This window comes from Tetrao urogallus, assembly GCF_951394365.1.
Source record: "Tetrao urogallus genome assembly, chromosome: 5".
In the NCBI taxonomy this organism is placed as follows: Eukaryota; Metazoa; Chordata; class Aves; order Galliformes; family Phasianidae; genus Tetrao; species Tetrao urogallus.
This window is the reverse complement of record NC_136818.1, coordinates 25,478,986-25,766,663: the sequence shown is the minus strand read 5'-3', so window position 1 is coordinate 25,766,663 and position 287,678 is coordinate 25,478,986. Positions and strand designations below refer to the sequence as shown.

General features: G+C 46.0%; 3 protein-coding genes across 3 annotated transcripts; 1 reads left to right on the top strand and 2 right to left on the bottom strand.

Annotated features, from left to right (window-relative positions):
* Positions 1 to 51,087: 51,087 nt before the first annotated feature.
* SEC16B (SEC16 homolog B, endoplasmic reticulum export factor) lies at positions 51,088 to 62,731 on the bottom strand (the record flags this gene model as incomplete). The annotated part of the gene is made up of 26 exons (XM_079535862.1): positions 62,600 to 62,731; positions 61,368 to 61,614; positions 61,065 to 61,171; positions 60,761 to 60,866; positions 60,558 to 60,648; positions 60,277 to 60,403; positions 59,921 to 60,072; positions 59,433 to 59,494; positions 58,229 to 58,364; positions 57,495 to 57,719; positions 57,101 to 57,198; positions 56,441 to 56,522; positions 56,236 to 56,353; positions 55,988 to 56,099; positions 55,668 to 55,773; positions 55,282 to 55,422; positions 53,711 to 53,824; positions 53,460 to 53,529; positions 52,610 to 52,798; positions 52,312 to 52,370; positions 52,079 to 52,198; positions 51,783 to 51,881; positions 51,535 to 51,613; positions 51,412 to 51,455; positions 51,254 to 51,310; positions 51,088 to 51,153 (listed from the first exon to the last, which is right to left on the bottom strand). The coding sequence occupies exons 2-26, from the start codon at positions 61,586 to 61,588 to the stop codon at positions 51,088 to 51,090; spliced, it is 2,781 nt and encodes a 926-aa protein (XP_079391988.1). The 5' UTR covers positions 61,589 to 61,614; positions 62,600 to 62,731.
* Positions 62,732 to 68,749: 6,018 nt separating this feature from the next.
* LOC306946758 (quinone oxidoreductase-like protein 2) lies at positions 68,750 to 73,562 on the bottom strand (the record flags this gene model as incomplete). The annotated part of the gene is made up of 10 exons (XM_079535861.1): positions 68,750 to 68,818; positions 69,593 to 69,821; positions 70,220 to 70,401; positions 70,841 to 70,922; positions 71,080 to 71,189; positions 71,386 to 71,451; positions 71,790 to 71,848; positions 72,690 to 72,786; positions 72,948 to 73,071; positions 73,543 to 73,562. 10 exons carry the CDS (start codon positions 73,560 to 73,562, stop codon positions 68,750 to 68,752), a joined length of 1,038 nt encoding a protein of 345 aa, XP_079391987.1.
* A 4,758-nt stretch (positions 73,563 to 78,320) lies between these two features.
* RASAL2 (RAS protein activator like 2) lies at positions 78,321 to 227,462 on the top strand (the record flags this gene model as incomplete). The annotated part of the gene is made up of 18 exons (XM_079535689.1): positions 78,321 to 78,480; positions 147,266 to 147,393; positions 153,317 to 153,440; positions 185,805 to 185,911; positions 196,691 to 196,800; positions 205,049 to 205,202; positions 206,605 to 206,703; positions 207,138 to 207,692; positions 209,921 to 210,065; positions 212,565 to 212,709; positions 213,582 to 213,818; positions 214,468 to 214,669; positions 217,198 to 217,397; positions 217,839 to 218,700; positions 221,919 to 222,053; positions 223,133 to 223,335; positions 223,830 to 223,917; positions 227,298 to 227,462. 18 exons carry the CDS (start codon positions 78,321 to 78,323, stop codon positions 227,460 to 227,462), a joined length of 3,819 nt encoding a protein of 1,272 aa, XP_079391815.1.
* Between the last annotated feature and the right edge of the window lie 60,216 nt (positions 227,463 to 287,678).

The following is a 287,678-nucleotide window of genomic DNA, read 5'->3' as shown; positions in this document are numbered from 1 at the left end:
GTGCAGGGGGGAGCAAAGTTTAAAGCCCAGGTCAGTAACACACATAGCACTATCTGACCTCACCTGAGGCTCAGCAGGAGCACAAGATCCAGCAGCAGCTCCCTGTAGACTGAGCAGCTTGTGGTCCTCGTGGAATCCTCTGTGGAAGCCCAAGGACCAAGGCACGCACAGGAATTTAAAACAAGCCTTCTGTCTGCTGCTTTCCCCAGAAATTCCTTCTTTGTATAGATCCCCAAGGCTCCTATGGAGCCTAGGACCCCAAGGAGGTTTGAAACCAGCAGAGCATATCCAAAGACAGAGAAACCAGGGTAGCTTTGCAATCCCTCTACTTTTTATCCACTTGCAGGTGCTCTGACCCATATTCAGTTTCCATGGTTCCTTTTATGTTCCTATAAACACGAGGCTCGTACCTGAATTCAAGGCTTTCTGGACAGCTTTACAAAGGTGATTTCCTGCTCTCTCTCAGCACCCGCGGTGATTCTGTCTCACAAGCTAAGGAGCAGAGCTCTTCAATCCCCCTGCAGAAGGGCAAAGAGTTCCAGGGAAAAGCATTTCAATCCAAGGTGAAAACAATCCCAACAGCTACAGAACAACCGAGAAGCCTCAGTCCTAAAAAAGTCCCAGCAGTGTGCTCCCCTGGCTTTTCCCCTCCCCTCTTCTCCCCACTGCTCTGAGCCGAGGAACAGAGACAGCCAGCTCCAGTCCCAAAGGAAATCAAACACAAGTCGTTCCTTTTGACTCTAACGAAGAAGAGAGGCTGCTTTCATAAACCTGCAGACTCTGAGGATAAGTGAATGCCCTAATAGCCCCTGCAGACAGGAGGAGGCTTGGGAATCTGCTTCTCCCCTGGGTGAGCCACAGAGTCCTTCTGTGTATTTGGCCAGCATTTCACGCTGAAGATCCTGCACTGCTGGTGGATATTCTAGAGCCAAAAGTGCTGCGAGCAGATGCACACAGGTGACTTTCCCACAGCTGTATAGTAAATCCAAAGCACAGCAGACAAACCCCAGGTCTTCCACACTCTCCCTTTTCTCCCAAACCACAGCACTTTTCTTTCTGCCTGCCGTTGAAAGCCAACTTCAGGATAAGTGTGGCAGCATGGACACACTCAGCATCCAGTCCTCTAGAAAGGAGCCTAAGAGAGAGAATTCACTCTTTGTGCAATAGGAAAAAAGTGGAGGGGAGCAGCAGGGTGCTCCCAGCAAGATGGGAAGGAAAGCAAAGGGGTTTTATTTTTTTGCCTTTACTGTGAAGGCATGTCTGCATTTCCCTTATTAACAGCAAGGCTCAGCCCTAGCTTGAGAACAGCAGGAGAGGCTAAAATATGGGATCTGTTCAAAGCACCATTTCTCTATAAATACCAAGCATGAGCTGTTGCCCATGAGGGCAACCTATTAAGTTTCTGGGGCGCTCTCATCCATGCAGGAAGTCAACCAAATTGGTTGACTTAATGATCCTTCCAGGGTTTCAAGTCAAGCAACACCACCCTGCTAGCCACCAGCAGCATCCACAGTATCTGAAGGATGCCTATAGGGACAGTGGTGGGCCGATGGTGGGCTCCATGCTTGGTCAGTGCGGAGGGAGTGAGTCAGAGTCAGAGGGAGTGAGGAAGGGAATGAGCAAGAGGAGAACCTTCACTCACCTTGCTTGTCATTGTGAATGTCATCTACCCTTGGCACAGATGGCACCAAACCCAACCTTGGGTCTAGCTGGTGCTGGGTTCGGATCATCTTCCTCAGAGCCAGCTTCAATCCTTTTCAAATCCCAGTTCACCCCAGCAATCCCCATTGCAGCAGTAGAGAACATGGTACCAACTCACATCCCCACAGAGGAAAATTGCTTAAACACTCAACCCAGGAGGAGATCTTCCCTCTCCCATCTCATATGCAGCCCCAAGGGCTCAGCTGTCTTCTTACATGCATATTTTGACAGAGGTAAGGAAATTAAGTTTTATTGCAATCAGGGCTACAATTCTCTTTGTCACATGATCACACATCACGGGATTTCAACATGACATGTATCACCAGGAGGGCTGCCAGGAACTTCCAAGTGAGAGTTCTCAGTTCAGGCAAGAGGCACAGCAATGCTGCAAGATGACAAGTGATGGAACATCATGCATTGCTCTCACGTGTGTCCCAGGGTCAGGTGTGGAGCAGGCAGTAATCCAGGGCAGCAGTGAAACAATGCTGAGCATGTTTTCCTTGCCCTGTGCTATTCATACTCGAAAGCTGTTACAGCTGCAGCCAACTACAACCAGAGAGAGTTTAATTCTGCCTAAACCTCTAATCTAAAACCTGCAAATAAAAAGCAGGCTTGGGAAAGGGAACCGGGTCCAACTTTCACCATCCAAGAACTGACTGAGCAATGCTGTGTGTGTGAACAGGAGAGGGATAACAGTACCAGACTGGATACAATCAATTGTTCTGTAAGTGCTTTCTGAGACCATTAGTTAATTAAGCTGCCAGTGGATGAGTCTGTGCAACAAGTTCTGATCATCTACAGCTCGAAGAGATTAAAGAAGAGAATGGGGTTTTGATGCCTGCCTATCTTAAAAAAAAAAAAAAAAAAAAAAAAAAAAAAGAAAATCTATTATTTCACTGCATGCTCTCTGTACATACATGTACAGAGCAGCAAGTGTTAAAAACAAATGCAGGCTCTTCAGCAAAAGCACAGACACTGCCAAGCTCATGAACACGAGGGAGAAGGCGGGTGCAAAGCCACAGCTTGAAAGCTGCCCAGCTATACCATTCCCTGAAACAGACACCTCAGAGTGCAAAGGTTTGTCAGGAAACATGAGGCACCCAAGATACCTGGGAAGAGCCCCTTACAGGCTCATCCTCCTCTTGGGAGCACCATTTGGAGCAAGGAGCCTGCTTTGGTGGGGGGTTGGACTAGATGATCTAGAGATCCCTTCCAACCCTTACAGTTCTATGATTTTATGACTCCCCCAGCATCACTCACATGCAAGAAACCATGGACCTACCCCATCCATGCTGCACTCACTGGCCTCAGCAGAGCTAAACCCAGGCAGGATCCTTCTGGCTTGTGCCCATCAGAAGGCATTCATCTCCACAAAGCAAACTGGAAAGAAAAAAGGGATTTGGAAGTACAGGCATGAACAGGAGCAATAAGGTGCTGTACTCAAAAGGCCTTCAGTAATAGGGCATTCTCATGAACACCACGGAGCATCATAATGTCACGGCACACAGGAAAGCCAAGGACTACAATTACCCTTACGAATACCCTTAGAGACAGCAGTAATAAGTGCCCTCCCCTAACACAGCCCTTCCAAAAGTGGCGGTTTCCCAGCGTACCTTTAGCTCGCAGGTGACCCACAGAGTCCTTGTAACCACATTTCCATCCTCACGTTTAAAGCCTCACACAGGAGCTGGAGCCAGGAGTTAAGTGGTTGATACACTTGTGCAGAGATGACTAGCATCATTTTCTCCCAGCTCCCCGCATGAATTACAGCCCCCTCTGGGCAGTGCAGGATTGTTTTTGAAGAGCAGAGAGAAATACTTCAGCACTTTCTGAGCAGATAAAAGGAGAGCTGTTGAATCCAGCACATTCTAGGGAAGAGCGAGATCTTGCTTCCCAATGGCTGCCTACAGCACAGGCTGGCTGGGATAACATTACCCATCCTCGTGCTCCAGCAAAGCTCCCATCACCCCACACCCATATTTGCCATTGCTCAGAGCAGAACCTGACTCCCCCAGCACCCCTGCAACCATCCTGCTAATCCAAGGCTCCCCTGGAGAGAAGACAGAGCCAGCCCTGCTTCCCCGGCTGCTACAAGGAAAGGAGAGGAAGGCACTGGCACATCCCAGCCTTCTCTGAAGCACAGAAGCATGATGGGCTCCTGGTGGATGACAGCAGCATGGTGGGGATGCAGAGCAGTGGTCCAGTGGCATCAGGACCCCAGTACATGTCCTCACAGCCCAGAAATCCAACTTTGTCCTGCACTGCATCAAAAGAAATGTGGCCAGCAGGGTGACGGAGGTGATTCTGCCCCTCTGCTCTGTGCTGATGGGACCTACCTGGAGTACTGTGTGCAGAATTAGAGTCCACAGTTCAGGAGAGATGTGGAACTGCTGGAATGCAACCAGAGGAGGGCCACAAAAATGACCTGAGAGGGAACACCTCCCTACGAGGACAAGTTGAGATCTAGGACTGTTCAGCATGGAAAGAAGGCTCTGTTAACCTGAGAGCAGCCTTCCAGTATGTAAAGAGGTGCTGTAAGAAAGAAGGGGACAGACTCTTTATCGGGATCTGCTGTAACAGAACAAAGGGTTTCAAACCAAGAGAAGAGAGATTTAGTCTTTAGGAAGAAGTTTTTTATGATAATGGCAATGAGGCAGTGGCACAGGCTGCCCAGAGAGGTGGTGCCCCATCACTGCAGACATCAATGTCTGGCTGGATGGGCTGTGAACACCGATGCAGCTGTGGGTGTTCCTGCTCAGTGCAGGGAGTGGGAGCAGATGGCCGGTAAGGGTCCCATCCAACTCACATTCTGTGATTTTATGGACAGCTACACCCAAAGGCCAGGCATACAACCAGCCATGCATATTTCATTAGTTTGTTTAAACACTCTTCCATTTAACTTTTTAGCAATGAGTTCCGCAGTTTTCCAGCACGCCGCTGCAAGTGATTGCTCCTTCTAAGGCTTTCATAAAGTAATTTCGCTGCAGATGCAGTGCGAGACCAAAAAATTAGGAGGCAGTCCCGAGGAAAAGAAATAAAAGCAGCACAGCTTTAGGAAAAAGAGCTGGAAAGGAGAGGTTAAATTAACTAGACTCATTCAGACTGAAAAAAAAATGAAGAAGAGAAATAAAAAGAGAGAAGACTCTGGCACAGAGGCATAACAATCTTCCAATAGCGAGCAGGTTATTAAGACAGCAGTCGATTGTTCTCTGTGTTCACAGTGGCAGAAGAAGAAGAAATAATTTAACTCGGAGCAAAGAAAGCTTAAGTTTGGACACTCAAAAAAAAAAAAAAAAAAAAATCCAACAATGTTCTCACTGCAACAGATATCAGAGAAGTTGCTGATTTTTTTCACTGGAGACATCCACAGAAAGGTTAAGCAAACAGTTGAGAGAAGGGGAAAGGTGTAATTGATCTTGCCTCAACGCAACGTAGGAGGAGGTTATCTGCAGATGCTCATTCCAGCCCTCTGCTCTGCAAGATGAACAACAAACTTCCTAAATGCTTCCTTCATACATTTTTAATTGCATTTTAATTTTTATCCTCGTGCAGCCTGAGACAAATGTTTAAAAAAAAAAATCCAGGTCTAATAAATCAGAAATTATACGTTTCCCATCTCACTCACGTAATAAAAATATGTGAAAGTTCCAAAGGAGAGCAGATATATGTTAAGCTATACAGTCGTGCCAATAAATATGCATGGGTGTCGCGTCCCATTCTGCTTTGCCAGAAATAGTACCAAATTATGCCAGCCAATGCGAAGCTGCGTTTCATTAGGAAATGAACTTTAAAATACAAGATTAAAACGCGTTTTTTTTAAATCAAGGTTTCCTGCTTGTTGATTTAAACCATGATTAAAATGGGTGATTCAAATCAGCCATCCTGAACAAAACATGTGCCTTTCTCAAGTCTTTAGGATGGTGAAGACAGAGGTACCCTGAAGATCAGACAGATTATTCTAGTTTCTACCATTCTGCTTTCTCACCAACTAAGAAGTTTTATCACGTTCATCTTTTCTGGACAAAGGGAACTTCCACGCCTGAGCCTGGCACCCCCAGTCCTTTTCATCACCCTTCCATCAACCTCATGCCCCGATACTCCTGCCCAAAAAAGAGCATTAAAGAATTTCAGACTGCCACCAAATCAGTCTCAAACAAACTTCCCTACCACAATTATAATCAGATCCTCCCTTGATGCAAATAACAGCCCCCACCCTTCTGAGCATGGGCTCCAATCACAGCTTGTGAATAATTATGCCAGCATTTCAAAAGCCACCTTCAAGAACAAGTGGATTGTGGCATCAACATGCCTTCCCTGAAAGCATACAGACGAGGCGGGAGCTGCCAGCCAGTGCGAAGCAGAGAGCCCCAAAGGCTTCTTTAGGAGAGGATATTGAAGTTTTCATCCCCCAGTTAGAGCTGCAGCTCCTGTTATGACCATGGCATACCTCTGCCAGACACCAGCATGGGTACCCCATAATTAGATGTGTCCAAAGCCAGGTTGGATGGAGCCCTGGGCAGCCTGATCTGGTGGAGGACAGCCAGCCCACAGCAGAGGTGGGTTTAGGGGCCTTTGAGGTCCTTTCCAACCCAACCATATTGTGATTTTATGATAAGACAGGGAAAGATGTACCTTGAACTGAACAAAGATAACTTTCCAGCAATAACGCAGGAAATGAAGTCAGCTTGGTCAACCCAAGAAACGAGCTCTGGGAGCAACAAAGATCTCAACCCCAATTAGTCCATCCGGGAAGGAAACACCTCAGAGCCATCTGAGCTGACTTGATGGTGGTAATTTCAGTGGAACGGGAGCAGGAGTGGAGAAAAAAAAAAAAAAGATGTCAGCAAGGACAGAAGGGAGAGATACAAATAGCACAGGAGATGGACAAGAAAAGCAAAGGCAAATACAAAGAAACAACCAGAGCTCTGTGAGGGAAAGGACAGCCCAGAAGCAGGTGGAAATTTTCTCAGTGCATGTGGAGATTTCATCAGAAACAATACAATTCACCAACTGGCATTTCAGTAGGAACTCAGGAAAATGAGAATTCAGGTTTTCCCCCCATCCCATCAAAAATTGTTATTTTCTCTGTTTTGGCTTTTGAAAGTCAGAAATCAAAGGACCAACAAGGTTTTGAATGCTTTGCTTTTTTTTTTCTTCTTCTTTCCTTCTTATCCTTGCCATGAAATGAAACAGAATGAATGACACCTAGTAAGGATTAACCTTCTTCTCCCTTCCTACCTATTCTAACTTGCCAAGACTTTCTTTTTTTAAACAAAATATAAAGAGTCTGTAAAAGGAAAAGCTAGCTTATGTTGGAAACTATGTTTGCGAAAAGTCAGGGAAGCTTTGAATGCAAGCACAGAATGGAGACAAAAGGCAGCAATATTACTAAAAATAAGTTTTAAGCTTCCCATTAAAAGAAGCCCTTCCCCTGCTCTATACAATGGAACCCCTGGCATTTTTTCTTTAAATCCTCTGCTGTGTTGTTTGTTATTTTTACTGATTTAATGTTGTTTCCTCTCCATGAAGTTGGGGATCATAACAGGGCACCGGGCAAGTCAGGCTTGGGATTTCCAGCTTTGGATCAAAAGCCAAAAGCTGCTCTCGAGCTCTTGGGTAGAACAGTAGAGAGAGAGGCCAGAGAGAGCATTAAAAAAAAATAATTTGACACCTTTCACAGAACGAGAGACATTTCTCTTTCCATCTGTCATCCCAATTCTCCCTACAGCACCAGAAGCAGGCCAGCACCTGAGCATATTCTGCAGATCCTCCTGTGATTTGCAAACTCTACCTGTGATGAGAGAAACCAGCAGCACGTTATTGTGCATCCCCTGCTCTCAGCGAGCAAACCGGCTGCCTGGCCCCGCTTTCTGTCATTAGAGACAGGACTAGTTAAGAATTCATGCCCACTGCCAACGCTGCATTTTTGGAGAGGTCCTGCACTCAGGCAGAACTAATGAGCAGGCAAAGCAAGAGAACGGCAGCTAAAGCAGAAAACACACGCACAAATATCTCCGAAATGAGAATGCAGGCTTATCTGAAGGTCTTCTCCCCTCCAAGGTTCTGCAGCAGCAGTGCATAATGAAGCGTTTGCCCAGGGGAAGGTATGGCTGTCATACCTGTTACATGGATGGGAGAATCAGGGAGGAGAGGCTGACTCCGGCCAGGCACACCGGAGGGCTGAGTTAGAATGGGGACTGGAAGTGAAAAGACCGAGCTTGACATATTCATTCAGCTGAGGAGATCACCAGGTGAAGGCCTAGATGGGACTGAAGGCTGTGAATTCTCAGCTGTAAAAATAGGCCAGATAATGCTTGTCTGTTGAGGATTTATCCTTCTGTACTTGCAAAATACTTTGCAGCCATTGGACAAAGTATTCCATCAAAATGCAGCCAGAGGCTGGACAAGATAATAACTTCCCCCTCTTCCAGCTATTGTAAAAAAAATCCTGCCGGCTTCTGCAAGCAGAAGGCAGTGCTTCATCCTGTATTTCTGCGTGCGAGAGCATCCTGCAGAGCGTGCGCTTACCGCTAATAAGAGCCCTAAGTGCAGCGGGAGAGCGGGGAACTTAATCACATATAGGAACAGGGCATGCAGAGAGAGGGCTCTCAGAGGGGCGGGCTCCCTGTGTGCCTGTGGAACAGTTTGCATAAGGAAGGATGCTGTTCTGTGTGTATGTTCTCATGTACAGCTCCACCAAATTGTGGCTGCTGGTAGAATCGTAACGAAAGCATTTCTCACCCACATCTGTTTACATTGTAAGCCATAATGTTACAGCAGCATTTATTCCCTCTTCTTTTCCCTCTCTCCTCCCTGCCTGCTTTTTCCCCAAGCATCCCATTTTTCAAGCCTATCACCCTGAAAATGATGAAAATCTCCCTTTGGTTTCAATTGGTATTTGTTTAAGGGCGTGATAGCCAAAAGAAAAACTGAATGATCCTTCATTGAAGGGGACAGATGGGGCCAACTGCTGCATGTCAGCATGGGCTCGTGGGGCTCCTCAGGGGATGCCCATGCTCAACAACCAAGTTGAAAAAGACCTCTAAGATCATCAAATCCAAACCCAGATCACCCCCCACCATGCCCACATCCCTCAGTGCCACATCTCCATAGTTGCTGAACACCTCCAGGGATGGTGACCCCACCACCTCCCTGGGCAGCTGTGCCACTGCATCACCACTCTTCTGGGTAAGAAATTCTTCTAATAGCCAACCTGAACCTCCTGTAACACAACTCGAGGCCATTCCCTCCCACCCTATCACTGTTATCTGGGAGCAGAGGCCGACCCCCATTTCAATACAGCCTCCTTTCAGGCCGTTGGAGAGAGCGATGAGGTCTCTCCTGAGTTCCTCTTTTCTCATCTTGGAACATCAGAGCCCGAATCAGCCAGGATTTACAGTTGTAGGGTTCAGGGCCTGGATCAGCCAAGCCTCTGGGCAGGAATGAGAAGACCAGGCATAAACATAGCCAACACAGCTGAAGGGTCTTTTTCCACGTGTTTTACCTGGTTAGGGACACACGGCAGGAGATAGGCTCGGGAAGCCAGAACCATCAGCCTACAGCACTAATCAGTGGGATACACATGCCCCACGGAGAAGGTCGGGTCTGTAGCTCAGGCCAACCCACAAAAGGATCCAAACAAGAGGAAGATATCTGGTCGGCATATCTCTTGATTACATGAGGAGGATATAGATATAAATTCACAAATCTTGCTCCAGTTGGTGCGGGAAGATGTTACAGCCGTCAGGCCTGATTTACCCTGACACTGACTGACTGACGACAGCCATACATCCTCCCCACCAAGCACCACCTCCTCTGCTGCCACACAGCCATGGACGGTGGGGAGGGGGGAGCTGGGAGACACATCAAGCCCAATAACTTCTTCCTTCACCCGCCTCCGAGAGGAGACAGGCAGCTTTTGTTCAGGCTGCTCGCGCTGCTGTGTGAGCGCGTTTTAAACAAGGCCGAGCGCCATCTCTTTCGCTTTGCAGCTGTCTGTGTTCATTTTTAGTGATGCGAGAACCCGGAGCACACACGTTGGGCTCAATCTGAACACTGTCAGCTGTCTTACAGCTCAATTTCATCGGGGTGATTAGCTCCAAAAGGAGAAAGGGAAAAATTAAACACCGAGTGATCCTTGTGCATAACTTCCCAGCACAAAAGGCCGTAAGTAGAGTGCGCTCTGGATGGAATAGCAATAGAAGGTCCCTCCAGGAGGGAAGGAGAAGGGGTGGATGAAAGGAGAGAGGGAAAGATCTAACGGTTGAAGCGGATGCAATCTGGGATACGGTTCTGGCAGATCTCCAGTGGCCGCAGCAGCTCCTGCAGGATGGAGGCTTCCTTTTAAAAATATTAATGGGCTGGGTTGCAGAGCTGCCTGGCTCCTGAGTCTCCCACAGAAACGACTCCTCAAATATCATTAGCAGTGTGCGTGTGTGCTGCTGCTGCTGAGAAAGCCTTCCAAACATGACCTGCGGCCGTGCAAACCGACTGCAGTGATACCTAAATGAGATGGAAAGGATCCACCTCCCCCTGACCATTGGGTGTGTGCTGTGGCACCATTGCATCCTTCAGTTCTGCCCAGTGACCCTCTGGGATCTGCCTTCCACACCAGCCCGCTCCCACTTCACATCCACATTGCCCTTCCGGACAGCACAGCAGCCCACGGTGATGAATTATATGTGTAATTACGCACTTCAGGAAAATGTGCTTCCCTTCGTTTGCTCTGAACCTTCTGCTTAATGAGTTCACCGGGTAACCCTCTTGATTCATGGCAAACAACCATCCGTGCCACCTCTTCTGTTCCACTCTGGACTGCGTGATGCCTTGATCATATCCTCTCCTAGCTGCCTCTTTTCTAAATTGACACATCCCAATCTGCTTAATCTCTCCTCACTCAGAAGTACCCCCCCTATACCTTTGATCACAATCTCTACCTTTTTTGATGTTTCCTATATCCTTCCAGAAAGGATAATCGCCACTCCGGCAGTGGCAATTTTAGAGAGAGAACTTCATTTTCTCTCTCCTGGGAGCACTTATTACCTCTGGCTTTGACTACTGCTGAACACATGAGATATCAGGACCCCACACCAGTGCTAGCAGAGAACTGTCCCCTGTGCATGGTCACCCCTTGCAACAGCCATCCCAGATACCGCAGGATCACCGACGTTTTTCATCTTGTACTTTTAGGAGGTTGCTGCAAGGATACTTTGTCAAATTACTGGAGGGACCAACAAGACATATTCTGGAGCTTCAGGCTACTTGTATTTATTAGCAGAACCACTGCAGAGTTTATATCTTATCTACAAAAACAAACCTAGAAACCTCTCCGTCCCAAGGGGGGAAACGCCATTTGCGCAGTACAATACAGTACAATGCAGCAGCCACACTGGCACTCCAAGCTCCCTTGCAATCTCCCAGCGAAGAAAAAGTTCCAAAAATGTGTGTTGTGCGATAAACAAAAGCAGCCCTGCTGGAACGTTTGTGATATGGAAGCCTGTAGTTATTTATAAACTCTTTTTTCCAATAGTCGGTGGCTTCATAAACCAGAGCAGATCAATACAGCTGAAAAGTTAGAGGCAGATCAGAGGGAATTAGGTGACACTGGTGGATGCATCTTTAGAAATTTAAAGAGAGAAGCTGATCAAAATGTATAGGTCAAAAAAAAGCCCCCTTTTTTTTTTTTTTTTTTTTTTTTGGCAAACAAGTATTTTCTTCATTTCCAAATAATTTTCTTGGAAATTGGACATGGAAAAATGCCTGTTTTACTCTTTATTCTCAGCCCCCTTAATTCAAGCTGTTTTTGATCTTTCTCGCTGAAAAATCCCATGTAATAGAAATCAAACGTTGCATGCTTTTGGCAGGGGGGTGAGGAGAAAAAGAGAAGTCTGACATGACTTATTGTATCCTGAGCCTTATTTCAGCTATTTTATTTCTTTTTCTACTCAAACCCAGCCATTGCTTGACTTCTAAGCTGCTCAAGAAAGAGAAGAAAAAGCACTCTTCTCCCAGTGGAAGCGCTACAGCCTGTGGATGGACACGTGGTTATTGTTCATGTGTGAAAAACTTACGGGCTCCAGGCTCCTGCCACAGAACGAAGATCACCCCCAGCCATAGAAATGTGAGCACAGTCTCCGGATTTTCATTCTGCGAGGCCAGAAACCAGATCCAAGTCTTCAAGATGCCTCCGAGCCGCTTCCTCGGGCTGTCTGCAATCCAAATCAAATCACATCTGACTTGGAGCCAAGTCCAGAAAACCTGATTGTCTTTCTCCCCCTATCCAATGGGAGATGGCAGGTTGAGGGGAAAAAGAAAGGAGGAGTGAAAAATTAACACGAGCACTTAAGATGTTATGAAACTGCAATATGCATCTCTAGCGTGCCCCCTGGCCCTGATGCCTATACATTATTTAACAGAAAAGAAAGCATAAATGAGCCAGAACAATAGCTTGAGGGAAGGAAAGGAATATCTATATATTTTTTTTAATTCTTTAGACCATGCCCATTCGTTTTGTTTCTTATTTAGGATGTTGCATTAATCATGCTAATATTTTACAGCCGGGCTGTACACTTTAGCCATTACTTTAATCAAACCCATCAGCGTACCCAAGAACACGCTACCAGGTGGGAATAGCTGCTACCGCTTGCTGTTAATTACTTTGCATTTTACAGCAATCAGCAGCAGGGGCTGAGATCATAATAAATTCATGACTTATGGGTCCATAAAATCATTACCGTAGGAAAATATGTTTTATCAGGCATTCGTCGGGCTGCTGCTCAGAGAGAGATTTCTTGAAGGAAATGACACCCATGAAATTAAACCGATCCTTGCAGTCAGCAGAAATGCTAATGTGGGCACAAACAGAGCCACGGTGCGCACGGAGCTGCGGGAGCAGAGGGAGAGGAACGTGGAGAAACGCTTGGGGGGAGATGGGAGCAGCTGTCCCCTCCAGGGCAGGGGATGGGGCACGTGATGCAAGGATGCTATAGAGGCTCAGGACAGGGAGGGAAGCAGCAGTGTGGCAAGAGGGAGTTTTGGAGGAGCAGGAGTTGGTAAAGGGAGGCGTTTGCGGCTTGCACCTTCCCACATCCCCAGCTTCATGGTGCACTTTGCAGCATACAGCTGGAACAGGGCACACTGGCTAATCCCTGCCTCTGAGAGCAAGAGAATGAAGTCAGATCTCAGCAGGGACAGGCAGAGCACTGACAGCTCCCAGCCCTGAGAAGCATTGCTCTATGAGATGACCAACGCATATAGGCATATAGGAAAAAGTTCCTCACACCCTCTGCTGGGAGGGATCTTTCCAGCTAAAGATGCAGTGATTAGTTAACATGTAGAAGCTTAAGCAGCCCAGGCTATGCTCACACTCCAGTGGCAATTTTCCAGAAGGAAACACACCACACTCATGACTAATCATAGCATCTCCTCGCTGGCACAACACTACACCTGTGTTTCCACACATAGGTAACATCAGCTCAGCCTGAGCTTCCTACTCCCTAATAGGGCCATCTGAATGTAGCAGCTTTAATTCGATTGCCCAAATCCCCATGCAGATTACGTGAGACGTTGCAGATGGGACCAGTGTGGGACCGAACGCTGCAATGCCATCACAGTAAAATCAAGAGCAACGGTGAAATCAAGCAGTGTCAAATTGACATAAAGCAGCAATAAAGGAGCTTCAAGATCTGAGAAGTAAGAAAGGAGCCTAAATGAACTTGCTGCATATTTCCTAAGCCTTTTCTGCACTCACATACTGTCCCAAGGCACTTCCAGAGTCATTAGCTCTGCCAGCTCCTAAAAAACAAACCAGAAAAAAAAAAACACAGTAAGTTTCCTTTTCTTTTTTTCCCATTTTATTTCAAGTCTAAGACCAACAGAGTTTTCATTGGCAAGAAGCCACCGGCTCTTTAAAGTTCCTGTGTTTCTTGGCCTGTGAAAATGAAGAAGTGGAATTCCAGCTAGAAAATACCCCTGAAGTGCTAAATTGGCCAAGCCCTTGTTTTTTACTGTTTGTTTCAGTTTGAAAATACTAAGGAAGCACAGTCATCGCTGGTTTGTTTGGTTTATTCACCTCTTCCAATTACACTGTGCAAACAGGGAGCATTATTTAATGCTATTTAAGCATGAAATTATAACAGATCATTTTAAATATCAAGGTCCTAAAAATAAATCTTTGTATCAAGGCACAGCGGGTCTAGATCTACTAGCTTGTTAGCATCCACCGTGGTGGGCAGATGGCAGGAACACTACATCAGAGGGCTCTCAGTGGATGGGATTTGTCACTTTCCATTGCAGGGATCATGAGAACTTGCACAGGGCCACCCCTGGGGTCAGCACCTCTAGTTAAAGCCCCCTCAAGTGGGATAAGTGATCTCACTGCGTCATTTCTCCCCAGCACTCCCCAGATTTTAGAAGGGTAACATACCAACCATAGTGTTTTTCCCAAAAGTGCCATGCTTCAGCCCAGCCTCCTCCACCCTCCAGGACCTCAGCCAAATTACCTGGGCTGGGAACCCCCTTGTGCCCCAAACTCAGACCCCAACTTCTCTCGTCCTGTAGCATGTTCCACGTGGGCTGTTACCATTGGGTCCATAAGTAACTTTATCTGACAGGTATAGCAGCCTGGAGACTTCCCCATTACAGCCTTACCCGGCTATAAATATCCTCCTCCTCTTCAGGGAAAGAGCATCTGACCCAAAGTGTATGAAGCTTCCTGACAGGCCAGGAAAAGAAGAGAAAAGGTTTAAATGTCAGCTAAAACAATCTTCATTTTCTTTCCTAAATTTGCAAAGCTCCCCAAGTCACTGGAGTGAGGCATTTGCCTGTTTGAAGTTCAGCCTGAAAATCCTATTGCAAAATATTTGCTGAAACACAATAATGTCGGAATTGGAGGGGATTAAAGCTGCTTCTGTCCTTGCCCCATCCCCCCAAAACCCTTCTTTAAGAGGGCTTTGGTATAGACTTATGTCCCCATGTCTCGAAGGCGCAACACAAAAGAGAGAGGGAAAGAAATAAAAACGTAAAGCTGCTAACCATCACTATTATTGAAATGCCGCGTTTGACATTTTGACTGTTTCAATTAGCTAACAAGGAATGCTCCACTTAATCCATCCTTGGATGCCAAAGGAAGCTAAGCTGCTCCCTTCCCCCACCAGCTTCCCTCACCCACATATAGCAGCTGGGTGCTCTGGCCCCATGCAGCCAAAGCTTAGGTCCTGGAATCATTAAGGGTGGAAAAGACCTCTCCGTATTATCCACATCCAGTCCAACCATCCACCTACTGCCAATATTGCCCACTAAACCATGTCTCTAAGTACCACATCTATACATTTCTTGACACCTACAGCTTGCCCGGTCTCACAGGCACTGAGGAGAACCACTCTCCCCAACCCTCATGCCCTCAGGCACAGCAGCATGCCAAGAAGCTTGCCAACAGGCATCCTGAAAAGCCTGCAAACACAGCTTTCTTATACCACTTCAGGAAACACAGCAGCACCGTGGCACTTCCAGACCATCAAAGAGCCAGTCCCTCGTTAGCATTAATCAACAAGGATCCTTTCTGGGTTGAACTGCAGCAAGCTGAAAAATTACCTGCAGTGATGTGGGAGCCACAAGGGAGGACTAAACACAGCACAAAGGTTCCCCATCTCCCGCACGCGGTCCTGGGTTAATTTCATCAGGTTCCTTTTATTTCTCCAGGATTTACCTGCCACTCTGATTTTACACCAAGGAACCTGAAGTGCTCAGAGCTCTCCTCCACAAAGCATTTCTCTGTGCCCCACGGGCAGCTGTTCTGTGCCACAGGGTGGAGGGGACTTTGTGGGCACCGCAGCACATAAGGGTCGTTCCAGGGAAACACTCCACACTCCATAAAATCTGGGTGATCACCTTCAGCCAAGGAGCTTGTGGTGGATTGATTACTTACTGCACAGGGAGCACTTTGCTTACCGCGGGCACAAAAGCAATTTACTAGTTCTTCCACAGCCAGATTTCCACCAACAGCTCGCAGGGCAACATGATGAGCATTTTCTCCCAAGCATGAGGTAGAAGAAGGCAGAAGGAAGGAATGGTGCACATGAGGTCATGCAGAAGGGCCCTCACCTGAAGGACTGGGCCCTGGAGGCAGCAGGCTCCTACAGAGCTCACTTGAGAATATCATTCATCATTTGCATATATATGAAGGGCTGAGAACAAGAGGTTCAGGTGTGGAGAACCATCAGGGATTGTTTCTGCACTAACTTGAAGGACTTGAAAGTCCAGAATTGAATACCTGAAGGCGGTCAGAGCGGAAGGAGCTGCCATCCAGTTAACCAGAGCAGGTAACAATCTTAAGTTGTGCCAGGGAACGATCAGGTTGGATAGTAGGAAAAAGGATTTCCTCAGAAAGAGCGGTCAAGCATTGGAATGGGCTGCCCAGGCAGGTGGTGGAGTCACTATCTCTGGAGACACTCAAGATCTGCGGAGATATGGCACCATGGTGGTCAGTGGGCATGGTGAGGGTGGGCTGGGTTTGGACTTGGTGATCTTAGAGGGCTTTTCCAGCTTAATGACTCTATGATTGTAAGGTGGAAGCAAGGCATCACTCAAACACTTGTGAAAGTTCTATTTTTCTGTCAGAAGACCAACCTTTCTCCCTTCCTGCCCATATAGAAGTCCTTGCACAAGTGATACATGGATCACATCCATTTTATACAGACAGCGGCCTCAATCTGCTTAACCTGTTCCAGCCAAGATGAGTATGCTTCATGGGGATAGAGCATAACCATGCTCACGTGGAATAGCATTTTTTTTTTTGCTACTTCAAAAATTGCCTTATGGCAATAACCCCTGCTTGCCACAGATGTAACTTGCTCTGAGCATGAAAATAAAAACCTATGCAAGCACCTCCAGGATCCCCCTTCCCAGTACAGCCTTCCCCTAGCACAAAGCCAGCTGCTGCTGCAAGATCTGTGCCAGATGCCCCTGGCACCCAGCGCTCTTCAACACAAAGTTAACTTCCCTCACGTGGCTCCTCGCAGCAAAACACTTCTGCCGTAGTTCAGGAAAACATTCGCATGCCAGGCAGCACTTAACTGAGCATGAGCGTGTGCCAGGAGAACAAACAGCTTACCGAGGTGCAGGAAGGCTTTGCAGGAAACTGACCCTAATCCTCTTCTGAAATATCTTGGCTACCGCTGAGCTCTCAGCCCCATCAAAAGGCACACGGACTGTCATAAATAAGACCAGCAAGAAACCCCACGACCCTGCATCCAGCTTCTGAGCAGAGCTGGAGTCACATCTTTAATCACTTCAGCTCAGCTTTGCCTTAAAGCAGGCACAGGGCTTCCTGGCTTCACGACCAGAGGTGGGATCAGAAGCTTTCTGCTCACAAAGGAGACTTCTGCTTGCTGCCAGTCTCCCAGGAAGGGAGTCCAGGCTGGATTTCACCAAGTTAGATAGTGACAGTGCTAATGTACCCCACCAGCCTGGCAGAAACACCTCACTGGGTCTTCCTACAATTCTATTTGCTCCAACATGGGCAGCATCTCATCGTTCTGGTGCCTCATGACCCCAAGATGGGTTATCCCTCCAGGACGCTCTCACTCCCTCAGCAGAGGGAGTGAGATACAGCCCCATGTGGGCACTGGGAAAGCCCAGAACATCAGGGACATGAGCATCTCACAGCTCCTTCCAGCATAGACAGCACCAAGTCTGTGTAGACAGAGTTGACTCACTTCACTTGTGCTCCTTCCACATCCCCACAGAATGGCAGGAGGAAGCATGGAAAACCTTAATGCCTTGGGCAGGCATCTGAAATCCCAGCAAACAGAGCTGTCCCTTCATGAATAAAGAACCACTGCACGTGCAGAAGGGAGTGCAGAGGTAAGTGCCTCCCTCCCAGGCACTTACCAAGATGATCCACAAGCACAAATACCTGGCATGTCCCATCCAGAGGCACCTCTATTAATCACAGTCCTCTGCAGTTAAAGTTATTTAATTCAGAGGTGAGAGAAGCTGCTCTGCTGTTTATGTCCAAGGGTTAAACTTGCCCCAGCCGCACACTAAACACATTTTTTACAATCTGGCAGTGATCTTGCCTATTAAGCATCTCTGGCTTCAGAGAAGAGGTATTGATTTATTTCACTTTTATGGCTGGAGGTATTTATTCCTATTTGCTTTCTCACTTCTTCACCCCAGCCTGGGTGAGGGGGGATGAGGAGGAGAAAAAAAAATTACGACAGCGGTGCAGCCAAGAGGTGATGACTCACAGTCTTCTGATGGAGGGCACGAGGATGGGATGAGAGGTTGGGACCAGCTCCTGGGCTCTGCCAGGCTGTGTCACAGCTTTTATTTCCATGATAGAAAGAGGCACCTGTGTGGCTGGAAGAAAAGGAAATCACATCAAACTTCGGAGGGAAGGCTCCTATCAAAGCTGTGTCCCTATAGGGTGCTTTGTAAGTTAGAGCTTGATTGATTTGTACCAGCTAAGGACCTCAGCTAAATCTCTCCTGTGGGAGGAACATCAACATTTTCCTATATCAGAAAACCGATCTGGAAAGGAAGATAAAACCATATTGCCACAAGGAATGCGCCTGGACAAATATCCCCCTCCCATCCCACCATACACCCATTTCCAGGCAAGACACATGGGCAGAGCCCCCGCTTCAGTTTCTAACACTGTATTCCAGTGCTGCTCTTCTGGGAAGGTGGCTGGCTTTGTTCTGCAATGCCAGCGCAAGTGTGGGGTTTGCTTTTGCTCTGTCTTTGCATACTGAAGCTCAATGCCTGAGAAGGCTCCCAGCTGTCAGGTATCTGCCTGGTGTTGACCATGCTTCTCTTGGCCTTTCTTCCCATGGCATCTGCCTAGCTCCAAGCACAGGCACAAACACAAAGCAAGCTTCATTCTCTGTCTCATCCCAGCTTGTTTGGCCTTCTAGCCTTGGGCTGGCTTCTCAGAAATGCCCAAAAGTCAATAGAAGATACCAAACGTGCCCATTTGCAGCATCATCCAGTGTCAATGTGACCCCATAAGCTCTGCTGGAGGAACATCTCACAATATAGAACGAGCCTTCTTCCCCCTCGCACACCCACCCTTACAAGCCTATGTTGGCAGCAGGCGAGTTTACAGACAGGTTTCCCTCTGCTCCAGCACGCATATAGCATGTGTGCAACACACAAACCCAGCCTTTAGGGACCACCTTAGGATTCAGGGAAACATCTGGCATCCGGGTGTCTGAAATCCCACAGCACAGAGCACAGAGACAGAAAGCCAACAAGGACCTAGTGGAGGCATTCTGGTGTTGGGAGTGCTACGGGGGGGAAAGAATGGGGATCTGGGCAAGGAGAGACAGCATAGCTCTGATGCGAAAGGGTGAGCTGGCGTGGGTGTGAGGGAGGTGGGACATGCACTAGGAGCAGTGGAGTGAGAGGGGCTGGGGGCTGAGCATCACAATTCCAGCCCCCGCCCTGCCTGTTTGCTTCAAAGCAGAGCCTGCATTTCTATTCTCCGAACAGCACACAGACAACATGCAAATACCACAAGAATGAAAGCAGTGGGCAGGCTGGTGGCAGATAGCACGGGAGCTGCCACTGCGCACAGCCGCTTCACGCTTCATTAGTAACCTCTCACCAAGCTGCGAGCACAGCCTTCAGCCTGCCTTCACACAGGCAGGGAAGGAGGGGAAGGATGCACATTTTCCATACAGAGCTGATCTCCTTCCTTCCCAAACTCTGCCACCCCCCTCCGAGCCTTTCTTGGGCTCAAAGGTGCACCATCCTGCTCCAACGTCTCCCGCACTTGTTAAATATACCTTCAGGCAAGCATCAGGAGCGAGCCCAGTTTGAAACTTATTGTGTTGTCAAGATGACAAGTGCTCTGCCAGGCTGTTAGTCTCTGTTGCCCTTCCCCTGTCTGCTCCCCCTCCCTTTCTGCTCATTAGAAGCTCCCTTGATAAGGCAAGGCTGTTCCTTTTTTTTTTTTTTTTTTTTTTTTTTTTTTTTTAATCATTTAAATGTTTTCTTAACTTCAAAACATCAACAGCTGCAGGACTGAAAGAAGAATAGCAATGACGCTTTCCATTCAATATGGACTCGGTGCACTGTGACGCAGGAAGGCAGGGAGCTGGAGTTCCAGCACATGGTGCTAACATGGCACTAAGCACCACTTCAGCTCCCAACAATCCACATAACAGCCCCAGGTGGGCGAGCTGCTGTCTGCTCACCCCATCCAGCAAGCCTGGAAAGAGAACGTAATTCTGCCAGGGCAGCTTGCCCTTTAGGTGTCATAGAATCATTAAGGTTGGAAGACAGCCCCCCAAGATCACCAAATGCAACCCCAGCCCACCCCCACCATGCCCACATCCCTCAGTGCCACATCTCTATGGTTCTGTAACACCTCCAGAGATGGTGACTCCACACCTTCCTGGGCAGCCCATTCCAATAATCTCACCACTCTTTCAGAGAAAAAATGATTCCTAATATCCAACCTGAACCTCCCCTGGCACAACTTAACACCATCACCTCTCATCTTTGTCCCCACACAGCTCTCCCATGCTCACCTCCAACTGGGTTTCTGCTCTTGGTTACAGGTTCTTTTAAAGACGGATTTAACTGGCTTTGAGGAGCACAGAGCCAACTCTTGCAAACAAGCCAGCGCACTGACCCTTCCTATGGGCCTTCCGCATTGCATCCTCCTGCCTAGGTTCCTCAAGGCAATAAAATAACAACTTCTTGCTTCATTACATGTGTTGGAAAGCATCTTGACTAGCAGCCCAAGCCCCTGAAAGAGTTGGCTTTAAGCCTCGGCCAAACTGCCGAATCAAAACAGCTTGTGAGAGATGAATTAAGCATTCTCCTCTTTGCCTGGAAACAAAAGCCTGGGGGGGGAGCAATGGAAGCCATCTGAAACAGAAGGGACACACAGGACTGTCAGATATGCCTCTCGCCACCATTTAGCCTTCCTGTCAAGCTGTACTCCAGACTGAAAGCTTTCATTTTTTACTTCTACCCCTGCTTCCTTAGGAAAAGATGCCTACGCAGAGGCACAACAAGAAGGACAAGCTCTGAACAGCAGGAGAGAGGTGAAAAAGGATGGATCCTACCCCCATGTCCAATGCCCATGTCCCCAGACACAGCATGTGCCCCATTGGGAACATGAAGGGACTGGAACTGGGCAGCCTCTTGTCCTTCAGGCACACAGCAGCCAACCCAACTCACACCTGTCCACATCCACCCTGGGTTCTTTCTGACCCATGCTTCACCCCCACAAGGTAAACCAACTATCAATTCTGATACCTAGGGGCTGGAATGGAAAACACCATGCAGCTCTCATTGCCACGGCAGCATCAGCAGCACCCGGAGCATCTCAGACAGAGACAGACAGGCAGGCAGAGGTGTGCTGCTCTCTCTGTCCAGCAGATCTGGAGCAGTGCCTGCCTGCTGTACTCCAGCTCTCTCTGTCCCAATGCAGATAAATTTAGTTTTCTGCTCTCGCTGCCTGGGGAAGAGTAGGGAGGGGGAGCTGACATCTTTCAAACGAGACCTTAAAAATAAGCTGTCTGCACAGCTGGGCACTGAAGAATCTCAAGCAGAGCTTTGTCTGGCTAAAACAGCGCCCATACCAGGTTACACCCTGTAACCCACCCAGAAACAGCTGCACAACAAGCCTTGCTCACAGCCCGACCATCATCTCGCTGTGTCAGGGATGTTCAGGGGGTGCCATCATGCTACGCACACACACATACTGACAGCTCCTGCTTTGTTTCTGAAGGTCTTCCCAGAGATCTGGAGGACGAGAGGCCAGCGGTATGGAGCAGACCATTTCCAAAGCCGTGCCCCAGGCCAGAACCACAGCCCGGATCTGTTTTCCATAGCCGTGACCCATTCTAACCAATTCCCAACCAGCAAGACTCTGCTTTCCCCACGGCTGAAAGCTCCTCTGTGAGAGCATTAAGCATTTGATAAAGAAAATAACAGGATGAATAAAACCATGTGTTTGTACAAGAAAGCTTTTGCTCTGATCTTTGGTGCTGCGCTATGTTCTGACCTACTATTGCAAGACTCAGCTACATCTTCCCTCCCTCTGAATGTGACAGAAGGAAAAAGCAGCCGCGACGGATGCTGCAGAGCCCTGCGCTGGGATTCCAGCTGACAAACAGCATCAGCAGAGCTGCCCACACACTTGGATTAAAACCCACACCCTCCACTCTCCCATCACCTGCAGAAAGCACATGCACACATATACACACACATCCATCTGTATGGGGCTCGATTCCTGCTTGGACACGCAGTGTAACAGCAGCAGCCTCCAACAGGTTTGCACACGAGGAGAAGCACACCCACGAGACACACTCCCTAATGAGGGCTGACATTTGCCAGCTACCAGAGATCCGAAACTGCCGGGAATCAAACTTTGAGGCAGAACTGTCCCTGCTTGCTGGCAGGAGGGTGGAGGCTCCAAGGCTCCAGGCAGTCTCGGTGGCAAAGGCTCGGCGTCAATGAGGAGCCAAGCTGGTTTTGTGAGCACATCTGCTCCTGTGCAGCATCCAAGGGAAGTTTCAGTGACTCCAAGTGGCCTTCGTGCAGCCTCTCCAGGCTCTCTGGCCACCACACAGCCCTGCTGGCTTACCAGCTCCATGCTGATATATAGGGAAGAGGGCCACTTAGCACCTCTATCAGAGAGGTACAGAGCAGTGGAAGCCCCCCAAAAGCACCAACAAACTACTGGGAGCTCAAAGGTTTGCTCCAGACAGCTCCAGTGCCAGCTCCTCTTCAGCACAGCCCTGAGCCACACACAAACAGCACATTTTGCTCCTGCTGGACATGCCTCTGCTGATTTACTAGTGCTGCCAAGGAAGGTGGATTTATTCCCAAATTTAACAGCTGCCAAATCAATGGGAAGAGCATTCACATGGGGATTCACCACAAGCTTTCATGAAGCCAGGGCAGGATTCTCACACTGAAGAGCCCTTCCCTGGAAATGCACTCAGCCCTAACCCATCCCATCCCAGCTCAGCTTGCTAACCAGGTACCTGCCCAAACCCTACAGAGATCCTGCTCAGAGCTGGTCACCCACCTGTCCCAGCTGACTCAGTGACAGAAGATAAGCAGCGGATGAGGAAAAGAGGTCAGGATTCCAAATTCTTCTTTCAAGCTCCCACCCTGACTTGGCATGCATGGCACATTGCAGTGGGTTTCTTTTCCAGCGAACAAGTCTCCTTTCCCCCAATCAACTCAGAGGCAATAAGAGGTGGGTTTCAACGAGGCATAAATCTGCTAGCAGCACATCAAGGCTTCTGAATAGCAAGGGCACAGACAATTGTCCAGCGGAAAAGAAAAAAAGGTCAGAGCAGTAACTCTTGCAGTATTTGTTCCACAAACAGAGAAGGTTTACACAGCCTTTCTGGGCAATTATTGGGTAGGAAATAAATCTCAGCAGAAACTCATCTCCTTCTCCCGCTTTGCAGCTGAATCTCTTTGCCTCCCGCCTCTAGCAATGTCCCCAAAATGCTTTGCAACAAGATGTCAGTTACACAACCCAAGGCTGTGCCCAAAGAGCCAGCGGAGAACTGTATTAAATTTAATAGCATTGCTCCAGGTAATCTACGACCAGTTATAATCAATTGTCCATGCCCACTGCAGCATGACTATAGCTGTCTTCAGTGCTGCAGGTGCAGGACTGGCAGAAAACGCTTTGCGTGAGCTGGAGGCGAGAGATAGCCTGAGAACAGCCTTGAATTCCTGGGGAGACACGGAGGAAGCCCAGCGTACTGCTGCTGCCCTCCCCCCAGGCCAGGGCTTAGCAGCTCTCAGCAGGTTGGAGAGCCCTGGCATGAGCACACCAAGACCGCTATCGAGGGAGAAAGGAGGAAGGCAGGCGGTCTCTCCCATTCAGTATTAGCTCAGGAAAGCAAGGAGAGGAGCATGGTGTTTTATGCAGAAGCCCCACGCCAGCTGTTAGCACCACACCAGATGACAGGCAGGATCCTGGCCTCTATTTCTGGTCCTCAAAACAGAGATGGCCCTCCCAGGATGAGGATGTAATTGGATTCATAAAACTATGAGGAGCTGTAACACGTGTGAACTGCTTGCCTGATCTCTTACTCAGAGCTCTGTCGAACACAGTGCTGCTGTCTACCCTGCTTTGCTGGGGACCTTGGAGAAGGCTGTGTTTTCTTACCAGCTGTTGTGAGGACAGCAGAGGGAAAAGGATCCCAGCTTACACATCCTTCATCTCACAGCACTCAGAGGCAGGGAGGCATCCTGAGCTCTGAGTCTTCCTCTCCTCCTTCTGAGTGCAAGTGTGTTGAGGGGCCATTGAGCTCCACATCCCTGGGAGCTGCAGCCCAACACCTAGCCCTACTTCTGCAGGACCCTGTAGAGGGCTTTGTGGTGTGAACATGACAGATTTTGCTCAATCTGATTATGTCTGAGGGGTAAGGGAGTGACAGCTGGCTTCTCTCCAGTTAGTTCCCACACTGCCAGTGATGGACAAGGAAAGCACCTGCTGCTCCAACATCCCAGAGAGGTAACAAATCCAGGTACAGCATCCAAGCATCCATCCAGTGTCCCTGCATCCCATCGCTCAGGCACTGAGCAGAGCTGTGCACAGGGAAGACGCAGCACATGGCAGCTCTAAGTGTGAAGAAGTCATCCATCTTCAAGCATTTGATAACACTGACAATGCCAAGCACTCCACCATCAGCACCCAGCAAGGCACTCCCATCGCCTCCAAAAATCTGGGACCTCCCAGACCAACAGGCAGCTCTCAGCACCTTCAGGCCGGAGCCAACATCCTCACGTGGAAGGAAGGAAGGTTGGAAGCTGCCACCCAACCTGCTAAACCACAGTCCCCCGAGGTGACCAAATCCCAGCCGTATTCACTGAGGAAGCAGTGAGAGGCAGCAGGGTGTTAAGCTTTCCACTTCAGCCCCGAATAAATCTCAGAGCTTCCCCAAAGCCAGCACAGAAGGGAATTACACAGCTTGCCTGAAAGCAGCTCCAGCCTCCTGAACAGAAACATTGCCATCTAGAGGCCCTCTGCATTGCCTGTTGGATTGGCCTGGGAAAATCCTTGGTAGGGCAATACTCAGCCAGCTTTTCTCACTGGGAGAGCTTGATGAGGCTGAAGGCAACAGTTTACCCTGCTCCAGTAAGTGGGAAGGCTTGCCTTGCTCTTAGAAATCTAACTGGAGAGAAGTGAGCTGGCAAAGCTTCCCCACGCCCATAGGAAGATACCTCCTCCTACAGTGGCTGTGATGTCCTGTGGGGAGGCACCAGCCAGGTCTGACCAAAGAGTCCACCAAAAAGAGGCGCATACGAAAGCTCAGTAGTGGCTCTGAGATGCTTTCCATACCCAAGAAAGTGCTAATGATACAGCAAAGTGCTCTGTAAGCACATGCTCAGATCCCAGCAGATCTCAAGTTGGGCAGAGCCCCTGTTCCAAAACAGAGATGCCCAGAGAGCTGACATTTACATTTGCTCGGGGACAGTCCGGAGACCTCAACAGATCGCAGCTGAGCTTTGACCTGGGTGATCTGTCCAGACCCCACTGCCCATAGAAAGAGCCCACAGACACACCAAGGCTCATCTGTACATAGAGATAAAAATCTCAGAATCATTAAGGTTAGAAGACATCTGAGATCACCAAGTCCAACCCAACACCACTGTGCCTACTAACCATATCCCTCAGTGCCACATCTACCCTTGACCTTGCCCAGTAATTTAACTAGGAACAGCACAAACCTCAGCCCTGGCTATCCCCACAGCTCTCACATCAGCAGAGGATGGGAACCAGCATCACCTCCAAAAGCAAAATGAAGGATAGTACCTAACCTGCCAACGTAGTACAGTAAAATAGATCAGCTTCCCAGCACACAGCTACTCAAATGGAGGAGCACAGCCCAACTACAACAGGAAAGAATAGAGAAAAGCTCTACAGCTACCACCCTTTCCTATTTAACTCCTGTCACTCCTAGCATTTGTGATAGCTGCTCCAATGAGCACCCAAGAACTACTCTAAGTTGCTCCCTGAAGAGCATCAGCTGTAACTTAGATGTTAATTGCTCATTAGCATGAGTCACCTTTTACATCACTATCTGGGATACCCCTCCCCTCTAGCAAGGCAGGAGAGTTGCAGCTCCCTCATCCAGGGTAATGTGCTGGGGAAGCTCAGTGCTCTCCTAGGGAGGTGCTCTCAGCCTACAAGCTGTGTTTGGATTCTTGGGCTGTGGCACTCAGAGCAGTGGCTCTGGAGGGGCTCAGTGTTCTGGCTGAGGTGGCTCTGAGCCTTTTGCTGCCTTGTGATCACTTGGCTTTAGCAATTCTGCAGCCAAACACTGGTTTTGTGCCATGTGGGACTTTCAAGGACAGCCTTAAGAAGCTTGGCAATATCACCGAGCTGATAATCAATCATCACATTTACCAACTTCCCAGAAATAAAATAAGCAACCAAAATAAGACATTCCTCCCAGCCAGGCCTCCTGACTCCACTCCAAAGAGCCCCAGCTCCTGGCTGCTTCTGCAGGTTGCATATTAGAAAACATTTCTTCTCTGAAAGAGCAGTAATGCAGTGGCACAGGCTGCCCAGGGATGTAGTGCAGTCACCATTCCTGGAGGTGCTCAAGAACCATGGATATGTGGCACTGAGCAACACGTTCAGTGCTGGGGATGGGTTGGAGTTGGACATGGTGATCTTAAATGCCTTTTCCAACCTTAATGATTCTATGATACGTTGCCATCTGTGGTGCAGCAGAGCCTGAAAGCAATGACAGTGGCTGGGGCCCCATACAGGTAGGCTGGAAGCAGCATCTCTTGCCACCTGAACATTCACAGTTAACTTTGCCCCATGGTGAGCACACTGCCTGTGGCCATCCTGTGGCTGTAGGTGGTGGGGGCACGTCCTGGTGCACCCCACACCCTTTCAGTTGCAGAGCTCACACAGGCTCTGCAACTTCAGGCACATCCTCACATCCTGACCGGTGTTTGTAGGGAAGCTTTTGTCAGCAAAGATTAATTTCTGTCATTTGCAGTTTTCTACCTGAGCTACTTTGGAGCTTGAGCTGTCTGGGGAGAAGAAGAAAAGATGATAAAATTCTCAGTGTGTTGATCAGAAGAAAAGTCTCACTGGGTGTCCCACCATCACATCGCATTTTTTTACACTGGTGAATTCCAGAAGGAAGGTAAGAAACTGGGGGGGGGGAAAGAAGAAGAAGAAAAAAAAAAAGCCACATTCAAATGAGGGTTTTAAAAATAAACTGCTATTTGGTCTTAATTAGTGCTGGTCCAGACCAGGCAGCCATTAGTGTGCTTGCGCACGGAGCCGCGGTTAGTGCTTGCTAATGGACGAGACACCCCAGGACGGAGCTCCCGGCGCCTTGGAAACCTCCAGATGGCTTCTGCTGCCTCTCTTTGTGGTTGGCCCACCGTGATGGATGTCTGAGCCCCAGCCCTGCTCTCCACCACACATCATTCGATTTGCTGCAGACGCGAGGCCGGAGGTCTTGGCGGAGCTCAGCGTGCCGGGAGAGGTCACCGCGTCTTTGAATCACGTCCTCTCGGAGCGCCAAGAAGTGACATCAAGCTTTGCCCCCTGTCACCCCTCAGTATGGTGGGGACGCCGGGCAGAGAAGGGCTCCGCAGGGTGTATCTCTGGCTGCCATTGCCTGATTTATACCTGCTGTGTCAGACAGACGTTTACATAGGCTGGCATGGCTTTGTGCCTCTTCCCCGTTGGCAGCTGCATGCCAACGTCCCCATGGAGCAGGGATGGGGGATGGTTGGAGATAGAGGGGAGGATGCTCAGCCCCCACACCACCTCACAGGCCCCTCGGAGCTCATCACCTGCTTGTACATGAGATGTGGGCGTTTCTTAGAACCGCACTGGGGAATAGACCTTATTCAATGAATGGCACGATAGACACGGTCAGGATGCAGACAATGGGACATTTGCCCCCCCAACATCACATACCCAACCCACCCCCCCACCTACAGCACTTTCTTCTGCTCCTGACCCTGCTCTGCTGGGCACAGCTGGTTCATGGATGAGGCAAACAAGCAGTGGCAGGCAGCTCGCAGAGCTCGGAGCAGCCAAAACACATGAGACAGACCTGGCTGCAGGGCAAGCAGCACCAAACAGGAGGCTGTGCACATCAAGGACCCCCAGCCATCCTGGGAGGTGCCTTCCCCCCTTCCCAGCATTCTCTTAATGCAACTTAAAACAGTTGCTAACTGGTCATAATAACGCAACCCAGAGCATCTAACCATAGGGCAGGCCCCGTGCTGTGTTTCTCCCCACACCCACCTCTCATAGCCCAGACAGCAGTGCACGTGAACAGCCACCTGCCAAAACCTTTGGGGTCTCTGGAGCCAGCAGTTAATATTTATGGCAGCCTCCCTGCTGACACCTCTATTCAGCAGTGCTGGGTACTGTGGGGCTTGCAAGGCAGCACTGTGAGGCTCTCCATCCGAAATCACATGTTGTCCCATCACAGCTTCTTCACTCCATCACTGCTGCCCTTTGGGACCCTGGGTCAGCTCTGGAATGGGGCTGGCACTGCTCTTACTGTGAGGACTGGTGCATACAGCAATGTAGAAGGGAGGGGAAGGGGGCACAGGGAGAGATGCTCACTTGTCCTTGGCAGAGCAGCGCGCAGAACCAGCGAACACAGCAGCTCTGAGGGCAGAGGAAAGCACTGGCAGCTACAAATTACTAATCAATGTCGGGTAACAACAACAGCAGCTAATAATGAAGGGCTGATCAGCTTACTATGGCAGTAATTATTCCTGACACCAGCTCTCTGAAGGAGCATCCAGGCTTAGCATGCTGTCTACCATGATGATAAACCAAGATAACTGGAGAAATTTCATGCTGGAGAAAAGGAGGGGGAGAGAGAGAAGAGGGAGAAAAACTCAGCAATTAGCTAGACTAGTGGTGCTAATTACACTGTGAACGGTGTGCGGGCTTTGTCAGAGCTAACTTTGAGCCTTCCCCACGATGCTATTGAGGTACGTGAGTGCCAGCATGCCTCTCACACAGCCACGGTGACAAGCAGTTTTGGCAGCTGGTTTGTTTCTGAGAGCAGCAGAGCTGGCTGCTGCCTGCACCCAGCTCCACACCAGCCCTTTGCCACCACTGGTGCTTGGGGACAAGCTTCTCACTGCTGTATCATTTCTCTGGCGCTCCTCTGTATGCACTCCAACAGGTCCTGTCTCTCCTATACTGAGGACTCTACATCTGGATGCAGTGTTCCTGGTGAGGTCTCACCAGTGCAGAGCAGAGGAGCAGGATCACCTACCTCACCCTGCTGGCCACGCTGCTTTGGATACAACCTGGTATTTGGTTGGTTTTCTTAGCTGTGAAGGCACTCTGTTGCCTCATGTGCAGCTACCAGTACCTCCAAGTCCCTTTCGTCACAGCTGTGCTCCATCCTTACATCCCCCAGCTTGTACTGATAATGGGGGCCGCCACAACCCAGGTGCAAGACCTTGTGCTTGGATTTATTGAACCTCATGAGGTTCACCTGTGCCCACTGCTCAGCCTGTCAAGGTCCCTCTGGATGGCATCCGGCCCCTCTCATGTGTCGACTGCACCCCACAGCTTGGTGTCATCAGCAAACTTGCTGAGGGTGCTCTCAATCCCACTGTCAGTGTAACTGATGAAGATGTTAAAGAGCACCAGTCCTGGCACTGACTCCCAAGGGACACTGCTCATCACCAATCTCCATCTGAACATTGAGCCATTGACCACCTCTCCCCAGATATGGTCTCATAGCCAGTTTCTCTTCCACAGAACAGTCCACCCATCAAATCCATATCTTTCCCATTTGGAGAGAAGGATGTTATGGGGGACTGTGTCAAAGGCCTTAATTTTACCCCTGCCCCTCCATTCCCCATCCCATTCCTCCATCTAGCATTCCCCATCTCCACCATTCCCATTCCCCACCTCTTTCCCCATTCAGAAACACGAGATTGAAAGCCTTCATTTAACGATGTGACTGATGGGTGTGTGTTCAAAACACACCACCTCCATCCAGCAAGCTGTGGATACCATGCAAAACAGAGACCCCATCATTCCCACCCTCCAGATGAAAACAAGTGCCCACCAACACCCACAGCTTGGCAAAGGAAGACCTCCTAGAGGGACAGTGGTGTGAATACACATGTGCTACCCCCACACCCATGTGCTTCACGCCGCTAGAACAGGTGAGAAAACCATGTAGCAGCCCCACAAGCGTGCTATCACACCTGCCTCCTTCACCCTCTTCTCACCCAAGCAGCCGTAAATAAAGCACACAGCTTTCTCACACCCTTCATTCAGGAAGCTGCCAAATTGCTCTCTCAGCCCTGCGCTCAGGGCGTCCCAAATGTCCTAGCACATCCCCACATCCACCTCCTACCCCTCTGCCCCCCCAGCACTGCCACGGCGCCCCAAATCCTATTACAGGGCAGTGCCAGGGGGCTGCAGCTCCAGCCCTTGCACAAACAAAATCCTATTACAACAGAGATCCTGATTCCAGCCTTTATTTACAGAAATTATTATTACAAGGGACCCTGAGGGAAATCATGGTTGTGGGCTTTATTCGCTGAATTCGTCATTGCGAGGGAAGAAGCCTCGTAAGACTTTGAGGCAGATAGCGAGATGTGAACTGCCTCTGAGTTACGTGTCAGGGAGCGGGGAGGGGAAGGAAAACACCAACCACAGCCTGAGCTGCTGCAGGAGGAGGCGAAGGGAAAGGCATGCATATTTCTTTTGTCCAGCCCAAGGCAATTTCCATCAGCAAGGTGCACTAAATCCTTTGTACCGCTTGATTAAATTACAGCTGACCTAAGCAGAGGCTCATTCTGCAAAAAGGAGCAGCCCAGCCTCAGCGCAGTCCGCAGGACGAAGGGCTGAACCCTGGCCGGGCAGCGGAGCAGCTCGGGGGGATGCTGGGAAGGGAAGGGAGTGGGGAGAAGCTGCAGAGCAGAGGCAGAGTTTTTGCTGTGGGCGTTGGGTAGATGGCAGAGCGCAAACGGCTGACAGCAGGGGGAATCGATCCCAGTTCTGATCTGGTGAGAGGTGCCGGCACCAGCACTGAATGCCAATGCCGGGCTGGAGCATCTGCCTTTGGGGGGAGAATACAGATGAGCAGGGGAGCAGAGTGCCGAGATGCCATATTTGAATGTGCAGAAATTCGTCGAGGTGTGAAATCCTGGGCACCATCCTTGCAGCCCAGTGCTCAGAGCCCTCACGCATTGCTTTCACAGAATCATAGAATCACAGCATGGTTGGGCTGGAAAGGACCCCAAAGCCCCCCCCAGTTCCCTGCCATGGGCTGGCTGCCAACCAGCTCAGGCTGCCCAGGGCCCACCTGTGGCCTGGGGCACCTCCAGCTCTCTGTGCAACCTGGAACATGGCTGGTACAGATCTAGGGTGGTTTAACCCAATGCAGGCTATGGATGCTCTGGAAGGTCCCACCAGCACAGCCTGGGGTTTGAAACCAGCAGGTGACCAGAATGTCTCTCCAGGAGACACATGGAGAAATGCATGGGGGTAACTTCAGCTGCTCAACTTCTGAAACTGGGGCTGCAGCCAAAACACTGCCTCCACCAGGAAGGCCATCAGCTTCTTCGCTTGGGCACAGTGCAGGGAAACAGGATGCTAGCCTCTGAGAGCTGTTCACCATCACGTCGAGGTGAATCTGGCCATGCAACCTCTTTCCTGCATGCTCAGAACAGCTCTGTTCCAGCTTTCCATCTCCAGCCACACACAGTGGCGCACACACACCAAAACAAATCACATGCAGGACGAAAAGCACCACCCCTGGGAAATCTGCATGCAAGGAAGGCTGAGAGCCTCCCCCCAAAACTTATACAGCACAAGGTTATTCAAATCCCTCTCCTGCCGAGACAGTCTCTTTCAATTTGCTCAGTGGAAGCATTTCACGCCTCACCTGCAGACTGCTTCCTGAAAGAGCAGGAACCATGGAAAAGTTTGAGCACAGCAGAAAGCCAGACCTGGAGCATGCCTCTTGTTTGCTGCTTCTCCCCCACTGAGCTGTGCAAGGAGCTTGCCATTAGCATACGAGCAGCAGAGAGCGGCCCCAAACTAAAGGAACAATGAGGGCTCTTTCTGCAAAGCAGTCGTGCTTTTTCTTCTTTTTACGGCACAATTGGAGGCTAAACTCACACTGAAATAACACTGCTGGGGATGAGTCAGTCTTTGCTTGTTGTCAGCTGGAATGAGGCTGAAATTGCGTAGCTTATCAGCTCTGAGCCAGCAGGGATGTGGCTGCGGGACCTGTGAGCCATGCTGGGGTTTGCTGAGCCCAAAACGGGGACATTCCCACTGCCCCAGCCATTGGCTTCATTCCTCCAGCATTGCTTCAGAACTTAAAACCAAGTTAAGCCACTGCTTGCAGAGACAGCGACTGCCTCTTGTAGCTGCCTATGGAGGAGAAAACTTGTTGGGGGTTCAAAGGCAATTTTAGCACCAAATTGTGACAAGTTCTTAATGTTTTCAAGCTGAGTCCTGCAGGTCAATGGATGTAGACTCACTGATCATAATCCTCTGAATAATCACGCCCAGCTCTTGGCTGGCTGCCTGCCTGACTCCGACCCTGCTTTAAAGTCAAGACCACATCTTACAGCTGCATTTTTTAGGTGGAAAATACTCCCTTACCCCAAAGCTGCAGAGCAGTGAGAGCAGGAGCAGGCACAAGAGCAGAGGGGGTGAATGTTCAAGGAGAGTCCTTTGGGTGAGAGATCATAGAATCATAGAATCGTTAAGGTTGGAGAAGACCTCTCAGATCACCGAGTCCAACTCCAACCCATCCCTACCACGCTCACATCCCTCAGTGCCACATCTCCATCGTTCCTCAGTACCTCCAGGCACAGTCACCCCACTACTTCCCTGGGCAGCCTGTGCCACTGCATTGCCACTCTTTTGGAGAACATATGTTTCCTAATACTCAGCCTGAGCCTCCCCTGGCACAACTTGAGGCCATCACTTCTCGCCCCTCCCCATCTCCACGCAGCCCTCTGCCTGCAGGAGAGGTGCACGTGCCCCCGTGCCACATTCAGCCCCAACAGGCCATGACTCGACAGCACTTTCCTTCTGTAATTTGGAACGCATCAAGCTGTGTAATGCCAGCTCAGGCTCAGTGACTCACATCGGAGCGGGTATGTGAGAGATCACCTCTTCCCCAAATACATATAATTTCGGCTGACAGCTGTAATGGGCATTGGAGGCCGGCTCTGTGTGCGAGATGTGGCCAGAGATCACTGCAACCCCAGTGAGGAGCAGCTCTCTGCCTGGAATGCAAAGGGAACGGTTGGCATAGTGGTCTGTGCTTCAGGGAGCGTGAACCAGGCACAGTGAATCTGATAGAGGAGCTGCAGGTTTGTTTGATGATTTAATCGATACGATAATTATATTAATTCAGTGGTTTGATACAAAGCCACTTCCTTTCTATTTGATTTATTTGGGAGAACTTCATTTCAGAATTTTCATAGCTCTGATGATCAAATACATTAGATAGAAAATGTGTTGATCCACGGTTGGGCCACAGGACCAACACACCAAGAGAGAACATAGCAGAGATGCACCTACATCCTTTGGTTCCACCTGGTGATAGAAAGGAGCTGGCGTCAGGCATAGAGCTGTTTCCATTTACAGGGGAAGAAATATTGAAGTGCCTTCCTCCGGGAGGTACATTTTTGAGCTGAGTTGCTTTAACCTTGTTTCCTAAGGAAACCGCAGCCAGAGAAGCCAATTAGCAGCACCACCGCCCTTGCCCAAAGGCGCGATCACATGATGAGCACCATCCTCATTAGCGACAGCTCAGAGTGAGCCACTGCAAGAGGCTGATGTGGTGGTGGGAGCTGGGCTGTGCTGGACTGCAGCGTTCCCTGCCCACACAGTGCCAGAGGAGATGTGCTGTGGCAGCCCCACGCCATCCTGCTACCAGTAATCCCACGGTGTCCCTGCGGGTCCCTCTGCAAGTAGCACCATCCCTCCTGCAAGGAAGAAAAGATTCCAGGTTAAAAAGATCTGGACAGCAGCTCCCGCTCCCACCCCGATCAATGAAGCTTGCTAATTAAAAGCAGTTGACCTGAGCAAAGAGAGGCTCAGAGGAGATTAGCCTGAGGGAGACGAGATTTAAGAATTAAATTACTTGACTGCTCTGTACCATATTATCCCATAACCCTGGCTCTCCCTCCTCCCACCTGCAGGTAACACACACACGTCTGACTTCCAGGTGACAGCCCAAACACAGCCAGGTGGCACCTCCTTTCTCCAGCATCAACGTAGAATCACAGAATCATTAACACTGGAAAAGACCACTGAGATCTCCAAGTCCAACTACCAAACCATTCCCACCATGCCCATGAACCATTTCTCTCAGTGCCACATCTCCACGTTCTCTGCCATGCCAACAAGCATGCACGCAACCCCATCCAGCACTCAGCAGATGGGCCCTCACTGATTTGTTTCCCCAGGCCTGGCACTACAGCACCCGATTAGCAAAAAGCAAACAGAGGGCCGTGCTCTTTGGAGACCTCTCACATCTTGTTTGCTGAGCAGCTCTGCTCACGTCAGCAGGAGCTGCAGAGCCTCTGGAAGCGCTGCTAATAGGAGGAATGTAACGCTGCCTTGCTTCAGGAGAGCTGCCTGCGAACGTGGGGGTTTTTCCATACGAGAAGAAATTGTGGTGGGGATGTGAAACAGTGTCTCCTTCAAGCATAGAGATTTGAAGGCCTCCATCATCAAATGAGTGCACAGGAATTTGCCCAGGACATGTGCCATGTGCACAGAATGGTCCCAGGAGAAAAGAGCAGTTGCCTCACAGAACACTTGGGAGTTGGTGGCTGTTCCCTATATAGTCTTGGCACTCATTTTCTCCTAAAAATCACTGTGTTGGAGTTGAGGGGGCTAAGAGCAAGAAAAGAAGCCGTGGCAATCTGCTTTGTATAACTTATCTATCGCCGCCCTGTTCTCGCCGGCAACCCCTTTTCTCCAACCTTCAGAGCCAACTCAGTCTTCCTTCTATGGTTAGACTCTGCTTCTCACTGCCATGCAGCCTCCACCAACCTGCTGACTGTTTTCCATCCAGCAGGACTTGGACATGCCTGAAAGTGCACTGAACATGAGAAAAAAGAAGTTTGTATTTCAACACCCGAACCATAGTCACATCCTGTTCCTGCCTCTTGTCCCCTGAAATAAACTGTTTGCAACAAACAGTTGCTCAGGATGCACCAGCAAGAGGTGCTGCTCAGGAATTAGGACTCTAAGACACGACTACCAGGAATAAAAAAGAAGGAAAAAAAAGACACCTACTTGCAAATGTCAACCAAAGAAAAAATAATTCAGGATGAGGAATGTAGGCGCAGCCGAGCTGCATCTCAGCAGGTCAGTAATCCACATCCCTCTTCAGAGGAGAGTGGTGTAGCAGTGCAATAGCAGGGGTGCATTGCAGAGGTGTCCAAGATGCTGAGAGGCCATACAGCTTGCAAGGCACAGCTGGCCTATGGGGACATCATGTCTTACCCACTTACGTGGCTTAAGCTGCATGAGTAAAGGTACCTGAGATGTTATCATGTTATCTGACTGCCGTCAGAGTGTGAGCCCTAATTCCCCTGCTGCCACCCCCCTGTTGCCCCACCGCTTTCATTACCGGGAGGGAGCCGATTGCAAAACTAACCACATTTTCTTCTGAAGGGAAGAAATTTCATCAGAAATGCAGAAAAACATCCTCATCTGACTTGTGAAGAAAGAGATTGCTTTAGAGGAAGCTCTTCTCATCAATGACCCCTCCCTCCTGCCCAAAGGCAAGAGAAACACGGGAAGACGTGAAGAGAAGCAGCACTGGGTAGTCCATCAGAGCAGGTTGCTGAGCCATCCCTTCCAGCTACCTGGCTGAAATTCAAATGTGGGATTAGCATCTCTGGCACACTCTTAATAGGAGGCAAAGGAGAAGAAATGTAATGCTTCCTTCCGGCCTTTCAGATCTATGAACTTCTCCCAGGTAGCAGACGGTCTGGTCCATCAAAAGGAGACTAGAATCAGAAATGAGACCCATTTGTCAGATAAAACTTGCAGGTGGGAAGCACCAGGCTGAATTCCTATCAGGCAGGGATGCTGCAGAACGCCATAGCAGCTGGGAGCCCCAGTTGGGTGAAGGTCAGGGCTGCTTGGCATTCAGCACAGTCACAGGCCTCTCAGAAACCAAAAAGAGCAAAGGACGAATGCTTGCCCTTGGCAGGCTCACTCCCCTCCAGCTGTGCATGATGGGCTTTGAAGGCTGGGAGCTCAGGGGGCTGGCTTTGGAGAAACAGGGGGGGGAAATGGAGATAGGGCAGAAGAAAAAGCCAATCTTTAAAAAACAGAAAGTGTTTTCGTTCATCTTCTCTTTGGTCACCAAGGCAGCGCCAGCTGTGCCTCGTGTTCTGGGACTGAAAGAAAACTCTAGCTGGAGCTCCTGAGAATTGGATGCACTTTCGTGCCTCCTTTACTCTGAATTACAGCTTACATAAAAATGAGGGTGGCAGGCCCTGAAGGTGCCCTTTAGCCATAAAATGGGAAAAGCACTGCAAAAGACAGACCTTGATGAAACACGTCCCCAAACAGGGACGCTCTGAGCATCCTGTGGGATTGGGGACAGCCGTGCTGAAGTCATCCCAACAACTCCGGACACTGTGGGCACTGCTTTCAGCCCAGAGCCATCCAACTTGAGTGAGCTAAGGGGTTGGTGCCACTCTCAGATTTGGATACATCCCATCTCAACCATCAGATCCCTGCAAGAGAGGGTCTCTTCCACCTCCCGCATTGGACACGTACATGGACCAGCAACTGGGAGCCTCTGACCAACCCCAGCACCCAACAAGCTGCCATCTGCACTGCAGCCTTTCTACAGATTTGTTAAGTTTGTGCCCTGATTGCGTGCCTCAGGCAGACGACAGTTGCTTTGTGTGGGACTTGGAGGGGGGAAATTTTACAGCTTGGCTGCTGCCAACGCACAGATGTTACCGGCTGGGTCACGGCAAGGTGCTAAAGGCCTTCAGAACAGTTGCAAAGCATTAATTACGTTCCCGCAGCTGTTCTTTAACCCTCACACCCTCCTTTCTTCCAGGGGCTGCCAGAATAACAACTGTGAACGGGAAATCAAAGCAGGAGGCTGTGAAGGCAAGCAAAGCGGAGACGATAAAGGTTATGAGAAATGGCGCTCCGAAAATAGGCCTTTTTTTAAAGCTGTTTGTCCCTGCCATTTTCTCAAACGCCTCCTCCTCCTCTCCCACTTGGTGCAGTGCTCCATTCCAACAGCACCCAAGGAGCAAGGAAATGTGCATGCAAACCCAAAGCATCCCAAGGGAGGTTGGCCTGTGGGCTTGGACGTGCTTGGGTTCCCAAGGCCAAAGGGAACGAACGAACGGTCATGGGTTGCTCACCCCTGCACCTACCACAAACTCAAGCACCCCTGGGCATGGCATAAGTGGGATGCAGTGGTGACGCAGCAATTAGCTGCATCCCCAGTACCAGGCACCAAAAGAGCTTCTCCATCCCCCTTCTCCCTCCTCCTTCTCCTTGCTCTCAGTCAAATGGAGCAGAACTCCTTTCAAGACTTGCAGATGTTGTGCTTCTGAATCATCTGGTCGCACGGCTTGTGCTGGTGAGAGGAAACATGATTGCTTCTGGAACCCTTTGTGCTGCAGCTCCCTGCACAATGAGCTCCCGCGCACTTTCAGGCTAAATAACTTTTTATGTTAGAAATGAAGTCAGGGGAAGGAAAAAAAACACAGCCACAACAACGGCAAGCAAACAAGCAGTGACTGAAACGACGTGAGAGCGTGCAGAAAAAGCAACCGTCGTGCCTGCTCATCCTCTCTACTGCAGCATCTTCCAGCACCTTCCAGGTTTACAGAAACAGAAAAGCAGAAGATGACAAGCTCTGCCTGACATCTCCTGGGCTTCTTCAGCTGGAGATGGCAACCACTCAGCACTGTCTCAGCCCTGATCTTCTGTTTAATGGGCTCAGACAGCTGCCCATCCCCTCGTCTGCTGCTGGCACCCATTTCAGCTCCACCACAATCTTTGGAGCTATGGTAACTGTACAAGTCTAATGTACAGACCACAGAAAGGGATCTGTGATGGTATTACACACCGTGGGGCCATGGAACACCACCCCAGCCCACTCCTCTTCTCTATCTGTGCCCTTCACACCGCACAGACACCAGCATCCCACCAGGACAGACCCACAGCCAGACAACACCAGGAAGAAGGCTTTCCTGGATCAGACTGCATTAGGCACCTCTGGAAACTCCCATAATGCTTCAATATCATGGAAAGAGACAACGCTTCCATCTGCCTAATAGAATTCTTCAGCCACACGCAGTCACGTAGCCAAAGCCAGTGACTTCAGAGCAATGCTCAGCCAAGACTTTTGTTTTCAGCAGAATAATTTAATACCTCACTCTACAGAGCACTTTTGCCTCCAGATATCCGAACGGTTCAGAAAGACAGGGTCGGCTCTTCCAGCAAAACAAAAACCACAAAACAAATCAGCAGCACAACTCGCATCACCTCTGATCCAGGAGCAGCAGCTCCTACCTGCCCGCACCCACTGTCCCAGCACGGGCAGCTCCTGCAACAGCTCTCCTCTGATCTCCCTGCTTCTTCTCCCTAGCGCTTTTTTTTTTTTTCTTCATCATTTTCTGCCTCCCAGTTGAAGTTACTTAAATTTCACAGAGGGGCTGACATGTTCTGATGAAGACGATCCCATCAGTGTTATTGTCTGGCTGCCAGCTCCTGGGAAACAGGCGAGGCACGAGGGTGGTTGCTGTTTTTAAACCAGAGGCCACGTCTGACTCGAGCATTCGGGGAGCTAATGCGCACCGTGCAGTGGGAGGGAGGGCTTGGAAAAGCAAACACAAAGCTTTATTTTTATATTTCATTCTTTCTATAAGAAAAATAAGCCAGGGACTTGAAGGGGAGTGAGGGGAGTCAGGGGGTTGTTTAAATGCAGGATGACAGGCTTGGGGCTGGAGCAGCCTGCTGGGCATCCTGGATTGCCCTGGGTCTCCAGGGTTGAGATGGCACAGACTTGCTATTAGAAAGGAGACAGACAGCTTAGCAGGTCCTGTTGTGATAAGACAAGGGGAAATGGGTTCAAACTAAAGGAAGGAGATTTAGACTGGATAGAAGGAAGAAGCTGTCTAACAATAAGGGCAGTGTGGCACAGGCTGCCCAGAGAGGTGGTGGTGCCCCATCCCTGCAGACAGCCCAGGTCAGGCTGGATGGGCTCTGAGCACTGATGGAGCTGTGGGTGACCCTGCTCAGTGCAGGCAGCAGGACCAGATGGCCTTTAAGAGTCCCTTTCTACTCAATTCTATGGTTCTACTCCTCTGCACACCCAGGGAGGGTCTATGCAATGGGGTTCCTGCTCCCCAGGCTGCCCACAGCCCTTGGGGTGCACTGCCAGTCACATCTAGAAAAGATAGACAGGATGAGCACATCTGATGCTAATCCCCTTGAAGCAGCAGAGAAAAGGTTAAAAAAGGAGATTTACAGGCATATATCTTTGCCAGAACTACCAGGTGATCATGTGTACACATTTCTCTACTCTAAGACCTAATTTTCCACCATTTCCCTTGATTTGCTGTTCCTTTTCTCCCATTTCCTTGATTTAGGGCCCAATTATTTCTTGTCCTCTTGCCAGTGAAACAAAATATTTCATAAGCACTCCTGCCGCCTCTTCCCACTCTGTTCCTCCTCTGGATGCAGGTCTCAATGCCTGACTCATGCCTCATGTTCTGCAAAATTTAGAGTATTTTAGTGAACACCTAACGATAATTTTACCATTTTTCACAGTGATGCAAATGGGCTTTGGCACCAACCAGCTCAGCGCTGAAATCCAAGCAAGCCCGTGTCTGCCTGCAGCTCTGGCAGGGCTCTGCAAAGCAGTCCTTGGGGATCATCACCTGGGAACAGTTACCTCCAGGTGAAGCCATTTGCATCCCTTGCTGCAGGCTGGCTTGTTGATGTCACTGCTGGTACAGGGAGAAGACAGACAGGTAAACTTTACAGCTCCCCCAGCAGCACTCCTGAGCAGTATGCAAGTCCAAGCGGGACTGCCACCCCAACACGAGTAGGCCCAGGGTATGGTCCTTGTATATAGAGAACAAATTCTACCCTCATTAAAAAGAGTCATAGGGAATAAGGAAAGGACAATGCCTGTCCCCAGCAGGCCCTCAGTCTGCTCTTCGAGGTACAGTCAGATCTGCCAAGTGGTCCATCACTGGCCACACCAGAAGACAGACTGATAGATGCCTGTGCACTGGGCATCAGCCCTTGGGAACAGCTCCAGGCAAACACTCTCTTCTCCCCTTGGAGCAATGGTTTTACAACAGCTTTCCATCCTTCCTCCTCCCCCTGCCTAGGCCCGCACAATCACGGCATATAGCATTTCTATAGCATCCTCCTACCAGTCCCCATAATCATTTCCAAACCTGTCACAATACAGCACAACCATGAAAAAGACAGTTAAAATGCTATTTCAACTCCAGCAACCTTTCTCAGGAAGATATATTTGTGAAGTTTTGTGAGCTTGGGGAACGACTGCACAGATCAGAGGTTCCCCAGCCTGTGAGTGAGGAGAAAAAGCTGTTTTCCCTGAATCTAGCAGAGCAGAGACTCAAAGCTGGATCTGCTCTATCCTGAACTCATGCCTCATGCCCCAGCTTCAGTCTCTCTCACAGCCAGTGTGTCTTTCATGCAAGCATATCCAGTGAGGGCATCTCCAGGGAATGGGCTGCCCAAGGAGGTGGTGGGATCACCGTCCCTGGAGGTGTTACAGAACTGTGGAGATGTGGCACTGAGGGACATGAGCATGGTTGTTAGGTTGGACTTGGGGATCTTAGTGGCCTTTCCAACCTCAGTGATTCTGTGATCCTATGAAAGATGCTAAGCAGTTGGAGAAGAGGATATAGGGATGGAATGGGAAGAGTTTCTCCATGGCAAATGCTCCTAGTTATTTCATGCTATGTCTGCTTCTCATCCAAATAGAAAATTGTCACAGCATGGGATGATTTCCAGAAGAGGTGTTGGAAACTTGGCTCCATGTTTCACCGCCACTGATGGGGTCAAGAGAGACGGACACGCTGAGAGACACACAGCCCTGGCAGTAACCAGACCTAAAAACATAATGGGAAGCCCTGGAAAGACTAAAACCAAATTCTCACCCTCCACAGCAGAGCCTAGCCTTAGCACCCAGCAAGCTGCTGACAGCTCGTTCACACCTTGCACACAGCCTGGAAGAGGAGTTAAGCTGGACAATGCTGTTTAGCCACACTACATTTCTTGCTGCTCAGTTATGGGATTGGGTAACCTCTCCAAATAGCTTTGCAAAATATTTGATCACTAAATGCCATGAGAGAGAGATTGTTTGCTCTGTTAACACAAGAAAGGACTGATGTCCCTTTCCAAAACATGGTATGATCAGCTCTGCCAACTGTGTTGGCCTGGCATCCACTAGATTAATGTCAGTTTTAATTTCTCATGTGACTGGCTGGCTGGAAGCATCCCTTGCAGGTGGTGCTGGCTCACCCTAAGCACCCTGCTCTCTGCAGGGCCAGTCTTGTGCAGCAGACCAGCTTTCCTTCAAGGTGCTGTCAGCCTGGCACAGACTGCACAGTCCCGTAGAGCCAGCATGTGACAGCTCATGTTACCAGCAAGTACCAGCACAGGGCTCAGCAGCCCTGAGAAGTACTGGAAATGGCAAAAGCTGGCCATCAGGGTAGTTTTATACCAGATGCAGGTATTTGGGGTTGTAAAGTGTACGGAAAGGCAAACATACTTCTTCCCCAGAGGAAAGGAGATAAGTGTGCAGTCAGGTGTTCACAGCCCAAGGCGACGCAAGTGCAATGTCCTCAGTGACAGACAACAGAAATAGGGAGAGCAGAGTGCACGGCTCACAGACAGCACACCTGGCCTGCCAACATGCCATCCTACCCAAACCACCTCTGGCAAGCCCACCACAGATCCTTTACAGCCTCTCCCAGCAGGCTCTGGGCTGAGATGCTCATTAGAGCCCTGACCCTGAGCAAATGACGACTCGTGGGATAACAAGACTGCTACAGGAAAGCTGTGCAGGGGCTCTGCATGGTTATTCTGCTACTGAAAGAAACCTCCCCCGTCTGATTTGATCATTACATGAGCCCAGGAAGGAACTGTGTTTGGTCCTCGGAGAGCTCACTAAGTTAGTATTTCGGCAGGAAACGGGTGCCTGTGCACCAGAATCTAAATATAGCTTTGAAAAATAAAACCAAGCTCCACTCCATCTGATCAAGAGAAAAGTCTTCAGAGGGTAAACCAAGACAGGAGTCCTTGTGCAGATTTATGAGGCTTCTGAATAACAACTTGGAGAGGTCTGAACCAAATCCATCCCTTGAGTGGTAGTGCAACTACATAACCCCAAAGTCCAGCTATAACTTCCTTTGCTGCCTGCCAAAATTCGTGAAAAGGATAGGAAAGGTCCCTTAATGAACTTCACCAGTGACTCAGATGACCAGACACAGCATACTGTCTGTAAGTTTGCAGAAGATACAAGGCGGGGAGGAACGGCCAGCAGAGCAGATGGTTGTGCTGCCCTTTGCAGGGACCTCAGCAGGCTGGAGAGATGGGCAGATGGGAATCTCATGAAGAGAAAGCCCTGAATGTGGGCAAGCGCAACTGCATGCACAGGGAAGAGGGAGCAAAGACAAGGGAGCCAGACCTATCTCAGCAGCCCAAATTAAACACAAGAAATTTTGTTTAAATATAAGAACTCCTTGAACACTTGATGGATGGAGCACCCATCCTTGGAGGTACTCAAAGTCTCTCTCCCTAAGGAGAGCCCAATGCTTTTGTGGTCTCAGGCAACCAGCTCCATCTGACCCAACTGTGAGCAGGAAGGTCAGAAAAGATGAGCTTCCTCCAACCCCAGCTGCTCTGCAATTGGACACAGAATTCATTGTACTCTTTTTATGAGGCAGGTAACGCGTTGAGAGCCACAGCACATCTTCTGCCCCCTGTCCTCCCCTCACCGATTTCTAGCAAAGAGCTGGATTCCAAGAGCTCTGGCACTTTTCCCAATAGAAGTGAAGCTGTTCAAAAATACTTACAGGCTTCAAACCTTGGGAGAGAAGACGTTAGCCAGATCAGTTTTTCCATTCATCTATGGGATGGGATGAGATCATAAGAGCAGGGACAACAGAAATCCTACAACACGCAGCTCTTCAAATGCTAAAACATCTCTGCAAGACTGAGGAAAAAAAAAAAAAAAAAGAAACAACATGAGAGAGAGAGATGAAACTTGGTTTACTGGACCCTCCTAATGGAGCTCTAGTGCCTAGGATCAAAGATTACTTGATTAAAATCCAATTTCAAAGCTTATTAACTTTTGAATGAGAAATGCTGCTATGCGAGCTAACTCGGGCAGGCTATTTCTGGCTTGGTAGAAGTGAACGGTAGGGAAAAACAGCTCTTTGCTTATCAGCATCTAGCTTAGTTCCGGACACAGCAAGAGAACTCAAGATGGCCTTTAAGGTCTCTTCCAACTCCAATGATTCTATGATCCCATTCCCTCATGAGCTGACCCCAGTACTCCCAGCAGAGCCTCCCCAGCCCTTTTGCATCCAACCCCAAATAGCTGCAGGACCACCCACTGGCACAGCAAAGCCATCTGTCCCTAGTTCAACTAGGTGTTTTTTTTTTTCTGTAGTTATGAAAAAATGGGGTTTTACCACTTGTAAGGTTGAAAGAGGCAGGAGCAGTACTGACTTCTGGAGGATGAACACTGAGGGGTTCTGTTGGCTGTTGCTGGTCCAGAGCATCCTCCCTGCTCACTGATGGGATCCATTCCATAGGATTCCTGCTGATGAGGCCAGTCCTCAGACTTCTTTACTGTGAGATGGGACAGCAGTGGAACAGGTTGCCCAGAAAGGTGATGGAGTCTTCTTCTCTGGTGACATTCAAGCCCCAACTGGGCGCTTTCCTATGTGACCTAACCTACTGTAGGGAACTGCTTTAGCAGCAGAATTGGACTGGGAGATCTCCAGAGGTCCCTTCCAACCCCATGATTCTGTGGTTCAGAACAAGAAATGGGTTATTCCTACATGCAGCACTGTAATGGCTGAGCAAGGACTCAAGGTCTGCATCCCATAGCGCATGGTGCCTCTGGGGAAGGGAGCACCTTGGGCAGCACAACCCAAAATCTATCTCCAGCTCCAGCAAATAGACAGGTGAGAGCAGCTGCCCTCTTCATATAACAACAGAGAGAAAAGGGTAGAGCACAGGCCAAGAGGAAGAAGGCCATAGCCCCATACATTAACACCAAACGCTCGAGTCCTTAATTTGTTTCATCCTGTAGTCACCAGAATGTAAACACCACTCCCAGTCCTACTTCTGCATTTATTTTTTTTACAGCTGCAGGTACTGTAATCACTGTGCTAGCGATGCTTTAGTTGCTATTACAAATACACAAACTCACATCCATGTGCAGGCACGCATACACACACGCTCACTCCCCTCCCTCTTGAGAAATGGGCCCATTCCGCTTTCTTCTGCTACTGATAAAATATTGATTAGGGAATTTGAAAATTTGAAATGATTTAGGAGTCCCTGGATGGGAAACGTAATGTACTGTGCCGGTCGCATTACGAGCCATCCATCACCTGTCAGCAAGCAGCAAGAAAGTGACAGAATCAATACAAACGTGTCTGAAGATGGGTTTAACTCATTTCCCTTCCCCCTTGGGTAATGACTGGAGCATCCCAGCCTGAGGACAAGGGAGGCTTGGGAAGCAGCACGAGGCCAACCTCCATCCACCTGGAGTGCAAAGAAGTCTGTCCCTAAAGCCTGCCGCTGCTGGTAAACATTGCCAGCTCCTGTCTCTCTCAGCACACGAATGCTGTGCCCTGTGACATCCTCCCAGAGACTCACACAGCACCATTCTGCTGCAGGAGGGAGCAGGCTGGGCAGTGCCAAGGTGTGAAGCCCTGCCTTGCTTCCCTAACCCATTGCTGCCCATTGCCTCCCTATGGACACCTCAGCATCACCATCTCACCTGCAGGCAGCACTCAGTTCATTACATCATGCAGCTTGTGTCTGCTGTTCTTTCTAGGTTCAAGAACCCCTTAAAATAAAGAAGGGAGTGGGAAAAAAAAAAAAATATATATATATAAAATCCATCTGTAGGGTGATATATTGTGCTCCTATACTTTGCAGATGGATTCAATTGGCCTGTGATCCTATTTTGCAGATTCTCTCAGAGCACCATAATTCATCCTGCAGGATATTTCAAATAAGACTGGACAGAGAATGGGAGGAACGACAGAAGCAGAGCACCCTGCCATGCGGGCATGGTGACCAGGCAGGCTATTGCTCATGCATTATTAGAGCTAATTATTCAGAGGGCACACCGCAGGAGGTGATAAAGGCACAAGGGCAGCTCAAACGAGCCCAATGGAGCAGCCTGAGCTCAGAGAGCCTGCTCTCAAAAGCAATTCTCAGCTCCTGCCTGCTCACCGTGGGCAAACATGAGCACTGGCCATGTAGCATGCATGGGCAGCCTGATCTGGTGCCTGAATTAGTGGTTGGTAACCAGCCTGGAGCAGGGAATAGGAGCTGGATGATCTTTGAGGTCCCTTCCAAGGCAGCCATTCTGTGATGCTACGATTCTTTCTGTGAGGGTGAAGCTTCAGTCTTCAGCCAGTGCCAAAGCACCAAATTTGCATTAGGTTTAGTCCTCCTAATGTGAGCAGTGGGAGCCAGAATAGTGCAACAGCCTGGCCCTATCATTGCTGCTGGTGGTAAAGCTTCTTACAGAAAAAGAAATCTCATTTATTTTGCCTTTAGTTCCATTATTTAATAGACTGCAAAACCCTTAACATGAGAGTGAGTTACTGCATCTGTGCAATTTACTCCAGATACGTCCCTTCTACCTTACCATCCCTAATAGACTCTATAAATGGCTTCCAAATCCAGCAGAAGTGGTCTATTTGCTGCCTAGTATACCATGTAATCTTTTGCAGAGGTGGTATTGATCTTGTTAAACCTGCAGCCATTGAGTCCTCAAATGCGTCTCATCTTTTGCTTTCTACAGCAGAGCTCCTCTTCTGGCCACATAGCAAGGCTCATGTGAGAGCAGCAGCCTACCTTGACCTGCAGACACGATGGTCACCGGGTTTCTGAGAACAATTTAATTGTCAGTAGAGCCATGGCTGCAAGGGATGCAGTCAGAAGCAATACCCAGTCTTGGGAAGAAATGTCTGAGTCATTTTAACTGTCAGGGATAGAAATTAAGGACTAATTCAGCCCATAACAGGTGCTGAATGCTGAGTCCAGGAGCAGTTTTGCTCGTGGCTAATGGACTTTCGTAGTAAGGCTGGCTCATAGCTCACAGCTCTAGGATGCACACAAGATTCACCTTGCTGTGGCCTTGCCAAACTTTCCTCACATATTGACAAAAGGAGAAAGTTGTGCTGTTATTTGCACAGTCTCTCCAAACTGCTCTGGGTGAGGCATCTTAGAATCATTGGACTATTGGAAAAGACCTCTCAGATCACCAAGCCCAACCCCAGCCCATCTCCAACACTGACCACATCTCCACTCCATGGTTCTTCAACACCTCCAGGAATGGTGACCCCTCCACCTTCCTGGGCAGCATGTGCCAAAACTTGTAACCATCCTGGGCAGCATTACTTGCTCCTCAGCAGAACAGAAGATGAAGGGACAGCCCAGGATCCAGATCCTGAAGAGCCAGTCTAGGATCTTCCCTTCTGGAAAATAAGATAGAGGAGCAGAGTCAAGTCTAGCCAGAAAGTTAGCACTGATGCACTCAGATCCATTACCAGCATCCAGAGGACAGATGGCAGCTCTGCAGTGCAATGTTGGGACCATGACTAGTGTCTTTCTCATAGACAGGGCTCTCATGCTGCCAGCTTCCATCAATAACCAAGGGAGGCAGTGATAAGCAACAGCTGCCTGACCCAGAGGCGCTGGGGTGCCAAGTGGAAAGAATAGAGATGTGGTTCTCACCCTCTGACATCCACACTGCCCCAGTTGTGTCAGTGCTGCTCGTCAGCCCATCTGTCATGGGGCTGCTTCCTTCTGGGGTGAGGGACCGGCAAAGGTTGCTGCATACATTGGACAATTTATCTTCTTGGGTTGTTGGGACAACAGGCCTGACAGTCCCATCCGTTATCCCACAAAGCTGAACTCAAACACACCCTCAGAGAGAGGGGCAGGGAACAACTGCAGGGACCAGGGAAGCACTATAAGCTGTGTGGTTCCCAGCTCCTGTAGCCTTGGGGAAAGGCAAAGTAGCAACATCACCTGAGCACTGAAATCCCTGCAGGAATTATGGAGGTGTAAGCCCCAGAAACAGAACATTTTGCTCATCACCTGCCATTCTACCTTACCATATCTAGATGGTGCCCACATGTCCTGGATGCAGTGCTTCAGGACCCACAACCCAGAGAAGAACAAGCTTGTACAATGGCTGCTCCAAAAGTGATGCCTTTGCCAGCTCACAATGTCAGAGGCAGATCATAGTGCAACAGCAGTAGAGGTTGAAACATTCCACCAATATCCCACTACATGCTGTTGTGCTCTTCTTATCTACTGTAGTTTCCATGGAAATAAATAGAAGGCATGATCTGGCTACTCACTGTGACCCACAGCTGCCCAGAGCAGGAACTCAGGATGGTGAGGCACTGGAACAGAGACACAGTAGTGCCCCATCCCTACAGACATCAAGGTCAGGGTGGATGGGCTCTGAGCTCTGATGGAGCTGAGTTTCCCTGTTCAGTGCAGGGAGTGGGACCAGATGGCCTTTAATGGTCACTTCCAACTCAAACAATGCTGTAACTATGATTCCAGGTACCACCATTCCCAGGAGCCATCTCAGGACACAGCTAGGAGACAGACACCTGTCTGATACAGCCTGTCATAGGTGGGGAGGAGTGGAGACAGCTCTTCAGGCAAATCATTTCATCTGCCTCAAGAAAACAGGCTGTTAAAATGATGGAAAGAGATGGGTTGTTTGAGCAGTCTCAGAGCTGCTTTCAGAGAAGGCTTCCACGTAGGAACGTTGATTGCAAATACTTATTAACTGCTCCTTCATTTTCAAAGAGACTTGATGCATATGTTTACATATTTTGATACGTTTTTATTAATCCTACTTACTGTTTAATTCCCTGCCCTGCCCAGAAGAACTGTCACCAAGCAACCCACACGCAGCTGCAACTTCTGCAAAGCAGGCGTGGGTACAAGAAGAAACATAAGCGTCTACACCAAGGAACACTTCTTCAGCTTGAGCTGAAAGGGCTGTTTGGATCACAGCCTCCCAAAAAGAGGGTCTTCCTGCAGAGCATTGGGTCACCCACCTCTTGGGGCCGTGTTCAGGTCCCCTGACAAGAGTTACCTGCCACGACATAATCAAATTCCCTTTTAAAGGCTCATTATATTTTTGGTCTCCTCACATCCTAGGACAAGTTGCAACAGCTGAGTTACTTCTCCCAAACACACACAGCTCTGTGATGCAGTTCAGTTCAAACCCACATTGCTCCAAACCCGCATGGAGACTGAAGTTTTCAGCAGGCAGCCCCAGCTCCTTGCACTGCAGGAAACAACAAACCATTGCTTCCTAATCACCTCCTCAGCACTGCTTAGAACTGTGTAGGTCTCTCACCACTCCATCTTTTCCAGACTGCTGCATCCTAATCTGGTTCATCCTCATGAGGAAGCTGCAAGGCACCGCAGCAGGATGCAAGCTCTCCTCTTGGAGCCTCTCCTCCCACACGTACCTGAAGGTCTGTTTGTTTTAAGCAGGGCTTGAGGGCAGGGAGGTAAGAAGTAGAGACACGATGCTAAGGATGGAGGAGGATCCCAATCTCTCTTGCATGACTGGTAGGTGCAGTCCCAACCCAGCACCCACAGTGCTCACCTTGCCCTACAGCAGATCATCCCAGTGACCAGCAGAGCTCACCCACCCATGCAAAGCTCTCAGTCGGAAGGGCTCTACCACAGAGAAAATAGCAGCAGGCCTTTCTGCATGCACAGAGCTCATCCCTCCTTCATTGCAACCATGCAATCCCAGGGGCCTTAATTAACGGGCATGCCTTCTCACTGGGAGCCACGTTGCCGGAACATTTACATGTTAAACTCCGTTGGACAAGTTCACAGGCGGGCAGCTAATCCTCTCCCTGGTCTCAATGTCACATCAATCTCCTGTTGGAAGCCGAGCTCTCACCATCAGGGGTTTTAAACTAATGAGATGCACTGAGGCCTTCCACTCTGGGAATAGCAGATGCAGTGGGATTCAATTTCACTTGATTTTCATGTGTTTTTCTCTTTGTAATTAACACCAGCCAGCACACTTCTCTTCATCTCACCACCAGATACGATCTCTGCTCATGACAGACACATCAAGAAAGGTGATGCTTTTACCCTATGCTGTCAGAGACTTCTAACTTTTTTTGTTGTTTTGCTTTTTTCAGCTCTCCAACAGTAATTCACAGCCTCGGGATGATGTATTCAGTATTTAGGATCTCCAAGAACAGCATAGGTCCCTCAGCATCACGGGTACAAGAGGTACTGCTATAGCTGGTGTGTTGTGCTTGTCCCCACACTGCTGCTCCCAGCCCAGGGCTCCAGGAGAGCCAAAATTGGACTCTGTGATCCTTGTGAGTCCCTTCCAAATTGGAATATTCCATGATTTCCAAGGTGCTTTTCCATAAACAACGTGTATCACCTGATCAACCAGCAGCATCACAAACATCCCCATGCTCCAAAGTCCTGAACGGTGCTTTGGAGCAGAGGTCACAAACACTTGATTACAGCTCCATCACAAAGTTCCCTGCAGAGCAAAGCAGCTCCAAACGAGCCCTTGGTGGCCCACAGTGACAGCCAGCACCACGGGATACCTGAGCTTTGTTAATATTCATGTCCTAGGGACACTCGAGCAAGCAATGAAAGCTTGCTTCATACAGCAGATCAGTAAGTGACCCCAGACAACCAGCTGCACGGCAGGTGGCACCGGGAGCTGAAGGAACAGAGACAAGGTCATCACCCAGCACTTCATCTAATAACAGCTCCAAAAAATCACGGCCCTGCTGAGCCCAGTGGGACACACGCACTGAGTGCAGCTGGGAGGAGGATGCTGGAAGAACAAGCTGAGTGCAGTGGTATCCCCTTATGCGGTGCCTCAAAGCATCTCATCAGGTATCTAACTACTAAATACATCGCTGTTCGGGGCACGGTTGGCTCCAGATCCAAGTAATGCCCACAGGCTGCCCCACAAGCAGCCCAATTCTGTTTGACAGGGGAAGAAAGTACGCACCCTCCCTAATTAGCAATGAGCTCTGTTAGCCAGTTACCCATCCTGGAGCTTCCACGCGCTGCTGCAAGCTGGGGGTGAGCTTCCAGCAGCACCGACCCATTCATATTCCTTCCCCCCCTCCCCCCAGCTCAGGCTGCCCGGGGCCCCATTCTAACGCGGGGCACGCCTCTAACCGCTCCGTACATAGTCGCTCCTAGCAGAAGGGGCGGGGCCACCTTCATTACCATATTCCGCAGAGCATGCCGGGTAACTCGCCACAGCCAGAAAGCATTCGAGAATTAGAGCTCTATATATATTCCGTTGGAAAACACAACAGCGTCCGGAGGAAGCTCACCGTCGAGGCCACGCACTGGGTGCCCGTCACCCGCACTCCCCGCCTCGGGGAAGGTCTGAGGGAAGGGCCTGACGCGGCTCCAGCAGAGCCCCGCCCGCGTGGGTGGGTGAGCCACCAGCAAGGGGGGGCGCCGCGCGGGCCGGCCTGGGCAGGAGAAGCCCGAGCGGCTGCGGATTTGATCTGAGCCGGGGCGGATGCTCGTGGCCCCGCGGTGCTTTGAGACAGACTCACGGCCGGCGTACTGAGTCCAATGGGTGAGGTGGGGCAGTGCCGCACAACCTAATTCAGACTACTCTCCGCCGGACAACCTTTTCGTGCTTGAGGTGGCGCCGTGAGAGCTGTCCCACCCCCTGCACTGAGCAGGGACAGCCGGAGATCCGTCAGTGCTCACAGCCCATCCAGCGGGAGCTCCACGTCTGCGGGGACGGAGCACCACCCCCTCTCGGGGCAGCCTGTGCCTTGCTGACCTTATGGCCTCTCTCCAATCTATCCAGCCTAAATCCCCCCTCTTCCACTTGGAAACCATTTCCCCTTGTCCTATCACATTTCGCTGCTTTTCACTACCACCCAGCCCAACCTGTGCCTCCTCCCCCTCTCCACCGTTAAAAAAAAACAAAAGAAAAAACAACAAAAAAGGCAAACACCATTTTGGATGAAAGCATTCCACAAAGTGCTGTTGTTTTCTCTGAGCATTACACACACACACACACCAACCCCCACTCACGTTGGGTTGGGGTAGCGGCGCTGCGAGAGCAGTCTGGGTTGGGTGGGCCGGGCAGCAGCGAGCTGGGAAGCACAGAGAGTGGTTCAGAAGTGCTTATACACCAATCACCACCCCTTCTCCAATGTAATGGGCAGCCCCGAGGCACGGCGCTGCCCACCTCACCTGGGAAACCTGCGCAGGGTTGAAAAGCGGAACCATCCCTGGCTGCTGGGAGCTGGGCTGCAATGGGTGAAGGGAGAAGAACCTTAGAGGCGACTGCAGCTCCGCAGCCACCCCAAGCAGAGCGTCCCCAGCACGGGCACAGCCACAGCTCTCCTCACCTTGTGGCCGTCTGCATCCCACTGGCCCTTCATGTCGATCAACACTGCAGCAACAAAGATATTTCACCCTCCTGTCATTCCGCTCCAAAAAGAAAAGAGAAGCTTCCCAATAGGAGCACTTACCGGGGTTTCTGTAAGGAGATGGGGATGCTGGGGGCTGAGCAGAAGGGACAGCACCGGGTGGGGATGGGGACCTCCGATCCTGAAAATGTATTGACCTGGTTAGAGCATTCCTCGCACAGCAAAGGCACTCTATTTATTTACAGTTATTATCAGTAAAGGATTCACTTCCAGGGCAAAAGGATGGAGAGGAGGGATGAAGGGAGCAATGTGCCACTGTCCCCGTGCTGCACCCTGGGTGTCCCCCCTACCTGCAGTCCTGGCATGTGGGAGCCTGAGGTCGTGGCTTTGGGAGAGGTTTCCCTCTGGGGCTTGGACCGAAACCAGCTCAACCATCGGAATCCAGAGCTCTGGCAAGGACAGGTTTCCGTGGTCAAAGCAGTGAGAGGGTGAGGATGCCGTAAGACCACAGCTCCCCTCAAATCATCAACACCCACACAGACAGATGTCCCCACGTGGCTGTCAATGCCATCCTGCCCAAGGTATGGCTGGGAGAGGGCGGCCAGGCAAGAGACAGCCACATGTCATCTGCCTGCAACCCACTCACCTTGTCCTCCGATGCACCCTCCAGCTCCTCAGCAGTGCTGTCTGAGGATGTCTGGCTGCCTTCTTCCAGGGATGCCGTGGAGCTCTCTGAGGCCGAGCGAGTCCTTGTGCTTAATTCCTGCTGGCATTGGAGAGCAAGGCTAGAACATGGCACTTGTGGATCAACAAGCATGACCTACCATGCAAATCCCACATCCCAACCCCAAGCACCATGGAGTGACTGCCCCAACTCACCAGCTCTGCCAGCACTGGCTGCTGCACCCTATGGGTATCCTGGGGCTCCTCAGCATCGCCTAGATGAGAGATGGAGAAGGCACGGCCAGGGCTGAGCCCAGTTTGCTCCTGCCCCATTTCCACCAGAGGTGGTTTTAGTCCTTTACTGCTTTGGACAAGGTGATTGTGACCTTGAATCTGGGTGAAGCATGATCCAGGGAAGCAAGGTGCTAGTGTGGCAGCAGTAGCATTCACCACGCTTCCCAGGAGACACCACTCATGACTGCTACAGCATGGGGAGATGCACTTGGGCACTTACCTGCTGTTGGCACTGCCTGCAGAGAGGGCTCAGGGCAAAGTTCTTCCTGGGAAGTCAGCCCCATGCCCAACACTGCAACCTCCTGGGGCTGGATGGACACATCCTGGTGGGGATCAGGCACAGGAGGCTGATACCACTGCTCATACTGGGGGCCATCGCTCTGAGGCTGTTCATGGTCCATCTCTCTGCCTAGAAAAGACACCTGAAACTCACAGCACTGTTTGCAAGTCCATCAGAGCTGGTGCAGAGGGTTTTTCCTTCTCCATTACACATCAGCATGAGCTGCCACAGTGAACAAGGACAACATGGAATGTACTGTACTGCATCTTCTGTCCCACTGCCAAAGGTACCACCAGGCAGGACCCTGACCCAATGCAGGGAGGCCCCAGGTGCAAGGAAAGCAGGTGCACTGCTGAGACCATGGCTTGAAGGAGCCATCCCAAACCACCTGCAATGTTTTTTGTTGTTTTTTTTTTTTTTTCAGACAGGGATGATCGTAGCCTCAACCCCGATAGCAGCAGGAGGCAATCAGGATTGATGATCCTTTTTACTGCCAGGCAGAGCTCCTCAAAAGAGAATTTGGCAGCAGTGAGGAAAGCTGATCGGAAGAAACGGCTCAGAGAGATTTGTCATTTTTATCCTATCTGCATCAGTTCTCCACCCATCAGTGCTGGCATCTCCAGAAAACCAGACTCAACCAGGCAGCCAGGTGCGCATAAGCACTGCATGGATGGAGGCGGCTACAGCCTCTCTATGGGGCTCTGTGGATGGGCACACAACACCCATGGGGTAACCTGGAGCTCAAGGAATTAGCCGCTAGGCAGGGGCCCTCTGGGCTTTGTTTCCTTACCTGGGGTGGCTGCAGTATCCCAGGGCTCTGGCTGGGTTGGTGCCACCTCTGGAGTGAGGTCATCCTGCACCTGCAGGTAGCCAGAGGGCAAAGAAAGGGGACAGAAAAACGTGGCATGGGGCAAAGAGCAAAGGACACTGCAGCACAAGAAGCACACCACCACCACCACCACCACCACCACCACCACCACTTTCCACCCCAGGGCAGGAGGGGAAAGCAGAAGGCAAAGCACGCCCAAAGCTGCTCCTCACCTCGCAGCGTTGGCAGTGGGTGCGGAGCTGCAGCAGCCACTCAGGCTCCAGCGCCAGGTCCTGCTCAGGCATCTCCAGTAGCAGTGGGTCACAGAGCTTCAGTCGCTCAGCCAGCTGTTGTGCAGGGACACAAAGCTGTTCCTGACCTCACTGCAAATTAAGCCTCTCGATCCTTGCTCCCTAAAACCAGCCTCCCGCACGCTTTTCCCACAGACCTTTATCACAGCCCCCTGCACCCTTTTCCTCTCCACCTTATCTGACTTGCAGAAAACAACCCTGTGGTCGTTTTTCCCTTCACCTCTTATCACTGAACTCTTCTCTTCTGCACCAGTCTGGCACTGTCCCTGTGCTGCGCATCCCAAACAGGGCACAGTGCCCCAGCTGAGACCCTCAAGCATGGGGGATTATCACCTCCTTGTCTCACACATGCCATTTGTGCTTTCACAGCCCAGAACAACATGATAACATCACCTTCTTTCTTTTCCCCCCTCTTCCCCCACCACAGCATCCTGCTGTCATGTTGTGCTCTGTATTTTTTCCGCGCTCCACTGTCTCCCCCGTGTCCCTCACTGCAGTACTGCTGCACATTTCACTTCTCCAGTAAGAGATTGGTCTGTATCCACACCCTGGTGGGGCACTGGCATGGGTTGCCCAGAGAGGAGGTGGTGCCCTACCACTGCAGACAGCCAAGGTCAGGCTGGATGGGGCTCTGAGCACTGATGGAGCTGTGGGTGTCCCTCTTCAGTGCAGGGGGTTGGACCAGATGGCCTTTAAGGGACCCTTTCAGCTCAAACGATGCTGTGATTCACTGGTGACAGCCAGATGAGACACATGCTGGGGACAGGGACCGGCCAGAGCTGCCCAGCACAGCCGGACCCCTGTGTGTCCCAGCTTTGTGCAAACATGCACTCATCCCAAATCAATGGCAGGAAAGAGGAAATTATAAGCATGATTACTCCTAAACGGGGGGAATGTTTAATCCAAAAGCTAATGTGCACTTTGATCCAATATTAATGAACCAGCACCTGGTTGTATATCGTCCCCGGCTTCAAAAGAGGGGAAGTCTTAATCAAACACTAATGTGTATCATAATTTGTAACACAGTCTAAAACATCAAAGACAAGAGTGTGTATGAATGCACTGGTTTTTCAGATGAAAGTGTTTTCTCCCAGGAGGAGCATTATCCCCAGCAGAACGGCAGATCTGAGAGGCTGTTAGGCAGTAAATAGGTTTCTGTGATGCAGCAGGGGGGCTGCAGTGTGCAGCACCAAGTTTTGGGGCTGGGGGCAGCTCCTGCAGCACAGCAGCATCCAGCTGCCCACACAAAGGTGTTGTCATGGGGGAGGCATGCAGCCTGGGACATTTGGATGCACAAACATGGGGACAACAAGCACCTGGGGGAGGTGACTTGGGGATATCCAAACCTCAAAGTCCTTTGTCTCCAAACAGCTCCTACCCTTTACGGCACAAAACACACTGATAAATATAGGCACCCACGTGAAATCCCCAAACCAGCAGGCCCCCAGCAACATCCCCACACAGGATCCATATGACAGAGGCACAAAACTCACCTTGGTCAGTTGCTGGGCCAGGACGGGGTGGCTGGTTGGGTCCTGCTGGAGGAGCACAGTAGCGATCTGCTCACAGTAGAGCAGTGCTTGGGCTGGCATCCCATGGTCAGCTAGGCGGGAGGCATAGAGGAGCTTGTACACCTAGGGAGAGCAGTGACCATGAGATGGGAGCAAGGAGATGTTCCTACTCAACACAGAGCCCAAAACCCAGTTCCCTGCCTTGGAGCAGCCCCTTGGCCAGCACAGTCCTGCTAGTGTCCCCCAAACCCAACAAGGAGCCAAACTTTGGAAAGCAACCTCCGTCTCAGCTCTATCAGGGCAGGGGATGCTTTTGGGGTGTCTTCAGTCCATTTTGAGCAGCAGCTGTTCTTGCTTGAACCCTATACCTGGAATGGGAGCAGGAAGGATGTGGGGTGCCGTAGCTGCTGGCAGTACTCAAAGATTTCCATGCGCTGAATGGCCTCAGTGGTGGCAAAATGGGTGAATGCCTGGCTGCAGAGCAGAGGAGAGAGATGTTCAGGGCACAGTAGCAAGGCTTTGCATGCCCAAGCTATGCTACAGTGGCAGACCACAGCTGGAAGAGCACAGCTGCCATTATGGACAGTAAAACACCTCAAGTTTTGTTTTGTTTTTGTTATTTTGCAGAAGAGATCACAGGAATGAGGAAGAGTTGGAGATGTAGCCTTGCAGGGCTGGGCTGACTCACCGGTGGCTGCTGCCCAGCAGAGCCATGCGGTCTGCCTTCACCCCAAAGTAACCAAATGGAATATCTGCCATCAGGTAGCAGAAGTGAGCTGCCTCCACTGCTCCCTTGCCAGCTGGGTGGGAGAAAGACACAGAACTTAGCCCTGAGGAACAGCAACATGTGCTCAGCATTGCTGTGAAGGCCTCCAAACTCACAGGCAAATTCCAACCCAACCACTCCATTCTCTTTCTCAAGTAGCCTCAGCTCACCCAAGGTGTCTCCCATGGTGACGATGGCCCGGTGGTTCAGCTCCAGGTCTCCCACCTTGTTGGACAACAGCACGGCCAGGTGGGGCCTCCAGTCTCCCCACCTGGCATCCCCGCAGCTCTGGAGGAGAGGGAAGCGAAGGTGAGGCAGGGTGGTTGTCATGAGGTGGGTGACGTGGGCAATGGGGCCAGCCTGCTGCTCACAGACCTGCGCTGCCTGCGGGATCCTTCCTGACATGAGCTGGAAGAAGGTCTGCAGAGGGTCGTTGGTGGCCAACGTGCTGGTGAACCTGTGGAGGCAGGAAAGCGCATCCTAGGGAGCTGTACTTGCTGGGGAAAGGAAGGCAAAAAGGAGAGCAGGCCCCATCAGGCTGGGGATCTGTGTTGCCTCCAGCAGAGTCTCAAGGACAATGCTGGATAAAACCTCCTTAAATGGATTTGAGTTACGCAGGAGAAAATTTTTGCTTAACTCTCCCTGAAGGGATCAATTCAATCCAGACTAAGTACGTTAATTCTGCCAGAAAACACTCGTATGAGTGGAATGAATGACTCAGACTGAATTGAATCCCGGTAAAGACGGCTCTCACCACCCACCCTTTGCCAACCTGCAGCTAAGGGCAAAACCAAGGACTCAACAGAACCATCCCATGAGTCTGAGAAACAGCTTTCCTTCTGCCTCCCAACCCCTAGTTTAATTCTTCCCATCCATCAGGAAGCCTGAAGAACTCAACGATGCTCTTCATCCCCTCTGACTCCTCTAAAAATGTCCAGGTGAAACCAGGGCTCTTTTGGTAGGTGCTAAGAGCACCCAAGGTCATCTGTGCTCAGCAAAGTCACAGAGCACAGTGCTTTAACCTCCCCAGCTTACCCAGTAAGCACCCAACTGTAGGTCCGAGGGTCCATCTTGCTGGACAGGAAGAGAGCATGGCCCCACAGCTGGTTTCTCATGGCCCAAACCAGTGCATCCTGCAGTCAAGGCAGAGGGCTAAGGGGTCTGCACACACTTCAACTCCTTGCCCTGCTCCTCATTTTGGAGAAGAGCTCCAAATCCCATTGGATTTTTGCAGTATTATATACAGTCACAAGTATATTCACTAAGGCCTCTTTAGCTTTCTACCTTCCACAGTGATAAATGTTGTACAAATGCAACTTGAAGGATGGATGCCACAACCACAAGGCACTTCTAGACCACCCTTCCCTTTAAGGACGCCAATGGAGCCAACACAAAAAATAATCAGCACTATTTCCCAAACCACGCTTACTTTCTTTCTGCCATAGTAGAGGAGCTTGGTGAACTTCTCCACTATCTGTGCCTGTGTCTCCACCACAGGAGGGACTTCCCCTGTGATGAGGTCCAGTGTCCCCAGTTGCCGCCACTCCTCATCCACCAGGCTGACGGGGCCCAACGCCGGCTCCTGCCTCTTGTACCTCTCCTGATGACTACGGTCCTGCATCAGCAGCTCCGCCACGTCCGAGCCCACCGTGGACTGTGAAAAGGAAGGGGAGGAGAAAAGCCGATGGAGGCTGCCTCCTTGTGGCACTTCCAGCCCTCACACTGCTCCCAGCAAGACCAGCCTTGGCCACTAGCATGCATTTCTGGGGGGCAAAGTAGCCAGCTCAACTTGTTCTGATGATCTTGTTCACCTGCTCCCAAGGAGCAGCCATAGATTAGATTGGGTAGAATTCATTGGATTAGGGGATTAGTCTGCTTGTAAGTACAAGTGCTGTCTCCTCAATAAAGACAGCACAAGTCTCTCTCAGAGCTGTTGTTGCATTGCGATGTTGGCACTTCACAAGGACGAAAAGCAATCCAGGAGCAGAGGTTTGCTCCAAATACCCAGGCAGAACCAAAGTGATTGATGGTACTTTGGGAATGGGATGACTTCAAGGTATAGCACCCCACCAAACAGCAGCTGGATCAAGAAAGATGTGAGGAGCGTATTAACATGCCTCAGCACAAAGATCAAAAGGGTCAGCCCCTCTTGGGGGCACCTACCCCATTCTGTCGGCAGAGGAGGACCAGGAATTTCCAGAGAAGAGCTGAATCTCTGCCTCTCTGTGTTGAGAGATCACAGCTTGAGGCTATCTTTTGCTGGCAAAATGTCATCACATCTACCTTGTGCAGATCTTCCCTACGGCAGCAAAGAAAGGCATCCAAAGGAACCTAAGGGAGAGCAATCTAGGACAAATTAAGAGCCAAAGCATCTCTGAGTTCACTGACAAGGATGACAAAGACTCAAAGAAGTAAAAGACAGAAGAGAGAAGATCCTAAGTAGTCAATGACTACACACTGCATCAGCCACACTAAGCTCAAAGATGCTTAAGAAAATTGGTCATTATGAGGACTTTGCAGGTTTCAGAGATTCTGAGACCATCTCACACCCTCTCTTTCCTCCTACTAACTTGCTCATCAATTAACCTGCAGAGAACCTCCATTTTGCTTAAGTGCAGTGCCATTACAGCCACAAACATCCAAGGCTGTGAGAGGTACACACACAGGCAGTATCTTTTACTTGATTAATTGGCATGGCAAAAGGAAAAAGACACCTGTGACCATATAAACCCTCTAGGTCTGAAAGAAAGGCAGAAAACTTCAAGCAATGCGCAAACCAAGCAGCAGTATTCCATCTTACAATAAAAAAAAATCTGACAATTGGACAGCAAAAGAGGCTGAGAGACACAGGAATATCAGGCAGGAGAGGGACCTCCAGGTCTCCCCAGTCCTTTTGCTCAGTAAATGGCTTTCCTTCTGCACTCTGGTGTAATGAAGATGATAGAGAGCTAGCCTGATTCAACATGCTATGATTGATCCCTGGGCTCACTCTGCACAAAGATACTCAGCAGCCTCCAAGGGCAAAAACTCAGCGAAGCCTAAACCACAGCACATCTCACGATTTTAGAGGGCCAAGGAAATGTCCCATCAACTTGCCAGGGCATGAACACAAAATAAGGTCAGAGATAGAAACCACACCAAACCCACACCCTTTGGATATCCAAAAAAGCCAATTCCCACAACACAAACCAATCAAAACCACAGAGATGGGATGGGTTCTCTATCTGAACCCAGACATGGCCCTTATACACATCACCTCCCAAAGCCACAGAGGCAGCGATGCCTGCCTCAGGCTCATCTCCTGCTGAAGGAGAGATCCCAGCTGTGCCAGTACAGGACACCGGTCTGCAACCCACCGTGTCCATACCTGGCCAGGGGCCCTGGGAAGGCTTGAAGCTCCTCCTGATCTTTTGTGCCTTGAAGGATTACCTGAAAATCAAGAGCAAATTCAGCAGCTGGACCCCAGCAATGAGGCTAGCACCCACTGGACTAGATGAAAGTTTAGTGTCTTGGCCAAGGGTTTAATTGTGTTGGTGAACTCAATCTTCATGCCATCCTAAGGTTAGCCCCCCACAGCACAGACCCTAAACCATTACATAGAATCCAGTGCTAAGGACCAGACTGTTGAGATGGCATCCGCAAGGCAAGGAAGGGAGGCTGTGGTGGGCTCAGGGAATGGATATGGCTGGCAGAATGAGGCCTAAGAGATCATGAGGGCTGGAGGCAAGATGGCAGTGGGGACAGGAAGGTGGCTGAGGGGCCCCACTTAGGCAAGGAATGGTATTTGACCATACTGGGGTGGAAGAAGCAGCTCTAGGGAGGGAACTACAGGCTCTCTGAGGAACCAGGGTTTACCTCTAGGCTGTGCAGCTCAACCAGGGGGAGCTGCCCTTCAGTGGGGCGGTGGGGACACACCAGCACCAGTTGCCCTCCAGCTCCCAAGCAGACTGGCACGTGTGGCTGTGGGTACTTGAGGGGTGCCACCACAGCTGACTCCAAGGACCCTCCTAAAGCAGAAGACACATAGATGACAGCTCCTTGCACCCACCATGGCAAAGCCATCAAACCATGCATACACCCCACAGCAGCCCTTTGCTGGACCTCCTCCAGCCAAGGTTCAAGCTATGAGACAGCTGATGTTGGGAGATCTGCTATTTATTTACTTGCTCCGCCCTTTCCAGAGCTTCACCAAGACCCCCACCTGCCCTCACCTCTTTGCACAGGGCTCCAGCTCCCCGAAAATGCAGTGTCCGGTTCAGCTCCATCACGGATGTATTGGCTGAGCTCATAGCCACTAGAGCTGAGTCCTGACTCACGGTACTTCTGGAGCAGACTGGGCTGGCCCATGGCATGGCAAGGAAAAAGAGAATAAATCCTTAAAACTCACTTACCTTTCCTCACTGTCTCCCAGCTGGAGGGGGTACAGAAATGGCTCCCAAAATCCCTGTGAGAGCCCCAAGCCTTCCTCCATCCCTGCTTGCTTCGGGATTACCTCTTGGGGCTGGCCAGTGGCCTCCCCCAGATTGCTGACCCCAGCCCATGAATGCCTGAAGCCCTCCTTATATGCATCATAGGTCTGGGACCTGTGGAAAGGAGATGATGTGGAAGCTGGACATGTGGAGACTGGCACCAAACCCACTGGTTTTGCAGCAGGTGATGGGATCAGTTGGAAGCACAGCCCAGGTACCTCCTTACCTATCCTGCCCTGAGGGGCTGGCAGCCAGGTTGGGGTGGTAGCCCTTGTAGTAGTGCTGGTCCCTATAAGCAGTACTCTTGCTGTGAGGCTTAACCCGTGACACATCTGGAGAGTTAGAAAAGCAAAGCAATGAGTCAGGCACAGACCACAGCTCCATCAGCATCCCCACGCTTAGCCTTCACCCTGGGTTGATGCTGATTTTTAGCCATGCAGATCAGAATGCCCTGAGAGAAGCCCTGGAGAACATCCCCCATCCTGGGGAGAGCATCACCACAGGTGGTCCATCCCTGGACCCAGAGGTACCTCTGTCGCCCTGCCAGGCTGTGGGCTGCCACTGGTGGCTTTGGTAAGCATAGTTGTCCCTGTAGGCAGCTGCTGGGTATTGCCAGTGGGGGTCTTCATATCCTTGCCTGAAACAGCGTAACGCATGGAGCTGAGAGAGGACATCCCACCAGAGCCTGGACTACACCAGGGACAGACCCACAGATGGGATCTCCAGGGCAGGAGGTGATGGAGACCAAAGCAGCCTCCCCACCGAGCTCTGGAGCTCACAGAACACTCATTCCTGAGGCAGGGGGCTCTGCGTTAGCAGCCCTTGGCTCCCACCTGGAGTAGGCCCGGAAGGCATGGCCGCTCTCATAGCTCTCAGCCCGGGATGCCGGCCGGTGCAGGTCCCTGCCAGGGTCCCAGGAGCCAGGACGAGGCAGAGGGCCAGGGAGGATGGGCCTCCAGGGCAGTGGGGTCCCGTGGCGGCCTTCTGCCTGCTCACTCCCAGCAGCTCGGCTGTGCCGCATTGGAGGTGGCCGCGATGGGGCCCAGGGCTCCATGCAGCAGATCCAAGAGCTCCGATGGCCTGCAGGCAGCGAGACCCATCCCTGCAGGTTTCAGCTCTCCACCCACCCCAAAACCTCCTCTGAAGCCCATTGCCACCTTCCTCCCACCTCCCGACCCTGCTGCCGCCCTGTTCCCAAAACGCCTACAGCGGAAGCAGGGGTAAAACATGCATTTTCCCTTTGGGTTCCACCTAAAGCTTTCCTAAAACACCAGGATGCAACAAGCCATCACTGAACTGCACATCACCCCCTCGCACTCAGATTTTAATGCACTCAGGGACCATTCTGGGTCTCGATGGACCCAGCAAGTCCTCCCACCCCGGTGCAGGTCCCCTGGATCCCCTGTAGGACGGGGTCCCCACCACCCCCACCAGCCGCACACACACCTGCTGCCCCACTTCCTCTCCCCGGCGCCACTGCCAAAGTCCACTGCCACTGCAGAGGACAAAGGGCAGCAGCTCCCAGCCCAGCCCGGGGACCAGTCAGGGCTCTTCCACCTGAGATAGAGACTGACATGAGCCTCCGAGATAAAAATAAAAAATAAAAAAAATAAGCCAAAGATGTTTTTCCCCTTTTGGGTTGTTGTTTTTTCTAAGACACGATCCACACTTCTTCTTCCCATCCTAACACTGCTCCCATTTGTCTGAAGAAATAACAAATAAAGCCCATTGAAGCTGTTCAGTTAACTCAAGAAAATATCATCTGCTCTATTGGGCTGAGCATGGGACACAGTGTGGGCAGGCTGCAGGCTCACCCCAGTGATGCCTTAATTCCTTACTCTGCAGCAACACCTTTACTCTATAGGCAACTGCAACTTCTTCCTCATGATCCCCCCCAGAACAGTGAAAATGGAGGGGACGAAGGTAAATTGCATCAGAATAAAACCACACTGAAAGCAAAATGGCCTTGGAGGAAGAGCAGAATGCACAGCAATCCCACCCACACCACCAGGAAAACTCCATTTAAACTGCACATGATAGAGATTTCAGAAAATGGCATTCCTACCCCGCTGGGACAGCAAGAAATTTTCCCCAGAGACCCCAAGAAATAAGCACTCACTCTCCACAGAATTTAAGGTTTCAACTGAAAAATAGCATCTCAGCCACACTGCCAGCCCCTGAGGAACACCAAACAGGGAAGCACAACCCTTGCACCAGCAAGATGCAGGATGGGATTAAGTCTCTCCTACTGGTTTCACAGCTGCATGTAGATGCTCAGCTCATCAGTGGTTTCTCAAGCTGCTGCCAGCAATGCTTTGTGCTCTGGGTTGCAGGGAAGATGCTCGACCTCCAGGAAAGCAGCAGTCACACTCAGGTGTGGTATGTGGGAAGCACTGTGTGAGAAGGAGATGCAAGAGCATGACCAACAAACAGCTGTGAGCAAAGCCGGCTTAAAACACACAGGTCAATCAATTTAAGAGAAAAAGAAAGCAGGAAAACACGTTAGAAGAGGAGAGCCAGGAGAAGGAGCTGGGATATGAGAAGTGAGGGTAGAGAAGCAGAGATAAAAGGACAGAGAGGATGGAAAGAGAGGGGCAGCATCTTGCACCTCCTCTAGCCAATGCATTTCTATTTTAGGAAGATTTCCAGGAAACACTCAGACTTGTGAACGCCATCAAACATATATTGCAAAGCAGGCAGCACACAGCATGGACAGCACTTGCTATATATAAAAAAACCCTATTTATTTTTTCTTTAAAAGGCTTCCCTGTTATTGTCACCATGTCATGATTAGATGGAAAACATTTTTCTCCATGCCCTGGGGCATGCATAGCATTGCTCACAACCAGCCCGAACCTTGGGCACCAAACCTGATTGCAGAGGATGTATCAGCATACATCCTTGCACCCCAAGAAGAAACTCAGGTAGCTGCAGTCCCTGGCCCTATTTTTAGGTGGTTTATATTGTTTCTAATCAGTTTTGAGATGAGATCGTTATTTTAAATGGCATCAATAGGAAGCTTTGCTCCTGGCTCCTGGCTGTGGATGCTATATCTTTGCTGCCAGTATTTCCCACCCCAAATGAAGGCCATGCTGCTGCACATCTCTTTGGGAGATGCCCAAAGGATAACAGGGACTGAGTAGGGAGTTCAGGCCATAGAATTATAGAATTATTTGACTTGGATGGGACCCTTAGATGTCATCTGATCCAACTCCCCTGCACTGAACAGGGACACCTACAGCTCCATCAGGTGCTCGGAGCCACTGCCATCTCACCTTTCCATGCAGCCCCCTCCTGCCTGTTTTCCCAGCCATAAAATTGCTGTTTATCTCACTGCTAACTGCCTTGCAGCGATCACTACACATCACAAATTTGGCTGTCTGCTGATAAAAACAAACAGAAACAACCCAGTGCTGTCACACTGCCCGGGTCACGCTGCCACATTGCAACACAGAACAGCTGAAAATGGTCACAGAGAACCAAGAAGCCTGGAAATTGTCACAAGGCAAGCAGGAGGGCTATAAGAAAGAGGGGACAAACAACTTAGCAGGGTCTGCAGTGATGGGAGGGGAAATGGGTTCAAACTAAAGGAGAGGAGATTTAGACTGGGTAGAAGGAAGGAGTTTTGTAACAATAAGGGCAGTGAGGCCCAGGCTGCCCAGAGAGGTGGTAATGCCCCATCCCTGCATACAGGGTCAGGATGGATGGGCTCCGAGCACTGATGGAGCTGTGGGTGTTCCCGCTCGGGGCAGGGGGTTGGACCAGATGGCCTTTAAGGGTCCCTTCCAGCTCAAATGATTCTATGAAAACGCAGAGGAAATTCTCCCACTGCCCCCAGCAAGCATTGCTGTAGCAGCGACCCTTCCCCAGGCCCCCAGCAAGCACCAGCTTGCTAAGGAAAGCTTGCAAACCCTCAGCCCTGAGGCAACCAAGCAAGCTCGTGAAGAGATTGCCATCTGGTGTCTCCTCCGGCACTCAGCATTAGTTACCTCTGCGTTAGAGACCACAGGGCTCATTCAGGAGCTTTACTGCACACAATCAGGGACCATAAAGACCCATGACAGTTACAGATGGCTTCAGTGTGTCCTGTTGTTAGTGCTACCTTGTAAAGTTGGACAGTAATGCTTCCCTCATTTTTTTTCATCTCAATTTACAACTCCTGGGCCATGAAAAGCCACTTACGCCCTCCACGGTTACATATACCATATTCCTCAAGGCCAGTAAATCACAGTCTCAAGTCATGTCAAATTTTGGCAAATAAAACTAAATTGTAGTTACCCTCTGAGGCAAGAAGCTGCAGAATTGAGAGGGAACAAGCTGTGTGAAGGCAGACATCCGGCTGGCAACCTCCTCTGGCGAGGTTCTTAAAAATGCCTGATTAGCAGAGACCAGAGGACCCTTCGCTTCACCTCAATGCACCTCCACAGCTATTTCACTACTTTAGCATCAAGGGTTGAAATAATAGAATAATTAAGACTGAAAAAGATCTCTAGGATCATCAAGTCCAACCATCAGCCCATCCCCACCATGCTCACTGACCACATCCCTCAGTGCCACATCTCCATTTGTTCTGTAACATCTCCAGGGATGGTGACCCCACCACCTCTTATGGGCAGCCTGTGCCACTGCATCACTGTTTATTTGGAGAAGAAATATTCCAGACTGGAGCATTTCTGGGCAGACTGAGGAGCCAGAGGGGCACCAGCACACGTAATATTAGTTTCAAAACACTGAGCAGCACAAAGGGATGGAGCAGATGAGAATCCAGCACAAAAAAAAACATACACCGGCCCCAAAAGACAGCCCCCACAAGGCCATGACCCTCAGGACAGGCGTTGGTTTGGGTAGCCCTATTTAAAAACTCCCTCCCTGATCAGCATATAGGAACAGCACTTCCATGGAAACAGCCAAATCTGACCCCCAAAAAAGAGGATTATGCTCAGCCACAACAACAAGAAAACAAGAACAAATGCAAAACATCTTGTGCCAGATCTTTTGCTGATAAAAGCCACGGTGCACAGCACACAGCCCAGGGCTGGGATGTGCTTACCCACCTCTGAATTTTTAATGTGCACGTACACATTGGTTAATCAGCAGTGCGAGAGACAAAGCGCTCCGCACCTCCTCTCCACGTGCCTGGCAATTAGAAGCCTTCTCACTCAGGCACAGAGAGAAAAGGCAAGGGACTTGGGCTACAGAGCATCCATTATTCAAAAGTGTATCCATTATTCAAAGTTTTTCTTAAAATCTTATTGTCAGCTTGAAAGGAAAAAAGGAAAATGAGGCTTTGAAAGCTGTGCTTTACTGTTGCTCCACTCCAATTTTTGCAGATTGCAAGTAGCTAAACTGCAGCTGCTTTGAAGAGCTGGATAAATCCTTCACAGCCTCAGAGAAGGCAGCACCCTGCAGGTAGTTGCAATTGTTTCCCTACTGCTTTATTACCAAACAGGGATGCAACACACCCTGGCATGCTACATGCTCCTTTCCTCCATTGCCTTACTACCCCCTCACTCAGGGGTAGGCAATAGCAAGCACTCAGCAAGAGGCAGCAGGTACTCACCACTACTTGTAGGCAGTTCATTGGTACCTATGAGCTCACCTCAAGGCAGATGGATAGAGTGTAATACAGTACATTCTCACAGCACCTAGGAGGTGCAGTTCAGGCTGGGGTGCCAGGACCAGGATGGAGAGCAAGCCTTCCTCAGTGCTCCATGGGTGCCACATAGAAACCACTAGGATAGTGGATGATCTTCAAGGCCAAGCAGACATAGTATTAATACCAGAATATGAGCAGTAAAACTCAAGATATGAGCTAAAGGAGCATCAGAATCCTGCTGGATTGAGCAAACAAGCCTGGTAGAATCCATCCCAGTATGGGAACAAGACAGCCAAGGGTCTTGAAACTTCCCTTATATCGTAGATCCATTCAGGTTGAAAAAGACCTTAAAGATCGTCAAACCCAACCTATCCCATCATACCCACTTTCCACAGCCCTCGGCACCACACCTCTATAGTCTTGAACGCTTCCAGGAGTAGAGGCTCTAACACCTCTCTGGCAGTCTGTACCAATACCTCACTGTTCTTTCTAAGAAAGATGTTTTCCTAAGCACACCTATAGAGGTAAGGCCTGAAATCCAGCAATGAAGTCAGTTCACAACTCAAAAAAACAAAATCAGGTAAACTAAAAAAATAGTGCACCTACAACACAATTCAAAAAAACACCAAATGATTTCCTGAGCTGAGTTTGTATAGGATCCCAGTCCATGGGTGAGGACACTCAGGTGAGGCCTATCATGGCCATTAAGGCTAATGAAGGCACTCGGAGGGAGCTGACGGGTTTATGTATTGAATAGAACAGGATGAGTTTTATTCCAGTGCTGGCTGTTGGTAGTACTTGAGAAAAATAGCTGTAGGAATTGTGTGTTAGGCTGAGAAGTAGTTAGTAAAGCCTAAAAAGTACTATAAAGCTATGAGCTGAACAGCTTATTATTCCATTGCCTGGAACTGTTGTTTGGGAACAACAAGTAAAAGGTTTTTCAAGTTGTCTTAATTACTGAAGAGGTAAGGTATGGTGCCCCTGAATGCCTGAAGGTCCTTCTCCCTCAACAGAGGAATATCAAGGTGTGATAGAGGTAAGCAATACTCAAATAATTGTGAGAGGATTTTTTCAGAGCCCCTCGTCATGGAACAATTTTAGCATGATTAAGCATTCTTAAAATCAGTTTATTTACATCTTCTGCATAATTAAGTTGAGGATCCCCTGTGGTGTGACCTGAAGAAACCAGAGTTATTATTTCAGTTAAGCAAATTGATAGAAGGGTGGTGATTAAAAACTAATAAGCACTGAAGGCTAATGAGTGCACAGACCTTAAATGCTGTGGGAAGCTTAGTAGGTGCAATAGGGCAAGGGTCCTGCTCTTCTGTTGTCAGGTACCACTAATTGTAAATGTTATCAATAACTCCCTGGAGATGGCTCAAGCAGTGCAGGCTGAAGTCACTGTACTATAGCCTCTGCTAGAGCTTTTCCTTTAGGCAGCCTGTTTACCTAAAGTGTGGTGATAGCTCAAGCACTGAAGTGAGCTGGGCATTTTCTACAGCCCAGCTATGGCTCTCAGCTTATTTGGACGAATCCTTCACTGCAGCAGGCAGTTTCCTGCTATTACCAGTGGAATAAGCTTAAAAAAACTCTTCTGAAAGGAGAAGCTGCATGTACCATGATGAATTTGCAAGGCTTCTAGAGGATGGATGGGAGTTAAATAATTTCCTCCGGGGTGTGAGGCTCAGCAGCAAGCAGGGGAGTATGGCTGAGCTGGAGTTGCTGCAGTGGAGGCATGCTAGGAAAACAGGAGGGCTATTGCAGTGCTTCATAATGAGGTGATGCTGTAGTAGTTTGCGGGGCCAGAGCCTACACAACACTGGGAGCTGGAACAGCAGGACATAGTGCAGACAAATGTAAGTATTGTCAGATCAAATGGCTCAACTATTGTGTCTCTGCAGTCCATTAAAGCTCAAGTCCCTCCTGTTAAGGCTCAAAGAGTATAGCCTGCTTGTTACTAGAGTTTCGGGTTGCTTTTGTTTGCCATAATGGGTATGGAGGTAATTGCAACTGTGATCACTCTCCTGGGACTGAACCAGCTGATGTGGGGTTAGGAGCAGATGCAGGCACCTGGCAGGGCAGGCAGAGGGAGCAGTCACTGCTCTGCGCTTCACCCCCAGGTCCTCCCCACTGCTCTTTCCTTCAAATCCAAGTGTTCCATCAAGGTGTTTGTTAGGTGCTTGGCAGGGCACTGTTCCACTACCTACCCCAGTGGCTCACAAATGAGCATCATCAGGACTCAATTATCTTCTTTTTTGTCCAGCTCAAAATGTATTAAAAAGGGTGGGGAAAAGGCTGGAACTGAGCTGGTTTCCTCTCCTCCCGCAGCCAGTGTAAGAAGTTCAGCTGTTCCCAGTGGGGGAAAAGTGGCTCACAGCCTACTGCTGGACAGAATCCAGCTTACATCCACACCAGCCCTGTGACTCTTAGCCCCCAGAAATGCTGCTGGGTCAGATGTGGAGTGCCATATAACTTTATTGATGATTTTGGAAGGTCAGAGAGCCTTGTGAAAATTACTGCTCTTACAGACATATGATGATGCAGGACATGCACAAGGTCGGCTGAGGGTCCTCCAGTTTACCATATGCACAGCCATGCAAGAAATCCCTCACAGCCCTTTCACTTCATGGAGATGATGACCTTTCCAGTGGACTTGCGCTGAAGCACATGGTTGAAGGCTTCATTCACCTGCAAGCACAAAACTCTGAGTGCTTATGGGGATGATCATCAGGGTAAGAAGTGCAGAACATGTGGAAGTAGTCGCTGTACTGCAATGTTTGCAGTGTTATTCACTCAATAAGAGGTTAAGCTAAACCAAGGGTCTGGTTGTATTTATGTGGGCTGTATAATAGGCTGTAATGTTTTGTTTGGTGTGAACAAAGAGCTCATGTTTTGTATCTGGGCCTGGGCTTTCTGTCCCTGGAATCCAATGCTGGGTTTGAAACAACTCAGAAGCCAACAAGCTCCTGGGTATTCCTCCACCTTGCATCCCTGAGTTTGCTGGATGGGGCTACGTGGGCATTTCTAAGGAACTGTTATATAAGGCTTGAAAGACCATCATAACGGGGGGAAAAAAAAGTGTTTTGAGCACTTTCAGAGGTGCTTGGGGGGAAATGCAAATGAAGGCACATCACAGTCCACTAATCCACTTCTAAGATATTATCCCAGCACATTATTCTTTAAGACCACAAACTCTTTGGTGTAGCAGCGTGTGTTTTTATGATTTCCCCATTGAACACATTGCAGTTCTGGCCTTGCGGTAACAAACCAGAAGTTAACAACTCCCTGGCTGAAACCCAATGGAAGAAGATTAAAAAGGGTGAGGGAAAATGGGATTTTTTGATTTAATATTTTTGGATTTTAGGACTCCTGCGTTTTCTGTGCCAGGGGTCTAACTGCACACACAAACCTATTTCTGCCCCTATAAAAAGGCCTTGGCTAACAGTTCTGAGTCATGTGTACCTCTTCCAGCTTGAAGACCGCTCCAATGTGTGGATGGATCTTTCTCTCCTGGCAATACTGAAGAAGGGAGGACATGGCAGAGGAGAAAAGGGGGAAGTCCTCCTGCTGGTACCGGCCCCAGTACACTCCCATGGCTGACACGTTCTTCAGGAGCAGCAGGTTGGCAGGAATTGAGGGGATTTTCCCTCCAGCAAAACCCATCACCACAATCCTGCCCTCCCAAGCCAGACTGTGAGAAGACAAGTGACAGGTATTTGAAACCTCATCCCAAGGCAATATATGCTACCCTGGCCATAAGAAGCCATGTGGGGTTAAGCAAATGCATCTTATACAGCCTCCAGCTTGGATATTAGGAAAAGTTTCTTCTCAGAGTGGTGAGATTTTGACACAGGCTTCCCAGGGAGGTCCCTGGAGGTGTTCAAGAATTGTGAAGGTATAGCACTGAGGGACATGGTCAGTGGGCATGGTGGGAATGGGCTGGGGTTTAACCAACCCCCCTTTTCCAACCTTAATGGTTCTACGGTCTCTCTCATATTCTATGATCTCTGCCTACACTACCAGTTGAGGCAGGCAGAGCTTCACCTTGTTCAAGGCATGCCAATAGCATCACCTCTCATTTTCACTCACCTCTGCAGGGCAGCCTTGAAGATGTCCCCACCAACAGCATCGATGGCCACGTTGACCCCTCTGCCACCTGTGAGTGCTGTCACCTGCTCCCTGAGACTGTTCTGGCTGTAGTTCACTGCATGGCTTGCCCCATTTGCCAGGACCAGCTGGCACTTGGGGTCACTGCCAGCTGCTGCTATCACCTGAGAGCAGAGGGGAAGCCTGTGCTGCAGCCACTCAGCTTCTAGGTGTGCTTATTTTAATTACAGAAAATGGAATTGGAAACCTCACTTTTTCTCCTTATGTATATTCAAATATTTTCTCGTGTGCATCAAAAGAAGCACACTGAGGCGACAATTTTCATGGGGCTGGAAACAGGAGTTCCAGAACTCTAACCCCCTTCTGAAATGATGACCCATGGGGCAGATGCAAAGGATCTTTGTGCTGCCCAAGGGGGCAATGGGGATCTATAATGAAGGTAGAGTAAAGGAGGGAAATGAGGCACCAGGGTTGTGGTTCTGGTGTCTGACCCAGCAAATGCCTGGTCCTGGTTCTCTGCCACTGTATCACTGTGACTCCAGGCTACCTGCTTGCCAAGGCTGGAGCAAATGAGGACAGGTGAAAAGGACAACACCTCAGTACCTTTGCCTGGAACACGCTGACAGCCAGATCAATGATGGCAAGGCCAGTGGCTCCAGCTCCTGCTGTCACTAGCACTGTTTCCCTGGCAGGAAGAGAAAGAATGAGAAAGCACAATAGAAACATGCCCATAATTCCCTCATAGAGCAATATTTCAGCAGCATGGGGATTGTCCTGCCATCAGGGCATGCTGAGTCCCAGTCACCCAGGGGGCTGTGCTGAACTGAAATGAAGCTGCTCACCATGGCTTCAGATGTGCTCGGTGGTGCAGAGCAAGCCAGGCTGTGCCATAAGCAACGGGCAGCACTGCTGCATCCTCACTGGACACATTGTCAGGGATTTGCCATAGTGCCTGTACATGGGATTCAATGGGCTGACAGCATCACTGGGGCTCACCATGTGAAAGGACTTGTTTTTAAAGAGGTTTTGCATCTTGTAGATGCATGCTGTTTTGGAAAAGATGCCCCAAGCATGCTGTATCCCATTGCAGCTGTGGCAGGGCTGAAGTGTTGATCTCAGAGGGAAACCCAAATGCTTGGTGTTCTCACCTTCTCATCGACAATGCACTCCTCTGCCATAGTGCTGATGCCAGACACACCGATCACTCTGTGACCCTGCAAAAACAGTCACTGTGTGGAGACTGGGAGAGAAATCACAGAATCCTTAAGGTTGAAAAACACCAATAAGATCATCTAGTCCAACCATCAACCCATGCCTGCTGACCATGTCCCTCAGTTCTACAGCTCTTGAGCGCCTCCAGGGATTGTGACTCCATCATGGGGCTCTGGGCTGCCTGTTTGTATGCATTACCAAATGGTGCAGCCCCCTCTTAATTGTGCATTTCATTTTCCTATGTTTTCAGAAGGAACTGTGAACGGCTCAAGCTGTGTCTACCAACAGTGACTGCATTAACTGTATGCTGAGTTTCCCTACATCCCCATGTTGTTCTCACCTCCTTCACAGCACTGACGTTTTCTCCTGTCTCCATTACAGTCCCTGAAAACTCCATTCCTGCAGGATAAGTACATGCACATGCAGCACACATTGACACAACCCGCCTTCACACCCATAATTAGCAGCAACCTCAGTTAACAGAGCCAGGTCATGAGCTCTTGCTTCCAGCACCTGGAATTTGGGAGAAAACCTTCCAGCAACAGGCACTGCTATGCCCCCAAGCCCTCTAAGCATCAGCTGTAACAACACGATGTGAGGAAATTACTCCTGGGCTCTGCTCCAGTGGCTGCTGAGCACCCACCCATGGAGCAGCCCCAGGGCCAGGCCACGCAGAAGCTGCACATGATGATTTCAAAGGGCTTTTCCAACCTCAGAGATTCTATGATTTGAAGTTCCCAGTAGCAAAGCACCAACTGGGCAGAAGATGGCAGCATCAGCACAAGAGACAGCAAACACCTCTAGTTAAGAATTCCTTATAATTCAGAATCCCAATGCATTTTTGCAGAAGACAGATGCTGCAGGGGGACAGGAGGTGCCGCCAACACAGTGACTGACCTTGTGCAGACGTTAGAGTGGCACACCTGCCACCTGTGCTTGTGGCAGTCACTGAGCTGCAAGAGCTCTGGGCTCCAGACAGGAAGACCCTGCCTACCCCAAAGCACTGCATGTCTCAGTTTTCTCAGCTTCCAGCAAAGGTGATATCTGCTGTTTCTCTCTCTATATTAGTGCTCTTTGAAAATGCAAAGTATTTCACCCTGGGTATTTTTCAGAGGATGCCACATGTGATCCTGCTGACCCCAGAAGTTGCCTCAAGTCAGCAGCATCCTCGACCTCCAGGGCAGCTCATTCCCATAGGATGTGACACTTGGTCACCTATGACATCTGGTCACCCACTCACCAGGGGTGAACGGAAGAGTGTGTTTCTCCTGGTATAACCCCTGGCAGGCCAAGATATCAGCAAAATTTAACCCGCAGTAATGGACATGCACACGGACCTGCGAGAGAAGGGGACAAACATTAACTCCTACATTCAGCCAAGAGCAAAGATTTAAAAGAGACACTGCCCCAGCCTGGTGGAGACCGCACAACATGTGTGTACCACAGCTCAGAGACCCAGAGCCAATCTTCCCTTTGATGCCCAATGGTCCCCACGCACCTGGCATGGCTGCAGCTGAGGGGCCGGGAGGTCTTGCACGAGCAGGGGCTGTGCCAGCTGCATGCAGAGTGCTGCTCGGTATCCCCGGGCACCATGCTGGGCAGGCAGCCTCAGGGTGAAGAGCCTGGAAGGCAAGTGAAGGGGAACTGTGAAGGGGAGTGCCAACCCCTCACTGCTGCTGGGACAGTGGACAGAAAGGTATGGGGACAGAAAGGGATGGGGACTGGGAGTGATGAGGATACGGAGAGAGGGATGGGGGAAAGGGTGGAGGAATGGAGTGGGGTGGATAAGGAAAAGGGATGGGAAACAATGGGGTTGGAGGGGAAATGGGGAACAGTTGATATGGGGGTAATGAGATTTGGAGTGGGCGGAGGTGGAATAGGAAAGATGAGGAATGGGAGGGACAGGGAATGGAGAGGGAGTATAGGGGGTCATAGAGGAACGGACTGGGAATGGAAGGGGGGAAATGGGGACTAGGGGGATAGACGATGAAGAGGGGAAAGGGAGGAGGCAAGGGGACTCTGAAATGGATGGGTAAGGGCAGGGAACGCGATGTGGACGCGCTCCCGTTCCGCTCCGCCCGGCTGCCCCGCACCACCGCGCCGCCGCCGCCATGCCGCTCCCGCTGCCTTCCGGACCCCGCGTACCGCCCGCCCGGGGAGGGGCCAGGCCGCGCTGGGCAGCGATTGGCACCGGCCACGAGGGAGGTGTCAGCGCCCGGCAGCGCCGTGCTGAGCCCGGGAGCAGTGTGGCCGTACGGGAGCCGGCCGGGGGGACGCGCCGCGCTGCGCTCCCCGCTCGGAGCGATGCAGCCTCCATCCAAAGCTCTTGGAGCCCTCTCGGCTCGTGCTGATCTGTCGCACAGATGGGTCTGGCTCGTCGCACGCCGCTTAATTAGAACGGCGGCTCGATCTATTTGCTTTGCCTCATCTTTATTAGCCACCGCTTAGCTCGTAATTAAGGGCAGGATTAAAGGAAGGGGACTGCGGGAGCGGCCCACGCGCGTCTCCGCACAGCCTTTGTTCGCAGCCAGCCGCCTCCCCAGGGAGCCACAGCGCCGGGCCGGGCACTGGCACATGTCTGTGCTCCCAGTAGCGTGGGCAGGGATCTGCTGCTTTAGGCAACACGGAACGGAAACACAGCAGAGAGGCATGGATGAAGCAGTGAGATAGGAGCTCAGAGGGAGAAGCCCGTGTTCCTACAGATGGAAGCAAATCCAGTGGTTATTCGCTTCTCAAAATACTCTCCAAGTCATCCAACAAGAAAAATAGGGATAAATCCTTCGTTCCTCGCAGCCCAAAGACAAACCCTGACCCACATCCACTGCCATCAGCTCCGGCAGCCTGGGGGTAATCAACATAATAGTGATAATATGGGAACAGCTCCATCACTAAAAAGTCCACTTGAAGACAATATTCTTCAATGCCAGCCCCATGTCTTTTCACATCAGCTGCAGGGTTTCTCAGATCCGCTTCAGAGCTCCTGACCAGTGGCACAGAGCTCCCAAAATCAGAGGCACAATGCCCACGTGGCTGCAGCGTGCTTTTCCAGCTCCATTTTCCCTTCCACAGGCAGCTGTTGGCAGGAAAGGCTCTCGGAAGCCCTTTTTTGGGGCCACTTGGTGTTTCAGAGGACACTGTCCCACTGCAACAGGACCAGATATTCCTCTCCTCCATTTGAGAAAAATTAGAATTTTGCTGAAGCAGCATAAAGCTCAAGGCGAGGTAGGAACCCAACATCCGCACACGTACCCTGGGGGCAGCTGGCACGAGATGAAGGAGGGACGTTCTTTAATATTTAACTTTTCCTCACGCTGTTTTTGCTCTTTTTCAATCAGCGTGCACACTGTCTACCATCCCCATCCAAATGGGCTTTGCCGTGGAGATTCTGGCAACCAGCCCTGGTACAGCAGGTCCAAGGGAACGAAACAGGGCTGAGGTTCCATCCATAAGGAATGTCCAGTGGGATGTGGGTAGCAACCCTGGCTGCTCCAGCTGCAGATGCTTAGGAAAGGATTTCGGAAAGGGAGCACACAAAGCAAGCTTTCCTCCCGGCTTCCGGCACTCGGCGGCGGGGGGACTTCCTGAGCCAGAGGCTGCACGGATCCATCTAATCCTTTCTTTTTTTTTCTTTGAATTCATTTATGCTTTTGGCCTCCATGACATCCTGTGGCAATAAGTTGCAGAATATAATTATGTGCTGCGTGAGAAAGCGCTTCCTTCTGTCCGCTTTGGATGCGGCCGTTCCTCTCCATGCTGCTTGGCGGAGAACTTTGGGATAAGTTTGAGCAAAGTTCCAGTCCCAGGGCCTCTGTGTTAATGTTAGGGCTATGAGCAGTTTTGTGGCTCCACTTCTCACAGAGGGAATCCTACATATGTGCTTGGGTCACTGTCATGCTCCCTTCACAAATGCCTGCTGCATCACGGGCTGAGAGGACCTCAAGCCAGAACAGCTGCTCCAATGAGCATGTAACTCTGGCATCTTTGTTTCCAGGACATCCTTATTTACAAAATATGTCTATTTTTGCTACTGTCACTCTTCCTATTTTAGTCATCTCTGCTATTTATTATTGCTTATGTTGCCCCAAAACCCACAAATGAAGGCAGAAGAATGGATTTTGTTTCCCAACGGAGCACGAAATTTCAGAGTCCACTTTTGGGTTGCACTGGTCCACTTGAGTGGTCCACTTGAGTGGGCCGACCCTACTTGATGAGAACCAGTCGCTGCTGTCCCATGCTGATCCTGTGTAAATTGTCATCCCAGCTCCGTGTGGCAACTCTTAAAAACTCTGCAATTCTTCTCTTGGCAGGAGCTCAACAGCCACATCCTTCCCTCGCAATACAAGCAGCTCCATCCCCACTTCCCCACAGCTGCCCATGCAAGCTCAGGGCAGGCTGAAGGAGAGGAGGGGACTGCAGAGAAAAAACCTCAACTATCAAGTTAATTGGATTATGGCCACTAAAAGATAAACTTGGAGAGTATATTATCAGCAGTAGTGGGAACGAGCAGTGGTAAAGAGAACATAGGACAGAGAAATTGGCTGCCCTACTGCTTTGTGGTGTCATTATGGCAATCTGTGCCGATGTTCTCTGCAAAAAGAACAGCCCTGCACACCCTCAGCTCCCAGGCCTTTGGGTAGCACGATGCAAGGCATGGTGTGGGACAGGAAGCAACCAGGAAGTGTTACTGGGGTGTCCTGGCTCTCCACAGGTGACACGTCAGAAGGTGAGGGGCTATGCCATGCTGCAACACACGTGGAAGAATTATCCTTTGCCTGTCACTGGGAGAAAAGGATGAATCCTCAACAGGTTCCTGCCTGGTTTAACTCTTCTTGGATAGCAGGTAGGTTTTTAACCCTTATTTCCCAGAAAATTGAGGTTGACAACACCAACCTCACAGGATGTCCCCTCTCCCATTGTCCTGTGTTTCATCTCCTACAACTGCAGTAAGTGTTGAGCCTGCTGATCTGTTTCAAACAGAGTGATAAGGGTCCAAGAGATAATTAAATACCTGTAGGAATAATGAACACTGAGGTAAGGTAAAGAGAGATCCAACAAGGCTCTGCAAAGCAGGCACCCATCCTTTGCCTGATCCCAAGGACTCTGCTTTGGGACATGAACTGGTGGAAAACCAGGTTGCACTGGTTTTGCTGATCACAAAACAACATTTTGAGGAAGGTTTCTTTATTGTCAAAATCAGTTCGGAAATGGCAGCAAAGTGCATCTTCCCATTCTACAACAAAAAACCTGCACCTCATCCCAATCCAGAAAGCAGAGCCCAATTGCATAGAGAACAACCTAGTTGTAGGGCAAGATTCAGGCCAAGCTCTCAGTCAAGCATGCGACATAAAACCCCAGGAAATAAGGTTTCATCAATTGGTCATAGGGCTGGCAGGACTTCTCCATTGAAATAGTTTATATGTCTTCCATCGTGCATCCCACTACACCAGTAGGAGGTACTCAAATCCAGTCGGCTCACTGCCATCGTGCAAGTCCTGCAGCTGTGACACTCAGCACAGAAGGCAAATCTTTGGGTTCGAGTGGGCGATCCTGCCACACCACAGAGCTGAGTTACAGCCTCGTCAGAGGGAGGTCACGGCTCTCAGCCAAGGTGCAGTAACTCACTGTGTGGATGCCCTTATTTATTGTTGCTCACAATGAAACAGGACAGCAAGCAGGATGGCTGGAAATGGGAGAGTCGGGTCTGGCTTGGAGAAGCTTTATGGCTGGGTAACGACTGTGCCAACGACAGTGCTGTCTAAGTGTCAGAATAAAGGCAAAAATATTTGTATCTTTATATAGAGGCAGAAGTTGTGGACAGAGAGGAGCCGTTAGAGGCAGCCTGTGCTAAGCTTTAGGTCTTAGCATGTTGTTTTGGAGAGATGGTTGCACTGCTACATCATCTCCGCACCATGGAGATAATCACAGCATCTGTGCGCTTGGATGAACTTGCCTGGTTTGTATCGACCAGTGCTAGGCACAGGGCAGGGGAAGGAGCGCAGTACAAGCCGAATCCCTGCCTGTCCTCCCTGAAAAGTGATGTTTTAGTGTTATGATCTGAAACACAGCAGGATCCATGCTGTGTTCGTAGATGTCTTATTCTGGATTGTTACAAGCCATAGAATCATTAAGGTTGGAAAGTCCAACCATCAGCGATGCCAGCGACCATTTTGATCACATCCCTCAGCCACAGCCACATCTACCCTTGGCTTCCACAATGTGGGACCCACCATCTCGGTGGGCAGCCTGTGCCACTGCATCGCTGCTCTTGTGGAGGAGAAACGTTCCTCACACCCAACCTGAGCCTCCCGTGGCACAACTCGATGCCATCACCTCTCATCCTATCAGTGTAACCAGGAGCAGAGGCTGACCCACCTCAGCACAGCCTCCATTTAGGAGCTGTAGAGCAGCGAGGTCTCCCCTGAGCTCCTCCATACTGCCCCATGCCATCCCCTCAGCCGCTCCCCATCACACCGTGCCCCACACCCCGCACGGCTCCGTGCCCATCTCCACACACACTCCAGAGCCCCAACGCCTTTCTTGCCCAGAACCGCACACAGCACCCGAGCCGCCGCCCGGGCACAGCTGCGCACAGACGGACGATCGGCCGCCGCTATTCCCCCGGCGCTCCGGCCCCACGCCGCTCCGCGCAGCCCAGCTTAGGCCCGAAGCGCGAGTCCCCTCGCGACGACCCGTCGTCCCGCCGCTCCCCGCCCGGCGCCGGAGCGCGGCCGCCTCCTCCCCCGCCTCCTCCCGTCGCGCTGACGCAGGGGGCGGGCGGCGGCGGCCGAGGGGCGGGATGGAGCCGCGCTGAGGCGAGGCGCGGCCGGGCAGCAGCGCGGGCGGCGGCGGCGGTCGTCCCCCGCTCCTCGCCATGGAGGCGGCCCCCGCGGCGGGCGAGCCGGCGGCCTGGGCGGCCGAGGCGCTGGCGGAGCCGGAGCTGGGCTCGGACGAGCTGGAGGCGGCGGGAGGAGCGCTGGACCGCGTCCTGCTGGACTCGGTGTGCCAGCAGCAGGGCTGGGTCCGCGTCTACGGTAAGGGGCGCCGGGGGGCGGTGCGGACCGTGGCGGCGGGCTCCATCGCGGCGGGCCCAACTTTTCGCTCAGTTTTTCCGACGCCAGGTGATCCTCGCTCGTGATTTCGGTGATCCTCGGCCGTTCCGCGTTCCCTTCCCCTCGCTCCCTCAGCCCTGCCCGCCGCCCCCTGCTCCCCGCCGGTGCTCTGCTCTCCTTCCTTCCTCCTGATGGAAGTTTGGGGTATTTTTTAGCAGCGTCCGACTTCTGGCTTCCACTTGGGCTAGTGGACCTGAGTGCTGCGATGCTCACAATGCTGACAGTCTAAAATGTAACCTTTTTCTTTACAAAAAAAAAAAAAAAAAAAAAAAAAAAAAAAAAAAGCACACACAGAACAACCTAAAATCACCTCTCTGCTGCTTTTGGAAGGTTCAGGAGAATCTGAGTGCCTTTGGGTTATTTGTTTGCACGGAGTGCTTCGCATAAGGTAAAGTGAGAGTGTGCTTTCTTGTACCAGGATGCCTGGCTCTGGCCTATCTGCCTGCTGCCCGGCATCCTGCCTGGGTGTCTGAAGCAGCAGTTTGCTCAGAATCAGCCGTGCTGAGGAGCAGTGCTGTTGGTGAAGGCACGCTGTGACAGGTTTGTGGGCTGACACCAACGTGTGGATGAATGGAACGGCAGCCGTGCGATGGAGCAACCAACTCTTAGGCTGTAAGAATCAGGGTAGACTTCAAGCATGTAAAATACGTCGCGTAGCTTGGTAGCCTGAGGACTGTAGCTAATTATTCTCAGTCTGTGTTTAAAAACAACTCATTATCTCTTTCCCTCATGTAGAATCTGATGTGGTGGTGTCTTCCCTCCCTCCTCCCCTTGAAGCTGCCATCAGGTTATCTAGGATGTGTGTATTTCCTCCTTCCTCGCCTTTTTTTCCTGGATAAGTTTGCAGGCAATGAATCGAACTGAAATTGCGCTGTGTTTGTGTGCAACTAAATGTGGGTTACAAACCTGTGAGTGACAAGTGTTATTTATAGGATTAAAAGTAAAGCCTCTCGCAGTTGTTGGAGGAACCACAGCAGCACAGCTAAAGCAAACAGGAGCAGAAAGCTCAGCTGCATTGTCTGATAAACAATGAGAACGCTAACACTAATTATTTCACCATGGATGGCCGGAGGAGAGAAGGAATATCTGACATGAAAAGATGAGAGCCGTTTTCTGGCATAGCAAGAAATGCAGCTTTTGATGTCCTTGCATTTCTTTTCCATGTGAGACATGGAGAACTGTGTTATGGAGTTGTTCCATGTGAAAGGTAGTTGCCTGAGAAGCTATGGAAAGGCTCATTTTAGAGGAAAGGAGTTTGGTATCTAAGAGTGACCGCTTGTTTCTGTGCATCTATTCTGCAGTAGTGTGCCATCCCACTCCTGTCTGTTTGAGGCAGCAATTACTGGCATGAGGGGAGCTGGTCCTGTTGCAGAGTCTGTAAAACTTCATCTGTAAGCAGAGAGAAGAGCTCGGAGCAGTAAAGTACCATCATTACTGGCCTTTGTGGCTCACCAGCGGCATGACCGTGATGTGAGTACAGCAGGACTTTGCCATGTCTGGGATGTGATTTCAGAGTGACACTGAGGTCTTGTCTGACCTCACTGCAATATCTAAATCGCAGTCCAGCTATTTTTGCATTTCCTGCTGCTGTAGTTAAAGTGTAGCTTTCCCATTCTGCTTTCTGGAGGCCCTGGTTGGGTGAATTAGCAAGAACGTGATCAGACCACAAGAACACGGTTTCCCTCCTGACGGACAGAGCTTGTAACACAGGCAGCTTCCTCTGGCTGGGTGTTTGAGCAGTGAGTGGGAACAGCACATTTGCTTGTCACAGTGAGGGGTTTAGTTACTTATGAAGCACAAATCATGTGAGTGTCACTGGGTGATACTTCCAAGAACTAGTTTTGACACACAACAAATGTTTCTGTAAAATACTTATCAGTGTATTCTGAGTAACAGCTTCCTTCAGGCTGACTGGACAGTGGGTGAGAGGGAAGAGGTTGTCTTGCCTGGGTTAATACTATGCTTTTTTCCTCTGTAAAAGGGAAGAGTGACTTTTGAAAGTGTTCACCAGTGTTTTAGGTCGAAGTCCGAACGTCTTTTTCTCTGTTCTTTAGAACTGGTTTGGGGATAGATGAAGGAATGAGTGATTTACAGCTTTCTCAGTGCTAACTCTGAAAACAGAGCAATTATATTGCTTGGTACGGCTGACTGAGTGCCCATGGATTTTGTAACAATGAATTATAAAGCTACCGTTGCAGCATTGGTGTTAAATGTTGCATGTGATGGGGGCAGAGTCAGATTTTGTCAAACTTACAGTCTGCATCTAAACAGGTTGTAAACTTCTCCAGTGGTGGCTGTCAGATCTGCTTCTGGCTCTAAGCTCGCTGCTGGCACTCATGCACCAAAGCGATTGATTTTGAAGCAGGGGTTGCAGAAATAAGTAGAAAATAGCACGTTCCAGAGACTGTTCTTTCTTTAATGTTCATCCTGGAAGTGGGCAGCGCTGCTCTGTGGCCTTATCTGGGCTAGGAAATGTCTTCCCATTTTAGCACTGGTGCTAAAAGACGATAGTGGCTGTACAAACCGTAGTGCAGATCAGACGTGGGTGTTTTCATCACCTTGTCCTCTAAAGCTGCCAGCAGCTGGGGATGTGCCTTGCTGCCACAGCAGCCCTGCTTACCCCCCTTCCTAGCAGCAGGAGCCTGCTCTTCACACTGATGCTCCAAGGCTGGATATTGACCTCCAGGCAGAGCTTAGCTCCAAATGAAAGCTCTAGACCTGGTATAACCAGACAGAAATGTCTCTCAGCTGCCTGAAACTCAAGTTCGGAGCTTTTAAGCATTGGCTCTTGGAAAATACTGGGCTTGTGCTGAGGGCTGAAGCTCCAGTAATTCACATAATGTCATGTGGAGATTAAAAAAACAGCCGAGACTCAAGCACTGACCAGGAGCATCTCTAATCGTGTGAAATTCAGTCCAAAAACCCCATTTCCACAAGTTACCTGTTCCAGCAATCTGTCATCTACCTTGCTCTGTTTCGTAAATGGCTCTGACTCTGTTCTCAAGAGTTTTTTTCCTTTCAGCCTGCCTCGCTGTGACTTTGTCGGTAGCTTGGTGCATTTAAATATAAACGTGTATATACATTAATTTCTACTGCTCACAGTGATACTTAAAAATGCTGAGGTCATTTCTTTCCCAAGCATTCCTCTCTGGGTGAGTGCTGGTGACAGTAAGCATCATCTTACTGTCAGCAGCCCCTGTCCTTCCGGCACTGCTCATGCTGAGCTGTGGAGGCTGGTGAGCCTTCTTGAGGTGATGTCCTCCCCCAAACCCAGCGCCCTGTCCCACGACCCAAGCAGACCCCACCAGGTGGCGGCATTTTCTCGACGGTGGTGCCGGAGCTGCTGAAGATGCCCAAGGCTGCCTGAAATGCACAGCGTCTTCTCTGTGCTTCCAACTTCCAGACCTTAGCGTGCACCTCCAGGAGCTCTGTTCAGAAGTCTGCCTGACGAGGAGGAGGTAGGGAGGATGTGTTTGATGTGAGCAACCAAACAGAAGTTCATTACGCATATAGGGCGATCTGATGGTTGAGGGACAGCTGTTAAACCTTTCTGGACTCTTCTCCTTGAGGTGAACTCAGGTGGCATAGCTGGGCTATGTTCTGCACAAAGCTGCATTTGTGTGTGTGATTCTTTGCCGTTACAGAGGACTTATTAAGTGGGATAAGCTGAAGGTGTGAATGAGAAGCTGCTGCCAAGGAAAGCTGACAGTCGGCTTATAGCTTGTGGAGTGTCTGTGTAGGCGGCCTTGTTGGGAAGCAGAGGAGGTCGGTGCTTCTGAGTACTGCTTTTCCTTCTGATCAATAGGCTTATTTTTAACTCACACAGCAAGTTGTGCAGAAGTGGGAAGGTAAGGCTTTGGGGATGGAAGTGCTGTTTCCTGTGCATTTGGACTGTCGTGGTATCTGACCTTACGGTGGCCTTTGTGTACCACTGTGGTGTGTTGTTACAGACATTAAATAACATCGAAGCTTTTTTACATCGTGTTAAGGTGATAAATGACAATCATTTCCAGTTGGTTGTCTGCTCTAAAAGACAGAATGTAATAAAAAAAACCAAGGGTTTAAGTAACTGTGCTTGCTGCAGGTTAAAGCTGATAAGCATGCTTTGGGCAGAGGCACTGCCTGCCCTTGCCAACCAGCATCACCAACCCATTAAGGTTTGAGGAAAACCTCTGAGATCATCAAATCCAGCCATCCAGCTGTCACCACCATGCCCACTAACCACGTCCCTCGAAGGGGGATGTCCAAGGATGTGACTGAAGCACTGCTGCACGTGATCTGCTCGTACTGCCATGTGTCAGCTCCTCTGCTACCTCCTTTGTAGTGTGTCCTGCATTTGGCCTATGACTTGGAGAGCAGCTGAGGGCTGCCTGTAGCCTGCTTTCTCCTTTGCTTTACTCCTAGCTTTGCTGCAGTGTTAGCCTGCAGCAAACTGTTTGCCCACTCCCTTTTTTAAGGAAAACTGACTTTAATTTCTGCGTAAATGATTGGTGTCTTTTTTTTTTTTTTTTCTCTTCTGTTTTGGTAGGAGTTTTTAGCTGGGCCCTTCCAGCTGCCTGTATTGTGCCCAGTGTTGCCTAGGTTACTCATTTATTAAAAGTCACTGAAGTATTTGGAAGTATCAACAATACTGGTGTGTGCTGGGGAAAACGAGGATGACATTATTTTAAAACACCAGCTTCCTGACTCCTGGATTTCGGCCGCACGATTTGTCTCTGGCTGAACATTTTAATGTGGTGCTGTTTCCTATTTTTAAACAATAGGAAAAAAGGGGAAAGATAACGGGAGCATAACTATGACCCGTTGGCTTAATATGAGATCATAGGTTCCTTTCAACTGGTATTTATAGATTTAAAAAGAAGGAGGGAAAAAAAAAAAAAAAAAAGCTGAGATTTTCTGGCATTTATGCTTTCATAGCCCCAAGGTCACTGAGTTAAACCCTCATCTGAATTCTTTCGAAGTCCTCTCTAAAGATTCACAGTAATCATGGAAGTAAGATCTGTGTCTGCAAGGAAAGTAACCAAGGGAAGGGAAGAATGACTGTTTTGGTTAGTAAACTTCTAACAGTCCTTTGTGTGTTCTGACCCCCCCCCTTCATCTCAGAAAGCCATTACAGAAATGATCAGGAGAGAATAACATTTGTTAATTCCCTTTAATGGAATTTCAAAAGGTCGCAAAACTGTAGAAAGGCTCTTCTCCAAGAATCTGGATTATTTTTAATTATAAAGTTGGAGTAGTGCAAGTAATGAGCTCTTGGAGGTGGAGGGAGGTCTTTGCACTTAAGTAAATGTAAAACCACGTCCTGGATTTAGATTTTGTATTATCTAAAGGATTTTTTTTTTTTTTCCCTACAGCTGGGAATGCCCCATTAAAACTTAGCTCTTACACTGCCAGCACAGGCAGCCACTTAGTTCAACACATTAATTCTGCAAACTGTGGGAAAACGACTCCCATTTCAGCAGATGAGCAATGCGTCTGCTGCGGATTTGCATAAGAATGCATACGCTTCTCTGTTCGGTTCTGGCTTGATTAAAACTTGCAGGCACCTTTTCCTTTCCTGTAGTGCCATGTCTGCATTCTTGGACATTAGTAGTTTAATTGAAAATGCTCTGTTTTCTTCTTTGTTCAGGTTATTCACTGTATTTACACGACGCTGCATTGTAGATGTGCGTGGTGTTTTACAGATGGAGGCTGCATGCCTTTGGACACTGCAGTCTGGACTGGAGAAGAAAGGAAATAACAAAGGTGGCAAACGAGTTTGCAAAGAGATGGAGAATTACACAGTAGAGTGTTTTGGGAGGGGGCTGTGTGCCTGGAGATGTGCTCACAAGGAGATGCTGGACTGGGAACCAGAATTGCTGGGGGATGAGAAGAATTTAGAGATTAAAAGTGACCCCCCGTCACTCAGGCTTTATAGAATCGTAGAAAAGCTAGAAAAGGCCTTGGAGATCACTGAGTCCAACCACCAAGTCCCTCCCAGCAGTAGGCTTTCTTCTCATGGTCCGAAGACCATGACCATTCAACAGAACCGTTCAGCTTGCTCCTATTCCCAATGTGATTGGCATGAAAAAAAGCATAGAAAGCAATGCTGTGGCATCAGTTCTGGAAACTTGCTGTACTCTGGGTAGCAGTTTGAGCACGATGCCCAGAATGGGTCCTGGAAAAGAAGATGACAACTCAGATCGTGGTGTGAAGTTTCTGACAAGGAGAAACGAATTAGGAAGCAATGTTTTGCATAGGCTGCTGCATCAAATGCTGGATGCCTGCCGCCCGGATCCAGGCTTTGGGAGAAAAGGCTTTGTGTCTGGGTTGCTTGTAGGGGTTTTTTGGCACGGAGGAACAAAAGACAACAGAGCAGCATTCAAGAGGAAGCTTAATGCTGGAGGAATGCAGCTCTGGAAGGGCACTGCCCTGTCTCTCCTGCTGCATGATGGGGCCCTGGCTGCCAGCAGAGCACTTCAGGGCTGGCGAGCATCAGAGCATTGCATCTCCAAATTAAGTTGCCATTGACTCGGTGGATTGGCTTGCGATAAGCGGAGGTAATTCACACCTGAGCTGAGTCTTTAGTGCACAAATATAGTCTTGACAAGCTCGGGTGCAGATGCTGTGCTTGTCAGTGTAGGAACAGGGGCTTCCCATCCTAGGACAGCACGGCCAGGGAGGCTGAAGTGAATGAAACGAAGTGAGAGGAGTGAAACGATGATGGTTTCTTCAGTTTTGTGCACCGTTTTGTCACAGTAAATGGTGACAGCTTTATTAGCAATCCTCTAGTCTGTTGGGTTTCAATAAAATTAAATCAGTTACACTTACGCCATTCGTTGCTTTGCTATGTGAGTGCATCTGAAACATCTCTTTTGAGAGAGCTGCTGAGATGCAGGAAGGTGAGGAAACTGGGCGCAAGTAGGTCAGATAACTCGCCTAAGGACATGCATCAGAAGTCAGATCTCCTGAGACCTCTGCAGTGCTTTGCTTGCATAACTCGACTTACAGTGCCTTGCATTTGGGATACCTTTAAGCCTGCTACTTTGCTTGGATTCTCCTGTGGCTATTAATAATCCTCTCAAATACTGCATTAGCTGTCAGATGTGCAGGTCAGCTGGGCAGGATGCTCCCCAGGGAAGCTTCCATTCAGGTACCTATGTCTGCTCGCTCCCTTTTTTGGCAGCAACAGAGGTGAAGTTTTGTTGACCTTCAAAATGTAATAAACTTATCTCATTGCAGTGATAGCAGGGTGGGTTGCTGGCACAGAGGGCGTAGGACAGCCAGTACTGATTCTCTCCATTTGTGTACAGGGCCAGGTGTGTGCCTAAATCATTATTTCCAAGAAGATAACTCTTCACTGTAGAGGAAAATGCATTACAGATGGAGACTGGAAAACGACAGAGCGAAGATTATACCACCTGAAGCTCTACCATACTTTCCATGGCATTTGAAATCCTGTGCTGCTGAGCAGAACATCTTTGTTTCGTTGGCTTTGTGAGGGGAGCTGAGTGATGTGGATTAGTTTTCCATATTAGTTTGGTATTTCATCTCAATGTGCAGCCCAGGTGCTTTGCAAGAGGAGAAGACAAAAAGCTTCCCGAGAACGATGTTTTATTTATGCTGCAGGTTGTACCTCAGGCTGTGCAGCCTGGCTGCTGCAACCCAAGCACAGTGCTGGGAGAGCATTAGGCTTCCTCATCAAATAGTGCTGAGCAGTTGTTGCTTTGTGGTACTTTTCTGGAATTGTTTCCCATCTTTTTGCTCACGACGGTGAGTAGTTGATGGAGAGGAAAGCAGGGAAAATGGAGTGGTGTCACCAAAGCAAAAATAAAGAGCTCTGACAAAAGGATAGGGAGTAAAAATTCAACGTGGTTTTAATCCTCCTTGGAGGAGATTTATCTTTGAGATAGCATACACTTACAGGATCTCTTCTCCCTTCCAGAAGCTCTCTGACAGTGCTTCTGTAGGATGCTGGTGAGGTATGGTGTGAACAATTGCCTCACTGAGTGGATTTCATGGGCTTCTTCCCTAATCCTTCCTCTGCTAGCTGGGGCCTTGTCCACTGAGCTTCTCCAACAGCCTAAACTCTGTAGAGGGAATGAGTTTTATATCCCATAGTAGGAAGGTAGCAAAGATTTTTATGGTCTCGCTGTAAATATTTATGTCAGTTGTTTTTCACGTGCCCTCAGCTGGGGACTCCTGCGCTGGGAGAAGCATTGCAGCAGGCAGCCGTTCCCATCCAGCTGTGTGAGCCATGGCCATCTGAAACAAACTCATTTCTCACTTGTGTAACCATTAAATCAGGGAAAAAATACTCTCAGTACGTTGCTTGTTCTGTGTTTGAAGAAACCCAACACAGCAGAATAGGGTGCAAATGGAAAGCTCTCTGCAAAAATGGCACGACTATCAACACCAAACCTGTGTGTTGTCAGCTCACCTGTGTGTAGTTGGCACACACATGTGTGAGCCTCTAAGCAGCTGTGCATTATCCTTATCTCCTCAGTCATATATTCTGACTTTACATTATTACTTCTTGTAAACCCTGTCTGTGTGAAGAAGTGCAATAGCTGTTACTATCAAGAGATGTGTTTTCCATTCCTGAGGATGGTTTTGAAACGAGATCAGCTCCATGCATAGAAGGCTCTCTGATGAGAGGTAAGGTAGTTTCCCATATGAGTAGGTAGGTGTTCCTATAAACAAGTGCCAAGAATAAAATTGACCTACTTCTTCTTTGCTGAGAAACTGCTTACTGTGGTTGTAGGTTATGCTAACGTAGACGTGCTCTTTTGTCTAAGTTGTTATTGAAGGGATGACTGGCAGCACCCAGTGTTCTGTGTGCTCATGATGACAGTGTGGGTAGCAAGCTCTGTAGGATCAGCTGAGGCTCTGCTGTTTGGGTTGTGAGATCCCTTGATTGTCGCCTGCATCCATTTGTAGAATATAAGCACCAAATCCATTTATGAATCTGCCTTGTGCCCAGCTGGCTGTAAGGTGATTTTGGGAAGACCGCTGAGTTAAAACTGTTATGAGAGAGGTGTGGAGCTGGATTGAGATCCACTGTTACTGGTGGAGTTCAGGAGGGTTACTGTTTCAGTCAAAACCCCCTGGGGTTATGTACAAAACTACAGTAGCTTTGCAAGAGACTTAAAGGAGAAGCTGTAGTGCATCCTATGCTGTGTGCTTGTGTTTCATCCATGAAATGGCTCACTGCTTGAAGTGATCTAGCTCTACTTTTGATGTCCATTTATAACAACCACTCAATTCCATATTTGACACGGTATCCCTCCTTGTTTTGTTTCCAGACTTCATTGATGTGGCTTCTTTGTGACCTACTTTGTGTTCACCACTTTAAGGTTGCTTCTTTTCTTTTTTATTCTGTTCCAAAAGGAAGCGTCTCCCATGAGAAACATCTGAAATTTGTTCACCTGTTTTTCGTGCTGGTAGGTGGAAATGTGGACCAACGGAACGGGCAGCCTTCAGTCACACCAACAATGTGACTCTTAGGTACTTTCCTTCCTAAGCTCTGTAGCTGATTGTTCTGAGATCCCTGAGGGGGGTGTTTGGAGAACTGGGGAAGGAAATGCCTGTGTTTCCTTGGAGCTCCTGTTACTCATTTCTGTGAAGTGTGACTGTGAGGACGCTGCATTTGCCCCTTGTCCTTTCAGGGGGCAGTGATGTGTCATGTGCTTATTACTTGCACAGCCTGGGGAAGAAACATTCCAATTCCTGCTCCTTTTACTCATTCTGGGATATTCTTCTTTTGCATTCTTCCCTGTGGTTTCTTCCTGTAATTTCCACCAGTGGTGATTCAGCTCTAGGCTTAGCTGTATCTCTCTCTTCAATTAGTGGTGCCTTTGCTTTTTATCTGGGGCATGAGGTATGTGCTTGCTTATTCGTGGGGACACTTAAAAACCAGTTAATGTAAAGCAGATGTGCAGTTTTCAGCAGTTGCATAGCATTTAGCTAAGTCTTATGAAGGAATTAATACCTCAAAGTATTACATATCATTGGAAAAGAATAATTCACTTCCATAATTTCACCAAGTGGACACAGCTTTGTGTTTGTAGTCATCATCTCCTAAGACTTGAGGCTTTTATCCTCCTGACACTTAGGTGCCGTGTTGATGTAAACACAGGCTAACCCTGAAGAAAAAAAAACCACACCAGCCCTTCTCCTGGAATCTTAATGGCTTTTTGGTTAAGTAGCTTTGGATCCAAATTGCAGCTAAGTCTTGTGTGTTTGTTTGTTTGTGCTTTTGATTGTGACTGTGAGGTTCTTGCTTGTAATGGCAAAGCCACCAGGAAAATATGTGTGTATAAATGTAGAGGGGATTTCAGCAGAGGTGACAACCAGCTTTATAATCTGGAGGTGAGCTTGTTTTTGCTCCATTGGTGCTGTGTGTGCAGTGCTGCACTGCGTTGGGAAAACCCTTAGCAGAGGGTGAATGAAGAACTGAAAGCAGCTGGAGCTGCTCCCAGTGGTATGAGTAGCAGCCCATTGTTATCAGCAGTATTCCTCACTCCCACTCTGCTTGCCTCGTATTACTTTTATTTAGAAGTGATGCGATGGTATCAGTGTGAGGTAATCATGTGCTTGTACATAGAGTGCTGGGAGGGCTTCAGTAGCCAAAAACGTGGACTACAGTAACTGCTTTGGAGTCTTTGCCTCAAAAGTTGAGCACAGGGTGTTGGGCTGAGCCTCTCTAAGACTTTGAGGTTAAATGAACTGGATGTGATTTGGCAGAAAATGAAGAATTCAGCAAAAGAAGGGGCTGCCAGCTGCAGTGCATTGTCAAGCTGTGCTCCCCAGTAGGTTGCTGGACACAGCAGCTTTCTGCACATTTCTTGTTAGCAGGGTCTGGGCTGAAGGAGAGGCCGTTTGTGTTGGAGGTGAGCTCGGTGCAGAGGCTGTGCTTATGTGGAGGCATGGCATGTGAAAGCTTTCAGTGGTTTGCAGATTAATTTTAGGATATTCCTTTTCTCTGCTTGAAATATCCAGTAAGGCAGGTGAAACCCAGGAGGGAAAGCTATTAATTTCTATCCTTCCATTTATTTAGTGTTACTCTTCATCCGAGAACAGAAACCAACGAATGCAAATCTGTTCTCCAACACACGCAGACACGTTTTGTTGCTTGGAAGCTGAACAGGAGCTGTAATGAATTATCAGCACCCGATTCCAGAGCTGTGACAATCTGGCATCGCCTTAATATTCTGAGCCATCACTGGTATTATTCCTCTGCATTTTTCCCCCTTTGTCTTCTTCAAACCTGTGTTCTAATCTGAATACTGTTGGTTTCCAGGGTTGAAAGAGATGCTGGCTGGCTCTGTGCTTCGCTCATTTTTCTTTTTTTTCCCTCCCCCTTGATAGTACAAATGCATCCCGAATTAGAAGTGACATGGAAAATTGCAGTTTTTTCCAGTTCTGTTCACAATTGTCTCTCTAGAGTGTGACGATACATAACTTATTCATGACAGAGGGAATTACTTAATAAGCAAGGAACTTTTCTTAAGGAATCCCAGGACTTCCGGGGAAAAAGTCTTTTTGCTTCATCAAAACATGGAGCTACTGCGCTCTGGGTTCTCTGGCAGCAGTGACAGCTTATCTTCGGAAATAAGTGCAGATTAATTTACATGTGTCTTTATTTTAAAATATAGCTTGCTTACTCAGATGGCAATTACATTCAATTTAATGGTAATGTAAAACAGCAGGGTCTAGAGTAGTTCTCCAGCCCAAGGGCTGACCATTTTTACCATCCAGCTGTTTTCCAAGTGATTTATTCCATTCTCCCACTTGGCTTCCCTGCCTCACCCCCTCGGTCTGAGCCTCGATGCTTGCAGCACAGTGTGGGTGGCAAGATGGGAAGAACAGCTGCACTTCACAGCTCCAATAAATGACTTTATTACAATTGTGTCTGAGTTGCACTAATACCAAATGTCTAAGTTCACTAGCACGGATTGCCGTCGTTCCCACCCCACCAGTGTGCAGTGAGGACCGACAGCTCTGCCTCACCCCAGCTATGTTGGGCTGTGCTGTGCTGCTGGGGATGTGCTCAGCCTTTGGCAGCCAGAAGTGCTGCTGCCTTTCTTCTGTTTTTTGTGTGTTGGGTGTGATGCGAAGAAGGGAGGATGCGCTCCCACACAGCTCAGGAAGAAGCCTGGATGACCTGCAAGAAACAGGATTGCCGTGAGTAGGGAGCTGCCTTCCACTTCCTGGGACGTAGCTCATGTTTTGTATGGCAAGGTTCAAAATAATTTCTTGCTGCTTATCTTCCTTCTTCGCATACGACTGGGGTCCTGTGCTGGAGAGCTGGACCCTCAGGAGCTCTCCCTCATCCTGGCTGTGCCCTGCTTGGGAGCACACCTGAAAGCAGCAACCGAAGCACTTCAGGGGGGATTTGACAAATCCACCTGTCAGTGTCACCAGACGCAGATTTATCATCTTTGACAAGTAGAAAATTGCTTTGACTTGTCTGCAGGACAAGTAAAAATTAGTAATAGTGATGGGGTATTTTAAAAATTGTCGTGATCATGTAAATCCTGTTATCCCTGTAACCCAATGTTAGCAAGCCCTGAGCTGTAAAATGACATTAACTTGCTTGAAAAAACTGTCTAGTGTTAACAGATAACTGGATATTTTCCCCTCTGTTCATTTCTAAATCCTGTTGCTTTTGAAAGGCTGACACTTCTGTTCCTTAGCCCCGTGTCCCCACTAACAGAAAATTAGAGGAGATGCCTTTTAAAGAAAAGGGAGAAAAAAAGCGTGTAGCTACATCGCTTTGTAAAAATGCAAAGGAAGCAAAGACACCTAATCTGACAAAGCATCAGTGTTTAGGCTATAAGCTCATTATAAGCCTTGTGTAGCGGGAGCTGATTTTTTCAAATTAATTTTGATGTATTACCATAATAAACATTTTAATAATATCCTTTCCTTCCCTTCTGTCAGCAGCTGAATATTTCAGTGAGCTACCCAGGCTGTCATGGCAGCCCTTATCCTCAGCATCTATGCAGATCTGTTTCCAGGAATGCTTATAGGCCCAGGTCCCAGGCCATGCTGCCTCTGCTCTTGGTGTATTTAAGCCAGCTTTCAGGATATTTCCAGAAGACACTTGGGGCATATTTAGCCCTTCTTTTTTAACTTCTTATTCTATTTGATAGGAAATGCAAAGAAATCTCATCTTACTGTGTTTAAATTTTTCAGGAATTTGGGAAACAACTGGTGGGTAGCATCCAACACCTTGGAAAACAAGGCTTGCTCTGTACAGGGCTTGTTTGGGCTTGTTAATGTTGGCCTGTGACAAGAAGCAGAGCCCAGGTAGTGTAACTGAAGGCTTGGCAAGTCCAGAAGTCAGGAGCAGGGTACTTACGCTGCAGGGCTGGTAGGGGTTAGGGAGCTGTGCAGAGCCCAGCACTATCTGCAGCTGCTGAATTTCCAGGTTGTCACCCTGCCTGGATTTGATAAAGCAGCTCCTTCTCTTGTTGCTGTTCTGCACTCTCACCATTTGTCAGCAATTTCCTAGAAAAGTGACCAAAAATACCTCCGTGGTCCAGGCACAGCCTTAGCATGCATCCTCTGGAGTCTGTCCTTTGCATCCAAAAACTGCCTTAGTTACTGGCTTTGTTTCCACAACAGTCTCATCATCACTCCATCTCTTTCAACACCTCTGCTTCCTGGTTTTCCTTCCCATCAGTAGATTTGGATGTTTGTCATCTGGTGCCTTTGTAATGCTGTGTGCTGTCCTGAGCTAATGGGCAGGAGTAGGAGAGTTCTGGAAAGCTGTCTGTGTGAAGGCTGAGAGAAAGCTGGAAGTCAAATCAAAGCCTCCCAGCAAAATACTGGCTTAATCATGAGCTGTAGCATGTGCAACTAGTGCTTCTCGTCTCTTTACCAGCCCTGTCCTTCCATTGCCTTTCTGTTGCCTGCTGTTGGGTCTTGTTTGGGGATTGAGGGATGGCTTTACAAACTGAGATGCAGCAAGTTCAGTAGCTAAACTGCAGAAGAAGGGTTGAATAATTGTCCAAACATTCTATCAGATCCTCTGTAGTAACAGTAATCATGGATAAAATGTATGATGTTTTCTCAGTGATTACATCCATTAGTGCTGAAGCTAGGCAGTGAAATTTAGATGTGTTTTTTTGCTTTTTTTTTTTCCTATTTCTTTGTGGTATTTTTTCTTGTCAGTGAGAATGATTCTGCCCTCTTCAGGCTTTTCAGCAGCAGCTTGTTAAGAAATTATGCATTCCCAGAACTGCACCAGTTTAAAAACGGAGGGTGGAGGATTGTGTGCAAATGAGGAAGTAAACAAAGAGCCTTTGGAATTTCTGTCTGCTGTGAAGAGGAACAGCTTCAGGAAGAAATTGTTTCTGAGTTCTAAGAAACTTGTGCAAAGCTCAGACAGAAAAACAGCAGCCCTTCAGCTTGTGACCTGGTACACTCTTTAAAAGTGTTTCAACATCAACATGGGTACGAGCAATAGAGATGGAAGATAGGAGTTAAAAGCACTTCTAATGAAAATACTGATAAGGCCAGAAGAATTAAGCTTTACTGTAGAGATGAAATGCTTCTTGCACTTGTGTGTTAAGCAGCCTTACGTTGTTTTAAAAAACGTTTGGGGAAAGCAAAGCGATAGAGACACAGAGATTGCACCAAGAGCTCCGTTATTGCTGGTGTGCCATGCCAACAAGAGCAAGGAGGTGTGATGGAACAAGGCCTAGTTTAGAAGGCTGTTTTTGTGGAATTAAGGTTGGAAAAGACCACTAAGATAATCTAGTCCAACCATCAACCCATCCCCACCATGCCCACTACCCATGTCCCTGAATGTTTTGTTACACTTGCGTTACTATTTGTCATTTTATTTTAGTTGCAATTTTTACTTACGTAACTACCGAAGGCATAAATATATAGAACTTTCCTAAGAAAAGAATACTTCTAAGGGCAATTTTCTACCAATCTGAAAGAGTCTTTGTTTCATGGAGTTTCCTGGAATGAAGGAGCAGTGAAAAAGAGGATGCTGTGAGTACCTGGTAATTCAGCTCCAACATTAGAAATACACCAGGTAATGTCTCCAGGCAGTTGTGTTGGGTGCCGGCTGCTCTTTGCCTCCAGGGGAAATCCTGTGGCTGCAGGGCTTGCCCTGCTCCCTGGGGTTGGTGCAGGGGAGGGCTGCTGCAGCCAAGCCCAGCCCCCAATGGGTGCCTTGTGCGTGCAGCTGAGGAATGTGCTTTAAAAAGCCACTTTCTGGAATACCGCTTCGTTATTTTTTCCTATCTCAAATACTGTGCTGTTGATACTCTCAGTGTTTTTGAGCTGAGTTTCCTGTTGGAAGAGGAGAAGTAGCAGTGGCCAATGTAGGCAAAAGCTGCTTGGATTTGAAAGTGACCTCCAGGAAGCAACGTTTTTGCTTATTTTAAGCCATGCACACACATCATTTTATGTTTTTTCTGTCCTTACAGAAGCAACTTGTAATATTTCATCCTCCTTCCCATCTGCTCCAAATACATCCAGATATGAAAAAACATTTCGTGCTGAGTCCTTCCTCCAGCAGTGCTGGTGCTGCTGGGTCTGCGGGCTGCAGCTTAGCTGGGAAGCAAGAAATAGGCACAGTGGAAAGGAATTACTTTGTTAGCTTGCATATAGCTTCTTCTCAGGTGGGAAAATAAAATGCCTTGTTAGAAGTGTAATGAGCACACAGTCACCAATATCTGCTCTTAGAGATGCATAGTCAGAGAGCAAACTAACAGCAGTGTGGTGTAAAGAAGATGGATGGGATCAGCTGGCATGCCTGGAGTAGCACAGATTCTGTTCGATAAACTTGGCTGCTCTGGTTAAATGTTAGCACAGTCTGCTTGTCCACTTTAACATTCCAAATAAGTTTTGGCAGCTGCCTGAGTTAATATACATAGAATTGGTTTCTCTTTGTCTTCATTTTTTTGCCCTACGGCCTTGTTAATCTGATCAGATAGCATCTTTTAAAAAGAAAAAACAGAACTATCAGTATCATTAGAAAAATGCCATTTCTGTGAGGTCTCATTAATACAGCCTGTGTGCTTCTACTTGCTGACCTAACTCTGTGTGCTAACTTGCTCTTTTCTCTGTTCTTTTTCTGCTCTGGTGTGTTACCTGCCGTAATCCCGATAAAGCTGAGTGCAGGGACCCCAGCAGCTTGCTGCCAGGGCTGCAGGCAGTCCCAGTGCATTATCTGAAGCTGTGCCTGAGTAATGGCTGGGTCAACATTTGCTGAAGTGGATGAATGTGGCTTCCTTGGTCACAGGGCGGCTGGTCTACTTTTCTGTAAACACCTCGGACTCTTTCTTTGCTGGCTACAAATAAGTAAGTCATCTTCAGTAACACGTAGCCAAATTAGAAACAAAGTGAATGTGCTTTAATCCTGGCTTCATTTGGACACTATTTCAACCAGAAGAGATGGAGAGGCTTCAGTGGCCCTGGCTGCATGGTACAGGTGGGCCTCTGCGCTGTTCTGGCTCAGTGACCTTGAATGGTGTGTTTGTAGAGCGTTCTTTATGAAGCAAATGCAAATCTACCAGAACCCACATTTCCCAGCAAGAGGCTTTCTGTCATTCTAATTCCCTTATCATAGACACAGCAACTTCACTTGTCCCTGAATCCTGGTCCATCTGTCCGGGATTTACTAGAATACTACCGCGGTTTAAATAATGCTCCCTCCATCTGGGGGAGCAAACATTTATTGCTTTATCTGCAGGAGGAATTGATGAATATTAGTGTTTGCGAAGATAAATTGCGCTTTATCTTGGCTGTAAGAAGCGATCCTGCCTGCACCTGCTATGTGAGGCAGAGCATGGAGAATAATATGTTGACTTACATGGGCTCTGAGGAGTGTGAGCACTGCCCCGGCTCTCTGAAGGACATGGTGATAAACTATTTTTTTTTTCAATGTGTGTTTCACTTCTGAGCTTTCTTTTGTGATCAAGTGTTTACCCCAACTCCCTTTTACCCACTTTTCTTAAGAATTTTTTGTTCCTCTTGGGCAAGGGCAGAAGGAATGACAGTGTGATTCAGCTGTTGTGCACACGTGTATTTGAGTGCTGTGCCATTTGATTAGGCATCTTCCATGGAGCAAACCTGCTGCTCTTTTGACCTGGTTAGCAAGGAGCTGAACGTCACTTCAGTTTGGAAGAGATTAAGAGTCTCTGATACTTGTGCTGATTGCACAGGTGATGAAACTTTATTTTCTGGTCTGACACGATGATTTTACAAACAATAAGGGAAAAATCATCCTGCTACATAACTGGCATGAACAGGCATGCAACCTTAGCATGGTACAGCTTCCCAGTATCTTCTATGGATGCAGAGATTGGTTCCCCAAGCCATGGTTCGCGTACAGTTGGTGCTGCTAGGGAAGGGAGCTGCAGAGCAGGGTGAGGACTGTGGTGAACATTGCTGCATTCATCTATTGGCCACTCCCAGCAAAATAGGCAACCTGCCCTAGGATCGCTTGCCTTTCAGCCAAAGTTTAGAGGAGTAGAAAGAAAAAGCCGTTAGTGTGTACACTGCCGCAGTTGCAGTTAAACATTTAATTGCAGGGCTAGAAACAAAATGATAAGACTGGAAAAGGCAAGCTCAGCTTACACTGGAACACATTATTCCTCCTTAGCTCTCCCTACAGGAGCTTGCTGGCTTTCAGGGTCTCTCCCACTTCACAATTACTTGTTTCTCCTGCTAGAATCCCTGCAGGGAGCAGCCTTCTGCTCCAACCCAAATAAAGCAGCCTAGCACGTGTGCTTGGACCTGGACAGCTTCTAGGTGTGCATGTGGGCTTTGGGAAGCCAAGAGCAGGGCTGTGCTCACCTCACTGCTCTCAGCAGGACAGAAAGCAGGGAGAGGAGCTTTTCTACACGTGTATAAATTGTATTTGTGTTGCTGTGTAGGGCTGCGGTGCAGTTTCCCAGTTCTGGGACTGCCCTCCTTCCAACCCACTGCCCAAAGACTGCGGACAGCCACAGGACAAGTTTGCCATTCCCTGTTTGTTTGTTGTTGTTTTCTTTGCCTTCAGCTCCCTTTCCTTCCTTTCCCACCAGTTCTTTCTCAGCACTTCTAGGTACTCTAACGTTACTGCTATAATTAGCTCTGAACAGGGCTGCTGTTATCTTTATGGAGTTTAATTTTTAAAGGACGGTCTGGAGGAAGTAATGCTCATTTGGCTGCAATCCTTTTATTGTTCCAGCCAGCAGCCAGCGTGGGGATCGTGCACAAAACTGACTTTAAAACTTATCAGCTTGCCCTCTCTCGGTCCTTGGGTCTGGGTGAGGGACCTTACGTACCTTGTGATGTACAACCAGAAGGAAAATTAACCCTCCCTCGCCAGCTCATGAACTGGTTTGCTTGGATTTCATCTGGCCTCACATCAGCGTCATTTGTCTATCATTTCTAGGTCACTGATGGAAATAAGCTGGGAATATTCTGACCAGCAGCCATCCAGGAGCTATGTAAAGCAGATCTGAGCATGGCTTGTGCCCTGCTGAGCCCAAGTCCCACATCAGCTGTAGTTTGCCAACACGGTGTGGATGCAGCTGGTGACCCTGGGTGCTGCACCCATCCCTGCTGCTGCCCGTGGCTGCCCCTTGCCCTGCTGTGCTCCATCGTGGCAAGGTTACTTTGCTTTTCAATCTGCTGCTGACACAAAGTAACTGGCTTTTCAGCTCTGTCTCCCATATTTACTACGGAGAGTTTTAATTTTTTAAATGCATTAAACAGGATATAAGGTCGTTAACTTTGACTTCACCTTGCACCATCTTGCAAACAAATCAGCAGCTATCATGGTGCCCTTCCCAGAACTGGGTGTGGTGGCTGAAATAAACCATCTCAGAGCACAAAGGAACAGAGTCCTATTGTTTCAGGCAGGCAGAAAGATGAGTTCTGAAGGCTAAACTGTGCTGTTGCATTTTTTAAGTAGGATATTCGTACTGCTCCTGTCGCTTTTCCTCCGATCTTATTATTTTGTTGATTATCTAAATAAGGTAATCCTACAAGGAGCCTTCGGGGCCAATTTCTATCATTTGAAGCTCGTTTCGAACGATCTGCTCCAATTTAATTGTGGAATTTCAGTGAGTGGCTTTGAAGTGTTCCTTTGCATCGAGATCTCATTAGGGATTTCAGTGGAGCAGAAACTCCCCGGGCAGCTGCCTCTACACCTCACCTCACAGCAGCACTCTGCTCCTTGCTTTTCTCCTCTCCATCGTTACCCACCCAGCTTATGTCTGGCCCAGATCTTAGTTGTGATGCTACGAATGCAGTGCCAGACAGAATTCTGTCTTGTACATGCAAGCCAGGCTGGATTTGGTGCCTCCATAGCAAATGGGAATGACTGGAAAGCAAGAGGGCCCGAGTTCAGCATTGCAACAGGTCTGAATTGTTCCCCATAAAGTAATATATGCCATATAGCAACACAGGGCTTTGTTAAACCTTTGTTTTTATTTACAAGCTGCATTCCTCAAGGTAGGGAAATGTGAAGGAAAGGTTTCCCTCTAAGGGACAATGGTTTGTGGGCAGAAAGGGGGTGGTTTATGTTGGACTAGATGATCTTAGAGGTCTTTTCCAACCTCAGTGATTCTATGATTCTGTACAGCCTGATGTTACTCCTCCCATACCTATTCTTTCAGATGCATTCTTGTGTGCCTGTTCTGTCCTATCTCTGTTTTCTTTTGGAGCAAATCTGATAGAATGACATCGATGTGAGGAGAAAGAAAAAAAAAAACGAGAGATCTAATAATTCAAGTATCCTATTTCACTGTGAACCTGATGATAAATATGCAAGAGCTAACATCTTAACATCTTGTCAGTGATTCTTTCAGGCTGTTTGCATTTCTACCACTGCCGACCAACATTTGATTTTTCAGTCTCCTTTGGAAATGTAAAATTGAAATTTAAAAACTCTCTCTCTACTTCAGATGGAAAGCTGTGACAGTGCAAGCTTTAAGTGTGCCAGAGCAACATGTGCTGGTCAAATGAGATAAATATTTGATATCCTTCAGCCCCGGTAACAAAGGGACCGCAATCTGTACAGTCCCTCCTGCCCCAGTGCGCTGCAAGTTGCTGACTGCTTGCCTATGGCTGTGTGCAGTTTTCTTTGTGTATGAGGTATAGGTAAGGCAGTAAGTGAAAGAAGCATGCAAGGTGCATAGATGCCACCTCCCTGGAGGTGTTTGAGGAGAGCTGGATGGGGCTGTGAGCAACCTGCTGTGATGGGAGGTGTCCCTGCCTATAGCAGGGGTTGTAACTAGATGATCTTAAAGGTCCATTCCAACCCAAACCGTTCTGTGTTTCCTATGAAAGGAAGGTAGCAGGCAACACTGCATGTCTTTTTTACCAGGGTTTCTTTGTGAGTAAGCTGGTCTTGAGGACTGTTTGCCTCACCTATATTTCTTTATCTCTTTTTCCTTTTGCTCATCCTCAGGAGTGCTGAAGCTTTTGCCTCGAGGAGAATGTAATAACATGGCAGTCTTTCCAAGGAACTGGACAGCCTTCCTCACACTTACTCTTTGACTTTTTGGTGCCTTGTACAGCTGCCTCCTTTTCAAGCAGCTTTCCCTGTGCATTGAATTACCTGTAATATAGATGTAGGAGCTCCTGATTGATCTTTTTTTTCTTCTTCTTTTTTTTCCTGTTGTAAGGGGTAGAGGTGAGTAATGGAGAAGTATTTCCTTTCTTCTGAGTAGTTAGAAAAACAGAGCAACCCAGAATGTGTCCAGGCTGCAAGTAAGATTGGTGTGTTGAGTTGCAGGGGATTAAAGCAGGAATGGTGGCCGTGCATGAGTTTGACAATATCTACATGCCACCTACCCATAAAAAGCAGACACTGTGATATTCTTTGAATAAGTCAGATATTTTCCCAATTATGTTCAGTTCTCCAGAATCACAGTGTGGGACTAAGATAAAGGCAAATCAATCTGAAGTTGTAGAAAACATGCAAATAGCTTCTGTGGCTAATTTGGATAAGCTTGACCCGAGCAGCTAAATTTGGTTTACAGTGTCATTTACCCAAGAAAATGGCTGAGAACGTGTGCCTTTGAAGGATGGCTCTCAGACTGTGGGATAACTTTGCTAGGGCTCTCAGGGTGTCTCAATGATCCCAGCACCTTCCTGCCATGCCAGGAGCTGCCTTCTGGAATCAGAATCGTTTCCACTGCAATAACATCACTACGAATTGCAGCACTATGATTTTTACTTCACTAACAGCAAGGAAATCCATTGATTTCAATGGTGGCTGAGAATTTTTATTGTTAATCTGCTGTATGCAAGGCAAATGAGACTTAGCTGCTAGGTTTCTAAATGTGGCCTGAGTGAAATGAAGTTCTTTGCAGTGTAATTTTTATTTTTAACAGCACCATTCATTATTCCATAAGGAGGTGATGTCTCACTGCTGCTTTTCTCACTGCTCTACTCTTTCCTTCTACAGTTCCAGTTGCTTCCCCAGCCACGTTTGCATTGAAAACGCCACTGATGGAGCTGTGGCCCCTGGGGTGGCTGCATTTGGGCCAACTGTCATCACATTGGCTCAGTGCTGTAATTACAGAGCTGCCAGAGTCATCCCTGAAGCCAGGCACATGTCGCTGCTGCACGCCTGCTCTGAGGTGCAAAGTGTAGAAGGTGATTTGTAGCTCCCAACACACATTATAATACATCCTGGCAAGTTCTGTTTATCTGTGAGAAGTTGGGAAAGTATTTTCTGCTCCCATCATGGCTTCAAATGGCACATTTAGCCAGTGTGTTCCACCTGTACTGCTGCCTGCAGCATGGGAAGAATGCGACTGCTCCTGCAGCATCCCGGATGGAATCTGCTGCAGAGCTCAGCACAGGGCTGTGCAGGAAGCTGCACTGGGGATTGCATTCATCACAGCTGCTCAGCTGACTGCAGAGAGAGCAGGGGGGGTGGACACTGTGGGAAGCAGGATTTTTCTGGGATTTCGGCTGCGTTGCCAGCTTGCTATTCCAGAGGAGGAGGCAGATGGAGAGGAAGGCTTCATATTTTTATTAGCAACAACTGTGCAAGCAAACTTAATTTGGCATTCTTAAGCCTGTTGGTGTTTTTCCAACTTTACCCCTCAGCTGTTGCTAACTGCATTGCAGAGGCCTCACTAATCCTGCAACTTCACATTGTCTCCATCGCTGCTATTTATATGCGAGGATTCAGATTGCATGGCAGATTAACTTAACATTCCCTTTTATTTTTAATTCTAGTATAAATATTTCCTCAAGTCTCTGGAAAAATGTGCCTGGCACCTCCTAGCCTGGGGACGCATGCTTGTTAACTGAGGTGAAAAATACCTGTACCATCGTGTCCCTTAGGGTTTCCATAGGAATGAATCAGTTCCGTGCAATTCGTTTGTTGCAATTCCTACATTTCACCTCTTTCCCCACCCCCAAAAAGGCCACACTAGCTTTATTCTTCCTCCTCTCTCATTTCCTTCTTGCTTGGCTCATGGTATATCTCATCCTGTCCCTTTTGTCTGTGGGCTTCCTTTCCTTACAGCTGCCCCGTGCCATCTTGCTCATTTCCTATCAAAATAAATATTCTTTTGGCAGTGATGTTCTCTTAGTTGTCCTCTACCTGTGCTCTTTTTCAGTCTGTTGGGGAACAGGAAAGGTTTCCAGCAACTGTCTGTAGAAGGCAGAGCTTTCTCTTGTGTCTGCCATGATGACAGCCATTGTCACCCACTGTACTTCCAGATTTGCGCTTTATTCAGGGAAATAAGTGCTCGAGGGCGTTTGTGTTTTGCACTCACCCTGCCCCACCTCCCTTAATGCAGTCTTTTTGTGCAAAACTCTGTTGTGTAACTAATTCTTAGCAGGTTATTGACGTGGTGCTGGTGATCTACTATTTGAAATCATGCTTTGGGGCTCAAAGTACCTTTCACCTTTAATGAAAATGGCATCCCAGAATGGTTTTGCCCTTCTGGGGAAGGCTCCTCTTAGTGAACTGTTGGCTGTGTGTCAGTTGTATTCCATCACATAGTGGGCACAGTGGTGTTGAGTGGTCTTTTCCAACCTTAATGATTCTCTAGAATCCTTCTAGGATTCTTAACCCCTCTAGGAAAACCTTGGCAGCTTGTGTGTGCTGCTGGGCTACATCCTGAAGTTTTGCAGCCACTGCTGAATTACAGTCGCAAGAAAGCGGCTACAGCCGTCAACTCTGCTTCCAAGTAAGTAAATTGGTGCTTGTGCAGAAGTTATTCCTTCTGGAGAAAGAGCAGCTCTTTCAACAGTGCTGCCCCTGCTTCTTGCTTTTGACAAACTTCTTGTTTCCAGACAAACTTTTGAAGAGGAAGAAAGAGAGGAATGTGGGTGGCATTGGTTTCTTCTTGCTGGGTAGTCACTGAAGTGCAGAAAAGGGGGAAATTCCCTGCCTTTCATTTAGTAACAGAGCTGGAATCTTATGGGAAGGTGGGATTTACCTTGGGCTGCGGTGTCTTGCAGCTTTCCTCTTCCCATCTACTCCAAAAGACTGCACTGTGGCAGGGGCGTGCATGTGCTTGCTCAGGGCAAAGCAGATTGGGAAAAGTTGTCCAAAACATTTGAAACCGACTGCTTTTCTATTTCACTAAAGGACAAACGATTACTTCCCGAAGCCATGCAGTCAGACTTTCACACAGCCAGCCTAAAAATCCCTGATTTCTCAAAACTGATAGTTTTGATGTGCATGATGACATGGGACTGAAATGCTCGTTTGAGGTTTCCTGAGGAAAAATAAATCCTTTTGCACATGGGTTACCTTTGGTTTCAGGGCTTATTTAGGAGAGCAAATTACAAGGTACTGATGTGGTTCTGAGCTCTTCTGTTTTCATTGCAAATGTGCTCAAGTTCAGGGATTAAGTATGGGTTTTGTGGCAGCTGTCTGCCAACTGCAAGAGCGTGTGGCCTCGTACGGAGTTACAGCAAGGAGAATCTGAAGTTGTTTTTAAAAGGAGAGACGTCAAGTCCCTTTTCCAGCTTATGTACACCTGTCTACCTTGGGCTAGGGACTGCAGAATTCTGCATGAGGACTGGGAGAGTGCAAAGACACGATCTGACTGCAGGTTTCTTCCACTCTCTCCACATTTTTTAATATGTTGTAGAAATCGTAGCCTTTTAATTTCCCCCTCCTCCCTCTCACTGACTTCCCCTTTCCCTTCTTTCCTCCCTTGCTTTTGAAAGTGTGGCTTGTTTAAGGAGCTAATAAGGATCTCTTTATTGTTCATTTTACTGAAAAGCACCTCAGCCTGCGCAGTGAACCAGGGGCTGTTTCTCATTCTGTCTCCACTAAATTTCCTGTTTGCCCGGATTTTGGGTTATTCACTCGGCAGCTAACGGAGGCAATTAGGCTGCTGAGAACTCCTTGCAGCTGAGGTCTGCCAGGCTGGCAATCAGGGCCGTCTGTCAGCCACAAAGGCTTTCCCCTTTACTGGCAATGACATAATTTGTGCATTTTTCAAAGACAATTCCTCACGGTTCAGATTTCCCATCTTCTGAATTTAGCTTCTTGTCTTATTTTAAAACGTGTGCATCTCAAATTACAACTCCAGAGCAATCTTGAGCATTGCCTTTCCTTGTGTGTTTGTGTAGGAAATTGTCTCGCAGGACAGAGAGCAGAGTGGGAGAGAATCTGCAAGTTCTTCCTTATAGTGGAATGGAAAACCTTACCCTTCTTTACAGACTTTGTGTTTGGTCCTCTTCAAGATACTGGGTTAACTCCAGCCAAGATGTGCTCATCGTGTACATTGTGCCAAGTGTTTCTCATCTCCAGCACAATGAAGTTTGTATTCTGGGGGGGGGAATTTTTTGCTTATCCTTCAGCAGACAACTTGTAGCTGCTGGGATGGCCCTGCAGATCCCTTCCCTGAGGACAGACGTGTTGTCCCCTCCTCTGCACGCACTGTACTTGACTTCTGCTTCCCTTTAGCAGAGGATCTGGCCTCTGCTTCCTGGCCTCTGTTTGTTGTTTGTTTGCATTGGGTTGGTTTTTTTTTGGTTTTTTTTTTTGGCAACTTTACTGCAGTACTTTCCTTGTCTTGTTGAAAGTTAATAGCAGTGTTTGGTTTTGACCTCTTTGAGGATACAGCTTTGAATACAACTTGCTGTCTTATCAGTGCGTCTCTGAAGCTGTATGTGGTCCTTCTCTTCCTACAGAATCACAGCATGGGTGGGTCAGAAGGGACCCCAAAACCTGCCAGAGCCCCCTGCCATGGGCTGGCTGCCTCCCAGCTGAGGCTGCTCAGGAGCCATCCATGGCCTGGGACACTTCCAGGGATGGGGCACCCACAGCTCTGGGCAGCAGTGCCAGGACCTTATTACCTACAGATGTCTCATAAAGTGTTATCATATCATGTTATCATATCAAGTTTAGAGTTAGATGAGTTTTTCCATGCTGGACACATTTTGCAGGTGGGAAAGGTGGGGAATTGGTGCGTATCTGTAGAGGTAAACTTTAGAAATGAACATGTGAATGTGAATATATTTCTTTAATAATCCAGCAAGTCTTTCATCTTTTTTTTTTTTTTAAATTGAATACAGACTATGTAAATACTTTGAGAACGATCAAAACTATTACCGCATCACTGATCTCCTCCATTGACCCATCTGTGAGATGTTTAATCTCTTCTTTTTTGAAAAGTGTGTGTTTCTCAATTTCAAAAGCAGCCTCCCACCGCCCAGTGTGTCTCAGGAAGCAGCTCCTGCTGGCTCCTTGTCACTGTGCCACTGTTCTTTCAGGGATGGCTGAACACTCTGGGCTTTTCCTGTCGCTGTGTTGGGGAGCAGCCTGTCCCACACCCTGTTATACAGCCACCTGAGCCAATGAAAGGCCAACCCACCAAGAGCTTCATTGCCATCACAAGAGCCATCCCAAAGGACCTGCAGCCACCTCCTGGATGCCCCGCGTGCTTTCTGTACCTGCTTGCTCCTTGCATACACCAGCAGACATGCAGTGCTATCACTTTGCCATCCTTTAATGAGGTTTTCAGTAATCATTCTGATTTCAAGAGTGCATTTTGCTTCTGAAATGAGAAGTGATCGATGCTTTTGGGATCTGCATAGGGACAGTAGATGTGGACTTCTAAAGTGACCAGTTCAGCTGAGTGCCTGAGAAACAAAGTGACTCGATTCGCTGCATATATTTAGTATCATTACCTACTGCATTAGGTTCTGTTTTCTTCTGTTTCTGTTCAGGAAGGTTAACAGGGAAAACGCCCAGCAGAAAGCATTTGTGTGCTTATCAGAAGGCAAACGTGTGGAAAACATTGGGTCAGCGTACTGGATGTCAGCTTTTTTTAAAGAGCACATGGAAGGAGGAGTATTCAGGGCTGGAGAGAGGATGTCCTTCCTTTTGGTGAAGCTGGGAGTGTTGGAGGTGCTCGTGGATCCTCAGCTTAAACATGACCTGAAATCACAAAGCCCTCCTAGTTGTTTAGTTCAGAGCTGTGTATCATAGATATGAGATCCTAAACTTAGCATATGTAAAAAGAGGATAGATGCCAGGAGATCCATGAACCTGGGCAGGCTGAGATTGAGAGGGAGCACGGCTCCTTCCATTTCTGGAGCTAGTGAGGAGCTGTAATCAGCTCTCATCACCGAAGTGGAGAACATGCAGATGAATTTGGTGTGCGCCAGGTGAAGTCCCTGACACTGGAGGAGCACAGAAGAAGCTGAAAACGGTTTTGCTGACCTCAATCCTGTGTGCTGCTCTTTGTTCTCCCCGTCTCAGCACATTATGGTGTTAGCTGATCCCAAAAACTTCTCCAAGGGGTCAAGCAGCCAGACAGTTCCTTTCATGTGACCTCAGCCGAATATCCTATCCAAGACCATTTCTCTTTTCTTTATGGTGTGTCAGAAGCAGAAGAGCAGCTGTTGTATTTTTTCCTGTATGAAGACAAGAAGGAATTTGACTTCTCAGAGCACAGCTGCTGGAAGCAGCACTGTTTGCTTCCCCCTGCTCCCAGGCTGTCTTGTCCTGGAGCTTGTTATGGCTACTGCACCTTCAGAACCAGGCTGAGGAGCGCGGGCTGCCTGGGTACCCACAGTGATCACTCTGTAGGATGTTGCCAGTCTTCATAGAATCTTGTGGTGTCTCCTGAGATTTCCTCTGATAGCAGCATCACCCTGCCGAGGAATCCCTGCTAATATTTGTGTGGTAGTTGTTTCAGCACTTGGCAGGGGTGAGGGCGTTAATGTGAAGCCTCCTTTGGCTGGCGCGTCTGCAAGGATGATTTGTGTGTAGTGCTGTCCCAGCATTATCATTATATCTGAACAATGAAATTCTGGATGTCTTTTTGTAGATGTGCACATAAACACTTGTATTAAGGCAGTGAGTTGTCTTTGGACTTGCATTTGTATTTGGACTCTGCAAACCTCTCATTTTCTTCTGTACAGATCTCTTTTCCAAACGAGGACAGGCTGTTGTATGGATTTTTTAATGCCAAGTGCTGCTTCCCTGCACAGCATTATTGCTGTACACAAGGTGAGCAGCTGGACCTCCTCAAGGACTGCCCAAGAGATCAAAGAAGGTCTTGCAAGGTCCTGGGGTGTGCACAGGGCTGTGGAACCAGGCACTGCCCTCTTGCAAGGTATGGATCTGCACTGTTGTGGTAGGAGCTCCAAGCCCAAACGTGGCCTCTCATTTCATCGTTGGAGATGTTTTTGAATCCAAATGTTAGAGGTGGAGGTTGACCACAGGACCCACATAAATGACACACAGGAAAGAGCCTTTTCTGACCCTGCTTCTTCAATCCTGCATTCTGTGCCTTTGGGAATAGCAGAATTTAGTTTTACTTTACGTGCATGGCATGATTTGAGAATTGAGTTTGCCATGAAAGACAGAATGGGAAGAGGTGGTCTGTAGGACCTTTCAGTAGGCAGCCTTGCAGGACAATAAGAGGGACATGTGTTGAATAGTCACAGATATTCAGTGTTCCAGCTTTAGCAGAAGAAAACTTTTTATTACAGTGTTCTCAAATAGGGAAATAAAAATAGCACAAAGCTCTCTGAAAAGACGTGAGGTGGCAGCTCTTTCAGAAAGGCTGGGTTTTTTTTATCATTTTTGAGCAAAGAACTGCCAAGCCATCGGCTTTCTTTTTGCTCAGCCTCTTGCTGGCCATTGTACCGTTTCGTCTGAGAAATCAGATCGCTGTCAGGCATTATTTCATTAGTGTTACCCACGAAGATAGTTGCTGGAGAGCTGGTGCAGTGGTTTTGCTCTTCTGTGCAGAAGAAGTGGGTGCTGTGTGGTGTGGTGTGTGCCAAGAGGTGGGAGCTGCTGCAGGTTAAACGTCATTGCAAGCCATCTGAAGGCTGAAGGAGCCTGGAGCTGTGTGGGTGAGCGGAACATCTCTCCAAGCACAAGCAGGCTTCTTTTAAACATCAGAGAGGATGGCATTGCCTTCTGCCTCATCCCTGCATGCTCCTGCTGCCATCTGCCATCGCTGCTAGAAGCTGGTGGCTGCCGATGGCTGGTTTGGGGTCAGGACTGGAGTTCCAGCCACCAGCTCTTACGTGGATCCAGGCTCAGTATCCCTGCCCCGTGCATGGATTGGAGACAGTGGTGCTTTCCTGGGGGCTCGTTTTGGCATCTGCCTTTCTTTCTTTGCCTTCAGGACTGATATGAAGTCTCTCCTACTGCTGCTCCGCTTACAAGGTGCTTTGTGCTGGAAATGAGGAGGCTCTCCAGAGGAGGAAGCAGTGTCTCCTGTTTGTCTTGAGTTATCCTATCATGACAATGGCTTCAGAATTTGCCTAATGTAAAAGCAAGGCTTAATCTGACGGGAAGATGTTTGTGTATTTAAAATAGTTACTTCTAGCCGGGACCACTCCCTGCTTTTGTCCTTCCCTGCCGGACTTTTCAGCTTCGCTTGGCTAACATGAACCGCTTGTTTACACCAGAGATACTGGAGCATGAAGAAGGAAGTCGGTACATTTAGCACTGATTCAGTTCCAAGCTTCCTGTGCGTGTGCACACACACGTGTGTGTGTGTGTGCAGGGAGTTTGCAGCCTCCTCCATCCAGAGCCCGTGCAGCCTCCGCAGAAGCAGCAGCAGGACCGGCGCAGGCAGACGCAGGAGCTGGATGCTGGAGGGTTTTTAAAGCTCTTCCACCCAGTTTGATTCAGAGCAGGTTTAGACAACAACGGGTAAAAATTCTGGTATGGCAAGCCTGGTGAGGAAGATGCTAGTGCAGACAAAGCCATGGAGCGGTGAGTAGGAGAAACCTCTTGCTTGATGGAAAAGATAACTGAGCAGAAAGCATTCTTGTAGATGCCTACAAGCAGGCAGAGAGCTTTTGGGTTTTGTTGTTATATTCGTGTCCCATTTCCAGCGTGAGATGGCTACTTGGAAACGTCAAGAACTTTGTCCATTGGGAATGAGGTGATGAGAGGAGCGTGCCAGCCACTGGGCAGACTTCACTCCTAAGCCCATTCCTCAGCCTGCCCAGGATTTCTGCCTTGGCTTTTGGCTCTGTGACAGCAGCTGTCTGTGGACGTGGGATGGCTTTTTATTTGAGGGTTTTCATTTGTTGCTAACCAGGTTTCAGTAGGTTGTTCTGTTGCGTTGTTACAGAGATGGTTGTGTATTTGGGATTTTAAAACATTCCAGCCTGTACCTGGAGTTTTTCATTTACATTTACAGTGTTTGTTCAACTCTTATTTGTGCAAATTAGAATAATTGTAGGGCTTGATTATATGTGGAGCTGGTGAGTGTTTTTAAGAGGCTGGCTTGGGAGTTCATTGTTGGATATGTGTCTTCTCTGGTGTAGGTGTCCTTTCTTTATGCAGTGCAAAGCAAACATCATAAACTGCCACAGCAGGGAATGATTTTTACCTCCATGTATCCCAGGGAATCCGTCTGTAATAGAGTAGAAATCTACCCGATGGGATGGAGTGTGGGAGCCAGAATAGCCCCCCAGCAGGGAGCCTGCCCTGTGCTGATGGTAGGAGGTCCCAAGCTGAGCTTGGTGCCATCAGGCTCCAGGTGCATGCAGGTGCCCATGTTCTCAATGTGTGAGCCCCAGTGAACAGTTGTTCTTGGAAAATTGGGCTTCTGTGTGAATTACTCACTGCTGTTATTCTCTCCCCAAGCAGCAGTTTGTTTGGTGTTTATGGAGGGGATGGTGTAGACACAGATGTGAGCAGCATCTCTTGAATAGAAGCGATGGGCTGGATGTGCCAAGCACTGCTTTGGATTTTGCTGAGAAGGAGATTTTGTTGGAAGCTGGGATTCCCTTCTAGCCCAAATCTACTTGTCTCTCTTCATTTACTCACGGCTTCTTAGAAACCATGAATTTTCTGCCTCTAGGAAAAGCAGATATGTCATCTGAAGCTGAGTAATCTCCTTTGATTACATTTTGACAGACATGGCACCAAATACGGAGAGCTGAAGCGGAGATCTCTTTGATCTCACGATAAATAACCTGGGACTCGGAGTAAATTAACCAACCTTTGCAAAAAGAACCAGAATTAAAATAAATACAGATTTCTTTCCTTGTTTCAGAGAGGAGGAGGCTGCAGTGATGGCAGTTGAAATCTCACTTGGCAAAAAGGCTGTTGAGAATTAATTTAGAGAGCCTTTTCTGTAGAGGAGTCCAGCGGCTATTAAACGAGTAGAGCAAACATTTACCTTGCATGGATTTCTTCAGAGCAGTTGTAGCCCATCAGTGTTTAAAAGTGCAATTCTCTGATGACAGAAACGTGGCCAATAGGGAAACATGTAATAAACATCAGCTGGGTAACTTTCTGTATCTTTTCAGAGTCCCTGGAGAGGTTCTTTAGGCTTAAATCTCATTATTTACACTGCGGGGATGTGTGTTAAATGCATTTTTGAAAATAGGCCCAGGATGTTAGGAAGCTGGGGATGCTGGAATTGATAGGAAGTGCAGCTGCTTGGAGGCTGGTTCTGGGGGATGTACCTGTGGGACAGCCATTTGGATAGGGCACGTGCATCCAGGCACCCTGTGTGAAGGTGTGTGCTTGGGGCAGTCTGGTTCCTGTATCTGGGGCTACAGGGATAGCTATGGCCTCTGGTTATTTCAGCTGCAGCTATATTCCATTTGCTTCAACTTCTTTTACTGACCCATCTGTGTGAATATGTTTGAGGTTGGTTGTGGAAAAGAGCTGGTGGGCTCTTTGTGTAGTGCTGGTAGAACTGAACATCGTAAGGTTTGGATCTTTATTTAACAGAGAGGTTATAAAGAGTGAAGGTCAAAGAAGACAAATGGCATTTTGCCAGCTTAGCAAATGCTGCTGTGTTTCTCCCCCCTCTCCTGAGATCCCTGTTGCTTTTAAAATGCTGTTTAATTTGGCTATCTGCTAGTCTACCGCTGCAGGAGAAAATGCAAATGACTGATTGGATTTGAGGTGAAACGAAAACAGCCTGAGCTAAAGAGGCATCTAAGTAAACTGAAATTGGCTCTTTGACATCGTTGTTTGCATTGTGAAATATAAAAAGACAAATGGTATGGAAAACCCAAAGCATTAAACAGCCAACTAACAAAGGCTTGTAGAGAAGCCCTTAGCTTAGCAGTATCCTTTGTTTTCTAACTATGAGCTATATTTCTTTTTAATTAATGCATGAAATGACACCTGTGAGTTCAGCTGCATCACTACAAAGGGTGCTGCCTTATCCTCTGCAGGCTATGTGAGGTGACGTTGGATGCGAGAAGGCGTTCAAGGAGAGTTTAAGTTGTCACATCAAAGCTCTCAAATAGCAAAAAGCAACAGCTTTAATGGCTGCACCATCAGAACGTGACTCCCTGTGGCAGGTGGATAATGATAGTCTCACAGAAATCTCTGCTACTTCACAGGAATTTCCAGGTACAAGGAACGTCTTTTATCTGAGAATGCCAATAGATAATACATGGGGGCCTTACAGTAAGTGGCCATACATGAAATAGTACAGATTTTAAAGGCAATGTGCACAAAGTTACCATATCAGCCCCGTGACCAGGTGAGCTTCAGCCTTCACTTCATCACCTGAGTGCAGTGACATTTATGCTGCTGCTCAGTTGAGCGTGCTGCTGAGCTTATTGACTAACAGCAGTATCCTGTGCAGTGGGAATCCTGCAGTGTGGGTGTCAGGAGTATCCCAAGTCTGATTTGAGTGTATTAACACTGTGATTAACACAACTCTCCAGAAGGGAAAATGGTCATTAGGAAACCTTTTTAATTTCTAATATCGCTTGTTTCTGAAGATGCCTTCTGTGACAAGTACAGCTCTGTTCTTTGTGCTATCTGTCTTTGTGTCTATCTGCTCCTTGCTACAAATAACCGCAGGGCTGTGGCAAAGCAGGTATTTCTTTGTTCAGCTCTCTGAATCTCCCAGTGCTCTCGTCTTAAGGTTTGAAGGATGTTTCTAACACCAAGCGTGTTGTGCGGCTCTTTTCCGTTTCCCACAGCAGCTCTCCACTGCTACCACTATGTAAATGAACACCAACTATTGCCAATGGTGCAAAGGCTCTGAGCGTTCAGGTTCCCGTGTCAAGGTTTTTGGTTGTTATCATGATTAAATTTGCAATCCTGAGGGTTGTTATCAGATAACAGCGAGGCAGAGAATTCATTTTCAAAATGAGATTTCCAATCTTAGTAGGGCCTGAGAGGAGAGAGCAAAAGAGGTGGTAGCTGAGGTAGAAGGAAGAGGAAATTTAAACTTTGAGTTAATACTGAAAGTTGCTTTGGGGCGGAAAGTTATAATTAGGCAAGTCAAAAATACAAACATACGTCAGTGATTAATTTCCTGCTTGTGTCTCTTGTCTTTAAAGCATAAAAGTGCCAATCTGAATCTTTTGACATTGCCAGTTAATTTCTGGGACAGTCGTGGGCAGTGGCGAGGCTCTTCCCCAAGCTGAATTCAGTTTTTTCCTGAGCAAGGGCTCAGAAATAACCACTTGTATGAAATTGCAGCTTTCTAGCTGTCAGATTTCATGAGCTCTACAGAAATGGTCCAATTGGCACAGCCAGGTAATGGTGATAATGGTAAAGCTGCGGCTGGATGTCCTTGCTGCTCTGTACTGTGCTCAGAATCCCTGCAGTTAGGGGCAGACATAATAAGTACCTCTGCTTATTCCTCCCCTGCTCTTCCCCTTTGTACTGTGTGCCATGTTTCACGGCTCCACAGTTCTGAGCTTTAAATACAAGTTTATGCCCTCATTTTCTTTTGTGAGAAATGGCGTTGCGTGCTGCTAATCTCTTTTGTGTTCCCTCACTTGTTTTTATTCTGCTTAATTTTCCCAGTAGTACAGTTTGTGGCAATTGGCTTCAGTTATTTTAGTAGGAATCCTATTGTATCACATTTAATAATAGAAAAGGATGTGAGAGCAGGGTGGTTTTTTCCTTGGCGGAATTACCCTGAAGTTGCCACCTTCTGGTTCATTCAGAAATTCCCTTAACCATGCAAAATGTAGAGACATTAATGGTAAAGGAGCTGATGCTCTCCTTTTTATACTGCTTTCATTGCTAGCTTTAAAAAGTGTTAAAAAGAGAAGATGTGAATTGGTGTTAGACTGGGTTTGTGTTGTTTTTTTGTTTTTTTGTTTTTCTTTGTGGTATGTATTGATTTACAGTTCATTTGATAGTCGGCAGCTGTGATCTTAAGGAGGACCTTTAGGAATGGGCTGAAATCAAAGATATGTATATGGATGAATGCTCCCGTTAGTTTCAGCAAAACATAATCTCTCAAATTCCCTGTGGATTGGAATGGAATGGGTATGAGCTGCTCAGCCGTGAAAAATGCAGCGAATGCAACAGAAAAGACCCTTTGGTTTGATCCATCTATCGATTGTGTTTGATGGCTGTCAGGTGGGGAGAGCAGAGGGGAGAGGGGGAAAGTAACAGAAAAAAATCAGTAGGTAGAGGGATAGAGGGCAGATGGGAAACTGAACTTTTCTTCCAGTAGATTTGATAATGGGATTCTGAGTAAGGAATCGATGTGCAATCTGTATCAATCTTGTTCTATTTCTGAAAACCTTTTTTTAGGTTTGAAATTCCACTGTAGACTGATTTCATTAACAGAGTCACTTCAAGAGGAATGTGTGCTTTCTCACCGTCGGTTAGCCTTCCTAAATGATGGGTTTGTAAACCTGCAGTCACTGAACTGAAAGGTTTAAAAAGCTCAGAGCACCAAAATGCTCCCACCAAGGCAGCCTTGCAGCCAGAGCTTCTGCAGGGTGCAAGGGCCTGGTGTCAGTAAGGCATTTTGGATCTGAAAATCTGTATTTACTGCAGGGTTGTAAATATAGAGAGCATAATTGGCTGTTCTGAAGCACTTTGGAAGTGGAAATGCTGAGTCAGGCCTTGAAGCAGTAATTGAGCACCTGGTGGAAAGCAGGACCAACCCAGGGGAACTCAGGTGTATGCAATGAACCTGAGTGACCAGAAGGGTTGGAGCCAGGATCCACCCCTTCTCAGCCCTCATTTAAGAGTGGGCAGTGGAGGTGAGGGTATCTTGTTGGAGATCTCTCCTTATCTGAGGCTTTCTGAAGGTAAGTGGCTTTTTTTCCTTTGTTTCTGTGCCTGTTGTATTTGAGCAAACCCTTACTTGCTACAGCTTAGGGCTTTGCTACTCTGCTATCTGCTGTACTTTCCATTGTGTTACAATTTTGGCATCAAGAACTTATTGTTGATATTTGATGTTAATGCTGCTTTTTGGATAGTAGAGTGGAGCAAGGCTGTTAGAGCCTGAGTCCCGGTCTTTGATAATGAGACCCTTGACTTCATCTGGTGGCCGTGTGGTGTCTGGTAGCTGAATACGTTGCTCTTTGTGGAAGTTATGAATGCAACAAGCTGTGACCCAAGTCATCTTAGTAGTGAAATAAGTAGATGTTCTAAAGCTCCTTGTTGAGAAAGCATATTCTGATGCTGGAAACAAACCTGTTCTGAATACATCCTATGCATTTCTGGTGTGCATCAGTTGTAAGGGAGAAGCTGAGAAGAAGGTCCAACAGGTTTGATTAAAACATTAATATGCACATTTGAAAAAAAGTAAAAAATGAAACAAAATGGCCCGAGCCATATTAAACTCATAAGGTGATTTGTCTAGGATAATCTTGAGGATTGTCTTATTTTTAATTGCAGGAAATTATGTTCCTTGAGGGGTTTATATTTTAAGAAGATAAGCTCTGATTTATCCCTCATATATATATATATATATATATATATATATATGTATATATATATATATATATATTTTTTTTTTTTTTTTTTAATTTTATTTTTTTTCCTCCTCTGTCCCACAGTTCATTCCATAGTAATGGCCAGTTTTCTTCTGTTGGGCTTTTTCATTATTATTATTTTTAGACTAGTGACAAAATGAAAGGACCTGGTAGGCTTGATAGTTTTTTGGATGACAAGAACTTGCTTTTGTTTTGGTTTCAGTTGTCCTTATGTCTCTATGTGTTTTTGTACAGAAAGGTGATTTATGGACCGTGTTGGTGGAGTTTGTGCCAATCGCACGATGGTAAAACCATACGACTTCTCCCTGAGCTAGAAGCTGTGTCTTAGTCCAGTGAGGGTCTGGAGTGTGATGGGGAGCAGCTGAGGGAATGCAATGGATGAGTGTGGAGAAGAGGAGTTTGGGGGGACGTCACTGCTCTACAGCTCCTAAAAGGAGGTTGCTGGGAGGATTGGGGTCGGCCTCTGCTCCCAGGTAACAGTGATAGGATGAGAGGGGTTGGCCTCAAGTTGTGCCAGGAAATGTTCAGGTTGGGTGTGAGGAAAAACTTCTCAGAGCGGTGATGCAGTGTCACAGGCTGCTTGGGGAGCAGTGGGGTCACCGTCCCTGGAGGTGTTCGGGAACTGGAGATGCAACACTGAAGGATGCAGTCAATGCACGTGGTAGGGATGGGTTGAGGTTGGCTTGTGGATCTTAGAGATCTTTTCTAGCCTTTATGATTTTGCTCTCTGTATTCTCCAGGAGTCACTTGTGGCCAGCAAGGTTGCGATTTACAATGCTCCCAAAAGCAGCTCGGGTTTGGTTTGGTGCTCACCCTGTGCTTTAGGCCATGGCAGTGGCTGCAGGGCCCTCTGTGGAGGTGCCTCACTCACCCTGAGGTCCCAACTGAGTTTTCCTCTGCTTAAAAATAAAAAGAATGAGTTAAACTGGGGTGGGAAGTTGCATGCTGTCCAGGCAGCATAGTCAAGCTTCTGCCAAGCTGATCTAGAACTTCATCTCTATTTGTGGCATTCCTGTGAGATCTGACGTTGGCATTATCCTGCTCCATCCCAGCACGGAGGGGACAGGAAGCAAAGGCCTTGTGTTTAATCTATCGTGGCAGTGGTGGGAATACCAAACTGGGAGGATTTCCTGGATGTTCTTGTTTTTTTGGAAAGGAGAAAACAAAACTTGACAACAAAAAAGCCCTTGTTCTCCCAGCCTCTTCCCTTGCTGCTCCATGCCATGTCTGTGCTCATCACCCGCCCGGGCGGGACGTTTCCAGGCTGCTTTTTGAAGATATTTATAAATAAGTTGAGCTCCATCTGTTTTTTTGTGGTTTGCTTTCCCTCAAATGATTTCTTTACCGTAAGTCATTGTAGTTGTGCATAATTGATCCACTTGTGGCAACTTGCAGCTAGCAAGGGAAGTCACAGGTGGTTTAGGCTTGTGCTGCATCAGGAATGGAGAAAAGGGGATAAAAGAATGGTCTGACAATAACCTGAGCAATGATTGCTTTGGAGGGAAACTTGTAAAAATTGTATCATAGGATGGCCTGGGTTGAAAAGGACCAAAGTGATCATCTGGTTCAACTCCCTGCTCTGTGCAGGGTCACCGACCAACAGACCAGGCTGCCCAGAGGCACATCCAGCCTGGCCTTGAATGCCTGCAGGGATGGGGCATCCACAGCCTCCTTGAGCAACTTGTTCATGTATCATAATAACATAATTTAGTTTTAACTTGTCCTGAAACAGTAAGAATAAACGTGCTATGTATCTTTCATGAACTGTAACAGAGTATGAAATTGCAGGCAGAGATTTCTCTCTAGCCTTGTTCTGCCCAGCAAAGTCAAGCTTTATTTTTATAAATATCAAGATCAAGAAGGGGGCAAGTACTTTGTCATATTTTTAGTAAGGAAGAGAAGTACTTCAGTGCTGCTCCTTTCCCATATGTTACGGTTATGAACTGTGTACTTCAGTAGGCTTGAAAAAAAGTCAAACTTTAAGGCTCCATGTCTTCAATTTTTAGGTTTTGCTTCCCAACATGAATGAGGTCGGTTCTTGTTGACATTCCTGCATGCTTTGGGGAAAGAAGGTGAAATAGGAATACGTGGCTGGATGTGTGCTACAGCCAGGGGCATCTGTGATGGAAAGCTGTCTGTTGTCCATGGCATGGGGAGGGAGCGTGCTCTGAGCGCAAGATTAGGTTAATGCTGCAGCATGGGCTTAAAAACCTGGAAAAGATAATGCTGCATTAATTTACACAGCTTAATTTCTGCAGCACAATGGCAGAACACAACTAGTAATACTCCAAAAATATAACCCTGACTCAAAGAACTTTCTCCTTTTCCCCTCATTCCCCCTCCTTCCCTCATTTCCTGCTCGGACACCCAAAGTCTGAAACTCAGAAGGGTTTTTGAATGGGATTTTTTTTTTTTTTTTCCCATGCCTTCATTTAAAAAAAAAAAAAAATCCACCCTGTTTCTGAGGCTGTGACTCAGTGCTGCGGTGCCTATCTGCCTTGTGTCAGGACTTGGGCTGTCTGTGGGAAGCAGAACACATGCATACCCGAGGCGTGATGCAAGTTTTGAAGTTGCCCCAAGTGCACTGGGAGCATCGCATGTGCAGATCACACTGTGGCTGGCAGCCACAGCCCCCCTGCCTTGCAGGGCCTCCTGCAGCTGCACAGGCATTTGGGTAACGAGGTAAACAGTAAATAGGGGAAGGCTGTCACATTCTAAAATGCCACTGTTGTTGGTTTGAGAGTTCTCTTGTCTTAAAAGCCTATATTTGGATTTGGCAATGAGATTTATCACAATAATCGGGGCATTGTTTAAACAAGGTCACTGATGCGTGTGTGTTTATCTCTGCTGAACCAGATTGCTTATTTGAAGTAGAAATACCTCCAAAAATATTATGCAGAGCTATTGAAAGCTTGCGTACTCCACTCCTGCAGCATGTGGTCTTTATTAGAAAATAGCTACAATTATTCACGTTCAGTTTTGCAGATTTAAGTCCTGAGAGATTTAAACATAAAACAGCGGAGATTTGATTACATCCTGGTTTTATGTCTGACTGCTATACGAGCGTTTTGTATGTGTAAATCTTTTTATGAAGCACAGGCTGTGATTTGTTACTAAGTGGAGACACATGAATGCCATGCAGTCAGCTGCAATTGGGATGCACGTGCTCATTAGCTTGGTCTAGCTTCAGTGGTTGCTCATGCATTTATAAAAACCAGCTAAGCTTTGTGTGTTTTATTTACAGCAAATATTTGCTTTTTGAGTGGATGGCTTGAAGCTTCAGGATACAATTTCAGTGTCAGATATGATTGCAGGCAAGGATTCTGATCTACTTGGTAAGGATGGAGCACAGATTACCGACAATACTGCGTGGTTACAGCAAGCACAGTAGGTAATGACTTGTTTTTAGTGCCAAAGCGATTAAATACAAGCCCTGAAATATACTCACATTGTTGTTTGTTTATTTGCACAAGAGTGCGTGGGAGAAAAGCGTATTGGTTGAAACTCTCCCGTGAACTTGGTCACTGCTGGGTGCTGGTAGGTGATTTCACTGGCCTGGCAGTAATGTGCGCTGCCAACAATTAATGGCTTCCTTTTGAAACCTCCTTTGCTTGGTGTGATGGCTACAATAGTAGCAGCCTGAAGTGGCAAATATACCCTCAGATAGTTATGTAAGCAAAAAATGTTTCAGAAATATCATCTGGAGAAGCTATGCAAGAGCATAAGGTATAATTTCTCTTATTCTTTCAGTTAAAATTTCCATTTATGCGATGGAAATAATTGAGAATATTGTCAGAGAGGTTGCTGAGCTCTGCCTGCCTGCGGAAAGGGCTGGCCTGCAAAAGGGGCAGTTTTCTCATGCATAAGCTGGTGTTTGCACCTAATGAAACAAAACCTACGTCCTTCTGGAACCTAGAAGAGAAGTCATCTCTGGGCAGAGAGCTGCCTCAGAAAGGTGGTTTTAATGGTGGCAGACCTTGCTGGGAATGTGATGGCATGTGTGTTGTGTGATTCCTTTCTCACAATATCCAGTTCTTTTCTTTAGTCTCTTAGGTGTGTGCATCTGTCACAAATTCGTTCCATAATTAGGTTCTAAGAGACATTTCCTTCCATCTACTCTTTGTTCTGTCCTTCCATTCTTCGTTCTTCTCTCTTCAAAGCCTGATATTATCCCACATCTTTCTCTTTTTTAGGAGTGCCTCTTTCATACTCTGCCATCAAACACAATTTCTACAAGGTGTGCTTCACACTGCTGCTAGTACCAAGGTCCCAGCACTGATCCATGCTCATGTCCGCGCTTTCATAGGATAGCCTGGATTGGAAGGAACCACAAGGATCATCAAATTCCAACCCCCTTGCCACAAGCAGGGTTGCCAGCCACCAGATCATATTGCCCAGGGCCCATCCAACCTGGCCTTGCTCAGCCCTTGACTTTTGCACCGCTGTCCTTTTGCGTGGACTGTAGGGAACGTTTCTGGTCAGAAGGCCATTGCCATTGAATAACTGCTCTTTTTCTTTCCTCACTTCTTTTTTTCTCCTCCTTCTTGTTTATAATATGATGAAAGTTTAATATGGAACTCATGCACAGCTCTGATTTACTATCAATTGTTGCACTTTAGCTTGCTGATTTTTATTATATAACCTGGAAGGGCTGTGATTTGGGTGTTAGGCTAATTCTCCTGCAGCTCAAGGAATTTCACTGCCTAACTTTGGAGCCTGAAATTTGGATTTGGATTTGTGTTCCTCCTGTTGGTTGCACAGCCTACTCTTACTGCCAGTCCTGAGCAAATGCTTCTAATACTTGTGTGTGCAGGTTCAGAGCACTGCTTGTGGTTGGTCTGACAGGTACAAATACTGCTGAATGTCAGGGCTGCGTGAGCCCCTGTGCAGACAGGACACAAAGCTTACCAGAAGCTCACGTGTGGCTTTGGTGGTTTCAAAAATTAGACTTATGTGCTGATGCTTCTTGATGCATGGATTCTATAGAAGTTCATCTTGGGTGCTGAATACTGCAGTATGTTTTGGGTTGTGAAAGCTTTTTCACTGACTGAGCTTTTAAGAAGCCTTGCTAGTTTGGCTGTCCTATCATTGTTACCCTGGAGCAGAGGCTCACCTCGCCACAGCCTCCCTTCAGGCAGTTGGAGAGCGGTGAGGTCTCCCCTGAGTTCCTCTCCTCCACGCTGCCCCATCACGTTCCCTCAGCTGTTCCCCATCTCACTTGTACCCCCTCACAGCACTTCTGCCCTTCTCTGGTCATGGTCCAGGACCTCAGTGTCTTTCTTGCAATGTTGCTGAAGTTTGTTCCTTGTGTATCCCATAGTAGTGTGCTGATATACAGGGATGCTGGAGAGTATTGCAGATTACTGGTGGCTATCTCTTGCTGATCGTTGGCTTTCCTGCAGGATTTCCAGTATTTGAGAAGCAGTGTTTTAAAATTTACAGGGCTAGCATTGCATGAATGACTTGATGAAATAAAGGTTGTTTGTTCATTCTAAGGCTGTCTGTTTTAGGGAAGAGAACAAAAAAAGGCCAATGGATGTAGGAAGCAGGTAGGAAAAAAAATGTATAGAATGAAATCATGAACCAAGTTCCTAGTTAGTCGTCAGAAGAAAGCCTTCTGAAGCATCTTTCTTTTTCTAATTATAAATATGGATGTGTATGAAGATTTACATTCAGTCTTCCCTTCCCCTGGATGCCCAGGGAAGAAGAGGGTTGCATGGCTGCTGCTTAGGTGGCTGGGAGCTGCAGGCTACCTTCTTTTGGGCTGTGAGCTGGGCTCTCACGTGGCCTGCTAGTAACATGCTCACCACTTTTTTTTTTCCTCCCCTTGTCCTCAATCAACCTATATTTGAATGCCAAGCTGATAGGTCCTGGTTTTTTTGGGTTGTGTTGTTTTTTTTTGTTTGTTTGTTTGTTTTTTGTTGTTTTTTTTTTTTTTTTTTTCAGCAGTGTGCACTGAGGATGTGGTCCTTGACAGTTCTATAAAAATAAAGGGTGAAAAAGCTTGAATATATACATCTGCTATTTCAGCACAGTTGCCAAGGCCATTGTTGAGATGTTTATGCGTTAGCTTGCCTAAATAGTGTGATTACTTTTCCTCTTAGCTATGTTAAGGTTGCACTTAGTTTGATTCATGCTGTGGCAGCATTGAGCAATGCTGCGTTCTAGTAAAAAGGTTGCAAGAATAATGCTTCTCTTTTTTTTAATCTTGACAAAAATCTTGAACACTTCAATTCTAAAAAAAAATTGGGGGATGGGAAGGTAAATTTGCTCGTTGAAAAGCAGCACCATTAAAAAGGTGAATCAGTGGGTTGCTTATGATGCTTAAAGGGATGCTTAGCCCGACCTATAGGCTTGAAGAAGTGGATGTTAGAGAATAAGGAGGTTTGGTTTTTGGGATTTTTTTTTTTTTTTTTAGTAGTCAAAACATAGTCCTGCAAAAATTATCAGTGAAGTTAGTTAATGATCTTGTCTTCCTTCAGGAGCTGAAATTCAGCATCAGTAGTTCAGAAGGATTTCCTCTTCACTCTAAACCCTGTGTGCGTCAGTGGCTTCCTAGCATGGTAAGCCCAGAGGAGCCAGCCCTGCAGGACAGCTGTCACTCACTGCTGAGGATTTCAGGCTTGTCCAGCCCAGAGACTTGTGGCTGCAGCTCTGTAAACTAGAAGGAAGTGCTGCTAGTCAACACCAATGAATCTTTTTGCTGTTCTTTCTGTGCTGCAGAATAGTTGCCAGTATTTGCCTTCAGGTTATATGTTTGTTTATTTGCACCAGCACGTGTTTCCAAAATACGTGGCTGCTTGGGGTGCTGTTGCTCACAGCTGTGTGTGGGCTTGCTGCGCTTCTGAGCGCACTTAGCTGGCGTCTGCAGGTATGTTTTTATGGCCCTCAAATCTTGGCACGAGCCATGTTTTGTCGACAACAAAGAAGATTGCTAGTGAAATTAAAATCTGGCATCGCCGTTCTACAGGTTTGTTCTTGATGTACTGAAATGGGATTTTCTTACTAACTTTTCTTGGCACTGATCCAGAGCTCAGTGTCTTATAAATCTGTATAATCAGTCTCTGCTCAGTTGTTGGGGCTGTAGCAGCTGCTCACTTGGTTCACAGGAACAGCATGGAAAAAGGAAGGCAGGAAACTTTCAAGTGGGGAATTTCATGGAATCATAGAATGGCCTGTGTTGAAAAAGGCCATAATGATCACCTAGTTTCAACCACCCTGCTATGTGCAGGGTCGCCAATCAGCAGACCAGGCTCATCCAGCCTGGCCTTGAATGCCTCCAGGGATGGGGCATCCAAGATCTCCTTGAGCAACCTGTTCCAGTGCCTCACCACCCTTTGTGTGGAAAAACTTCCTCCAAGTCTGTATCAGCAGGGCAATGGCAGAAGTTTTGCCAGGAGGTTAGAGAGCAGATGTGTTTAGGACCTTTTCACTACCTTCCTTCAGAAAGCAGACCGCCATCCCTCCTCATCATGCAGGTTTGAGTTGGTGGTTATCCATCTTTTGCTGTAGTGAAGATAGGACTTGGAAATGCAATGTGATGGCAGTACAGCAGTTACAGGGTGCCTCAGCACAGGAGTGTAACAACAGATCATAAAAAATAGGTGCTGTCTGGTATGTAGATGTGCCAGTGTCACTATTTAGCTCATTTGTAGATGCACTGCATTCTCAGCATAGTGCTAGGGAGAGCAACCTGTGTTTTTGGGACAGGTTCTGGGACTGGTAAGCTTCCTGTGCAGTCACGGAGGCACATTCCCAGCTCAGAGCTTTGCTCTTGGGGACTCTAATTTGGACTCAGTAAACTATCAGTATTCTAGACATACCAATTCTACTTTCAGCAAGCCTCAGTCTTCGAGTCACTGTGATCCCAAATGCTACAGAGATACCATTTCATTTGTTCTCTGCGTAACACAGTGCACTAAGCATGAAGTAGTCAGGTACATGGGTGCGTGCAATTCCAAGGAGAAGTGATACTCACCTGCAGGAAATGTTGGTGGGGGGGAAACAGATGCGTGTTGGTGATAGGGGATGGGAAGGGGATGTTAAGTCATTAATTACTAAGCCTTGCATAAACAGAACTTAATAGTTTGAAAAGTCTGTAATTTAAAGGGAAGGAAAAATCTTTCATCTTCTGCTGCGCTGTTTAGCTAAGTGTCAAATTGGATCAACTGGAAGAGTTTTGTGATGATTTCTGCTTTATATATTGATTACTTCTCCATGGATGGTGCCAATGTAGTGAGCGTTGGACTGGTGTTGAAGGGGAAAGGCGCTAAAGGGATCCAGGCTGAAAAGTCAGGGGTGGCTGACCAGCCCAATCACTTCTGGTTAGTTGGGGGTGGATACAGGGTGCAATGTGATTCACTTCTCCATGCACTGAAGAACCCATTTGTTAGCTGGTAGCTGGGAATGCAACGTGGAATCTTCTGCAAAGACTTTCTGAACCTCTGTGGTTGTGATTTCAAGGAGAGGACTTGGTCAAAGTCCCAAGTATGGAGAATGAGCCTTCAGGGATGGCGGTAGGGGTTTGGTGCTTTCTTCTTCTTTCATTTCACTCTGCTCTACCCCCACTTCCCCCTCCTGGAAAATATTTTAGAAAATGAGAAGCTGGTAAGTTTGTGCTTGGTCCAAAACTAATTTTAAATGGAGTAGTTCAATCATGGAAGGTTTCAATTCATCTTTTTCTCGGTGTAAGCTGTACTAAAGATGAACCCAAACGTTGCGCTTTAGCGCGTGCCTTTATTCAAACACAAGACAGCTTTCTGAGCGAGGCAGTGTTTAAAGTTTTTGTCATCAGAGACACATTCTCCCTCCAGCTGCTTGGCAATGCTGCTTTTGTTTTCTCTGTTGTCATTATTTTTTAATTGGCTGCTGGGATTTATTAAGCAGCGGATAGCGTGAGGGATTTCTGAACTCCATGCAGCAGAGCTGTGTAGGATTTTTGGAAAGCTGAATGGTGGATAGAGGACTTCCCACACAGGAGTCTGCTGCCAAAGAATTATCTTCGTATGCTCAGTGAGAACGTAATGCTGCTTGTGTCAGTTTTCTGTGAAATGTTGTTATAAATTTAGGCAAGATTGTTTACCCAATGTAATGCTAAAGCTGGAATACAGTTATATTTCAGTCTAGCAAATCTGCATTTTTGGCATAAATTACTTAGATATCTAGGAACAGCGAAATATATGCTGTTAAACATGTCAAATCAGATGATTAAGTGACTTGATTGTTAGGAAGAAAATAGTAATTTTCTGAAAAGGCTTAATGAATGATGTGGCACAATGATCTGCAAGCATACCGAAGCAAAAAAAAGCCATAACACCTTTCTTGAAGAAAATTTGCCAGTCGAGGAGCATGTTTTTATGCAGTAGGTAATAAAAGCAGGAGCACGAGTGAAAATATTCCAGCAAATTGACAAGCTCCTTTCCTCCTGTGCAATTATTTTCCCTGCTGGCGGCCGAGTGGGTGGCTCTGTGTGGTTGGTGACTGTGCAGTGTGCCAGCAGTCACTGGGCAAGGTGACTGCTTTGTGATAGCTGACCGTGCAAATGCTTCCCAAGATAAGCTGCTGCTCCGAAACAACTCGGGCTTTCACACAGGGACCTTGGATCAAGGAGAGAGCGGCTCTGTTACATGGATTACCTTTTTGCATCTCACTTGGAAACGAGATGCTGAAGCCAAGTGAGGTTTTACCTGGGTGATGTTGGGTGAGGATAGATGAAGGCTTTGTTTGGGCCTTATCCTGTCTGTGTTTGATGTGAAGAAGGAAGAAAGGATCCGGTTTGACTTGGAGCCCAAGCTGAAATATTTGAGTTAACAGTTTAAAAGAATTGGCTAGTTTGTAGACTAAGCAAACTTGTGTCAGTGGTTTTATATCAATAACGTGCAAGCCTCATGCCTTATTTAGAGCTCCTTTGAGAAAGACCATTTTGTCCCCTGTGTAGCACCCAGGGAGATCTCTGCTCAGTGAAGGCAATCTTTTTCTTTGATCAAGGAACGTGTTCATCTGAGCAATGGCGACAAGAAATCAAAAATGAAATCAAAAGTTGAAAGCAAAGACCTTTCTGACATTATTTGAGCTTAAACTGTGGCTTTGATGTTCTCGAGCTCCTTGTTGAGTGCTTAATGAAGCCTGTGTTTTCTGTGTGAGTTCCATACAGAACTGCTGCCTAAGCCCTGGCCACACTGATAACAAGGATTTAAAGTGGAAATTCACTCATAAGGGGTTTTGCATGGTGTGACAGTCTGTAAGGTGGTACCCTGCTGGTCTCTGTGTGTTCCCTCTCTGGAGATGGGAGATCTGTGCTTGCAATCTGTGTAACAGGGTTGTGAAACAATCTTACTTTTTGGGTTCCCACAGGATGTGAAGGTGACACAGGATCAGAGCAGCTCTGTGATCACCGATGGCTGCATGCCAAGGCCAACGTCCCACCTTAGCTTTCCTTCTGTCCATGCTGCTGCGAGGCTGAAGTCCTGCATTAGAATAATGTTGCTGTAACTGGTGGTGGACTGTCTGATCTGAGTCACTGATGTTGGTCGTACCCAATCCTCTGATCCAGCACATGTGCTTTAAAGCCCTGTTGCAAAAAACATGCTTTATGTCAGTGCTCAGCTCAGTAGCTGCTACAAAGCATGCTGGAAATCTGCAGCAAGCAGATCCCAGGAAGGCTTCAGCTACTACACCAGCTGTCTGTGTTGTCCTCTCCTGCCCTTGTGTGCTCCCAAAAATTGGTGCACATGTGTTAGTGGAAACCTTGTGCAAGTCTTGCAGGGCTGGCCAGAAACCTACCACACATTCTCAGTTTTCTTTGCTGATTGTGGCTTGTGCCATTAGAATGAACCACAGCGTCGTCTGTCAGATCTACTTACACTTATTTCTAAAGTTCCATAAAGCCTGTTTTACCAGACTGGGTAATTCAAAGCATTTGTTCGAAGCATTGCTGCTGCTTTTGTTACCACAGGCTCTACAAGAAAACCAAGATTCACTGCTGAAAGAGGTTGGTGACCAAGTAACAGCAGAAACGGTCTTGGTGCTTAATGCTGTCTTTGCCTCGGTCTTCAGCACCACAGGCTCCTGTGTTTCTGTGCTCTGTGAGAGGGAGAGGAAAAACTATCAGTGGTTGGTAAGGGTCAAGTTGGGAATTATTTATAAGACCTCGACACAAGGGACTGAGTCCATTGGACAAGATGAGCTGCATCACATTTTCAGCAATGTCTGGGATCAAAAATCAGATAAGTGTTTCCCGGTTTGCTTGGAGAGGAGCAAGCTAAGTTTTTTTCCTGGTGAGTTCTCCACCTCCTTGTCATGCTGGAGCACTCAGCCTTGTGCCTCCCCGAGGACCCTTACCCTGTATGGAAACTGCAGCAGAGCTTTTGTTTATGTATGTGTTACCATTGAGGGCTTGTGCATTGAGCAGCACAACTCCAATGAAGGAGAAGAGTCAGCTTCAGTGGTTTTGATGCAGAATTTGTAATGCAGTGTCTCAGCTTCAAGCAGCCTCTGTACAGTTACACCCTCTTCAATACACATGCAGAAGGAAGGAAGCTTTGCATCTGCAGCTGTCAGGAATGTACTTTGGCTGATGAATGCTGTCAGAACTTAAAGGCGGGATCCCATAGTGGGTCAGTTAAGCTTTATTGGTCTGCCAGAGCAGATTATCATTTTATTTAACCAGAGAAGTGGTTTTCATTGTCACTTGATTGCCAAGGGTCTGTCAGCATTTCCATTATAAACCTCCTATTTTCAGGGATTTTAGTAGACTTGAGATTTAAGTGTTCTGGTCTAAAACTTGGCAAGCATGCTCTGAGTTCACCAGCAGATATTTTCTTTGTGAGATTTTAAAACAGTCAGCTGTTTCTTAAATTGTAGAGAAGGCGAGGGGATTTTTTTTCCTCTCGATTAAGTAGATAGGACTATTTTTTTTCCACCCTTCTTATTCCAACTAGATATATGAAAATAAAGCCCTTTTCTTTTTCTTTTTTCTTTTCTTTTTTTTTTGAGAGGAAGGAAGAAAGAAAAAGAGATGCCCTCTATCATGTTCTGTTGGCTGGAGAATAATGCCTCAAGGCTTTCCCAACCTCTGCTTCAGTGCATGATGGATGAAGTCCCACCCACCCTCTGCTCTTTCTCCTCCCCTTTACTTATTTGCCTTTGGTGTATTTACACTCTCACTATATTAAGTTACAGCATTCCTTCTCCTTACTCCATTCCTCGCCTTTGCTCTGTGAAGTTTCCAGCACCCAATTGTGATGACTCTGAGTGTTTTACTGCTCTTTAGAAGGAAACTCTGGGGTGATGCAAGGTTCTTGTGGTAAATATAAACTCTAAGGATTGCCTTTATGTTGTCTTGCTCTATTTGATGTACAGTCCTCTTTAACTGAAGAACATAATGTGCATGCTCCTCAGCAGAACATTGCAATTTTAACACTCTTTGGAGACTGCTGTGGCTCTAGAGCTGTGACTCTACTTTCACATTCTTTTTTTTTTTCCCTTTGTTTAACCAAATCTTTAATGTCTACCAAAAAAAAAGTGAAGTGTGATTGGTGCAGATCACCACTGTGGGTTTTCATGGCTGGGTTCTTTTAGTCATTTCCTGCGAGCTTGGTGCAGAGCTGCGACAATGCAGGAAGCAGCAGCAGGCATAGTGAGGCTGAGCGTGGCGTTGGAGAGCGGCTTGCTGTAGGTGTGGGCTTGTCCTCCTTGCTGAGATGTAGGAATTGCTGGGATTGATGCTCAGGCTCTTCAGGAAGAACCTCTGCTGTCCTTTGGTCGTGGCAGCGAAGATGATTTGAGCATGAAAACACTGAGCCAGGAACTACAGCTATGTGACTTCTGAGTGATGAGAGATGTAAGTTGAAATCTGGAATTCAAGAGCTGGAAGATGAGTGCTTTTAAAAAGTATTACAGTCTCTCTCCCAGGGCCTTTAGGAGGTCTTTATCGGAACAAGATGCTGGCACCGCTGCCTTGAAGGACTATCATTGGCACCACCGAATGAGAAGCAAGAAAATGAGCAAACAAACGGTTTTGGACCCAGAGAAAGCGCTCGGAGCCTACAGGTGGCAAACTCATCCTCGTCTTCCCTGGAGGATAAGCAAAAGAGCGCGCTCTTGCAGCCTTAGAGGGGAAGGTAACGATTCGAGTCTTGTCAAAAGTTCTGCAAGCATGGATGCTACCAGCACCGAAGATCTCCAACAAGATTCAACAGAGATGCTTTTCCAGGCAAGGACCAGATCTCCGCGGGTTCCCTTCAACCGCTCTCTGTCTGAACCCGTGCCACAGTCTGCAAGCAGGAATGCCAAGCCCTTTCTGCAGGCGGTGCGCTCTGTGGATTGTGAGCAGCATAGCTATTTTGTCCGTGGCATCTTCTCAACTCTCTCAAGTGGCTTTTCAAAGATAATAAATCGGAGAGGGGAGCAGTCCCCCAGTGAGCTACTGGAGTGGAAAACAGACGATAGTCAAATAGACACATGCACAGGTAATGGACTCTGTTCTGTTATGTTCTATTTGTGTTGCAGGTGTGTATAATTATTTTATGGGTTGTATCATAGTTGTTTGAACTGGTTTTGAACTTGGCTGTTTGTTAACATAACATTTGCGACCTTCTGCTGTTCTGCCTTAATTAAAAAAAAAAAAAAAAAAAAGAGACTGGGGGGGGGAAGGCCTTTCCTGATAAAGAAGTGGTGTGATGGTTTGGCATGCACTTTAAAAACTTGAAGGTCCCTTTAAAACAGATGTCTCTGGAGGAAGCAGAAGCATTTCTCTCCAAAATGAACTGTGTGTGGTGCACACAGTCCTGTGAGCACAGCAGCCTCAGAGGAGTTGTTGTGCGCTGATGGATGTATCAAGCCTGCTACTGTAGATAAAGTACTAGGAGGAGAGAGAGAGAAATAAAGCAGTCTTTTATCCAGTATGCAAGGCAGTGGGATGGATCTGGTTCCTCATACCAGATTCACAGTTTTGCAGTCAATCAGTTAAATTGATGTCTGCTCTCTGTTAGATGCCAAGGACAGCAGTGTTACAAAGGTTTAGCCAGCTGGGATTGAGGTCAGCAAGATGCCAGTCTGAGATTCCATTTAAATCTGTCCTGCTGTTAACAACACTCATCAAGCAGGAAAAAAAAAAAAAAATGGGGAAAAAGGGAGAAATTTGTCTTCTGTTCTTTTAGCCTTTTGTGGAACTTTCCAATGGGATACCCAGCCTGATCTGAGTGTGTGAGGAGGCATTAGGGGGAGGGGAGCAAAGTTTAAATTTATAATAAAAACAAACTGAAACCTTTTTTTCCAAAATCTCCGTGCTTTCCAGAGTCCTCTAGATTATCATATTAAAACCTGGTAACATCTGGGCCTACTTGAAACTGCTGGAAAAGCCATTCCTATTCAAAAAAAAAAAAAAAAAAAAAAATCAGCTTGCTGTTATTATTTGTCCCCACAGGTAGTGGGTCTGAGTAATGGTGGATTGTCACTTACAGGCTTACGTTTGCCACTGGGAGCAGTCTCATTGGTTTAAAATGCAAAACAAGCAGCCACAGAGAAGCAGTGATGAAAAAGGACTATCTCCCTCAGCTTCCCAGGGTTTGTTCAAAGTTGCTACCTACAATTCATTGCTTTGTATTCCTCCAAGACCTCGGGTAGAATTTGGCTTGGCAGTACTTGTTAAATTGAGTGAAATACATGGGGAAAAAATGAAGAGAGAGCTACTTTGCTTCTGAACACATCTTGTTAAGTGTTTGGTTTGTCTCCTGCTGTTGTTGAGACCTCCTCAGAAGCTGTTATTCCTGCAGGCTGGTCTGTTGCTTTGGACATTTGGTTTGGTCTCTGTCACCCTGTATATGTCAGCAAGCTATTTTGGGAAGGTGTTCTATATGGCACAAGCATTTTGGATTAAACACTTGCAATCTTTAAAGGGCAGAGCATGCTGTAGTTCCCTTTTCACACTGTTCTGGCACTCTTTTGGAATGAAAGGTTCTCTAATAATTCCTAAATGCTGTTGGTCAGGGAGGTGTTGGGGTGCTCATGGAGAGTAAATGGCAGAAGAAAGTTATCCGTGAGAAGTCACTGTACTGTAAATATGTTGGTCGTGAGATGAGGACGGAGCCTTTTGGCTTCTGGACCCTGAATCCTCTGAGCTAACCCAAATTGGTTTTACAGAGGGACTCTCAGCTCAGGAACTGAGAAACAACAATGGGACTCGAGATTAAAAGTCAGAGCGTCTCAGGGGAGGAAGTCATAACCAGGAAGGTGCTTGGGGAAACAAGGTTGTGCCGTCGTCACCTGCGGAGCTGCCTGAAACAGGCCCTGCTCCGAGAGGGTTAACCTCTGCTCTTCAAGCAAACAGCAGCTGAGGTTTAAGAGAACTCGTTCACCCCATTAGACGTGCTGCTGTGTGGGTTATGTAGTCATGGGACAGCTAATCTCCTGTCATGGGATGTATTCTTCCTGAAGGAAGCCCGAGTTAGTTGGGCTTGTGGGCTCAACCTATTGCTGTGTTCTTCACCTGCAGCCTGGGCGCTCAGAAGTGCTGAGCTCTTCTACCAAATACCTCACAGGCTGAGTTCTGTGGGGCTGATTGTCCACAAGAGGTGGTGGTGCTTGGGTGGCTGAAGGCATCTTCTCATGCCTGCAGTCCTGTGTACTGCCAAAGGAAAAATGCGAGAAAACTGATGGCTTTCCTGTGCAAGAGGCAGAACTTCAGAGTCCTTGGGCTGACAAAACCTGCAGTCTGCCCAGACTTGTGACTTGCCAACAGATGGTGTGAGACACAGGGCTTCTCCGAAGTATTCAAACAGCTTAGCTTGGAAGAGCTTGGTCAAAGGTCTCCCAGGAAACACCTGTTTGGACAGAATTTTCCCCTCTTCACATGCTGTTGAATGCCCAGTCCGAGAGGTGCGCTTTGGAGTTGAACCAGAAGAACCTGGAGGTGTGCTTTCTTTTGCCAGTCCAAGGAGCCAAACCTTTTAGTTACTTCATTACAAGCATTTCGACTTTGCTCTGAAATAGTTACAGATTATCAACTCTTCTAAAAAAAATAAAACAACTTCCTTCTGAAGCCTGCCTGTCCTCCTGCATTCTGCTTTAGCTCTGTGCCAGAGCTGCAAGGGCTGGGACCTCTGCGCGGCTTCGGGTAGCAGCTGCTTTGCTTCTGACCTCTATAAACCTGGGGAAGAGCAGCTCCCTTCTGCAAGGAACGATTACCTCCCAAAAGGGGACCGGTTGCTTTTTTGGCAGCTTGAACAGGGAAGTGGGATTAAAAAAAAAAAAATTGGATAAATATTTTCCACTTGGTCTCACAGTCTAGGAAGCGTGTTCAGACACTGCTTCATCTCTTCTTGGCTGCACATTCCCCTCCTGGGGAATGAAAGGATGCCGAACCTGGGGAGAGCTGCTGATCAGAGCTTTGCTGTGGCACAGGGCACCCTGCTGCCCATCTTGTAGAAACTGTGTAGGGAGGGAGTTATGCAGATAGCTCGGAGCCTTGGACCTGAGGGTTGTCAGTGAGCTACTGCTCTCTCTTTTATTTCTATGTATATCCAATGACCCTCTAACAACCCTAAACACTGTTAAGAGTGGATTTGTGAGCAACTTCACAGATAATATTTATTTTGCTGTTCCTTCTTATCTGAATCTCAGGGCAGTGCAAGTTTAATTGGGGATTGATGACAAAATGATTCTTCAGTATAATCAATTATCTGTATCTCAGCTTGCAGGAGGGAGGGAGTAAACACTGGTTTCTTGTATTTGATGCCCGTTTGGCTTCCGATGGGCACTGTACTGTTAAGATTTTTATGACATTTCCTGCAGAATTATTTCCTTCACTTTTTTTTCCACTTGTACGATGTTTCGTACAAGTTTCTTCAGTCTTATCACTTTGATATCATGCTTTAATTCATTTTAGAGGAGTTCTTGTGCCTAGAGTCAGAGAGCATAGTCTATATCCTTGCTTTTCTGGAATTGTGTTTTTTTTTTTTTTTTTTTAATATAACTCACAAGAGTTACTCAAGCTTGGTGCTCTTCATTAATATCTCTACAGTCTAGAGTCACTAAATTCTATGTTTTTATCTTCCCTTATAAACCGATTTAGAGAGAACCTGTATTTTCCCACTTGTAACTTGGTTTAAAGCCAAGCTGTTCCATTTTGTCAGTGATTCCCAAAATGCAAAACTCTACGAAATGGAAATTCAGTATTTATTGCTCACTGGGGCAGCTTTTCTGTTTTCAAGTTTTTAGAAGCACTTTCTCATTTTAGAAGTGCTTCTACTGACTCATGTTTCTCCACCCCCAAATGTCATTCTCTATTAAGTAGTTTATTTTGGTGCGGCTTTTATTAGGGAACTTTTACACAATTAAGCTTATGCTCTAATATGTCCATTTAAGTGCCGTGTAAATGTCAGTTTATCTATGTTCCCATGTGTTTTGTTGCATGGTCTAGTCTTAGTGTTTAAAGTCATTAACCTTTAATTGTCAGAACAGATTCAGAACATCACAGAGGGGTGAGGCACACAAGGGAGCATTCCTGGCACTTTGCAGCTTTGAACACTACTTCATCACTGTTCCCAAGTGGTTTTGATCTCAACCTGAGCCTGGTTCATCACAAGCGCGGTATCGTTTACTGTGGGTGATAGGCTAATGCTATGCAGATGAATGTTTATGGTCACAACAGAAAATAATTAGCGATATCTGAGGCTAATAAAACTTCTCATCTGGTGCTAATTATGCTTAATAAAGGGTGTCTCTAAGCAGATAGCTGTGCTCATTTCAGCTTTGACTGTTGATTTTTCATTCTTCTTAATGCCAGACCATTTTTTCTGAAGCCAAAACTTAACATCCACTGGGACGGATAAGGATATCTGTATTTGTGGAATCTATTTTCTGACTCCTGAAATCATGATGGGGGAATGGCAGTCTCACATTCCAGGTTGCTTTTTGTTGCTTTTGTGGTTTGTGTCTGTGGTACTGCCAGGATGTCGTAGTTTTTGTGCAGAGCAGGCTGACAGCTGGTGCTTGCAATATTATCTCTGATTACCTTGATAATCAGAAATTATCACATGGGAATTAATTATCTATGGAAAGGGTAATTGTGTCCTAGAGACATCTAGTCCTCTGGATTTTCTTTTCGGGGAAGTAGGGCTTGCTTAGAAGCAGTCAAGGAGTGATAGTATGGGGATTAGGAGAGCTCTCAGTGAAGTTAACGGTTTGGTGGGAGAAGCTTTTCCTTTGATAGCAGGACAGACAGGGCCTGGAGGATGTGACTGGATGAGGAAGAAGTCTGTTCTTTCCAAAGGAGGAGCTGTATCTGGAGAGCAGTCAGGGCTGGAGTCTTCAGCAAAACTTCGTGTTTCACCCACTGATTCTCTGGGAAGAGAAATGCCAGCCTGGGGTAGGAATAGCTCGCAGGTCAGCCCCAGTCCCAGCAGTCTCTCTTTGCCTTTCCCCCACCCATAATACATTGGGAGCATGCAGAAGACAGTAGAGAGAAACCCTGTTAGGTTTTTCTTCAAGTTCTGTGTTCTTCTTAAAGATGGATCTAAAATGCAGCTAAGTGCTCAGAAAGGGGAACTATATCCCGTGGCTCAGCCATCCTGGAAAACTCTAAGGTTCTGCAATCTTAGAAATAGGAACCTTGACTCTCAGAGACATTTGGATTCTATGGCCAGAGGGTAAGTTCTGCTGAGGACGATTTCTCCTCAGGCAAAGCTCCCTGCTTTGCCTTTCCACAGCTGCTGCCTGTAATGGAGCTTGGTGCGAGATGTGAATTGCTGGTGTGCTTAAACAACCAGAGCTTCCTAGGCATGTTGACCCCTTTTTTTCTTAAAACAACAAACCCAAAAGAAAGTATTCATTTTAGGTCTTTGCTTCATTTTTCCAAATAATGAATGGAGTACATTTGTAATGCTGACAGTGCCCGATTTAGGACTCAAAGCGATGGCATGTTAGATGTAAACAAACATGCACAAGATTCTGTGCCCTTACTTATAGCATTACTTGATTGCTTGTTCTAACTAATTAATTTGTTTTATTTACCCTCCTGCTTTCTGTACTGGTACTCTGTGGTAGTTATTCAAAAAGGCTCTTTATGCTCTTCTAAAATAAATACTTTATAGTCCTGTATAACATCACTTGTTTTAGAGGAAGCTGTTTACATAAATAACAAGCTAATGCATGAACCTCTTGACATGTTAGCATTGAAACCAACTGTCCCCCATGTGGTTTTGTTCTTACATGAGGGAGGCTGAAGGTAGACATCTGGTGCTTTGTGGGCAGGAGAGTTCTGTGCAGGCTGATGGTTTGAGTGGGATTAAAAAATACTGTGTACAGAGAAGGTGACCAAAAAAAAATCATTGAAATAATGAGTTTTTCAAAGAAGATTATGTTTAGAGAGCAGCCATTCTCTGCCATTATTCCCCATGGGGAATCTGCTGTTCATTTTAATGGGTGCATTTGGTGTAGGAGCATCCCTCTCAAAAACTGCCGTGTGAAAAGTGACACAGAAAGGGTTTGGATTCTTAATAGCATATGAGAACAGGTAGTGAGCAAGTGCATTTTTCCAGCTCAAATGCATGTGAGTGTCTCAGCAGTTACCACACATTGATGCTGTCTGTTGGTTTGAGAAGAAGGCTTCTGTTGGTTTAATGACTCCTTGCTTTGAGTGAGGCCTGAATTTTTATTCTTGAGATTTTGCAAAGTTCTCAGATTCTTCTCTTCCTCCTTCTGTCTTCATTGCGAACGAGTCACTCATTTTAGAAGGTGAAGTACAAAGAGCTGCACTACCAAGTCCAGTGGAAGCAGTGAGCAGGCCTAGTCCTTAATTTTATGTCTCACTTCAGCTGGTTTTGTATGTCTTAGGAACAGAAGGGCTTTCCAGCATCCCATCCTCAAAGTATTTGCAGGTGTAATCTTAAAATCTTCTGAGATTATCATGCATAGTTGTGATGATGGTAGGGTCAGACTTGTTCTTGCATCTCCCTCTTCCTCAGCTCAATGACCTTAGGTTGCAGTGTTCTTCCCATTGTGTCCACGATTTATGATCCTTTTTCACAGGAGAAGTGCAAGCCCTTTACATGTGGTCACTTCTAGGAATGATTCTCCTCCAACAGTCGGTGTGTGACGGGTGCTTTGACATGTGGTTTTGATGAATTTCTGTAGAAACATCTGCCAGCTTTTGATCCTTGCCATGTGTTTCCATCCTCCTCGTGGATCCCATCAGCTCTGGCTGCACTGGTACCTAAGAAATGGTTTTGTCACGACTCTGAATGAGCAGATAAATACGCAGATCTGAGTTGCTCCCAATGATATCTCCACGCAAGCAACCTTCCTTAGGCAGATTTGCTCAGGTATGCTGGCCGTGTCCTGTGTGAACAGCCTCAGCAGGCAGTTTCCCTTGCATGCTCAATGGGCCAGTGATGGCAGGTACAAGTGTCTTCAGGCCAGGGTTGCTGAGCACTGTGTTAGTGCAAGCCTCTGGCTGCACTGCTGCGACCATAGGTTTCCTGTCAGCCCAACTGTAGCCTGATTAGAAACACAAGCATGGTTTCAGCCACCAACATCTTGAAATGACAGTCCTTTCCTTTGTGTGGCTTCCTGTTGATCTGCTGAGCCTTCGTATAATCAAAATGGGGGGTAAAGTTTTGGGGAAAAATGGTAGAGAACTGCAGTAACTGCTCTGAACCAGCTGCGAAGGAGCTGTGTGGTCTGTCTGCTGGTTTTCACACTTGTGACCACGACTTCCCCCCTGTCATGTGCTACTGTCACGTGCAGGGCTGGCTCCTTCTCACCACCCCCCGAGATGAGCAGAGTGAGGAGCCTTCCATCCAGAGAGCTCATGGAATGTGCACGGCATGCAGAGGAGGATTGCTTTCCCATTCTGCTTACCTGAGCTGAGAGGTGTTGTTAAGCATTAGGAGGTTCATGTATCTCTCGCAGTTAAAACCTAACCTAAAGGAAATGGTTGAGCTATTTGTCCCAGTACTCCAGAAGAGCAAGTGGGATAGTGCTATATATAACCCACATGAGAAGGGCAAACCAATGACTGTCAGTAAAATACTGTGCAGTTTTCTTCCTCTTGGTGCCAGAGAGACAAGTCCTGTATGCATCCCACACCAGGTGGGTGCCCTGTTTATGAGCTCCATGGGTGCTCGTTAGGTGTTAGTGGGCACAAGTGGGCATCCCTGCCTCCAACTCAGTTCTGCCCCTGTCTGATCCAGTGCTTGTGACTCCTTTTCCTCCTCCTCATGCAGCTGTGTGACTGCTGCAGCTCTGTTACAGCTGTACCAACAAGGTAATTCCAGCAGCAAGGAGCTCCCTACAGGCAGCCACAGAACCTGCCCAAGGAGCTGTATGAGATGAGAGGTTGTTAGCTTCTGCATGGATATGCTCTAGCTGCAGAAGGGAAGACGTTCTTTCTGGGAAATATATATATTTGTCTTTTTTCATTGTAAGGTTTCTTCTGAACTTTCCATGAATGCCACATGCTTATAACCAGAAGTGACCATACTGTGATTTCTGTAATTGAGAAACTGCTGTTTGTGCTGCACCTCCCAAACACTGTCATTGTGTGTGTACGTAGGGTTTTGAATGTTGTGAGTGCAGCAGCTCAGCTGCATGGTGCAGCCTTTGTGCCCAGACCTCCCCCAGCTTTGTGCTCACGCTGTAGCAGCTGTCATTTCTACCTCCAGGCTCGTGTGTCTCCAATATGCTGAGACAAAAAGGGGCAAAGTCTGCAGACAGAAGGCAGCATGAGTCCAGCTGGTGCACTGATGGTATTTGATTCAAATGCTTGTGCTCCATGGGGGATCATGTGTTCGCTTAGATGCAGGTGTATTTATTTTAATGGCAGTCCTCTAGGTAGGCGTGCTGCGTGTGAACAGACCTGTCCTCAGAAATGAAAGCTGTAAATGCAAGAGGAGAAGAAAAAGTTGTATTGTGTTATGTATCAAAGGACTTGTCCTTACCAGGTCACACGTTTCTGAATTGTCAAATGCATGGAGGGAAAATGTGACAGCACAGAGCCTGCCCCCAGCAGCCCGGGCTGAATTAAACACACGCATAGCAATCTCTGCTCCAAATAGCTCCTGCATGGCTGTATAATTTGAAAGAGAAATGCTTTCAGGGTGATGATGGGTTTTGTCTACATCTGTAATGTCTCATTTGTCTGCGGATGCCCAGCAGCCTTCGCTTTGTTTATTCAAAGATGAGCAAACATGAAACTGAATGTTCTTTTCAGTGATCTGTGGAAATCAATGTAAAAAATGTTGGTCTGTATGAGATGCATATGTACACTTATGTATGTTTAGCAAGGTTTGCTGGATGGATTGCTCCTAAACATACAGCTTGACTCCTCTTAAGTGCAGAGAATTTGCAAAGAGGCAGTTGTAGCTCAGGGACAGTGGAGTGTGGTCACTGATGGATAAAATGAAATTCCTGCTACATTTTAGTGGCTTAAATCACACGAGATTTCAGGAAAGAAAAAGTAGGCTTATTTTTTCTTTTTCATTATGGTGTCTAGTTGCTCCAGGGCTAGCAAAACTGGGAACAAAATATCATTTTTGTCTTGCTCTGTTATTAGAGAGGATTTTACACAGAAAAGAGAGGTGCATTATCATCGTTAGTCACTGCCAGCAGAACAAACAGTACTGCTCTGTAGATGTGGCGGGGAAAGCAGAGCTCCAAGTTTTTGGCAAACTGAGTAGGAAGGAGGAAATGAGCAAGATGCCATGCATGGTTTTTATCACCAGAGATTTGCAAAAATAAGTTAGACATCCGTCGGGGGTTGGAGGCAGGGTACCACATGGCTCCAGGGATGTGCAGGCAGCACAGCCTGCCCATAGCAGCCCTAAAATTCACAGCAAAGAGAGAGCTGTGCCCCAACAGGCACTCCTTGGTGCTGCCTCTCCTCTGTTTGTCTGTGAAGGGTGTTCAGATGTGCTGTGATTGCTCTGGCTTTATACTGCTTCTTGTCTGCCTGCCTCACCTACGGGAGAAGTGAGGGTAGTTTATGTGCCAAGCTCTTTTATTATATGGAAGAAAATAGAGGTGCTCAGGATTCTGCCCCATATTTTCTTTTGTTATATCACTAAGTGGATGTTTGTGTCTGTTTATGCTCTCATTCCATGTGTGTTTTGAAATCTCATTGTACTCAGCGGTGGAAAATTGGCTGCCTGGTAAAGGCATGTTAAGGACAGCTATCTACAGTAGCTGGAAGGAAATGCTTCTCAAGGTATTGTCCGAGTTGGTTCTCGCGAAGTCCCTGGGGATGTGAACTTTTCTTACCTTCTCCACCCATCTTCTGGCAGCAGGGAGAATTCCTAGTATTGCTGTTTAAAAAGAAATGAGGAGGATAAATCCATGCTGCCCTGTAATTGTTTGCCGATAGAAGTGCCATGGATTTCAGCAGTAACTCATAAACCACTCTGTTGATCATTCACATCAGGGAATCCCACGAAGCAGTGAAGTGAAACAGGTCTCCGAACTGGATGAAAACTATCACGTTCAAGTAGAAATTCCCTTTGCACTCCCAGTCTGGTCAGATTTGCTGTTACAAAATGCAGTTGCACAGCAGGGCAGCTAATTAGATGTTATCAGGACTGTTTTGGAGAGGTTGTGACCTATAAATTTCTGTTTAGTGTTGCTGTAGGAAAGAACTTTTTGCTCACTCGGCCTCCCTTGAGGATTTTGGAGATGAGCAGCAGTGGTTTTATCCTGCTAAAAGGGGATTTGTTGTGGGGGCTTTGGGATGTCCATGTGGAAAACATTTGGGGAAGAGTGTTGTTTGTGCTTAAGGGATTTGTGGCATTAGTGCTCAGCATCAGAGAAATCAGCAAAGTGAGCAGCAAAAGGTTTAGTCCCTGCCTGCTTGGTGTGCTGCAGGCATTGGGGATGGAGGAGGAGTGATGTGGGTGCTGTGATGGGAGCTTTGGGAGGAGGATGTGGGGTTCCCTTTCTTCAGGGCAGCCCAGCCTGCCTGAGAGAGAAGAAACATGTTACAAAGAGGGAAAACCCAGTATACCTAAGAATACCTGAAATACTGCATCCCAGCTACAGATCCCCTTTAATTAGCTAGACTGTCATCAAAGGATGCATTAATCACACTCGTTTGAGTTTCCAGCAGCACAGTAAACCTGCTTCACCTGCTTTGGTGCTATGTCAGGATCTCTGCTCCCAGCATCACTAAGGTGTCCCGCTGAGCTGCCTGCACCAGAACCTCCCCTGGCACTGGGCTCTCCCAGCACTTGCAGCTTCTCTGCTCTGGCGCTGCTGTTTCCCCTGCTGCCTCTTCTCAGCTGCTTTCCTTCAACATGGCCAAGGGGAGACAAGAAGAAAGAAATTGTCCTCCACCGAATTGTTTGTGACTTCCTAATGCTGAGCCAAAGTGGATTTTTATCCCAGAGCCAGCTTTCCCTCCAGAAACAGATTCGGTTCCTGGGTTGATTTACAAGGGGAAGCTGGCCTTATACACCTGCATACAACAGACAAGTGAAAAGATAGAGAAAGAGGTGGCACGCATCATTCTTTCTCTGTACTGGGTTAAGTGTGGGCTTCACATGATTTGCAATAGACTCAGTGCTGTGCTGGCAGGCTGACTGAGTATTCAGAGCTCCTAGGTTTAGAAGAGCATCCTGCTGAGGGCTTTGTGATGATTATTTTTTCCCCAGTACTCTTTTCTCCCGTCACAAAAACCACAGCCAGATAGAGGCTGGTTTTGCAGACCACAGAGGCTGTGTTTCTGCAGAGGTGCTATTAAAAAGGGAAGGGAATTCGGCAATCCTGATGCTGCTTTGAGAAATCAGTTTTGGAGCTGAGATTGTTCAGATCAGTGGCAATGGATGAATGGATGCCTTTTTTTTTTTTTTCTGAAGGAAAGCTGAAGGCTGCATGGTATAACACAATCTGCATGTGGAAGGTGATGAGGCTGTGTTTATTTCCAGTTACACCACTTGAACTTGCGTGGTTGCTTTTTTACCACCTTGTGTGTGCCCGTGGCTTGTTCTTGTCTTCACAGCAGCGCTCCTCTGCCTTTCCTCTTCCAACGCCACCTCCTCTTTACCTGCCAGAATGAGGCAAAAGGGTCTTGAAGCCAGGCAGTGAGTGTCTGCTGGTTGGTGCCTTGCTGGCAAGGGTGGGGAACAAAGCTGTGCTTGCATGTATTTCTAGCTTTGACCACAGGTACGTTATAATCTTGTGCAACCAAAAAAATAAGCAGGAACTGAAAAGTCTTTGCTTTTAAATTGGTTATTCTTTCTCAATACTTTGTTTTCTTTTTCCAAAGCTGCCTTGGGCCAAGTCCTTTTTAGGTTCAGGATGCTTCTCCTTTGCCTCCTTCCTGCACTGCTGCGGGCTGGCTGCAAGGAATAAAGATGCAAGAGCAACCAGAGCAGACTGCTTGCTGCTGGAGAGACTGCGAGGTGCAGATTAGGGTGGGTGCGAGTAAGCTTTACAGAGAACAGAACGGAGGAAGGGTGTTGAGCTGGGTGAGAAAAGGATCTTACATTAATTAAGAGGAGAAACTGCAGATTTTTTCTCCCAAGAATAATTAACTTTTCTGCTGTTCTTCATTACCCACTTCCTAAAGCTCTCACGAAAGCTTCTCCTTGCTTTAGGGAGAAGTGTCACTTGAGAATCTTCTCAGAACTTGGCAGCTCGGTAATAAGGGCATGTAATCTTTTATAATCCTCTCTTCAGGTTTGTAATATCCATTTCTGTTTTGAGGTTCCAAAGCGTTTTGTAGGCCAAGTGGGATTTAACCGAGAGAAACACACAGTTAATATTCAGGAGCAAAGACTCCTGGACAAAGAATGAGCACTGAATGAGAAGGAAGGAAAACCTGCTCAGTATTGCAGGCAGGGCCACTGCGATGGCTTTGAGCGGCCACAGGAGGTTTGCAGCCCTGCTGACTAGCCTGGGAACCAAGCTGGTTTTTTCCAGGGAGCGCAGCTTCGCTGCGGGTGATGTCATGGGATTGCCCAAGCCCTCCCAACAAGGAGCTGTCTGTCTGCAGGCTGGGCTGAGCCAGAAGCTCACCTGTGTGCATTTCATAAGGTTCCCACCAGGATCACATTGTGTTTCCTGGTTCCACCCATCGATGCACATCAATGACTGCGTGCTTTAGGGTCCTGGCATGAATCCATCAGAGAAGATGCTAACTTATCTCAGCACGTGCATCTTCCATGCTGTCTCTCACAAACCTGGTTGTGATGTATGAGAAAAGGAGCAGAGGAGAGAAGCGAGGCTCAATTATGCTCCACAAGGTTAGTGATAGGCTGTGCGGAGTGTAAGAGGCTTAGTGCAGCTCAGCAGAGTTCAAGCTAATTGGCAGCTTTAAACTGCTATTAAGAGCTTCCACACCTTTTGCACAGTGACAGCAAACTGGTGCAGCTTTCCGCTTTCTAATCAGACTTACCCTGCCAGACCAATTTTAGCTTATGCCTAATTTTGCTTTTGCTGCTAGCTCCTTAGCTCTCATTTTTAGGACTTGCAGGAAAGCTTCAAACTGTTGGCGCACTCAGCATCTGCTAGCTGAACAACTCGTAAGATTTTAAGACTTGTGGTTTCTTTTTTTGGAATGTCTCCATGATTTTTTTTTTTTTCCTTCTGAAAAGGAAAATCTCAGTGAAGTCTCAAATCACGTGGCTGCATCCTTGTGGCCAAACTGCATTTGCACTCTAGGGTTTGTGCTGAGGCTCTGGTGCTGGGGACGCTGCTATTAGGGGCTGAGGGTAGTGTCATTGGCAGTTTGGGGAAGGTTTGGTTTTGAGTCGTGTCTGTGATGGTGGAACAAGAGTGGAAACCTTGGCTAATCTCATAACGTACACCCAGCCCCAGTGTGAAAATTACTGAGCTTTTGATAAGCAAAGTGGTGATGTTGCCAGCGTAGGGCAGATGTTCTGACTGGGGAGTGAGAAAATCAACAGGCTGGGAGCTCGGCTGGGTGAGCCAGCCTGCTGCATCACTGCAAACAAGTCACGGTGCAGGAGTGGGGGGGGTAGGAGCAATGTCAACAAGAGAAGAAGCAGTGAGAACTCATCTTTCTGGAGGATGCTAGATTTATTAAGCTGTACCCTCCTGGGATTTTTCTCTTGTTTGTTGCAAAGGAGGCAGCACTTGTCTGGCTCTCAGCATCATTAGACATTCGTTGATCTGATGCCTTAGCCTCTCCCATGTAAAAATCTTTCCTTACATTTTAATGTAGAACATCTCTAGGACACTGAAGAATCTGGCCTGTTGCTCTGGTCTGCTGGGTAAAACTTTGATGCTCACCCTTCAGCCTTCTAGGGTTAGTCAAATTGTCCCTGTGCTGAGGTGAGGCTGTGTGCTTGGGGAATTCAGAGCTGGAAGGCAAAGCCTTCCTCTGCTCCACTGCAGGTCCCATCACAGCTTTTCAGAAGCTGGAAGGAGAAAGCTCCAAACTCCATGCCTAAACAGTGAGCAGCAACTACCTCCAGCATTCTCATCTTGAAGTGTTAAGAGATTCCTCCACCCGGAGGTGGTGCACTGGTAGTATGGAAGGGGAAGCTCACGCATGGCACATGAATTGCTACTGTGATGCTTTCCGTTAGGGTACGGGGCATGCAAACTGCACCTGGCTAAACAACCTTTCTAGCAATCTGTGGCTGATGAGATTCTCCAGTGGGATAAAGGAAAAGCAGTTTTTAGGCTTTGCCTGATCAATAAAAGAGTAGCAGAAAGTTAGTGGGATACTACTGCAAGATTGGCCAGTGCTAGAAGGATTGATGGTCTTGTAAAGAATTTATGCCAAATGCATTGGAATCTGAGAAAGTCATGGTGCTGGTCGTAAGTTGTGCCAGGTTCTAAAATACCTTTTTCATCTACACAAACCTTTTACAGCTTTATGCTGCATAGAATGGATTTTCCAGGTAGTGCTTTGGCGTTACCCAGTTGGTGGGAGAGCTTTTGTGATCCTTGAAATCTGGTGGCTTTGCTAGGCTTTCCTTGCCTCCTACCTATTGATACTAGGTTTCCCTAGAAGAATTTGGGCAGTGCTACATGCAGCTGCTGGAAGAGAACAACTGCATTGAGCTGAATCAAGGGCTTGCCTGTATACTGAAGGTTGTTGCATGTAGCTATTAAATATAACAGAGAATTCACACTGGATGTTTCCCTCTAATAACATCCTACACAAACATCTCATCCTAAAGGGTCTGCTCTTGCTTTCTGTGCTTAAAATCACACCTCCTTCACTACAGAGATCTTCCACCTGCTGTGAAAAATGTAGGTGCTTCTTCGCTGTGTCAGAGCTGTGCTACAGTGATAGAGATGGGGAAGTGAGTCATGCTCCGTCTCACAGCACCTAAGACATTTCCTAGAAGACCTGCAGCCACTGCCCATGCTGTGATTTCAAATAAATAGACAAAAACAAGTTTCATTTCTCTAATGTGTCCTGGTCATATCTCAGTGTTGTGATTCAGAGAAGCCGTTGGCCTCTAGGAGCTCGATAGCATGTGAGTCTCTGGTTTAGCACACGTAGCATGTGCTGATTTCTTTTGTAGTGCTGCCTGGTTAGTTGTGGGTATTGTGTTCCCTGTGAGGACATCGTGGTGGCTTTCTGCTTGGGGATGAGCGTCCCTGCCTCTTCTTCCAGATCAGTCTCCATCATTAGGTGGAAAGATGCATGCAGTCTCCTTGGGTCACAAGCACGACCAGGAAGCATCACTTCAAGCTGGGATTCGAGCTTAATGAAATAGGAAATGTAAACAAAAGCTGTAAGTATTTATTTGCATGAGAGAAAGTGGAATTGCCTGGTCATTCCTTCCCTAGCAGCCCTCTGCATGCTGTGTGCTCACCTGTCCCCTTGCACTGAGTAGGGCTGCTCTGGGGCCTGGCCTTATTCTCAAATTCTCTGCTCTGCTTAGATGTTTAAATCCACATCCTGCAGACCTTCATCTGAATGCTGTGTGACACTGTGAAATAGTCACAGATACACACAGCTTTACGTCACATAACTTTGCTGTTATTTTGATTTGTCTTGGTAACTCCTGCAGAAATCCTGCCTTCCTACGAAGTGTAGGTTTAAGGAACATGACGTGTTGAGACAGGGCACACTTCCCTTCCTGGCATATCTCTCCACTGAATCACTACCTTCATCACCTTCTAGAGACAGGGCAGGTTCAGTTAGAGCCTCTTAATTGCCCCTTGTCTGTCAGGAAGCTTCACATCAGTAGCAACTGAAGCTTCAACTCCTGTTCAGCAGCCTGATAAACATTCCAGCTGATGATTATTCAACCTGAGCTGCCTGCCCATGCAGATTTGTGTGGGTCTGAGTCCCGATCTCAGACAACAGCATTTACCTATAGCTCTGAGTCCGGTCTCTATGGCAAGTACATAAACCATCATCATGGAAACACTGACACCAGGTGGGTAGACCTGTTGTCAGGAGGTGTTAGGGCGCCTTCTAATCTTCTGTGTGTTCAAGCTTGGCCGCTCCGTTAGTTACTCAGCTGCTTGGCAGCTCTGTGCTGGAAACACGAGGAGCAGAATACAGACCCTAATAAAGTCGATGAACGTTTGGCAAGTACTTCAGTAAGCCCTCAGTTTCACCACAGGAAGATCTTGGCTCAGAAAAAGAGCTTTGACTCATGCCAGGGGTGCTCTTGTCATCACTGGGATGGAGGTTTGCTTTTGTGTGTTTATTGATAGCAGGGAGAATGCTTTTTGGCAAAAGAAACCGAAAATGTGAATTATGTCATTTTGCTGCTTTTAATGTAGATTCCTTGGCCCAATTTTTGCAAATTCTGTCTTTCTCGCTTCTCCTGAAGAGAAGATGCCCCCCTTCTGGTAGTGGCAGAGCTGCTGGGGGCTCAATGCTGCTGAAATGTTTGACGTCGCTTGGAAATAATTCTCCAATCCTGCCCATTGAATCCTGCATTTTGGAAAGTGTTCTCCACTTGTGAATGCTCTTGCAAGTGTTGTCGTTGCGTAGTTGCAGTGGAAGATTCAGTAATGTTCCCATCTGATAGCACTGGTACTACTCCCTCAACTGCCATCAGTTTTCATAAATTGCCTTATCCCTCTCTGCAGGATCAGCCTGGCACTGGCTCCATCTTTCCATCTTCCTTCTCCCAGCACCAATCAACACCTCTTTTCGATATGCGGTTGCAGTATGGCTGTTCCTTCCCCCACTATTTTCTCTCTTTATAAGCTCTGTAGTTAATAATAAGGTACAAGTTGTCATTTGGCTGAGAGAATGGGAGCTTTGTGGATATTTATAAAGTGCCTCGTGGCATTTCAGAGCCCCGAGGAAAAACGGCACAGTTTCAGCTCTTCAGCTATGTCGGATGTGGCAGGCGGGCAGTGGCGCTGCTCAGTTCAGCAGGGAGCAGGGACAGAGAACGGGGTTTCTTCCAAGCTGTTACTTAATTGATATTAGCATTTGAAGGCACATAAGGCATGACCTCTCATCCTGTGTGTAGTCTGATTCTGCCTTCTTGAATGCCTCATTGTACTGATGCAGAAGAAGAAGGTTTGCATCAGACCAGAGAAATGTATCTCTCAGCAGTGCTTGCGTGCCCAGGTGTGTGGCTGCATGAGCCCATCCCACCCAAACACCTGCAGACTCAGAGCTCTCAGTTGCTCCTCCTGCATCTCTTTTAGTACATTCATCAGTGAGTTGCTTTCTAACACCTGAGCTTGTATGAACCAACAGTGCTGTATGAGATGAAAGACAATGATCCCAAGGTGAGAAATGGCAGCCTTGATAAAGGAATAAGAATGGTGAGGCAGTGGCACAGGCTGCCCAGAGAGGTGGTGGTGCCCCATCCCCGCCGACAGCCAAGGTCAGGCTGGATGGGCTGTGAGCACTGATGGAGCTGTGGGTGTCCCTGCTCAGGTGCAGGGGGTTGGACCAGATGGCCTTTAAGAGTCCATTCCAACTCAAACAATTCCATGATTTTCAACCTTTCCCTAAAGCAATACCAGATACATTTGGACTTCTTGCTGTTACCTCCCCTTAGTGATCAGATCAGTGCTGCTAAATCAGTTTTATGGGGCATTAGTGGCAGAGATTGGTAGGTTTTATTGCATTCACGTTGGGGCCAAGAATCTAAAGTGAAAACCAAAGATGAAGAACTCTGGAAAACAAAATGGGCTTTGTGAAGCAACCAAGCATATACGTGATACTGTGCAAAGTCCACAGGAGTTTTCAGTTTGAACTTGTAAAGTATTTCAGAGTAAGGTTTGAAGTTATAGCTGTTGGCAGAGGTTGGCTGCTCAGGTAGAGAAGGACTGAAATAGGGCAGGGAGGCTGCTAGGTACAAGTGCATTGAAGCTTGTGGTTGTTGCAGGCAGCTTCCTTACGCATTCAGCTCCCTGATTTGCAAGATGGGCTTCCAGCATCTGAGAGGGGAGAGGACCAGAGGTACCTAATGCTTTGGACAGTCATTTACCACCAGTCACTGCTCTGTTGGGGAAGGTGGCCTCGGTCAGCTTGCAGGGCTGCCAGGCTGTGTTTTGGCATGTGTTTGGAAGGCTGCTAACACACGAGATATTAAAGCTGCAGCATGCTCCAGCAGTGACTGACAGCTGCAGACACCGAGGTGGCACGCTGTGCTGCCAGCAGTCTGCAGAACGCTCCTCCAGCACGGCCAGCCTGCTTGGCAGGGAGCCGAGGCTGGCCTGCTGCACCCAATGACTCATTGAAGTCCGGGAGCTGTTACTGCAGTTGGAAGGAGCCATTCTGTTCTTTAATCCTTCTGTGCAGCCCGTAGATCGATTGGATGGTTCAGTGCCAAAGCTTCTAGTTAGTAGAAGCTATAAAGCAAAAGTTTTCTGAGGCTGGGTAAGCTGTGAGTGTAGCAGGCTGTGTGCTGGAGCTGGTGGTTCAGGAGGGTTTTGCAGTGTCTTGAGAAAGGCAGCCCCAAAGCAGGTTGCTCATTTACCACACTTCTCCATCCCTTTTTCCCTGATCTTGTGCTTCTCTACCCAAAGGACTGCATCCCAAGATTTGTTGCACACTCCTGGCTGAGGTTTTCCTCATTCTGTCAGGCTGCTGCTCCTCACTTGGGCTCCTTCAGCACAGGGAGGCTGCACAGGGACCATGGTGGCTTCCCCAAGCCCTGCTTTTGCCTACACAGACATTTGGGTACGCTGGACCTGTGCAGTGCTGCTTGTGGCTGCTGGAAAGCAGGAATTGGTTGGTGTGGTGCAGGGCCTGCCTTCTGTGCATCCCTCTTTCTCCAAATGGTCCTACCTAACAGCAAGGAAACAAAGAGAGATTTCAGTTCAGTTATTCAGTCACCCGTTCTGTGCCTTTTCCTGCTAAAAGGTATTGGATTGCACGCTTCAGGTAATCCTCTGAGCAACCACAAAATCTTAATGCAAAATCCTAACGCAATGTGAGCAGGGAACTGTGTACCGAGAGCTTAATTCTCTAGCTTTCCAAGTGGTCCCTGAGACAAAGCTGCTGTGAGTAGGTGGAGAGCACGGAGATGTCGCAGCTCTGTTAGTAATGAGGTGGGATTTGAAACGTGGGTTCCCTTGCAGGCGGCGGGTGCCTGAGGATTCAGTGGCCTCTAGTGGTGAATGCACGCACTAGGTATGGCAAGCGTTGTCCTTAGCCGTGTGCGAACGCTGTGGAACTCTGAGCAGGATTTATTTCAACACTCGTTTTGCCTTACGGGTTCCTAAAACGTGGGGGCTGCTGGCTTTCTGCAGAGCGAGTGTTAGAGTTAGGGTACGGTTAGGCTGAGTTAGAGTTAGGCTGCAGTTGGACTTAAGGACCCTTCCAACCTGAGTAATTCTATGATTCTGTGAGTGTGATGGGGCAGTGCTGCTTTCTGCAGCGTTATCCCCCTGGCAGTAGCTCAGCAAGCTGCAGAGCTGGGTCAGAGAGCTGCCCAGGTTGTAGTCAGTGTGCCCAGCTGCCTAGCAGCTCTGGCTCAGGGCTCACCTTCTTGGCAGTGCCACCTGCACAGCTGCCCCGCTTCTGTCTGCATTCTCACTTCTGGTCCTGGAGGAAAATTCTTGTAGTGAGAGGCTCAACGAGGTGTGGAGCTCAAGGCTGAGTCTTGAGGCAAATTGACTTTTTGGTTTTTTGTCACCACAGTGGTTGTGGCTGGATGGAAATGCTGGGAGACTGCTGTCTGTCACGATTTAATCTGACAGCTTCCCTGCTGAAAGGATGCCAGGAAGCCCTTCCCAATTCAATATCATCCCCCTGAGATTTCCCTCCTTTCTTCGTGCCTCCTGCCTTGCTCTCCATCTCCCTTCCCATGTCTCTCTGCCCTCAGTCTCATATAGGTTTATTAAGATGCAGAGGACATCCAGGGTCTACGTTTCTCAAAAGGAAGCAGAGTTTGCGTGCAGACTGTCACTCTTTGCTTTTGGTTGGAATGCGAGAGCATTCATATTCTTCTCAGGTATTGCTATTTTCATAAGCTGTGCTGTAGATACGTATAAGTATTCATGGTGTGCCTCATACTGCCTTCCACGGTGCCTCCCAAGATGAGCAGTTTGTCTTTTAATGTGCTGATGCTAAGTACAGCTCACTGCTCTGCTGCAGAGTTACAGAGCTGAAGGAGGGCGGCTAATAAGACAGGCTAATGATGCTAGGATCCCCATTCTGTGTTCACAGATGTAAAAGGACCACCTACACACAGGCTGTCCTGCGGCCAGTCCCCCTACACCGAAACAACGACATGGGAGAGGAAGTACTGCATCCTGACTGACAGCCAGCTGGTGCTGCTCAACAGGGAGAAGGAGGTGAGAGAACACACGTCGGCCTTCTGTGGTAACACAGGAAGGCAGCTTTCTTCACCTCTCTTTTTTTTTTTTTTTTTTTTCTTCTTCTTTTCTTTAGTTGCTCACAAGTCAAATTGAGTGTGTGAATGGGAGAGCTAACCAGTTCTGTGCATATAGCTGGCATGGCATGCAGAGTTACAAAGCAGCTGGCCCAGGTGTTGCACAGAACAAAATGCATCCACTGTGCATCCACTGCTCCCTGCTTGAATTTTAGGCCCAGCATTTCAGCCTGCCACTGCATTTCTCTGTGCTAGCTCTGCTTTTAATGGTAGCTGAAGCCACCATGGCTACCTAAACTTCACATCGATGCAGACATAAGCTTGTAAAAGTGTGCTGTTGGTGCCTATGTTTTGGAGTGCAGAGCAGGGGAAGTATGCAACCTTCGTGTTCTGCAGTCATTTTGCTGCTGTCAGAAGGTAAATTGTTTGAGATAAGGGTTTGCCTTCTGTCCTGCTAAATCTAGCAAACAGGATTGAGTGGCCCTTGGTGTGGAATACTCAAAGCTATTGCAACCTTTGCTTTAATTATAAAACTACTGTGTGTATGTGTATATAGCATGTAGGACTTGGCATTGTGCCTTGGTATGAAGGTCATGTCAATATGGTTAAAGAATAGGCATATTTTAGTTGTCTGAAGCATTGTGAGCAAACAAAAGGTGATAAGTCCTTTCTCAAGCATGCATCTCGGTATGGTTTTTCTTGTTGTGTTTAATGTCTACAGGCTCTCGCAAATACAGGAGCTTGAGAAGTTGATAATGTTCCTGGGTTTGTTTGCTTAATTACTCTGCTATAGATTTGCTGTTTAAATATTTCAGGAAGAGCTACAAAGTAGGAATGATTTCAGATTATTGAAATAGACTTTATTGTATATAAATGTCTATGAATTTGAATCTAATACCATGATTTCCTGCATTTGGAAGTGGCCTGGATTCTTTGAAAGCTGAGAGCGTGAGACCCGTTCCCGGTGTAGCACTAAGCATTATCCATCTTGAGCTTTGATTAGGTGTGCTTACAAGGGCTGAAGCATTTCCCTGCATGGGGAGAGTGGGAGGAAAAGGTTTAGAGGACGACTTGTGTTATTAGAATGGAACAGCATCAATGCTAATTTGTAGGAGAGGTAATCAAATGCAGGGAAAATTGAAGACCCATGTCATAATATTTGTTTACTACATAATTCTTTTTCTAGTCTGACAGGAATGTCACCTAAGGAATTAAGGTATCTCCTGAAGAAACTTAAGGACATGAGAAGTATTCCTAAAGCTGTGCTATACCAGCACAGCTGGGCTAAAAGGATGCATCTCATTAAGAGATGCATTAAGGAGCATAATTGAAAAAAAAACACTGGCTCATATCAGCAATAATTATCTGAAGGTGGTAACCATGCTCTTAAGGGTTGTTAATTTTCCTTACCACTTACAGTTAAAACATTTTGCCAGGAGTCAGATGAGCCTCTTGCTTAGATCCTGAGGAGTAAATATGGGATCTCTGAAGCATCGCTGATGTGAAGTCATTACATGTGGTATTTAAATGCACTTTGTTTTTGCCTGTTTTCTCCTAGAAGCTGGAGAAATGCCGCGTTGGGGCATATGCAGCGTGGGTTTTAAGTATAGTAAAGGAAACCTTTGTAATGTGCTCTCAAAGGAGTCTGCCAGCAATATCACAATGAGAAATAACTTGTTTTGGAGAATGCTGTGTGCAGATGAGCCAGGCAGACATGCCTTTGGTGCAGGTGTGACTCCACATGCTGATAATATGATTCGTTTCAGAAGTTGGAGACAGATTGGCCATTCTGATTTCAAAGTAATTTGGGACTGTTCTAAGTGAAGGGAAAAAGGGAACTTCTAGCAGGCACAAGTGCTTGTGGGAAAATAAAAGGTTGTTTTAATCTAGAAATCTGTACATACAGCAGTGTACATGCAAGCCCTTAAAGAAATATAACAGCTACACTGGTAGAAATGCTGGTTGAGGCATGGAACTGATGCTCTGCATTTGCAGCTTTAATGCCTCCCAAGCAGAGGCATCCCTTACGGCTTTCCTGGAGAAGGGCAGCAGCGTAGTGCCTTATACATGGTGAGTCAGTGGGAGGGAAAAGGCCCTGTGGCATGGGGTCTCTAGGCAGGACAGGAGAGAGAGCTGTGAGATTGGGAAGAACTGAATGATGAAGTGTGCAGGAGAATGGGAAAGAGCCCCTGGGTGGGATCCCAGATACCACCTTCCTAAGCAAGGGAAGGGGTTAAAGGTGTGAGGAAAGGGGGGGGGGGGGTGAGGGGAAGCACAAAATGCAGAAAACAGATTCATAGAGTAAAATGATATTTAGAGTGAAATTGTTGGAACGGTGATCCTGGAGAATGGTTTTTGTTAACCTAAAGTGAGGCAAGAGGAAGATGGAGAGGTTCCTGCTCTGAATGTGAAAACTGCTGATAGAGCAGGTCGGTCAGATTTTCTTTGGACTGTTGATGAGGATCTTAGAAACAGTGTGAGGAACAGAATGATACAAATCTGTAAGGGGATGGGTGGGAGGGAAGAAGGAAGAGATGCTAACAGCAGTGCCCTCCCAACTGCACAGAGCACTTGTGTCATCTCAAAGCCAGCATAATGTGAACATGGTGTGGGGCATCTGAGGCATCTCCTCGTATTTTCTGTGCATCTGCTTTGTTCTTTCACAGAACAGGAGTCTAAGAAGCTCAGCTCATGTGGAATTGAAAGGGAACAGGAATGTTTGATGTTTATGGTACTTAATAGAATCATTATACAAGCATGTATGGAAAGCCAAAAGGTAGGAAAACATGTACAGCGTGTGAAGAGGTAAAGAAAGGATGTCTTAATTGCTTCGGATAACTGCTAAAATGGTTTCCTTTCAGTTAAAATGCAGCATCATGCATTGTGCAGTCTTTTATTTTCAGGCTGAGAGAACAGAAAGTAAACCAGGGAGTAAGAAACCTTTTTTCTTGTAGCACCCTCTCTGCCCACTCGCACATAGATTTATTGACAAGGCTGTTTGGACAGTGTGTGCAGACAGACTGGCACTGTGCAAGCACAACAGTAGGTTGGGAAACAGAGAAATTTGGTCCAACTTGGTCCAAAAATATCTGTAATTGCTTAGACAAAAATAGGCTGAGAGTATCACTGTGTGCAGCATAGGTAAATATTAATTACTTGTCAGTTCATCAACTTCATAAAATGAAATAGGTGAGATTGCAGAATGAAGATTATTAATGAAGGGAAGAGACTGAGACCTAAAAAGTAGAAAGCAAATGAGCACCTGTAGGGGCGTGAGGGACGACTTAGCAAATAAGGAGGCTTGAGTGACAGATGTGCAATTACTAGAACATCTTGTGGTGTGGCAACACCTAGCAGCATCTTCCAAGACTAGGAGAACAGGTCTAGGCTGATTCTCACTTACAAATCAGTGTTTCTTTTTTATATGAGGAGGACAATTTCCCACTGTCAGGAGCGTGGATGTTTTCAGTGTTGGTGAAACCTGTTACATAGGCAAGAGCTGTGAGCACCCACTTCTAAAGAAGGCACCATACAGAGTGCCTGCAAAAACAGAGGCATTGAAACAGGAAAAGGGAATGAGCCAGTATCTCTGATCAGCAGTTTCTGATAGATAACCCATTGCACAGCACTTTCGTGAGGGATGTGACAAATGAGTACATCTGGGTTTGGGCTGCTTTTGGGTTAGTCACAGTCTGTAACTTGGCTGCTGTCCTGCAGAATCCTTCAGTTTTGCATTCAGCTGCAAATGCAAATCTCTTATCACTGTGATAGGCTCTTCCCTTTTCTCCCCCACACCCCAGGCCTCACCTTTTTAGTACCGCAAATCCGATATGCCCATAAATATGAGTTTGTCGAAGCTCAACTCAGGCATAAGATTTGTTTCAATTACCAAATGAGTTTAATTACTTGTCTCCCAAGGTCCCCAAGAAATGCTTATCAACATTTTTAAAGTGGATTCTTAAGGCGGGATTTTAGCCAGCTTCTAACTTTCTCAAGGAAGGCAAAAACTAAAGTGAAGAGCTTTATCATTAAGTAACTGTCGATGTGATTCCAAACTTCCTCATTATTAATTCAGAAGAGGCTGTGAATTTTCAAGTTTTTTGGTCTTTCCCAGTCTGAAAAGAAAATCTGTCTGCAATGGAGAAGCTCTTTTCTGCCTACTTCTTTTTTTAAAGCTCCCAGCTTACTTTAAGTGGTATTAAACGCTTGTGATGCTGTTCCTCTGTTTCATCTGAAATCTCTCCATCATCAGAGTAGAAATCCCAGGAACAAGGTTTATACTTAAGAAGCATGTTCAGCAGCAGGTGAGCTGTGATGTTATTTGAGAGATGAAAGCCTGAGCTGTGAACCTGCCCTTGTTACATTTTGGAAATCACCGGTGAAACACGGTCAGGGTTGTCAGGATTGTCAGCAAGCCAGAGCAGGGCTGGGCCATCCAGTGTTGCTGAAGGCTCAGCAGGTCAAAGAGCAGGCAGCAAAGCTGCACAAAAATCTGCTGGCAGCCTGAAGTGCTGCTCGAGCCCTGACTTTGTAATGCATAGTGGTTCTCCTCAGTCCTGGTGTAGTATTGCTCCTGATGCAGCTTGCAGAATTCCCTAGTGAAATAATAGTATCAGGTGTTTCTCAAGGCACTTTAACAAAAACAGTCTTTTCCTGGTGAGGACTGTTCTGCACCAGATGAGTGTTACTGCACCAATGCCCCTCCTTTGGTGTGAACAGGTTTTCCTGTTCCAGGCGGCTGGTGAGTACAAGAAGGTGCTGTGGCTTAGGGGCAGGACCTCAACCCTCAGACACTCTTCCTGCTAATGGCTCGGGTCTTTTCTGAAGATAAATCCTATCTCTGGTATGCAGCGGTTGGTTTGCTTCTGGCACCGGCTGCAGTGCACTGCGGCCTGTTTGCTTTTCCCAAGGACGCAAAAAACAGCATGGGCTCAGCCACCAACCTCCTCCTTGACACTGGCAGCAAGCTGTTCCCTGCCCCAGGCTATCCTACCGGCCACTGTCACTCTTCTTACACATTGCTAGCAGGGTGCTTCAAGCCAGCCCTTCACCTCACTGGATTAAAGGAATGTTTCTGTCATCCTGTGCCAGAAAGAGAGCAAGGGTACTGAAGGAGGGCACTTAAAAGAAAAGGGACTGCATGAATTTCTCTGTTAAAAGTTGGATGGTGGAGAAGGCTACCCCACAGGAGCTGCATAAGTGTGGGCATAGCGTAGGTTCAGCGAGTTCCCTGAGCAAGGTGCAGCACCTCAGTGCTTCTAGGGTGTGCTGCATCCCTCCAAAAACGTGCTCTGAAGAACAGAGTGTGTGCCAAAGGGAGAGGCACCAAGTGGTGTCTCTAGATGCAACCTGAAAATCTAACCTGTGACCTTCATTGAATGAGTGTAGCATAAACTTAACAAAACTATTCTGTTTGAGCTCAGATCGTTTAGCAAAGGAGCAGCTGTAAATATATACCAACAAAGAGAGTGGCCATGGCAGAGTTAACTGCTGGGGATTTGGGAAACGTGTTTTTAAAAATGAGCACTGTTTGAAGGAGACAAATGGACTGGCAGTAGTGACAAACAGCATTCTCTTAAGGTCATTTTTAATGCTAAGTGCATGAAAGTCAGGAAATGCCAGAACTAGTTTGTGAGAGGCAGTGTAGTTTCTAAAATAGTGCAGTGTCTCATGCATCTTTTATAGCCTTCAGTACAAATATGATGTGGGTGGCAGCCCTGCCTGCAGCAGGCAGCTGGAGCTAGGTGAGCTTCAAGGTCCCTTCCAACCCAAACCGTTCTGCGATTCCAGATGAATGCTCGTTTTTATTTTCTACTAATACTCTGCTTTGAAAATGATGCTCTCAGTGGGGTTGCAGGCTAACAGCTGTCTGCTTTTTCCCTCAGGTGCCCACCGAGGGGTTGCAGGAACCTCAGGATGCCACCAAAGGCCGCTGCCTGCGCCGCACGGTGAGCGTGCCCTCCGAGGGCCAGTTCCCTGAGTACCCACCAGATGGGGCCTCCAAGCTGGGTAAGTGAACCGCAGCGGATGGGCTTTAATTTCTAGCCACGTGCTTCCCGGGCAGCATCTCCGTGCAGCAGCCCGCAGAGGTCGGCACCTTGCAGCCAGGCGCTGTCTGTGCCTGCCTGCCTGCAAAGGGATTTGCACAGCAGGGGTAATGTCACTGAGGCTGTGTGGGGTGCTGGAGAAACTGGGCTGCTGTGGGACATGTGGAGGCTTGTAACTGTGTGTGTGAGGGTACTGATAGTGCTGGGGCAGTGCGACAGGAATTCATCTTCTGCTGGTAGCTGAAGGTGTTTTTGCTGTGACATTAGCTTCCCAAGTCCAGTCCAGGGTTTTTCTCCCTTCCTTATTCCAGACCGTATCTGGCTGCATAAAGTATCATTGCAGCCCAGCCACTGAGTTAGGGGAGGCAGCAGCCGCCACGCGCAGAGGAATTCTTCTTTTCGTTCCCCATTCATGCAAAAAATTGCCTAGGCATAAGCTGTGAGCTACTGATAGGAGCTAGGAGCGATCCTTCTTTAGTTCATCTCTGAAATATCAATCCCTGGAGAGACGGAGCTGTAACAAAAACTATTTGTACGCCTTTAAACAGTACACCAGCTGTGATTACATTGTTATCAGAGGTGAAGAGCAGGTAAGGTATTTTTCATTTCATAGGCTCATGTGTGTTTTATACCAAAGAATTTTATTTGCTAAGTATATAACATTCAAGTCATTAGAAGAGAAATTACTGTGAAGCTAAGCATAGAGAATCCCACTCTTCTGGATAGTTAATTAACAGATTGCAAGTGTAGTACTTATTTGTTCAAACTTGCTTGTTGCACTACCTAACCCTTCCTTATCTGGGGGAGGAAGATAGGGGTGTTTTTTGTTTTGTTTTGTTTGACTCACGGATTAGGAGTCTGAGAAGAAAGAGGCAGGTCAGTGATTTAGGGAGGGAAATTGCAAAATACTTGGGAATGAGAGAGGTAAACATAACTCCTATTGGATTTGTTTGTGGCATTTCAAATGCAGTGCAAAATGATCATCTTGTTTTGTTGTATGAACAAATATTCATTCTTGTTTGGAAGTAAAAGCAGCATTAAGCACATTTACATTGTGCTCCAGGCAAAGTACCTGCTCCAGGTGTGTGGCTGGTGGGATGGCAGGGGAATCACATCTAGCACAGCTGTGCTAGGCAACAAGCATTGTTTACAGCTTTGCAAGTTAGACAGAACTCTAAAATCCAGGGGATTCCAGTGCTTACTTTTTCTGTACTGTGTGCAAAAAATACGGAGAAGAATTTATAGGCTTCACTGAGCATCTGAATAGGTTAAGATTCAAGTGTAACATTTTAGCACGTAACCTCTCAGCCTTCATTTTTCTTCAGATGCTGTAGGGATTAGGTGGCTGTGCTGTTTGGGGATGTGCATTACAGTGTATTTTGTGACTACTTTAGATGCGTGCCGCATCTTGTAGTGTGCTATTCAGTGAATGCCTGGCAGGAATCTATTAAAAGCACAAGGGAAACCCATATCCACATCATCTTTTCCATATGAGAACATTAGCAAATGGAAACATCAACAAAGCATGTAACTAAAGGAAGGGGACATGCAGTGGGTGGGGAGGAAGAAAGTCATGAGCTGAGAAAAATGCAGTGATGTCCTGTCTGTGAGAAGGGATAGGAGTTAAGAGGGAGGGATGGCCACACATAATTTGATAGCAGCACCCTAACTGAGGTTCCTTTGTCTTCACATCCTGGTTACAGGTGCCTCATACCATGCTTACACCTTGCTAATAAAGAATGTGGGCTGGTAGGGAGAGCACTGGGGGAGGTTTTGTATGAAGATGTGAAGGCAGAGGGCAGACCAGTGCGGGAAACCACTGGACATCTTTATAGAGTAAGAAGGAGATAGTGGCAGCCAGGATGTATCACCAGCAGTACAGATGACAACAGGGTTAAAATAGCTTTGAAATGTACACCAAAACCTGAAAGCGCAGCAGAGGCTGATAAAATATGTAGCAGAGAAAATGCTAAGCAGAGCTGATAAGAGTATCTCGCGTGTCCTAGGAAGGCATGTGCATGACACGGCAAGAGCAGGTTGTGCATCTTATAGTGATATCAGGAGCTACTACCAGCAGATGAGATTCTAGGGGCTGGCACTAATGCAGAGGTTAACACATAGCAATGACGCTTGGTTGGTTTTTTTTCTCCCTGTAAGGTTCCTGTAACTCTTGCCATTAAAAATAAAAAAATTAGGTGATGTATTTTATTTTCTTTATCTGTAGCACCTTTATAAAACATGAAGAGTATCATTATCAAGATCAATCAATTTTTTTTTAATGGAGCAGTTGGAACAGGGTGTGGTAGTGCTTAATTAATTAACAGCATTATTTTATACCATGTGCACACATCCTTGCAGCACCATTCTTAGGAAGTGTGTGGGAGAGGAACTACCCACGTTACAGCAGAGAGGTTGAAGCAAGAGATGTGTAACTCACCAGAGGTCAACACTAAGTCAAGTGTGCCTTACCCAAGGGCTGCTGGACTCATTCTTGCCATCTCTTTCATTGCTACCCTTGCTGTAGGGTTGGCTCAGCTGTTTGTGTGGCAGCTGCTGACCCATCATGGTTTGCAGTCCTGCATACTAAGATAGGCACCAATTTCTACATACTTCAATGCAGTAAGCTGTAATTTGTGATGGTTCAGCAGCTGCTGGAGGAGCAGCTGAGCCATCCCTTCTGTGCAGGCAGAAACCACTGTAGTCACCCCTGCACGAGAGCCAGAGGGACGGACACACAGATTACATACGAGATAGAAAGTGACTTGTTTCAACAGCAAAAACTTGCAAGATCATTCTAAAAAATGCAGCTCTGGAGGATGCTCACTGCCTACTAGCATAAGAGCTTGCTCTCTGCTCATAGGAAGCAAAGGGATTGTTTCCAGTGTTGAAACTCTTAATTCTTGTCTGGAAGGGACGTTGTACGCACAGCTGTACAATCTAGTCCTTTTAAATATATGCTATGAAATTTCCTTGGTAAGTAATCTCTATCATTGCAGTAATACCTATCTGAGGGTGAATAGGCACACTCTTAACTATCTCATTTTCTTGCTAGGGTTTTGTCTTGGCAGCTCTTATTGTCAGAAGTGCTTCCATTCAGGGAAGCTAAAAATGGAGCTGTAATTTATCCCAGACTCCAGCTTGACAGCCTCTTTCCTTTTTCTTTCAAGCATTGCTTTCAGTGGGCTCATTTTTTTTTATGAAGTGCGTTATGGGCTCTAGAGACCAGAACCTGAGTGTTGGAGGAAGGGTTAACACAAAACTCAAAGTGAATGCATCTGTCGTGCTTGCCACCACGTCTGATTCAGATCATGCTCTTTTTCAACAGGTGTATGGTTTTTGTTAGGGAGATTGCAGTCTTGAGATGCAGAGGGAGAGGATCACTGTTTATAATAGCATATTGAAATTAACCATTCATACAGTAAAAGCATGATTCAGATTTCCACCATTCATACTATTTAATAGAGTAGTAGCACAGTTATTGCTTCCTTACCCAAAATAGTGTTCTTCCTTCTTGCTCCGCTTCCTTCTCACCACCTGCTCATACTAAATGAGAGCTGCTAAAGAGAATACATAGTGAAAGTTTGACTCCGGCATCTGTGCCCATCTTTGTGGCACGGGGAAGGGATTTTTTGCCTGCATGTGTGGAAATAGCAGGAGGGATTGCAAGTGAGGAAATAGATGTTTTCAATTATTTTAAAATTATTAGGAGACAGCGTCATAGGGGAGAGTTTTTTGAGATTCTCTGATGCCGATGTTGATGCAAATGGATTGCAGAGGGCTAATGATGTACAGAGCTAATGTTGATGCAAATGGATTTTCTGTTCATATTTGGAGACAGAGACATCTGAGAAGAAAATGAAGACTTCCACTTGTTGAAGCAAGTTAGCCCTGTGCTTTCTCAGTCACATCTCACACGAAGGTTTTTGATAAAAGACTGTGAGTGCTAAATGAAAGCAGGTCAAAGACAACAATGCTCTGTGCACATCCTTCTTCTGTCCTCAGCATGAGTCACCGGTGCTGAGAATTTTTGTTTTCTCTCCAGTTGCTGGGTCTAAAAACATGGGAAAATACAGTATGCACCCTCCATACATGTTAAATGCTAGTGTGCTGGTTCTTGCCTTCACTCATCTAATTGCTGTAAACAAAATTAATTTGGAGTACAGACGAGGAGCTCTGGCATAGAGGAGCACTGATCTGACTGACACTTTACTTGGCAGCAACACTGATTTAGACTTTTTCCATCTTCCTTCCCCTGTGCCAGTGAGTAAGTTCGTCTCCCTGCACTGTGCAGTCATTTATTTCTGCAGCTATTTTTTAATCCAAGTCACTGCCCTGCCTTGTAGATGACCGTGCCATCACAACTTGGGGAATGGTTCTGCAAGAGCAGCGTGCAGCTGAATGTGAGAGGAGAGGAGGCAGGGGCTCCTTCAGCTAGTTTTGTTGCTGACAAGTGTCTGGAAACACCAATTCAAAGTGGTTTTTTTCTGGAATTTCTTGGCTGGAGGGAGGAAGAATTGTCACCAAAGCTGAGGATGGTCTGGGTAGGCAAACTGTGAGTGCCTTGTTGGAGATTCTGTACAGACAGCACTGTATACCCAGTGTCTGCTCCCTTTGCACCATGCCCTGGCTCATCTTCCAAACTTTTGGGCTATGGATGCACCTTCTTTTGTCAGAGAATCAGAAGGCTTTCAGTGCCTCAGCTCTGTCTGTGTTGTTTAATAGCTGATTCCTGTCACTGCTCTGCAGGTCCTATCCCCATCCTTTCCAGCCTGCTGTCAGCATCTGCTCTTCCTGCTTGGCTGTATCTGTGCCCTCGAGTTGCTATTCTCTGAGCATCACTGTAGAAATTGTCTTTGCAACCAGGAGTGTGACAGTAGAAGATCAGTTGTGCTGATTTCCTGACCTCAGCACTACCAACATACTGAGAATACTGAGTCCAGTTTCAGGCCTGCCAGCTTAAGAAGAGTGTTAAGTACCTGGAGGCAGTCCAGCATGTCAAGAATATATAGGGAGCAAGACTAGAGTGCTTTTGATGTGTTGCAATGTGCTCCACTTGGGAGATCAGCAGTAGAATGCAAATAGCTAGGAAATTGGGCACCCTGACTTGGAACCATATTGTAGAGTTCAGTTTGAGCTGAAAGGGACCCTTAAAGGCCATATGGTCCAACTCCCTGCACTGAACAGGGACACCCACAGCTCCATCAGGTGAGCCTCATCTAATCTGATTTTGAGTCTCTGCAGGGACAAGGCACCCGCACCTGTCTGTTCAACCTATGCCAGTGCCTCACTGCCCTTTTCATAAAAACTTTTTTCCTTACATCTAATCTACATTTCCACTCCTTTAGTTTGAAGCAATTTCCCTTTGTCCTGTCAGAACAGACCCTGCTGAAGAGTCTGTCCCCTTCTTTCCTACAGCATCCCTTTAGATACTGACTTCCTTGATCATATAAATGCTTTGTATGTATAGAAAGGCTTTATGAAGATATAAAAATATAAGGAGATATTTACATGCACAAGGTAAATATAGCAGCCACCTCCTTGCTGCACTATGGTGTACTACACGTACAGTTTTGAAATTTAGCAAAGATGAAATTTTGAGGTTCAAAAATTGCATTTAACTTCTTGATCTTTGGATTTAGGCGAGTAGTTGATGGATTTTATCTCAATGATCACCCCCACTGCACTTACTCAAGCTCATTTTTTCAGTATCAATTCTGCTGAGTTCAGAAAATCCTCTGATCAGGCAAACAAGGGCAGAAGTGATAAAAAACGAAGCACCAATCTGTTTTGGCTCTGGATCCATGCTGCATAGCTATCAGGTGACCGGTAAGCTGTGCAGAAATGCTGTCTCGGTGCTGTTGTAAAAGGTGATATGTCCAGAGACCTGGAGATGGAGTGAGCAACAGCAGATCGGTTCAATCACATCTAGCTTCCTTGCTGCCTGCCATGTGCAGGTAGTTCTGCAAGCTGCTGCTGAGCCCTCCTACGTGGGATGATTGCACCGAGAAAGCCGAGACAGCCCATGCTCTTCCTTCAGGTAAAAACTTGGCAGGAGAGAACAGACGTTAGCTGAAAAGATTTCTGGGGTTATTTCAGTAACTGCCGCTTCTAAGACATAAGGTTGTTTGCAGCTAAATCAAAGCTGAGCCTTGCTTTCTGCATATTCCAGTTGGAATGAGTACTTTGTGATGAAAGAAAAAATAAGACTTATTCTGTGCACACCATGTAATTACAGTCCTGGTGCGCCGAGGTGTGGGATGAATGCCTGAAAAGGGTGACTGCTTGGGAGGGGAAGGGGGGAGACGGTCTGCTTTGGAAGAAGAGAGATTGTTTGTGACCTGGTCAATGAAAAAATCTGCAATGCACCAAACCTTTCGTGTTCAGGAAAGATTTAAGAAATATGCAGGATTTTGAAATAATACCTTTCCTGCAACTTCTAACAAAACTGTGCTGGAAAGAGGGCTCTCTTCCATCACTCAGCCTTGCCTGTAAAGCGTATCTGTTAGATAGGGAGGTTGGAGAAATGCAGTTAACAGCTCCCAGTATCTCAACCTTACAGATTTGTGACGTGTTTTGATGAAAGAATTTTCCCCACAGCGCTGTCTGCTCTTTCACTGTGTTGCAATGTGCAAATTACCTATCTCCTGTCAACTCTCCTGCACGGCTGGGATGCAGAGTAGGGGCTCTGGGGGAGGGGAGTGGTTGTGTGTGTTGTATGCCTACTCACAGCACTATCCCTGGCAGGAAGATGGATACAGATGTGTTGACTTCACTTGTTTGCAGCTCTTTGGATTTGCTTGATTTGGGCTTGCATGGGCATGTTTGTATATAGGGGCATAAACATACATGAGAGAGATTCACATCTTCCTTTATATAGACCTGGGGATCCAAAGGATCAGATGTATCTTTTAAATCAGTATCCTCTGTGTTGCTGCTTCCTGCAAGTCTTTTGTATCAAAATTCTACCTTGAAAGGCACCCAGCAGCTGGAAGATGACTGGGAGCAACACAGCAAGCGCTGCTCTGTACTTGTGTTGTTCATCACAGCTCCGTGCTGTGTTTGTGTAAGTCTCCTGTAAAATACAGCTGCCTTTGAGTATTGTTAAATTACTGCAGAGCTACATAGAGAAGCACCTACTTCTCTATGGTTAGAAAACTTTGGGAAAAGCCCCAAAGTAATCTGAAATTTGGACTATGCGCAGTGCAATTTGCCTGCCTTGGAACGATGAGAGGAATCGAGAAAGCTCTGCTTGAAATTAAAACAGGCTCTGGGGAGGCTGGGTATAACCCAGATGCCTATGTCTCAGTGACATTCCCTCTGGGCAATTGCAGTTATTTGTATACAGAAAATTGCCAAGCTGCTGTCTTTTCCTTCTTGTCTAACCCAAGCAAAGCCAGAGGATTTTGTTTTGTTCTGAACGCTGCTGAAACTTTATTCCCTTGGCCGCAGATCATCTGTGCCGAGAGCCAAGTTTCGTCATGAAGCAAATGTTATCTGCTTAGATCTTAAACCTTTTTAGAGCAGAAATTAACAGGGGTATGAACACATAGTCTGAACTCTCTCAGATGGCCACGTGCTCCTTTAGGGTTTGTTTCTTGGAAACGTTGTTCTGCATCCCTGCCCGCTGCTTCCAGCCTGCTCAACAGTTTGCTTCAGAAGACTCGAAGGTTTTGTTATGTGAGCATGAATATATATGGTAGCTCTTGGGCCGTTTGGAAGATGTGTTGGCTATGTTCTAATTGAACCCCAGTTCAGTAGAAAGGAAGCTATCTTTTTCCTTAGCTTCCACATCCAAAAAAAAAAAAAAAAAAAAAAAGGTATTTATGAAATTCTTTAGGGAAATCTACCTTAAGTCGTGCATGAACTTACCGAGTGTATTGTTAAATGTTGTAGGCTTTCTTTTATAGCTGTTTGATCTTGTGGCAAAAAAGTAATTACACTCCACCCAACCGTGTATACGCTCCTTTTTTCCTTCAGTAACAACCGACTTAACACTTAATGGAAAATTAACCTATCTTCCTACAGCCTGAATTTCCTTATCTGAAGGCTTCTATGCAGTTAATTTGAACGTTGAGCTAAATTAAAAAAAAGAAGAGGTTGATGTAATTAAATCTGTTTCAGACTCCTAGTTCCAGTACTCATTGCTGACCGGTTTATTGCTTTAGCATGAACTGATAGATGCCAATGCAAATATTTATGATATCAGATTAGGTGCATCTCGCTTCAAGTTGGTATGAAATTAAACATACTAAATTTTGCCTGCTGCACACATGTGCGCATGCTCCTGGCTCCCTGCTTTGCCACCAATCAGTGAATCGGTTAGATTTCATGCAGTGAAATCATGCATATGTTCACATAGATATTGTTTTTATAGGATCATAGAGTGATTTGGGTTGGAAGGAATCTTCAAGATGATCTAGTTCCAACCCCCTGCTATAGGTAGGGATTCCTCCCACTAGACCAGGTTGGTCACAGCCCCTAGGTTTCAGTATGTGTGCTGAGCAGACTATTAAAAGCATCATGTTTTTTATCTTAATGAGTCTTGGAACATGGGACTGCCACTCGAATTTTTATTTCCCATGGTCGTGGGTTGTTTCTGGGAAGCCCAAACCTGTCTTTTCTTTTCCTGTACCTCCCCCTCTTCTCAGCATGTGCTCTGCACACAGCTATACTTTGGAGTTTCTTGTGACAAACTAAAGTGGACAGGTAGTGTTGGCTGGAAATGCACCATAGTAATCAATGAGCTGCCCTGCATCTTCTCTCTAGAGTGCTAAAAACTGAATCCTTACATTTTTGTTTTGCTCTGCGTTATGAAGGTAAGGATTGCTGTTGTGGCCCATGGCAGGTCTCCTTCTGTGCTTCTGATCCATTTAGGAGATTTTCTTCCAAATAATTAGCTCTGGCTGAGAATGCAGAACTTGGCTAAGAGAGCTACAGTGAGGCAAGAAATCTAGTGTCAGTTATACATAGCTTGCTACAGAAGTAATGCCTCCAATTTCTTTCCATGGAAGCTACTACAGATACAGATGACCCTCTGTCACCATCTGCCTTACAGCAACAAAAAGGAATGGAATGTTGGTGGGTAGGTTCAACCTCTACTGTCATCCCACCAACGTCCTCCTCTTACATCACAAGCCAACAATAAAATTACTTTTCAGGCAGCCCTTGTATATTGGGTTTTTCCATGTAGGGCCTCAGGAGATTTGTTTTCCATCAGGCAGTAATTGTACTTACTTACATAGCACTTTATATCTTGAAAATGGCCTATGAAGATGAGCTAATTAATCTGCACAATGCCTCTGGGAAGCATGCAAGTCAAGCTTTTAAAAAATAAATTAAAAAAGCAAATTTTACAGCGCTTCCTGTGCCATCCTGTGATATTTACACTTCAGTGGGGCATTGACATATCTCCTGTGGGCAAACTGCTATAATAGCTACACCAAAAAAGAAAAAGCATAATGTGTATGGTGGCTTAGTTATTAAATGAGACATATTCAGGTGTATACTGGATATTGTACTAACCTGCTGCTCCTTTTGTAATTGATTGCTCTACCACAGCAGAAGAAGAAAAGAATTAGAACTGTGATTTTATCTTCAAAAGAGACAAAAATGTTTCAGCAGCACGACAGAGGGATAATTCACTTAAAAGAAAAAGTAATAACGCCACAAAGGAAAAGTGGGCTATTGAACTCTACTGGAGTTCATCATCAGCTCTTCTAGCAGGCACCTCTGTGTCGCAGGCAAATCCCTGATTCCCTGAAGAAGCCCTGGAGATGGAGAGGACTGTAAGTTCTAGTGGTGATTAGTGCCCATTAAGATTCAACTCGGTGTCCAGTAAGTGCTTCTGGCTACAAGCTAATAATTCCTGATGTATGGTTGAGATTGCTTTATCTTGTGTATTATCCAGCAAAGAACTGATGCTTTTTTTTCTGTTGTGGTTTTTTTTTTGTTTGTTTTGTTTTGTTTTCCTGGGTTTTCTTTGTCTTTCCATTTCAACTGCAATGGTTTGCTTGACTAGCAACCTCTTTTTTTCCAAGGGAGCTACATGTAGATTTGGTAAGGGTCTGACCAGGGAGATCACTGAAAAACTGAGTCACTGAGCTCCTCTTCACAGAAGGGCTTTCCCCACTTTTTGTTGATGTGTAGCAGGAAAGTCTAAAGCAGCGATCACCAACTTTGCTGACCCCAGGGTATCAGCGTGATTCAAGTAATGAGTGATGAGTGCTTTGCTTTTTCACCCAACTTCGTTACCCACTGACTGTAGCAGGCTCTGGAGAGGACTTCCCGTGGGCTGAATGGTGGGAGTTGCCAGTCTAAAGGCTGGGAAAACCCAAAGGAAGCATCTAGAGGCTGGTCTGTAGGGGCTCACCATTGGATTAGTGCTCTGGTCTTCCTTGGACCATGAGGGTGAGGCGTTAACCGTTCTGCCCAGGACTGAGTGGGAAGGACTGCAGTGGTGCTTTCTGTTGGGTTGTAAAGACTGTGAGTTTTGGAAGGGATGTTGCATTCCTTGCATTGGTAATGCAGGGTGTGGTGGGCTGACCTGGGCACCCAGCTACTCAACAAGACAAGAGGAGAAAATAAGGTTGAAAAGCTGGAATGACATGATGAAGGTTGCAGTCTTCTGGAAGTAACATCTAGTCCTAGACTTCCAAAATTGCATTTCAAATACCTGAAACTGAGTAATTTCTGGAGTACTTCAAAGTATCAGTTAGTAGCTTTGGGTTTTTTCCTTTTTTTTTTTTTTTTTTTTTTTTTTTCTCCCCATGAAAGCGTTAGAACCCTTTGAAGAGACACACAGACCCAACTGCAGCATTACCAGTCCTTAATTTTTCCATCTCTTCTATCATGCTTTGTGGTATACATGAATTGTCTGATGTTGCTCCACCCTCAGCAGAGATGCTTTTCTGTGGTGCTGTGAATGTAGTTGGTTAAAAAAAACAAAACAAAACAAAAAAAAATCCGCTGTGGAATGAAATGTTCTGTATAATTACTGCAGTATTTGTTGGCTTTCTTTTTTTTTTTTGGTGAGGGAGAGGAGATTGCAATCGTTCACAAGCGGTTACTGGTTTTTGCCTGAATCTCGATCAGCTGAGGTCATGAGGCTGTTTTGCCCTCCCAGTTCCAGCAACTGGACATTTCTAAGCAGCTGGTCAAACGGATCTGAGTGTTTATGTTGCTGTACTGCTGTCACTGACAGGTTTGGGAGGTCCTTTTTTGGTTTTCCTTTGAGTTTTGAGTTGCAGTTCCATTCTAGTGCTTATCTTTGCGCTACGGTTCAGCATTTCGCTTTAGAGAGCAAGGGAGCAGTTAGATGTTTCTATTCTTTAGTTAGCATTCAGCGTTGTTTAAGTAGGCCTTCAGAAATCTCTTTTTCAAGGTCTGTGCTGTGCCCCACTTGCAGATTTCTCACGTGAGCTTTGATGAAGCGTAGGGTGACCAAAGGTGCTGTTTCTTCCAGGGAATGGCTGCAACAATGATATTCCCAAAGGAAGTACCCAAGTGGGAACTGGAAGAGAAGGAGCAGTGAATACTACGTTACAAAGTTGGAGTAAACCAGTTCAAATTGCTCTCCTGCCTGCACCCAGCACACCGAAAGCTGCTGGTCTCGGCTCTTCACAAGCAGTTTTAGCCAGTTCAGCAACAGGCTGGGCAGCTTTGCATTCCTCCTGCATGCGTGCTTGCCTGCTCCAGTCCCCGCCTGGCAGGTGGGATCTGCTGGGAATCCAGCCCTGGGCTTTTACACTGATCCCACTTGACACACTGCTCTCAGCAGGGGCTTTTCAATGTAGGAGACATCATGATGGCGGCAGTAAGCAAAATGTCCAAGTTTCTGCTTCTGCATCTTTAAGAGCAGCTTTTGTGTTTTTTCGAGAGCAATGTTACACCTGGAAGTTCAGCTCTTGGCCCTTGTAAAATAAACAAGGAAAGAGCTCTGAAAAAGCTTAACCATTTCCAGCTTAACCAACAGACTCAACCAGAGCCGTAAATCACAGTAGGAATTAACAGAAACAACAACAAAGGCAGCTCAGGATGCAGAGAAAAGAAAAGTTTGCCTTCTTTCTTTTTAAGTGCATCTCAGGGCTTTGTGAGAACTGCATACTTCCTGGCTGTAGAATGGTTGAAGTGGGGCAGTGTCTACAAGCAAAGTTGGGGTTCAGTGAGGCACGTTTGGAGTCACAACTACTCGTTCATCTGACAAAGTCGTGTTTTCATCTTGACTTCTTGCAGTCGGGAATGGCTTTCAATGCTACCAGCCTCTTAAGTTTCCCTGCTGCTGCTTTTAGGCTTGGAGTCAGCTGCTCCAAACCCCTGAGTTTTCTCAGCATCGGGCGTGTTTTTGCTTCAGAGCCGTCTCCTCCTGCCCACACCCCCTCCCACTCCACCCCAAGTGCTGGCGCTGGCTCTGCGCTCCCCCAGCCACCCCCGGGACAGGGAAAATGAAGCGTCTCCCCATCCTGTGGCTGCGTGTGAGGGGAGGCGAGCCACCAAGGGCAGCTATTGTTCCACTAGAGCCAAGGAGCTGAATAGAGCTGCTCGTGCTCCACGGGCTTCAGCTCTGGCTTTTCTGCATTCCAAACCGTCTGCGGCAGAGAAAACAGAGCAGGAGGGAAGCATGCAGAGGCTGTGCTGACTTTCTGCTTGGCGCGGTGGTGGGACCATGGTGGAGGGAGGAGGACTGGAGCGGAATGCAGCTCGCAGGTGAGATCATTCCTGACATCACCGTGCAGATGGGGATGGGGCTGCTGCTGCTGTCCAGTCAGGCAGGATGGGGCACATCAGTGTTATGCTGGAAGTTTGAAGTGACTAGCTTGAATGTAACTAGAAACTTCAAGGGTTCTGAGCTTTTCCTCGCTGCTTATCTGTATCCACCTTTTCCATTTCAGTTTCATGCATAGTGTTTTTTAAAGGCATACTTGCATGCGTTTAAGTAGTTGATAGAGAGAAAATGGATTACTGGTACTTTTCTGCTGGCTGGCATGGAATTGAGGTGTGTTAGTATTCAACCCTCACACAGATGAGAAGGAAGTTTGTGTGGTGGATTCCAAAGTTCAGAACGTGGCTTATTGCTCCTTACGTTGTTGGGTTGATAGTCTCTCCCTCTCCCTGAAAGGCTTTATTTACCTCCCATATATCACTACATGCATGCTGTTGTATGATGTCAGGTCTCTGGATGAGGCCAGGCATCCCTCATGATGGTCAGCTATGGGAAGATCTCTCAGGGTTTACCTGCTGCTGGCACTGTGTGATGTTTCCAGCATGTGATATTGCCAACCTTGCTTCCTGTCCTCCAGTGAGCTCTGGTAAATCAAAGCAGTTCAAGCAATCCTACAGGTTGCTCATAAATACATGAGGATTTGTTTTCTGTACAGTAGAGCTGTGTGCTTTTCTAACAGCCTTTGTCTTAAGATGTTAAATTATAGCAAGCTGGAAAGCACTTTATTTTCATGCCTTTTGATCTAGTTAAGATATTTTTCAGAGACTGCATAAGCAGTAAGTGATACCTACCAAAACCAAGAATGGAAACTTCACAGTTAATTTTTTTCTGCCTTAGAAACAGCTTTTAATAGGTACTGATTATGAAGTCCTTCTTTTCCTTCTCTCCTGTAGACCAGGGAGAATACTAATTTGCTGACTCGGAGGGACTGTTTTTGTTAGCCTGAACCGATGAAGCTGTGTTGCAGCTGCTTTTGAATTTCATGATTAGAAAATGAAAACCTTCTGCCTGAGCCTTTTTGGGGCAAACGTGTATCTTCCCAAACCAAGCTTTCAGCGAAGTTTAGAAGGATTCCTGGCAACACAGTCCTGGGCCCTTTCAGGTTTAATTTAGGTGATCTCAGGGGGTTGCCAGGAAGTACCCTTTAGAGTTTCCAATCTGTGGCTCTGGGCAGCCTGATCGGGTAGTTGTTGACCCTGCTCATGGCAAGGGGGTTGTAACTAGATGATGTATGATTCAACTCAGGCCGCTCTATGATGATTCTATGATATGGAATTGAAATCACTGGGGATCTCTTGAAGGCAGATGTGAGTAGCAGCGCTTCAGATTGTTCATGTTGTGCCTGGTTTTACACGGTACTCTAAGGGTGCTCTTGCACTGTCTGTCTCTAAAATGTGGGAAGGGGAAAGATGCATAATTCTGATGAATGCTTGAGGTAACTTCTTTCAGAGAGATCCGTCATTGCTCTTTAAAGTCCATGGGAACAAATCAGCCTCATTTGCATGTAGGTGGGAGGAAGGGGCATTCCGGTACACTGAGGCTTGACCTGCTCACTGTTGTTCTCTGATAGCTGGGGGTAAGCATAACATGAGCTGTAGAGTATAGAAGTCAGAAAATTACGTGATGCAGGAGAATACAATGAGAGGGTGGTGTTAGTAAATGGCTTGTTGGAATCAAGATACAGATCCATTTTCTAGCCTGTAGAGGTACGTACCTTTTCAAAGCTTTAATTCTCCACAAAGGGAATACTTCCTTTTATCTTTTATCCAGATTTCCCGACTAATTGGTATCAAGCAGCACAAATGTTTTTTAGGAGAGCTAATAATGGTGGGATTTGAAGCTGGGACAATGGCAGAACAGAGACCTAATGATCCCATTCCACTTAATTTTCTATGTGTTTGGGTGACTGCTTATAGTAAGAGAGAGAGGAGGAGATCTGCACAAGGAATCAACAAGCAGACAATGCAACTATAGTTTCTGCATACAGTATCAGCAGTATTCCAAAAGTTAACTGTTCAGTGGACTTCCAATATATGAATTTAATGGGAAACGGTGCTGGAATTGTCATGGTAAACCTAGCTGTAAAATGTGGACTTCTGTAATAGCTGATTATCTGAGCAGATAATGGCATCTACAAATAGCTGTGTCGAGCCTACATAGAGTTTCCTTACATAGCTGAACAGTGCTGCTCCTTACGCAGTGGATCTATTGTTATGCCACACAACATTGCATTTTTCTCCTCCTGCACCTGCAGCGAGCTCAGCAGGGTCTGAGGAGGGCAATGTTGTGACGTGGATGCCTGCCAGAGAAGTGAAACAGCTCCATGGTGCATTTGCCTGGAGTAGACCTCTGGGCACCCTTCAAGTGTTGCCGACCACAGGCGTTCCAGTCTGGCATAGGAAAGAGGAGATTGAAGATACTCTTGTGTTCATTTTCATGCTGGTTCTGATCCGTTTTAGAGTATGCTTCAGTCAGATTTTCAGCTCAGTTGCACTCTGTCTGTGAAGACTAGGTCCTTTTTCTGGAGTGGAGGCTGTAATTGTCTATACCCACTTGCTTGATTCCAGGAATAATCGGCTACAGGGATAATGCCAAATGCTGCAAAATACAGCATGATTCCAGTGCCAGCTTTTTACAGCATTCATGTTCCTAAAGCCGTGCCCTGTTAAGTCATGAGGTCACTCTGAAAAGTCAGATGCATTCTCTAGGGAAGCTTTTGCCAGGGTGTTGAGGAAGGCTCTTTAAGGTACAGCAGCTGGAAATTAAGCCTGTGTCCACAAGATGGAGGGCTTGGTGTTGGTACACCCTCATAAAAATTTGCTAATCTGTACTGTCTCTTGTTGTGTTCCCTTCTTTCACCACTAAATTTGGTCCCTAATTTGGAAACAGATTAGGGATTGCAAACAAACTCCATATACTGCCCTTCTGGTGCTTATCTTCAATGTTTGGAAAGACCTTAGGCTTTGGCTGTTGTGTTATTTTGATGCTTGCATAGAGATTAAGACAGTATTCTTATAAACACAGGTGGAACTGAGTTTTAAGAGGGAGGGAGGCTGCATGATTCATAGGCAGGGTAGGAAGCCATATAGCTGGCCATAACTACTCATTCTCCAGAATGCTCCAGCTTCTTTGCTGCATACCTGGTAAGTGCAACTGCATGCTTTTGGGCTACTAGACACTGACAATTTCTGGCTGGTGGTTTTCTGTCTTGTTTCCTGGTGCTGGAGGTGCAGGTTGTTGTGAATTAGACTTTTTTTTGTCTGTGCAAATCAAGAAGAGTTCACCTCCCACCTGACAATGTTGGTAAGACTGTGGTTTCTCACCATACAAAAGGAGCAAGCGGTGACCTCAGGGTGGAATAGAGTTCCTTATTGGCACAGCAACCTCAACCCTGCTCTGCAAGAATCACTGGTATTTAGTTTGTTCTGAAAACAAGCAAGTTGAACTTCTTGTGGGAGTGCTACATAGAGCTAGCATTACCATACACTAAAGCTTGCAGGAAGAGGGGAAGCAATCTGCAATCCATTGGGGCAGTGTGGCAATTCCTGCATGATCCCAGCAGGAGTTTAAAAAGTTGTATGGTCAAGTGGGGATCGTGTCTTGGTTTTTTGTTTGTTGGAGGTACTGTACAGTGAGTTTGTAATCTCGGTGAGGAAAAGGTCTCCTAGCTGTTTCCCTGCTCTTGTTGAGGTCTGCCCAAGGATGGGCATTAAGTCTGAAAGTAAGAGTGCAGGGCAGCATGAATGAAGCTAGTATTCCAACAAAACTGCCTGCATTATTTTCACTCATTTGTTTCTGAATTTGGGCAAAATAAGCACTCAAAGCATTTGGCCTGCACAGTGAGCAAGAAAAGTTGTTTTCGTTTTCCATACTTGACTGCTGCATTGGTGGGGAAGTGCTTTGCTATCCAAACAGCAGCCCACGGGGCAGTTCACTGCAAGACTTCCTTTTTCCTGAAAACCCTGCTTCCTTGTTTCCTGTTTTTTTTTCTTTTTTGTAGGAAGTCAGCATCTCAAAGTGGAGACAGGGCAGGGAGAAGTGGATGCTTCAGCTCACGGTCTGCCTGCAGTTTGTTTTCCTTGGCAGTTACTTCTTTTCAGATTATTTCCTCCTCCTTTGCAATACCTGCTAGTCATGGAAATACAGCCAGCAGAGCTACAGCTGAGTCTTCATTGCCTGGGAAGGTTGACTTTTCTTAGACAACCACAGAGATGCAAGTCTGATGGACATATGGAAGGGAGGAAGCTATGCTGTTGGTGTTGTTTTTTTTATTTGCCTGTTTGTTTGCTTTCACAGCAAGTATTTGTAGTTGTTTTTAGCTTTATCTAATACAGAAAAGTGCTGTAATGCACTGGCAATTACAGTCCTCCTGGTATCAGGGTTCAAAAATTACTCTCCACTTTCTTCCATGCTGCTTTAAAAATGGAGTATGGAGCTCTCGAGTATTTGGGCTGGATCTTCAGGTTTGTGAAGCAGGGGATATTTCTGGTTTCAGTGGATGGAGGATCAAGCCGTACATCTCGATCTCTTTCTGTTGTCATCCATTCCTGAAGGTTTGGTATCTCTTGGGTGTGTTTCTTCTTTCTAGCTAATATGCTAGCTCAGAAATCCCCATCTGAAGTGCTTAAAACTCAATCTATTTCAAGCTGCCACTTTTACAACATTGCTGAGCAATACTGCTTCCATATCAATCTTTGGAAAATCTGGAAACATGTATTTTGGTGGGGGTTTTTAATTGATTTTTGGTATATTTGTTCTTTTTTTTGTTGTTGTTTTAAAGACAGCTCCATGTTCTTGAAACATTTTGAGTCTGTACTTCCTTTTGAACACCCATTTTTCTGGTCAGGGAGAGAAAATATTTGAAGGTGTTCTTTGTAAACACATTCTTGGGGAAAAAAATCATCACTTGAAGACCAGCAACAGATACTAAGTAGTCTTTACATAATGTATGTTAAGTATACAGCTGGATGTATTCATACTTTAATAGAAGTCCTTGGTTTACATAAGACATGTAGTCACAGTTTGGATAAGCACTATGGAGTGCATGACTTTGTAAATAATGTCTTCGCCCTAATTTGGAATTAAATTAGCTTAATGCTTTTAGAGTAGTCATTAATAGATGCTTACAAACTACCATAGTACTAGCAGTATAACTTAGCTAAATCCCTTGGCAATACTGAAGCTACCTAACTTGGATTGGGGACAAAAATGTAATTAAGGTGGTATGGAAAGGCAAGTGGAGGGGAGGAACAGCGCACAGCCCCATAGTTACCTCATCAGTGAAGTTCTGAAAATGCAGCAGTCTCCGTAGCAGAGTTAGCTGTGTCAGAGCTCCTGACTGCTGCTTCTTGGGTGGCTGTTTTCTAACAAAGGCAGAGCACTTTTCCATGGCAAGGAGGGCAAAGGATGCTTTGACTTACCATGACAAAGCTTCCATGTTGCTAGGTCTGACTTTGGGAACTGGCTTCTTTAGTTGATATGCCCAACAACCAAAATCACAATAATTCACTTAGCCTTCAAATTACTGTTGTTATTTTAAGATCATTTCAGGCGTGTGTGCCTGAAAGTGCACAAGTAAGTGTGATGGTTCCTTCAATGCCTACTGTCTCAGCTCTAGGTAATCCAAGTTTCTTCTCTTACCTAGTGCTAGACATGCTAGTGATGTGGCTGTGAGAATGGATCTCACTCAGCTTTGATCTTCAGCTAGTGGTTTGTCTCCTTGTCTCTTTTCCTACTACTCTCAAGCATCCTCTTGTTAAGATGTGCCTTATAAGCAGTTTATAATTCAGCTCCTTAGCAGGAAGCTTTATAGGGGTAGGGACTTGCTGCTCAGTTGCTGTAAAGGCGAGGTATGAGCAGCCAGGGGTGGTTTGCCTGAGGGTGGCTGCCTGGGCATGGAAGAGCTTGATAGAGGCCAGGACCTCGCCGTTCTATTTAAATTTCCATTTGGGTTGCTAACCTGCTTGCCTCCAACCCCCTCTCAAAATTAAGTGTGGAAATAGCTTTGTGACATTATTTAAAATGTCACTTACACAAGAGAGCTCTTGCCTGTGTTATTATGTGCTAGAGAACTTGAAGGTTTGTTGTGCTGCTCACCTTCATTTTTTGCCTTCCTGTCCCCGTTTATCCTCACAGGCTGTCAGTGGGCCCAGCTCCTGCTGCCCCTCTGTTCCCTACTGCTCCAGCAAGTAGCATTTGGGAAGTCCTGTACCCTGCTACCCCTGAGCTCCTGCGGGGTTAATGTCTGTGAGCTCAGCTGGGTTCTGAAGGATGTACTCTGGAACACATCATCTTATTTTACCAATGTAAACATCAGCACGGTGGCACGTAGAAGTTGTCATCTTCTCCTTGCTGTGAGTGCTGAGAATCCCTGGTTGTGCTAAAATCACATCATTAAGCAATCTGAATGATTAAATAGTAGATGGCAACATGCGTGTGTGGGATAGCATGCTTTGCTTTCAATAGCAGAACAGACTGACTCGGAGACCTGGGTGCCCATCACTCCTACAGAAGGGGCCTCCTGGTTGCTCTGCCCTGCTCCAGTGGAGCTCACCTGAAAAGTGAGTCTGCTCAGCTGCTCATAGTTTGTTGTGGTGGTACAGCCTGGTTTGCTTATGTGGCTTAAGCTGGAAAGTTATCTGTGTCACAAAATAGTTGTGCGTCCTTCCGTGGGGATTCCATAACGCAAAATGGTTTGCTTGCCTTTATCTGACCACATTGCTCTTGAACCAGATTACAGCGTGCTTAGAGGCTGTTAGGTTGTACTACTGCTTCTCCAAACAATATGATATTCCTTACAGATAGGCATTAAAAATGATTTAATGCAGAAAACAGCACTTTTTGTGTCTAGAACTGGCATTTTTAGGTACCTGGGAAGGTTGCTTTAAAGCTGGCTCGCTTGTGCTGTCCTGTGGCATTGAGTAGGATTGAGAAGTTATTACTGCTTGGCATTTTTGTGGGGAAAATGACAGAAATAACTTCTAAAGGACAAGTGCAGAGGTGAGCCTTGTTGTCTGGTACGTATGACATTGATCCAGGAGTTGGAAAAGCGGATATTTATTGCATCTTGTGGTTTAACAAGTGCTGCAACCTCAGGCAAGCTTTTATACATCTCCTCCTGCCTGCTTTTGGGGAAAAGAGCATTAATATTGCCTCTCCCTACCCACCGTGCCCCCAAGCTGAAGGGAGAACTTCGTTTTTCAAGTGCATAAGCAGCCTGTCTTCCTTCCCTCCTAAACTGCCTGCATAAGATTTCAATAAGAATGACTTGGGTGTGCATTCTCTAATGTATATTGCTGTGAAGAAATCGCCAACTGACTATAGCAATATCCATCAATCAGCCCATCAGTCTGTCCCTAGTGCAAGCAAGATCCATTTTTCCCTTCCTTGTAAGTGCCTCCTGCAGAGAGCATTAATACATGATGATTTATAATACCACTGCTACTTTGTGCTTACAAAGCATCCGCATCAGAAGGCATCTGTGCTCTATTATTTGCATATATTATGATCGTTTTCTAAAATTCACATAGAAAAAAATGAGTACTCGTGTTTCTGTGTCGTTTCACTTATCAAGAATGCTAATTTTTAAATCCATGGGATGGCAAAGCTGCTTAGCATCATGGGTTTCAAAATCAGAACTGTAGGAGGGTGACATTTCTGACAACTGCAAGAAGGAGCAGAAGCCCATTCGCTGGTGGTAATTTAAGGAATTACCAGTTGGGGATGTGCATAGGTTTTAAGTTGTTAGTTTTATATAAGAGGTTCAAAAATGTAAAAGCTTGCTTAAAATTTCAACCTTGTGGGCTCGTCTGCCTTAGGGCCTTAGGGGTAAAGGAGGTGAACCCCAACTTTTTAATGACAGAATCTGCTGTTCTGTAGGCTGCTTTTGGAAAACACCAGCCTCTTGAGGCAACGTTAGCTGCTGCTTCTCCCTGGCTGTTTTATCATCACTTTGCAGGTCTCTCCCACCTTTCTGTACCTTTAGGCATCAGTGAAGGATGCTTTTACATTTTGCATGCTTCCCCTCTGGTTGGTAAGGCAATTTTTATCTATATTTGCATCAGTTCTACAAACTTTTTTCCAGCGTAGGTAGTTGTCACAGCATGGAAACATAAGGTATGTTTTGAATATTCCCCCTGCACTTATTTGCAGCTTCTCTCAAAACCCAGCAGCTCTGGCAAATTTGGACAGGTCTTTTTGAAGGCTTTTGGTAAGCTCTAGAGCTCACAACACCTGCTTTAAGGTGGAGAAAGAGAAATTGAAGAAGCAATTCAGTGCTGCTTCTGCCTGTGGCAAGCTTTAGTGGGAGACCAATACTACTCCCCTTCTCCAGTCCCACAGCAAGTTTCATCTTCCTTGTTTTCCCTACAGCAAAAGGCTTCAAAATTAAAATCGATGCTACATTTTTTGAAGTGATTGTTTGAAACCAGACACTGTGTAAACAGGGGGGAGAACTACTGATACCAGAGTTTGATAATGGGGAATATTAAAGCACAGAAACATCAAGCGGTGCCCAGTGGTTAAGAGATGAGTCCAGATACATTCATTCCTGGGGATCTGGGAGCACATTGTTAACCACACGTGCAGCTCACCATTGGAACAGTGTGCCAAGGGAGCGGGCGATGCTGATGCTTTGTCTTTGCGGTGTCCGTTGAAATCAGATGTCCTTTCTTCTGATGTGCTTTTGTTCAATTGGAAATAATGCAGCAAATGGAGGAGAGCCCCTGGGTGATGTCCTTGAGGTATTTCAAGTCGGTCAGGTTGGATGATGGTAATCATGACGTGATCCCCACACGTTGCCTCAGGAATGCAAATGTCACTGCGTGCATGGGAATGGCTTGGGTGCCTTCTCAGTTCTTATTTATGTGTGCCTGGCTGAAATCTTTGCTGCTCCTGCCTCCATTTTCTTGCCCTGTTTTCCACGCTCTTGTATTTTCAAGTACTCCAATAAGCATTTTCATATTTGATAGTTAATATACTTACCCTCTTGACTTGAGCACTTGTGATGAGTTGAAAGGGATGCGTAAAGCTGAATCATGATACAAGGTAAGGCAGTTGTGGAGGAAAGCATGTGCCCAATCTGCACTCCTAGAAAGGACAGAAAATTCATGGGAGTGAGAAGCATTCATAGGAAATCAATACTCTTAACTTTGTTTTCCCTACAACCTATTATTTATGATAATGGTAGGTAACATGGCAAACTAAACTAGCTTTTTGTGGAAGGGCTGTCAGCATTTTGGGGCACCACACTTATTTCACAGAAAACTAGAAGGGAAGAGGTAAAATTCCTTCATATTGACCAACTGGGTAGAGAAAAACAGCCACCTAATCCTCGCTCTGGGTGCTGCATTTAATTCCATTCTTATCACTAGGAGATCAACGTCATCAGTTTGCACATCCGTAACTCAAAGAAGATTCTGCTTGTGGAAGTTGGACAAAATGTCATCCTCCTCCACACACAGGGAAAATGTGTTGGAAAAGCTTGCTGTCAAAACAAAAAGGCTGGGTTTTGCATTGGTGGGAAAGCATATTTAGAATCATAGCATTACTTAGGTTGGAAAAGACCCTTAGGATCATCTAGTTCATCCATTGACCCATCTCTGCCATGCCCACTACCTCAGAGCCGCATTCACATCGCTTTTAAATACCTCTAGGGATGGGGGCTTAAGTACCTCCCCAAGCAGCCTGGTTTTCAATCTATTAGATTACATAGGCAGTATTTCTGTTTTTTTTTTAAACCCTCTGTCCACATTCATGGTTGGATGTGCACTCTTCCAGGGTGACCAGGGGGACTGCTCAGCTGAGCATCTTGCTCCTGCACTGTCAGTCCCCCATTCCCTCATTAATTGTGCATTCTGTGCAGCATCTGCCCTGCTTGGCAGGTGTGTTATGAAAATATCTGTCCTGCGCAAACAACGCTTTGCTACAGTTTGTCTAAGTAATTGGAATTCTCCTCCCTGCTGGGACTTCACAGCTCTTTTTTCTTTTTTCCCCTTCATCGGTTGGTTAGTAACTAATTCTCCACCTTGCTGATCTAATACTTTTGTTGTTGTTTTGGCTCGGGTTTTAGGCAGGGTCAGCACGTGTCCTACTTTGCAATAGGGGATGGCAATGATACGAATTCTTTAAAATAAAGGCAGTTTCAGAAGCTGATGCACAAAAGGCACTGTCTCTTTAAAGAGCGCAGTTTGATCTGAGCATCAGCTCCATCCCCTGAGGACAAAGGCAATTTTGATTTGTGGGGCCCGGGAGTCCCTCACTTACCAGGATTCGTGTCTGCTTCTGCATGTGGAAACCTGTAAAACGCTCTTTTGTGTGGAATAAATCATACCCTATAAATCCCATGCAATTAAAAGTGCCCTCCGTGAAGTCACGATGGCAATTGCTCAGTGCAGGTCTGTGCAGGGCAAACTCGCTGTCTAGACAGAGCAAGATTATTTTCCATTTCTTTCTTTAAAATTAAAAAAAAAAAAAAAAAAAAAAAAAAGATAAAGGAGAGAATGGACTGTTAGAACTCCTGCTTCATGAGCTGCTGCGGGCAGTGCCCCCTCCCCACCACCTTCACAGCCCAGAGAGGAGCGATTCCCTGCGCTGTGCTGCCGGGCGGAGGCAGATGCCATTATTGCCGATCAATGCCGCCATGCAGGAGGAGGGGAGAGGGAGGGGTGGGAGCTTCCTTTTCCCAGATTGATCAACCTGCCATTGCATGAACAAATGCATTGTAAGAGAGGCTGGGATGCTGGTATAATAGCTGGAGCACGGAGGGGCTTGTGAGCAGGGGAATGCCGGCTCATCTGTAGTGGGGGGGATTGGGATCATTTTTTCTTTTGGCATAAAGCGTAAAGCCTGAGCCTACAAACAAAGCCAACACGGGAGGGGGACGGCAGGGATACAGTACACTTAGCTGAGGAGCTGTCTTGCTTACTTGTTTGAGCTTTGTCAGCTCTGAAATCTATTTTTTTTTATTTAAACCGATTCCATCATAACCTGCGACCTCCTTTGGATTTTCAAACCTCGGTTTCCCCGCTCCCCTTTTTTTGCCTTCATTTCTGTTCCTGCCTGAACTGAAAGCTGACACAAAGAGACAACAAGTGCAGATCCCCCCATGCCTGCCCCAGCGCTATGGGCTGTCAGGTGCGGGGCTGAGCGTGCGGGGCAGGACTGCACTCGCGTGTTGTCAGTGTAGGCAACAACTGGAGCACTGGAATCCCGAGACCACCCGCTCCTCCCCGCCCTGCCTACCCTGCTCCGTTCACTCGCTGTTGTCTGTATGGAAAAGTTTTCTGGCTGGAGAATGAGTCTCCTTTCTCCCGGCGATGTGGCCGAGTGGCTGGATAGCAGCACAGAAGATGAGAAAAGCCTTCTGTCGTTTCTCGGTACGGTAGGGTGCTGATTGTTCTTGTGTTGTTTACATTTGACTGGCAAGCCATTACTGCTTTCAGTGGCGTTAATTTCTTCACTCCTTCAATTACCAGATGTTAATTCTTTGTAAAAGCTTTTAAATGATATGCAATTATTAATTAAACCGGCTTAGAATCTGCTTAAAATAGTTGTGTGCACACCGGGCAAAGGTCAAGCTGTAACTGGGCAGTGCCATCTTAGTTCAGCACAAGGTCTTTTTTGGACTCTGAAGTGTTTCTTAATGATGGGTTTTTATCTCTCTGTGCCATCTGACCACTTTATCCCTGCCTTCGGTCCACTTTATCCATTGCTGTCAGCTTGCCTGCAACTTTCGCGACGCTCGGATGGTAAATCAAAGAGGAGACTTTGCTGAAAGTTTTTCCTCCAAAGAGAAATGCCTCCATGCATTTGGAATAAAGATCTCAGCCAAGGGATCAGATGCTGTTCTACTCTAGAAATTAGATCTAGGGAGTGCAATCAAACAATCGTGTGCTCTGTTTCTGCGTTCATACACATCAATTTAACTTTATTCAAGGAGGAAATTGAAACTGCGCTTTTATTTGTAGTCCAACATAAATACCAGCAAGAAGCTGAAACTGCTTTCGCACAAAGAAGCTGATTATTGTTTTTTTTCCCTTTCAGCTGTTGGTATTTCAGGCTGTTGGCATTTGTTTATGTTCTTTCCATCTCATCTCTGTACATCATTCCATCTCTCTTCCATGTTTCGTTGTTCTCAGGATGCATTCTGCTTCTATTCTGCTTTAATAATGCTCAGATATAAAGCCTCATACGCATCCCTCTTTCCCTCTTAAAGGACAACTTAAAGTAATTTATTTGCTGTACGTTTTTATTTACTTTTGCCATGATACAATAGTTACCATTATGTATCTTTCAGTTGAGGAGGCAGCAGCCCATCTAGGTGTACTTCTTCCCTAACTTTTGTTGTCTCCATCCAGATTGCACAGTACTGGTGTTGCTGTCCTCTTTCCAGAAAGCTGGACTTACAGTATTCCCTCTATGTCAGCAGTTTCAGAGAGGTACAGAAGGTGGGAGGACAGTAAGTGCTCCTGGAGTCTCTCCATGTTTGCTAATTACTGTGTGCTGAGGCTTCTTTGGGAATGCTGTATTGAATGTGAGCTGGGACAGGAGCATGCATGGACTGGATGCCAGTGCTGTTCTTCAGGGCCTGCTGTTCCACACCAGGAGGCCCTTGAATTGTGTTCTAAGCCTCATCACAGAAATATTTATTAACATGGAGTTTGGAGAGTGTCACAAAGCTGAGCTATTCAAGGTGGCTTTTTTTTTTTTTTTAAAAGGAGATAACAGTTCCCAAACACCGCCTTAAGTCCAGAGCCCCATTAAAGGTTCATTGACATTCCTCAGATACCTGCTGTACATCGAGGTCTTCTTGTTTGTGTGTCCATGAGAATAACTCTTATTGCTGAAAGGTGAAATGCTGCCAGAGTGAGCAAGAGCTGTGGTCACTCTAAGCCTGCTTCTGTCCCACTGAGGGGAATGGGGAATAGCTGCAGAGCCTTGATGCCCCCAGGAGCCAGCCTGTGTGAGAGCATCCCAATAACCAGAGCAAAGGCTTGCTGCTTAGAGAACACCTTGATTCACAGCCCTTTCACAGAGAGAGAGAAAGGATTGCTTCTGTAAGATGTGGCTCAAGGCTGTTGCTTAATAACGAGGATAATAAATATTGAAATCATACTAATGCGTGTCTAAGTCATAAGCCTCTCAACAAATTACGCTGCGGGAACGAGTTGCCATGCATCAGCTGATCTGTGTTAATTGTCTGTGTGCAATCTCTCTGCAGCAAACACAAGGTAATTTAAATTAGCAGGGGCAGTCCAAGATCGTTAGGAGCTAACGAGGACATCAGCATCTCTAGGTCGTGCGTGGTGTGCTCCTTGTGTCTGGTTATGCCTTGGCACAGTAGTCCTGGCAATTTATACTGCTGTGCATGGAGTCAGTTGGTGAAGGAGATTTTGAGGCTGATGAAGGTTAAAGAAAAGAAAAAGGGCAGCCGTTCCAGATTTCACACAGAGGACATGTTGGACAGCTAGGGACACACATATGTTTCATTTCTGACTTGCATTTGTAGAGCTAGAGGATTTTTTTCCACCACCTCAAAGTGAGCGCATCAATCTGATAACAGCTGATGATGTACTCATGAAATGCCACGTTCAGTGTCTGCAGAACATTCTCCATAAAGGGATTGTGATAGTCAGTGCTTGAAAGCCAATTTTTTTTATCTTCCGTGATATTCTTGCCCTTTCTTCCAACTTCATCTGTGCGTTCATCTGCTCTGCTTGTTATGTCTTGTCTTTCAGACTGAACTCCTTAGGAACCAATGACTTAACATGTTGTAAGTGACTCAAATTGTCACTTGCGTTGCTTGCTATGCGCCTTCCGAATTGGGCTCTAATTCAGTTTCATTTTTTCAGATCCCAAAGCAGTGCAGGTGTCTAAGCAACAGAATTACCTGCGTGCACATTAAAAATCACCTGGATGTTTACCTGGATCATCTTACAGGACTTGTCTAATCTACTCGATCCTCAGTGATGCACAATCTCTTCTAATGGTCTGGAGGAGGTTTTGATCATAATGGGTACCCAGTAGTTGTTTGATGGTGGAGTTCTATAGCAAGTGAGCTTCGCTGGGCTTCCTTTGTATTTCCCTTTTCCATCCTTGGTGGCTTTTGTGCAATTCAGTATGCTGTAACTGTGGCTTTGTTGTATTTTCTCAGACATATCTTCTCGTGGCTTTTTTCTTCCTATCTAGTTATCTCAATAAATGGGGTAGAGCTATCGCTGCAAATTTCACTTTCCTCCTTTAAGTTATACCTGCTAGAATTTACATAATGTGTTTAGAGTGCGAGACCTCAGGACTGAATACAGATCATACTTTGCGTTTGCTTTGAGCCTGGGTTTTTACCCAGGCGTTTAATTAATTGTTATAACGGCCTGTGAGTTGGGCCCCAGTCTGATTGTTTTCCCCAAGTGAGTAAAACAAGGTAGAAAACGTACTTCAAGATAAAACATGAATGGCTTTATTTATTTTTATATGAGGCTTGCTGTTTCGTTAGGCAGTACTCATCTGAAATATGTGCTTGGGCTGCACATATCTCCCGATGCTTGCTTGCTTTCTGCTTTTTATTGCTACCTGTAATTTTGTTGGCTCGTAGGCATTTTCACCATGGTAGAAGAAATGGTAAGTAAATACCAACTGCACCCGACGAGATCTCCTTCTCATTAGAGCTGTCATTTGAGCGCTCTGAAACAACCCTAAGGGGCCAATGAGATAAAAATAACCTCTTCTGTTTTGATGAAGTTGTGGATGCCGTGATGTTACGCTCCATTAATATGCTGCATGCGCTGCATGTGCGCATGCGTGGAGAGAGGTAGGTGTGTGAGGAGAGCCAACCACCAGGGCTGAACAAGCACCTGCGTTACTTCTGCCCTGTGTAGGTGCAGCTCACCATGAAAATGGCTAATAAAAATGTCACAGAGCAGAAAGGCTGCATCTCTGCTCGGCTTCTTGTTTGGCTGCACAGCGAGCTCAACTTCCAGCGTGCTGCCTTTGTAAAGCAAGAAACCAGCTCTGTGGTCCCTGTTGTCTGTGAGACGAATATTGAATCCCAGTGGTTTGTCTCTGTAGTGAACCACTCCGCTGGTGGTTGCCTACATGAGTAACATCTTCAAAAACATGCTCCAGCAGCCAGAGCCCCTAAGTGCTCCAACTCTTCCAAGCAGAGCTTGGAACCCCTTGTTTCTCAAAGTGCGTTTGTGAAAGAAATCATGAGTCACAACAAGTCAAGTGCTGCAGGGTTTTATTGTGTGTTTGCATTGTAGCTAGTCTGTATGACTAATTGGCCTTTTGACAGAGGAGAAAATAGTGCTGGAGATGGCCTTGAAATCTTTTAAGTGTGTTCTGGTCCATGGCTATGGCTGCAGTAGGGCAGCCTGGTAAGAGGCCTCTAGGCGTTATTGTATTTAAAAATGTAAAGGAAACTGTCTGTGTAGACAGGCTTTGAAAACAGCATGGCTATTTTCACCCTTAAGGTGAATAAAAAGAATAATCAATTACCAGTTTCTAACAGGTAGCTATGGAAAGGGGGTGAAAATATTGGGGTGGGTGCTTCTTTGGTCTGTGTCAGCTGGGGACGTTTGAATGCCATTGCACCTGAGAGGCAATCTTTGCCTATAGCTAAGTAATTGGTGGCATTGAACTGGTTTTGTATTTTTCAGATGCTTGTAATTAAGCTAGACTCGAGAGGCGGAATGAATTGATTCTTTTTTATGAATCACATTCTCTATTCCCTCCAGTCACAGACCAAAGCGCTGTCACATCAGGATGTGCACAGATGAAAAAAGGAAGCCCCAGTCCCTGGGATCCTGCTGTATCTGCCTTTTATTCCCCTAACCAGGAGCTCACACATCAGCAGTCTGCCCCTTTCCGGCAAAGGCAGCACAAAGATTTCAGAGAAAGATACCTGCAGAATGAACACAGGCACAGATTTTCTTGTTTGCTGGACAGTATCTTTATCTTGGGACTTGCTGCCGTGGCAGGGATGGGATGCTCTGATGTTTGCCATGACAGAGACCACAACCAGCCCCTTATGAGTAATGACAGATAGGAGTTGTGCTTGCCAACATGCTCACCCCTTCTTGGCATCCCTGGGTGGGTGCTTGAGGTTCCTGCCAGCCCTGGCGCGTGGCAGGGTCCTGCTGTGACCCATGGCACTGTCTTTGGGGTCAGCGGGACCCCTGCAGGCTTTGTTTCCATGACCTCATTTACAAGGTCACCGACCTCATTCTTCCCATTCTAACCCCTGAGGATGTTCTTTTGTTCCTGATTGTTTTCCTTGCCCTTCTCCAATCTGTTTCTAATTCAGAAAAATAGAGATGGAATAGCAAGCACCATCCCGCAAAGCAGAGAGGTTTATTTCAGCTTTCTTTCTGCCAACCTGAGAAAAAGCTCTTTACAGTAGAATACAGATTCCCAAAGCATTGTAGGTTTGGGTTTCAAGTGACCAGAGCACGGAGTGGTGGGAAATTCAGGTGGAGCCAAAGAGCCACGTCCTGGCTGGAGGTCAGGGAGGCAAAGCGCAGCTGAGCAAAGCAAGCTGGAGCGTGGCATGGGAAGAGCAGTGCAGTGCAAATGGGTGCAGAGAGCACTACCTGCCTGTGTCCCTGAGCACTGTCCTGCAGCCATCCTGGCCTAACTGACTCCTGGGACTAGTGCAGCACCAAGATATTTATTTGCATGAATGTTTATTTGCATAAATAATACTTCAGATCACCAATAAGCCAGGTGATAAATGAAAAGTGTCCCATAGGGATGTCTGCAATTCATTGGTTTGATGGAGTTTTCTATTTGAGGGTGAAAAGGGGAAAAGCTGTCTGCTTCTTTTTTCTTCCCCAGAGATTCAGAGTGGATGAGGAGAGTTTCAGACTGTTTATCCATAGAAACGGTGTGATTTAGCTGTGGTCCTGGTCCCTGAGAGCGAGCAATGCAGAGAGCAATTGTGATTTAATACTGAGCCTAGGAGAGGTGCATTGATTTTTACAGCAGGTGAGGATTATGCAAGAGCAGCCTCCAGCGCTGCCTGTGCAGTCAGGGAGGGAACCATCTCATTTTTTGCCTGCTAGTGACAGTATAGATTTGTATTTACTTTTTACACAGCTCAGCAAAAATACTGCTCTATGGGCATCACAGCAGATTGCCGTTGGTTGGTGATTTTGAGTTAACCTGTCTTGACAATTCTGCTGTATCTGGATCCTGTTTTGTCCCAGGGCCTGAGCACGTTGTCAATTTGCTCTTGCTTTTTGGAGGAGAAGGGAAGGTAGTTGCATTTTCAGGTTGTTACAGGCACCTTGTGAGCATCTCCCTTTCCCACTCTTAGAGCGGCAGAAACTCATTGTGTTGATGGAGCCTTGTTTCATTGGCTGAGAACCTGCATTGCTTCAGGATGTGCGTGGAGGGAGGAGGGAGGTGAGGAGAGCCAGCAGGTCCCTGCTGTCACTTCTCAGCTCCTTCTGCTTTGAACACTGACTTTTTGCTGAGCTCCCCCCACCCTGAGTGACCACCTCTTGTTGAAAACAGGGGAGCTCGGGCTCCGGCTTTCATTTATGACTCAGCAAAGCTAACAGGCTGTGTTAAATTACCATAGCAGCTTTGATGTGATTTCCTGTGGGTGAGGAGTGGAGCAAGCCAAGCCTATTACGTTTCTCATTACTAGTTGATCTAAAAGGAAAGGTGCTCGCCTTGCTCCCCAGCTCCAGCTGCATACATCACTCTTGTTTGCTTTCATTACATTTACAATGGGAGCAGCAGAAGCCATCATTAAATCCTACATAACGCAGCTCCCTTTGGGAGCACAGCACTTACAGGAGAAGGTGTGCTTAGGGAAAGGGGGGTGGCAAGGAGGAGCACATCTGGGATAAATCCAGCAGCCTTCCTTGGGCCCGGGCTGCTGCTGCTCGCCAGCATTGACTCCGCTCCAGACATTCTGTTCCCTACGGTGCCCAAGGGGAATCAGCCACCGTCCAGCACTGGGATGGGCAAAGCTCAGCACTGAGGGAGAAATCGCCCCGACACTGCTGTGTTGAGTGGGATGCAGCAGAGTTCTTGCCCCATCCCTGCAGCCAGCAGCTTGGCTCTGCTCTGCCCGTTCTCTGGGGGCAGCTGTGCCATGCTCAGCCTTGTGCTCAGCAGCTCAGTCCCTGCTGGTGGTTCTGAGCTGAGTGCCAGAGGTCTTGTTGGTTTAGAGAGAAATATCTCAGGGTGAGCCACTGCTACTGCAGGGTCCGGCTGTCCTCTCCTCTTAGAATGCTCCATTTTGTTGGTCTCCGAGCATCCAAGGGAGACGCGTGTCATAATGCTGCTAACAGTCGGCTGTTCGGAAGCATCACGAGCAGTTGTGTCGCCGAAGGAGGCTTCTCTCTTTTTTTCTTCACTGATTTTGCCACTCAGCTCCCGTGGCACCGGCTGGCTGCCCGTCTCCGCACAGCTTCCTTGCTGCTCTCAATCGGGAGACGCAGGGAAATTTTCTGTAACGGAGGGAAGCCGGCAGTTGGGCGTCTGTTAATAGCCTGAAAGTAACTAATGAGGATGTGCAGTCGGAGCGATTGATTGAATAGCTGCAGTCCTTGTGCTCCCTTTTCACTCGCTCTCTCCCTGCTTGCCGTGGCAGGGAGGGGGAGCGGAGCCCCGGCGTTCTGCTGGGTGGAAGTAGCACGGATCCCCAGGGCCGGGCAGCCAGAAATGGAAGTTTAAACCGTATCTCTCTCCTGGAAGGAAAACAGCAGGAGAAAGACCGCCGCTGTCTGGAGTCACGCTTTATTCCTCTTCGCTAAGACTCGGCATTTAACAATGGACTTTCTGCTAGGAAGTAATTTTCTCCCTCCCCTCGCTAGGATGGTTTGTGGAGCTATGTTCCTTTAAGTCTGGTGATCGAGCCGGAGATGGGCAGCACTTGTGACAAAGGTATCTGTGTGTGTCTGTGTGCATCTCGCTATATAGAACCCACAGACGTGTGGTGCGTGTGCCTTTGTGTGTGACATTTTGTCAGTAGTGTGTATACTTTGTGAGTCAATAACAAGCCAACAAGCGTATTTTTTTTTTTAATGAATATTTGTACTCATCAGACCAGCCTGCATGGATTTAGGATGCTGAAGTCGTATCTTAGTAAGGTCATATTGCCAGAATGAGAAGTTGACCTATTTCTTTATATCTGCAGAGATATATGCTGTATTGCCCGGGCAGCTATGCGTCTTCTGGTGGTTGTGTGGCCCTGGCAAGTTGTGTGATCACAGGAGACCAAACTTTGACCTTTGTCAAAGCTGTGACTAACACTGAATTTTCTGGTGTCTCGATTTCAGTTATCAGTTAATGACTGCATCGCTTATATAAAAAAGAGGAATTTTGTCTTTTCTGGTTAGCATCTCAGAAACAGTGATATATGTGTGGGTATTGATCTTCACCAGTGTTTATATTGCCTCTTGCCTCCAATCAAGTCAGATTCACAACCTTGAATCTGTCAGTGGAAATGCCATTGTAATTTAGGGGGTAAATAAGACATAAAAACCAGGTGAGTGTAATTCAGCAGCCCAGTGTGCACTTGAAACTTTGCTGAGGCACAAAACCTGACTGATCCCCACCCCCTGCACCCATTCACCACCTTTTTCTGTTCTTCCTTAGAGGTCCCAGCAGAGAGATCTCCTCGCAGACGGAGCATCTCCGGGACCAGCACATCTGAGAAAACCAACTCCATGGATGCTGCAAATACCTCTCCTTTCAAAGTATCGGTAAGTGTGCCCTTCCTGCAAAGGGGGAATTGTGCTCACGAATGGAAGGAGATTCAAATATCAACAGTGTAGAACTAGGATCTGAAAAATGAGTAATTAGTTGTTATTTTCAGTAGAGCAAGAAGTGTTGGCGAATCTTGTGAAGTACTGTGCACTGTCAGTGAGATTTCTGGTAGACCTATAGCTTCTTTTTGTTGCATTGATCGAACGTTGGAAATACAGAACACCAATCTCAGCGTGGGCAGCAGGCTATGTAAATACCTGTGTAGCTACTGCCAGGAATTGTGCTGCATATTTGACTAGGCAAAAAGTTCCTTTGGGTAGGTAATAGTGTGTTGTTTTACCCTCAAATCAATGAGCTACGTAGAAAACCAAAGCGGCTTTATAGTTGACTTGGGAGCAGGTGAAATCTCTGCAGGTGTCTTAATTGCTCTTTATCTCTTCAGCTTTTGTTACAAGTTCAGTTGGCTGAGAGTCTGCATGAAACGTTTTCAGCTGGTGTGGATGTTCTTGCCAGTGTCAGCCTGTGGTCAGTTTAGCCAACAGCACAAAAGCTTTTTTATTATCAGAACAAGGGCAAATGCCTCAAGTTAAAATGAGAGGCTCAGTAAGCTTTAACAATAGGTTCTCATGATTTAAACATCTAACTTGAATATTATCTACATTTTTATTCTTTCTTTTTCTTCTTTTGGCAAGAAATCTGTCTCTTTTAAAACCTGTGGCAATAAGTTACCTAGAGAACTTTATTTTTTCTTATATGCTCTATAGACATGGGTACCATTTCTGTGCCTCAGTGTATGCATTCTTGTCTTGTTTTAGATAACACTCGTCCACATTAAGCTCGTTTCTTAGCCTGCCTTATATATAAATGTTGAGTTTTGATTAACTTGTATGTTGTATCATCTTTAAAAATGAAAATGGGAATTAAAAAATCAGCTATGAATTTGATGAGGGCTGTTTAAATTATGAAAAGGGTTAAATCTGATCTGAGCGTATAGAATATATGTCAGGATTTATTGGAATTAAGAAAGGTTATAGAGCAAAGGGCTGTTTCACAGCTCTTCCTGACTTCTGTGAACGGGTGGTGAATGTGCTGGATATCCACGTTGGTTCGTTTTTAGAGCCATTGAATAATATTGATTGGAAAGGACTTCTGGAACCCTCAGATCCAACCCCCTCCCCACAGCTAGGCTAACTGACATCAGGTTGCTGAGGATGTTTTCCAGGCAGGTTTGGAAAGCCACCAAGGATGTAGGTTGGATGCCTTGCTGGGCAGCCTGCTCCAACGTCTGGTTTCTTATTGTGAGGGATATTTCTTTTGTAGAGGCTTTCTTGTTGGATTGTAATTGGAATTTCCAATATCCATTGAAAGACTAAGCATCACATTTTAATCTAGCAAGAAAAATAACTGAATTAACAGATGAAACAGAACATATTGCTTAGCCTAGAGGAGAGAAGATCAGGGAGGGATAGGAAGGAATCTTCACAATGTGTACAGGTTCCTGATGGCAGGGGGTAAAGGAAATGGACCCAGGCTCTTCAGAGAACGGGTTAAGAGTACAATGTGAAATACAAGGAGTTCCACTTAATTGTAAGAAAAATCTTTTTTTTACTGTGAGGGTGATCAGACACTGTAACAGGTTGTCCAGTGAGGTTCTGAAGTCTCGTTCCTTGAAGGTGTATTCAGAACCTAACTGAACACACAGTGCTTTTGCTCGAGTTGAGCTCTGATGTGGGGGGTTGGACTAGACAGACTGCAGAGGTGCCTTCCCACTTCAGCTGTTCTGACATGCTAAGAACTATCCATCTCTTCAGTGATCTGTTCTCTGGGTAGTGCTTCTCGAGGCAGAAAGGGCCTTGGTGTAGTTACATGTGAAGCTATCACAAGAACAGTCTGTTATGTCAGGTTCTGAGAAATTTATTCTGAACCCATGGTCCATACAGTCCAGGAGGACTTCTGAACTTGGCTGTTCCCTTCCTTGTTTATAAGAAATTCTGTCTTTGTCTTCATGTATAAATCATTGCCTTGGCCTGTAGGTGTACCCATGTGCTATTGGTTGGACTCTTCACCTAACTGCAAGCTGTGTTACAGGAGTTGCTATCCTGTGTTACAGGTTGCTATCTATATTGTTGCTCTCTCACTTTTTTTCTTTGTTCCCATTTTTTGCTTATTTTTTTAATATTAATCCTATGTTTAAGTAATGTTTTTTAGTTCCCGCTTCCTTTCAAAATAAGAACTTTGTGGAATGTTCCTCATTTCCCCATCAGTTTATTGTGCTATCTAGGACTCTGGCAAAGGGGTGAGGTAGTGGCACATGGCTGCATTTCTTGGGCATGAACCAGGAGACATCTAGAAGCTATTTGTGCCACGTGTAGCTGCTGTGTCTGTCTGGCCACCTGTATACCCAGAAGCATAATGCACCCTCCTGTCTTTCTCACAGGGACAGAGCTTCTGACTTTGTAGGTTTTGTTCTGAATAGTCCATTTACGTGTTGTTACTCCTTGGCAGGTTGTGGTGCAGGTGGGGGCTGAGATCACCCACTTTTAAAACACACCAACTCCGGATCTGCTTAAAAGAGCAAGCTGCAATTAGAAGTCAGGTTGCTTAAGAATACAGATGAGCTCAAATCAGAACTACAGACGTAATATACCCATTAACCCTGTGGAGTGGTGCCGATCTGTTGAGTGGATGACAGGACAGGGGAGGAGGACTCGTGTTTCTTTGGTTGCTGCCTTCTGAACTCCCCAGCTCTCAGAAGCAGGGAGGGCATTTGAACGCCTTGTGGAAGTCTCAGATCAGTGGTCTGGGAAGAGCTTCAAGTGAAGGATGGAAGTGGGACCTGTAATGGCTTTAAAGGGGTTTGTGCAAGGTGTCATCTGTGTTTGGCAGGGGTTTGTCATATGCGGAAAGGAAATGAATAACACCAGAAGCTGCGGTTTTGTTTGTCCGATTGCTGACACCTGGTCCATGGGTTGGAGGGCTGCAAGCAGCTGCAGGGAAGTGCTTTTCGATTCTGTCTGTGGACCTGACTCTGTGCCATACCTCTTCTTCTCCCTGCTTCAACTTCCTCATGGAAAGTAGCTTAAGGCAGGGGACAGCTTAACCTTCATCCATACTGATGAAGAATTATGCTGAGACTTCCATAATAAGTTGCTTTTACAGCTTTTTAAGTTTGCATATCAGTAAAGCTATTTAAAAACTGTCTTCTCAGTCGGGCAGTGGCTTCCAGCGTGCTCTGTGCCATTTTTTCTCTTCAAACACCAGGCTGCGATACTCCCTCAGAACGAGGCATCTGTTTTTTTAATACTGCTAATTGGCATTTGTTTGGCATCTGGAATTTGGATTCATAACAGCATAATGGCCTTTAAGCGAACGTTTCCTTGACGAGACATTTTTTGTAATGTCTTCAGTGGCAGTGGTCAATGAAGGATTTATTTCAAGGAGCTGACGTGTAAAGCTCAGGAAATTTGCCTTCCAACCTCATGCACTGGAGGAAAAGAGAGATATTTACACTTGGTATCCTCACTTCAGGACCAACCACTCGTGGATCAACATAAGAATGGGCTTCTTCTGGTTCCATTCCACTTAGGGATGCACGGTGGGCCCTGCTGATAGGATGCAAGACATGCAGAGATGGGAGCTCCCATTGCTTGTCCTTTTTCTTTCTTCCCTACTTCCCCAAACATCATCCCCTGCAGTGACATCAGTCTCTATCTGGGCTCACTTGTGCTGAGTGCCACATGACAGTTTCCACTGTGTCTGTGCGGTGTACTGGTAGAGGAGGGAATGCCATGAAAGGCAGGAAAATGGAGAGGGGAAATGTGTACACGTGCTCTCTCACGTTCAGACAGCTGTGTGCTGTTTATAGAGTTTCATATATAGGAAAACTCATATTTTTAATAATGGATATTACTAGATTGAGCAAATAGGAAGACAGACGGATCTGGCTCAAAGTAGGCACCGTGACGCATAGGTGGGCGAGAAACCAGCTTTTCCCTTCCCACGCACGCTATGTCCTGGCAGTGTCTCAGTCTCAGAGCATCCCGTTCCCTACTGCTGCGCTGCCGGGCTGTGTTCTCACATTGCTCTGCCACTGTGCTGGAGCTAGGGATGGTTTCAGACCTCCTGGCATGGCAGGGTGGAGGGCTGTCAGTGAACCACTCTTCAGGCTCTTGGCACACTCTCCAGTTTGGCTCTTTTGGATAGGGTTGTTAGTGAATTGTTACTGCAAATGATATTTATGGTTATTAGTAAAAAAAAAGAAAGAGACAAAAAACCACCATCTTTGAAGTAAATAGAATGATTTTTATAGGAATCCTACGTCAGTATGATGGGAAGACTGATCCTTACTGCTTGCCTTCCTTGGTTTGCTTTCGGTCGAGAATATAATTGGATCTATAGGAATACAGCCTCTTTGCTCTTTAAGAGTACTGCTAAATGGAACAGAAGACAATGCAGCCAGCCTAAGTGAAGGTCAAAGCCTGATGAGATCTCGCGGCTGCCCAGCCTCATCTTTTATGCAGTCAGCAAGATTGTTGCTTCTCCCAAGCGCTGCTCCGCTGCCGTCATGCTGCCAGGTTAAGACGAGCGATCTTCCCCGGCCATGTGACTTGATGGCCTACAAGTGCATATTTTTAATTCTGCGACAGCTCCAATGCAGAGATGGGGCTGTTGATTTACATTAATGTGAGGCATTGCCGCATCCTTCATGAAAAAGCCGCTCAGAGCTGTCCTCCCTGTTGTAAGATTAACATTTCTCCTTCCTCCGCTCGCTCTGTCTTTCCTCACAATAACACGTTTGTTTTAAGCTGCTTTAATCTTCTGCCTGATATGATGCTTCAGGTTTGTTGGCCGTTATTCCACAGGTCTGTGTCTTCAGGGGAAAAAATGGAAGTTTGGCTTTCTTGCCAGGTTCTCATCTGTGCCTTTATTCTGGGATAAAGGCCTTTCAGAGGCTCTGCAACCTTCACAACAGGTTTCTGCCCGAGTGGATTTGTTCATATCATCAGATTGTTCAGGGCTGAGTCTTAACAGTGGCAGATCCAGTCTGGGGCACTGTCTGGTGGACCTCAGCACAGGAACATTGGCTGTAAACTGAACTTCATCCAATTCCCCTGCAATTAGTGTAGGGGCACTTTGAAAGTGGTACCTTTCACACCTGCTAACATCCCAGTCTGTCCTTGGTTTAACTCTGCTTGAATGTGTACCAACTCATTCGTTCTATTCTTTACCTCTAAATCACGGCTTAGCCAAGTTACACACACTTTAACGAATGCATTCTCTACAAATCAGTCTTTCTGGCCCTTTTATCGCTTTTCTTGCTGTTTTTCCATTTTAAATTCCCTCCAGTTGACTCGCGTAGTTCTTCAGCTGAAGTTCACAGGGATGTGTGTTATCAGCTTCTAATTGCTCACAACCCTTTGTGTTATTTCTGTGTCCTTGCTGGCCCTTGCTTCACCTCCTAATTTAATACAGCTCAGCATAATTAATGCGCTGTTTAACTTTTCTTCCAGATCATTAACAAAGATGTTAAACAGAAGCAATGTGCTGCTATCCCCACCACATCCCATCGGAGTGTTCCTTCCACCTTGATACCTTATCATTTGTCATAATTACTCTTTGTAGATATTCCTGCAGCCAGCTCTCAGGTTTGTGTTACTAGCTTTGACCAAGCTCACTTCCATTAATTTTCCTAATTGCTACGGCTGCTGTGTTATCTGAAGGTTTTCTGGATTGCTGGGCTGCTTACAGGCGGGATGCCAAGCGGGAAGAGCCCAGCTCACAGGAATTATTGCCTCCTTCCTGCATAAGGACTACAAAATGCTGCAGCCCCTTGCTTCCTGCTGGGGCAGGCTGGGGTATTCCTTCCTTCCCTGGATATTGGTTTCTAGGGGTGATCTTCTCTCGTGCTGGTGTTGTGTGTCTGAAGGCTGCGCCATGTGGGATGCCTGCCTGGATTGCAGGCTGCGGCAGCTCTGCCCAACTATGTGGCAGCTCTTGTTTCTTCATGAATTTTTCAGCGTGATCCCCAGCGCTTGGAAATGTGATTCCTTCAGTACTTTTGACTGCATATCATGCAGACCACATGGAATCTTCTGATGCACATCATTAAAAGATACGTTATCGAGGTATCCCTGTTGATGTGCTGTTTCCATTTCTTTGCTTTTCTCATGACTGTCTCATCCTGTTCTGCATCCCTACTGTGGCAGGAGGCAGTTTTTCATTGGAGAGCTGGAAGTGTTATCTGGCCAAATCTGCAGTGCTGTCCCATCAGGGGAAAAATATCTTCCTGATCCTTGCTGTTGATCAGCTTGTGTCCTGGAGCATGATAATTGCTCACTCCTGTTATTTTTAAACCTGACTAATGCAGCTACATATGTTGTTCTTCCTTATATAAACACGTAATCCTTTTTTAATCTTGCTCAAAAATTTGTCTCTATAATATCTTGTGGAAGAGAATTCTGCCAGCTGATTTATGGATAGCATTAGGAGAGGTCTCCTGACAGGCACCAACATTTGCTGCCTCTCATATGGAGATGCCCCTCGGTTTTGTTATGTAACGGACTGCTCAAGGGACTTACTTAATTTCCATTCTATTTGTTTTAGACATCTCTAATCCCTTCTTGCTTTTATTTCGAAAATAAATAATCGGTCTTTAAAATGTATCTTTGGTAAATCCTCCTCTTGTCTGCCTGCAATCAGTTTTCACTTCTGGAGTTCAGTTTTGTTCCGGTTTTGCTGCGGAGATGAGAAGATCAGAGAAGAACGGTGCATTAGTGTGAAAGCAGTGGCAGATTTACATAATACCACTTTATTCTTATTGTGCTTTGTTTATCCTTCATACATCCCCACACAATTTTCATCGTCCTCTGCAGGAAGCACCTCTTCAGAGTGTGCTTTCAGCTGGTGGATGGATTTTGGAGTGTCCCAAGCCACCACCTTCCCTTTATATTACCACACAGGTGGACATGCAGTGGGTTCCATCTGCTTTCCTATCTCAGGAGTAGCCCAGAGCTTTTTCAGAGGTGCTGATAAATGGGTTCATAAGCAAGCTTGTACCTCTTTGTTACACGTTTCTTTGTTCTGCAGGAGGTAGGAAGTAAGCTTCATCAGCATCACATTTGCTCCTAATCCTTGGAGCACCCTGCTAGCTGTGTGTGCCCATTTTATGATCTGGCACTCTTCCCCCACCTGTCAGAGCCTTGCAGCATCCCTGGCACCTGAGAGAATTTTCACTTGGCTCTATTTTTTTTTTCTTGCTTGCTGCTTGTGAGCAACTTTAAGAAATGAGATGCTTCATAACGAGCAGCAGTTGGGAGGCAGTTCTGCTGCCGTCCGGAGCCATCAGAGTGTTATCTTTGTAACTCATCCAAACCTTCCCCTCCGAGAGGACAAGTCTTGCTGCTCTGGAAATGAAGTTGCCCACCTGCTGTTATTAATAATGCATTAGTGCTCCTCATCGGGAATCATAAGTGTTCAAGACACATTGCAAGCTTCCAAAAGACAATGTGTTTGCCTCCAGAACTGCTCAGTGTAGGTAGCGGTGCTCGCAGCACGGTGTGTAGGGCATTCCTTAGCATCACCCATTTCACTCTGGCTCCCGTGCTTTTGAAAGTTCTGCTAATATAACGTTGCATTTTATCGATTGATAATTCCTATTATAGTTATCTTTATTTTCTGTTGGTTCCTGGGTGAATTAACCTTTGACTTCTGTAACGATGAAGAGATCCATTATTTATTATGCGTGGTCTGCTCTCTCTGAATTGGAGAACCAGTGCTTTTCTTCGGTGTCCCTTTTCCATCCCTCTTCCCCCAAACCCACAGCTTTGGGAGGGATTTGTTCTGAGCTTTGTCCTGTTAGATGACAACCATCACATCTCTTTCTTCAGGCATCTTTGCGTTGAGGTATAAGAACCAAGCAGCACTATTTGGTGTTGAAATAAGCATTTAAGACAAATATCTAGTCAGTAGGATAGGAAGGTAAGGTGTTACTGCATTGTGTTTTAACAGTATGAGCTGTATGAATGTTGGCAGAAAGAAAAGAAAAATAAACTTAAGTTAGACTGTGCTTGTTACGGATTTGTTTTTCATCTCTGCATACCTTTCATAGCTGTAGTCAGCATTTAAAAGGATTTCCTTTGGCAAATGGAAGCCGAAAAGCTCTGCTCAGATCTGGCATGTGAATTACTCACGCTGCTCCCAGGTTGACCATCTGTAAGCACTGCCAGCAAGGTGCAGAGAACAGGTATTCCAAGTGATGAAGCTCTCCACTAGGAGAGTCCACTCTTTGTTTGATGAGTTTTTATTATTAAGTATGTTCTTACCCTTTTTTTTTTTTTTTTTTTTTTTTTTTTTTTTTTTTTTTTTTTTTTTAGTGCTCTGGATAGCCTTATTCAACCAGAGATAAGGAATAATCTGCTAAGGAATAGATGATGTTCAATTAAGCCCAGAACATGTTTCACTAATGTAAAAGCAATGCCAATTTAAAGTTGTGCGTGCACACAGAAATGAATCTTCACGGTCCCTCTCCGGGCGGGATTTGGAGTGATTCAATACCGATACTTTTTCACCCCCGCTGAATGGGGTCAGCTTTGTCTTATTTGTCCTTAAGGGGAGAAAACCATTTTATTTCGTGTTTGCAATCCGAGTAGCCTAAGAGGTACTGGAACGAAGCCAGAGTCCACCAGATCTGAATCCCTGTAGCTGGATTTGTTACCTTTTGTGCTGAGAGGTCAGAATATATGAAAGTGCCTTTGAAAGTGCTTTACATCTTCTACTTGAATTCCAGCAATGGCCCCAAGAGAAGCACAAGAGCATCTATTGATTACAGGGTTTTTTCAAAGGCACTTTTCAATTCCAGGACCAAGAAAAGTGCAGGAACATGGGTAGGGTTTGAGTAGCATACTTAGCCAATAACACTTTCTCTTTTCTGACGGTGCCTTCTCTCCCAGCAGGCTAGGTTGGTTTTTGTTGTGGGAATTTTTATTTTAGGGTTTTTTTGAGTGGTTTGGTCTCGTTTTTTTTCTTGTAGGGGTATCTTGGTATCTTTTCTTTTACACTTTATTTTCTGTTTCAGTAGAAATAACAGCTTTCATCCCTCAGGAGCCTGCTGGCTGGCAAGCCTCAGCAACTGAAGGGCAGCCTTAGATGTAGCAGTATGTCTAGATGCAAAAAACACATTCTTCCTTCCCTTGTCCCATGTGGCATCATCCCATAGGCTACATGGCATCCATATTCCTCTGAGCTGCCTGTGGGCTGTGGTGTGAGGGAGCAGGTTGTTCCCTACACAATATTTAGGAGAGGACGATCTGTGTGTGCTTGGTATCCAGCCAGCTTTAGGTATGGATAAGATTTTAGTAATATATCGCCCTCCAAATCCGATGAAGCAGTGTTAAGGAGTGCAAGGAGACAGCGAACTCGTGCAACTTGTACATCACCCTCTATGGAGGGCACAGCTGTATGGTTTGGGGAAGGATTTGGTTATAGGTGTGGAAGAAGGGAAAACTGTAAAAGGACCACGTGTAACAGAATGAGGAAAGGCAGTGGGGGTTGAGGAAGGATGCGCGTGTTTAAAACAAAAAGGATTTATGTACGTATTTATTTATTTATTTACTGAAAGAAGTACTGAAAGCTTGGGGAGATCATGGCAAAAACAATTGGGAAATTGATTTGGAGCTGCTTGTAGATGAACCTGGACAAATGCTGGCTTTGCCATTTGGAACAACTTCGTCCTCCAGCAGCTCTGATGAGAACAGGGTGTGAGCCCTCTCCTTTGTATACCATCAATAAACCTCGTTTTCTTCCTGAAGAGGTGAAAGCGATACAAGATTTTTCAGACTAAAAGATTGCAGATAATGTTTTCTTGTGTTGTGTTGGCCTAATTTGTACTAGTCTGTAAAATGAACAAGTTGGATGCTTCCATCTGGTCGAGTCACCTGCAGCCAATAAAACACTCTTGCTTTGTCGGTGTTTTCTGAGTAGGGAGGAACAGAAGACCTTGTCTGTCTCCAGTTTGCTGAGCTCTGTATTACAGCAGGCAGCTGTGGGCAACATCTGTCACCCGCCCCAAATGCAGCTGAAGGGTTTGCCTTACAAATTGTGTTCGAAAGTGGCTGTACTCGATTTCTAGCTCAGAGAAACATCGAGGATGGGATGAAGGGCTAGCCCCAGCTGGCTGTTGCTGTCCCTAGACCTTTACAAGGCTGGAGATCTGCTAGGTCAATCCACCCAAAGAAAATTCATTTTGAGCAAATTCTGTCAACTGGCCTTATAGGGTTCTTAACAAACATGGTTTCACTTGCATGCATTTGGTATATCTCCTGACAGCAGCACTCTGTGCAGCTGTTCTGTGAAGGAGCAGGATGGATTCAGCCAGAAAAATGCTGCTTAATCCTATGGACTTTAATATTTGCTTTGATCGTGCCAAAGAATGTATATACATGCATGCTTGCAGCCCCTGGAAATATTTTGATAGGATATGTCTTTGCATGTTGCATAAAGTAATTCAGGGAGATACGGGAGCCTTTTGATCTTTTGTATAGTAGTTGTAATTCACTGAAACGCACCTGCAGCATGAGAAGTGTTAATTATTGCAATTTGAAGCTGTCACATACTGGAACTGTCATTAACAACGTAGTCCTGCCTTTCTTCCTGCCCGGAGGAATCCCAATACAGCATGTTCCCCACAATCAGCAGGAATCGCTGCTGAGTTCGGACTCGGTGACGGTGCACTGATTGATTTATGACTGGCATCTCACTTGTATGACTTCTCATTTCAGGGCTTCTTCAGTAAACGTCTGAAAGGGTCCATCAAGAGGACAAAGAGTCAGTCAAAGCTGGACAGGAACACAAGTTTCCGCCTTCCATCACTCCGCAATGCTGATGACAGGTAAGGGTCAGTGCATCTCCCAAAGCAACCCTGCCTTATCCAGAGGCACTTGGTGAAATCTACGTGCAGCATGCATTTCAACTTGTAAAGGGAGAGAAAGGAAGGGTTGCGGTTTTTTTGTTAAGCTGGCAGATGGATGGTTTTGGAGCTGAATGGTATGTTAGAGGTTGTTTTTCTAATTTACTATATATTGTATCTATGGTCCTATGATGCATTATCGACGTAAGGCTGAAATCTTTTACTGCAGTTAACAGCTGACAAAAAAGAAGTTCAGTTTAAGCATCTAGACTCAAATACTTCATCTGCATCTGTCCCAAATAAAGTGCAGACTTGAAATTTCATGATACAGTACCATCGGATTGATTGGCTCTTACAGAGCCTTGCCTCAGTGCATGCAGCTGATCTGCAGATCAGTGCAGTGGCCAACGTGAAGATTGTGCTGGTGCAAGCAGATCGGTTCAGCTAGCACAGGCAGAGCCCAGGGATGTGCAGTGCAGTTCAGGTACATTAAAAGTCCTTGCTAATGTCAGGAGATGCTATAGCTGCTGCAGTGCGGAGTCCTGCAAGGAACAGATGGTCTGTTATGCAGAAAACTTGGTAACTCCTGTCCATCTTGGTACATTCTGCTTGTTTTGCTTCTGTCTGCTGGTTCAGGCTTGAGTGAATTGTATGTGAGGCAAGCAAATGCTCATCTTACACGTTTTTTTCCTAACTACTTATAAAGTGTCCTGATTGTCTTCATTAAACGTTGCTGTGTGTAATATTCCACAGCAGCCCAGCAGGAGAACTAGAATGAGTGCAAAATAAGTTGCCCTGCACTTAGGGCTGTGACAGGCTTCTCCGATTTTACACCATTTAGTGCATTTTCCCTTCTTCTGTAGCTGAGCTGAGTTCATTAGTTGCATCTGTTATGCTGTGCTACTTCAATCAATGGCCCTATCTTCCCCAGCTGAAAGGCAGCACCATAAAATCATGGAGATAGCAAGGCTTTGGGTGTTAGGGGTCTTGTTAACTCCATGAGTTACACAACAGGCTGTTGTTGCTTCTCCGTCATGGCGACATCCACCTCTTCTGTCTGAAGTCCAGTTTGTGGTGGGTGGTTTTTTGGTTTGTTGTATAACTGCCTATTTTCAGGGAGTTGCAACTTTGCTATAAAAAGCAACTTAGTGAACAAAAGCACATGAAATAATGCCACCCAGTGATAAAGTACCTGTTATTTTTACTGTTGTTGGCTTGATGTTTTGCAATGCAGAAATGTTTTTGCCATAAATAATGCATTTATCTTTCCCTCGCTTGGTTCTCACACTAAACATGGACTGATGATGCTTTCTGTTGTACTGTAAGGGAAATGCTATCACTTTGGGTAAGCCAATAAATTTAGCTATAATTAATACCTACAACTTTAAGAAATAAACACAACAAACCTTCTCTTTCAAACCAGTTCACTCATTCCTCCTTGCTGTTGTGGACATGAGTTGTGTCACCTAGACCCCAACAACACGTGGATTTTCTCTGGCTGTTTCAATAGAATAACATCACAGAATCACAGGTTGGAAGGGACCTCTGGAGGTCATGCCCTGCATGGTGATGGCGTTAGGCATAGTCAGTCCTCTCAAGTCTCTAGGTATGGATTTAACAAGGAGGAGCCAAGAGAACTGAGAAGTTCAAGTGGCAGAGTCCATGCACAATTTTGGGTGACAGAAAATTGGAATTGGAAAACCTCAGGATGTAGGAGAGGGACAAGCTAGGGGTTGCATTTTCCATCCTGCTGTGGTTCTGTCTGGCCTCTTACATTGAGCAGCATCCCAGTGCTCGAGATGGAAGTCCATCTGTGTTCTGGATGTTCAGTGCCTTGATACCATTACTTGCTACTAATGGAAGTAAGCATTTTTGATAATGAGTCCACACAGTCCTCCTCCTTTCAGAAGTACATGGGCTGGAGTGAAGGGAGTGCAGAGCTTGGAGGCAAAGGGGGTCATCAGAGAATTGCCAAGCTACGTAGAAAGCAAGCTGAGATGAAGTTTATTTGGAGATGAGCTTTGCACAAATGATGGTGGCTGTTCCACAGCATGTTTGTATTTGTGATGCAGGTGAGGTTCGTGAACTGCTGATAAGTTGTTCTTGGAAAATGCCACAGCACCACTCAACCTTGTGGCTTCCTGTGGTTGAAAAGATTGAGAGCCTTATGGAGTTCTCTTTGCATTTGTGGTCTAATCAGTGCACAAATGGAACATAGCAACTTTGGAAGAACGTGGCTGGAGCTTTTCTAATGTTATTTCTAATTTTGCAAATAAAATCTTCACAAATAAGGGAAAATCGTTTCCAAGTGAAACTTGGCAACGGTTTCTCCATTCCCTCATATACCTTTCACTGTGTTAGCTACAGGTGCCTGAAAAATGCAATTGGTGAACAGACCAGCAGGAAAAATGATTCAAAAACCCCTTAAGATGAGGAGCAGATTAGTATACTGGGAAGAGATGAGCTGGAGGGAAGAAGGAAGCTAAAAAAGATTGATTAACCTTTAGAATTATGCTCTTGTTTGGGATCTTTTCAAAGGAACAAGTCAGCTACACCTGTGTGCCCATGAAAGAAGGTAGCACACAGCAGCTGGCTCTGAACTCACAAGAGGGAATTGCCATTTTCCCACCTCCTGCTCTGCTTGCTTTCTGTATGAGGCTTGATCTGTTGCTCTGCAAATGTCCCATAGCTGCCCCAGTGAGTCAGCCCTTTCCCTCTTGGAGCCGGCAGTGCTGGGTGATGTCATGGTGCCGTGCTGGCTTTCAGGGCCAGATGGACTGATAGCATCTACCTTTTCTTGCTGTGACAAATACGGGCTTCAAAGAAATTATTATGTAGCTTTATAAATTAAAACGCTGAAAGGTTGGAAGGGAGTAGAGGCTGCTGGCACGTTGTTTTTCTCATTCTTTTGAGGTATTTGAGTCCTGCTAAGAAGCAGGAGATGCTTAGAGATGAGTACCTGCAGAAAGCTGAAATAAGGAAGACTGTGGTGCACATTAAGGCTTGGGATAGTGCAACAGTGCATGCCACTCCAGATGGTGACAGAGGATGGACGCTGTCTGTTCAGAGTCAATTTAAAATAGATAGGATTCAGGAATGCTGTAAGGGAGTGCTGGAGATAACTTGCAGATATTTTCGTAATCAGATTTGGCGTTCCAGCAGAAAGCAGTTGGCCAAGCTACTTTGTTTTTCTGGGTTTTAAACTTCAGCTGGCTTAGTGGGGGGGTGGGGGGGAGGGAGAAGAGAAAACTGGTGTCCCTGCAGAATTGAGCCCACTGTGGCCAGTAGCTGAGTGTTGTGCATGAATCCACAGCCTCTGTAACACCACTTCTATTACTCCACGGTCTGCCTGGTGATAACTCGTGTTTAGCCTTCACAGGCCCCTAGCATAAGGACTCTGCTTGGATGTGGCCAGATTGGCACGAAGCTCTCAGGCATGCGGTGGCACAGCATCTCAGTGGGCTATCGGCAGCTGTTGCCACAAGTCTCTCTGGCACCACAAATCACCCTTCACTGCCTTTCTAGCCTGGCTCCCACCACATTCTTTGGGCTCTCCAACCCAGGCATTTCTCTCGTAGGTAGATTCTGTCAGTAATACATAGAAAAGCATGAGAAGTAAAATTGTGAGGAGGGACCACAAATGTCTTCAGCTGGGGCAACTGGAGAATGTGTCCAGGAGGACCCCCAGCTCTCACCTCCATCTGATGCCTGGAGAGGAAGCTGAGATTGCTGAGACCGGCTGCATGTGGTCTCAGCGACTGCGGCAAAGCTGTGCAGACAGCTGGGAGGGTTTTGCCCTGTTGGGATTTAGTGCCACGTGGGAACCCTCCTGATGCACTAAAAGTCATTTTATGGCATTATCCGATGGTGGTGGCCGAGCGCAGGTCCTGCTCCGTGCTCCCTCAGGATGGGCTGTGGTGGGCAGCAGGGCAGCGGGTAGCCATGGCTCTGGGCTTCATGGTGAAGCGGCACCGCTGCTCCAACGACGGCTTCTTCTACTTTCGGTGAGTTGTGCTCCTCCCTCCTTGCTTCTTCGCCTCCTATTCCTGCGTTCTCATATTTGGTTGTTGTAATTTAATCCCCCTTTACAAAAAGAAAAAAAGGTGGGTGATTTTTGTTCCGCTTGAGACTCGAGGATAAAATCTGTATTATGCAATGCATTATTAAGGCTCGACTCAGTCAGAGCTTGCATTCATTCAGCATATCTTTTTCTGTCTGCACGGGGAAAAGGGAGGAGTGGCTTGTTTCAAGAGAGACATCTCCTGTTTGGAGTGAGATGTATTTCTTTCAGCCGGTTTTTTTGGTTCCTCATGCAGCTTCCAAGTGAAAACTGAGCAACATCCCAAGGGCAGCTCGTCTGTTGGAAGCCGTCGCCCTGTCCTGCTGCAGGCTCCACCAGCCCCTCAGTACAAGCACACCCCAGGCTCCTCCAATATAAATTGCTGGCGTCTGGCTTAAAAAACAACGATAATGATGAAACTGGTTGGACTTGTAGATTTGTTGACCAAGTCGTAGGGTGTTTTGCTAATAGGCAGCTGGATAATGAAGCAGGGTGTGGTGTGCTAGCAGAATGAATGCCTGCACGGGGAGCCCACTGCTGCTGCCCTGCCGTCCTGTTGCAGACCATGCTGCCAACATCGGGGTGCGATGCAGCAGAGCTGGGATCCCAAGAGCAGCGCTGAGCAGAGCAGAGAGCTGCTGCTGTGGCTTTGTGAGTGGTTAAGTACTGAATTCAGCTGTGGGTCTTTGGGCTGAGCAAAAAACTCGCTTTAGGATTCTTTGCCTTCACGCCAGTTTGTGTTGGTAAAGGAAGCACAGACTGTGGGACTCTATTCCTTGGGAGCTCCTTTCTCTATTTCTATGCGTTTTTCTGTTTTTTAATTTCTATCTTCTGGATTATTGATGACCACGCATTTGTTTTCCAGGCAATACAGTGCTCTCCCTGGAAAGCTCGGTAATTGGAAGTCTTTTGTGCTTTTTTGTTTGGCTTTTTAAATAGGTCAGAATCAGCAGGAGAGCTTCATAACCAGAGAGCAATTAGGGTTTAACCATTTATCCTGCGTGTCTTATAGACAGTAGAATGCAGTCTGTTAAAAGGCTGACACCAAAACCTGGAGGAGCTGAGCTCCCTGCTTACAAGCAAAGTGTTCCTGCAGCAGCAAAAGTGAATTTGTGTGCAAGGAGAGAGTGTCAGCCAGGGCTGTGTGGTGCTGCCATTGGAGGGACCTTTTGCTGCTGCTCGGTCAGCACTTCAGGGCAACATGGGCTCTGACTTAAGAGGAATTTGCTCAGCTCTTACGATTGCTGCTTCAAAATATGAAGTAAGGACCTCAGAGCAGTCCTTGAAAATCATCTCTTTCACCTGCTTTTCCCATTGGAAAGGAGTTGTGGAAAGCAGCTATGTGAGAAGTGTCAGTGCTGTCGGTAACTGTTTGCTTTGAACTCATCATCTTTGGTGATCCTTTGCTGTGTGCAACAGTGAACAGAAAAAGCAGCGCAGGAAATTTGTCACCTGAGGTTAATTGTATTGTAAATCAGGATTTGGGTTGTTAATGGAGCTGTTTAGCAGAAACAGATTTGGACAAACAACCCTTCCCCCACCTCGTGCATGCGTGATCTTCCTGTTTACAGTAATCTGCTTCCCTGGGATTACCTCTCTTAGCAGAGACTCTGAGCAGCACTCCTGTTACCATCAGCTCCCTAACTAATATGGGAAAAGACTCTGTTAATCCTGCCCCTTTGCTGGGCACTGGGAAACAAGTCGGTGACTTTGACTTATTAACTCTGCCCCTGTGCAAAAGGGAAGCCTGCAAGCAATTCTCCTTCACTCTTACTGATGGCTTCAGAACATCAGATGTGGCTTTTAAGAAGCAGAGAACTATTATTTCCCTGTAATTATTGCCTTTATTGATTGGGACGCTTCTGATTTAGGCACATATAAATGATTTGCATTGCAGATCTATCAATAGGTGAAATATATATTGTGGGGATTACAAGTGTGTATATTTGTGTTCCTAAATGCGTGTGGTTGCCTCTAACCAACAGCTTTCCAGCACTGCTGTGGTGTTTATGGAAGACAAAGTGCCAATTTTAAGCCACTTAATCAGTTTAATGAGCTATTTAAGTACGGTAGCTTCAAGGAGCTGCTCAAACAGATCGGCATTCCTCCACCGCTGGCTCCTGAGCCAACACAACCAACCTTCTGCAGCTGGTCTGCACCAAAGCGCATGTTCAAAGCTATCAAGTTGAGCAGAATGGATGCTCCCGGAAGGTGTAACTCTCAAGATGAGATGTGCAGGCACTTTGTACAGCTTGTCATGTAACCCCCTCAGCCCCCACCCCGGCCCCAGAGGCTGCGTGGAGCTGTTTTTGGAAGATGCCTCGCTCTTTCTGCTGTCCTTCATTGTCTGGGTCTCTTTAAACTCATTGTAGGAAGGGAAGAGGATGGACTTTGTCCTTTCTGGAAAAGTCACCTTCACCACATCAGCAGAGCAGGCTCCCCGAGCCTCCCCTAATCTCCTTACAGAGCTGTGCCATGGCAACACGTGCCAGGAGCCTCTTCGTGGCACCCCTGGGACAGTGCGCAGCGAGGGCAGTGCTTACAGTGCCAAGGCAGCTCTCCATCCCCCAGCACATCCTCCTGGCACAGTGCTCCTCAGAAATCCGGGACCTGAGGCTTGAGGAACAGCTCCTCCTGGATTTTGGGCCTCCCTTCCTCTCCCAGCAGGATTTGTTGTCTGAGATGTAGCCCACGGAACTGGGCTCAAAACGGAGGACTCTGACATGTGGCACCGCTATGCTTTGGGGATGCACTGCTAAGTGGCTGTACAGTTGTTTCATGTAGGTGGGCTTGATTTGTCTTCCTCCAAATGCAGCCTCTGCTGAGTAGGGATTTGCAAAATTTGTCCTTTATTTGTTGCTCTTGTTGTCTTCTTTTCCCTCTCCCCTCCTCTTTGTGACCACTGCGTGCTTTCCTTCTGTCCAAGGAGCTGAGGCTAGTGGTAGCTGCAGGCTCTCAGCCAGCTCCCCTCCATCATGCACCAAAGTACTCGGCTAGGGCTGGAATTGCTGAGAGTTTGGGGCAGGGATAGAAGCCAAGTGACCTCAGCAGTGCTTTCTTGAGAGGAGAAATTAGAGAGGATTTTGCAGTGATGGTATTAAAGTGGTGTATTGTGGTGTGTTTATTTTAGACTTGCCCTACCTTAACTGCAGCAAGTGTTCAATTATACATGGCTGAGGTTTTGGGTTTGCGTTGGTACAGCTGCTGCTGGAACCTGTTGTAACAAAGCATGCACAGTGCAGCCAAAGCATTTGTACCAGTGCTGCTGTTTTGCATTTGAAATCAGTGTCTTTGTAATGTCCCACTGGTGAAAGCTTTTTGCTGCCTGCGTTTAGGTCATTTAATATATTAAATGGGAAAGTTCTCCTTCCGTGTTCAATACATCTTCTTGTACATGAATCTGCTGGAATACCTTCAGCACTTCATTTTGCACAAAAGAGCATTCAGCTGAACTCTGCTTGTTGCTTTTTGTGACTCCTTCATGATACCCATGTTCTTGTTAAACTGCCACAGGCTGCCCAGGGAGTGGTGGGGTCAGCATCCATGGAGGTGTTACAGAGTGTTACAGAACCGTGGGGACGTGGCACTGAGGGAGGTGTGCGTGGTGGGGATGGGTTGGGGTTGGACATGGGGATCTGAGAGGTTTTCTCCAGCCTTAATGATTCTGTGATTCGGCACCTTCAGAGATGAACAGATGTAGGTACCAATGTGAGCTTGAGCATCTTACAAATCAGACCTGCCAGGTAAACAGCTCCTCTTCTGCTAAGCTGGGACAGGTGCTCTCCCTCATTGCTTTGACTGAGTTCCAGCTGGAGGAAAAACGTGTATGCACATCATGTTTAAAAGTAGAAATGCTGGTTGTGCCTAAAGCGTGCTGTGACTTTATTGCAGAAGGTTGTGACACTACTGTCACCTCTAAAATCAGCATCTTCTAGAGGGGTTTGCCACTGCTGGGCAGCAGGAGCAATGGTCGGGTGGGTGGGAACAGAGTTGTGCCCAGGATGCTTCCTTAGGAGTCAGGGCTTACTGGACTGACGTTACTTGTTGTCAGGCTTACAGGCTAACTGTGGTAGTTGCTGTGAATAAACAACTGGCAGCTTTCTCTGAGATCTTGCCAAGTCTGCTGGTAATTGTGAGAAAACGGCTGTTTCCTCTCCCCTTGCTCTGCAGATCACGTGGGCTGCCGAAGCTGAAGGAGTCCCGCTCCCATGAGTCCCTGCTGAGCCCCGGCAGCGCAGTGGAGGCCCTGGACCTTGGGGCAGAAGAAAAGGTCTTTGTAAAGCCCCTGCACAGCAGTATCCTTGGACAGGACTTCTGCTTTGAGGTAAAGAGCGTTCTCCGAATAGAAGCGGCGCAGTCGGTCTGAAGCCTGGCGGGGCACTGTTCTCTTTGTAATAGGAGAAGGGGTCTGCAGCCAAACCTTCCTGGGGGTTTGGGTGGGGGCTGGCGGAGTCCTTGGGGCCGAGCCATCAGTGCAGGGAAATCTACAGCTGCTGCGTCTTCAAAGTGGAAAACGCTCGTTATCTTAGAAAGTATCTAAGCATCTGTAGTTTGGATGCGAATGCATGGTTGAAACATACTATTGCTCCTAAGTTGCGCGTTCGTTCTCCCCAGATTTACTTAGAATTAACTGTACAAATTATGCTATAACTGAGAAATGTGATTTCCAGTCTGAACCTGCTTCTGTCAGCCCAGCCTGTTCCCTGGCTGCTGCAGGAGGGGTTCTGGTGACGGTGGGCATGTTGCTGCGCCGTGCAGTGGGAGACTCTTGCTGTTGGTGTGAGCACAGTGCTTACCTTACAGCATATCCATGTGCGCTGTTTGGCTGTATCTAAACCCGCTGTAATCTGGCAGCAGGGGTGATGGGCAGCTGGTCCGGTCTGTCTGCTGCGGGGTTGCTCAGATGTGTACCTTCTGGGGCAGAGATCTATCTGCAACCTGGGAAACTGCACTGCAGAAAACCAGCATATCAGGCTCTTCTCCCTCGGGGTGGATCCAGGAGCTGCTCCTGTTTGCTTCAACCTCGTATTCCTTCGGTTGGAAGCATTTTCCAGCTTGCTTAGGTTTGAGGTGTGCTGTGAAAATACTGGCAGCATCAGAGCTCTGGGGCTGTTGCCTCAAACTGCTTTTTAATTGTGTGTACAGATGAATGGGAAGGGTAAATTAGGCTTTTCAGGCCAGGTACATGTGAAAGAGCCAAGGTGGCTCACGCCTGCATGAAGCAGGATTGTGGATGGCATTGGGTGCAGGGGCTGGTTCAGAGCACAGCTCCTTTGGTTTGTGTTTCATTGTCAGAAACATTTTGTGTTTCCTGAAGACACCATTTGCACTGTGTTCTAACTTGTATTAATACAATGTTCTGTCTGCCTTCAGCTTGTTAGTAACCAAATCATCTGTCTGAGAGCTAGCAGGGGAAACTACAAGAGTTCAAGAGCTATGGATCAATTAACAAGCGTTAAAAAAAAATTAACTGCTTGATTAAAGCCTCGTTTAAAAGCCTTTAAGAGGAGCCTTTGGTGCTCCTCATATGTAACTTTAATTTGAACTGACATTTTTTTTTTCTCTCTGCATTTTTTTTTGGGCCTTTTAACTTCTCTGCCTTGCAGGCTCCTCTGTTGTTTTCCTGCCTTTTTCATGTTTACTTAGTTGCTCAAGCATTGCTTCTTGCAGCCCCTTACACGTGTCCTAGGCTTGCCTGAACTCAGCCTGTCATTTCCATGTTCCAGGTAACCTACTCCAGCGGCAGTAAATGCTTCAGCTGTTCCTCTGCTGCAGAGAGGGATAAGTGGATGGAAAACCTACGCAGAACTGTGCAGCCAAATAAGGTAATAGAAACTACAGAAGTGAGATTACTGGGGCAACACAGGTGATATGATTGGGTTTTAGTCTAGTGTAACAGGGCTTTCCACAGACACCTGCTCAATTAATTTAGTCCGGGGAAAAGTCCACTCAGAAGTGTATCAAAAGCTGCTGTGCTCTTTTCCATTCGGTGCAGTAGGTTAAAGCTTTGATTAATAAATCATGTCACGTTGCTTCCTGATCTCCCCATGCCTGATTATGATGTTTCAAACTGGATTTCTAGTGCCTCGGAAGGAAGGGATGCAGAGCTTCAAGGTTTAATGTGGAGGCACATCTGTGCAAATTCTGATTCCGTCCCTACCTCTGATGCAAAGGGCAGCCTTTTGCTGCTTCTCTATAAGACAACACGCTTGATATTTTAGAGATTTCGAATCAAAACTGAATTCTTTCTTCTCTGCAGGACAACTGCCGCCGAGCTGAAAATGTGCTCCGTCTCTGGATCATTGAGGCAAAGGACCTGGCCCCCAAGAAGAAATACTTCTGTGAGCTGTGCCTTGATGACACTCTCTTTGCCCGCACCACCAGCAAAACGAAAGCAGATAACATTTTCTGGGGAGAGCACTTTGAGTTCTACGGTCTCCCAGCTCTTCACAGCATCACGGTTCACATCTACAAGGATGTGGAGAAGAAAAAGAAAAAGGACAAAAACAATTACGTCGGCTTGGTCAACATTCCCATGGCCACTGTAACGGGTCGCCAGTTTGTGGAAAAATGGTACCCAGTCAGCACACCTACACCCAACAAAGGGAAATCAGGAGGACCTTCCATTCGCATCAAGTCGCGTTATCAGACCATCACCATCTTACCCATGGAGCAATACAAGGAGTTTGCAGAGTTTGTTACCAGCAACTACACGATGCTGTGCTCCGTGCTGGAGCCAGTCATCAGTGTAAGGAATAAGGAAGAGATGGCTTGTGCAATGGTGCATATTCTTCAGAGCACGGGGAGAGCTAAGGTAAGAGTGGGAGGCCACTGTCAAAATGGCTCCTGTCTCCTGGTGATAGGTGATATCTTCTCAACTATCGGCCTGTAGAAAATAGGATTCCTGGACTGGTGTGACCACAAGCAGCCACACAAGGTGCCTGATGGGCTTAGGCTGAGAAGAGGGCCTCAAAAGTGTTTTTAAAGACTTGGCGATTACATCTGCCAGGAAGGCATGCAAATAGGTACCGCACCAACACAGATTAAGTGCCTGAGTTGATAGGAAGGTTAAAGATACTGTGTACAAAGTGTAAGTGGGAGGACTGAAAAATGAGTCTGCACTTAAGTATTCAGGAACTTTTTCTGTGTTTCTAGAATTGTGTTGCTAGATAAAGAGATAAGTAAGCAAGAGTTAAATAGACTGGAGAGTAACTTCCATAGATACATCTCCAATACAGCCAGCAGCAGCATGCCATTGTTGATTCAGTGCTAAGTCAGCTATTCAACATGAACATCGATTTGGTCAGCAATTGAACAGCCATTTGGAGAATCCATACTCAGTTAATGGTGATCCCACCTGCCCAAAGAATGGTATTAGGACTTCTAGGTGCACACTGGTGGTTCTCTGTAATGCAGTAATTGTGAGCCCTGGTTTCTTTGAACAGATTGTGGGTGAATATCCTGCAGGTTTCCAGAAATTCTGAGAGGCATTAACAAGCATTGATTCATGCAGGTGTTGTATGGGAGTAGTACCAAGCTGTAGCCAGCTCCTTCCAGTAATGCAAGCTAGAGCAAGTTAAGCACCTCTGAGCACAGGCTAGAGTTGGAGGTGTGGGAAAATGACCACAAAAGCAGTCAAGGGACAGCTTACATTAGCTGCTCTGAGAAGATCCCACTGTAACTCTCAAGTGTCCCACTCTCTACTCTTCCCCCATTGCTTGATGTAGATCTCAGGAATGCTGGTGCTCTGTGGCACTGCGTGATTCCCTTGGTTGCTTACCAGCTGTTCATCTGACCTAGAGAGGTTGGTAGCTGGGGCAGCTCCTGTAGAGCTGTGTTGAAATCCTCCTGGAAAGCAGGCTCTGGTTTATCTGCCTCCAGCAAGTAGAGAAGTTACTGTTATACCGTTGCTCTCCTAGTGCCTGTAAGTTTGGAGCTCTCTTTGCTGCAAGCATCGAGTTCCTTAGGCTGCCATAGCCTTAATCTGCAAAGAAGGTTTCCATGTCACAGCGTGGTGGTGCAGCTGATGTTTGCACCAAGTGAAAATGAAGAGTTTTCTTAAAAGAAGCAATAAGGGGTTGAAAAGCAACAGGACTGCATGTGTTTTTCGTATGTTCCTATTGTATCTCATTTGTTCTGTTTTTTTTTTTGCATTCATATGCCAGCACCACGTCTTGGTTTGTGTCCTTAATGGGGTTATAAATCCTTACTGTAGTGCTCTTCAAACTGCTGTCACTCAGCCTTAATTGATGTCACATTATTATGTTTCTTTTTTGTTTGTTTTGTTTTTTTTTTTCCTTGGTTGCTTGGTTTTTGGGTGGGAGGGTTGAAGAGTTTTAAGAGAGAGTGGTGATGAGGAGGAAAGGCAGTTCCTCTCCTGGAGGACTTTGCAGGGGCTGACTTGGGCTGTAGTGAAACAGGAGTGTTTCTTGTGAAATGCTGCATGTCCTTACTCAGGTGTGACTGTAGAACTGGACCCTGCATCAAGAGAGAATTCACTGTATCAAAACTCACTGATTGTTCCTGTCTGTGCCTTTGAGTACAGAACAAGTTAAGCCATACACAGCATCCCATCGATTTTTCTTCCCAAATTCTGAATCACTTTTCTTTTCTGAGTCAAATTGTTGTAAGCATATGTTGTAAGCATACATGAGAGTTTGTGCAGCACTTCCATTTTGGATTTTTAAATCCAAGGTTGTATGTAATATTCAATATTAAAACACAAACATAAAATCACGGTTGCTTTCAGCAGTTATAAACAAACTGATGAGGATTTCTGTTCAGGATCTAAACTGAAACACAAGCTTGGAGTAAAGGTTTTCTTTGTTTCTCCCTTTATAAATTATGATTTATAATCTCTTTAAATATAATAAATAAAAGAGGAGCTCTGGCTGTACAGGTAGCATATGGATCCCTTCTGCCAAGCTGGGCAGTTATTTCAGTAATTCTCTGTCTCTTCTGTTTTTCCTTCCTTCTGGGCTTCTGCAGTTAGTCTGGTGTGAGCCTGGTTAAACTAACGTGCTGTCTTACCTTTTCCTTCAGGACTTCTTAACGGATCTGGTGATGTCTGAGGTAGATCGCTGTGGGGAGCACGACGTCTTGATCTTCAGGGAGAACACACTTGCTACCAAAGCTATTGAGGAATACCTGAAGTTGGTAGGGCAGAAGTATCTCCACGATGCGTTAGGTAAGAATGTACCTCTTTGTCAGCTGTTTGTATTGCTTGATCCTGGTGCAGAGAACCAGTCAAGTATGGGCCTTGTGCTGAGACACAGGAGGTGATTGACCCAAGAGCTGCTCTAGTGATGCAGTTGGAATGGACCTTCCACACCCAGCATTTCTCCATAACATTATCCCTTGTTCCCACGCTGCGTTGCCCCACATGTTTCTCAAGGTGTGTGAAGAGCCCTCACCACATGGATTGGTGACATGAGAGTCACAGCGTGTGTTCTGAGTTCTGCAGTGTGACTGAAGCTCTGTGCACCTCACTACATTTAGCAGTGTGTGAGCAGCTATCCAGGCAGCAGAACACGTGCTCTCTGTTCTTGATGCCTTTCCTCTTTGCAGAGGAAGATGTTCATTGGTGCTTGTAGGAGTAGCAGCCAAAGAAGGGCTAACTTGATTTGATACAGCTGTGTCCCTCAGCATGTTTACATCATGACACTGCTTTTCTGGGTAACCTTTTGTATGGCTGGTGTTGGAGGGGTATAGCAGCACAGTTACTTTGTGAGCAATGGTGATTGTTCCACCTCTTCTATGACCAGGTTTAAAAAAGGGTTTGTAACCGTGGGAATGGAGTACTTTGTGTGTCAGGAGTGAACCTGCTATCAGGTGCAATCCAGTTAGGTGGAAATTCCAGGCACAGGTATGAAGTATGCACTCCTTGTGTTGAAAAAGCTTCTGCAATGACTTCAGGACGGTGCCACTGCCTTGGGAATTATTGTGTACACAACTGATAACTCCAGAAAGAGGGCTAGAAGGCACGTGCCCCTCTCTGGTTAGCAGTTACCACCTTCCCACCATCTCTATTACCCAAGATTGCACAGTGAGCCCCCCATCCCATTGTTGTTTCTCGGATGAAGAAAGCTTTGGAAACTGATACAAGAGGAACAAGCTGAGGGCAAAGCCAAGTTCCACGCCACATCCTTTCATAAAATAAAACACCAGCTTGCTTTCCCAGCAGTCTTGCTTGTTGTCAGCAATCTCAGATGCTGGCAAGTCATCAAGGCAATAACTGGCTAAGTTAATGCTGCAAGGGTCAGTATAGCAGGCTCTGTGGTTGTGTGTGTTTTGGCTGTCCTGGTTTCTTATTCTCATGATGGAACCACTGAGCACCATCCCAGTCCTGAGCTCTCAGTGCGGACAGGCAAGCAGAGGACTGCTTTGTGCTGTAAGATTGGAAGCCGTAGGCACAAGATATGGAAAATCCCTGGAGGCCATCCAGCCTGTCTGTATCCCAGGGCAAGGTTGTTCACAGCAGTACTAATTCTTAGTCAAGTTTTCAGTGTGCCCAGTCGGTTTGCTCAGATGCTGCTTTCTTTGAGATAATGAACAACGCTGTGCTCAGTGTTAGCTCTGCTGCATTCATAAGTGCTTTTTAATATGTGATAAAGGCAGGGCCTTGTGGACCACAAAGAGTAAATTTCAAATGTGGTTAAGCAAAAAAATATACCCAGCAAACAAGAGATGAAACAGAGTTGGCTCATACAGAAATGATGCCGAAAGGTTGGCGATTAAGTGATGTAGATGCCCTCAGCAGAAATGTTTTGGATCCCAACAAAAAAGCTTAAGATGTGCCACCTGCTTTGGTTGCGAGAACACTGCTGGCTTCAGGTGGGGGGGAAGCACTGAGGGTTTGTGTGAAAACAAAGCAAGAAGAAACAAAGGCCCCTTGCACAAACAAGCCTCTTGGTGTTAGCTTGCAGCCAGCAAGATCATCTGAGGGGATGAACTCAGAAGGCAGTGAATAACTAAAGGAATGAATTAAGGGGTTTGCCTTGTGATTGGCATGCTACCATAGATAGGAAAAGCAGTAAGTAGCTCATTCCAGCTCATTAAGGGAACTTCACCTGTTTCTGTGTCCAGTTTCCATTGTGACACTGTAAAAGAGGGATTTTGAAGGATGAGGGTTATGAAAATGCTGTGAGATGCTGATGGAAGAGAATACTGTTAGTACTTACCTAGTCCTCTTACTGAAGTGCAAGGTGACACTTCAAAATTCTGAAAACAGTAAATTTAGAATGAAGAAAAATAAATAACATTGTCAAATATATTTCCTGAAGAAATTCTGAAGACAAATAGCGAAGGTTCATTTCTGAGGCTGTGGATAATCATATGATTGATAATACAGTCGGAGTACAGAGTCGAATCCTGTTCTCCAGGCTATAAATGCAGTGTCTGCCGGGGCTACGGCAAAGCCGTCCTGTTATTGTGCCTGGGTGTGGGGGCAGTGAGGGCACGGCAGGCTGAGGCATTAGAGCAGCAGTCGTCTGATCTGCCAGAGCAAATGCTGGCCTGAAAGAGCTGGGAGGAGCTGTGTCCCTAACAGCTGGTGTCTGGAGACTATTGCAGACACGGAGAGGAGAAGAGGCAGTTGCCAAGGAAAGGCATAAACAGGATTTAAAGGTGTGTCAAGGAGGCTTCTCGTGTAATTACCCCGGTTTGTCATCCTCTTCCTTTTGTCCAGGGGAGTTTATCAAGGCTTTGTATGAGTCAGATGAAAACTGTGAAGTGGATCCCAGCAAATGTTCATCCAGTGAATTAACAGACCATCAGAGCAACCTGAAAATGTGTTGTGAGCTGGCCTTCTGCAAGATTATCAATTCCTACTGGTGAGGCATCTCCCCTCCCCTTCTCCCCTGTTAGGTCATTTGCTCAGGAGGTGCCCCTTCCTCCTCTACAGGTGGGAAAACAGTTGTACAGGGAAATAGCATAGACCTTTCAGTAGATCTTCCAATCCTGATCTTGTTTGTTGTCACTGTCTTACTGTGTGAGGAAGTACTGCAGGTGGAACTCAGCCCCAGGTCAGGGTGCTGCAGTGCAATATACCATACCTACTGCAGCTTCTGCTGGCATGCTGTGCCGAGGGAACTGCAGCGGGGAGAGAATCCGGTGAGAGCACTGCAGCTGAGTTTAGGCTTGGGATAAAAAGCTGAAAGTTCAGATATTCAGGGAAAATCTCTCAGCCCCTTCAGATCTGTAAAAATGAGCAGGAAAACACAAGGATGGAGGAAACGTTGCCTGAGAGCTTTCTGTTAGTCTCTGTTTCTGAGTGCCATTGCAAGAAGGGCCTTTCTGCTTCGAGGGGAGCACATGTGGAGCACTGATCGAGGTTAACAAGCCAGGTAACAGTTGTAGTCATGGAGTTCAGTTTGGTTCAGTTTGTTTTTCATATTCTAACACCGTGTTTGCTCCCAAGTAGCAATGGATAGGTAGTTCTTAGCTTGTAAGTCAGCGTCTGAAAAGGGCTTCGTCTAATAGATATTAAAACGGATGCTTTAAAGAGTACTTAAGTATCACCAGATTAAGTGAGCATCCAAGAATAGATGCCTAATGACATTTCCTAGCCTAGGGGAGACAAGAGACAATAAATAAAGCTGATTACAGTTTCTCACAGATAATTGTTTCAGGTGATTGATCATCAGTTCAATTTGCTATATCTCATTGCCCGTGCAATTTTACGTCCCGGTTTATTCTTTTTCAGCGTGTTCCCTCGTGAGCTGAAGGAGGTGTTTGCATCTTGGAAGCAGCAGTGCCTGAGCAGGGGCAAGCAGGACATCAGCGAGCGGCTGATCAGTGCCTCCCTGTTCCTCCGCTTCCTGTGCCCCGCCATCATGTCCCCCAGCCTCTTCAGCCTCATGCAGGAGTATCCCGACGACCGGACATCGCGAACGCTCACACTTATTGCTAAAGTCATTCAGAATCTCGCCAATTTTGCTAAGTAGGTGGTGACAGTAAAACTGAAGTCTGTGCCCCTAGGGCTGCAAGCGACTGGGGGGTGCAGTGGAGTGAGGAGAGCAGGGCTTGGTAGTCGTGTCTGCACACAGCAGGTCGAAGTCAGCTTTAGAAATGGAAGAAAGTTCTCGCTTAGATGTGAAGCCTGTTCCCCTCGGGACACCTCTTCACACGCAGATTTGGGCTGTGTTGAATTGTAGAGGGACACCATATAAACCCAAGAAGAGAGTTGTGCATTAGCATGTCGGTGTGTATTCTGTTTCTAAAGAAGAAAGACTGTTCCCACCGAGGAACTTGACTTTCCCCTTCTCCTCCTCCAAAATTCCCAGCTGAATGGTAACGAGGGCATGTCTCTTGCAGGGGAGGGAGTGCAGAGAAGGGGAGGAGCAAACAGATTGCTGTGGAGGGAGAGATGGGCTGAGCCCCTCATTCGTATCACAACCAGTGAGTTACTGGTGTTTAAACATGGCCAAAAGCAATGAATGGTGTTCCCCACTCTTTTTTTCCTCCCAGATCCGATCTTTAGAAAGGGAGATCTAAAGTTAAGTGTGTAAATAACTGTCTGCAAGCTCTCGTGCTGCATATTTTGTACAGAAGATGTTGACTGGATGTTCCCCCACTCTCCTTTCTTGCAGGTTTGGTAACAAGGAAGAGTACATGGCTTTCATGAACGACTTTCTGGAACATGAGTGGGGGGGAATGAAGCGATTTCTCCTGGAGATCTCTAATCCAGATACCATCTCAAACATGCCTGGATTTGAGGGCTATATCGACCTGGGCAGAGAGCTCTCAGTTTTGCATTCCCTCTTATGGGAGGTTGTGTCCCAACTTGATAAGGTAAAGCAGGCTGGAGGCCTGGGAGGGTGAATCCGGTGATTGTATCATAGCAACTGTAAACACTGGGAAACATCAAGGGAGCAGCTGAAGCCTGCACTGGGGATAACTTATTCAGCAGCTTCAGAGAGGAATGTGTGATAGTGGTGTTTCACAACTGTTCTTTCTCTGATTCTTCATCAGTGAAGTGGTTGGCTCCAGCAGTAGTGCAAACATTTTGCAGAGCCTGAAGTAAGGCTGGGTGTTAAAAGTGGAGAAGGCAGCACTTAAAAATGGGCCTGGAATTCTCTGAGCAGCCAGGTTCCTTATAAGTGATCTGGGAAAAAGGGAGGGAGGTGGGCGTTCTGGGCAGAAAGTGAAAATCTTGTAGCCCTTGTCGATGCTCCTCTGGTGCAAGAATGTGCTGGCCAGGCAGAACACGTTCGTGTTCAACTCTGATCCAAAGCCAGCTGAGATGGTCTCATTTCTGCAGTCTTCAGATTAGGTTTTAGTAGATAAGAGGGTGCCATGTAAAGAGCTGGTTCGACACTCAGCTTTATCCTGTAACAAAGGCAGGGTGCTTTCTGCCTCTGCATCATGCTGGGATCAGATGCCTTTTCCAGACTCCAATAGATGCTCGTTGCCAGCAGGAAGCATCGTTTCCATTTAGCTATAGAGAGAGAAGAGGCGTTTGTTTGCTGCGTGGCTTTCCATGATCCCAAATCATTAAAACCTTGATAACAAAGGTAATTGATAAGGATCAAAAAAGCCAAGCTGTCCTTCATTTTCTGCTTTTTTTCTATGGAACTGTTCCATATTTTAACTTCAGAGCTGCATTATTTTGTCCATATTCCACTTATATCATTCTGTTTCTTTTGAAACTGGAGAGGTGAGGTGAGGCAGTGCACTCTTCCTGTTTTATTACTCTCAGGCTTGCCAAAACAGTGATTTGTTGGGTATCTCTTTCTTCACAGTACATTCTTTAAAAGAAAAGTGAAAAAATCTGAGCTTGTTGCATCAGAGTGAACAGAAATGTCCTTGTCTTGAAAAGACAATACGTATTAATTGTCATTGGCTCACAATTTATGGCCTTGTTTGCCCCTTTAGTTCATACATACGCACAGCGTACGTTCAGAATGTCACAGGCAGTAAGGTCTGCTCTAAAGGCAGCTCAGCAGCCTTAGGAAAACAAGCAAAGGGAGCACTCAGAAGACCATTTCCTCCATTTCTCTAGGCTGTGGTGAACTTATGAGCGCGAGTCAGGTGTCAGGTCGAGAGAAACCCAGCTGCAGTCTTTAGAACTGCAAATGGATCTTTGCATTCAGTTCCTGTGAGCTGCTCTTGCAATGCAGAGAAGAGGGAGGAGCCACACCTGGCTGGGCCGTCAAAGCAGATCTGCTTTGCCCTTTCTGTGGGTTAGATGCACAGATCTGTCCTAACAGTGGTTTGCTAAAAGAAGAATTAAGGGGTGAAGTTATGTTGCAGTGCTGCTTTACTGCAGGTAATGACTGGGAAATGATGTGAGGTCAGCTCTGAGATTTTAAATAGACACAGAAGTAGTGCTGGGTGTTAAGTGTCTGTAAAGATACCTCTCCTTGGAGTCAAGCTGACTGAATATCTGCCTGCAGGAGAAATACGGATGTCTTTGAAGGGAGCTGTTCTTGTGGCAGGCCTTTACCTAATGATAAACCTCCAGCATTTCCCCTTCTTCCTTCAGAGCCACGAGCCTGAAGATGCCCTGCAGGTGGTATAGCCAGTGACCCAAAGGGAAAGAGAGGCAGCCTGAATGAGCAGCCTTCCAGGGTCGGCTGCCCTCCCCTAAGCCCAGCCAGCACTGAGCAAAGGGTGTGTACACCTTTAATCCCAGGCTGATGTGATAACGTGGGGATGAGGATCGCTGATACTTTCATGAAGTTACTCTTAAGTAGGGAAGAACGGAAGAACGCCTTAGTTTTTGATAACAAGTTGCTACGGAAGTTGGCATCGGTGCAGGATGCCAAAAGGCAAATGAAAACTTTCCCTTTTCCCATCTCCCCCAACCCTTGCAGCCCTGCCATGATCCCCGTGAATGCCGCACACCCCTTTGTCTGTTGGCATGCATTTCCTTCACCACATGACACCTTTTGCCTGGAAAGTTCCCCCACCAGCTGAGTCTGTAGTCTGCGAATGCCCTTTAATGAATAGATACCATAGTTTTCACTTTGACCTCACCCAGCCTGGACTTAGTTCGCTTTGCATGAGAGTTTTGCATTGGAATGGCCATAGTTTTGTTTTGTTGAGCATGACTTTTTTTTTTTTTTTTTTTTTTAAATTTTTGGAGGTCAATCCTAATTTCTTTTCTATTTCCTTTTCTTTCCTCAATGTCTGCTGCACCCCGTTTCGTCTCCTCCATCCATCTCGTCGCCGTGGTCACCCTGCTCCGTAACACTGCCTTACGGTCCTGGCACACCCACACACAACCACCCACCTTCCTTCCTTCCACCTCCACCCCTCCGCCTCTGTGCATCGTTATCAAAAACTGGCGGATGTCGCGGTGCTTGTTGTCCAATTAGGGTGAAAATTCCTTCCTACAGGCGACCGTGGCAAAACTGGGACCTCTTCCTCGTATTCTTGCTGACATCACCAAATCAATGACCAACCCTACGCCAATACAGCAGCAGCTGAGGCGTTTCACTGAGCACAGCTCTAGTCCAAACGTCAGTGGCAGTCTCTCCTCAGGGCTTCAGAAGATATTCGAGGACCCCACTGATGGGTAGGTAACAGCCCGAGCCTGAGGGGAGACTGGGGGCACAGGGAGCCACAGCTACGTCTATGGGAGCTTCACACAGCTTCTGTTGGGTTCTGAGATGTGCAAAGCTTTTGTGCAGGGTTAAAGGGCAACAGGAACCTCTCTGAAGTCTTGCTGGAAAGGGAGGGGTGTAAGGGGGGGATTTGGTGGGAATAGTTTGTGTTCCACCTGTGAAAAATAAAGATTGAAGCGCTCTTGAATCGAGCTTAATTTTCAAAGATGCAAGCGGTAATTAAGGAAGGCTGTGTTCTGACTTGAACACAGAGAGCTCATAAAAGGAAATCCAGTTCCTTGAAGCTTTTGGAGTAGAGGGGAGGTTTGATTGAGGTAAAGAGGTTTCTCTGGGACAGATCTCTGAGGGTCTTGGCTGCTTAAAAATTAACCAAACTCCTTTCCGCTCCGCAGTGACTTACATAAACTGAAGTCTCCAACCCAGGAAAACATAGATGGATATTTCAGGGGCAAGACCTTGCTGTTGGTTCAGCAGGCGTCCACCCAGAGCATGACTTACTCAGATAAGGACGAAAGAGAGAGCGTCTTGCCCAACGGACGTAGCATCTCCCTCATGGACCTGCAGGATCCCCACACCGCTCACAGCGACCACGCTTCCATGATGCACGACGTGCCTTTGCGCTTGGCCGGCAGCCAGCTCTCCATCACCCAAGTGGCAAACATCAAGCAGCTGTGGGAGACTCAGAGCACGCCCCAAAGCGCACCCCAGGTGAGGAGGCCGCTGCACCCAGCTTTGAACCAGCAGGGCAGCCTCCAGCCTCTGTCATTCCAGAACCCGGTGTACCACCTCAACAACCCGCCCGCGCCCATGCCCAAGGCCTCCGTGGACTCCAGCTTGGAGAACCTGAGCACCGCCAGCTCCCGGAGCCGAAGCAACAGCGAAGACTTCAAGCTCAGCGGGCCCAGCAACAGCAGCATGGAGGACTTCACCAAGCGCAGCACGCAGAGCGAGGACTTCTCTAGGCGGCATGTGGTCCCAGATAAGCACGTCCCCATCGCCTTGCCCCGCCAGAACAGCAGCAGCCAGGCGCAGATCCGCAAAATGGACCAGGCTGGCTTAGGGGCCAGGGCCAAAGCGCCGCAGTCGCTGCCGCACAGCGCGTCCCTGCGCAGCACGGGCAGCATGTCGGCTGTGTCAGGGGCTGTGGTGACTGAGCCCATCCAGAACGGCAGCCGCTCCCGGCAGCAGTCCTCATCCTCTAGGGAGAGCCCTGTCCCGAAGGTGAGGGCCATTCAGAGGCAGCAAACGCAGCAGGTAAGGAAAGTCTCTGCCCAGGCGTTTCGTGCTCTGGTATTCGACTGATCGCTGTGTTGAACGTCAAAGCTTTTTGGTGCGGCGCTGCTGCCCAGAGCCGTGGGAGCCCCATCCCTGGAGGTGCCCCAGGCCGTGGATGGGCCCTGGGCAGCCTGAACTGGGGAGCAGCGAGCCCACAGGGTGATCTTTGAGATCCCTTCCAACCTAAGTATTCTGTGATCTAAATTACGTGAGTCGTACTGGCTGACGGTGGCACTTAGCCTTGCTACTGGCCACAAATTGCCGACTTGTTATCATTACAAACCCAGCAGACCTAGTTTACCTATTATTTTGGATGCTTTTGTACAGAAGCTTAACAAAAATGTTTTTCATTTACTAAGGCAGCAGCACGCCTGCTGAAAGAAACAGAACTTGAACATTTTCCTAAATAATAAAGTAGCAGAAGCTTTGTTCTAAGTCATAGTTAAGGTTGCGGGAGTGAATGCATTTACCCTGTGGTGCTAACTTAAAAGCAAAGCTACCTAAAAACAGAGGAATAAACAAAGACTAAATATCCTGGAATAAAGTGTTGCCAAAATAATAAATAATTAGAGGTGTCTTAAGTGTGGAGAGACCTGCATTTCACCATGATCCACCAACCTACCACTGGCCCCAAATAAGTACTGCTTTTTCATTAATCATCCCAAACTGTGAGTAATGCAAACACTTTCTGGAAAGGAGTGTTTACATGTACCAATTCCTAATGCGTTTTATCAGTTGCTGGTAGGCAGCTGTAAATCACGATTTTCCTGTCAGAAAGCCAGCATTCCCTTAACCTTAAAAAAAAAATAATCCTGTTTTGATTTGCTGTGAATGAAAAGCATTTGCCAAATCAGTGCAATATTAAAGAGAAAAAGAAGTATCTAAATGCTTGACACTACAGAGAGTGTAGGAAGTGTCTTGACTGTGGGTCAGAGGGAAGGTGGTTGGTGTTAGTAATGTCCTGTAGCCTATGGCTAGGCAGGGAGAGGCTCTCCAAGGCAACACCTGTGCAGTTCCTTGGGTTGAATATATTCTTCTGTGGTCACTGCAGGAGTAAACATGTGGGGCTTTGATTTACCTGACCTGCTTTTGAAGACCTTCTATGGAGGATGCTGCTCTGCACACAGGCACGAGGGAGGAGTTCAGCTCCAGAAAGTCACAGTCACTGGGGCTGCACTGTGCTGCCCATGCAGCTACATCCCTGCTGGAGCAGAAGCACTGCTGCAGGCATGGTTGTGCAGGGGAAGCTTTGGGCTTGTAAGGCAAAGCTGGCAGAGGAACTCTGCTGCCAGCACAGGCTCCTGGAGGCTTTGCTGCTGTCCCTGCTGGCATAGCTGTCTTGGCAAACTCCCCTGAATGGTGCAGTTTAAAGGAAGACAGTTTAACTGGTGCCTGGGAACCAAGAGCAACCAGGGCTCCAGAACTGGGGTACGAGATCAGAAGCACTGAATCACAAAGCAAAGGCTGCTATGCCAAGTTGCTCATACCAGAAACGTAATTACTCATTGTTTGAAGTGCTTGCATTTGCGTCCTCCTTTTGAGTGTGTATTTCACATTCAGGCATGGATGGGGTGACAGGTTAAGTACATTGAGTACAACTGAGCCTAGTGCAGAGATGGTAGGAAATGTGCAGGCCAGGAATGACTTCCCTCTGTCCTAAATAAATCCATTACCTGTCCTTGTTTAGCATCAAAGCGGTGTGTCTGCAGGTATCTGTGCTCCGTAGCTGCATCGATACCTGCAGCTATGCCTGGCTTCAGGGCAGGCTCCTCCCCATCCCTTGTAGCAACGTGCATCTGCTTATTCTCCCACTCTCCTTCCCGTGCTAATTGTTGGCACTGGGTGCACAGGAGTACTTGCTCCTACTTCAGAGAAATCAATTTGTTCTTTCCTTCCCCACACCCCTGCGAAGTGCCTTGAAGTGTGCCAAAATGAGAGGCCAACATTTATTTTTTTTTAAATGCAAATTCCACTGCATTCTTTTAATTGCAAATCGTGTTGTGGAATTCTGTTCTTGTTTAATAAAAGAAAGAGCAAAAAGAGACGTTGGGCATGTTCTTTCCAGGCATAGCTTTGTGGGCGTTATAATTATTAAACTCTGTTCTCCACAAGTCCCATTTGTTTCTGAATGCAGAGCGAGGCCCTTTGTTTGCTGGGAGAGGTCAGCTTTTGCCTTCCATTTCCATTTAGTAGGTAGGTGGGAACAGAAATGTCAGCATGTTCCTCTGGGAGGGAGCAAGGAGGGGAATTGGTTCCTAGCAGGCATTTCTTTTTTTCTCCTGTAAATCATAAACCTTTAGCATCTCAAGTGCTCGCCAACCTCCTGCCCTTCATAAGGTCTCTGAATGTGGCTGCTGGAAGCACACAGCTCCTCACTGAGACACTGACCTCTAAATGGCCACGCCACGGAGCAGCCCTCACTTTGTGCAACTGGAGGCGGCCTGCTTGGGCACAGAGTGAAGCCACGGATGGGGAAAAACTTGGTCTATCGCGTTTCTCAAAACCCAGAGACAGCGTTGCTCTTTCAGGGGTAGTTATGCTAATTTCTGGGCTTATGAACTTGTCTTTGTCTGCGAGAACTGCATGGAATTTTGACCAAGCTTCCCCCAGCCGGATGGAGAGTTTGGGGTTTCTTTTTGCAGCTTCCTTTCCAGACTCTTTTAGACAGCCCTCCTGGTAAGCACTGCTGGCCCTGGGTCCCTTTCATTGCTGTGGCTGGGTGCGATGCTGCAATAACCCTTGGAAATCTGATAGGCATCCCCATGTTAATGGCACACCTCTTGGCACTTCTGAGTACCACCACGCTGATTTCTGCCTGCAGCTCTGCAGCCCTTCGCCAGCCCCTGCCTGTCTGATCTGAGCCAGCCGCACATGGGGTTCGTTGCTCCATTTTCTGCAAGAGGGAAACCTCACGTTGAGAAGATCCTATTGAAAGTCTAGCAAAGGGAAGAAACGGATGTGAATGCGATCTGGAAATGAGATTTTTTCCAGAGAAGCTCACCTAGACAAAGAATATGTTTTCTCAAGTGTGCTGGTTTTAGAGAGGTTTCAGGGAGGATGAAGTATCTTTGCAAGAGGGGTTTTGGGGCTGTGGAGGCTGACAGATCCATGGGTGTTTTTCTCCTCCAAATGAACTATGTTAGAGCTGATTTGGGTGTGGTTTCTTTGAAAAATGCTTACAGGTGTCTCTGCTGCAGGTCCAGTCGCCTGTGGACTCGGCCACAATGTCACCAGTGGAAAGGACAGCAGCGTGGGTCCTCAATAACGGGCAGTACGAGGAAGTGGAGGAGGACACGGAGCAGAACCCAGATGAAGCCAAGCATGCGGAGAAGGTACCTTTCATTCTGTGTGGGCAGATGCAAGGGCTGCCAGCAGGTCCTGCCCACCCCACAGCTGGGTGCAGAGCAGCTGACAGGTGCAGCCATGCCAGTCATACCTTCAGAACCAACCAGGCTGTGTGGGCATGGCTTCGTGCTGCACATGCTGTCACACTGAGGCACAATGCCGTGCTGTGGATGAGCACACTTCCAGGCTGCAGCATATCAGGTGGCTGCACGTGGACGTAGCTCAGCGCTCATAGATGACAGGCTTGTATTCAACGTTTGCTTGCATCATGAGTCACGCTGCGTAAGTGCATTTTAGATCCTGCTGAAGTTGTTATTTTGATGACAACATCGTAGCTGCATTATTCTGTTGCTTTTTTGTGCTTGCGAAGTCTTTTAGTCATCGTGACATTCCATTTGAAAAAGAAACAACAACATGGTTGTTAATCCTAACTGAGTATAGTTCAGGATTTGCAAAGTGATTGTGCAAGTCTCAGTTAAGTGCAGTCCTCCAGTAGGTTCAGATTCACCAGCACTCACATTTTGTCCTGGGCTCCTCCTGAGGTGGACACCTGTCATTGACATGGCACAGTATTTCTGTACTAATGCAGAAATGGTTATCCAGTATTAAGTGGAAGGACAAAACTTCATATTGCCTTGTGAGCAATATGAGCTGCCTTCAGCCTGGAACAAGTGGTTTCATGCCTTGGTCCTGAGGAATGCACTGTTGGGGTGCTGCAGTAACCCAGTGTTTGATATTTCTGCTGTTAGCAGCATCTGTCTGGGAACTCCTTGGGTCTGGAGTGACTGGGGATATTACCAGCCCAGACTGAGGAGCCACGTCAGAGCCATCTGATGCTTAGTTTGTGCACGAAATCCTGCAGAGTGGCAATAGCATCATGCTGAATGGGAGCTTCCACGCTCCTTTGTCAGCGGTTGGCCGCAGCTGTACACTTGTCATTTACTTCCATGGCTGTGTTCTTAATGAAAAAAACGTCGGCCCTAAACAGCAGCAGAAAAGTATAACAATCTGATCTCTTCGTTTCCCCTTTTTCGCTGATTCTTCCCTTCTTTCTGCCTGCCTGCAGTACGAACAAGAGATAGCAAAGCTGAAGGAACGCTTGAAAGTGTCGAGCCGCCGGCTGGAGGAGTACGAGCGGCGGCTCCTGGTGCAGGAGCAGCAAATGCAGAAGCTGCTGATGGAGTACAAGTCCAGGCTGGAGGACAGCGAGGAGAGACTGCGCAGGCAACAGGAGGAGAAGGACAGCCAGATGAAAAGCATTATCAGCAGGTGAGGCTTGGGAGAGTTTGGAACTGTGTAGGGCAAGCAGCTCCCCTGCGCCTTATGCTCTCTTTGGCACTAAGGAAGGTAGAGCTGCATGGGTGGTTTGACATCTCTGCAGTGGTGCTGCCCTGCCTTGGAAGTGAAAAAACTGAGATATGGATATGGAAACTCGCCTCAGGTTGCCAAGAGAGTGGAGGAATAGGTGCAGGAATTTGTAAGGCTAGTCTCTGCTGTACTTAGAACTGGTCTCTTTGCTTTGTTTGGAATCAATACTGAGGCTACATTCTCCAGAACAGCAGTGTGTTTGGCTGTGTTGATTTTGCAAGTACCAGGGTTAGCCAGCTGGGAGCATGAGATGGATAAGTAACCTTCCTGGAGTGCAGCAGAATTCTGTTCCTGCAGACCAGGACAATCAGAAGTCAAACCAAGAGGCCAGAGTACCTCAAACACTCTGGAATAATGCTGAACTGTCCTAATTTATAATTCTTTTTGTGCATCAGGCTCATGGCAGTTGAAGAAGAACTGAAGAAAGATCATGCAGAGATGCAAGCTGTCATCGATGCAAAGCAGAAAATTATTGATGCACAGGTAAGGAGCTCAGAATCCCCAAGAACTAAGTGTTCTGTGCATAGAACCCATTATTTTCTCCTATCGTCTTGCCCCGACATTGCTATCTAGCTCCCAAGCCAGTATTGGCTCATGGTGTTGCACATGTGACCTACTGCCTTCTAGGAGAGTTGTGTTTTTTAATTAATGCAGCCTGCACTGTCTGACTCTGGCTTTTGAGAAAGCCTGGCAACAAATCACAGGACTGACTGCTTCTCCAAAATCTTTTCTGTTTTTATGAGATCCCAGGGGGGCAAAGGAGTAGTGGTGCATTGTGTAGACATCGTTCCAAGTGTGGGCCTGGGAACTCTGGAGAAGCTGTGCTTCATACCAGCATAGTTAGACTGCCATGTGCATGCATCTCAGCTATGCGAGCTAAAAGCACGGCTTTGAATGTTCCTGTGAAGACAAGAGAATGCTTGCCATGGAGCGTTGCCCAACGTAACCCCATATGTGGCATTTCACCCCATCCGACTGTCTGCGTCAGTCTTGGAGAAATGCCCCCTCTGCCACAAACTGCAGTGTTTGTCTCAGTCGACACGAGGTAGCTTTGGGACCTCATGGGCAATGCATGTGGGTGTATTGTGTGGGATCATGTCAGCTTTTCTTCTGTGTCTGTGCTGATCCCAGAGAGCAAAGCTTGTCCAATGGAACCCGAGACTGGTTTGGTATCTGCCTGCCACCCTGTGTTTGGAGGATGTCTTTCCTGCTCCTGGGTTTTTCAGTAGTTTCAACTATAAACTTGATGAATAGATAATCTCTCAAAATTGCCTTATTTCAGGAATAACCCCAATTGTTCCAGGAAGTTGTTTCCCTCGGTTGAACGCTGTTAAAGCTAGATTCAGAACAGGTCCACCAGAGGAGCCCATGTGTTTGCTGAGTAGCATAGCAATCCATCTAAGTCACATCTGGAAGATTTTTTCATAGCCTGTGATTCCCTTGGTACAGGGATCTAGCAGGGATTAGACAAGAAGAGTTCTTTATCATGTGCAGTTTGTGGAATGGAGTTGGAACCTGGCTTATCACATCTGTTTGAAGAGAGGTTGCTGCAAGGAAACCTGGGTTTTTTGTGCTTAATGACATGACCACAAGATGCCTTTCAGGATTTAGCTCTTTAGTGCTCAGGTGCAGCACCCAACACAACCCAGAGCACAAGGGCAGCCCTGTCCTCAGCACTGTTCACACCAGCTCTGGGCAGTGCCTGCTGTGCACAGCAGTGCTAGAGGCCCTCCAGGCTGACTGAGAGCCCCCAGTGAGCAGAGGTCTGGCAGCACTCTCCTTGGAGCTGCAAAGGGTACTAGCCCAGTTGCTATTGCAAGTGACATCTTCGCTGTGTTGAATTACAGGTCATTAATGGGAATGAGATAATTCAAACAGGCAAGTAAACCCAATCAGTTCTCTAGCTGAGCAGCACCCAGTCCTGGCCCAGTGCACTGACCTCCTACCCATTCCAGCTCCTCCCACTCCCTGTGCCCAATTCTTGCGTGTTAGATGTGTCGGATAGGTTGTGTTTTCCTTCGAGTGAGAAGATGCCTTTTCTCACTGAGCTCATTTTCCAAACGTAGGTTGCCTGCAGGCTGGTACAGAGCACTCACCAGTGCCAGAAAATCACCAGCCTTTTACTTTTAACAATGTGTAAAGACACTCCTGAGGAAGAAATTTTAATTTTGAAGTACGTATTCCAAGTGCTTACTGGAATAATGTACATATTGGAAATTTAGTCCAAGGAGGAGGAGTTTTAACTTGCTGAAGAGCACATTTCTGCAAAGGCAGTTGTTTTTTTCACTGGATTTATTTTGGCACCAGGGAAAGGTTAAGGCCCTCATCTCTTCCATGGCCAGCGCTCACAGCTTAGGGGAAGCAGCAGGGTGCTGGGGTGGGCTGCAGCCTGCCTTCCTGTTTATTGACTTCTGCCTTCTCCTCCATTTGCTCTGCAGTACAGAGATTGGTCTCTCCAGGGCTGCAGTGTAAGCAGTAGTTACATTCTGCTTTGTTTTTGCACCCAACCATTTACCCCTGTGGGGAGGCCCCTTGAGGAAAGCAGGCACAATTACAGCAGTACCACGCAGCCACTGTGCCGGGATGACAAACTCAGGGGGCTGTTTGTAGACCTACATCTCCTCAGCAGTTTGCCTGAACTGTCCCTTAATGTTTGTGCCTCCTATACATCATTTTCCTTCCATTTTGTTTCTTAAATGGGCTGGACGGAGAAGAGTTCCTACATGCTACTTTTTTCATTCAAGTAAGTTAGTCATTTTTCCTTCTCAGAGTGAAAAACACAGTTGGCTGGTAGCATGGACAGCGTGTGGGCCTGCTGCCATTTCTGCTGTTGCTCTATGTGGCTGCATTTTTTAATTTATTTTTTAGAGAAGATGAAAACTGCCATTTGTAATTGCACCAGCAGCTCTTTAGCTTGACCCTTCAGTGCTATGTCCCACTGCATCTAATCTAGTTGTTATGAGGCTGGGTTTTGCTGATGGGTTTTTAGGGTTTCTTATGATAAATTCAGTATATATCCATTAGCTCTGTGACTCCTCATGCTAAAAGCAGAGGCTGGAAGAACCAAAACTGGGATGTGGGAACCCAGGATTGAGTAGAGCCCGGGAGCCGCTCCGAGCTGGAATGGGTCTAGGAGCAGTGTGTGTTCAGTGTTTGTTCTTTGTGTTCTGTCCATGGCATCTCCCCCTCCACCCACATCGCCCTCTTTCTCCTTCACCTCGAGTAACCCCTTAGTTGTAGCTTTTGGCTGCTTCTCTGTGTTGCTATTGCACCCTCACTCCTGCTGGTGACTGCAGGCTGCCATCATTTGCTTTTTTTTTTTTCCATTCAATTTCAAACATACCATCGGTTTATTCTGAGCACACTCCATCCCAACTGCAGAGACGATGGCCATTAGATACCACCTGCACTTTTCTCTGCCAGATGAAACCGCCACTTTTATTTTCTGCTGCCTGTTTCTGTTTTTTCTAACGCATTAAAAGGAAATATTGGCTATTGTTATTAACGCCAGCACCCGTGCCCCCCTTCTCCCCCTTCCATGGCGAAACGCTGCATTTCCATCTGCCTCGGCTGGAGGCTGTCTGGAGAGAGCTCACCACGTAACTCCGACTCACCATCACTTCCATCATGCCTAAGGCCAGAGGGCCCGACGGGCACAGCCCACGAGGCCACGCCAGCCCAAGAAAACAGAAAGAGGCAGACATTCCATCATACCACAGAATGTTAGCTGAGCTGCCTCGGCCTAGAAATCATCCGGAGACGCTGTGTCGGCCCCAGGTCCTGGAAAGGCCCGTAAGGCAGGTTGTGGGGCAAAGGCTGTTTGTTCGTGAAGGAGCGCTGACGCTGTGGGCTGTTTGTTGCAGGAGAAGCGGATCGTGTCCCTGGACTCTGCCAACACGCGGCTGATGAGTGCCCTGACGCAGGTGAAGGAGCGCTACAGCATGCAAGTCCGCAATGGCATCTCCCCCACCAACCCCACCAAGCTTTCCATCACGGAGAATGGTGAATTCAAAAACAGCAGCTGCTAACTGGGCAGACGCTGCCGGCCATCTTCCCAGGAGAAGGGCAAGAGGGAGCGGACTCGAGAAACTCCACCGACGGCCCCTCTTCCCCGCCAGGTTTACATGTTGCTGCTAATAAAAAGAAAATAAGAACGAACTCTGAACGGTGGGCTTTAATTCCCCACTCGAGGCCAGGAGAATCGGGCTCCCGAGAACAAGTCCTTCCATATCACTGTGTAAATAGGGGGAGCTCTGGGTCATGTACAGAAAACGCCAATGTAAAATACCAAAAGGAAGTGAATACTGTAGATTTTTTTTAATTATTGCTATTTTTATTATTTTGTTTTCCCTCTTGTTGAAAGCACTGCAGTCCTTGGAGAAGGAAGAGGGGAGTGTGAGTGCATGTGTGTTGTGGGTGAGAGAGCTGAGCTGTGGGTTACATTAGATAGCAGCTGTATATATCAGGCTGACTGATGCAAGTGCATGAATGGAGTGAAACAGCAGTGAAATGAATTCTGTAACAAAACTCATCCTCTGATTTTATCCCTCTCTTCTCTAGTTGTCCTTTATCCGAATGCCAACTCAATAGCAAATGTTTTAGCAAGAAAATTGGCTCTTGCTGGCTCCTGTACCTGCTGTTGGTGGGGTTCCAGCAAAAACCAAAATTCTGAACAAGGTAAAATCTAGGGGCAGCGATCTTGTCTCCTTGCATTTGTACAGTCAAGCTTCCCAGCAAACAGACAGAGGGAATCTGCAGTTTTCAAGGTAGGATTCTTTTTACCCTCGTTGTAATGCAATTTGTATTTTCTGTTTTGGGAATTCACAGACCTGTAAATACTTTTTTTTTTTTTTTTTTTTTTTTTTTTTTTTTTTTTTTTTTTTTTTTTTTTTTAAATAATTTCAATCCAGTCTTTACTTTGTGCACTATGCAGCGACACCCTGAGTTATTCCCTGCACTCCATCAGGAGCAATCAGGTCAATGTTCTGAGGAAAGGGCTAACCAAAGGGCGCCCGTGCCCAGCCAGTAGAGTTCTGTCTGCAAAACTTCAGTTTTCCTGGCAGATCTCTTCAACTCTGTCCTGTTCACTTTCACTGTTTCAGCCACCAGCTTAGTTAGTTTAGTTCCAGTTAAAGGCAAGAGCTTCCATTTCCACTGAAATTTGCCTTTCTCTGGATATTTTTAAGGGTTTTGTTTCGAAGTTCTTTACACTCTTATTTTTCTTAAGGAATTTTGACTTAGCTTTCATCTCTAATTATTTTCAGTTGCATTTCGTAGAAGCATATTTACAGGCTGTATGTCAGTGTGTGTATCATTACAAGTACAAAGTGACCTTCTCGTGGCAGATTGTCAGCTGGTAAGAGATAAACAACAAATGGCACAGTATTGTCAGTTCTCATGATTTCACGCCCCCATACTTACTTTGAGGTCCTCCTAGAAGACTGAAGTCAAGAGGTGTGTGACTCCTCACTTCCACTTATTGGTGCACATTTGTAGCCCCTAATCTCTAAAGGTAAACACCTTTTTTTCAACAGCAATCTTTGAATTAAATGGGTATGCTAATAACAAGTGTGATTCACCATTCAAACAAGTTAGGGGAATTGGAAAAGTTGATGTTGTAACCCCACAAGGGTGCCCTGGGTTATGTCTAGCAAAAAGGAACAAGCCAATGAGATGATTGTGGGGGTACCTGCCTGAAATTGTTTAGCCTGGGCCAAGGAGGAGGTCAGAGCTGATTATCTTTCCTGGCCTCAGTTTACGATTCTCTAGAATTGTACTACATTAAAAATGTAGAGGTTTCTAAGTCAGTTCCATAACTGCTTGAAATGGGCCCGCGTTGCCCTGAACATGAAGGACTGGCAATACAGAGGCTTCAAATTCAGTGTCTGTTGTGGAGTTTATTTGTTGTTTGCAAATAAATTAATCTCTGTGGGCAAACTTCAGTTTGTAACACAGAACGTTAACTGTTCTACCTTGGTTATGGTGAGTTGAGATGCTGAAGTTAAACACTGTCATACAAGTATGTTACATTTCTAACCATAGGTACATAGAGACCACATGCCCTGCACTGTAAGAAGGAAAATGCTTTCACTTACTCACATCTGAAGGAGACCTGTCTGCAGTGAGTTGGGGTTTATCCTCAGTGCTCAGCTCTTTCCAATCGAAGCCTCTCTCTGCCTGCCAAATGTGACTTGGTCCTATAGGCCCAATAGCATCCTTGTCCACTTCTTGGTGCTCAGTAGTGATTTCTTTTCAGTGCTTTCAGAATTGTCTTCCCTCTCTGGGTCACCACTGACTCTGATTTGATCCTCCAAGTGTGACCTTCCATTCTCTCTCCTTTCCTTCCTCCTCTGTGTGTCACAGCCATAGGCACTCTATCCAGTGTCTTGTGAGTAGCTCTTTTACAAGAGCAACCCCTTTTTTAGTTGAGTATTTGTGTGTGATTTGCATCTCCCCTTTGCTGTGTGCTGTAATTTCACAGCTGTGTCCTGGGAAGTTTGTTCCCAAAAGTAGCCTTTGCAGGTGGACATGCATATTGCTCATTTAACATGCAGTGCAGACCATAGGGTGCTCTGTCACTGAGACAGAAGAGCAAGAAGTCACGTGAATGCATTGACTAGAGCAAGGCAGAAGCAGGTATGTTATTCTGACAGCGTTTGTCTAACATGAATTTGAGAAATGCATTGCAGCGGAACTCCCCAGCTTTCCAGTCTTCCATCAGACATTGCTGCCTGAACTGTACGGTTCAGTGCTGTAGACTCCAAGAAATCCACTTTGGTTTCTGCAGAAAAATGCAATAGTGGCAACATTTTAGTCCTGGTTTCTATAGAGGGGAAATGATACCTGTTGATACATGAGCTATTTGGGGTGTATCATTCTGAATAATGTACCTTCTTGTGTGCATTTCTTAAGCTTATGGACTGGGAAGAGCTGCTGTTCTGAAAGAATGTGACCCATGCTATCATCCTCGCAGCTTGTTGCTATTCAATTCTATTTCTTTTAATTGCTATTAATTCAATTTCTACCCCAAAGTGCAAAATGTACTCCTCTATCTCCTCGTTCAGAGGAGAAGCTGCCCGTTGGCCCGAAAGGGGGTGAAGGTTGTGGACTCACAATGCTGCAAACTAAAATTGATGAGCTACAGTACAAAATGTTATGTTCCTGAGTTCTGCAGGCAGCTGTCTCTCCTAATTTGTCACCAAGCAGCTTTCTAGAGAAATTTTAAGCTACTTTAAGCTGGCAGTATGTGAAAATGCCAGCTTCTGTTCTGTCCAGTCTGATAAAATTCAAGTGGTACTGAACCACGTGGCAGCCAAAAAGCTCTGCCTCTTTTGGAACGAGAACCCTACCTGGGCCCCATCTCATTCTTTCTGTGACTAACAGCCAGTGGGTCACTGCAGCAATGAGTGAGAAGGTAAACAGTGGAAAAAATGTGATGATAAGCATTATAGACTATGGTTCATACATCCAGCAAATTGATCAGGCTTTGCTAATGCTATTGCGAGCAACTGCTGCTGTCATTTAGAAACAGCTAAGTAATAAAATGCAATAAGCTGTCAGAGTAATACTCCTGTATTTCTAAGTGTGGGGCAGGAAAGCTCCCCATCTCAGTCCTTGTTGGCCGTCACTCATTGCTGTTCTAGGACACTTCCCAGACCACAGAGCCACTCACAATGGAGCAAGCACAGCCATGTCCTGTGAATGCCCGTTCTTTGCAGCTCAAGGAGTTCTCACCTTTTTGTAAGGGAAATAGGCAGAGTGCACATCCAGAAGTACCAGTTGTGATATCCCTGGTGCGTTGGAAATGGGCAGCTACATGTCAAAGCACAGATTCACACAGCTCCACTTCTTACAGCTTTCATTTGCAGTGGAATAAATCTAAGCAGGAGATCCAGAGCAGCATGGAAAGGGATGTGTATGCTTTCCAGTTAGAGAATATGAAGGGTGACAGTCATAAATTCTGTGTCCATCCATCAGAGAAATGGATTTTACTCTCTGTTCTTGCAGTTGCTTTGGGTTGGCTTAGGCTTTTTTTTTTTTTTTCACCATATATTAATTTCATGTTTTAATGCTTTCTTTAACCACCAGCTTTTAACTTCATCTGCAAACTCAATGATTGAAGTCAGTCGGTTTTACAGCAGTGCCTGTGGAGTGTGCCAGCAGTGTCTGTGTGCTCAGATTGCCGTGTGTGTATGAATTCTGCTTGTGTTCTGCAAAATGTCTGTGTCGTTTCTGGAGAACAAGTCCTGTCCGAGTTGAACCATTCAGTGTAAATAATAATAAAATCTTGCATTAGCGTGGTCAGCCACAGGTATCCAGCTGAGCATGACAGAGCAAAAGGGTTAAATTTAGGCTGATGCTCTTGGGTGTTTCCTTCTCTACAGTCAGCTGGCTCCCAGGAGAGAGAGCTTATCATTGCAGGTCATGGCTGCCTGGAATCCTACCTGTAAAAATAGATTTTCTGTCTCAAGGGCCTTAATAAGAATGTTATTACACAGAACTGTTTTGCAATGATAGCTCTAAATAATTTATTTTTTATTTTGACAAAGTACACCTTAAGAAGTAATAAACTTGTTTTTTCAAGCCGTATTTTTATGCTAGTAGCACTGGACTGTTTGGTCTCTGAGATCCATTTCTGCATTTCATTGCCTGGGTTTGTTCTAAAGAAGATTTATTTTTGTTCTGTGAATAATTTTTGAAGGTTCTTGTAATATGTACAGATATAGATACATTTGAGGTCTTTTATTGATATTCCTACAAAGAATACAAATAAACTTTAACTTTAAACAGTTTGGACTCGGTAAACATGTGCTGCTTTCAAGTTCTGCTCTTCGTGTGCCACCCACTGCCAGGAAGCAGCTGGTGCTGCAGAGGGAGAGAGCGACAGGCTGTGGAGACGTGGAGAATCGCTCTGCTTCTCTGGGGCACGGGGTTTTTGTGTGCAATAGGAAGCAGTGAAAAGAGTTACTGGAATTAATTAACGTGTTTCTGCCTCTCTGACTGGCAATGTGAATGTGATCAGCCCTATTTGTTTTCTTGCTCAATTCCTGTTTTCCAGGTGGCCGTGCACCAGCCCAAAGCTGCAGGCATACAGAGGAACGTTTAGTCACAGGTTTCATGTCAGGTGCTGGATTTATCCTTTCATTTGTATGTGAAATTTTGTTATAGTAGGAGAAAAAAAGACCATTATTGAATGTAAAATCTGCAAATCTATTACTGCTAGTAATTTTAATGGTGTTTTTTACACGCTGCTCTGTTTTTCCATAGCTTTGCAGCCTGCAAAACACACACAGACAACTTCTATCTGCTCCTGTCTACCTCCACCCTGGCCCTGCACTTTGTTCCGTTTGAGTCCCCTACATGTTCTGCCTTGTTTGTGCTTAGGCTGTAAGTTTTTCATGGCAAGGGTTGTCTCCTGCATGTTGGTACAGAACCCAAGCATGCTTCTGGGCATGAGGGCAGCACAAACAACATCACTGAAGAAGATGCATCTGTAAATTCCCACACTCATGTCCTGTCCATGTTGTCAGCATTCACCCAGGAGTTTCCTGCTTTCCTGTGGCCATTCCAAGCAGTGCCCCACAAGGGAAGGCAGGTCCAGCTGCCAAGATGTGGACAGACAAACAGAGGCCTATGAGGCAAGGGATATGATGGGATGTAGACTTGGTGTGGGGCTGTCATTCAGTATTGTGCTTTCTGTTGTGGTTTTGGGATGGGGGAGCTGAAAATCTAACTGGGAGAGGGACGAGCAGGGAAAGGCAGGGCTAGGAGGAGGGAGGAGGCAGCATGAGGGTGTGCTGGATGAAGCAGGGGAAGGAAGCTGAAGGAGAGCAGGAGCACTGTACAAAGAGTTGGGATGGCACTAGGAAAACACAACCAAAGCTGTAGGAAGTCCAGGCTTTTCTGTGTCTGTCCCAACGTAATTGAAAGAAGTGTTGCATCCTTCTTTGTGTGTTTGATTCTGATTTGCCTTGGATGTACTCCATACTTCCACTCTGCAAATCTCCTTTATGTAATTGTGCAAATTCTTCACTCATTTCTAGATGTTCTGGACAACACGTGGGGTTCTGCAGCACTCCCATAGTTCACCTGCTCCAGTTGGGAGATTCTTCTGAAGAAACTCTCCTCTTAGCCTCCTCCTGCCTGAAGGATGCAAGTGTGAAACCTTTGATGATGATTTCCTATGTGCAAGAATGTGTGCTGCTGCTTTAAGTAAGCAGCAGCTGCTGTTTAAATCCATTAGCAGGTGGAATACCAATTTGCTTACGCTGAGATAATTAGTCTCATGAGAAGAGAGTCCTTGCTCTTACTACAACCCATCTCGCATTGCCATCCTTCACCTTTCTCATAGTCCCACAGATTAAATGTCCTCATGTCTCCAGAAGGTGTATTAAATTCCTGCTTTTTGCTCTTCGAGGTGGATCAAATAGCTTGCTTGTAGACATGAAGCCTGGCTCCCCTCAGTTCTTCTTGCAGGAGAATGAATACCTTGTCTGTACTGAGCTCCATGGGAACATGTAATCTGCTGATGCAACTGGAAATGTGAGTTCTGTGGACCTGAATTCACTTTCCAGTATACTGAGTCAGCCCGGCTCAACAGCAGAGCAGCTCTGGCTGAAGGAGAGAAATCACTATCAATACTGCAGGCTCCAGTGTAGCTGGCAGGAGCAGGGCCCTCAGTACAGAGGTTCTCCACACCTCTAGGTTCTTCTAGCTTTGTTGTATGACCTTATGGGCAGTCACCTTAATAATGGGGAGAAAGGGATCTTGAGGGACAAATGCCTGGTGTTGGCACTGCCAGTGAAGAATGATGATGACAGAAGCTAATGCAGAATGAAACACGAGCTGTACAGAGATGAAGTGCTTCTCATTCCTCCTCTCTGCTCTCCAGGCATCTGCTTGCAGCAAGATACAGATGTTGAAAGCAGTTCTTATTTGCTTGGCAAGCAGGAAGTCCTGCTTGCAGTGAAGGAGGAAGAGCTACAGCTAAGTGGTAGCTGCATTTATTCATCCTGGACCCTACCTGAAAACAGTTCATGCACTGTTACTGTAGGAGTGGCTGTTACGTTGATGGGAGGGATGTTTTGCCTCCCTAAGCCCACTACTCTTTTATATTCTCCCAGTTTTTAGAATCACATGGGATAAAATCAATTTTTGGAATTATGGACTCACTGTATTTGCAAACAGATAACACCAAGGCATGTAATCAAACAATTGCTGAGAGTCACACAGCTCGTGACATCTCCTGATCTGGAACACAGTGCTAGGGGAAGGAGGGGGGATTCGCTGGTTGCTGTTTTCTCTTTCTTAGAGGGTAGGCTTTCCTGCTGGAGCCCCAGGCACTGCTCCCCTGCTTGGCAGCTGGCTGGGCTGACACCCTGTGCGCATTCAGCAGCTGACTGCTGTGCATAAAGTCAATTTGCAGAGCCAGCGTTGTCTCTGTAAGGAAGAATTGTCCTTAGAGGGACAGTAGCCAGGAATGTCCGGTAAAAAGCTGCTTTGTAAAGGCTTTTTAAAGGTGATGGGTGGATTTCAGTTCTCTTTTGTCGGGGAATTCTGCTTCAGACTTCACTGGAATACCTGGGAGCACCAGCAGCATCCCCTTTGGCCCCACAGTGCACACAAACTTGTACCTCCGAACATGCGTGCCTTTTTCCCTTTATCTCACGTGTGGTTAAACAGTCCGTGTTCACTGTTCAAAGCTTTGCTCTCCAGTAGAATCTCAGCATGTGCTGGTTCCTTTAGCACTTTCAAAGGCCTCTCTTCAGGACTCCCCTGAGGGGAAAGGCAATGAAAGACGAGAACTGATATCCTTTCTCCTGTTGGCACCAGAAACCACCACAAACTGCTGTTTTATGTGGCTGGATGTCTTTTAGGCTCAGGAATCATTGAAGAACTCGGATCAGATCAGAACTCTTATAACTGGGCTTAAGTGGAGGGCTCTCTTTCAGATTTTTCTCTATCACTGGGAAGCTGTGAACGGTAGTTCCCTGCTATGCCAAGATCTGTGCTTTATAGGGCTGTGTTTAAAAAGTCATTGCTACAGCAACCAATAAAGCTAGAAAATCTTATAAAGCATGCAGCATCTCTTTTGGGATTGATTGAAGGGCAGAGAAATTGCTGCTCCCTCAATAACGTGGGTGGCTTTTTGTGGGCTTTTTCTTTTCTTGAAAGAAATCCATTCCCTGTGGGCAGATTCCAGATCGTGGCTTTGGCAAAATACGGAGCTGAAAAAGGAAAGTCCATCTGCCCCAACTGCTGACTTGACAACTGTGATGCTGGAGTAAGCTGCCTTCCTAAAATGGAGAGAGAGAAGGAGGCAATGTGCTGGGTCCCTTTTGCTGTTCAATACTGCATGCACAGGAATGCTCTGTTCAATCACGGCTGACGTGTTTTTATGAGACTTCTGCCAATGCGTTGGTGGTCTAACAGCTGCCAGGAAATTTTCCTGAAGGGCTAGATTGTGGTTTTTTTCCATAATGACTGTCCCCTAGAGAGTTAGCATAATATCACAAACATTAATGCTCCCACCTGTATGCAAAGCATTTCCTGTTCTGGTTAGTGACAGAAGCTGAGTGTTAGCACAGCTCCTGTGTTTGCTGCTAGCATGTATCAGTGTGAGGAGCGAGCATCAGTTATCCCAGAGATGAGGAATCCTGGGTTAAAAGCCATTTAAGGTTACATTGCTGGCATTGGTTTTTCAAGTGCAGTTAGAAACTACTAAAGTTATCTCATTAGCCACTAATTGCTGGGACCCCAAATGTAAATTACAGTCATTCCTACAAGGAGCTGGGTGGCAGTCCCAGCTCCAGGCATGGCTTTGCCTGTGGGTAACAAACAGGATTTTCAAAGGCAAGAAAAGAAAATAAGACTGCACCCAGAGGAGCCATTGTGTTACTATGCTGGTACAGATTTATTCTCTCTAACTGGGACAAGCCTGTGGGATACATGTCATTCTCTCATATGTAACCTTCGGCTTTGGGGTTTTTTTTTCCCCCTTTTTAGCCTTTTTCTTACCCTAAACAATTACAATGGCTTTTGCTTCAGTTATGTGATTTGTAATTTGGCATAAAGGTAGTAGGGCTGGCTGTGGGATTATCAGGCTGTCAGCAAATCTCTACTTCGGGTTGTGACCCCACCAACGCAAAGCGGGATGCAATGAAATAGTTTGAAATTTTATATTGACAGTGAAGATTTTATGCCATCCAGGACGGTTGCAGATGTCTGTGGTCACATGCAGGATGGGCTTGGTGATAAGGGCAGCTCTGGTGGACTCATCCAAATGGCAGCTTGGAGGTCTCAGATCAGCTGATCGTGAATGTGGAGGAGTCCAATGATGTTACATCTGCTCTACTTACAGCCGGCCCAGTGCAGTTCATGGCAAGCTGGCTGCCCTTTCTTGGGGAAAGGTCACCCCAGCATCTGGAGGGAGGAAATCTTGGACCTATGATTTCAGCCTAGCTGTGGTTCCTCCTTGGGAGAGTTGGCATTAAGACTGCACACAGCTTCCACAATATTTCATTTAGTTTTGGTCTCTAAATACTTAAATAATGACTGACTGTTTGAGTACACACTGTACTGGTACCAGGCTACGTGGCCATTCTTCTCTGATTTTTCCAGGTTCCAACTGCATTTTTTGGCTTAGAAGAGCCACATCTATCCAAATCCTCCTATCTATCCTCCTAGAATAAGTTTTGAATGAATTTGATAAAATGAATCCTACACGTGACAGGAACAAGCTCATTGCTACCGGTGTTTCTTTAACCACTGCGCCCTTATCAGCAAGAAAAACAGGTATGTTGAGTATCTTGGGTAAATACACTTGTGCAGAAGCTACAGGAGTACAAGTGTTATCAGCAAGCTGGTTCAGGGAAAACATTTGCAGTGCAGTATGCTAGGAATTGCTGTCAGTAATGCTCATCTTTCCTGAAAGCCTCGGGCCATTTCTGCTAATTTACTCCCATCCTCTCTTTGACAATATTGAGATATGTCATTGTGACAAAGTCCACACAGACTTCCCACACAAGTTGTCCACTAATTTATGTCTCACTAAAGTGCTGGGAACACAGAAAGCAGACAAAGCAGATGCTGACTTGCTAAATAGCAAATCTCTCCCTCGGCTAGTCTAAAATGCTTTTCTCTGATAGAATTGATATTTATTAGAGAAAATAGTTAGTGATTAATAGCTATACAGTAGTATACTGATGTTGTAAATAAATAGCTTAAAATGAAGAGTGCGTGCACAGCAACAGTAACCAGCTTTCCTCATTTCAACATGGGTGAGTCCTAAGCTGGACAAACCATGCTGGGATTTTCAGTCCTTGCTCACATGGAGAGCAAAGTAAGCCTGTAGCAGCAGAAAGTTTTTGTTGAAAAGTCCATCTAGTAGGAACTGTGGTGAAAGATAGATGTTAGGCTGTCAAACAACTGCCATATAGTGTTGTGCTTTTCGTTCTTTCTGAATTTGGGCAGGACTCAGACAGGCTCGCTGAGAATCAACACATACCTGATGCCCAAACTTTCTTGTATCCTTTCCTCCAACCTGAAATCTACTCCCAAGCTCTCTAATGATGTTTGAGGAGATATCCTCTGAATAAGGAAAATGGAAGATGGTGAACTGTTAGGGAAAAGATGCAAAGAAATGTAGATCCTAAGTGATACATTTCAAAATGTATACATTTCAAAATAAACAAAAAAAAAATTGTTAGTGGATCTTCTCAAAAAGAGGAAGGCAGAGCAGGAAAAAGCCAGAGTAGGTATCTAATGAAGAAGAAAAATTTTCTTGCTCTTTGGAGGCGAAGGAAAGTGACAGCCACAGAAGATCACATTCCCCGTCCTGAAGTTCAGACAGAACTGAAGTGTAATAAAACACTGCACTGATGCAGGCAGCAAGGAGAGCATCAGGAATCTTTAATCTCTGCTTCATATCAGCAAGGAGGGATTCTGAGCGGAGCTGAAAACTGGGAAAATGGATGAAATAGCTGCTCTCTGGCACAGGCACGCTTGCTGGGCTGGAGAGTTGACTAACAAGTGTAACAGCATTTGTCCCAGGAGTGCAACCTACCTCCTTGTACTGGGCCTTTGGAACTCAGGAAAAAAGTTTTCAAGACTTGAGAGGTAGAATAGATGGCAATACTTGAGTCTGTAGCCTCCAGGCACTGTATTTCTGAGGGTTTATTGTGTTCTTTTGCATGTATCCTCGTTTCCTGTGGCACGTTTCCAACCCAGCAAACGAGTTAGGGATCAAACATTGAGACTCTCAGTAAAAACTGTGTTTCTGTGGACAGGGAGTGGCTACATCTCTTGTTACAAAGGTGGGGTCTTTCCATGTAATGAGATGCAGTAGATCTATCTAGCAGAGTTTTGGACAAATATGGGATAGCCTGGAATGCTATTCCTAAAAACAAAGATCAGAAGATTCTCCCAGATTGCAAGGTAAGAGTCTGTCTGAAAAGGGAAGTAGTTGATTGTGCTGAAACGTGATCTGCAGTTCTGCAATCTTGTTTGATGTTTCTTTTGACCTCAGTACAAACAGCATATGTGCTAATTTGGGAGCTGTCTTCAAACACAGGAGGCCCAGAATATCTTGCAAAGTTAACTGAGTGACTTTAAAGTCTGGGATGAAAAGAACAATGGCTCAAGTGGGGAAAAGGAAGGAAACCATTAAAAGCAGATATGGAAAGAAGAATCTAATTGGGCTTGCATGGTGTAATTCACTGCATAGAAATGCTTGATGGAATCTGCCTTGGCCTCTCAGGTAGACAAACAGTGGGCTTAGCAATCAGTGTTGTTCTATTTGCAACCATGCAAACCATTCTGGAGCCATGTGAACACTGAGCAATTTGCATCTCCTTTGCAGGGACGGAAGTAATTTGTAACCCGTATCAGGTATTTTAGCTTATCCCACATGACTAAAATACACAGAAATGCTAAGAAGAATGTGAGCTGTGTTGTCAGTGGGCTGAGTTATTTACTCACCGGAAACAAGGCTGGAATGGAGATTGTTTTTGTGCCACCTTGGCAATATCTTGGAGAGTGCTAATTGTCTGGGGAATGATCATCAGCTTATTTCAGTGAGTTACAGTGCACCATCCTGCGAAGACTGCCTTCTGCAGCTCCATTCAAAGTGTGTGCTGGGCAAGCATCTCAAAAACATTCCTGAATTAAGTTTATCTGCATCTGAAGATTTCAAAAGTGTGCTCCCAGCAGAGACTTTGTGGGGCTTACCGTTACGCTGAGCTACGACTTAGGCCTTTCGCATAGGACTCGGCTACATTCCCTGTCTCTCTCCTGATGTACCTACTTTGCCAGGAACAGAAAATCAGCGCAGTAGCAAAACTTGTTCGTGAATGCATTCTGCAAACTGCAGAGGTGAGAAATTAGGTAAGATGTGCACTTTCCTGATTCCCAGCCTTTCCTACCAGCCTCTTTCCTGATGTGCACATCTCTGGAGTCAGAAGAGCCCCCTGCAGAGATGAATGCCAATGACAATAGTGCTATCAAAACCCCGGAGCTGAGCTCTGACTGAAGCATTAGCGGCTTTAAAGCACAAAATTACCATAGTCATCAGAGCATGAAGATTTCTGAGATGATGTGGATAAATCCAAAGGGTCCATGCAGTCTGGCACAGAGCTTCAGCCATAATGAGCTGAAGTCCCAGTTACGTTTAATTCAGTAGAAAGTTAGAGAAAGCTGTAATGTTCTCTCTAAAACAATAAAAGCATTTCTGCCTATGTAGTCTTCCCATTTTCTCAGCAAAGTATTCACTGCTAAGTGAAGCTTTAACAGGCTTCATTGCTCTGTTTTACAGTGCGAGAAACTGAGTCAAGGAGGCAATATGACCTGCCCAGTGCTGCACAGCAAGTCCCTGACTCCTTCATTGGCTCTGTGCCTCATCCGTGTTCCCAAACATCCCAGCTACAACCTAATGTCCTTCTGTGATAGAAGCTGTGGCCTGATCCAAGTCTTATTTCCAGAAGTGGTGCTCTGATTGTGATGGGCATCACACTGAGTAATGCAGTGATCCGGAAACAACAGCCATTGTCCCATCTTCTTTCCATGCCATATTTTTAGAGTGCATAGTCTCAGCCTCTGTATTTTAGAGATAATTCAGGCAGAATATAGAGAGCCTGTAACCATGGAAGATTTTGAATGATTACCTCTTGTTTGCTCTTAATTCACGAATCCACAAAATAGGGCAAAAATCTTGAAAAGTCTGAGACTTTTATTCCTCTTACCCAAGGCAAAATGTAAATGTTCAACTTCCCAGTGTAAATCTAGCTTAATAACTTTTCCAGATAATAAAATGGTTTCAAAGTTACAAGATCTTAGTGGGGACTGTATCGGTTTTATGCTCAGCTTATGATTCAGTATTGGCTGTCTTCAAAGATTACTGTTTGTGCAATGTCAAACAAGTCACCATCACCTCTACTGGTATGTGGAAAGTGGGAAAATCTCCTGTCAGTAACAGCTCCTCCATCCCCTAAAGCTACACTTTTAATGCTTTGACCTGTATCCCATTATCTCTGCACAGATACTACTTTTGTTTACCTGCCACGTTCTTGCCCTGCAGGCCAGTTTTACCGCAATGCTCCTCAACAGTGCAGCCTTCAAGTGCAATTTCAGTGCACTGTAGTAATTATGTTTGAAGGTTAATGTTTCATGAAAATATCTCAAAAGCATTTCTGCCCCTCAGCTTTACTGCTAACTTTGGTAACAGCCTGCTTTTCTTTCTTGCTTGTTTGTTGTGACCTAATAGTAACGTGTCTGACAGCTTAATGCCTGTTTTATCCAGGGCTTAATCGACCTGGTGGAACTTAAGTGAAATATGAACTGTAGTTTTGGTCATCGTTGGAAGGTGACAGGCTTTTTCTCCATGAAAAAAATATCTGAGTATTACAGGATTGTTTGGAGCTGTGTCATCAGGCTGCATTTGGCCAAGATTTGGCCAAGATCCCCCAGCACAAGGAGGACATGGAGCTGTTGGTGCAAGTCCAGAGGGCCACAAAGATGCTCAGAGAGCTGGGGCATCTTCCCTACCGGGATAGGCTGAGAGAGCTGGGGTTCTTCAGCCTGGAGAACAGGAGGCTCCAAGGAGACCTTATAGCAACCTTCCAGCACCTGAAGGAGCCTACAGTAAAGCTGGGAGGGACATTAAATAGAGCATACTGAAGAGAAAAAATGTATATGTGCAACTTGGTCTGGAGGGAGGTGTCCCTGCTTATAGCAGGAACTATATATATAGAGTTGTAACTAGATGGTCTTAAAGGTTCCTTCCAACCCAAACCATTCTGTGGTTTAATCAAAGTCCATAAATAAGGGGCCTGGGCTACAGACAAGAGCAAAAGACAAAATATTTGTCATCTTCTGGCTTTGCTTTATGCTTATAGGAAAGGAAAATCGGGGAGGGAAGGGGGGGGGGGGGGGGGGAGGGGAAAGGCAGAAAAGATCATCTGGCTGTAAAAACAACCCCTTTCTTAGAAATTTTCCTGTCATATTTCTAATAGGTTTTGCTTTCCCTAGGCCCACCCTGGAGATGGGCCCAGATTGAGAGAGAATGGGGTCACACTTTGTCAGAGCTGCTACTGGCTTTGCTCACAGTATGCTCTGGACATTTGATTAACGTGCAGAAAATGCTCTCGTGTTTTCTTTCTCTCAGAATTGATGGGCAGTTCACTACATATGCAGAGAAAGGTTAGGGTTAGGGCCGTTTCAAAAAATGCTGTGTCTCTAAGATACACAGAAGAGGGAAGAATGGGTGACATGGAACACATCCAGCTCCCCTGGGCCATATTCTGGTTGCTTCTTGCCCAGCCACATGTCTTTGTCCTGGTGCAGGGTGTCACTGGGGACTGAATCACCCAGTAAAGGTACTTTTAGTATTTTTAAGCCGATTCTCTTGACTTTGTTGCATATGTAAATGTTAGCTGTGAGAAATGAAAGATGCTTGTCTAGCAGTATGTCCTGTCTGCACAAGGGTGGAAGACGTTCTTGGCAGCATAGCGTTGCTCAGCAGGGCCTCAGATTCCAAGTGTAAGAGCTGAAAACCCAGGCTGCATAGGCAGCAAGACAGATTTCTTTCAGGACTGAGTGTTATTTCAAAGCACAGGGTTCCCAGACTCCCTTAGCATCACAGACGTGTGCTAGCAAGGTGTCACACTTTGAGGTGTTTTGGTGAGATGCCTGCTGAATTCAAAGTAAGCAATTTCACCTCTTCCCTGCGGTGTTGCTGGTGGCAGAAGCAGTGTGGGATGGGAGCTCTGTGGCTACAGCCAGAGCACAAAATTCTTTGCTAGGTTCCCTCAGGAAGTCTCATTTTGCCTGTCCTGCACAGCAGCCCTTTCCTCCACGTTCTGCCCCTTGACAGACTGATGTTATTATCTGGGCAATAGACCTGCTTCCCTTTCTCCTGCAAGTAAAACCATAATGATGCCTTACTCAGTGCATTGTGCCCATTGTCATTCTGCATGTACAAAACTAGCTTTATCTGGTTTTGTCGCTGATGAGCTGAAAAATGAAATAGCTGCTATAAAGCTGTGTGAAATACTGGTTTTGTAAATTAGATTTTGCGTGGGAGAAGAAAGGATGGCTGTTTTTCTTTTAATGTTAGTTGTGTATCATTTTCTAAACCTTAATTACTGAAAGTGATATAGTTTGATAGCTAAAAATATCATACCACTTTTGTGGTGGAAAATACTATTAAAATGAAAACAAATATAGGCAGATGTACATAGGGGAGAGATAAAGAGAAAGCAGAATGGATGAGGCGAATAGGTTTGGAAATGTCAGACAGGAAAAAAACGACAGTTTTGCTTACATGCAGCGCGCATTCATTTAAACTATATCTCAGATTTTGCACGTTTTGAACTATTCAGATAAAAAAAGAAGCACTGCATCTATTTAGGATCTCAAAATCCATGGATAAACTCCCCCCATTGAAATGTAAATATGACCACTGTAACAATTCTTACATGGAAGTAATGAAAAGGTAAATGTGAGACACATCATTCAAAAGGTTAATAGAGAGCACCTGGGGCAAGTTAATTTGGTCAGATGTTGTGAACTATTTAATTATTGATCGCCTAAAAGAGCAGGAACTGGCTTTAAATTTCTTGAGATCCCTGTCATTCAACGTCTAAGGTTAATTTAGGGAGCTATTCTGTCCTTGAAAACTCACACCTTCCTTAAGAGTATCCCCAAGTCTAAAAGTAGTTCCAAGAGTTATGTCAGAAAGTAGTGCTTTGTTAGGAAAAAACAAACAAACAAACAAACAAAAAAACCTATCTAAGATGCAGGTGTGGGAGATAGAGAAGTTTCAATGTTCCCCACATTGCTGCTGACACGAGATCTAGATGGGGTCATAGAATCATAGAATGGCCTGGGTTGAAAAGGACCACAATGATCATCTCATTTCAACTTCCTGCTCTATGCAAGATCACTATCCAGCAGACCGGGCTGCCCAGAGCCACATCCAGCCTGGCCTTGAATGCCTCCAGGGATGGAGCATCCATCCACAACCTCTCTGGGTACATTATTTGGAAGGCAGCTTAGTTGAAATGTTCAGTCTTTGCAAATACCAAAAAAGGAATAGTGACGGCTGATACGGAGTAAAGATTAACCCCCATCTTTTAGAGGCACAGGCAGCTAAGGAAACATCGGTGTTCAGCCCCATAACAACAGCTCACGCAGTACCAGCGGCACATGCCCAAGCACACCTGGCAGGCGCTGGGGGGAAGAGGGACGGCGTGAAAAGCTCCTTGTTACCACTGGGTGGAGCTGAAGCCCTTTTTGTTCAAGCTGCTCCTTTCATAACTTCCTCCTCTTTCGTAGAGAAAAAAATGTGAATCAGGCTGTTTACAGATCGATGTGGAGAGCTCATTATACCGGTGACCTCATTCTTCTGGAAGGGGAGGTCAGTAAATGAATTTCATGGGGGCTGGGGGTGGGTTCTCCAACAGTATGCGGTTGTTTGGACTTAAATGTCAGACACGAGCAGGACTTGTGATGAATTTGTAACAGTTAGTCATATAACGTCGTCGTTGTCTTTAAATGTCTGTGATAAACCAGCCAGACCTGAATGAGTTAAAGGAAATTTATCAGCGTGTGTTAAACAAGAAGTTTTCTTTGTTTCTCAACTCAGCGTTTCTTTTGTTAATGATTTTGAGTGACAGCACCAGATCCACAATATGCGAGTTTGGATCAGGACAGGAATCAGGAAAATAGAGCTTATTTTGAAAACAAATTCCAAGCAGATGGGCAGGGCAGCAGGAGGGCGAAAGCAGTTGTCCAGATTGCTTGGTACTCATTAGTTGTTCTTTGTCCCATCTCTTAGCTGGGCTCCAGTTCCCTGTTTTCCACCTGCAACCAGACTCCCCATATCTCATCCTGATTTATCTTCTTAGTGTTTTGCTAAATGCCTGATTTTCCCACAGCTGGCTCGGTCTAGAGCCTATCTCTTGAAGGTCAGCCATGTATGCAGTGGTAATTTAGGAGGTTTCTGCCCTGACTTGTCTTTTTGCCTCTCTTCCAGAGGGTGGCTGATGCAGAGCAAAGACAGCAGGTGGGTTGTTTCTCACCCTCTGGATGAGCACCTTATGAAATCAGTGAGCTGAGCTTCGTGAGATGTGCATTCTGGTAGTGAGGAGCTCCATTTAACAATTTCTGTTGAATTTAGTTACGGTGGCTGAACGCTTCTATACCTCACAGCTCTGGGAGCAAAAACATCTCTAGCAGATAGTGCTAAATCCAGCAGGGGCAGTGATCTCAAGCTTTGGTACTACAAAGGTCTGCTGAAAGCTGTGTCAGAAAAAGTTACAAGTGTAGATGCACCACTATTGACCAGAAGGTGCTTTTGTTACCTCGATTGATATTGATCAGGCCATGCCAAGACTTTCATATTGCCAATAGTTGTGACTTTAGTGTCCACTTGTGGCTTTTTACTGCTTTTGTTATGGAGGCTGCAACCCTCTTTATTTGCAGGCAGAAGATACTGTGCCCTAGCACATTTGAGGCAAGGTCCAGTGGAGTGACATAAAGTGCTTATGGAAGCGTTTAGAAGCTTTGTTCAAAGCAAATGAGAACACTCACAGGATTTGTTTTGTGTGCCCAGCTGTGTAACTCACAGCTGGCAGATGCTGATGGACAACTGTGAGTCAGAACTTCTTCAGCCCACTCAGCCAGAAGGGTAGATGAGGATGTCTGGCATTGGACTTGGGAGACAGGACAGCAGAAAAGCTGTTCATGTTGGTTGTACTGCTAATAGGAAACCCTGCTGACACAGCTTTGCTGGTACAAGTATAGCTGTAAAGATGCTGTGACGTGGAAACATCCCCCATTTTCACTTAAGAAATAATTCTGAACATTTAGAAGATGCGTTAAGTTTTTCCATTCCTCCGTAGTTCCCTTACACTCCCCATAACCAGTCTCACTTCTTCTCCACGCATCTCATTTCTTCTTTCTAAACCCACATCAGGATTGGTACACAAAGTGCACCCCACGCACTGAAGCCTTCTGGCTACACCTGACACCGCTCTTGAATGCACTAACCAAATCACAGAACCTCCTGGGTTGGAAAAGACTTTACAGATCACTGAGTCCAACCATCAACCTAATGTACTGCGTCCCATCACTAACCCATGTGCCTTAGTGCCATGTTTACACATCTCCTGAATGCCTTCAGGGATTGGGCCTCCCCACTGACGTGGGCAGCTTGTTCCAGTACTTGGTTTCCCTCTTCATGAAGAAATTCTTCCAATAGCCGATCTGAACCTCCCCTGGCACAACTTGAGGCCTTTTCCTCATGTCCTATCACCTGTCACTTGAGGAAAAGAGCTACGGTGGCTATCATGACAGATATCCTAGATTTTGGTCCATGTTTTCCAAATATGTACCAAATTTTGTGCTCTACCCTGGATCTCTGCTGACACAATTATGTTAGATCAGCTTAATATATTGTTAGTTCATAACATAAAATGTATCTTTGTAATACAGCATACTAATTAACAATGGCAAAGGGATCTTCTGATATTGTAAACATGCTCAGATATGAGGGTGGTGATGTGATTGCACTCTGCATCTATCGGCTGTACCGTGTAATGATAAAAAGGGATAATTATTACACTCCTATTAATAATTTAGAAAGATAAGCAACAGCACCTGGAAATTAGGTGTCAATTTTACAAGATTTCCATGGAATGAATAAGGACGAAAAATAGGTCAGGCAAAGTTCTGTCATTTTGGAGAGGGGAAGGATGTATTTTTAGCAATAAGAAAATACTGTCTGTCCCTAGCTATGCAGCACAGGTAGGTACCTGTAACAGATGAGCTTTATTACACGTGACTGCTCGAGGCCTGACAGATCACTGATGCTTTCCACACTCTGCTGAAGTGTCTGTTGGTCTGTGTGCAGTGTTGGTAGCTTAGCTGCATGAAGGGTTATCTTTCCCCATTTGCCCGAGGGATACTGTAATGCCACGGGGCTGTGTTCTGGCAAGGATTTGTTTTGTCTCTGATAGTAATTTTCCAGAGCAAGCATTCTATAACATTGTTTTTCAGAGTTTATTTTTTCTGCGCTTTTGGTACAGAACTATGTGAGACTCTCACGTGTACATTCATAGTTTGTGACACACAAAGGACGTGTTTGCTGTACATAAAATTTGTGCTGATATGCAGTTGAATAGGCTGCGACACGATGCAGCTTTAAAGAGTTGAAATGCTGCACTCCATTTATTGTCTGCTCTGCTGTAGCTTTTATTACTGAAATATTTCTCTCTTTCAGTTTTTAATTTCCCCATCTTCCTTTAGGCAGACAGTGTGGACCATAGATCTTTAAAACTGCTTTCAGTGGAGCATTATTATTATTTATATTTAAGAATACAGTTTAAAACTCGAGGCCAAGTTGAAGAGTTGCAATGTAGGGTGCATATGTTTAGCACCTCTCAATGGGAATAACATTAAAAAAACAGAACTTCTATTTATAAAAATGCCATTATAATTCCAACTGAAGCTTTTAAAACTGAACACCTATGCTCTTTAGCTGCTCAATTCCTATTCAGCATATAGCAGTAGAATACATATATAGCAGCCACTTAATTGTTCTGCCTAATGTGGTATTTATTTTCCTGACTTTTTCTTTCTGAGGACTTGCACTACTGTTTCTTTTGAGCTTTGTGCCCAGTGGGGCTGCTCTGGTGTGAAAAATGAACCACACATTACTGAACCACTTATTACCAAAATAGAACTGCATGCTTTCCTCACTCTGCATTCATCTCCACAAGAGCAGCACGTCTCTCTGCAAAAGCAGACTGGGAGCTCCCCACAGGACGCAGAAGAGTCATACTTTGATCATCTGGATCAGTTTTATGGAGATGAAGGGTTGACAAGTCACGTATTTCATCACAAAGCATCCCAGCAACGTGAAGTTTGTATGTACACTGGGTGAATAATTAGCTAAACAATTCTGGTGTTGGGAGTGGTACTGGTGTAGTAAGATGTTATTCTTTAAATAAAAAGGGGATGGCATGGTGGCTGTAACTCAAATGCTTAGATGTTAGATCTCAAATGCAAGTGGAATGTGCAGACAGACCATATTAAGCAGGTAGGCCAACTCCCATTATTCTGTCTTTCCCTTAGAGTGGAGGAAACACCTTTCCTGGGGTAGAAGAACAATCATGGAAGGTCATTTTGTGTGTGTTTGTTTTACTTCTATCCCCTCACCTGTAACAATGTAATCCAGAACTTCATCAGGAGTTATTTTCCCATGCTCTGATGTGCTTCGGCCGTTTTATATTTCATGCTTGAGTTTGTCATATTGCTTCATGTTCTGGAAAGATATAATAGTATTGAGTCATTTTTCTAAAAACGTATTTTCCTGCAGCTTTTGGATTTTACTATGGGGAAGCATAAGGCACCAGAAGCTCCTGTGTTACACAGCTGATACGTGCTTTTGCAGTCTCTTGATGGTTTTTCTGAACAGTAGGAAGTGTTCTACATTATAGAAACCTCATTTTTAGGTAGGTGCTGGGCAGCATGGAATCCTGCAAGATGGTACCCAACACCTGTGTGCTTGCACTGATGGAGCTCTTAGGGCTTTCTTTTCTAGACCGTAGCGTTTTTTCAGGTCTACTGTAATATAATTTTGAAATGCCCTATTTAAATGACTAGAAAGTGAACTGTGGGTACAGATTTTATAGGTTTCAGTCTACAAGGGTCTTCTCAATTGCCCTCAGAATCTAACAGAATCGGGTGGCTTTGTTATTGTGGAACTATGTATGTTTTATGACATGAATCAGATGGTGAATTTATCCAGTGAATATCAAGATCACCTCAATAACATCTCATGTTAGCATTTAATCAACTTGTTTAAGTTAATTTCCTATGCTAACAGTGTTTACATAATACATAAATACTCTGATACCTGTATTAATATAATGTATTACCTCCTGAATGCATTGTAGGCTCTTAAGCACTTAATCAAATTCCTTGGGATTATCTTCTGCATCCTCTTTTGTAGGCAAGTTTGTAGACCAGTTTGACCATTTCTATCTGGGGAGTGCTGTTTAACCTGAGCACATATGGGACTCTACAAATCCAGTGAAGGTACATCTGCTCTTAGGAGTGTGATTGCTGCATGCTCACATTTGAAAGAGCATTAAGTCTTTTTTTTGAAGTAGGCATCCCCTGTAATATTTTATCCTTTATTTATATCCTTGATACAAGTGCTCTGTGTTCTATTTCGATAGTTATATTTCAGTTCATTCCTGTTCATTTATTTACATGGTTAAAAAGTAATTTCTTTCTGCTCTTCTACTTTGTAAACATTTTTAAATGCCTGACAAAAATGTTATCTACCATAAATAGAGCATTTCCCAGCTGTATGTTCATGCATTTATTTTGGTCTTAAATTCCTTTCCAATTTGTAGTGAGTGCAATACATTACTGCAAATTGCTTATTTTTGGCAGGCGTTACACTGAGCCCCTTGTACTGATTCCTTTCCTTGTGTTAGGATTTTTTTTACGTCTACAGCAAATAAAACTTTTCCCTCTATTTAGCTATCCTTGCCTTTGTGTATGTGTTTTTAACTAGAAACACTTTAGTTCTCCTAGTTCTTGTCCATCGTTGGTGTCTTTTAGGATATGTGGTACTTTAAACATCCCTAGCAACTTGAACTTGTGATAAGAAAGGTGAAAAGGTGAGTATGTATAAGATATTAATGTATAAGGAGCATAAATTATGCTTTTAAAATAGCGATATTAAGAAATGCACAGTAAATAAGAATTTTTTTCTGAAGTGTTATTCATCTGAAAGCCTCATCATTTCATCATTTCCTCTCTCACCTCTCCTGGGCTATTCCTCTGGTTGTCAGACTCCTATTTCTCACACACAGGGCACACAGCCAGCAGTGAGACCTCTTATATGGGGAGGTGCCTTCTGCCACTGTCGCACATTGGATAAACAAGTCTGCTCTGTTCAAGTGTTTTAACGTGTGAGAAGTCCAGCACTTAATGATGAATTGTTTGTTTCACTTCTCATCGTTTGAACACATAATTTCTCTGTACAAACACAGATGTCTTTTAGGTTATGCAGCTTTTATATGAAATTGCATTTACCTCCTGTAAGCAATGAGTCCAGAATAGAGTGCGTAGCAAGCGTAGAACTGGCCAAACAAAAATCCCTCTTTACAAGTCAAAAATCCAGTTCGTTCCTTGAACCTCTGCACATCTTCTGAGGCTATTTGCAATTGCATTTGCACAGCAGAATTAAAAAGGGACTAATAGGATACAGTAGGTTAAAACCCTTGTGTTACTATACAGCTTTAAGATCATCTGAAGGCCTGATCTTGCTGTATTATGATTCTGTATTCCCTTCTTCATTGTTTTTCTAATTTTTGTTTAAAGTATTTATAGTTTATTTTTCTGAAAAGGCTTATGCACTTAAGCAATCCTTGTGCTTCTTTTACTTAGAGATTACCCACTGTTAGAAGCTGTCAGACCCACCACCTGCCATGGTCTGAGATCCAGGGAAGACCACTGCAGGATCATGCTCAGGGTGGTTTTTTTTCCATCTTTACAGATCTGAACCTGATTTTTTTCAAGCTTTTATTTAGATTTTAAAATATAGGAGAAAAGAAAGAGCAACATTTTTGTTACTGTTATTCATGAACTGCGCTTACTTTTCTCTGTAATAAGCAAGCAATCATTGAAATCTGGGTTAATCCAAACTGGGAAACTCATGGGAGTGACCCACATAGTATAAAATCCACTCTGTTCTCTTCTTACTGAGTGAAACATGGTGTAGTCCCAATTGCCTGAATACTTTAACAACTGAATGGATCCCAGGAAATCTCTAAAAGTCAGCTATATCTGAAACCTGAGTTAGATGAAACACGTTAGCCAATATGAGGAAGAAGAAGATGTGGGAAATTCCTTCTAAATTTGAGCTATTAGCCATAATAAGAATTGGAGTAGGCAGGGACACAGACATTTCAAATGTGCTCAGTAAACCAGCCAGGGTCTTTTCTGTTGCATACCTTAAGGGTATTGCATTCCTCTTTCCTGATATTTTAGGGAGATCTTGGAAAATTTTACAGCTTTACAAAACAAAAGAGGGAGTCAAAGACACATTCTGCCCTTTTCCTATAGGTGACACTAAAATAAGAAGCCAGTAGTCATCAACTGTTTTTACGGGGTTGGTTTTGTTGTTGTTGTTGTTGTTGGGGTGTTGGTTGGTTTGTTTGTTTGTTTTTGTAGTTTTAATGGCCACAGCCTGACCCTGCTGAAGTCACGTAGCTGGGCTTACCCTCTTCTAACACAGGTCTGGACATGCATTTAAGCCCAGACTCACCACCAAAGCTTGGTGTTTACACATTAGCCTGTGCTCAGGAATAAAGCTTTGTCTGATCTCTTACCCACTAGCACAGCACTTCATCACAGGCTGGTGCTGTCATTCCTGTGCCACTCATAAGTAGAGTCACATTGCTTTCCAGACCACGCAGATATTCCAGCCTTGATTCTTTGTCATCATGAGTACACGTTTTCCATTTCCAGCCAAGCCACGTGGAAAGGTGTGATGTGGAAACGAGCTCAGCAGGAAAAGCCCAGAGACCCAGAGCTGCAGGACATCACCAAGCAGTTCTAAAACTGTGTGGCTCTAAAAGGATTTTCCAGGTGTCAGGAGAGCCCTGGAAAAAAAGTACAGATGTGTAGACAGCTGGGAATTGCCCTCATTTCTCCTCCGGTGTAGTAAAGAGCAAGCAGTGAAAAGGCTGGAATGTTGTCACATCCTGCAGATCCCCTGGGGTTGCTGCAGCTAAAACAACTGTGATGTGCTCCTTGGGTCCAATCTGCTGCCTGCTGCAAAAGGAATAAGTCATTGCTGGCAAGTCTGTTTGCCCTCAGGGGAATGTGGCATGTTCTGGAGATGAGCCCAGTGTATCTAGGACAAGCACAGAGGCTGCCACTGGACTTTGAATCATAGAATCATTACAGTTGGGAAAGGCCTGTAAGATCCCCAAGTCCAACCATCAACCCACCCCCACCATGCCCACTAACCACTTCCCTCAGTGCCACATCTCCATGCTTCTTGAACACCTCCAGGGACAGGGACTCCACCACCTCCCTGGGCAGCTGTGCCATAGCCTGATCAGTGTTGTGCTCCCATCCTGCTTAGCAGCAAGTCACTGCCATGACCAGGTGTTCCCAGGCAGAAAATCCTCCTCAATGCCCTGCTTGTCTGAGCAAGGAGGAAGGGAGACTGAAGAGATGGCATGATGAGTTACCCATGGAAATGCTGGGTCAAACCTGAGTCACATCAACTTGGATTGGCCTGTTCAACAAACAGGCTCAAAAAAACCTAGCTTTTATGGCACTGGAAAATTAACTGGGTCAGCAAAATGATGATGATTGATCTGTGACATAGCTCTGCTTAAAGCCCAAGTAGTCTCTGTGTTTATTTTCTGGCAAATAATTATATATTTTTCTATATAATTCTTCAAGAATGTTGACCTCCCTTATTTGAATCACTCCATCCCTACTTGAAAATAACGCTGATAAAAAATTACATGTTGGTGACAGCCTACAGAGTGTACTGCAAGTGGTGATGTGTGTGTGTCTGCATGTGTCTGCCAGGAGTGCCACAGCACATAGCATGCAAGTGCTATTTATATGAATGTACGTAGGGTGTAGTGAGAGAAGGATGCAGTGATTAGCATTAGTCTTTGTCTAGACATATTGCAATAAAAAAGTCAGGTAGGTAACTGAGTGTTAAATGTGACATGCTCCAAAGACTGAAAAACATGCACTACTACGTTTGCTATATTTTCTAGTCAAGGTTAAGCATAAGAATCACATTTCCTGCATCTGTGCAAATGCTTTTAACGCGCTCCAGGATAAGTAGGTTTCAGGAAAGTGATGTAGAAGATAGAGTTTACAGAGCTGCTAATGTGCCAAGCACATAAAATGCTGTAAGGCATGCACTTCTGTTTTGGTTCTTACTGAAACCTTCCTAGGGCAAATGAAGAGGCTTGCTGATAAAAATAACATTGTTGCAAGTTTCTTCCTTGCTTAAAATGAGAGTTCTTTTATATCCTGTTTGTTTGTTTGTTTATCAGAAGATAATAGTGTCGCTCTCCTAAAAGAATTAGGGCACTGATTTCTGGAGTTACACTCACAAGGGTCCTGTTAGTATTTATTTGTTTTGTAACAGTTCCCAATCCTCAGCTGAGACGTAATCAGCCAAGTGTACACATTTGCCTTGTTACATCCTTAAATGCAATGGGTCGCATAAAACCATCTTCACTAACTTACTTGCTTTATCTTCTGAGTGATACAAAAATTAGAATTTTTATTTTAATTATTTATTCTAATTATTTATTCTAATATTATTTTAGAAACAATAGAGATTGTTTTTTTCCCTATGGAAAAATCTACTTGTGTACACGGCGTTCAGGAGAATTATTATATTAAATAGAGCATACTGAAGAGAAAAAATGTATATGTGCAACTTGATCTGGAGGGAGGTGTCCCTGCTTATAGCAGGAACTATATATATATAGAGTTGGAACTAGATGGTCTATGAGGTCCCTTCCAACCCAAACCATTCTATGATTCTATGATTCCAAAAGCACTAGGATGCCTTCTAGTTAGGATTCTGTGGATCTGGGGCTTCTAAAGAATTATCTGGCTTTTTATGCCCATTGTATTATGTAATATATTAGGTACAATGGAAACACTTATTTCAGAGAATCTTCTGCCTTTGATGCACAGGATTTGTCTCTTGGACAGGGATATTTGATGCCTTGATGACTAATGACACTGCTCCAGACGCACAAAGTAACAGAAGCATAAATGAGAGTCGCTGAGAATGCTTTCATGTGCTCTTTGGGAGGAGCTTTAATTTTTTAGCAATGACAAATTTTTAGTGATTACTGCTCACAGCTGAGAGTTCTGCACAGAGCTCTGTGGGCATTAACTAAACCAGTCTGCCTGCTCTGCTCAGCTGTCCGCTATGTGTGTGGAGCCAGTTGCGCTGTAACAGCAAAAGGGCTCTGTTTGTGATGGAGCTGATCAGCAGGGTGGCTTCAGTGACTGCTAGGCTCTGCTATGAACAGACTCACCTCCTGTGACTGCTTTACCTGTGTAATCATGTATGGATTTTATCTCTGTTTTGCTTTATTCTGTCAGTCACATCAAACTGGAGATTTTGTTTTCCATTTTTCAGATGCGATAATGTCCCTAGCTACACTGACTGCATTAAGGCGTGCATTTTTGAAAGGTTCTCTTTGAAAGGCATTTGTATGTTACTGCATAGGCAATTTAAAAGGTGTGCGAGCTGAGACAATTCCATGGTGCATATGTACACAAAATCTACAAGCTTGGAGTAATTTTCTTGATTTTCATGTCTTACGAAAGAGGCAGTGAGAGAAGACCTCTATTTTACTTGGTGTGCTTTTTACTTAAGTCATCTCTTCAGTATTGTATTATAGATTGTGGTTCAAAACCCTTGACCTACGTAAAAAAGCATTAGTGGTTTGTGGAAAAAAGCCTTAAAATCTCATTGAAATACTTGTGGGAATCCAAGGCCCTACTACAGCTGTGTTACAAACAGCACAGGGAGTTTTTCAAAGTCCTTCACCTGTAAAATCAGCATTCTTGTGACCTCTGAGATCTGGCTGGTTTTTAGTGAGTTTAAATCATAGAATCAAAGTCAAGGGTTTTTTATGTCTTCTAAAAGGTTTTTCGATGATGCAGGATTTGCTCCCCAGTTTTGTTCCTCCTGTTCCTCTAAATAACAGCAGAAGCTTTGAAGGACAGACTGCCCTGGGAGGGGGAAGTCATCACCTGCAGGATGACAATCAGTAGCACATGGCAGTCATCTGAGGGCCCAAATCCCCTGTGTGTCTTGCTGTCACTGAGGAGGCTAAAACCTCTGATTTTCTACCTGGGAGATAAAGTCTAAATGCTATTCACCTCACTTAATCACCAAGTCACACTACCAAGCTACTGTTGCATGGGTAAAGCAAAATTTATACATTTGGCTGTTGTTGTTGTTTTCCTAGTTTAAAGATTATAGTTTTATTTCACAGAAAATCACCAACTGGTTGTGAGCAATATGTTTTAAAATGCTTTCTGACATTTCAAGGAGCCTCATGTTCATGCTGCACCAATGCTGAGTTTCTTCTTAATGTAAAACCCCGTGTCAATACATTGTGACTTCGGTGGCATAGTAAATCTGCTACTTAGATAAGCCATTATATTGCTGTTCCTATTGGTGTCATTAGCTGAGCGCACTGGGCCAGCCAACACAGCTCAGTATCTCCCAAGTGAGGAACCTGATGTAACATGTTGTTAGCGAGTGAGACAGCATCAAGGCGAGCATTAAGCAATGAGACATGACAGTGTATGTAGTGCCAGGGTATCCCGATGCAGTGTGAGTTGCTAGGCAGTGAGCTGACAGCCTGCTATCGCAAGCTGCTGACAAACGGCATGTTTCTTGACATGTTTCCTTAGGATGTGAAAAAAAGCTTCAGTGTAAATAGACAGGGACAGAAGGTTTTTTTCAGAAAGTTACTGTGTGATTTGATTTTCCACATCCCTTCACGTTTCAGTAAATTCCAGGTTTGACTCTTTTTTTTGACCGAACAGAACAGTACAAGGGAGCAAAAGCAATAATTACAAATACTGTGAAAAATACCTTAAGATTCTAAGTGGAGAAGAAGGGTGATTATTAGCTCTCTCCCAGTATTAAAATTCCCCCAGAAATCTTCCTTTGCAGATTCAGGTACTTGGGAGCACTGCAGATGTTGTGAGGAACAGGGAGGAAAGCAGTAATGCTGCCTAGCATGATTCTTTTGCACCTTTTGCTTGCCAGATGTAACCTAGACAGCAGACAGCTGCTCAGTGAGGCATTTCTTCTACATCTATAGATTCTCCCCTCTTTGCATGGATGTGTGGGAGGGGGGATTAGTGCATAGCCGTATGGGAGGGAGCTAACAGCAGTACAGTTTCTTAGCAAGCCATGCTGCAGGAGCAGTAGAGAAAGCGGAGGGAGCAGGAAATGATGGAGGAGGGGAGAGGACTCCAATGACACTGGAAATGATGCAGAATTCCCTTGAGAGCTGAGGGGCTGAGAATATGAGGGCTCTGACCCTTCTACATGCCTTGCAGACCCCAACTGGAGAGGCACTTTTAAGTAATTTATCAATGCAAACTCCAGACTGTTCTTTCCTGCTTCGTGGGATTTTCTGCTCGACAAGAAGGATGTACATTGCTTAATGGGGATCTGAAAAGGAAATAGACTGTTATTTCTTCTGTAATTCAGCAGGTTGGATCATAGCTTTCCATTCATAATATATTAAAGTGGAAGATGAGCATCTCCTAAAGAATCCTCCTTCCTTCTTGAGTACTGAGAGCTTGGAAGTTCCTAAAACAAAGGGTAGGGGAGGGACATGTAGTAGGGAAAGGAGTGGGTTGTGTGGGAGCAAGCCAGCACTTCATGATGTCTTTGGCTCCCTTTTCCAAGATCAAATCCTCTTCTACAATATTTCTGAGGCAGCTGATACAGCTGATACTAGGCCTGATGACCTAATATGCAAGCAGTGACCTATCACTGCTTCTTAGTTTAAGAAAGCTGTCATTACATCAGCAGTCGTGCTTCTGCCCAGAACTTACACTGTATGTAAAACCCCTGACACCCACATCAACTCCTGCTTTTCAGCTATAGAAGGAAATCTCAGTGACAGAGTTCTTCAGATCGCCTCAGATCAACAAGAAAGAGATGTCCCACTGAAATCTGGAATATCCTCTGGGATCCGTGGGAGTCAAGGACAGTTTTCCCCAGCAGGCTGCTTTTCCTGTCAGCTCCCTAGCTGCATGGTCTTTCTCTGAGACACTACATGGGAACTATGCAGAAGAGATAACACAGTCCTCTGCCAATTAATTTTCCTGGCCCGTTTCCATGGGCCTGAAGAGCAGAAAACATGTGCAGATGTAGGAGGCAAGGTCTGGCCCTGTGTGTTTTCCTGAAAAGCTAACTCTGTATCGCTTCAGTAGTGCTTTCCCTTTATATTTTACTTAACAAAACAGAAGTGGAAAATTATATTTTTCTTAAGAATGTTTTGTGAGCTGTTATGCATGCCCTGATGGTGTTTTACAAGTGTTGCCTGCTTTATCACGCACTGGCATTTTTATTCCCTTTATTCTTACAGGTCAGTAAACCAGCTAGCAAGTCTAATTGCCCTAATTCTGTTCTGCTGCTTTCGACAGATAAGAGCTGCAAACGGGGCAATATCCTGTCAGTCTCCTTTGAACCTCCTGCCTTATAAGCATCCATTTAACTGCTGCCTTTTCTCATGGTTCATTGTGCAGCAATTAGTTTAAATACCTGCCTCTAGTTACTTAATAGAATAGAAGGAAACCGTCAGAAGGAATAGATTAAATTGAAACGGAAAGGTCTTGAAAGATGTTTCCCACCTGTATGAATCCAAACCAAAAACATTTAACTCAGACAGGATTCAGAAATAGAAGGGAGAAACAGAGTAACTTTTTCTTAAGGCTCATTTTCCAAATACACACTGGCATAAATCTCACATACGCACATTTGTTCTGTCTCAAAACAAAATCCGCACAGTCTGACTTTTTAATAATATGCTATAAATAACTGGTAATAAAAAACAAGGAACAGAACCAAGGGCTGTTATTCTTGAGGATCTTCTCTATCTCTAGCAGTAGCCCATATTTAATGCTACAGAGAAGGCAGTCTACCGGAACTCTATGCAAAATATATTAAGGAGAGAAATTTCTCCTGTCAGTGATCAGTTTATGCTGTGAAGCATCACTGGCTCTAATTCTTGCAGTTGTTCTCCCTGTCAGCATGTTGTTACTATGCATGTACTAATACTATACTTCACGTGTCTAATCTGTACACAAATATTCAAAGCTATTTGTTTCATCTGCTCAACACTCGTCCTATAGCACAGAGCTTCTTGAGCCAAAGATGAGGCACACTGCAGTAACGTGGCACATCACTGGATGGTGATACTGCAGATAGGATAGTTGTGTGTCATTCTCACCTGTAGATCAAAGCACACTGATATACCAGTTTTCATTTCTCTTGTTCTATGGTTTTCTCTTACTGTGTTGTTCTTGTAGTTCTTTTAGATTCTTCTTTCCAATCCTCATTTATTATTTTATCAAGCCAGAAGCCAAAATGCAAAGTAGTATTTAAGCTAAGAATCCATTACTGAAAATACTATTGTATTTTCTGTTAGCTTTTTTTCCCCATGTTTTGTTTAGCTCTGTAGTGCTTGTACAGTATTCAGTTTTTATTGGACTGTGCCCATAACTGAAGTCCACCTCATGCTTGATTTTAAGTCCATCTTCTGAAAGCTCCCTCCTAAAATTCTGCATTGTGTCGTGTTTCTCTTATCTCCAGAAAAGTCACCTGAGATGCTCTTGATTTAGACTTCCCAAATTCAGATTGCTTGGATAGCATGTTGAAGTCATGATTGTCCAGTATGAGAAACTGTTGTATTTTCCCCCATGCAAAGACATCTCGTAGAATCACAGAATCATAGAATGGCCTGGGTTGAAAAGGATCACAATGATCATCTAGTTTCAACCCCCTGCTCTGTGCAGGGTCACCAACCAGCAGACCAGGCTGCCCAGAGCCACATCCAGCCTGGCCTTGAATGCCTGCAGGGATGGGGCATCCACAACCTCCTTGGGCAACCTTTTCATTCCTCTGTCATTATACAAGCACACTCACAAAAATAGTACGTGTGTCTTGCCTGTTCTATGTGACCTCTTTTTGTGCTCAGCATGATGTCTTGACTTCTATGGACAGCCCCAAAGCTCTTCCCTTTACCCAGCTATTTTTAGTGCCATTGGCTAATTGGTATCCAGAATCTATCCAAGGTTCATGAATTATTAATCGTATGTGGATAATAACTATTTGCGAATCCCAAGTACAACTTGCATTCAGTTCTGGCAACCTTCTCCCTGTCAGGGAGATTTGGACCGTAGCTTGTAAATTATCAGACAGAGAGAATGGGAGCTATTACATATGACAAGCAACAGTGTAATGAATGGTAGCTCTGAAATGCCAACCATTAAAAAAGAAAGGATGCAACATGAATGGAGTGAGTAATGAGGAGTACATCAAACTTTCTCTGCATTGCCTTACTGCAGAATATTGCATCATTAAAATATTATATTAAAAGTGTTCATTCTGAGCTGAAGTTACTCAGTGATCTAAGCTCAGTATTTTTCTATGAAAACATCAAATCTGGAAGCAAAATTTACCATGCTCATTAGCCACAAAGGAGCTTTCTGCCATAGATGGTACAGGTTTATATATGTTTTTTATGTTTTTTTATATATTTATGTTTATATAAATTTAATCTATGCAGAAGAGAGGGGAAGGACAAGGTGAGTCCTTAGAAAGAATTCCTGTGTGAATTAAAGACCATTATGAAACTTGCTAATTTCTCACTACACTTTATCTTCACTGGTGAAAACTGAAAGCATCTGTAGCTGTATCTAAAAGACAAAGAGTAACAAAACAAGCTACCTTATTTACAGCTCTTCTCTAGGGAAAGAACAAGACAATAAATCTGTCAAATTTTAGTTGTTTGTAACATGCTGAGAAGTGTTCAGTCAGTGTGTTGGCAAAACCAATGTGATGAGCTGCAGTACAGAATAAAATACTCAAATTCACCACCACTTTAGAATGATTGTTGTCAAAGTATTTCCACATGCAACTCTCAAAGGCTGATTTAAAATGGATGTGCAATTTTTGTGAGATGTAACACTCCTCTGATTCTCAGGCATGTGTTTTTTTTCTGATATTGTGTGGCATAGAGCAGTAGCTGAGGTGAACACTTGCTCAGAAACACCCATTGTATTTTTTGAATTTGCTTGCTGAGTGTCCTTTGAAGCCTTTCCAGAGTATACAGGAAGAATCTCTTCGAAATTTCAAAAGTTCAGCAGCTGTCTCCAGCTGAGACACATTTATAAACATTAGACCTTCCAGTCCAAATGCTACATGTCAGATGATTTTTCTCATGAAACAAGCCTTGCCTCCATAGAGACTGACTTTTTATTTACTTTAAGAATATATTTTGAAGTGATTCTCAGCAGTGATGTTACAGGGCAGTGACAGTGGCATGATTCTTCTTTTTTTTTTGTTTAAAGTGAAAGTTTGAAATGTCTCTACATTCCCCATAGTATTTATACTGGTATGAAAATTGTTTCATGGTTTAACAGAGAATTCAGACCTACAATTGAGGTTTCTCAGACAGCTCTAGTAAAGAATATTGAAACCTTCAGGTCTTTTTCTAAATGTTGATTCATCTTTTTCTTTTACTGAAAATGATCTTGAATGGTGTTTACTAAGTCCTAACCTTCAGCATTGCCTGCATGCCCTGCCTCTGTAACTAAACCCGTTCATACTGATAATGCCTGAAGCACAGCAAAAAATGAGAGTACCTGGAAAACAAGGGAGTGTCTGAGACATTACCTCTTTTTTTTCACCTGCAAATGAGAATCTGAAACTGTATTACAACCCAGCTTTCTAATTGTCATATAAGAGAGTATCATCAGTGTCCTGTATAACACCAAACTTCAGCTCCTGACAAGCTACTTTACGTGCAATAACGTTCTCAAAGAAATATTACAGCATTATCAAATGTTGTTAAGGGGATTACCAGCATATAAGACCTACCAGCACAAGACTACAAAACATGATGTCTTGCCCTTTTGCTCATCCCAAAAGCATTCCCTGGAATGTTTATATAAGTAATTCTGAAAATACTGCCTATAAAACAATCTTTCTACTCGCTCAAACTAACTGAAGCAGTGGTACTTATTAAATATAAAGCTGAACGGGTGAGCCATCCACAGCCCCACGGAGATGCTCTTTACTAACAAATGACTAGGCCTTCAGTGGATCTTCAGCTACTTAGGCTACTAGACGTAATACCCTTTTCAGACAAGGATTATTAGATTTGGATTAAAAAAGGGACATTTTAGATTTTGCTTTTTATTATTTCTGAAAAGACATTTGCATTGTTTCACAGTGCAAAAAAAAAAAAAAAACCAACAAAACCAAACTTATTTATTTCCCCATGTTTGTAAGCAGTAAAAATTAGAACAGCAGAGGTTATCAGAAGAACAGCAAACCAGCCAAGAGAGCAAAGGCTAAGAAACATAAATACGGAGTCTGGTTACCTTCTGTGAAGCTCAAGGGAATAAGGAGGTGAAATCCATGATTTCTTGTATACAGGAAGAAGAAGCAATCTAAAAAAAATTTTTTTTTTTAAATGAGGAACTTACAGTAAAAGGACAAGTTCAATTTTTTAGTGTATTTATGGCAGTACTATCGCTGCCCTGCACTGTTATCTTAACAAGTAACAAAATGCTTGACAGATCTCTAGTAGTTTACACAGATTTCATGGCATCTAATGAGCAATAAAAGATGGACCATGACTGATCCTTGTGTGACTGCAGTGAATGATGGATGTAAAATAAAGAGCTTCCCTAATTTACATGACCCACGTGAGGACCTTGCGGGCTGTGGTTCTGCCCACAAGGCAAGATAGAATCTAACCAACTGCACTTCTTGTTTCTTCTCAGGCAGGAAAGAGAGAGCTACATCTCTCTCCTCTACCCTCTACAATCCGGAACATGGAGAGATAAGCATGCAGGAGCACAACTTGCTACTTTCTACTGTAAAAGTAAAGAACTCTAGGAAGTTTCATACCTTTTAAAGAGGGCACTTCTTCATTTGCCCATGTTAAGTTACATCTTAATCATATTTTGGCTTATTAGCTAAATGGCATTAACTTAATCCGCTGCTAATTTATTACTCTCTATAATGAAACTACATAGAATCTGTGGGTGTGATGTCTCCTATTGTATGGTCAGATGTAAACATTACATTAAACTTTGAGTATCTGTCTAATAACACTTCATGTAACAGAATCAATGGAGATCCAAGAGGGATATGGGTTTATGTTGTGGTTGTTTTTGTTGTGGTTGGTTTTGTTTTTTGTTTTTTTAACTTCTTTTTAGTTATTCAACATTTGGGTAAAAAAAAAAAATACTTATTTCTTCTCCAAATAGCTGTTTAATCACTGCTTGAGGTTGAAAAAAGCATCTTGGAGCAGATGGCAAGAACATAGGATTTAAGAAAGGGACAGATGTATCCATATTAGGGAGCCTGGAAGATAAATCTCTTGAAGGCTTGTAGCAGACGTGATCATTACTTTGTTTACACAGATGAAATATGACTAGTTTCAATTAACAGTTGCTGTTGTCCATATTTGGGATCTTTTCCCATCAGATGTTCTTTGAAACCTGTTGTAAATCATCATGTGTGTGTTACTTACATTCCGTGTATAAACCATATAGGTATTCCAGCATCTCCACTCTTTATGGAAAATGTTTAGATAGATATTATACAGCATAAAAAAAAAATGTGGAGGGATTTGCTTTCCATTAAGCAGTTTGCAAGCACTGTCTCTAATGACATACAGTCTGCAGTGATGTACAGGGATGCTAGGAGAGCACAGAAAGAAGGATGTTGTTATTCAGCCTCTGTGCTGCCAATCCGTTCTTTGCCTCAGCTCCCTCCCTGATGCTGCCAGCATTATTCCCATCACAAACAGCTCCTCTTAGGACTCTAACATGAACCAAGAGCCTGACTTCTGTACATCTGGGGAACAGGAAGGGCAACACAGGAAAAACTATACTGTCTTCCTGTGGAAACATCTATAAGTTGCATATAGAGAAGTTAGGAAATAACATGTTATCTGTGTGCAGCCTCCTCACTGCTGAGGAGTGGAAGAACTTTTGCTGACCTTGGGAAAACAATGCTTTGCAGATGTGAAGAGGAAGGCCTCTTAAAGCATGTGTATGTGCTTGGGTGTGGGTGTGTGTGTATATATATATATATATATAAATGCACACGTGTGCTTGGGTGAATTCAGAAGCAGCTGCTTTGATATACTCTTTAAAAAGTGGTGATCTTAAAAATGTGAAGAACAACCAGTACAAGCTGCTGTGGTTGTGACTCCAGCTCATCTTTTCATTACTGCTTGAACTCAGAAACAAGTAGACATGAATTCCTAAGGAGGTGTTCTAACATTAATCACAGTACTTTTAAGGGCAGATATTAGTGCATCTGTTGAAGTCCTGAATTAGAGCAGCCACGAAGCATACATACACTCTCCAGTAAAACATTCTTTTAGCATTTCCTTTCTCCAACTGAAAACTCTAAACGCCGGGTCTCTTAGTGGGGTCTATTAGAATCAGATTCCTCCAGGATTGATGTTTTTATCCATTAGAATAATACTTCTGATTATTTTCACGTTTAACTGAAGCAACTGAAACTTGCATTTTCTTGTGATTGAAGCAGGAATGTCATTTACTTATTAAAAGCTAGGAAAAAAAAATGAGTATATAATGTTTTAAGGGAATAGGAAAATGATGATAGTTACAGTGATGTTACATTGATCCAGTTCTGGCTCTTACTTTATCTAGAACAAAAGCAAGGACACCAGAAAGTGACGGATCAAAAGAGTAGGAATATACATCAGAGGGGTTTGAAGACTGTGTGTCTTACTAGAACTCTGAAATTAACTTGTACAATGTAAAGCACTGCATTTATAAAGCCAGGTTTATATACTAAAGCACTGCCACATCAGGGAGCAACAAAATTAAGGAGGCAGGTAGCACAGCTGCACAGTGATGCAGCCTTGAGAAATGATTGTACACTTCCAAAGGAAAACAAACCAAACCAATTTAATTCTCATAAAACTTGAAGTAAATTTAGAGGTATTTTCATTTCCTTTGCATCTCTAACCCTGCAGTAGTGTGAATTAAATGCAAATCCACCATGTGCCACCATGTAAGCTGTGCTCTTTCCAATCCTTAGTTACCAAAACTAAGATTAAGGAGTATCTCTTCTGCAGTACTCAGGAATCTTGTCTTAAAGGTAACTAAATTCATTTGATTTTATAGTAATGGATAACTAGAGCTTTGTCTGCATCATGACATGACCAGTTAGAAACAAATGCTGTTTCTCTTCTCCCTTATGATTTTTAGAATAGTTTGTATTGCAACCTATACAAGCAAAACTAATTGTATTAAAGGAACTGACATTATGAACTTTTATTATAAGATGCTTATGCTGTTTTCTGTTAATGAACATCCAGTAACCAGTGACTTTAATCCACTGACATTTTTATAGACTTAAGTTTTGCTATAGAAAGTGCTCTGGCTTGCAGTCTCAATGCTTTATTACAGCTGTTTCTGCAAGCATATTAAATTTTATGTATAGAAGCACAGGCATTTTATATTGCCTAATGGAAAAGTGGTTTTCATCTGAGAAGTTAGAAATATACTGATAAATTTCCAGCATGTCAGTGTTGTATCACGTCAAATAATGTTGAAGATGTAAGCTGCTCCTTCAGAAAGGAGATGTTTATATCCTACATGGCTTGAGGGGTTTCCAGTTACAGTGAAGTTTGTTACACTCATGCAGAGAAGTACAACTCTCTTTTAGGCAGTAGATGATATAATCATTAGTAATAAAATCTGGGATAAAAGCATCTTAAAAATAACTTCTAAGATCTACACTAAATAACGATTCAAGAGAGTATGTAAATGCAGGAAGGATGGACGGGCAACCATCGTTTCTAACTCTGTTCTCTCACACGAAAGCAGCAGTGACACATGTGATGTCCTGCGGGCTGTAAAATTTTCAGCCACGTTCATTTGGAATGAAAGAAGCTTGTTCAGGACTGAACATCTGCACACATTCAGTGCGTTTCAGCACTTTGGCAGAATTGGCCATTTTGGTTCTACAAACAAATATATCTTCAATTAGAACCCACGTTTTCCTCCCACCGCTTCTCCTTACCACTCATTCTTTAAAAATCTTTTAGACACGAAATGATGACATGACATCCAACATTTGGTGTTTCTTACCATTCTATATCTTGGCATGTTGTTTGTATGACTGCATACATATACTGAGGAGAAATCTCTACTTATAATTTCTGTTTAAGATGCCTTCATTTCTCAACCTATTCCCTTTGATTTAGATGTATAATCAGATTTATTTCCCTCAGTATTTATTCTGTTGTACTGATGATTATTTATCAGTAGTGAATTTCTTACTGTATTGCCTACCTGCACAATTGGCTCACCCTGAATATCTTCTGCATCTGCCCCGTGCTCTCGTGTCCTTTCTCTCAAGTGTTTTTTTCTTTTGTATAGCCCTTTGCAAGGGTGTTTACAACACATGTTTGTTCTCCTGTTTCATCTCTTCTAGCTTTCGGTCCATGCTTTGTTGTTTTTCTTTCCTCACAGCCCAGTATGAAGCTTTTTTGAAAGATTTGATAAAAGATCTGAACAGTGTCTTTCAAAATTTGTGTTGCCAGCCCTCTGTATCCACCACTTAGGTACTGAGAAGCTTATTCTATCAGACATTAGTCTACCTCCTGCTTTAAAGAAGGAGAATTGGTTACCGAAAATTTACCTTTGCTTCCCCTTTCTGAAGTGTCTGTACTTTCCTTTTTTACAAATACATTCTTATCTTTCTCGAATCTTCCTTTATTTCCGTGTTCAACATAGTTGAGGTTCCAAATCTGGCGGTTCCAAAGCTGATGAAGCATACTTTCCATTCGCATTCTTTCCATTCACCGGTAGACTGAACTGTAGAATGATGGTGTTTGGCACTTTGTTTTCCTTTCATTTATCCTGGTTCAAGGCAAGTACACAGGAGGAGACTGTTCTTCTTGTAGGCAGTCTTCATTTCATCCGGACTGCTCAGATATGCTCAGGACCCCGGTCCATGTGCACTCTGTCAGGTGCTATCTGCAACTCCGGATTGCCCACTGTGCCAGCAGGGATGTGGAGGAAGCAGTAACGGTTTCGATTCCACAACAGGATGACAACACGGCCTTTCAGGATTTACTGAGGTTAGGTGTTGTTGTACAGCGTTCTGACTACGTGTGAGTGCTGGCTATTAATTACTGCAGTAACTGGCTGGGGCTGGAGCCTTGCTGGCAGGGGTGTAAGTGGGAAAGCGGGTGATGCCAGGCCCGGTCTCCATGGCAGCTGTGCTTGCACTTCACGGCAGTTCTTGCAAAACATGGTGGTTTTCTGAAGGCTTTCACTCCTGAGGTGATGCAAAGAGAGCCAGGGCCCCATTTTTCTTCTCAACGCTCATCATTTCTTAACGGCGATGGGTGCAGCAAAAGATTATAGGGAGGCCGTGTGTCGCATTGCTTATAAGCGTGTAAACTTCTGTGTTAAAACCAGTGGTTGTTTTTTTTTTTTCTTTCTCTTTGCGAGTCCACCTCTAACCGGGAGAGCAGCCTCCACAAGAAGCGCTTCAGCACCTCCAGCTCCTTCCCTCGTGGGGATTTGCGAGGAGCGCGGGACAGCGGTTAGCACCGGAACGGACGAAGCCGCCCGGGCTGCCCAGAGCCCCCGCGAAGGGGCTGAGGCTGCGGGCGGACTGCGCTGCCCTCAGCAGGACACCGCGCTTCCCGCCCGCCCCGGTGAGCGGCGGTGAGTGAGGAGGGGGCGCGCGCCCCGCCGTTGGACTGGCGCGTGCGCACGGGAGGAGGCGGCCGGGAGCGCTCATCGCGCATGCGCGAAAGGCGCCGGCGGGGCTCCCCCCGCCCCCGCGGGCGTGTGTGTGTGTGTGAGAGTGTGTGTGAGTGAGTGTGGGGGGAGGGGGGGGGAGCGTGCGCGTGCGGAGGGGCTGCTGGCCGCCCCTCAGCGAGCGGGGGGTGAGCGGCGCCGAGGACGGCGAGCGCAGCCCGGCAGCCGGAGCGCCTTTCCCGCCCACCGCCGCTCCTCGCTCGTCGCCGTCTCGCAGGTGAGGCGGGCGCTGCGCTGCGCGGCGTGTTTATTGTCCGGAGGAGGAGAAAAAGGAGGCTTCGGCCGGCCGGCACGCCGGGCCCCACAGCACTGCCGGCCGGGGATTGGAGCGCCGGGTCCCCTCCCAGATCCGGGGAGGGTCTCGGCCCCGCGGCGGGCCGGCTCCGTGCGGGCCGGCACCTGCGGCCGCCTCCCCTCCGCGGCAGCGAGCGCCATCCGCGGCGCTGGGCCGGGCCCGGCAGCGCCTGTCAGCACGCCCGGGGTGGGTGCGGGGGCGCGCGTGGTGTGGTGGGGCCGCAAGATGGAGGGATGCGGGGCTGAGCGCCGGGCCGGAGCGTCTCCTCTTTCTCTCTCTCTCTCTCTCTCTCTCTCTCTCTCTCTCTCTCTCTCTCTCTCTTTTTTTTTTTTTTTTTTTTTTTTTAACCTTATTTTCCTGCATCCAGGGCCCGAGCGGCAGGTCGTGGCCTGCCTCTATGTGGGGAGCGGGCTGTCGGGGCTTATCGCCGCGAGGCGTGCGGTGGTGTGCAGGGATGCCGGTATCGGGGACAGCCGAGTGAGCGTGACGTGCGGTGTGTGGGCGCTGTGCGGGGTGCCGGGCCACACGCACGATGGTTTTCCAGCAGGCAGGGGAAGTTAGGAGAGCCGGGAGTGCCTTGAGGCAGATAGGCAGCTGCTTCGGGGAGCGGGCAGATAGGTGCTGCTTGTTTGACAGCTGAAATGTTTGGCGTGTTGTGTTCCTGGCAGCGGGTGCTGGAAGATCAGTGACATACGTGTAGCCAAGTGAGATGAGTGATGGCAATAGGTGATGGTTTGACTGCTACCTGTGTGCGTAACGGTGGCTCCTGCCTGGCAAAATGGGGTGGATGTGTTTCTTTATCAGATCCCCATGCTGACAAAAGGTGCCTTTATGCAGACCTTTGTGTTTATTTTCCACCACCACTTCTATTCCTACGCTAAACTAAGGGGCTACATGTTTTTCACTCAGGGGATGGTGACACACTGGAACAGGTTGCCCAAGGAGGTTGTGGATGCGCCTGCAGGCATTCAAGGCCAGGCGGGATGTGGTTCTGGGCAGCCTGGTCTGCTGGTTGGCGACCCTGCACATGGCAGGGGTTGGAACTGGATGATCATTGTGGTCCTTTTCAACCCAGGCCATTCTGTGATAAAGAAGAGAAAGATTTCTCTAAATGGGATAGGTGCATAAGCAGGCAGAGCATGTTTTGTAGGCCTATGGTTTTTGGTCATTTTTCAAGGCTGTCAGTTGCCATGGGTTGCACCACCATGTTTTTCTTAATCATTGTCTGCCTTTGAATCTGGTTTGGTTTCAGTGATTTGTGGTGGTGTTTCATTTCTAAACAAAATGAATGCCACTTTTAACATCAGAAGTGGTTTGCAACCCTTGTTGGCTCATAGACCTATTGTATTTTTCTGAGGTTGTGTACATTTCTTAATGAATTGCAACTCAACAGGTTGGTTTCTTAAATCTTTTTTACATCTCAGGAGGCCCTTAGAGATAATACACGGACCTTACTACTGATTTTGCTGACACCTTTCTGCTGTCTTATTGCAAATGGTCTAATTCTTGGCTCTTAAAGCAGCATCAAATACAGAAGAGTGAACAGTAAAGACCTACATTGTTCCCCAAAGCTTTCTCTCGATGATGTACATATGTTTGTGTTTTTTTCATGTGTTATTGTAAGGTTCAGAAGCCGTGATAGGATACTCTTAGGACATCCGTAGGCATCTCTGCATAATCTCCCCTGGCTTGGGTCCTGCTTCTGTAAACTGACACGTTCCACACAGGTGCCAAAGCTGTTTGAATGAATTGATACCAGCTGGTGTTCGGGGGTTGATAATGGCTTGTAATCCTAGCATTCTGGCTACTCTGAAACACTTTCTTTCTGGGGTAAATGTGTACGTTTCGTTTGTATTTGGTTTTGTTTCTGCAAAGAGATTTCCCCCCCCAAAAAAACCGGTTACTTTCTCTGCACATCCCTGCATGTGGGTTGTCTGTAGTCGCGCTCAGAAGTTTGCTAAGCTAGGTCATTTGAATTGAAAGAGTGCCCTCTGGTGACATCTGCGTTTAGAGCGTGGGTTAGAAAAAAATGCTCCTGCTGATCTGAGCTCTAATACTTCTCCAACCGGAGCTGGAGCTTTATTCTGCACAGAAATGCTCAGGTGCATGTCTAAGAGTGGGGAAGGCAGTCGCTTGTAAATACACGTGGAAGATAAAATGTACAGCGGTCACTTGGAATCTCTTGCCCATCTTGTGAAATAACTGGTATTTTGCCTGCATTTTGAGCCGTGTTGGATTCCTCAGTTTGTGGGGTGAGGGACTCTCGATGAGCTCATTGTGTTTACTGTCAGTGGTGTTATTTTCCTGCTGATAGTCCTGCTTTTGTGCAAAAGTTTTGGAGAGATCTTTTGCTTTTCTACACTTATCTTGCTGGTGAGTGTAGAGTTCAGAATCCCTCAATGTGGATATGTTACTGATCATGGTACTGCTCAGCACCAGTAAACAAGCATGAAGATGTACAGCTAACTCCCTAGCTTCAGCTACATGTGTGAACTTAGGCGTTAAGCAATTACTAAAGAAAGATAGACAACTCTGAGGTTCCAGAAAGCTTCTGATCTCGATGTGCTAATGCTCTGGTTCACATAAATTTGAATATTAAAAGAATTGATAAGGACACACCTCTGTCTTATTTTCTTCCTTATTTTCTCTTCATTGAAATTGGAGATTTCTTTTCCTTTTTGTTTCCCTGGAGCTGAGTCATTTGGGCTCCTCCTTTCATTCAATAAATAAAGCTGAGTTGAAAACCTGCTTTAAGGGTGGGGAGCGCAGTTGTGTTTTGCCTAACTGTAAGACTTCAAAGGCATAGTATATTCCTGCTTTGGATATTGTTTTACAGCCCTTGGGAGGAGTAATGTTAGAAGAGATACTTACAAATGCATTTTAAAACCAACAAGAAAACACTTGTGTTAATACCTTTACATTTAGGTACTTGGAGCTGCTGCAGTAGAAGTAATTTCTTAATATGCATTCATGGCTAGTATTTATTGCAGAAATAGAGCTCTGCGGGATTCACGTTTGTCTGTTTATGAACCAATCACCTTAGAAGACTGCTGAAACAAGAGAATCGTAGTGTTACAGTTGGGTGTTTTAAATAGATGCTCTGCATACTTAGTTAGCTGCTGCATGCAGATGTGTGACTGCTATTTTTTTCTCTTGCAAAGATCCTTAAAGGCCGTGTAGGACTCCAAGGGAACTGGGGTTAGAACCGTGCCTGTGGTCAAGCTGGTATCATCCTGTATTCTGCCAAGCAGAAAGAGGATATCTGCAACCAGAAATGGAGCGAGACAGCAGCCAGAGGTACTGCAGCTCTTGCTGCTCCAGTGGTGGCCCAGGCACTGCAAGCTGATGGCAGCAGCTTTGTGCAGCAAGAGGAGCTATGGAAAGCAGAGAAGTTGGGGGGGCAGATGTGAAAGCGGCCAAAATTCCAGAAGGGGGGGATGTGTTTGTTAGCGTGGTATGTTAGAACATCAGAGCTTCTTGCTGCGGTTCTTTCGAGTTAGTGTAGTCTAAATGACAGTCACTGATCATGCTTGCAGGCTGAGCACTGGTGTTTCTGTTTATATGACAGTTTGATTAGAAAAACCAATCCATGCATTGAACCTTACAGTATAACAAAATGAAATACTGGAAATCCACTGGGCTGGTGTGCTAAATACTTTGAAATTCAATTTTCCTGAAAGTACAATCAGGTTTGTCATGCTCTAATACAGTCGTAGCTGGTCTTGTTTAACTTTCTTAAAGGCTTTGAGATGGATTGCAAGCTGTTCTGTGGCACAAATGGTATCTTCCTTCAACTCATGGAGATGTCTTGAGAATGCTGTCAGAATCTTTGCTGTCCTGTATTTATTATCAGCACATCTTTTTCCACAGATGTAACCTCAGCATGAAGAGCTGATGGATGCTTACTGTATCCCTTTCTGTAAGGGCAGGATTTCCCCTTGCTTCTCCATTCATGTTGTCTTATGTTCCAACTACAAGAACGGCTGTGTAGATAGAACTGCAGGGCAGTAGTGCTGGGATAAAGAAGCAGTGTATCTTGCAGATCCCAGAAGTTTTGCCCTTAGTTCTGTAGGGCTGCACTTATCAGGCTGTGTTCTGGCTATTTGTGCTCTATCAGGTACACCCACAAGTTGAAGTTTCCCATTAGCAATGCATCTGTTGCTGCTCAATGGTTAAATTGAAAGCCCCCTCTTTTTTTCTTCCTTTGAAGGCAGATGGTGCTGGGGGTACCCTACAGCAGGGTTCATCTTGGTGTAGACTCGTAAGAGTACTAGTTTATTTTGTGTATTTGAGGTGTGGATCTTTTTTTATCTATTCTCCATACTTATTTCAGATTTTTTTAATATGCCTACATGCAAATACGTTTAATAGGCATTTTAAGCTTTAGATTGCAGGTGACCTGGGAGAGGCATGTGCCTGCTCTGTTTTCTCTGCTCTGAGGAGTCTCAAAGTCTTCCCCACATATTGTAAGTGTGACCCACAGCAATTAACGTAGCTTGGTGCCTCATCAGCATGTAGTTGAGATTTGAACGTGGATTAAAACAAGCTGGCTGAAGTTCAATCCAGATAAAATATACATGACGATGTGGATGTAATTATCAGCCTTCCTAATTGAAGAGTGCATTTGTCATTAGATAAGTGTTAGTGCCCTCTGGTGACTTCAGTTGTTGCTAGCACTCATTGAAGCAGTAAAATCAGCTTTTTAAACCTTTGACTAAAAGATTGAGACCCCCTAATCTGACTTGAATTTGGCTAGAAATTGTAACACTTGCCACTGCTTTTTTAGATTGTTACAGCAGTTCTTAGGGCAAATAATGAAGTGTAACTTTGAGACAAAGCATGGGTCAGTTAAGGAAGAAATAACAGCGTACCAGGAGATAAACAGAAATGGCACGGAGAAAGAGTGATGGTTAAACTTGCTGTGGGATCCTCTCCTGAAAGGGTACCAGCCTGATTACCTTATTTCAGGGAGCTCTTCAGTCTCTTTGCTTATACTGTATCGTGTGTCATAGGCTGTCTGAAGCCAAAGTGCTCAGTGGGAGGCAAGAGGTGCACGATGCGTGTTGCAGAGAAGTTTGAGATGCTGGCCTTCGTGTTGAATTCCTGTTTTAAAGCAATTTAGATGTTTGCTTCATCTAGTGCAGAACATCTTGCTTGGGAGCCATCTCAGCAGGAGTCGGGAGCGCGGCTGCTTTTGGGATATATATGTGTTACTTCTTTTTCTCCTAATGGAGCTGTGGGATTGTCTGCAATCAATTAAGTCTGAAGCGATCTAGGACTGGCTACTTAAGAATCAGGACTCTGACCGTTGTTGCAGAAGTATGGCATTAAAAGCTGTTTGATTTGAGCCTCCCTCATTATTCATTAAGGAACAGCTTTCAGAGCATGGAGTTTGCTGTCCTCATTGAGGCTGACTCAGATTGATCATACTGGGGGAAAAGTGTATTGATCTTGTTTTAAAAGTTGGAGGTGTATTTCTTAGATAATAGTGGCTAGATGAAACTGGCAGAGATCCTGAGAAAGTGATCTTAATGCAATTTGTAAATTAGTTTGCTTTTATCACATTATTAAGGTGCCCAGGGTTTGGGATAATTGCCTAAACTATAGTATCATATTTTCATTTAAGTTCAGAGTAAGCAGTGTAACGTTACAGAATTACTGGAGCTGGACCAAGAAGTGAATAAGCAGGTCTAGTGCAGGGCACAGTTTCTGCTGTGATAGAAACTTTTCATATTAACATGCAGGCAGACTGAAACCTGCAATGAAAAGCTAAAAGCCTGTATTTTCAAAGCTTTTCTTGCTAAGCTGATGTCTGAATTTGTTCCAAGTGAAGAGACATAACCACAGGTGGACTTCTGGCTTGTCAGCTGTACATAAATGTATAAATTTTTTTTAAAAAAAACTTGTTTTGAGTTCATTTCATTGACAGGTTGCTGGTTTGATCTTACAGTTGCTGCTGAGCTCTGTCACTTGCTTGACAAAGCTGGAGTTCTCCACGCTTGTAACCAGCTGAGGTTGGTTTGTAATTGACATCAGGTTTTGACCTCATGCATTTTTCAGTGGCAGCTTTTTTCTTGCCATTCACCTATCACACTGTTTTAACAGAAATGCTGGTAAGGTGAACTGCACCAGGAGACTTACCCAGCTAAGAAATTAAGCTTTTTTTCTTCTTTTTTTTCTCCCTTGCTTTTTTTCAGTTTGATAGTTTCTTCCAAACTGTTTCTTCTGCAGACCAGCAAAGTCTTGTGCTGAAGTCATGGCAGGGAAAGGAATGGAAAACAGTGATCAGTGGCAGAGACAGCTGGCAATGCCGGATCAGAGTTCCCACAAACCAGCTGAAATCAAAGTGGGTCATCTGTCCCACTGGTTATAGCATGTGGAGCATTCATCTCAGATGTTAGAGCACAAGCTGTGCTCTATCCTGGATCCCTAGCAGGGTTTGCAAGTCTAGGAACTTGGGTAAAAACGTATTAGTCCTTTGTGAAGTTAATATTTATTGCATTTCATCCAGAAACGTTTGAGGCATTACAGGATCTTTGCGTTGCTTTTGAAAATTGCTCCAAATTGAAGCTCAGTTTTGTAGTTGTCCCTCTTTTTCAGTAGGCTGGAGTGAAAATGAGGATGTTACTGGAAACTTGGTAGTAGAGACACCTATCTGATCATACAAAACACGATCCACAAGGCTTCAGAGTGTTTGTCTGCCTTCCAAAAGCATCTGCAGTCAGCTCGTATGTTAAGTTTTAGGTGGACATCTTGGATTTCAAAATATGTATTAATAGTTTGACAGGCTAAATCAATAAAAGATAACACAATGATTTGGGCTGCTTCTTGGTTGCTTTTTTTTTTTTTTTTCCCCTATTAATACATCGCAGTTTTGTGCTGTTAGTAATTAATAACTCTAATATAATCAGGTGTGCTGGTAAAGCATATAGTTAAGTGGGTGAGTCAGTCTTTGTATTTCCTGTCCTACTCTGTCATGTAATTAGCTTTCTCTGCGTGGTTACAGGGCACCAGAAATGTGCTACTGTCCTAGCAAGTCCGGGCCAATCTGCTGACAGCCTTGCCTTTGGTTAGCAGCTGGTTTTTCCCTAGCTTTATTGCTAAGCAAACCTGAGTAGTGGTGGCTTCCCCCTGTGTAAGCTGTCTCATTTATTTTTAGGATATTTAGGATAATGCTCACATTTCTGTACAGTGACACTTTTGTTTTGGCATCTGGTGTCAGGCTTGTCTTACAAGTAGCTTTGAGTAATGGTGGAATGCTTACTGATGAAAGTTTTATGGAAATATCTGCGATTCCTTTCCAAACTGCCTGTTTGTTTAAGAGTAGTAAAGTCCATTGGGTTCAGTTATCCCATGTGGTTGAAGTGACCTCCACATACCTCCTAGGGATCAGAGAGCAGAGTTCCTGAAGGCGTAGTAAGATTTCTGCTGAGCCACTCTGATCCTGTATTTGAGAACCATAAAGGTGGTAGGTAGTGAGCAGCCAGATACTCAAGCTGGTTGCTGGGCAGGTCAAAACCCAGGCCTTGCAGGTCTGCCTGATGGTAGGAGGAGGATAAAGATGTCCTGGGTATAAAGCATTATTATTATTGCTTTCTAATACACCATGCATTGCTTGTTAGGCGTGCATTTTCTAGAATGAAACTGCATTCTGTTTGTATTATACAGTAGTAGCCAATGTCCCTCTACAATGGATTTTTTCTCCTCTTTCCCGTTTGAAAAGTGCTTGGCTAACCACTTCCCTGGTTGTTTACCCTATTAATGCTGCATAATTCCTTCTAATCAAGTGCTCCCCACCCCCAAGCCTAGGCTTGGTTTGGATTGATTTTGAGCAAAGTGTGCCAGATACATTTTGATGATAAATGTTGCTGCTCCTGGTGAAATGCTGTGCTAGAAGTGCTTTTCTCATCCCTTGAGCACAGTAACTTTGTTTCTGAGGCAATCTAGAATAGAGCTTTCCTAGTCATGCTAATAGCAGAGTTTTTAAAGCTGCTTGTATTGTGTTGGGTTAGACAAGGTCTTCATTACAAAGGGCCAAATTTAATCACAGTATGAAATTGTGATTCTTTGGTTATTTTTTATGCTGTGTAATGCCATTGTGTAGGTCTTGCTGTGCTGGCAGAAAGTTTATTTGTGGAAATTGTGTAAATAGAGTGGCGATGTGTATTAAAGAGCTCAAAGTGTCTACCCAGGATGCATCTAAATGACTGGGGAGGAAAATGATCTTAACCAAACTGCAGTCAGGAGATCAAACAAAAAAACTAGTCAATATTGCTTTCTCTTGAAGTGGATGCCAGCTCTGTGATGTTTTATAAAGTTGAAGGTATATTAAAGTGATACTAAAGAAGTAGAAAAACTGCTTTTGAGGTACAACTTATCTTTGCCTTTGAAGAATGGCATCATAAGCAGGTAGTATGCTTTAGGACCCACTTGCAGATAGCATTTCCTCAGTGCCTACGTGTGATGGCTTGCCTGGCACTTAATTAGCCGGCTGACTTCTTAGTGCTGATAGGGTCTGCGGAATGACTGAACTCAGACTGCATTTCATGCTGCAACTTGTGTTTAATGCCTCTGAAAAGTCAGTCTTGACTCTTTTGCTGTCTTAGCGATGGAGAGGTGTCTTCATTCGGACTTAGTTCATGCTTCAGGGAGGGCAATCCAACTTCTACTGAAAGAAGTATTCAATTAAATCTGTTTGAGCCGGTGTTCAGGGACTTCACCTGTGCTGCTCCACAATAATTTTCAGGCATCTTTTTAACACTCTGAACTGCTTTAATTTCTTCTCTTTTTGTGAACAAATGCAATGTGACTGGAAGAGCTAGAAGGGGACTACTTGTGTGTTTGTTACTGTATGTTCCCAAATGATTTATTGTATGTACAATTCAAAGTTGTAAGGTATTTAAGAAGGCATTACGCCAGGACACATAGAGAAACCCCAGACAAGCTGGGCTGCGTGCTGTGAAATGGTGCTCCTTTCTGTGCAGTTTGATGAACTCATGGGAGAAAACTGAAATGCCTGTGGGTGTGGAAGCAGAGCTGCATGCTTATGGCATGTGCTCGTTAAAAGCCCAAAGCCTGGGTGTGCAAATTGGAAATCGAGTTAAGGCTTGCAGTAGCAGAGATGAGAACCTTCATGAGTCGAGGATGACAGTTCTGATGAGGAGTAATCATTGATCTCAATTCTGTAGCTTAGTTGTTAGACAGTAAGGATGTGGTCTGGACGTGTTGCTGAGGCTAAAAAGCTCATTTAAAGGGTAGTTTAGGAAAACGGGAAATCTGTTGTGATGGAAATGTCATTCAATACAGATTTTATATAACAGCAATGTAATAAGTGAGATGTAGTTATGTTAAATTAGATGAACATAAAATCTACTTAGCCAGTTTTAAATGATGCTGCTAAAAAGGGAAGCTTGTTTGATAAACAGTTGAGATGACTAACATGGAAAATGTCTCGCTATCCTATTGCACTGTTATTTAACTTCTGTTAAATCCCTCATTTATAAACAAAAGTATTCCGTAGGAAAGCTGAAGGCTTTAAGTATTTTGGCTGTACTTATTTGAGAGTGGGAAAAAAAGCTAGCTCTTATTTTTCATGACCTAAAAAAAACCCAATGGCTGCATGTATTCTTTGCATGAAGTGGTAATCTGAAGTGCAAACACAGAACCAAGCAGTAGTGGAGTTGGACTACAGAAGTGAGATCTCTTTGGGGAGCAGGAAAAAAGCCTTCTCTTGCTGTCTTGGGGCACTGTGGAGTCCGTGTGGCTTCTGGGTGTCAGCTTTCTGTGCTGGCACCGAGTGTCACAGGTGTTGTTCTGGTAGGAGCGAGAGAGGGAAGATGAGCAGAAGCAAAGGGCTTCAGCACCTGAAGTTTTTGTTGCTGGTTTCGCACTTTCTCTGGTGTCTCCTTTCCCTCTTGCGTTCCACATCGTTAATGGAATTGGATATCTTATTTCCCTGGGGCACTGGGCTGTGTTGCTGTGATCTTATCACTAGAATAGCAGATGAGTATTTCTTTGTGGCTTTCTCTGTATTTATGACTCTACTAATATTGATTGAAGCTCTTTGCTTACTGGAACAAAATGGTAATGTTTGGGAATTCATGGTTGGTATCTTCTCTAATCCATAGAAAGCCAACACTTTCTAATAAGGATCCCCAAATAGTAAATATATAATGGTGAAGGAGTCCTTCCTCAGTTGGAGAAGCCGTTCGCAGATTCTGCTCGTTGTTTCAGAATGGGGCTGGGTTGAGCATGCAGCTGGGTCCCAAGAGTGAACAGATGCTGAGGTTGCATTGTTCCTCAGTGATGAGGAAGCAATCTGATGTGCCAGTCTGTGTGGTGAAGCAGCTCTACTGGCTGCTGCCTGCCAGCTCTGTCAGATGTAGTGGTCATTAGCGATGCTGTGCACTGTTCTGCTGCAAAGCCCTGTTCTGCTATTGGTGAAAAAAATAGATCACAAAGCTGTCTTGCAAATAAACTACTGTGTGAATATGTGAATACTGTGTTTAAGCTGGTGGCTGGTTTATGCTCTTTGTGCCGAGGTGGTTTTCCCTCCGTGGTCTCAGAGGCAATGGAAGATAAGTTAGTGTGACTTATTACAGTCTCTTAGCTTCTAAGTGATGAAGCTGTGTCCAAAATGTAGGACCTGCCAAAACCACTCAGACCTTACTGTGGCCAGCTGCCTTCGAGGTGGTGTTCCATGAGATATTAATATTCCTTTTGAGGTGGTTGGCTCTCATTTATGTTTTGATAGTATGATGAGAATGAACCTTCTCAGCCTGGCAAGTTGAATCTGAAGTTCAGAAATGGAGTGTGCTCATACTGCTACCAAGGTACTGGCTTTTTTAGCCATCAGGTGAAAGGCAACTTGCTTATAGCACCAAATGGAAGAACAAATTGCTAGCTTGTATAAAGAGCAGCAAGTTGTTAAGTCACTGTGACAGGAAAGTGCTCAGGGACATGATTTAGCAGAGGGTTGTTAGAGTTAGGGTAGTATGGTCAGGTCGTGGTGGGACTTGATCTTTAAGGTCCTTTCCAACCTGAGTGATTCTATGAAAGGCTGCAGGTAGGGAAAGAGTCCCTAAAACAGATCATCTTGGCTTTAGACAGAACTGAAACACCTTAATTTAAAGAAGGGTTTTAGGAACTGTAAAAAAAAAAAAAAAAAAAAAAAAAAAAAAAAAAAAAAAAAGCATCTATCTTTATTTCTTTTTTTTTTTTTTCCTCAGTGAAATATTTGCGGTTCCTGTCATTCCAAAATCTGTGCAGCAGTAGCTGAGTCTTTCATAGAACTGATATGAAGTGTTATAGTGTTCAAACTCTATGAAGGTGGTCGGTTTTCCTTACTTCTCTTCCTGTTCCAGGTGAATCTTGCGATAGAAAAAATGCTTGTCTTGACCAAGCTGTGCATTTCTTTGGGTGGTTAAATTCTTGTTCATTTTTAAAATTTATTTATATTTTTTAAAACTCTCAAGTGTGTAATACAGTCTATGACTGGATCTCAAGAAATGTATTTCCACTTAGATGAAGTCAAGAATTAGCTTTCATTGCTTTTCCAGAGTGTCTAATTTCCATTGCTTATGAGTAAAACAAGTGCTGTTAATTAGTTTGGGCCCCTCAGTGAAGGCAAGGAAGAATTGTTGTGTGAAATGTTTTTGGAAAGAGCTCTTGTGTGCATTCTTGCTACAAATTGCCAGAGAATAGAAGAGCTTACATGGTAAATGTTTTAGGATCTGATGATGTATGCTTTCATCTAATTATGATGTCCCCAAAATCTAAACTATTCCTTTATTTTAGCTCTGTGCGGGTTTGAAGATCCTGGAAAGAAAAGCAAAGCATTTACTAATTACTGTGCTAAGATCTGCAGTTTTTAATAGCAACTAAAGTAATGACTCCTAGTAGGTTCCTTTCTGGTGTGTGTGGGTTTGTTGTTATTTTTTCGTTGTGGAGGATGTCAGACTGGGCTTTGTGAAGATGCAGTTAACGTGACACAATGCTCATATAAGAATGCTGTTTCAATTTGTAATTGTGATAGCCTGCCGTCTCATGGAGTGAATCCACGTGTTGTAGCAATGCCAAGATTTACCTTTTATGAGCTAGAAAGTCTAACACAGAGATGAATGTAAGCTTGTTTTTAGTTAAACAGCATGTTTAACTTTATTTGCTGTGAAACAGGATATTGCCATTCAAAATGCCATTCTGCTCCAAACCTTTACCAAAATTGTGTTGTCTGCAGTCTGCCTTGTCATTCCTTCTGGATCCAGGTTTCCAGCTTGCACATCTCTGTAACTGAATCAGTTCTTAACGCGTGCACTGATTTGGCAGAAATGGGCACAGCTGCCTATCTTAAGCTGAAGCTTATGTCTGAGTAGTAATTATCCAGTCATCCCCTTGACTATTCCAGACTTCCAAGTAGCACTTGGACAAATGTCACTTGTGAGCTTACTGTACTGAGCTTACGGTGCAGGAATAATCCGAAAAATCCTTCATGATACACTCTACTGAAAGCATGCTGGAGCAATCTTTGTGTGTGGGATAAATAACTGGGGTTGACTCCTAGGTACTGAAAAGACCAACAAATGCTGTTCTGTCATTGCTTGCCATGCACTTAGAGGCATATTTAAACTGTAGGAATCTTCTTGCTTGCTTCAGGTGCCAACGAACCACACAGGCCAGTCAACCTTGTATATATGTATGCACGTATTTGCATTTATTTCTCTAATGCTGGTAAACTCGGTCCAGACTTGTGTTCTGTTTCCCTGCTACACTGATCGTATTGTCATGCAATCCCATGAAGAGCAAAAGGATGTGTGCACCTTTAGCACCTAATGATTTCTGCATTCCTTTCAAGCATGGCTCATAAAATAACACGCTTCTACCTCTATAGGAAGTGCTTTAGGATATTACTTGATTTCCATGGTCCTTACTTAATTTAAAGTTGTCTCACATGCTGTAAATAACTATTATTTATCTTTCTGCTGCAGTATTTTTCCCTTTGTTTTGCAGCCAGGACTTTGAGGTTTGCCTTCGTTACTGTTAGAGGTGTGCAGGTATTTCTGCTTAGTTGCTTCCTGCACTTTGCCAGCTTTGCTTTTCAAATGTTTTATATCTCAATGCCTTTTTGATGCTTTCTGGAAAACATTGCATTCTACATCAATTATACAAGTTCTACAAACTATGTAGATATTTATGATGTCATTTCTTTAGAGCAAATCCTTTCATCAATAATATAGATAGATGGCTCAGAAATAGCTCCAGCAGGGCTCTCATTTGTACTTTCCATTTACCTTAAGTTGCTTTTAGTTTTTTTGTTTGTTTGTTTTTGTTTTTTTTCTGGTGCTTCAGCTGTTGTTAGTGCACAAGAAATGAGGTGGTTATACCAGAACTTCGTGTTTCCAAAGAAATTCCTATCTGCCTTGAGTATCTAAAGAGATGAGGTTTTCCTTCTGTCTAGTATAAATTTGTTTTGATGACCAGATCTGATAATGTACAATAATATGTTATCCTTCATGAAAGTGTTTACTCTAAATCACAAGAGTAGAAATGAACACGTGCTTGGTTTCCAGTATCAGTCAATAGCATCTGCTTGATTTATTGAAGTCCTACATATGTGTGTGCATTAACTTGGATTTGCTCAGTTTCTGTATCATGTTTTACTTTTCTCAGGCAAATGTTTTGGTACTCAGTAGTTACTGGCTGCTCTGAGGTGAGGAAAAGCATTCAGTATTAGTGGTTGGTGTTTGAGGTTTTTATATGCTTGCTTATCAGTTGCTTGGCTTACTGAGGTTCTTCCAAGGGGAGTGATGAGTGCAGAAGAGATTTCTGCTTGGATGGGTAAGCAACTGTCTGTGTATTGTTTGCTTATAGAAGTTGGAAAAAGCTGACAAACTTCCATAAACAAATACATTCTGACACAGGCAGAGCTCACTGGCACAGAAAATTCAGCTCCCTTCCCCAAATGTCTGTTTTATTTCCACATAATGTTCATCATACCAATGGGGCAATTGAGAAGCTGTCGGATTGTTTCCTGTTAGCACCAGTTCTATAGTAGCTGTACAAATTTCCACATAGATGCGTGATGTTAAAAGGGAGTTATAGAGAAAACTGTGGAAACGTCATCCCAAGTGTTGCTGGTAAGATGAACTTCGCTCATCTCTCTGAAAGCTGAATTCGGAAGCAGGCTGCGATGCTGGATTTCCTGTCTAAGTACGATCCTCTTTGTCTATTAACAGCTTGACAGAAATTACAGTGAAATATTCCCTCAGCAGTATTTTCTTCCTCATCAGTTATAGTGTAAGATAGTCAGAGTAGTTTTGTCTTCTTTCCTATAAATGTGAAGCCTCTCTTTTTGTCCCATCGTACAAATAATGTGTCGATGAGGCAGATGTGTATCCCAGGACTTGAATTTTGCAGGCTTGTAAACTTGTACTCAACAGCAGTTGAGTGCTTTGTTGTCTCCGCCTTGCTAAAAGCCTGGCCCTGGGATGGTTGGGTTGTGTTTGTGTGGCTGTTGCCAGTTTTGCCTGCAGCACACACTGTTTTAGAGAAGCTTATTCAAAGAGCTGCATGGAAAAGCGACTTTTTGTGGCATGCCCATGTGATATATAGTTTTATATAATACTCCATGCCTAGCTCCTTAGTCTCAGCTTTCATCACTTACTTGTGCTTTTGGTGCGTGAGTTGTAGTGATGCTGCTGACAGTTCCTGAAATTCATGCTAAGGGCATTCAGTGCACTGTTGGTACAAGTTTTTTAGTGTGATGTTTCTGTTCAGAGTGCGTTGTCTATGGATGTATCCTTCTGGTGTTGGTTGCACTAATGTATGACTGCATATCTAATGCGTAACAAAAATATTTTGCAAACTGAATGCCAGTTAATCAGCACATCGTCAGTCTTTTACTGTTCTGCTTGTTTGCAAACAGAACAGGTTGTTATAAGGCCCTGTGGTGGGAGGCCTGGAAAAGCAGATTGTGGAAAGGTTTTCTTGTAGTCTTGCAGAACTGTGTAATTCATGAGAGTATCTGACTCTAGTTGAAATTGTTCCCATTTCTTTTCTCTGTACCTTTTATTCAGGCAAAGAAATGCCAATAGCTCCTATCTTTCAAAAAATGTCTTCAGGATACGATTTCTCCTGTTTTGTTTGTTTGGGGATTGTCCTCCTGTTCCTGAATGAGCGAGCCTGAATCTCTTCTTCAGATGTTTGAAGGAGTGTTTCTGAAACAGGCTATCAGTAGGCTTGCATTCTGGAGGGGGAGGTGGAAGAAGGTGAGACCTTAATGTATTTGTTGTGCTTTCTGTGCTTATGTTTGTTGGTTCCCTAATTCTTGCCCTCTTGGAGTACGTGAGGAAAACAGACTGCCTTGTAACTTTAGATGTTAGGCTGTTCTGACAGCAGCTATAAAATAACAGCCAAGTCCAAAGGAATAAAACACTCCTTTATGCAGTGTCCTTCCTGAAGACCTACAGAATGGAATAGAGGTCTCTGAAAAAACAGAGTTGAGGAACCTGATAATTTTGGAGCATAAACTTCTTAAGTTCTTGTGCAGTGAACTTGTTTTGCCTTAAAATTCTGTATCTCTACATTTTTGTTGAAAGAAAGCAAATCTCTTACAACTTCAGGCTGAGCTTAAATAGCACATGAAACACACGGTCAGGATTTTGGCCTGCTTGTCACTTATGATGATTCTTTCCTTCTGCTCAGTTCACTCCTGCATTGTGGGAGCACCAGGATCTGCTGCTGCTGGCAGCTGTGCCAATGCTAGTGCAGGAACACGTTGCCTTTTGCTCTGGTATCTTCCATGTGCTGGAAGCCCTAAGCCGTAGCTTCATGGCTATGAGTCAGTTCATCTCTGCTGGGTGTGGGCAGATTTGAATGACAGAGGTTAGAACAGTAAGAATCTCCTATTTGTGTATAAAAGAGAAGAGCATTGACTACTGGAGCACCATGAAGGAGTAATCTGGGTAGTTGTAAATTGAGTAAGATATGAGACGGCACTTTAATGTGAATTGCCTTAATTTTACTTCTACCTTTTTTTTTCTAGATCTGAGTGATGATTGTGTTGTCTAGAATGTGAATGCATGCATGGTGGACTCTGTAGATAGTGTTTGCTTAAAAAAGGAGAAATTCACTTGTTTGTTTGTCCAAAGGCTAAAACCCTTTCTAGGGAGAGAGAGAGAGAGAGAGGGATCTAAGTTAAGGACCATATTTGAATAAAGCATTGTTTTGTACTTTAAAGACTTAATTCTAAATGTAAAACCTAATAAAAACATGGGTTTTTTTTCCTATTTGTTCTTTATTTCGTCTCTGATGGAGCTTGAACAGCTGATACTGATTGTTGTGCAACAGCTGCTTAGGGAAAGAGTGCATGTGTGACATACTGTGGAGCAGCTGAGTTATTTGAGGAGGGCAGGTGTGCTTTGAGAGTGCAGTAGGCCCAGCTGAGCCACTGAAGAAAGGAGTCTGTTACTGGTTTAGCTGTACTGCTCTTGCAGTTGCTGTATTGCATGCTTTCTTTCAGGAAAGAGTCTGGTATCAACTGGAACAGCTATGGTTTTTTTTTTTTCTCTTCTGATACTGTTCTCCAAACACTTTTCAAGAACTTGATTGTTTTATTCTGACTTTAAGCATAAATTTACATTTTATTCATGCTCTTCTGCTTTATCCTCCTGCAATTTACACATAGCAAGCATATCCTCTCGCTGGGCTCAGTTTTGTTAGCATAAGCAAGCTGAGGCTTCCATTTCCTCATCTCTAATGGAATCTTCCATCAACGTGGAACCCCTTCCCTGCATCACACGTTTGGGTTCAAATCTTTTAGAAGGTGAGTGACCAGAGCTACACAGAGTACAGCAGTCAGTCTCATGAAATATAGTGGCAGTAGTGTTTGACTGAACTAATGCAGGCATTAGTCATTTCCAAATGATATGTTGAGACTCTGAGCAAAAATTTTACAGGGATTATCCTCTAATGATTGAATTTCATTTTTCATTTTCTTGTCCACCAGATGGCTTTATTCCTGCTTATGTTACTCTGCTTTCCACTATTTCCCAATGTTGTATCATTCTACTGATGCTTCTGCTGGTGTTGGGTATTTAATAACTGTTAGTAATCTCTTCCTAGTCTAATATTATCTTCAAAATTATGCTCTGTCTCTCAGATTTTGTCATGCTGTTATCCACTTGCCTGTCTTCTACTGGGGTCTCTTATCTTAGTCCTTGCCAGCTGTGTCAGCTTATCAAACGCTTTGCCAAGATTCATATCTGACTGGAGACTTTAGTATGTGAAGTTTTAGGTCTGGGATTTGAGCATTTCAGTGCAAGTTTCTTGCAGGAGTGTGGGTTTATACTAAGTTGCTTGAGCTTTTATTTCACCTCTACTGTGAATGTTTCTACTTACCAGCTTTCATGCGTTTTACTACCTCTTATTAGTATCATGCTTGCTGTAAACGGAGTTAAAACGTGTTTAAGGGACTTTCAGTCTAGGCCAGTCTGTGATTCTATGACTCATTATCACAGTGCAGTGTTTTTGCTGCTTCCAGACTCTGTTACAAGGCAGACAACATACAGCCTAGCAAATAAGGGATATTTCTTTGCTGTTAGATAAAGTGTTCCTTCACTAACTGTGATCCTTACATACGCAGGTCTTCTAGGTGTGCTGAGGAGCGCGTGCACCAAATTGAAAGGAAAAGCAGTGTGATCAGCCTTCACCCTGCTGGCAGCTGGTGCCAGTTCAGGTATCCTGTGGTGACCGTCACGCCTGCGTGCCAGTGTACTTTGTACTTCCTTGGCTCCTGCGTGCCCCCAGGCTGATTTGAACCACTTGCAGGCAGAGTGAAGTTGGCTGTGCAGCAGCTTGCAGGCAGCACTGCCATGTAGCAGGATATCCAGAACCTCCACCTGCCACCTTGGTGCGGGTAGCAGGAGGTGCCCCAGCATTCGTACTGAGTTGGGTTGAGTCAGCAGGATTCTTTGTGCTGCTTTCTGTTCAAGATGCAGCTCGTTACCTGGGTGAGTCACAACGTCTCTATGGTGATCTTATGGGAACTGTAGCCCATATTTGCCTTAATAAGACTGAAAGGTATTTCACAAATGTGTAATGTTATAAAAATCAAGGGAAAAGTATCTGGAGAGTGGATTAAAAAAGCAGTATTTTAATTCTTGCATATTTTTAGTGTTGTTGGATTTACATGGGTTGTACTGTTTGTAACCTTTTAGCAGACAGATTTTAGTTTTGAATTGCTTAATGGGAATTGGAGAACAAACAGGAACCTGACACCCAAAAAAACGAGCACTTGTAGATGTTCTTCATGTAAAGTAGAAATTGGTGTGCAGAGTGAGTGGTTGCGATAGATGCTCTTGTAGCTATGCTTGGTGAGAAGGAAGTAGAGATTGACTTGTTTTGTGTTTACACATTCAAGAGAAGAGGGCAGTGAAACATCCTAAATGCAGAAGCAGTTCCACAAAGTACTTCTAGGCAGAAAGATCTGACTTTGCACATAGGAGATGGGTGTGAAAGAAGAACTTGAGGAACTGGGGTTTGTTTCATTGAAGCGTGTTTTGTGTTCAGTGGTAAAAATGAATGTTACTTTAAGAAATGTCAAGTGATACTGGAAAAAACACAATTATAACTAAGAATCTAAGGGCTCAGATCCAGAGTGGCCACAAGATTTCATCAAAGCATGTTGAGGGCATGGTGTGGAATAGCTAAGCCTAGCTGGGCTGTACTGTGCACATGGGGAAGTGAAGATAGCGAAGCCCAATATTTTTCTGTTCCTTGTTTAGGAAGAACTAGCTTTTTTCTGTACAGTATGAAAAATACCACTGAGAGTTTCCATGCAATCAACTTAAGCTCCTGATCTCATGTTAAACAGGTCATTGGGTTCTACAGTGCTTTGGTCCTCAAGTCCTTGGTGGTGGCTCCACATTCGTAGTTGATCATAAGCCATGCAGGGCATTTCTTTTTTCCTTCATGAGAATCTGTGAACAAAACATTGACATTTTGTACCTCTATTATGAATAATATGGTCAAAAATGTTGGTCATCCTGACTCTTGAGTTATTCATTAAATTGCTATGTGGATGTGCTTCCTCAAAGCTGTTTGTACCATTCTGGATGCTTAGCAGACAATTTTTTAATGTAATGTTAGATTTTGCTTTTGAAGTGTTGTTTGGACAGTATGTTTTACAGCTGATATTTTACCAAAGCTTTGACAAGAGTATCTCTGGATTCTACACTGGAAGGGACTTGAGATTAGGCATCTTGTTAGGCACCTTCCTGTGATGGAGTGATCCTCAAATGCTGCCTTGAGTGAGTCTACAGAATAACTGTGGCTCGCTGAAGATAGCATCCCTGCTTAGTGAAAACATTTCCCTTCTTTGGATATGACAAATCTTCAGTATTTTTGGGTTGCTTTTTAAAATATGGTATGCATGGCATGAATAGGTGGGAAGCTACCGTGTGGGGTATCTAATAGCCCAGGCTTTAGACTGGCTTAAAAGCATCTCTGAGTATTTCATACTGCATATGAATCTTTCAGTTCCGTTCTTAATACATTTCTGAGGACAGAGGCATTTATTAAACCGAAAAGAACAAATGCTGAAAGTTCAAATTACTCAGTGTAATTCATTTCTTTGTAACTGGATATACTGAGTACACACTGAAAACTGATGTGTGATTCACTGCTGCAGTGTGGTACGTCGTTTCACGCTGTGAATCACTTTGTGATATTGCTGTTCACTGCTTACTGCAGTGTTAAGCAGAAGGGTAGGATAGCAAGCAAAATGCTTAATTACTTCAAGTTTGGGATTTCTTTTTGTTTGCCTTGAATGAGACACCAGCCAAAATTGTTGCCATGAGCTGTTATTGTTCTGGGAGGAGTATGATTTCGTATTAAATTTGTCTTTCATAGGCACAGTTTTAATGTTGTGAGTTCTGGAACTTTGAAGTCAATAAATGCTAGTTTATAGCAGTTCAGTGCTATTTCTGCCCTTTTGCTATTTATTAATGAAGTGGGAAGAAGTATGTGTAAATATATTCAAAGATAATATCAGAATGTGGCAATGGGTATGAAATTAAGATTGCATGGACAGTGGCAGCCTAGTTGCCAAATGTTTTATTTTGCTAGCTCAGTTTCTTTTTAATACAGACTTTTTCTAAGTGATTGTCACGTAAAATCTACTAATATATATATATATTTTCTTTTAAATGAGGGACTATCTTTAAGTTCTCATTGCACAATTTACAAGAGCTATTGTTTTAGTGGCAGAAGCCAAGATGAAGCACTGAATCCAGCACTGGCTGTAACTCGGTGAGGTTGCTGTGATTTAAGACAGCAGGTGGGCAGCTGGCTTCTGCAGCTCTGTGCTCAGTCTGTGCACTAGGTATGCTTCAGTTCCTGCCTCCTCTTCTGGTTGCAGGACAGATTGTAGCCAATGCTGTCTGACCTGGGATAGATGGGCAACTGAAAAAGGAAAAGAGAAAGACATGTACTTTTCTGGAGCATATATGGTTGCTGTCTGCCTTCCTGTCTGGTGCCACTTCTCACTTTAGCAGCGGATTTCAGTCATTCTTGATCAGCACAGTTCCTACAAGTTCCAACACACTGACTGTTACAAAAGATCTCAGGTCAATGTGCACCATCTCTATGCTCTAGCTGTACAGTGGAAAGTCCCTCACCTAGTTTCCATGTTTACCTATTCTGTTTATCCTGCTGGTAAGTGAATGAGCTTGTGCTGTGTTCCTTCAGCACGGCAGTGAGTGCTTTTCCATCTGGCTCCATCAGC